Below are 236899 nucleotides of genomic sequence, written 5' to 3' on the forward strand. Positions count from 1 at the left end.
GTGCGCAATGTCTCCACCAGCCTAGGCCAGGTCATTCCCATGCTTTTGTGAATGTAATAGAGAATACTACAGGTATTGATCATTTACACAGGTTTACCTGACTTGAATAGACCATGTAATCAATAGCAAAACTTTCCAAGATTTGTGTCATCATGTTCTTACATTGTGTCAGCAGCCCCACTACATAACAAATCAGGAGGAAAAGTAAGATAACTTATCCTGTTGATTAAGGGGGAAATTTAGGTATGCAACTCTGAGCAAGCCAAAAGTGGGATTTAGCTAAGACACCAAGGTTAACAGCCTTATTCCTCAATCAACATATTATCTATTGGAGATTCTAGCTCACAGTGAAAAGTGACACCTAATGGTAGACAAACACTGGTTGCAGCAGCAGCTTGATTTATTTATTTATGAAGATCTCCAAACTAGTACTGATCATCTCCCTCTCTACTTAGCTTCTAAACATTTGACAACATTTGATTTGACAATATCAGGCAACATGATGGAAAAAAGATTTGTCCACTCCACATTTTTTTTAGATCTTAGTGAATGTTTACTTGAGGCAAACCCAAATAATGATAGATTGTTTTTTTGCCCAAAGTTAATTTAAGTATGGTCCTTTAGAGTTAATAGGGATTCCTCTTGTTTAAAGTTAACAGTTAATAACTGGACAATAAAAAGTGACACCCCAAGAAGTTCATCTGGCACCAGCCCTAATTGGAGAGATATCATCCAGATGGAGACATTGGCAGTCTCTAGCCTTGAGCTCCACGACTAGTTTAGTGGTGGTCACCACACAGTGGTGACTCAACACTATACCTTGGATAGAAGTCTATCCTTTCTTCCACTAAAAATTGTTTTGTAAAAGTTTTACTTGTCATGTAGAACTTTTTTGTGCTCGGACATTATATCTTCCTTCTTATGTTTAACATTAGCAAAGCATGTCAAGGAGTCTGAGTAATGACTGAGTATAAAAGAGTCTAGAGCTCCTGTGACTGCTTCATTGTATTTTAATTCTATAACCTAATAACTTTAGTCTGGCATCCCACAGTTTCTACTGTCCCAGGACACACAGCAGTTTCACCCCAAAAGACTTAACGATTTATTATTATTATTATTTCAAAATGTTTGGCTTTACTTGAATCAATCCGAGAGAAGGAGAATGCAATAATAAAATAAGTAGAGCTACACACAGACTTAATTAATACCCCCTCCCTCACAAGACATCTCTAACCCTTTTACTTTACTATTAAAATCATGATTAACACTGCTTCTACCATACTTGAACACAGTTCTAATTTGGGTATCTAAACAAAAACTTTTAAAAATACAATTTTGTGCTAAAATTTGTTACCTGCATCTTATTCTATCCTTTGCTGCTTCGATTTGAATAAAATGAGGTGGTGAAGAAAAATGGAAACATTTCCATAGCAACAGCTCGCAGATATTTTTTATTTCCTTTGCAATTAAAGGTAATATTCATCAAGGAATTATGATGTCTTTGGCAATATAATACCCCATTTTAATGCAGTAACCTATTTTCAAAAACATATATTTTAAAAAAAGTGTTGATTTCTCCTGTATTAGGAGGCCTGGACTTTTTTTTCAGGAAAGCTGAATTCTCTGATGTCTGAGGAGGAATGCTGTGAGTCTCAGAAAGCCTCTGTGTGACTCTGAAATCTTGATGGAACAGAACATTTCAAAGGGCAATATAAGTATTCCTTTTTACATAATAAATGTTGTGCTTTGTGCAGTCATGCCATATTTCAGTACTGAAATACAGCTGAAGTATATCATGCTGATTATCATTTTGGGTCAGGGTTTTGTGCACTCACAGAGCAAAGACCTTTAAAAATGCCCCCTGCTCTTTAAGTCTGGGCTTTGTTTTCAAGGACTAGTCTTCCTGGCTGCAGCTTGACAGCATCAAACTCTGTCTTCTGAATTCTGCAACCTGGCCCTGTCACTGTGAGTTTACGTCAATTGTGGGTAATTCCATTAACCAAATAACTGAGGTCCTAACCTTTGGGACTCCTCCTGTACCTATTGCCTGAAGAGTAATAAATCGATGCTAGTGTATTAACTCTTTCGGAGTAGCCTATAGCAGTAACCACCTATCATTGCTGATATTAAGCAATGTGTATTTTTTCCATTCATCGTTTCCATTTTCAGACCACTTTATCCAACACAGGGTCACAGGAGAGCTGCAACCTATCCTAGGAGGCAACACACGCAAGGCAGGATACACCCCTTAAGGGATGGCAGTCCATTGCAGGGCAGACACAGACACAAGCATGGATACACTTACTCCAGGACCAGTTTTCCCATAAGCCAATTATCCTGCCAGCATTTCTTTGGACTGTAAGAGGAAACCGAAACACTGGGATAAAACCCATGTGAACACTGGGAGAACATACAAACTACACAAGGATAGCACTGCAGGTCCAGAACTGCAAGGCTGGAATACAGTATAAGCATTTATAAGGACACAGAAACATAGACTTGTTATGAAGACAGTCTTGCATTCACAATCCAAAATTGTTTTAATTTATTAATTATAATACTTTTACCATTATATTTAGATATTTTTCCAAAATTATTTTTATTCTCGTTTATTGAAATCATAGCTCTTACTTGATGCACAATAACTTTATAACTGTTGTGTATTCGTCAATACTCCTTGGTCTTTTCCGTTTATTTCGAGTTTTATTATTATTTCCTCTACATTAATGTTACACAGCCAACGACTACAGCAGCACCAGCTCCTATCTGGCTACAGGCTCGAAGACAACCGCAATACTGCGGCTCAAAGGGAGGAGCTTTGGCGTCTCTTCCTGCCATGGAGTTGCCACGGATACCATGGTCGATCTGTATCCAATCAGAAAACTCCGTCTATTCTAACTACAGGCTGAAGTAGCCAATCGGATTTTATATTATTAATGTGTTTGTCAGTTTGAAACTGTCAGGAAAATAAGCGAAAAGTTTTAAAGTGGAAACAGATAAGCTGTCACACATAGTTACATACTACAAGAGTTTAAGGTAATTATAATAAGGGCATCTAAACGTCGAAACCTTTAAAAGGTTGATTTGGTTAGAGAACTTTCTGATTAATTAAGCTATGTCATTAAGTTTTATCTGCTGAGATAGCATCGTGCTCCAAAATTTCTCCTTTTTGCTCTAGTTTCGTGACTAAAGTACATTAATCGCTGGCAGACAAAAATATCTTGTATTGTGAGCTGGATTTTTTTTATTTTGGAGAAATATTTGTTGTTGCATCGCAAGAACTTCTAAGGATAGCTTTTTGACATTTGGGGAGTTAGGACCTCCTTTTAAATGCAATTTATGTACCAGATTTAACGAATATTGTTATGATTTATTGTGGCTTTTTCAGTCACAGAACTATCAGATGGGTTTCAAACAGAATGTAGTTATCAGAAATACAAGATCGGAAGATACAATAAATGGAAATAATTTACTGTATTTTACCAGGAGGAGAAATAACGCTTTAGTTTCTTATTTCAGAATGAAAGGTGCAACTTAAATGCATGTTTTGGCCTTATGGTTAACGGTCTTTATTGGATGCCCGGCGCATTAGGATTCTTAATTTCTTAATTTTTGAATTTTGAAGTTGTGTGTTTGGTTTACAGAAAATAAGATAGTAAGATATTAAACTTAAAGTGTCCAGGAAATCTCCATTAAAATTGCTTCTTTCATCCCTCGTCTGCAGTGATATTTGATGTCTTACCATCATACAGTAGTTAAAGAGTATTAAGCAGGAAAAGCTTTTTTTTTTGCATTCTGTTATTCACTTCCTAATTTTTTTCTTACAGTGCAGTTTAATATTTTAAGATCAAAGTATACTGTGATTTATGATCACATGTTCATAATGATTCTTAAAGCAACTCACTGTAAATGCATTAGACTGAGAAACATCTATATACAGAATCTGCTCTTTATCAGAGATTTTTTTCAGCAGATGTCTTCTGATGAAGCTGAGCCAAACAGTCCAGTTCTACCTAAAGATTCAGATCGCGGAAGTTCAGTCTCTTCAGAATTGCAGGTAAGTAAGTTTACTTTGGTTAACATGATTAAATGTAGTGTTTGGTGGCATATTAAAGTATCTATGTTGTATAAAATGTATAGTAACAGTGGTTTTAATGATAAGCAATATCACAAATCTTTACTAAAAGCAACTCTGCAAAGCACCACCTGGAGTGTGGATAGTTTACTGAATAAAATGGTGCTTCTTTGTTATCGGGAGTGATTTTGCTGCATTATTCTGTATCTGACTGTCTGACAGGATGAATATGAAGAGCTGCTTCGCTATGCTGTTGTAACTCCCAAGTTTGAGCCCAGTGCCCTCAGGCAGTCTCAGCATGGCTCTCAGCTGACAGCAGATGGTAGAATCACAAGCTTAGTGGATGATGTTCTTTCCCAGCATTCTGCAGGTACCATTTTCACAGGCTATTGAGGCATTAACATTAAACACCTCAATAACTCCTTGGAATACTTCCCCTGTATGTGTAATTTATTTTATCTGGTCAAGACAGCTCCTTATACAGTATGCTTCAATACTGTAAATGTGTGATCTTGCTGCTGAAACCAATATATACTAAGAGGCATTAAAAAGAAAATGGTATAGTGTCCAGTACCATTTGTTGCTGTTTAGTGTCTCTCATGTTATCTGGACATTTGTGTTAGCATTTTACTTTGTGTCATTAATATTATGAAGTATAAATGTGTTCCAATAAATAAGGTATTAAGACGTACCCTTGTGTTAGAATATGTGGAGTACTGTAACTCCCTTAACAGTTTTGCCTTGAGCCCTGAATGAGTTCACCTTCTCTCTGTGACAGTAAAGACTGTCCTGGTTTATGTTAAGTCAAACAGTGAAGAAACCAGTATGATTTGTTTTTGTGTGAGCAAGGCAAACTACACCAGCTGAAATTCACAGGTGTGAGTGTTACTAAATACACTGAATGAGTGTGGTATAAAAATATATTTTATAATTGCACAATTAACTTTAATAACGAGCAGCAAACTGGGCATCCAAGCACATCCTTAATTGGTGTGAATGTCTGCTACAGAGAAGGCATAATTAAAGAAGAAAAATGTATGAAATTTACTTTTGTGACTTGAAATGGAGTCTACCTGCAGAAGGATTGTGTTACACTGCACAACTCATGTTGTTTGATCATGTTGTCACAACATTGTATGTAACAATGGGTTAGCTCATCTGTGAGTGATCTTTTAATGTTCATGTTTTACTAAATAATATAAACAAGTATATTTGGAAGATACTAAAATGTGTGACAATTCATTCGTTTATGGTCTGCCATTTAGTAGTATCAAGGCAAAAAAAATCAATTTAATGCTTTAAATGGTAATAAACATACCATTGAAAGCTTCTTTTCTTTCATACACAGTATTCAGTAGTTCTTTTTACCTGTCAGTATCATATTATGTAATTAAACATAATTAGTTTGAGAGGTGGTCTGTGAAAAGACTGTAGAGATTTGAAGCTCTTTAGTAGTGATCACCTGGCATGTGGCCAAAATATGTTCTGTCCTTCAGAGGCTGTTTTGCTTTGTAATTAAATTTTGATATTGACGTGGAACCATTTCTAGATTAGAAATTGATATCTTGTGCAATCTTATTTTGTGTTATTTGTTCTTTGCTGCTTGTACGTGCTTCAGGATCAGCTTCTGAGCATGAAGAAAGCAGGCACAAAGAACTAAAGGCACAGAGAGCCCCCACAACAGAAATGGAGCCTGGAGCACAGTTAGAGAAGCTAGAAGGTAAACTTAGATTGCCGCTAGCAGGTTTGCTTCTAAGCCACTTTCTTCAAGGAAACAGGTGTTCAAGAAATGCTGGAGTTATCCCTTTTTTTCTAAACTTTATAATAATTGACTATTTCAGGAGTTTATCTGGTTCATATAAGAGTTTATACAAAAAATATTAAAACATTCCATATTGCTTTGAAAACTTTTTAAGTTGCTGAACCAACTGCCCTTAAAAACGTTTTCATCTTCTTAGAGTTTTGTATAGGAGAAAAAGTCCACTAAACAGTTTTTTAAAGGTAAATTAAAAACATAACTATGCATAAAAGCATTCTTACATGTTAGTGGGCCTAAAAATGATTTGAATACACTGATTGAAATCAAACTTGCTAAATAAAGGTAACATTAACATTTCTAGGACGTACCGCTGCTGTTGATACATACTGTAGCACTGCATTGAAAAGGATACTGGCAAACTAATATTGCATACCCTATAGCAAAGGAACAAGTAAAGGTTTATTCCATGCTGAAAAGAGAAGAATGGAAACACAAAAAGTATCGGCTGTGGAGACACCCAAAGAACACTCCACAGCCGATACTTTTTGTGTTTCCTTTCTTCTCTTTTCAGGATGGAATAAACCTTTACTTCTTCCTTTGCAGCCTACGCATGCTGACCCAGCTACCTGCTTGCACAGCGTATAGTTTTCTTGTGCAAGGGCAAAAGAAAACTAGAAGGAATGTTATGGCATTGGCATGTATGTTTATACCCACCATTGAGAGAAGTTGCAAATGGTGAGACTGTAGTCACACTTCAGGCATGTATGATTTTTCAGGTCAAGACGCGCCCATTAGAATTCTTTTTGAGTCTGATGTTGAATCCGGTAATATGAAAACACCTTCGGAGAGGTCCTTACAAAGAACTCCAGACAACCTAGTCACAGAAATATTTGTTTCTGAAGAAAACATTAATAGAATGGAAAACATACTGGATATCTGGGGCAACAACTTGAAGGTGAGAATGTTCAGGTGTTTATGGGACTTAATATATGCACCTCTAAAATTGTTTTCCTAAATTCACTTAATTTAATCTTAATTATTTTTGTATAATAGCAGATTTTGTGGGCTGGCATTTTACTTTGTCTGTGCTATGATGGGCAAATATGTGGCAGATTACATTAAATACAGCATATGCAAATGCAGAATATTACATGCAGATAGCAAAAAATATAATGGGAAACACATCTTTTAAACAATATGAGATTGGTTCCATCTGAAATGGGGGATTGAACAAAAAAAATGACATTGTTCTAACATTGCTAAACATTTGCAAAATAATATACAGAAACAAAGGGTGACATTCTGTACTTTAGACTAAATAATATTTTTTTTATTATCTTTAATATAGATTTCATTAGTACACAGCAAAAATAACAAATTTCAATTCACTGTCCCAATAAGTAAGCCTTTCACTGTGTGTACAATTTTAATATAATAATTTCATTGTGTTTATGTGATGCTTACATTTTACATCCTGTTTGTAGTGGCCTCATTCTCATTTTATTAATTGTATCCTACCCACTGTGTTGTATTTAAACTCAACCTGAATATTGTAAGCTGTATTGGATGAGGGCATTTGTAAAACATATAACGTTTTTCATGTTTGAACTGTTATGTCCATAATATTGATATTGAATATCATAATATTCAATCTAGCACAGACACTGCTGTATACAAGACATTTTGCAGAAAAAATATTTATGGCAATTGTCTGCATTGGTTTAACTATTTTAAGATTATAGAAAGGAACAAATTGTAATAACAAAGAATGCTTGACAGTGAGTCAGATAGAGTTAATTGGTAAATGTGATGGATTACAACACTCCATATTGTAATCCATATTGATATCTAATTTCTCCTGAGCTGTTGTGATTAACACTGTTAAACTTTCCAGTCATTGTGGGTTAAAAGTTGCTTAATTGTACGCTTCGTTTCTTGTCACACAAACTAAGCTGCAGTAGTAACAGTTATTATATAAGTGAATGTTAAATAAGTTGTTGGTACTCATAACATACATATAAACCTTTAAACAGCAGTGTCCTTTGTTAACCATATGCATTTAAGTCTTATTATGTTTTAATTACATACATATAAGCTGTAATTGTTCAACTATTGCATGATTTACCAGAAATAGACCCAAAATAATACTCTTGTGAATTTCATGTTATTAAAGCCATAGACTAAATGAAGGTCATAGGGCACAATAAACACTATGACAGCTACAATAAACATGTACCAATTAATGCTTAATTTTGCAGTACAGTATTAAGTATCAAATTGGTAAACTACATATGTTGGAGCTATAGGGACTTTTCTGTAGGGAGACACTTTCTGGCTTCTGGAGTATAATGAAAGGTGTTTAATAAGTCTCTGTGACCTTCAGCTTTAAAGGGGCATTTTATACATAAGATATTCTGTACTTCTGTGTCAGGAAAATGTCATGATGGAGCTGAGAAAGTGGAAGGTTTCCTTCATTGAACAGCACAGACGGGAACTGAAGAAGGAAAGGGAAAAACATGCTTCCCAGATGGCTGAGTTTGTGACTGAAATGGACAATCTAAAGGAATTGTTACATACCTACGAGATATCAAACCAAAGGAAGGATGAGGTATGATGAAAATGATGTATTATTAGCATATAGTACATGTGACTGAAACCCATTTCCCAATTACATTACTCTATATTGGACTAACATATAAGAAGTGGACAATTTTGAAAATATAGCACAATTTTTAATTCTTTAATTTTAAAACTTAAGTCAAGTTTAAGAGAATATAGATGTCTCTATGTTAACCTTTGCTGGTAATAAACTTCACATTAAACTGGTTATCTTGGAGAATCTCAGTAGTTTTTTCATTTACCTTTTGTGATAAAGTAATTACATTAGTTGGCTTTGAACATTATTTTTGTAAATCCTGTTTGATGGGCCTATTGTGTTGTCAACTGTGAAGAAATGTATGCTGAACAGTGAATACATTCATTTTATTTCTAGGTGATCTCTAATCTGACCCAAGGCATAGAAAGACAGAGGGAGAAACTTGAGCTGATGCGAACCTTCACTCACTGGAGAATCCAACACAGTGAAGCCAGGGAGGAGGTAACACTGATGGGCATGAATGTGATGGCTGTGTCGCTTTATTGGAAAAGTTTAGTGACTGGAATTCAGCTCAGATGAGGAGCAACAGTGCATGGCTTTCTCTGTGTGCCTTTCATATTGAAAAGCTAACTTTAAGTAAAGATTGACATAAAAGTGTTTGCGTTATTAAATAAAAACAAAAGGATACTATATATTTATTCCAGGTATTTTTGTAAGACTTAAATCATGCAGTAGCTGGGCAGTTTTCTATAGGATTCATTTATTGTTAAGTTTTGTTTTTGTCAAAAACTGCCAAAAAATAAGACATTTAATTAAATGCTTTTGGAGCATTACTTTATTGAAATCTAATGACTAATCTGACAGTCCTGGATTTATGGAAACATAGCCTTTTTTAAAATTCATGAAGCTGGGTTTAAATGTGTACTGTAAATGAAACAGGATATTTATAGAACAGAGAGATGAACATAGAGATGTTAGATAAATGGGTCACTAGAAGGTGTACTGTAGATTGTATTTACTTTAGCTCATCTTTTACATTATTCTAGAAGTACAGGGTAACATTCACAAAACTTGCCGTTTAATTTACAAAGCTGCATTAGCAAGACACATAAAGGTATCAAATAACTTTTATGTGTGCCAATCATTTGGAGCCTTCATAATGAAACCTGGGTGTGTTAATTCTTTTCTCAAGTCAACCGATCATCTTTTAATTTACTCTTAAGCTATGTGGCTGTAATGAATGATGCCAAGTAGAATGAAAACAATTTTTTATGTATTTGTATCTTTTTTATGTATTTGTATCCATGAACGTTTTTCACCCAAGTCTTATTTTTCAGGCTTATGCAAATAGTCTAGCAGATCAGCATTACAGGCTGATGCTGAAGAAGAAAGTGTGGGCAGCCTGGCACTCTGTCATTGAGGTCAACTGGAGAGAGAGAGTGGAGCGTGCCTGTCAGGCAAGAGCTGAGGAGGTCTGCCATCAGTTATCCAGTGACTATGCGGCAAAGATGGCAGAGGTAAATGTGTAGTTCAGGAAGGACTTTTGTTGTGATTTATTGCATATTTATTGTCTTTCAGTTATGTGTTATTTTCAGTTCTTTATTCCACGCATTTGTTTTTTGGGGCATTTTTTCTTGGTACATCTACTGTATGCGTTTTATTATGAAGTGTTAGTCTGAAGTCTCTGAACCAATCACACAAACATTTTTTTTGTCATAACGACAGAAGAATTTGGAAGACTAGAACAAGATTTTACAATGTGTTGCCGTCAGAAAAAAAGCTATTCTGGTTAAAATATGTTGCTAGAAATGTTAATTGTCATTGAAATTAATTGCCATAGCCAAAATGGTTACAATGAGTGAGTATGATTAATGGAGAACATTGCATGAGCCCAACTACCATGAAGCCAGCTCTTCAGTGAAGCCTACTGGTTACTCAGTTCACTTTGTGTGGGTGAAGAAAGTACTTATTGTTCCCTTTCTCATAAATATTAATAGATATTCCTTATCTCTGAGAAGATTCTTGTTCCCAAAAGAAGAACATTCAGAAATAAATTAGAAAAGTTTCTCTAACAAATGTGCTTTGATCATCCATAAACATATCTTCAAAATGTCATATGAATGCATATTTTTGTAAAAATAAAATTATTGTCATATTCTTTCCATTATGCACATACACCTATGATGTCTTTTCATCACTGGGCATTTAAAGATTTATATATTGTTTGCTTTATTACTGATTAAATGTTTGTTAGCATTATTGACACCTAGTGATGAATCTGGGAATTTCTGGTGAGATGTGAAATCTTTGGGAAAAGTAAAACTAAATGCTTAAAAATAATTAAAATGTAGATTACTAGCCTCTGAGATTTGAAGACTAGGTTGTCATATCTGTTAAATGTGAAACTATTATAGGTGGTTATCATATACACAAAATAGTCAGGTTTGTATTTTTTGTGTTAAGTTGCTTAAATTAGATTAAAGTAAATTAAACTACACATTTTAATGACTTTGGGGTGGTTAATTCTTTTAAAAAGACTCGGCTGAAACCTCTCTTAGATGATGACATGCAGGGCTGTGTGAGAGAAACTAGGAAGCTAGGAATGTAGAGAGAGAATCAGATAACGGAGATCAAGTGGAAAGTACTACAGAAACACAGGAAGTTGGAGTTTTGGTTTTCACTAGTCTGAGGACAACCACACTGGGTCTGGGTTAGAAGAAATGAACACAACTCTGTTTTGTCTTGAATGCTCAGAGAATAAGAGAGGAACACATGGAACAGACAATGTATGATAAGGACAATTGATGGATAGAGTTGGATCAATAGTTGATCAACTTCAAGCATGAGAAAGGAGTGTTTAGAAATCAAAGGACTTCAGTAAGGACTGCTCCTAAGGTTGAGTTTCTGATGCCTGCTTGCCAGCTGTAGTTTGAATGGCAGAGGCTCATCTGTGTCTTCTTACCAAGAAGGCAGGCATCAAGATGCAGTATTTCTAGCAACATTCAAAAGAAAAAGAGTGGCTGAGATTTGGTAGTGTCCTAAAGCACAATGGGCCATTGGGCACGTGATTTTGCTAACTGGTAATGTTTGCAAAGCGTGTGGCAATGAAGTAGGAAGATACCTGCACAACACAGTATAAATCTTTAGAAACTGTTTGTGCAAGTCACATGATATTATAGGCACACAGTTATTTGTAATGGTTCATAATGAGACATAATTTTTTATGTCTTTATTGATCCTCACGGGATCAATAAAGTATCTATCTGAAAGTTCTTGTCTTTGGCTGAAAACGTATAAAAAAACTCCAGGTAGAAAGAAATAAACAAATGATGGAAGACTTGAGAGCAGACCTTCTGCAGATGCAGCTCATTTACAGTGATCCTGGTATTTTTGTTATATTTTGATAGTTCTTGTGCAAGTTGTTTTATCATGTTGTGTAGAATTTTAGAAATATGGTGGGTTTTTTTAGGATTCAAGCATTACTGAAATTTAGGAATTACAATGGGGAGTAATTGTATTTTGTTGCATTATTTATTGCAACTAAACTTCTTTTTAAGCAATATGTATGACATGAAATTAGAAATTTAAGACCCATACACAAAAGGCAGTAAAGCATTAAGTACTGGAAGCACTTCCTAATACAAGATGATATGACCTGTGAAAACCATTACTGGACCAAGTAAAACCCTAGCTAATGCAATGAAAATACGCAGTATTATAGAAATGAATGTTAATTTTAATTGAAAATTTTCAATTTCAGCTGTCTGAAGAACTAAGCAATGCAAGAGGGGAGATCCAAAGGCTGCATTCGGAAAGGGACCGATATGAAGATTCCATGAAAAAGGCATTTATGCGTGGGGTGTGTGCCTTGAATATGGAGGCAATGAGCATGTTTCATGGAAGAGAGAGCAGGCTTGAGTCTGGTTAGTAAATTTGAAATGTCCTTGACCTAAAACAAAATTATTTGTGCCATATTCTAAAATGCACTTCCAACTTGATTTTTCTTTACTATGTTCTGAGATCACCATAGTGTAAGACATTGTTATAGAAGAATCGAATTAATTTTGTTGCTGCTTCTGCTGGACACTAAAAAGCTCTTACCTGCCCAGAAGGTCACTTAAAACCTTCATGAAATTCAGAAACAAATTAGCTTGGAACATATTTTCTTTAAAAATTATGTTTCTTTAATTTTTCATTACCGTTCCAGTGCTACTGAATACTACTGTATGTTGCTTCAACTGTAATACCCACAGCCCACCCCTGTGGCAGCAGGAAAACTCCAGACTGGTCCACTTAGTTTACAGGGGAGTGTAACAGGAAGGAGTTGCAAAATTATTACAACATTACAGAAATTTCACTTCCTCCATGATGATAAAAATATTATATTCTGCCCTCCTTAGCATGTTTACAATCTTTTGTGTGTTTGTATTATCCTCATATTGTTGCAATTTTTCGCATTCCCCCACACACTGGAAGAATGCTATTAACAGCTAAAACATCTTTTCATCTTTCTGTTTCATTTTCGGGATTGAATTAACTTCTTTTTGATCCTAAAAAACATCCTAATGTGTAATCTTTTTTTAGGTAAACCTGTTTTTAACTCCCTTTTATTTATTTGTATAATACTCTTTTGACCAAACACAGAAACAGATGAATGCTGACGCAGCTACCCACCTGAACTGCATCTGTTAGTATTGTTTTTGGTCTTTTGTAAATTCTGATTCATTCTTGAATTTCTAAACTTCTTGTGCCACTGATCAGATATTATTTTGATGTATTCCTGTTGTTTAAACATCACTGGAATATCTTTGAAATCCATAGACATTAATATAATAATGCACTTCTCTTAATGTCAGGAAACGTTATATTTTGACGTAATTGGCAAATCAACATCACTCTGAAGTGCATCATACCATGTTCCTGTTGAAGCATTTAAAATGCTGTCATTTTATCCAATCTACTTCGTATGGAAAAACAGTCTTTTTTTTTTTTACTTCTGTTTATTCAGTACAGCTTTCTGATAGCTTTCGCTGTTAAAGTTAACTCGCCTCAACATCGTTTTGTCTGGCTACTAAATCTACTACAGGATCATTATCCGGCGTAAAATAGTACCCTAAACTACCTGCATATTTTTCCATTTCTTCATTAAAAAGACTGAAGTTGAAGTTAAGGGAGAGTACCTTTGCTGTCTGTAGTGAATCTTGCAACTGATGTATGGCAAACACAGGCCTTAGGGAAATCTGATTTCCTTCCCTGAGTTCACATTTCTTTCAGATGAATACTAAGGTTTCGGGAGCCGTTTTGACCTCTTGGATGCTCATAATGTTTATAGCAGCTTGGTTTTCCTTTTCATGTCTGTGTGTGCAGACCGCCCGCCCTCACGGGAAGAGCCTGGCTCCAGCTCCTCGGCTCCCTTCCCGCCCCAGCCAGCCCCCTCAGCCCGCTTCAGCCCAGTGCACCTTGAGCCCCCCGGCCCCCCGGCCAGCTCCAGCGATGCAGAGCAGATGGTACGATCACTGGGGTAAAGTAACTCCAAGAGCGCTGATCACCTCACCGTCCAGGAACATCTGGTCTTTCAGTCTTTTCTCACGTATTTAATTCCAGAGGAATAATATTCTTGTACCAAAACGTATTTTTCTCCTTTTCTCTTCAAGTTTTCAGAATCCCTTGGAAAACTGTATCTTGGTATCTTCAATTACCTTTCCTCAAGTACTGGAAATAGAGAAACACCACTATAAAGTGTTTTTTAAAGGTATCAATTAGAAGAAATACTTACTATGAATTGTTTATTTTCCAAGGAAGAGGCTAGTACACTTTAAACTTTTAATTAGTGTGAATTGGTAATCCAATCCAAGTTTTTTGTGTTGCAAATAGTACACATTTTTATGAGAATGCAAATATAAAAACATATTTGTACAACAATTTGACAAAGAAATAGCCAGCACTGGCTTATGTGTTGAAATGCAATGACGACGTAGAGTAAACGAAATCTTATACACATTATACACATTATACACATTATACACATTATACACATTATACAGTACATTATAAGTAAAAATCTATCAGACCACATGGTGCATTTCCTCATGAAATTGTTGTATTTTGGCTCCTGGAAACTGTCATCTTTGGTACTTTAAATTGTACCACAGAAATAAAAAAAAGGATAAGGGGCTTGTTTGTTCTTGGGAGATTTAAATCCCCTGCTGCCTCTTTATTTGATTTATTTTTGTGTGAGATATTCTTGGAAATGCTGTTCGTGGTTCTCGCCTGGCCAAGATATCTTAAAAACAATGCCACAAGAGGTCACTGTATCAGCATCACATTTAAGTTAATTTTATTCCACAAATAATGTGGCCATCTTTAATAAAACTTTGTTGACATTGAATAGATTGATTACCGTTATTCCCTGTGTATGTGTTTTCTTCTAGTTCATTTCTCATTTTGGACCTAGTAGTGCTGCATCAAGGACAGCAGATTGCATTTCCTCAGCCACCGTTGTCAATAGTGCAGCTCCAACATTCGGCCCTGTATCAGCCCACAGATTGGTAATAGTATTATTGATTTCTTTAAATAAATGAGAAACCATAGAAATGTGATGGCTTTCTAGCTGCAGGTCAGTTTAACGAAAGCAGTTTAGATCTGCAACCACAAATTAATTGTTTTATATAAAACTCCTTAGCTTTTATCAAAGCTAAGATTTCTCATCTTTTATCTTTTTATCAATTATCTATAGTCTACTAAAGTGGTGGCTGTTATTTGGTAACTTTTTCAGTGCAGTGCAATTTTTTTTTTAAAAGTCAATCTCGGTTCAGCAGCAGAACTAAAACTAATGTTATATTAAAATGGTGATAACCTGTCTATTTCCCCAGATTCAGTCATTTCATTTTTATTTCAGTAGCTGTAAAATAGTAAGATGGTAATGGTATTGTATTACTATAAAACTTAATTTAATATTGATTTCTGTGCTTTTCTCTTTTTTTTTTAAACTTTCATCTCCTTAGCCTACTACTCGTGTTGTGACTTCATCCCAGCAAAAAGCCAGCAAGACAATCACAGCCCGCATCACTGGCCGGACAGACCTGGGTCCTAAGAGCAGCAGAGTGACTGGAAATTTGAGTGTCATGGGGGTGGCACCACCCATGAGTTCAGTTGTGGTGGAACGACATCATCCAGTAACACAGGTGGGCTAGTTTAAATCTTCTTAAAACATTTAATTCAACTCGTTTGTAAACATTATTTTAGAAATATAAAATCTAAACATGATTTCATAAATATTTATATGTGTTATATATGGAAAGTATCCATTTTGCATTTGAATGTGCTACAGTATTTATTTAAGTCATTAGAATTAAAGACCAGTGTCTTTAAAGCGAAATGTGATTTTCTTAAGGCACAGTTAACCATTTTTCCATTACTATGGGATGTGAAAAAACTGACATATTATTTTAATAATATTTAGCCTTATGAAATATAAAACGATTATCAATCGTTTAATAATTAAGACCTTCCCATGCATACATTTTTCACACCTCCAAAATTTGCTATTCTAGGTGTTACTAGAACATGTTAGCCAAATCGAGGCTTATCCTTGGTGTACTGCATTGAGTGTGCTGTTTTTTTTACTTCATCCAGAAAATTTAACAGTTCCCTGTGTTTTGAGGGCCTTTTATTAATGGATACACTGATACAGCACCCGTACAGCCATCGTCCTGGTTCAGCACAAATTTCATAACACTTTATTTGAATGAGACAAAAAAGAACTACCTCATAAACTCTAGACAGCACAATAAAAACGACCAGCATTAAATCATATAGCAAAATTATGAATAAGGACCACAGTTATATTAATTTTCAGGTCACATCTCCTTAATGGTGTTTTCCATTATTTTCTCATTACTTTTCTGAAAGCTCCTCAGCTTTCAGAGAACCATTACAAATAACCAAATGAACCGTTACAAATAATAGTATGCATATAATGTAATTAAAAAATCTTCAAAAATCTTTGCAAGGGATTGTACATGTTATGTCATGTTGTGTAGCATTTATGAAGGTGTTATGACAGCTTTTTTAGTGTCATTCAAGTTAAGCGTAACCTGTATCTCAATGACTCAATGTTTTGGGGTAGAGCACTGTAAATTAAATTGCTTATAATAGCAAAGCGATTGTGTTGAGCTAGGTGGCCAGTTACTCAGGAAGAACAAGCAACTTTGCTTTTGACCATTTAGTCTCGGGTACACTGGTTGGTGTAATTACATTGGTTGCAAAATTTGAAACTGGTTGACTTCTATCAACAGTCACTTGCATGTTAGGGTTTTTTGAATGTTAATTCAAAAAGTTTTTGAATGTTCCTAGTTCTGGAAAACATGAACTTGAAATAATTACATGCAGAAAATTATTAAATACAGTACTCATTCCAATATGTTGCCTCTCGGTATAGAATACACTTAATAAAAAAGTATTTTCAGTACTGGATTCCGGAACATCATTGCATAGCAAGGTGGCAAAGGAAATCCGGCACTGCCTCGTAAGCAACTTTGTTCTTTCCTTGGATTTGAGGCTGGTAGACGCTGGTAGAAAGCATTCTACGTTATGTTTCAGAAACACACTGTCCTGTCCCAGGTCCTGACAGCAATCAAGTGGGACTGAGTAAAACTGTTATTTCTGTTAAAGGAGTAATGTTATTTTAAACAAGAGAGAATTATCTATATATGATTATCTGTGCTTATGTGGTAAAAAGTGAAGAATCTTTGATGCTTTTATTTTATTTTTTTAGCTTGGCTTCATTTATAAGCCTCCTAAAGATATTTAATAAGTATTCAAAAAATAGGTACTTTTTCTGTCAGTGGATGACTTTTTTCCTCTATTTTTATGTATTTGTGTGTCTTTGTTTTTTCTTGTCATTTAATAATTAGAACCCCCCCCAAAAAAAGAATACACTTAATAAACAACAGTGGGGGAATCAACGAGGAGAAAACAGACTTGCCTTTTAACCTTTTACGTGTTGGTAGTACTGTCAGTCTCCATTGTTAATCCTCATTCTTATGTATCGCTGCCCTTTCCCAATTTGTCACCATGCTTCTATATGTCTGTTTGACTTTAAGAATGTGATCATTTAATGTGTATTTTGCATTTATCGTTGATCTAGCTCACCATTGGGCAGGCAACAGCTGCAAAGTATCCCCGATCGACAAATCACAGCTCTGCGCCTGCAACAGCTGGGAAAGGCTCAACACACGCTGGGAGAGCTCATCACTCCTCTTCTAACATTCAGTCCATAAAGGTGGTGGAGTGAACTGGCACAAATTCACAAACACTTTCCAAGATTGAACTGAAGGATTGAACTTTGAACAAATCTTAATCCTAATAAAATTAATTTGAAGTGTGTAAAAAATCTTTATTTTTAAAATTGCATTGACTCTTAAATAGCCAGAATTCAGTCTTATTGTGAGGCTTTATTTTTTTTTTACCTTTAGAAAGCATTGGTAATGCATTTTTTTATTTAAATCTTCAGGTTTTTTAAATTATATTCAGCTTTTGTATTGGATATGTATGTTTTGTACATCCTGTTTTTTTTATAATGGAGCCATGGCAACAAAAGTATTCAATACATTTTGAAATTTTAAAATAAAGTTTGATTGCAGTGTCTCAATTCTCAATATTTGGATTTCCAAAAATAGCAAGGAAGGTTCTGGTTGACATTTGCAGGCTTTAAATCGGCAAACATAATTTCATTTAGACACATTTTATGCATACCGTACGTACTGTAGCTGTGTTCTCATTCTTTTTTTTTGGTTTTAAATCAGTCTGTGCTTATGTCTTTTACATGGTACATTTGAATAATATAAGAATTAACTGTGGTCAGCCATGGTGGATATTCTGTACCACCATATGAGAACTCTGATGTAACTGTCTAGTTTAACAAGAAGAAAGTTTCAAAAGCGGAGTGCAGTAAATATCCACTCCTTTTTCCTCGAGCAAATGCATTGGTCTGTCTCTAACAAAACATGGGCCCAATGGCTGATTTTATTTTCCATCCTGTATTTTAGAATTGAATTAGCAATAGAGAGAAAGGATCAGTGCTGCTTTCAAATGATATCGTTGAAAAATGTTGATGTTGGTGGGTGAGAGGACCAACTGTGTTTCACTTGGTGGGTGAAGGTTCAGGGGGAGTTCACTCACATGGCCTCCCTAAGATATTCTTTGTCTTTTGTCTGCTTTTCATGTCTAGATTACCTTGTAGATTAAGAATTAAAGAATGAAAAATTGATTCAGTTATATTAGTAATTATATTAAGAACTGAAGGGATTTCTGTTTAATGGCAGCTTCCAAGAGTGGATGAAAACATACACATTCTTGCGGAGTTGTGTCTCTGCTCTCTAGCTGGTCACAGATAGTCCAAGGGAAGACGGTACCATCAAACTTCTCTCATGAAGAGTTTAGTAGTAGCAATACAGGAAAGTGTTAAGTTTCCAGTTACAGCAGTAATACTGTTTCTCCTGCAGTTAAAGTTTTGCCACTCAGATAATATCCATGGATTTCGTCTCCTACATAACAGAGTATGTTGGTTTTAGGGCTCCCCAGGGAGGTGTCAAGAAACTGTACATTTCTTCATTTCTTTGCCAGTAGTTTCAGCTCTTATTTTGTCTGGAAGAAAAAAATGAATTTGTTAAAATGCCTTAAGTTAATAAGCTCCTTTAAATACAATGTCTGTAAAATATAAGGAGACTGCAAATGTTGTGAATGTGAACACTGAAAAATAAAATTAAAGACTTGTTTTACTTTACTACAAGAAAATTATGAATAACCAGCTGTTTTGGTAATCCGTGTACTTTTTCAAATTCAGCCAGAAACTGTCATGGTTTGCCTTTTATTTTTATAAGCCCACAAGACAAATATATTTGTAGCAAATTATATATTTTCAGTTTGTCCAGTGTAAGCAAACTGAAAATAAAATGCATTTGAATACAGTATGTAATTCTACCATGCAAAATATAGTGTTATAATTACTGGATGTTGTTGAAGAAGAAGACGATAAAGAAGTTGTTGATGTTCGGTAATAGTCGAAAACATTGTTACCAGCACATAAAAATAAATGGTCACTTTTTATCATTTAAAAACAAACTTAAAATAAATTTGCAATGCGAGTTTGGGAAAAACCTTCGACAATGTTGTCTATCTCACTGTGTTTAAGAAAGGACAAAGGGAGAGGGAAAAATTGTGAAAACTGTTAGAGAAGATCCAACTTGTTTTCCATTATGTGTGAATCTTTAAAGAATTCGGAGTCTTCAGAAGAAAGAACTTTTAATGATCTAGATGCAAAGAAACGACGTTCCTTTATTTGTGATTTAGATTTTCATGCGCCTACCACTTCCTAGAGTGGTTTTAAGAATTAAAAAAAACATTAATAATGAACAACATTGCAGAGGGGCTATTCATTCTGACATATGTTTAAAGGAGATGTTTTGTGTTTGTTTTTAAGCTAGTAATAATGATAATTCCTTATACTTATATACTGCAGCTCTTTCTGGACACTCTTCTCAAAACTATTTACAGGCGTTGTTAATATGCATGTGCATTCAATGCCTAAGGTAAGATTTTAAAATGTATTATCATTTTTTTTTCAAACTTTTGCCTTTAGGGCAATTTAGGCAATTTATTGGATACTCCTCCACCACCAACAATGTGTAGCCCCCACCTGGATGTGACGGCAGTCATAGTGCACCAGTATGCTCACCACACATCATCTTACAGTGGGGAGGAGAACAGCTTCAATAAGGCTTCACAAAAGCTACACATACAAAAAATGCTTTTTAAATGCCGAGTGGGTTTAAGTATAATATGCCTTATTCTGCAGTGTAAATGAAACTTACCTGCCACACTTTTACTTCCTATAGAAATCAGGGCTTCATACAGTTCTTTACCAGGACTCTTGTCTGTTATCAGGATTCCATGTAGCCAGATTAATATCATCCGGTGTCCATGTTCCTGGTAACTCTTCGGTCCTAAAATAGAAAATAAAATGGCTGCAGTTTTCATGTTTCTGCATTCATTAAATGTTTATTTACATCCTGTAGAAAGCAATAAAACCCTTAATTCAATTCAGACATCATTTATGACTGGCACAAAAAGATTTGGGTGTATTAACAAGAGTGCACTGTACATTAGTTAAAACTCTGATAAATGTAGACATACCTCAAGTATTTAAAAAAAGACAAAGTTCAGATAGCTAGATTGAGCACTGTCCATATTTAACCAGCAGCTTTGTTGTACAAATAAATAAAAGATCTGTTTATTTTTTAATTAACATTTAGAATTACTTCAATAATGTCTTCACAGCATTTCTGGGATGCATTCCAACTCATCTACATGTTACAGCAACACTACCAGGTTCAGTGTATTTAATTGAAATATACAAGACTCACTGATAGGAATGCTTTCTTTTTGAATGTGTGGTATATGGTAATAATTTCAATTACGTTTTAGTACACAATGTCTTTTTAAATAGTTGAAAGATTCATGAACATTTTCATTTTTTTAATACCTTCTTGATTCACAAGGACAGCACAATATTCATGTTTTGTTTAAACATCAAAGCAGGGTGAATGGTGGTCTCTTACCTGTCCATTGCTCTTCAATGGCTGCTATGTGCTGGTCAGTAAAATCCCAGTGTCTTGCCAAATTCTTCCAGTCGTTAGGCTTTAATAAGTTGTAGGCAAGATTCCAAATTGTAGCGCGGATCTGCTTGGTCTCTGCTTTGTGGTCTAATTTAAATGTCAGCGGAGATTCATAGTGAAGGGTTTCATTAGATTCAGCATGTGTCTGAAAGAATAATCAAATCTCGTTATTTCCTGCCCTACTACTTTGAGAAAGGACACCCAATTTACAATCAAGAGAAGTGAGTGGGATTGAAAGGCTTCTCAAACAAAGGCATATTTATGTATCCACCTCAATTGTTCAAAGAACAATTTTAAAATCCATTCTGAGTCATCTTGCTGGTAAAATTGCTATTACAGGATGTGCTCACATGAAGACTTTTACATGGTGCAAATTTGTTTTTGAAATTTAGCAGCCAATGCCCACTGGTTAGCTTCCTGCAATATGCAGAACATTTTCACTTCCCACTGGGAAAAAGGTCACAATTTATTCACTTACTGATAAGCTGAACCAGAACCTGTCGATTTTCATTCAGACACTCAAACATGGGCCTATATGCACGGGAGTCAAAAAGAAGCTATAGAGTTCTGAACTCGGATCGCCATACGAGACTCAAAGGCCAATGATACTGTATGTCCTCTCATCATTCATGTACCTTTTTCCACGCGTAGTACCTCTCTGCTTTTATGATCATGTCCACAATAATCACTGCATTTCCCCTGGCTGCTACACCCAGTGCAGTTTTACCTTGCTGTAGGAAGACATAAAGGTTACAGGAAGGATCTCTGCAAAAACCAAGGCATGTACAGTATGCAATGAACCCTTCACAGTAACACTGAGTGTTAACTGTAGCTGAAAGACCAGAGTTTGCCACTCTTAATTTGCTCTGTTAGCAACAGAAAAAAACCATGAATGAGGAATGAGTTCAAAGCATCGAACAATACCATCATAAGCACTTGAAAGAGTTATTTAGTAAGTTTAATCAGTCTGAAAAACCTTCAGTGACTATTTTGTGTCAAGCTATGGACTACTGTGGAGAGAAAGCACTGGAAATGTGCCACACATGCAGTGGGAAAGAAAATAGTACTGTATCTGCTCAATTCTGCTCATTGGATTAAATTAACCCACAGTAGATAGAATATTTACTGCTCAGGTTCAAACATTACATGGGTATGGTTAGGGGACAACGCAGAAAATGATTGTAATGGCATAGCACACTGATGAATAATGAACCTACACATTTTATGTGCACACCATGTGAAAAATATGATCTTTGATCAAATGTTCTGGAAAGACAAAACAAGTCACTTATCCAGCAAACCATCATCCATAATCAATCTATAAAGACACTACACCCCTCGGACTAAGCCTATTGGAAATGTAATTATCTGTACCAGGACACACAGAGAAATCTCTGTATTAAAAGGATACTGCTTCCTACACCTCAAAGGAATAGGATCCAGGCAATTCTGTAAATTCTGCCTCATAAAAAAGGTCCTTCTATAATAATTTTTCTAGTGGCCTTGTACAATATTTAGTCATCTGATCTGATATTGGTTAACCAGTAATTGAAGCTGCAGATTAATGTTGTTGTGTGATAGCCATGTTACATTCCTCATATTATGCACAATAGCTGCAGAATGTTACTGTAGAAAGTAAGAAGTTAGGCTTTCAGCAATCACAGAGCCTTGTATGTGTTTTAAGTGCTCTAGAAAATCAGAAAGGTTACTGATATGATGCCCAACACATTTAATACACTGAAGGTTAGTTAAAGTGACTGATAAGCCTTGTGATTTTATTTTTGATACTGGTTGCACAACATCCTTTATGAAAATTCATGAAATAAATATATGGTAATACCTAATAAATTACTGGAAGGCAATACAGTATGCTGTGCATTCATAATATAGTACCATATGTAAAAGCTTGTTTCAGGCAGGGCTTAATTGCAAAATATATGGTTAAGTTCTGTTGATTTTCTTTTTATGTTACTACTCAGGGAGCTATTTGCCATGCAGAATAATTATTCTAACAAAACACCCTTCTGAAACATGCATTCAGAGTTGAGTGAGTGACATTTATGTTCGCATTGAACTAAAAGGATGAAAATGCATGGTGCTGTTCCTGACTTTTCTCTATGCTTCTGGCTTTTTGCTGGTTACTTCAAAAGAAGACGTGCAATCCTACGTGGCACCAAAGCGCTTCATGACAGCACACATGACCAATAAAGTATTGCCCCCCCACCTAAAAAATACAGACACGTAAGATCAAGAGCTATTTAAATCCTGTCTTTGGATGTGTTTTAAGTGCTTTAAAAATCAGAAAGGTTACTGATCATCTTAATCAACTTAAAAGCCATTCTTTTTCGGGATTATTGCTACAAGAAATGGAAGAGATATTAGAAGAAAGGTAAAACATAAACAAATACAGAGGAAAAGCAAGGGCCAATGAAAGCCAAAATATTTGCTACCAAAATTATGTTTTTTCTGCTTTAACCCAGTTCTCTTTTACCTTGTCCTGCATTGTAAGGTCACTATCGGCTTTAAGTATCATCTCCACGATGTCTGGCTTTCCCAGCTCTGCAGCAATGTGAAGAGCAGTTTGCCTCCTCTGTAGAAAACATTCATTAAGCCATTTGTTTAAATTAATCAATATCTAATACTGAGAGTCCGAGGCAAAATCCCTACAGAAACGGCAATTCTTATCACAAGTGTCTGCTAAAGAAATATCATAATATTGCTCTTCAAGATCTAGAGAAATTTTAATTTCTCTGGATTCTCTCTACATTTCTCTACACCTTACTTTTAATTTCTAAAACGGTAATATGACATTGGAAATATTGCATTCTAACTGAATGAGATTTCAGATCCTCCATCTCACTTCTTCAAGATCATAACGTCTTCTTTGTGCTGATAACACTTACATCATCGGTGACATTAACATCACAGCCAGACTTAATCAGTGTGTGTATGACAGGGATGTGGCTATTCTTAACAGCCAGGTGGATGGGAGCCAGTTTTTGCTGAAACAAAAAATGAAGACATTCAGAATGGAAAAGTCGGATCATTCTGCGTTAAAGGTTATAGAGTTTCTCTTTATAAGTGTTCATACATTACTGTTAATGTATAAAATCTAATCTCACACACTTCTGCTCGCCCATTCACATACTGTAAATCTTGCACCTAGGACATCCTGTAGAACATTCCTCTCGTACCCCTCCAGCTACCCCCCGTCTGCATCAATGCAGCTACTCCCTGGCTCAGTCCTCACAATGAGACGGGAGGTCTGGGCAGCAACGTCTTAACATTTAGTCTGCCAGTCCCTCACCCAGACAAATTACACCAAATACACTCTGTATATCTCATCTCTCTCTCTCACATTCATTCGCATCTTAACCTAACTACTGAAGCTGATGTTGTTTACTACAAGCAGTGTGTTCAAATATGGTAAAGAGTTAGCTAGTGTGAAACAGTATACATGTTAGAACCATAATAATACTCTATATGAATTGGTTCACAGATAAGGTTAATGGCGGATCAAACTGCCATTGGCTGTGTGCTCCCTACTCAGCATGAATTTTGATTCTGAGGCTCCTGGAACCATGTCAGACCAAGCGTCCAAATACCAATAAGGAACTTACTTATGTATTCCTTGAGATGTAATCGTGTGTTATTTAATCCTTTTGTAGTCCAGTATTAAGTAAACCAAAAATGAGTAAGAGACTTACATAAGTAGTTCACAAAGATTGATAAGAAATCCCAGTTTTGGGTAAGCAGCTGCCAGTCACAACTCTCTATAAGATGGATGCCATTACCTGCATTCTCCAGGTCTGTCCCCTGGTCTATTCTTTAGTCAGTAAACCTCAGTTTTTTCCGTTGAAGATATTTGACTGTAGAACCTTCTTCAATATAGTCTTCAGACTTTTCATTTCAAGTAGTCTGAACCACTTCAACTAACATAATTTACAGGGTTCTATTCATTGCCTATACACAATGACCTATGGAATCTGCAGAATTGTGGTATTCCAAGACCAAGGATGCAGACAGCTGTCCTATCACATTACCTTAATGTTTTACACAAAACAAAAAAGAAAAATGGCCCTAAAAAAAGACATGAAACCTGTCTGGAAATAGTGCATCCAACCAAAAAGGAGCCTATCCCGGAAACCAACAGGCCCAAGACAGGGTGCACCCTGGACGGGATGCCAGTCCATCACAGGATACACACAGCCACTCCAGGGTACATTTTCCCAGAATCCAGTTAACCAGTATGTCTTTGGACTGTTGGAGGAAACTGGAGCACCAACACACATGTACAGTATGCAGGGAGAACATACAAACTCCACACAGATAGCACCCCCGGAATTGAACCCAGGGTCCCAGTGCTGCAGGAGAGAGTACATGTTTTTACAATGCACTAAATTATACAACCAAATATATATCACCTCATTTTGACAGTTCATGTCAGCCCCATTTTCGATGAGAAGATTCACTAAAGGCGTATTACCCTTTTCTGACACTGCATGCAAAGCACTGTGGTTAGCCTGGAGAAATAAGAAGAAAGAAAATTATTTAAGTACTCTAGGTAATATGCCCAGCTTCACTCCAGTCACTGCCCAGATCAGACTTTTCCTCCAAACTGAGCAGCTGCATAAGGAGGAGAATAGTTAGGAATGCCACTGTGAGGCAAACAGCGACTTTTAAAAAGGTGCAGAGTTCAGGGCTGAGATGGAAAAAATGGCTGTGAGTCAGCAGTATCCCAGTCACAAGCTAGAACGTCAGCGTGAGAAACCCGTCTCAAATCTCACATTGAAACAAAGCGCATCAAATGACACTGAAAATATGTGGTAAAAAGCTGTGTGGTCATATGAGGCTAAACTGAAGCTTTGTGGTCTAGATGCAAAGTTTTACAAAGATAACTGACAATCTTACTTTGGTCGCAATATTGGGGTCACATCCAGCTTTCAGCAGAGCCTCCACACATTCTTCATGAGCTCCATCAGCAGCCAAGTAGAGGGCAGTCTCCTCAGCCTTGGGGGGTTGACAAGGTAAATGCACTGATCAGTGGACACCCAACGCTATGTCTGCGTTCCTCGGGAAAAACACACAAGCCTGCCCTACTGCAGTGTTCTTCTTCTTCCATCCAGAAAAAGCCTTCAGTTTTCCTGAGATGTTTTTAGATTGTGGCGCCCTCGCCTGGCCTGGAAAAGCACCCAGCTGAGGTGTGCAGCGAAGGGCAGGTTGGGAGGAGGAACCAAAGGGGGGACTGAGGGCTACTGGCCAGCGATGGTTGACCATCTGGTGTGGTTGCACCTGGTGTGGTTGTTGTGGGCTTTTGGGTTGTCATATAAATAGTTATCCCTGGTTTACACCCTTTTATACCTGTACCCACTTAAGCACCTTATACCTACAGTATGTACCTGTACCCCAAGTGACCCTAGTGTGTTATAGCCTGGTTACGCTGTCTTTGCTGCTGTGGCAGCAATAAAGAGCAGTTTCCATTCCAACAAGAGCCTGAATTTCTGTCTGCATCCTCGCTGACCCCGTCTCGCTAAAATATATACAGTACATAACGTACAAGACATGCAATACTGGAGGAAATGAAAAAGGAGTAATGTTCTGTGTAGCCATATCAATTCAAATAAAAACGAATAAACACACCACAGTTACCTTATTAACTTCATTTTGGGTTTGATAGTTGTGGTGGAGCAGTTCAATGACATCTAAATGTCCGTTTTTAGCTGCTAGATGCAACGGTGTGTTGCCATTCTGAAATACAGGGAACACAAATACAAAAATGAGCTTGCATTGATAAAAACACTACATACACACATATTGCTTGTATTTAATTTTTACAACATCCTATGTTCCTGTTCTTTCTTCAGCTTGTATGAAAGATTTGTTTGAATTAATCAAAACATCTGCATTCATTGCAAAATCCCTCAATAAACTGTTCTGGTTAGAGTAAGTAATGACTGACCAGGTCCCCTGTCATTGTGTCCATCTCATATTCCTTTTCCATCATCATCTGGAGCATTTCCAGACTGCCATGCTCTGCTGCCAGGTGAAATGGTCTCTTCCCTGACTGGGAAAGCAATGTTCTGTTACAATGTGAGATCACAGGTGGAACACATCTCGCCGTGCACAGAAATTCAGTGATAGTGATGCATTTATAATCAAAATCAAACTAATGGTGTTTCACTTGCAATAACAACACCCAAGAATAAAGTGTCCTAAAAGGATTATGGAGTGTTTAGTGAAAATTTGGCTTAACCTGCATGGCTGGGGGCTGACGTCCTGGCCAGAGGCCGAGGAGGCTTGGACCCCCATGCAGAGAGAGGTGGAGATAGGGTGGGTGTGGGATGCAAAAGATGTATGCGAGATACATCTGGTATTTATAGTGTTTTAGGAGAAGGGGTAACATCAGGAGAGATTGCAAATTACTGACAAGCAGATTGAACGGGGTTGTTGTCTTCCAAACTCCATTCAGTGAAAGGTATTTGTGTGACAGATACCCATCCTTCTGTAAGTCAGTTTCAATCAGCAGCATTAAAAAGTATTTCAACCAGTCCTGACTTAATTGGCAAAAAGATGAAATACAAAGATAATTTCAACAGAGAAATCCTTTCAGTGTGAGAGCAGGAAATATTGTAAACATGAGACATAGACCATGCAAATTAATAATAGGTACTGTAATTAGATTTTAACCACATCACCCCATCAACAAACTTTCTGTACACAGTGTGTTCTTTCATATTTGTAGATTATTAGACTCAACTGCAGCACATTTGAAAAAAAGGTAAATGGGTTCTCCTGAGTGTCTCAGCCAATAAAAACACATGTACTCTACACAGGTTCTGCCCTGTAAGCCATATCTTGCCATTTCAAGACTACATTATTAGTCGATTGTGACTGGAACTCTCCAAGGAGTAGTATACAATTGGTTTAGAGCTGCAGGGGTTGGATGTGTTTTGGCTTGGCATGCTACTCAACAGAAACCCCTATCGCTTGTCAGATATTTGTGAGTCAGTGTTGTAAGAGAGCAGTATACCTCCTGCAATTGAATTTGCAATTGAATCTGAATAGAGGGACAGGTGGTGCATGAAAATCATTAGTCCTTCCAGTGTTTTTCTTAACAAAAGAAGAAAAATAGGAGATACAACAGAACACAGAAATAACAGCAATAAAAAGTGTTTTTCTGGTGACAACTGACACAGCCAGAGGTCTGGGGATACCCAGGCGTCCCCAATGACTGTCCAGGAGGTCACAAGAAACAGTTAACATTTCACACAGTGGATCTGACCTGGAGTGGTCCTATTGATGTCCAGTTATTCTTTTATTTATTTTTTAAATAAAAAAAGGGGTGTTATGGATGCACATTAGTTAACATTGCTGCCTCGCAGCACTGGTGCCCTGGGTTCAGACCTGGGGTGCTATCTGTGTGGAGTTTGTATGTTCTCCTCATGTTTCCACGGGTTTCCTCCTGGTGGTCTGGTTTCCTTCCATAGTCCATAAACAAGTAAGTTAACTGGCTTCTGGGAAAACTGGCCCTGATGTCAGTGTGTGTTTGTGTCTGTGTGTGCCCTGCGACGGACGGGTATCCTTTCCAAGTCCTACCATTTGCCTGTTGCTTGCCAGGATAGGCTCCTGCTCCCCTGCAACCCTGTATTGGGGATAGCATCCAGAAAATGGATGGATGGACTTGACGTATGTGTTTAAATTAGTGTCTTTATCAACAGAAATTTCTTGATGGGGATTTCGACAGTCTGAAAAGGTTGAAAACCCATTATCCCAAGAACCACATGGCTAAACTCTTTTCTGAATGGACTCTTCCTGCCCTGAGACTACTGAGACTGGGGTGACCTGTACTGAATACGGTGTTACCTTGTCTTCTTTGTCCAACTTTTTCATTTGCAAGTCATCGACGATGTATTTAACAATGTCTCTGTGGTTGTTGATAGCAGCACAGTGCATGATGTTCATCCCTTCCTTAGTAGAAAAAAAAAAGAAATACAAACCTTTAAGGCTTGTTTTCATAAATAGTGACAATCATTACTGCACTGGAGCATTGGAGAGCACGTTGCCCATTGTTTCCTGTCGCTTCTTCAGTGAGGAGTGTAGCCATGACAGCAGCAGACAGTGTTTGTTTTTTGTTGCTCTATGGCCAGGCTGAAATCACTGAGTCTGTTCTCTCTAGGTAACCAGGTCTGCCTATGTTGCACACTTTCTATGGCCAGGTGTTGGTAATGGAGTCTGTACTGAATCAGGCTCTGTTTCTCTTTGTTGTTTCTTACTCTGGTCAGATATTCAGTCAGAGTGTGTAGTAGCATTCTAGTAGCATTCCAGCTTTGTGTTGTGTTTGGCTGTGTATTCCAATGGGTATAGTAGTGTTGTCTGATTTGTGGTGCAATTTGGTTGTCTTTGGTTTGGGGTGTTGGCTCATAGTCTTATCACGTAATGCTGAAATAAACTGGCTCAGTTATTGAGTGAGATTGTATTATATTGCTGTTTGAATAATGTAACGTTGTCATCGTCTTGTAGTTACTCACTGCTTTGGAAGTGTATTGACTGAATGAAGAAGCTTTGCTACCTCCTGTGATCTTTCCTGGGTGTTTTTTTAATGTGAATTTCATTTCAACAGCTCTCTTCCTGACTAGAATATTTTGTTGCAATTCCTCAAAGCAATATGAGAGCCTCTAAAGGGATCTCAACGAGCAACATTTAGGTATTAGAACAGACAAGAAAATGATAAAGAAAACTGCAATATTTTTCTTTCTAGCACATTTGTATATACTGCATCAAAAAGCTAAACAATTAAATTATCCCGGTGAATTACAAACAAGGTGGTATTCTGAACTAAAAGCTGTTTTAAAGTAAATAATAGTCTTATGAAGATGAATTTTTAACCCTTGTTGTGAACAACAGAAGTTCATTCTTACAAGTTCCCCCTAATCACTTGTGTTTAGCAGGCCAGTGATGAGCTGTATTTACTTTATGACAAGTAATGGGTCACAATTAGAGTCTGCAGATCCTACTTCCTTGAGGCGGCCAATTGAAACACATGACAATATAAACAATGCAGACTATGTAAACCTAAAACTCCAGTGCTTGGATTAACTGAGGTTCTAACACACGCAAGCCAAACTGACAGATGGCTCAAAAGCCTAGTTTTTCCAATAAGACATTTCCCCTAACAAAATAAAATTCCTAATCTCCCTTTTTAGGCTCCTGGGTTGGAATTATCAATTGACAATTCTTAAACAAATCTGTTCACCACAACCCTTGTATTTGCACAAAGAGGGTGTTTGGCTTTTATATTTTACGAAGACAACAAAAGGGCTGGAAAATAAATGTGAGGGCAGACGAAGCTCTCATCAGCAACACTGCCAGCTCACAGAGGCCTTGCAATCTACTAGGGGGGATTCTGACTTAAAGGCAGTCAAAATCACATACCATTGGCTCCTCAGCCACACACAGGCACCAAATGCCTGAGCCTGTGGTTCCTCTTGTACTAGTAAGATTACTATTGCAACATTAACAGGACCGAGTAAACCTAATCTGTGTCAGGATGGTCTAATTCCAGCTCACGTTTCCTATTAGTGGGTGAAAAATCCAACACTTTGGAGAATTCTGCCTCATAATGATAGGAATGACATTGAAGGATCCAAAACAGAACTATGCTAGACCGCATAGCCACCACAAACCATTAGGGGTCACTATTGTGACAGGAGACCATATAATTCTGATGAGTGCTGTGGCTTGGGAATCCTGTTCAGCACATAACAGGTCATAGTTATGGCAGCTAGCACTGACTGCAGTGCTCATACTGCTCTCCACGTGGCTATTTTCACCGGTTTCAATAGAACCATAAGAGATACACTGCCTTCTTGTACTAAATTACGTACAGTGGGCTCTGAAATCTCTAAGACCGGGTGATATGTTTTAATGTTAGCTGTTCAGGATCTGCTCTGTTCTCTAGAATGGCAGTTCACTTACTAAATACTATACCTGTAAATGTGCATTCTTCTATTTAGGGAAACAGGTAAGAACGTTTCAGTGACTCAACTGATGAGTCTTACCTGATTTTCAATCTTCTGGTCTGCTCCCCCCTGGACCAGCAGCATCATTATGTCCAGGCTGCCGAACCATGCAGCTAGGTGAAGAGCTGTTACTCCATACTGTGGATTTAAAAGCAGGAACATTTTAAACCACATGCAGGTCATATAAGGGACAACAGGAGTTGCTACGACTCCAAAACTGAGGGTTTTACACCACTTCGGATTTTTCTGGCTCCTCCCATGCAGTGGAGTAGATCAGTGAGTAGGGTTTTGGAATTCACTGGAAGGTTGTGGGTTCAAATCCAAGGTGAGACACTGTACCTTTTTTTACCTATGAGCAAGATACTTTACTGAAATTGTTTCAGTACAATGCCCAACTGTAATTTGTGAAATAGGTATTTTCAAGGCTACCAGGTACTATGGCTGCACAGAAAAATATAGTGGTACTCTCTCAGGGTGTCGTTGGGCCTTTTGGTTATTGGACATTTTATTTCTGGAACGTTCTACAGCTCGTATACATGGTGTCAAATGTACATTGCCAGCAGCTCTCTTGGTGAAATTGTTATTTTAGGATTTCTATACATTTTTTTATATTCTTCATCTCAATTGATGCTACGGCCAAAGGCTTTTTGATTAATACATTTTTTTTGTCTCTTTAGGTGTGGGCTGCCGTGGAGGGTGAGGAGTGTGAGAGAGGGGTTGTTTTGTTGTGGTTTTCAATGACTATTTTTGATGACGGCTTATAGAAAGAAACAGAAATATATACAGTACAAAGGAAAAAAACTGCAGTATAAATGGGTGAAAATATAAGTTGTTTTGCATAAAAAAAAACATCAGTTAAATAAAATTAGCAATGATTTTGTAATATTATTTGACAATATTCTTCCCTTGCCTGACAAGAGGTCGTTATTTCCAGAAGCAGGCCCACGCCACTCACCTTGTCAGCCAGGTCCAACTTCGCTCTCCGGTGCAGCAGAACTTCCACGGCTTCCTTGTTCTTCCCAGCAGTGGCATAGTGGAGGGCAGTGCGGTCATGCTGGAAAACAAAGGAGCAAAGAACAACAGCGATCGGCCTGGGGAAGAAAACATGACGTGACCTGTCAGTACAGAGTAAACACGGGGTATTCTGCCTTTTGCTCCTTTTTAACCTGCCCAACCTGTAGTCTGTGTGTGAGGGATGCCAGAATACTTATTCTCAAGGGATCAAGTTTTTAATCTTTTGTGGTATATGGAGCAAAAAGACAATAAGTGAAAATGTGGTCAGGAGTGAAAATGGAAGATGTATTTTTTTAAAGGAGTGTGGTAAAATATATCAAGCTGTGTTATCAAAGCAGAATCCCTAGGATATCATTGGGAGAATAGCTGGACAAGGTTAGATGATCAATAAGCTAGCAAATAAGTATAATGGGGTAATTTGTCCTTCATTTCTTACAGGTCTTTGGTCAGAGTACTTACCATATTTCTTGTGTTGACATTGACATTCTTTTCAAGGAGTTTCATCGTTGCTACATCATTTTTTTTAGCTGCTTCTAAGTACTCCCTCTCAATGTCAAGCACTGCAGCAGAGATAAAAAAGTGAGCTCCAGCATGAGCTGAAGACACCCATGCTCATGTGCACATCTCTGCTTCAGAAGAACAGGTGAGAAGAGGCAACACATGCCTTATAAACGCTCGGATTTCCTACTCATGTCTTCTAAACGTTCAGATTTCCTATTATATGGTCGAACCCTTTCTGCCAGTTAGAACTTATTTTAATTCTGTTTTAAAATATAAGACTTGTTACGTGCTCTTCTACGTAATTTTCATTAAATTAATTAAATTAAATTTATCAAATTAATTCCACATTTAATTAAATTAGCTCAAATTTAACTAGTTAATTAAGTTAGAGCTAATTTATTTAATTAGCTCAAATTAACTAAAATTAAACCTTAATTAAATAGCAATCAGAACAAAATTATTGAACATGCATGGAAAATAGATAGATGACAAAAGATGACAACAATTCAGAAAAAAATGCCTTCCACAGTTACTCAGGTCAGAGAGGAAGGATCCTGCTTAGCACAGTGGAAAGACTGTCGCACAATAACTAAGCCCAACCCTGTACACGTCTGTGTCTGCCTTTAACAAACATTGTCTTTCTCACGCACTTTTACGATGCGTTGGGTAGTGCTGCAATAGTGCAAACAGTAGAAGAAGAAAAAATCTCCACGTACTACACCAAATTAATTATTAAATCCAGGCAGTAATAATATTAGTAAGAAATTATAGAGAAGCATACAAATATTAAAAGGGAACAGTATTTTGTTTTGTTGCACATTTTCATATAAAAGAACATTCCAATGTTTCATTGCAATCCCCAGCATATTTGGTGTTTCAAATGTTTGAATGAAAATCAGAATTACAGTTTTATGTCCTTCTGTGTGCTCGAGACTCACACAGAATACATCTATTGTATGCGATTTATGTACACGCAGCATGAGGTCCGTGTATCCAGTCACTTTATTTTACCTTATATATAGGTTAGTGGATACTTAGGTCATATTTTTAACTTTAAAATGAATCACTTACACATCTCTGCATTGTCAAAACTTGTGTCTTTCTGCGTATCTGACTCCTTGCGCAGTACAAAATCTTTAAATCCTTTCACATTTTCATCTTTCATCCAAGTTTTAGGGTTCAGGTGCTCCTTTTTGAGTTTTGTGCAGCTCTTCATTTTTTCTTTCAGAGCCAAAGCCTTGTCCATGTTGAAAAGCTGGCACATGTGCTGCTCCTGCAAAGGTTCAAGTTGTTCACTCTTCAGCAACTTTGACTAAATGAAGCAAAACCTGTTTTCCTTTTATTGAGCCTGTGTTCACACCCTTGGCTAGGAAACCCTTAGGTGCTGATAACTGGCTTGGTCACAGACAGGCATTGTTCAGTGCTGTAGGCAATATTTTTACCTGAGAGGCTTAAAAAATCAAGTAAACTTTTAAATGTTTTCTGTCATAAGCTCAGGAATAAGGAAGAGTGTATTCCAATGAAGAAACTGGCATCATGACTTATGTTGAAGAAAAAAAAAGATCTGCTTGAAAAAGTTTTATCATAAACAAGACAGTGTTACATACGGTAGGAGCTCATAAACAAATCTTCATGTCTTGAGGGTATTCGGACTAGTCCATTGAAGGAAAGAGAGAAGTTATTAATATACCATAAATAGATCTTTTTTAACAGTCACTCAAGATGGAGCTGATATCCAGTGACTGGAAAATAGAAAATGTAGCATACATACAGAAAAAGTGGAAAGACAACCAAACCAACTAAATATAGACCAACAGGTCTTCTTGTTAGTATTTTTTATATTAGACAGGGTGTATCCTGTCTTATACCCAATGGTTGCTGGGATAAGCCCTGTGACACTGAATTGGAAAAGCAATGTAAACTGGTAAACAGATATAAAAGAATACAACTATATCAGATATAATGTATATGGAAATGTAAATACTATTGCTCTGGCCATTTCATCCTGCAGGGAAGCACAACTGTCTCATCAGACCTATAATTCTCCTTTTGGATATGACACAGACACCTATATTGTTCAATATTCTTCAGGTGTGAATTCAAAGCTTCACAGCCAAAATGTTTTCTCTCTTCTCTTTTCAGCATGGAATAAACCTATCACTTGTTCCTTTGCAGACTTGCATGCCAACGCAGCTACCCACCTGAACTACTTCCACCTACAGACACTTTGTGTCCGAGACCTGAGAGGTCTCTAGCTGTCTAGTCACTCCCTTAACCTTAGCAGCACTTGCAATACCATGACAGTTAGTGATATGACCCAAGCTTGTTCCAAGTTCGAAAGGCTCACACAGGGGATTTTTATAGACAGAAAATAATTTTCTGGGCTTGAGGGAACTTCACAGACTCATTTGATTTCGATGTTAAAAGGACTGAATCTCACAGTCCTGAACAGAAAAGATTACAGAGGGAGTTTAATAGTTTAACTATTTAGTTCTCAATAGGTAGTTATAAAGTCAATCCAATGGATGTCTTTAAGATACCAGTTAAACATAAACTAGTGGACACAGGTGGAAATTAAGTGTCAATAAAACTACCAACCAATATTCATGCAGTTAATACCCTGGCTTCTCTTGAAATGGCTGGTTGAGATCCTGGGACCAATCAGCTACTCGAAATCAAATGAGCCAGATGAGCCAAACGGCACCCTCATGCTTGTAGCCTCAACAGCTTGAAGTCTGGGTGATGGTGTCTTAAGTGGTGCTTTTTCCAGTCTTCCTTACGATTCTAATATCTTAATTTCAACCATTCTCTGCATTACAAAGATATAATTTACAATGAAGGTCTCTCACAAATGCAGTCTAATTGAAAAACAGTATTATTGTAACCTACCTCAGAAACCTTCAAGTTTACTGAAAATAACAAATCTAATTATTTATTCAAGTTCTGTGAGTGTCATGATTTTGTCTCCCGCTTCTTAGATAACTTGTGTGTTAACAGCAAGAAAGGATGTCAGAGCTCAAAGTCAATAATTGCAAACCAACTTGCAGTAGTAGATGCTGTCCAGTAATATGGAAGACACTTCAATGCCTGGACATCACACATCTCCTAACTAATGACTGCATGAAAAGAAAAATAAATCTTTCCCCATTATCTAAGAGATCTCAGTCACTTTTTTCTATAAGATAAGATAAGACATAAGATCAATAGTTCCAATAGTTTTCGCAGGAAAAAATTCTCACAACAAGCCTTCTCTTAGTTTATAAGCAGAGCAAAGTGAAATACAGGGTTTTGTGTGGAGGAGTATTCACAGTGGATCACAGATCTGCTTTATCAGATAAAGACAGCTGTAATTACCTTAATGACTCTATTGCTGTGCCTTGTCTTGCAGAAGAAGGTAATGCACTGTAACCACAACATCTCAAACATGTCCCCATTACAGAAAAATATATTACATACTTTTATTCACCAAGCACCCTAATGCAGGTGGGTTTTCTGCCAGCTTGGACTTTAAGCCTTATTTCAAGTTACTCCACTCTGATGCGGACAAATGCCACTGTTACGCATTGGTGAAAGGATGAAAAGATTGGGAACGCAAAGCTCCTGCCGAGAGCTGGCAGCTTATCTCATCTTCCATGTTTATATCCATGGAAAGAAGCCTTGATTAATCACCAATTAAATCTTTAATAATATGAGCTGCAGTTGCTTTCTGATACAGAGGTACGCTACCTTTTAACAGGTACAGCTGATTGGGTTACAATTACCTTCTCAACATTCTTGCTTTGTTAAGGGAAAAAAGAACATTTCTTCTCATATAAAAAGGAAACATTTTGATAAGGAATTCCCCAGGCTCATGAAGTCCCTTCATTTGGCATTAGAATACTGATAAGATTATCTGTCTCGGAGGAATATGCATTACATTCTGAGCAATTCCATTAGGCAAATTGCAAATAATATTCAGTCTCAGTGCTGGCTTGCTAACATTCAAGTTATCCATTGAAGCTCAGACACCTTTTTCAAAAGAAAACTCCTGTCACTCTGGAGATGATAAGTGAAAGCACAAAATTGAGCTAAAATATGGTTCATTCACTATAATCCCCTTCTTCTTCCTGTATACTTCAATCTAGTTATCCAAGCCGTCCCACAGTAGCAAGAGTAATGTAAACTTTAGTTCCCAGTAGTGATATTAAGCAACACAAATTTCATAGTAATCAGAGTATTTTATCAATCAATTAAACATTTATTTGCTTTTCAGAGGAACAATCAACTACAAGGCAAAACAAACCAAATGTTTCAATTTTTTTTTTCAGCTATCACTGCAGATATCCATAATTAATGCGTTTGCATATTAGAAAATACATTTCCATGGTCTGTTTTTTAAAATTACTTTAAAACAAAATCCACAATTAAAATAAATATATTTATTGTAGAAACATTCAAAACTTATATTATCAATTAAATATTCTTTAAAAAGTGCCCAGACAGTTTTTTTTCCATTTCAAGATATTTATATATCTATACACGGCCGACTGTGTGATAACAAAGCCTGAAAATCTAAACCGTAACATACCGTATGTATACTAGGAAGACTTCGAAAGATGATCAGTGGTCATCCAAATAAAAACAGTAAGCATTTTGAAATTATGATCCTTATAATCTCAGCATGTCAAAGTCTCAGTTATAAGATATTACTGTGCATAGTGGCAGAAACATACATCAGCAGCTAGCTAGAGATAGCGTGACAGCGAGTTCCACAATTGGCAGCCATCAATGTTTTAGATATGGTACAATTTTCAAAGCAGCAAATGAATACTGTACATAATGGCATTAAAAATGAGCTTCAGTAAGTGAATATGTTGTTAAACTCTTGCTTTCAACAGAGCCTCCTTCAGGTGAATGGGGAAGTGATGGCCATGACTGATGGGATATATCAGTCAACTCTGTAACACCTACGGCATCCTGAGCCCGGATCCCTGCTGCACTCAGGAGAAGATGTTGGCTTAACTAGCAGAATGAAGGCAGCCACAGCCACGCTCAGCAGCTTTACACAGAATCACGTTTTGATACCAGTAATTTTGATGGATTGTTTTAGTATTGTGTCTAGTCATATATGTTTTCCTCTCATCTTCATTTTTTATATTTTTAAATTTTTTCTTTAAATTACGTAGATAACATGGAATGTAATCTATAATCCCAGTGTCTTACTTACTGGGCTGGAGGTTCCTGAATGTATTCTCCCCCAGGAAGAGCCATTTCAGTGCATCACTGCACAGGCTGACTGGGACCTGCACAAGATCACTTTACAGCTGAAGTGCTTCAAGCTGCACATTTCTTCATTGGTCCGATTGTGATGAGGCACTTTTTACAGTATTTTAAAAATCTATTTTTATCAATAGAATTAAAAAACTAAAATACATTATAAAAACGCTTTTCTGGTTTTAGAAAAGAGTGAGCACCAATAAGCAGTTTTCAAGAAACATCACATCCCATCTTTTGCTAATGAACAATGCTCATCATGTGATAAAAATGCAGGTCCTTCACATAATTAAATTAACAGCACTGCATGAGTAGAGTTATCTTTGCTGCAAAAGGGAAAGCCTGATTCTTCTAATGGGGGAATTAACCTCAGTCTATAATACATCCAAAATGATTCCTAAAAGGAATTGCATTAAGACAGGCTGCAAAAAGACTATTTTGTTAGGATCTTAACAGCCTCTTCAGCAATAATGAACAGTGTGTTGATCCATTATCAAGCAGAGAATGACTGGCTGAAGGAGTCAGAAATCCCAAGATAATGCCAGGCATAACCTTGTGCATAAAGTTGAACTTTATGCACAAGGTTATTTAATGTACATATCTATCCATTTCTGTTGTATCCAGTACAGGGTCATAGGGAAGCCAAAACTATCCAGGCAAATAACAGGCGCAGGTTAGGATACACCTTGGATGGGATGCCTGTCCATCACAGGGCACACACAGACACAAATGCACACACATTCACACCAGGGCCAATTTTCCCAGAAGCCAATTAACGTACCAGTATGTCTTTGGACTGTGGGAGGAAATCGGTGTAGTTGGAGGAAATGCACAGAGACACGGGGAAAACCCCAGATAGCAGCCCAGCAATCCACCACACTGCCCAAGTTACATCCTCTCCACCATGATTCTTCATACTTTTTACAGCTAAAATACTAACTCTTCAATCATAATGAAAAATAGATTATATTCCAAAATTTGTCAACTCCAGCATTAAGAAAACAGAAATGGATGAGCATGATTGTTTCATACTCATACTAATTGCATTTTTGCTTCACTTCATGTCATTAGTCTTCAATGATGAAAATAACATAACTGCAATAAAACATTTGCTGGTTTAGCACTATTTTAACAGTAACTTCATCCTGCTTCATCTAAAGAACCTGTCTATAGTGTTCCTGCTGCAAATAGGCTTGGATTTCTTTGATGGGGGATGGCGAGATGGGGAGTTTTGCCTGAAACAAGAGGAACAAATTAAGAATCTTGGAAAGAAATGGAAGCTTAGATTATTACAAAAGGGTGTACTTTTTTCCAAAGGCAAAAGCATCCACTGCTGTTTTCCAGTTCAGCGTGTCACCACAAATTAGCTTCTAGCTGTAACATCTACTGGGCTTAGAAAGCTGAAAGGTTCAAAATTAGGTCTTTCTTAAATATCCTTAAAATTTCAGCAGCCTTAGATACTGTAGAGAGGTAGAGAAAATAGACACATATCTTGATCAAATACACATTTTGTACTGCAAAATTATACAGTAGTAATAAAGTATTTTATTTCAGTACTTGATTTCTTTCAATAAATCACAACTACATCTAACTCTCAAAAACATGCTCTGTAAACACCTGGATTATGTCACCGCCTTACCTTTTTTGCTTGTTCCTTGAAACTGGAACTTTCTGATTTTCCACTAACTTCCCTGCTGGAAAAATATGTCATTTTTATCAATGGGCATCACTGCACTTTTGGACTCAAACTCATATCAAAGATGAAAATCTATTTTTATCTGCTCCTAGAAGTGTTCTAGCTGTATTCAAGATCATTTTATACAGCATTTAGGAAGTTCTTCCTTTGAACAAATAATGACACCAATCTTCTAAACTAGGAAGAATGAACTAAATGGCTTCTACAGATGCCTCAGTCATTATCTGGATTAAATTGGGAAAAAATTGATTCAACAAGCAATTTTCACAGAGGAAAAGGTCAGGGCACCTTGAATTGCAATTTTCATATAATGGTGAAATGACGCCTTGGCTTTCAATAAAGTGCTGCTGAAATTGATAAAGGAGAAGGACAATTTTTGTAAAAGATATAAAGCAACATGAATAAGCTCTGAGCCTGCACATCAATGAACAATAAATATCCTATAGTAGATTGATGTCTGCACTGTATATTTTTATAGTTCGCTTAAAAGATGTAATATTTTGCAAGTTATCATTTTCTTTTTCATTTTTGTCAGCAGCTGCTGCAAAAGTTGTTTTAAAGAATTTTAAAGAATCTGATTTGTTGACTTACCTTTTCGTATCAATGGAGCCTCGAAAAGATTATTGAGCTTAAAGGTAGTAATTTAGCTCAGTGATATTCAAAGCATGATGTTTCATCATATGTACATCTCAGATGTTTAAATACAGTATATTGATGCTTAAAAGACTAACGTTAATCCTTCTACAAGGCATTTAAGAGTACATAGCTCATAACATTAACTTTAACCCATTCTAAAACAATTTCTGCAGTCTCCACTGTAAATTCTTGCCACCAGTGTTCCAAAATCTTCCATGACTACATACTTTAAGAACAGCTTTTGATGCCTGCTTTAATAATATTGACTTAAAAAATCCCAGAAAAAGCAGGTAGTTTGTTGTTCTTTTATACACTGGTTCATGTCTTCATAGGATACTCTTGCTTTCTGAACATGAGATAAAAAATTTAAGTTGTGAAAATATGAAGGCTTATTATATTTATGGTTAAAAAGTTAGAAAGGTTCACAAGTAGTCTATAATTGCTGCAGAAATACAGTCTGGATTAAATCTGGTAAGAATTTCCACATTCTATCAGTCACTAAATCAGGGAGAGAAAAATAGTCAATTTCCACTCATGTTATTAAAGAAATATTTGCAAAGTGGAAACAAATTGTGAGGATGTAACTCAAGGAATGATAAACTCAGGCTATGATTAAAGATAATGTAACAAGTAGCTGCAGCTGTAGTCAGTTTGGTGGGACTCCCTAATTAGATTACATAATTCTAGGTTCCCTTGACAGTCTCAAAGGGACTCATTATAGGTTGTCTAAAGCTGTGAAATGTCACTGTTAAGGTGAAAAGGACAGGTGTTTCCTGAGTGAATTCTGTCTCTGAATGTTTTTCCTTACTTCAGACACAGTATGTTCAGAACTGAAATTACATGGAAACATCTGAACAAAACTGCATTTTCTGCAAGGCAGAACTATTTAGAGAAAGCCAGCTATTAAAAATGATATTTCTATATACAGTCCATAATGTGAAGTATTTGCAGTAAAAAAGAAAGAATGTGCTTGAGTACAAATACAGTTACAATTTGTGATTCTTTTAAAGCTTTAAAATATTTTTTTGCTGCCGCCATCACCAAGAATTTAAGCATTAGCTCCACGAGAAAAGATGCACGGCCAAATTGTCCGGATCGAACTGGATGGTAAGTCAGGGAAGGAGGGTGGATAAACAGCAGGCCTGCTTTCTTATATAAATAGAAGTGAAAATTGATACTAACCACTGCTCTTCATATTAGATGTGAAATCTGAATTGCGCGAGCTCGCTGTTGCCTCTCCAAGCTCCTGGAGAACGTCTTGGTTCAGACAAACATCTACGTGCCTGTTGAACAGAGCCAGGTCAGTGGTTTTCTGCCTCATATTGCACACCGGACAAATCAGTGCTGTGTCTACATGGACTCCAACAGCAGATGAACTGAAGGCACTTTCTCCGACCATGGCTTGGGCAACCTCACACTTTCTCCCATTATCCACACAGGGCAGCAGGTCAGGAAGAGCTGGTGCCGGCTCTTCACTTGAAGAGGCGGTACCAAAGCTTGAACTTCCACGAGTGACGTCTGAAGGGCCGCTGTAGGAAGAGCTCGCTTTCAAATCGGCCCCATTTAGATTGCGAGTGGCGCCTGCAATGCTAGGGTCTGACTTTTCCAGCGCTAACACACAACTGTCGAGCTTTGTCGAGAGGTTCTGTGTGGTGCCACAACGAGCCGTCTCGTCGTCTTCAGTTTGTGCCCAAACCAGAAACCCGCCCGATTTAGAAGGTGTCCTGTTAGAGGAAGACCTGTCTGAGCAGTTACTGTCATCATCGAAGATAAAGTCTTCCGTATCTAAATTTCTATTAGAATATTCCACTATGGAAGCTGCGCTCAGGCATTCATCGATATGTCGGTTAAAGGCTTCCAGGTTGTTCGTCTTCTGTTTTTGGAAACACACTGGACATGTGAAGTGCTGCTCCATGCTGCCAATGCTCTCCCTGCTCATGGACTGCTCATTTCCCTCCTTCTCCGTGTCTTTGCAGGACGTAGGTTCCTGAGACACCTCCTGCATGGCCTGCATTTTCAGCCTCTGAGCCCGGGCTCTCTCGAAGAAAGACTGCTGAGGCTCGCACTGCTGTTGTGTGTCTCTCTTCTTCCTGAAGAAGCTGGAGGTCACTTCTTCTTGGGGCTGGCTGGCTCTGGGGTCCTCCTTCACAACCTGAGTGGAAGCCGAGGTCTCCTGTCTCCCTGCTTGAAAGAAGCTGATGATGCTCTTCTGCAGGGGTTTCTTGTCTACCTGAGGCACAAATCCAGAAACCCGTACTCCTGAATTGGAAAGGAAATGCAAATGATAATTACGTTCATGAAATGAAAAGACAGTTAAAAGACAGCAGAGGCAACTATGAATATCTATTCAAGACACTTTTATGTCTTTTATCCATGGAAGCTGGGTTTAAAGACACACTATTCCACTTGCAAAATAAGTCAGTGACATTAACTTACAGTACCTACCAGTGTGAGTATAAAGCCTGCCATTCAGAGGCTTGGGAAATACTTTAGTTACTGCTGTTACTCCATAGTTTATCTCACAATCTAACAAGTCTGAATAAAGCATAACTGACTTTTTTTCAAACTTGATAGATTGTGTAACTCGTTTCTAATGGGCTGAATTCGCTCAAATGGCTATAAAGTTTACTAATTTTTGGGATACTTTTTATCGTCTTTCTCCTGAAACATGACCAAGGTCTAATATGATGTTTTTAGGTCATAATATCACATATACTTATGATTATCTTTAGAGCTTCAGAGAAATATGAACATGGCTGGCATTGCTCACACAGGTAAGGCACAGTATCACTACAATGTGACAAAATAATGTGTGGATTTCTTATGAATGTGAACGTTAATCATTACCAATTGATTACACTCTTCAGACAGGATTGCTGTAGCAGGGGAGTTTAGCATATAAGGTACTGTAACTTACTGCAATCTGTTCTCTAGGCTTTGCTGAACACTGCCCAGAGACATCTCTACACATGGCTCTAACACTGGCAAATTTACATTACTGCTGTGACTTCCCAGCTGTGAAATTAGGTCAGCATCACTGCAGTACTCATAATAGCATCTATGATGAGAAAGGACACACTAATGTATTGATTAATGGGATTACTCATCAGATGTTGTGTTGTAATTAATTTCATGTCATAAGCTCTGAATGACACTTCTTCTGAGGCACTAAAGCTCATAGCTACTATGGAGAGGTCTGATTTTTTTTTTTTATTCTCACAAGTGTTCTTGTTAACAATCCATACGGAATCACACACAGATGAGTGCAAACTGTTCTTTCAATTCTGGGAGGTGGGTACAAAAGTACTCTGACACCAGCATGTAACTCTTACAGACATAATGAATACATTAATGGTTTTCAACTGAAAGGAAAAGTTGCAAAAACATTAAGTTGAAATCTGTTTGTGTGGGATGCAAATTGTTGTTAAACTGCAATGTCATAATGAGTGTGGACTAATGTTTCATATCACAGTAATTTACATAAAATCCATGCTAATGTATTCCTGGACTAGATCTAATGTCACACTGTAAACGTGCAAGCTGCTATGATTTGTCAAACTGACTGATTATGCCAGAATTAAATTAATCTTTTCCAGGCTATTTTCCTGCATGAAGAACTAGGTTCAAGGAAGTTGTCTTACCCATAAGCCTCAGTCTCAGAGGATGAGGGCTTGCATTGTCAATCTCTGTTTTCAACAAAACCCTGGCAACAGCAAATATTTCCTCTTCAGTGGAGACGATAGAAGACGGAGTAAAAGCTCTTGTTTTCACTTCAAAGTTCACATTCTTCAGCTTTAAAGTAACTGTTTTTCCCTGTAAAAAAGTATAGCTGTTCTATTATGAGAACTTATTCCCATATATTCACAATTCATCTCTTTTCTTGAAGCCTGTGCATAATATGGACAGAATCTCTCAACTGCACAGTGTTGTACTCAAATACTAGATAAACCGATCCTAAATGTCCTGGGCCAGAGTACTTAGGCCCATTGAATACCTGGATATGTATAGATTCATCTATCCATTTTTTTACTTCTTTATCCAGTACAGGGTCACTGAGGGAGCTGGAGCCTATTCCGGCACACAATGGGTACAAGTTAGAATACACACTGAACAGGAAGCCAGTCCATTGCAGCATATGTATAGATGTGTAAGAAACATTTCAAAAGAAACGACTTAGTCATAAATAAAAGTTTAACTGGGTGATAATATGGGTTTTTCATTCTTTCTGCAGAATTTGCTTGACCAATTTTTAAGCCCTACTTTAACTGTGCCATACTGGGGACCATATTCCAAAGACCAAATTCCCTTTTCAGTCACCGAAGAACCCTGCACAACTTTAGCTTCATTAGTTCCACAGCAATAAAATAGTACAGTTTCTTGAATAGAATCAAAAAGGGGTGACTTTACAACAGCATCACAAACCCCAAAAAATGCCTGAGAATAATTAGTCTGGGAATAACCAACTGAGTTCCAAACCCAACGCTTACCTGCTGTAGCCTGACCCTCAAGATTTCTGCCATCACGAACTAGATCTGTCAATTCAGGGCTCAAGGATACGAGCCCCTTGAGGCCTTTCACCCACCCACTTACTCCAATGGGTGCAAGATCAAAGAGATGAGACTTCAGCCCTCTATCTCTTCACCTAACTACTCAATCCACTTGCTGATTTCAGAGGAAAGAAAAAAAAGCAGCTACAGAACAAGGAACAGGTGGCCTCTATGTCACCTTGGCATCCTTCTGTACGTGACTTGGAATTTAACAGCAGTCAGAGTTATAATGAATGCATGCCGATTATACACTGCCAAGAAGTAATTACAAAGCTAGGTTCATATTCAGGCAGTCTCGCTCTGCCAGGTATATTCGTTAACTGATTGCTTTCTTTCTTTTACCGCTTTAACCGCTGTCCAGCGCGGTTGGAAAGCGGGATATTCTGGAAGGAGCACAAAGCCCTCTGTTTCAGAAATCAGGGTGTTGTTGACCGTAGTAGGGAAGATTCTCCATGGGTAATCATGTACCCCCAATTAGTAAACAAGTAGACATGGAATTCATGCAATTCATAGTTCAGATTTAAAGTATAGTATGCTTTTTCCAATTAAACCAATGTGGGAAAAACCTATAAAGAACAAAAATGTTACATGTGCGGCTGCAGAGCATGGCCCCAGGCAATCAAGTTGGAAGCTGGGTTTCCAGATTCAACAATTTGCAATCATAGTTAATCTATTGCTATGCTACATCATATCACCATCATTCCAATCATTCCATGATTTTAAAGATGACTGCATCAAATACTTCCTTCAAGTTAAATGTTTATTTTTTTTTATCTGAATACCTTTTCATAGTTAGCGAATAAAACTTTTTCTCCTTTCAGTTTGGCCTCAGTTCTCTTTTCAATTAGATCTGTCTTATTTTTTGTTATTTTCACAATGTATTAACAAAAGGTCAGATGATTCAGAAAGGATGTGTTTAAACAAAAGATTACCGTTCTATAAATGCTGAGCTCTTCTGATCTAAACCTGGTTAATAATTATTTTGGCTTTTTTCAGTTTATTTTTCCCTTGGTTGCACAATTGCTTTCACTGCAAAAACACAAGCTGTTTCAATTGGCCTTTGAGCACTGCATTATATCTGACATGAGAATATAATCACATAGCTCCAAGTGACTTCCTATTCTCTGAAAACTCAGACACACAAAATTCTACAGTGTTATAAATCATTTTCCATAGGGACTGCTAATTTAGAAGCTTTAAATGAAATACTGCACATGCAACCATATCACTAGAAAAGACCATAAAGGGGTCATTGCAAGTATTTTTCATTTAGCATAGGTATAAAAGGGATCACTAAAGTTAACAAGTCTTTTTAAACCAAATTAAAATAAATTCTAAAGTGATATTTTATCCCTGGGTTCAATTCTGGACCTGCAATGGCATCAGCATGGAGTTTGTATGTTCTCTCCATATTTGCATGAGTTTTCTCCTACACCCCAAAATACACCAGTAGGTTAAATGGCCTTAATGTGAGTGTGCGTGTCTGTGTCTGTCTGCCCTGTGATGGACTGGTGTGCCTTCCAGGGTGTACCCTGCCTTGCACCCTCTGCTTGCCAGGTTACACTTTGTCTCCTCTGTGATCCTGAAGTTGGAAGAAGCAATTAGAAAATGGATGGATGTTTGGACTTTTTCTACTTAAACGACAAATTCCACATCAGAACAACAGCAGTTTTTTGGGCCAAAACTCAACCTCATTCTTGTAGCTTTTAGCAGACTATAGTGCACGTGACTCCCCTCCGGTTGGATAATCACTTATATAGCTAGATGGGCTGTAGTGGCTGGGGTAATGGACCTCATTCAAAGGTACAGTAGCGGTGTCTGCTGTGGGGACTTGTACCCTAAACCTGCCAGTTATGAGTAGAAAGGCTCCTTTCCTTCTTAGAGGCAAAACGTTTACTTCAGGGCAGCTAATTGCCAGCAGCTAAAACACCCTCCAACTCACGACTGGCAACCCAGTACCTGGATGGGAGACCTCCTGGGAAAAACTAAGGCGCTGTTGGAAGAGGTGTTAGTGGGGCCAGCAGGGGGCGCTCACCCTGCGCTCTGTGTGGGTCCTATTGTCCAAATGTAGTGATTGGGAAACTATACTGTAAAAAGGCATTGTCCTTCAGATGAGACATAAAAAACCCAAGGTCCTGACTCTCCGTGGTCATTAAGCCAGATCATTAGCCAGACAGCCATATCACCCTGCAACTCACAACTGGCAACCCACTGAAGCTAAGCAGGTGTGAGCCTGGTCAGTACCCGGATGGGAGACCTCCTGGGAAAAACTAAGGTTGCTGCTGGAAGAGGTATTAGTGGGGCCAGCAGGGGGCGCTCACCCTGTGGTCCACGTGGGTACTAATGCCCCAGTATAGTGATGGGGACACTATACTGTAAACAAGCGCCGTCCTTCGGATGAGACGTAAAACCGAGGTCCTGACTCTCTGTGGTCATTAAAAATCCCAGGGCGTTTCTCGAAAAGAGTAGGGGTGTAACCCCTGCGTCCTGGCCCTTACCAATTTCCCATTGGCCCTTACCAATCATGGCCTCCTAATAATCCCCATCTATGAATTGGCTTCATTACTCTCTGCTCTTCTCCCCACTGATAGCTGATGTGTGGTGAGCGTTCTGGGGCACTATGGCTGCCGTTGCATCATCCAGGTGGGGCTGCACATTGGTGGTGGTGGAGGGGAGACCCCATTACCTGTAAAGCGCTTTGAGTGGAGTGTCCAGAAAAGCGCTATATAAGTGTAAGCCATTATTATTATTATTATTTTTCAGGGTTTACTCGGATGCCTTAATCACGTGTTCTTTTGAGTCAGCTGCAGCGGGGAGTTAACAGACCACAGGACTGAAAGCTGGTGCTGGGCGTAAAGGACACTCCCTCACCTTCAGTCCTTCTTTGCGTAGATCCTCAGCAAGGTCACAGCACAGCTCATGGCAGAGACTGTACTGATCCTTCGGATTGCTCATTTCACTGAAAGTCCTGCAGGCAGAAACAAAGAAAGAAACAATCATTTTCCATTCTTCAGGGCTGACTACTCTGGAAGCTTCTGTTCCATAACTACAGTCTATAATTCTTAGTCAGTCCGTTGGACGTAAGCACAAGATGACCTGTAGCAACTGACCTACTCAAAAGAATTTAAACAGTGATGTAATTTTACCTTATAGTGGGTTTTCCATTTTATATGGTATTTTAAGAAACAAAATACATTCATCAAAGGTGAATGTGTCTATTTAATATATTACAAAAACAGATTAGAAATTGTTATTTTTATTCCCCTAATACACACAGACTGTACACACTCTAGTTGGAGTCCAGCTTTATCATGGGAAACAGGTGTAACAACATATACATCAGACTGATTACTATGTGCAAATCAAGCCACTTTCCACATCAGACTCAAACAGTACTGACTAGGCCTCCAACAAATGTGTGATATTAGCGAAGAACTTGGCTCACATATAAATTTCAATGTTATATATTCCACTCAGGATGTTGGAAAATAGATCACTTGAAAAGGGTATGACACCTTGTCCACCTTTGAAACAATCACAATGTAGTTCCGTTTTCTCAAAAGAAAGACAATTATAGACAGCTTATCACCTAACAGTTTGTTTTTTCAAAAGTGTACACTAATCTTTTAACTTTAATAACATGCCAAGAAACACGGAAATAGTTCAAAGCAGAAAAAACAGAATAACGTACAATAACATACAAAAGCCAAGTTCAACACATAAAAAGTTTAAAGGCACAGAGAGTCTGCAAACTTGCCGTGTATCCTAACTCAGAACTTTCTCAAACTGTTTCTGTCTGTGTGCTTAGAGAAAAGACTTTTCCTGGCTTTATGAGAACACATTTGAAAAGCAATATCTTCAGAAAGTGTCAAATACGATTATCTTTATACTGCAGCTAGATATTATTTCCCTTTGAAATATAATATTATATAGACTCTTTAATGTAAGTCTTATTTTGCAAATAATACATTATACATTTTAAGAATCACTTAGGCAAAGTTTAGCAATATTTACTAAGGTGTTTTCATGATATACAATAACGTACCTTTCTGTGCTCATACTCTTCCTTTCACCATCACTGGAAAAAGGAAGTAAAACACACTTAAATTTATGCGCATACTTGTAACACTTAAATGTTTTCTAGACACAATCACCTTTAATGAGTCAAAAGAACATAAACCGTTTTACTGCAGTGGAGAATTATACATCTCTTCTTTAAAAACAAAATCCTATTTTTACTATACTGTACTTATTTTTCTTTTGCCCACTAAGATAGTACAATTGAGGCCTTAAAATGAACAGCAAATAATAGAAAGTACAAATGAAAACACCATTCAGTACAGCAAGGTTGAACAAAAAATGCCTACATACTACATGTAAATACACTTTACACACATATATACTGTATATTTGTGCAGGCTGACCTCTCAATACGTGTTGTGCCCAGACCCAGGGATATCTGCATAAATTGATGCCAGGCGATTTCAGAGAAAAGAAGGGAGAGCAGTGCCATCTTCTGGCACAGTTCAGAACAGGTAGTGATGTCCAAAGCCCTCAGCATTTTCTCTGTCACTTTTCCTATACCAGGGACCTGGGGAAAAAAACCCCAAAACTTACAAAAGACATTTGATAAATGTGTACATGTGTTGTGTACTTAAGTCTGCTAACAGGGGGCGTAACAAGAACATTGGTGTGGGTGTGGGGTGCTGGTTTCAAGTCTGTCCCTTTCTATTAAATAAACCTTTATACATATGGAAAAGAGAATATTTCCAGTCAAAACACAGGCCTGACGTACCTACACTTAGTAAAGTAAAAGCCTACCTTCCTAATGGGTAAATCCCTGATGAAGTTCATTACGACTTCTCGGTCTGATGGGATCCTATATTGACCATTTGGTTTGTTCTTGTCACTGCACACTTTTGCCAGCATTGTATTTGGTGCTATGCCTTAAAAAACAAAGTGTAGTTATCTATGATGTAAACAGGTATGGATTAGCATACTTTAATTTATTTACAACAATTTTAACACTGAAACAGAACAGTAAACTGGAATGCTTCTGACTAACCAGACAACTGCTAAATAGTAGGCCTTGTTTGTGAAAGATTTTTTATCCAATCCATAGACTTCACTTTATTATCAAAGTTAAATACAATTATTAAAACTTCAGTGGTGTGCGTAAACTGTGGTCTTTAAGCCCCAAGAAACTCTCGGACCCAAACAATGTCTTGCCGTGGTACCATAAATAAAGTTATCTAATATTCTGATGCAAAGTTTTCAAAACGTTCACCAATATATACATATAAAAAAAAATACAAATAGTTTTCTTCTCTTGCATTGTTTGGGGTTTCTAGTTGCCCAGAATGGTGCACTTACACTGCTTTAAAAAGCATATGGCTCCCATTTCAAGTAAAATTGCTATATAAATTAACCACTGGATTTGTATGTTTTAAAAAATGGTTTTGGCACAGCAAGACTCATCAGGAGCCTGAATAGAAAACGCCAGCTCTTGAAAAACCAATAAGTACTAACACCCTAAAGAACAGATTTTGTCTTACCTGCGCTGGCTGTGAGTGAAGTCTTCTGCTCAATGCGGAACCGCATCTCTCTCACAGCCTCCTCTGCAGAAAGCCCAAACACCACAGGGGTGCCAGAGACCCTGGGGCCAGGAGGACTGTCCTCAAACAGCACAGGGGAGGAGTTCCCATTAAGCCTGTCCGTCTCTGCTGAAAAACAAAGCAGATAAATCAATAACATGTAACACTTCAAGAATATTTTTCTCTCTCCTTATTACCATAACCCTTTTCTAATGCTCTTAAGGAGATTGCAACATTTCAAATGATTAAATGGAGGAAGGTAGGGTTCGTGTCTTTCTCTCCTGAGTGGGAGCAGGAACATACCAAATGTTACAAATGAGATGAGGTATTTTGTCTCATCTAGCTAGTTTGGTACTTAATAGCTAATTGATTCAGATCTCAACCAGCCATTTGTTGTTTAGAAGCCAAGGTAGTGGCTTCAACAACAAGGCTGGAGAAGTTGATCCATACTCTCACATCCCACATTTGGGCAAAACAGTGCCTTCTGTTCTTGGATTTAAATGTACTTTTACCTACTTGTGTCCTCTGGTTAGTGACATGTTACAAAAAAGCTAAGTCTTAAAAATAATTGGTGATTCCAATTGGATGGGAATATAATTAAAAACAAAATGCTAATTCCAAGCTCGCAGCATGTAAAACCTGCTTTTCAAACAACCTGCTACATGTATTCCCAATTGCCCCAACTCTGGATTAAAGACTTGTTTTTATATTTTAATGCATCCCTTTATCATTCAGCTTGTAATGATAAATTAATTTTGGCAGGTGACTAATCATATGGACAGTTATTAAAACTGGGTGTCCTGCAGTACCCTCTGGGAATCACACAGGAGAAAATATGCCTAGAGGAAGCCGTAATTATATGATTTTATGGCTTTCTGCAGGAAGCTTTTGATTTACTTCCCTACAATAATATTACAGAAGAAATTTAATACAAACCCTGTACATCTGCATGAAATACCCAATAAGCACTTCTGTATGAAAATGATTCCATGAGTTGTGGTATGAATCTATTTCAATGAGATTTAAGTCTGGACCATTTCTTACCAAATATTGAACATGTTCTTTTCTCTAAAACTCCAGGATTATTGGTAACTGTATTTCCAAGTGTGGAATATAAAGTATTATACGAGATTAAAAGCAACACTGAATTAGTAAAAGAGCTGAGCTTAGAGTTCGGAAGCAATTCTCAGTACTGGCCTATGTATGTGTGTCATCATTTTCTTGAAGTATTGAATACTGGTTTGAACACTCATTTTGCCTAGGTAAAAAAAATGGTTGGTTTGACACAGTAAATTTGTTTGGCACCTTCAGAAGAATTCTCTGTTCTGGTGTAATATGTCCTCATGGATTCTGGCCAGCTCTGTCTCTGCTCCAAGTGCTCTGTAATGTCCAGATAGGCTTCATCCAGACTCATGGGCAGGAAATTGGGGTCATACTCTGTAAATATTTCCCGCACCTTGGTTTAAAAAAAAACAACAAAAGAAGCTCACAATAAAATGATATTACTGTGATACATCACTTACAAAGTTGTTTCATTAGGCCTAATGGTGACTTCTCAGCTCTAATGTTTTAATGCTCTAATGCTTTCTCCAACCCTTTTCCAGCTCTGCAAAAATATAATTATGTCAATACTGCTTTCTAGGAATAATGGATCATCCCCCGATACAGAAGAAATGGATACAGTGACTACTGCCTACACAGAAAAAACAACATAACAAAATTGGTAGCACTTCAGTACCAAAATGGGAGAGGGGCATCTTTCAATATTTCATCAATAAATGGATTTTTATTCTTTTTCATACCATTTTTGGCACAAATTAACAATAAGGATAATTGGGTCACTTCTGATTATAAAATAGAATTCAGACATTAAAGTAACGTAATATACTTAAAAAAACAAAGACAGCTCCCACACTCCTGTTCACTGACTGGGTCCATCAATGCCTTACCTTCGCATATCTGTGCACCCCTGTGAGCAGGATTAAAAGTGGGATAAAATCAGAGTACTGCATAGATTACTCTCCCACACAATATCTGAAGCTTTTGTCTCTTTTATCAAGTACAAAGTAAAACATCAAAGAATACACTAATTATTCTGTAATAAATAAAACAGTAAAAAGTTTCAAGAAAGCCACAGTTTTTAAGCACATGACCTAAAAGAGTTAGTTGATTACATGCTTCTTCTTAACTCTGCTGTTGCATAATGTTTGTGTTTTTCTATACTGTGTAATTTTTTTTTTATTGTCTTGGACGAATATTTTATTGATCACATATACAGTAGAAATGTTTATCAAAGCAAAAAAATGAAAACAGAAAAAGGGTAAAAAAAAAACAATAACTATTTAATATTTCTAAAGCACAGGGCAGGCTTGAAATCAAAGTACAGCTAAAGAACATAAAGCCACATATTTAAATAATTGAAGATAATCCATTTTCTATCCGCTTCATCCAATCTGGGGTCACAGGGGACCTGGAGTGTATCCTGGTAAGCAACGGATACAAGTCAGGATACACCCTGGATGGGGCAACAGTCCATTGCAGGGCACACAAAGACGCAAACACTCACACCCAGGGCTAATTTGCTCTGAAGCCAATTAACCGTAGCACCTGTTGGAAACCCACGCAAACACGTGTAAACTCCAAGCAGATAGCACCCCAGGTCTGGAACTGAACACAGGGCCCCAGTGCTGCAAGGCAGCAATGTTAACCACCATGCTGCTCAGCACTGCTGCAGTGTAATTTAAGTCTTTTTTATGTTTGTCTATACATGCAGAAAATATTTGTCAGCATGAATATATACTACTTGTATGAAAAATGAAAGTGCATGTTTACAATTAAGCGCATTAATCATTTTTTATGTTTAGTTAATGAGGGAAAGCAAGTGAGATTAGCCCACTTAATGAGTAAGCTGAGAGGCACCAGTATAAGATGGCACTTGTTTTTAAAGTTGGCAACCACTGAGAAAAAAATAAAGCCTAGACAAAGCAGAATATTGAAAAATTGATAATTTATGAATTCCTGACCTTGGTATTTAAAGCTAAAAAATGAATGGATACTGTGCAATTCCTAAAGGGCATTCTTCATTATCAGACTACAGGTAACCTAAAGCAGAAGTCAGATGATTTACCTCAGCACTCATTGCTTTGTATTTATCAAAGTTAGGATGGACTATGATCAGGTTGGGACAGAGCTTCTTTGCAATAAACCCAGGCATTGCAGAACGTACTCCAAACTTGCGAGCATGATAATTAGAAGTTGCCTGAAAAGGAAAATAGAAAGATAAATGATAATGTTCTAAACACTCAAGACTGACAACTGCCCCATATACATGCTAACGAAACACTATATCAGTAGATTAACAACAGTTAAATAGCTCTTGAAGTAAATGGAAAAGAGTAGCCTTTGATCTTAATTGCCAACATGGAAGCAAAACTCATGAAAAACCCCATGATAGAAAAAAAAACAACTGAACGAACAGGCTGCACAGTCTCCAGGCTAAACACTAAACAAATCACCTTCCTGCCTTCACTAAGTGACTGAAACCATATCTATTTTTAGAGTTACTTCTGTAAATATCACTCGTGACTCATTCAGAAAGAACAGCCATCAAGAATCAAATGGTCATACTGCTAATTATCAATGGTCGCTTCATGGCAAGACCACTGTGAAGTGAACGTACATTCAGAAGACAAAATATCTGCAAGATTTGTCAATGCACACTCTCAGACATATGTATGGACACCTTTCATCTCCAGTAATGCTGATCACTGCTGCAGCATATGTAATAGTTTGGGAAAAGAATTTACTGAATACTCACTCATTGTGGAAATGGCAGGAAAGATTTACAGGCAACAAATGTATAACACAGGGAGTGAATACTTAATCCTGCAACTCTGCAGAAATAAATGATCAATAGGTTGTCACAACTCGTATATGTATTGTATATATACACATCTAAAATTATGTACATATTCACGTTTTGACTCATTGTATAAGAATGTATTTTCCCTTTTTGGAACATAGGCAGTGTTAACAGAACAGAGAACTCATGACTAATCAATGTCAAGTTTTGTCGACAGTGTCATTTGGGGTTAACAAGTCTAGAGATGAAAACAAAGCCTAGATCGCTACCAGCATGCCCGTTACTCCCACGGCCATAGGTTTGTCTTTGAGTTCCGGGCGGTCTCTCATTTCCACTGCGGCATAGAAGGCGTCCATGTCCACGTGCACAATGGTGCGCCCCATCTCGCGCCCCCTTTCCAGCTCTGCGGTCAGCCTCTCCACCTGCCGGCCGCAACACAATACCGCCGTCAGCACCTGTCCCTGCCCTGCAGCGCATTGCACCTAGATTAGGTCTAATCCTTTTTAACAACTTTAATCCCCCAGAATATTAGTCATCATCACTTTAAAGATTAGGGAAGATCTCAGAATATAGTTGGGTAAAAAGGAGCATTTTTCAAAGAGTTCAATATACTGACCAACTTTTATAACATACAATATATTGCTGGGATTTGGGAAGCTGCATTTGCATTTCACATTGTCTGTAATTGACATAAATCAAACTAGAAAATTAATCACACAAATGCTACTCAACACTAACTCAGCTTTACTTCGGCTCATTCCAAAAGTCTGAGATACAGGTGATTAAGGAGGGTCAGTATGTTTCTTAATTATAGTGCAATGCTGAATGGCCGCAGTGTTGTCTGATCAATTTACTGTTATCATCTGTTCAGGTATGAAATGAGCACTGTGGGTAAAATATGACTGGGTTGTCCTCGGTTTGGCTAGGAAGTAATCTGAGCTTCATTTTACCCAGGAACGAGGAGATAGACCAGGTATGTGTGTCACGCAGCACTGGAATGGCACTGAGTAACAAACAGTAATAAACAGGGACTGAGTCTATCCTCCTGCTACCCAAGTGAAGCAAAATTAAGTCCTTGCTTAGAAGTTGCTGTGAAATCTCTCAACCCTGTTTGTTGAAATTTTGAGAATAAAATTGGACACTCATGAAACCAAGAGGCATTAAACATGCATTCTCCCATTCCTATGCAAAATTATTATGCATGTTTATGATGAAAGTATGTACAGTATGCACAAATCAGTTAAAATCATTAATTCGCTTCATTTTCTAAACAATCAAACATTTCTTGGAGATGTTTTTGTAGTCACTGCTTGTTAAACATCATGTATGGAAGAATGGGTTGCAGATGTGCAAATATGATGTGTGTATCACGTGGATAATGGTACAAAAGGCCAGGGAAGATGTGCACAACTAATCATTGCTGAATCAATGTTGCACAAGTTTGAAGGAAAGAGGACATTGTCCAGGGTCATCCAACAATTGGGTGTGAATAGTTTGACGATATTGTATCTGCAGTCAAGATACATGAAAAATCATTCATTCCTCCTCTAAATAGCATTCTTTATTTCAACTACTTATTTAGGTAGGTAATAGAATAATGCGTTTGTTTTTATGGGAGGTATGGATGATCTCAGAAGTCTGAGTGCTGCATGGTTAAAGCTGTCTGTGCAACACCCTAATCTAGGTATTGAAAACTGTTATTGATATTTCATTTTTAGAGTGTCAAGGATATTGTTGCTGACTGCATATTTAATTTTGCCTTTAAAAACCACAACAGTAAGTACGCAGTAGACAAGAAGGTAGGCTAGGAAGGTAGCTGCTCAGGAGTCCCGGCTGAATGACTTACCAGCACGAGAAAGAGGTCAGTCAATATTGTGAGGTGCTTTCAGCCTCTTCAAAAGGGAAAGACCGTTTTTAGATCTGTTTCTGTTTGGTTTCGTAGTCACATGCCCGTTTCTTTTTTGCATACTTTGTGTGCATGCAACCATAATGGGGCAACGCTGACTTCATTTTAAATAAAGAGCCTTTGTTTTCACCGATATGAATCTCTGTATAAGCATCTTGCTCACCTCCTCCAGGGCTGCATGTTCAAAAAGTAAACAGCTTGCTTGTGAATACCTTGAGGGATCAACCCATTTCAGCGTCTATTCTTTAAGATCTACTGCCAGAAGCCTTAAATCATCCTTTAACTTAACATCCTGCCAACAAGCCTTGAGACATTCAGCTTTCTTAATTTGTGTCACCCTATATTTTAGACACTTACATACATCAACATAATCCATTAATCCGGCATAGGGCATACTGTAGATGGTCGTTGGGGGGTGCAGGGCCAGTCCACACATTAGACATAGACACAAACATGTACACACTCACACCAGGGCTAGTTTGTCACAGAAATGAATTAACTTACCAGTAAGTCTTTGGACTGTGGAAGGAAACCCATGCAACAAAACATCATTGGGGAAAAGACTCCAAAGAGACAGCACCCAAGGAATAGAACCCGAGGCCACTGAGCTGTGAGGCAGCAATGTTAATCACCGCCCCTATATCAATGATATCCTTAAGATAATTGAACAATAATAATTGAATCGGCTAATGATATACAGCACCTACAGCAGACGTTACAGAGCACTCTACTTTTTCTTACAAAAACAAAGTGATATAAAGACTTAAATGGGACCATGGTTTATTATGTTAAAATCGGCGGAAATTATTCATGATTTTTAAAGCATCTCCCAGTTTTTCCTTTTGCTCAAAGTTATATTTTCTATATCTATATCACAAAACAATTTTGAAACCAAATGGTATGGATGTGGTGGTCATAGTAAGTATTTTCAGAAAGCAGGGGGGGGGGGTGATCTCTTAAGGGGCTCAACCAGAACAAAATGAGCCTCTATCAAACTGGAAATCTAACTGGGCAGCACTAAAATTACTGAGCGCTGTCGTGTTTGGGTGGGGTAGCAAAAGATGGGTTGGGTGCTCTAAAGACCTTGTCTAGTGTTTTTCAATGTCTTCCTCTAGAGGACACTGGTTCCCTGCTGCTTGCATACAGGTCTACTAGTACAAAAACAGCTGGATACCTTATCACTTATGACATACAGTACTGTATGTCTCAGAGGAGGTGCATGTACAATATAACTTCCATTTCCTACTGTTGCTGTAAACTGATATTACCAATAGAAAAGGAACAAAAAAAGGAATATCTGACAATATAAAAACAATCAAAATAATAAATACATGTTGAAGTCTGGAGCAGCTTTTCTTCCCAAAAATGAAATTAACCTTTCCTTTTTTTGATGGTTTATATAGAGAAAATTACAGGATGATAGTTGTTTAAATGTTCAGTTCTTCTGCCTGCTCATTATGATTTTCATTGGCATGCTGATTTTATCTTGGAGGAGGAAAGCAGTACAGGCCACCTAAAGTTTGTTTTTTGCTTATTCGGAAATAAAATGCGTGGAATCATAGAAATGCAGTAGAGAAAGGCTACTGAAAATTTTAGAGCCAACTATACCTGAAAGAATATTTTAAAGCAAGAGATGGAACAAAAATGGGCATCACGGTAGCACAGTGGTTAGCATTGCTGCCTTGTAGTACTGGGACCCTGGGTTCAGTCCCTTAGGTGTTATCTGTTTGGACTTTTTATGTTCTCCCTGTGTTTGTGTGATTTCCCTCCTTCAGTCTAAAGACATATGGTAAGTTAATTGGTTTGTAGGAATATAGACCCTGTGTGAGTGTTTGTCTATGTGTGCCCTGTAACAGACTGGCATCCCATCTAGGGCATGTCCTGCCTTGCCTTACACTTGTTTCTTGCCAGAATAGGTCCCCACGACCCTGTGTTGGATAAAACAGTTAGAAAATGGATGGATGGATCTAGAATGAGCAAGATGGGGTTAATCCTGAAATATGTGTGGAATTCCAGAATAAGGCAGTCTTGCTCATTACAAGGAAGAGCAGTATAAATGTGTGCTAATAAGGGTCTTGTGGTTTCTTACAGTCTTATGATCATTAAGCCTTAATTTGCTGTGTAACTCCTGACTGGCTTGAGGGATAAATATGCCTTATTGCAAATTTATTAGATATGAATACATACTGTTTGTGGTGTAAATAAAAAATAAAAATTGAAATTGCAAAAGGCGATGCTGTCGTCCTTCTCGGTAACCCAAAATAAACCAACGGGCAAAGAATTTATCAACTACAAAATTGTTTTGCCCTGAGCTAGGATCATACTATAAGGGCAGCGTTTGTATTCTCAATTTAGCATTACTTTTAAAACCATTCAGTTGGCAACTCCAGTCACTGCTGAGGATCACAGTTTTAAATGGGTGACCACATATAAAGGTTGGTTTGGTTTTCACCTGCAATAGCAGAACAAACCCATAACAATTTTTGTTCCTGCCCCACAACATGCCAGGAAATCTTTTTCGGAAGACGCACTGTGGAGTGTGTGTTTATTTTTTTCTTTATCTTATCATATACATTTCAACTACATGTATCTCTCCAAGAGAGTTCAGACCATTTTTTCGACACTAAATTGGCAAGTGTTTTAATTAAGATAGGGCTTCATTGTACTATAAAACTCTCACTACTGGGGCAAAAACAGTTTGTATAGTTCAGGTGGGTAGCTGCGTCAGCATGCGTAGGCTGCAAAGGAACATGTAATAGGTTTATTCCATTACGAAAAGAGAAATGAAACACAACGTTTCGGCTGTGGAGCCTTCTTCCGGTGTGAAGTGGAATAAACCTATGTCTTTTTTCCCCACAATTGATAAGCTGTGACTTGAACTATTTAGATAAATAATTTGTTTTTTAAGTTATGTGTATCCTTATAAGTAAGAAGTGAGTTGTTAGTGCACTAAACATTTGAATTTTAACATTTAAAACTGAAAAACACATCTCAAACACGCTCAACAAAACTGATATTCTTTAGCAGTCAGAGCTGGCACTTTGTAAACGCAAACAAATACATGTGCATATCTCAAAATTGTTTAAACACGGCATGGAGTTTAAGTTAACAGCACAAGTGATATAAAATGAATACTCTTTCACATTAGAAATGTCCACAAGGAATTTAAAATTCTGCAAAGCAGCCATTAAACACATCTTTATATAAACAGATATCAGGCTGTAGTGAACTGAATCCTGGGTGTGTAAATTAAGGAAATGTTACTGTTCAGTACCTGCATCTGTGCTTTCCTCAGCTGGTGCTCAGTGATTTGTGTTTTCTGCTGCATCATTCTCTCAATCTTTAGGTTCACCTGCTGCTCCTTCTTGCGTTCATTCTCATAAAACCTCGATCCCTCCACACAAAACAACACAAAACATCCAGATTTTAGTAAAGAGGAACTTGAAAACCCCATCCTTTATTTCAGCAAATCGGCTCTCTGGAGCACATTCTGGAAGATCTAGGATGCTTTTTAGTCAAGAACGAAAACAGGGCATCTTCAGAATAAAGTTGCATGTTGTGTGAAAACAATACATTTTGAAATGAGCCATGAACCAAATTGTGGCGATAAATATAAAATTGCTGTATGCTCCAAACTTATGAAACTGCACTCAAATATACAGAATCAAGCCTGTTCAAGATTCACGATGGCATTGATGATAAAAAGGGTGAAGAAAATCAATTCATTCACAAAGTCTTGTAGTCACAGATGATTATCTTCGAAGAGTTTGAAGATGGCTTGCTTGTACTATGTGAGGTGCAGCTCAGTCACGGTGAGCTCTCTCTGATGCTTTTTATTCTTTGTTCCGACACCTATTTGTTACAAAGTGCTGGGCTCATTCCCAGTTAATGTCCTCCATCTGGTGCAGTCAAGGACCTTACATCTCCCAGGAGTTGATGCTGCATATTTGCTTTTACCATATTATATTAGAAACAGTTCTCTATATTATATTAGAAACAGTTCTTCTGTTGTCCTCTGGTGTGATTGCCTTGGCTTGCCTGGGAGAAGAAATCCCTTTTTAAGGGCCTGGAGTGTGATATGCAGACAGCATGACAAACCCCTAAAGAGCTGATGGTGGATGATCATAGTTTTAGTGCTTGCTGTACCAGCTTGAGAGAGAACACTGATGTTGCCAAGTCTGTGCAGCCACTTGATATGTGAAATCTTCTTCTAAAAGTGTTGGGAATATAATTGTTATGGAGATGTTATGGTTATGTCTCCCCCATGTAAACATTATGTAGTAAAATTGGATTAATGATGATAGACCATCAGTTTCATTTTTTTTTGTCTAAATTCTCAAACATCCACTTCTTCAGGTGACCAAAGACTGCTCCTGCAGATTTTAGGCGATGCTAGACTTCTTCACCAATATCAGCCTTCTGTGAAACATAACTCCCAATGTGTGGAATAGCTACTCATCATGAATCGGCAGTGCTAGGGTGTATGGATTTGGAGCCTGCTGATGGAGAACTGTGATTTGTCCTCTCTAAATCCAGGGTTCTCACATGCCTCAGTAAATATTATGACAATTGTCAGGAGATCAGTTTATGTCAAGACACATAACTGCAGTTATCACCATTTCCATAAGACAGGGTTTGGTTCCAAATAACCTCATTTGCCAATTCATCCAGACAGTTAAAGGCCCCTGGTAACAATGGCTATATTATATATCACTGCATGGTACTGTATATATACACAATAGTATTATAGTACTGCCTGGAATATACAAAAAGCTTGGGAGTGAGAGAATATTACTGATCATTCTTCTTCACGGCAATGCCTGGATTCACTAATATCTTTACATTCCTGAAAGGATAATTGAATATTATTCAACAGACACTGATGAGGACATGCGTCTTGTGTTAATTTCTCAGAACAATTACTTTCTTCTTATTTTTGTGAAGGTTTAGGCACAACAAAATGAACACAGTGACTGTTTTGGTGTTTTTTATTCACTCAGATCACCGAATTGTTAATGCTTTTATAGACTGGAATAGTTTGGCGTCTCTCAATTGAAAACGCATTCGGACATTAACGAGGAAGTTATACAATAAATGTGCTGAGTGCTAGCTATGGTCCCTTTACAACAGGAAAGCTGAGTTTCACCTGATATAATGTGTTAATATACAGCACAAATGGAGCCACTACTTAGATTTTGGTCCCTTTACAACAGGAAAGCTGAGTTTCACCTGATATAATGTGTTATTATACAGCACAAATGGAGCCACTACTTAGATTTTGGGAAAGGCTGCACTTTAACTGCTCCACATTTAGAAGAAATTAAAGTATTAAAACTGTATAAACCTACACACAAGAACCTATTCAGTTGCATGGATTTTCTAGCAAAAAGATGTGCTAGACTGCTGTCACACTACATCTTAAGTGTGTATTTTTTTAAAAAGGAAACAGTTGCCCTATTCAGGAAAGAACAGTATTTGCATATCTATGGAATATAGTCAAGGATGAACTATATATCATCTAAAAGTGTAGATTATTTAATATAATATAAAATATAGCAATAAACAATATTACTGCCCCTCTCTCCTCTGTGCACATGGAGTTTCCAAATGTTTAACTGTATAGTAAATGTATTTTATCTTTATCTTCTGCATTAACACTCAAATGGCCAAAAAATTACACGTTGAAAATATCACCCTTTGTGGTACTTTGGACATTAAATCAACAGAAAATAAAACTTGTGCTTCAGCACCTAATGACATAATCATTACCTACACAGTGAGAACCCTTCTAAACATTGACAATGAACAATTTCCAGGAAATTAGAACTTTTATCTCCCAGACTACTGGACAGCGTATTGCAGGATATTAAGAACAGATAGTAAAATCTTTCATCTATTCCACAGCCTGCCTGCGCTTACCTTTGAGGTTTCCAATATGATCTTGTTGATTTTGTCCGTGTCTATGCCCTCCATTCCAGCCTTGTTGTCATTGAAGGCCATCCTGGATAGGAGACCTCCCTCAGAGCAGGAGGCTCCGTCTGTGTCTTTTGCTACCCTGTCCATCGTTCTTACTTCTGTCAAAGGAAAAATTTACTCTGTTATTGTTATTATTTGGCATAAGTAGTAGTCGCATCCTAATAGTAGAATGGGAATCGATAATAGATGTAGTACATGTTCTTCACAAGAGAATGGCAGTCACATCTCATTTATATTAAAAAAATCTCAGTTTTGAATCCAGACTGTTTTCAACTAACTTTTTTACACTTCAGTTTCTGAAGCGCCTTTAGAAGATGCTGAGAGCTGCTGAGATTAGACTGGGATTAGTTGGGGGTTCTCTCAATTCTCAGTATAATCCTACTGGGAGTTTGCTGTACTGTCAACGAGGGAGACAGCTCATTCAGAGTAGCTCGAAAGTGGCTGGGTCAGACGAGTCTGCCTAGGCTTCCTCATTCTCCCAGAGTGCAGTCACTGGGATCACAGCTACCAGTCAAGGTGTCCACAACACACCATAGGTGAATCTAAATTGGGTGTGTAAAACAGAAATAACTGGCAATTCTAAATGTATTTAAAAAACAGTACTGCAGGAAAAGAGATTCACCATGAATTGGTCACGACACTTACATAGACAAAAATAAAATTAACCAAACCCTTGGACACTCAGATTGAAAAGCAATGAATTGATGAAAAGACAAAGAAAAGCCATCATTTTATTCTCTTAGCCCATCATCAAGGGAAATCCATCATTATTCAGGTTAATTTTCAAATGGAGGACTAAAGCAACAGTCAAAGCAGGGAGTGTAAGGCAGGGTCATATTTATGTAATTTGATAAGTGCAAAAACAGTTGCATACAGCTACAGTACAAACACCAAATGCCCACAAAAACCTACAGTACTCACTTTCCACGTATTATTAATCTTTTTTTTTATTTTGGAGTTATCAGCTAAATACTGGAAGGCTGTTTTCTTTCAACAACAGAAAATAGACTAATGTGCTATAAATATGACTCAAACTATTTGTCTGCTTGCTTATGTTCTGACAGTTTTGAATCTGACATCTCACATAATATTCTGTTTGTGTATCTTTGCATACTGTACATTCCTGTTTCCTGAGGAGAAAAACAGAAGGAAAACGTCCTGTTTGGTATGTGGTGAGTTGTCAGGCTAAAAACCATGCATTCTGTTTCAACATCCATTCTTGTAATACTGTATGGCAGGGGGGTTGCAAAACCTAATAAGTCACTAACAGCCAGTGTCTATGCTTTTCTAAAGCACAAACCGAGTCCATTTCTAATCTGTACAGTGATCTTTTGTTTCAGTGCAACTACACACAAAAAAGCTCTTTGATTAATTATTAAAGAAGTGTACACTGTGCTATTCATTAAGCTTTAATTCTGTTTATACTGTAACATAGTGAAACAGATGTTGAACTATTTTGCAACAGGACAACCTTCATTATTTTAAGCCTGTTAAAACCATCAGTACTAAATCCAGCTTACATCTCAAGATTTTTAAATGAGTCTTACATAATAGGATTCTCTTTATACATTTCCAGTACATCGCTTGGATGCAAATCCTATAATTTCTGTAATAATGTTCATCAGAGATTGGTCTGTCAATAGCACAATTATATTAAAGCATTCCTTCTGCCTAGTGTAATCTAACTCTTGCTGCATCAAAGGCGACCAGAATCATGACTAGAATACCATTAATTAGCAAGTTTTTACATTGCTTCCAAATACTGCAACATTAATCAAGAGTTTATTAACTTGAAACACAAAGTGCACCCTTCAGAAACTCTTTAAGCCCCCTTTTTTCCCAAAGCACTTTCCAGTAAAAAAAGAACCTTACTAGTCCCTCTGCACTATTACTATTTAAAAAATAGCTTTTTTAAATTTTAGCTTTGATTTGAATGAATTTATTTGAATCTATATAGCTAAACCTAATAGATCTTTTTTGTACTCTTATAGTATCAGACCATTAACCAATTTTCCATATTCTCAAATATTGTAACCCAAATATTGCAGTTCTGAAACTAAGCAGTCACTGGTATTAATTCCTACATTTTCAGTAACTGTATTCTTAGAGGAACACAGCGATCCAATGGATAGTGCAGCAGACACAGGGCACAAGGCAGAACTACATTCCGAATGTGATGATAATCCATTACATGGCACACTCACACAGGTGTAATGGGGTTAGGTTAGTGATGCCAATTCATCTAGACAGAATATATTTGAACTGGGGGAGGAAACCCAGCAAAAACACAACCAGAGAGAACATGCAAATTCCATATACACAGCAGCCAAGGCCAGAACCAAATCTATGAACCAAGAGCTATAAAACAGAAGCATAAAAGTCTATAACACAATGCTGCTCCATTGCTATAAATGTATAGTCTTTTATAGTTCATTTAACAAAGATGTTGTGTACCACACTCTACACTCAAAGGCTTCTTGTGCTTTGTTTTACAGATCAAGTTACAGTACAACACTTAATATTGTGAGACTGAGACTGTAACACTAGATTAAAGTGTCTTGTTTTTACCATTTTATATCTGATTTTACTAAACAACTGCAAAAAAAAACATTTCATAATATGGAAATTACCATGAAATACAGATCTTTGAAAATTTTGCTAAGGCAAGAAAAAAAGTATTGTGGCGCTCTTGTGTTCACGGGAGTATGCGCTCTCGCCGCTGCAGCCTCAGGTCGGCCCCCCACCGTCGGGGACTCGAACCCGGGCCTCCGGCGTCACTCAACAGGGAGCCAGCCAGTTAAGCTAAAGGGGAATCTCCCCTCAGAACCGCGCTGGTAAGTCGGATCGAACAATCTGCAATGGTGGCCGTATGCGTTACAGTATTAATCAAATGGTAAATTTTACCGTTTACCACATGGAAAGGTTTAGACTTTTTTAGAAAAATACTTACTATTTGAAAACTCTTTTCTCACAAGTATTCCACCAAGAATATCGATAGATCCACGACTCACTGTAGAAAAAACATAAACTTGTTTGAAAAGACATTGCTCGCCCGTTCATTGAAAGAGAGCATTATCAAGTTGCAAAAGCGTTTTTCTCCTACATTATTCAGACACGGTACTTAAAAAGTCAGTTAGCTATTATGAGCTGTTAAAAACAGTCACATCATTACAAATTAATATGGTTCTCTCTCTAAAGTGCAAACTATTAACCACCTACTCTGCTACAACATCTGCTAATGCAGTAATTTGGGTCTATATTAATAACAAATCTGCTATTTTAGCTTAATATTAATGATGGAATACGATCAATGCTTCAACAGTTCTTTTGGGGGGTATTATAGAAAAGCCCGTCTTAAGTGCAGTAATGGAGCTGTCTGGACTATCATTTCAGCAGAGGTTTATAGTTCAAATTTTAACTGACAACAACTTCGATCCTTCACGGCTGGAGCGAGTGTCAGTAAAAGTGGAGACGTTGGACAAGATGTCACTATCAGTCGAGCCAGACATTATTTTAGACTTTGTGTCATTTTACATTTTCGAAATTCAGAAAGGAGATTTTTTTTCTTCCATCCGTGTAAACATCTTCATTACTTAATTAAAACACTATCACAAAGGAAAAGAAATGAAAAGAGGACTTATTTACCTTGGTAAGCAACATTACGCTGTACAATTAGCAGCCTATGTCTTACATGTCTTACGTGTAAATACCCATACACTTTACTTATTATAGTTGTACATTCTGCTTCTCTTCAATTCAAATTTAAAACGTTTCTTTAAGCGCCAATAAAATACAATGTCAACTTCCTGAAACCCGGAGGCTGGCTGGCGCAGAGGCTTTCGCGTTTCCGCTACCACGCCTCCTCCTGAGCCAGTAACAGACATATTTGTTGAGGGCAGATTAATGTAGTGAAAAATGCACATGACCTTTTTAGTCTTCTATTTTTGCATTTTTAGCTTTACATATTGAAAATTTTCATTTTATCCTCCAGCTTTATTTAAATGATATTATCAATTTAAATAAAATGCCATTTGTAAAATAATATTAGGTATAAAATAACAAAATATCAACGCCTTTCAGCAGTTTTCAGAATAATTTCTATTTTAATTCATGCTAACACAATCTTCACCGGCAGTCAGTGCCAGTTTAATCTCTTAAACATCTGCAAAAAATTCAGTCTGAATAAAACTATTGCGTTTTTTACGCTTGTCAGCAGCTCCGGGTTTCCGAAATGTGCTAAACCAATGCATTTGCAAAGTTTATCTCTTAATCCTGACAAACCAACATGTACGCTCTTATGATAGGCGTTGCGAGAGAATCCACTCTGGGGAGACTGTCCTTTCGGAAATGGGCAGAAATTAAGGCTAAGTGACGCCTACCACCCTGTACACAAGCGACAGAAATAGGGAATAGCAGAGTGCGCATGAACACCCATTCATGCCTGTAAACTAATCCTCGAAAGTGTGAGAGAAGCAAAAACAGCCCTTGCCACTGCCCGCGCCCCAGTGACATCCTTGACAACCGTTGCCACTTAGACATCGATTCTCGAATGACACTTCCTAATAGGTTCACCTCCCCAGCCGGGATGGTTCCCGTGACGTCAGCTTCAGAGCCAGCGCCCCTCCACTGTCCGTGGCACGCGCAGCACACGCACGCTCAGGAGGGCAGGAGAGCGAGGGACGTCAGAAAAGATGGCGTCTGTTTAGGCCAGTCGGTCTCGCCCCCTTCTCACTCTCAGCTCGTTTAACACAGGGCTCTGTCGAGGAGCGGAGAGAGGGATTTGCGCATTTAAACCAGTTCTCCCGTGGACTTGGACGAGTGTTGTTTTAGCTGCTGAAGTTGTGACTCTTTCCTCGCCGTTGTGCTTTTTCACAGCTTCAGTGAAACCGATGAAGGGGGCGGGTTTTGCCGAGAGGATCATTAATAAGTGTTATTAGTTTTTATCCAGGTGTATCAGCAGTCATCGCCTTTGACCAGTGTTGTCTCGCATTTACCGAAACCCCGTTCTCTTTTTTTCCCTTGGGATTTTTTTTTGTCTGTCTGAGTTTCGCAGACTGTTTAGCACTTCTGTGATTCCTCGTATTTGGATTTTGCGTTCTGTTATCGCCGAGACGCGATGTCGGACAATCAGAGCTGGAATTCTTCGGGGTCTGAGGAGGATTTGGAAACCGAATCCGGGCCGCCTGTTGAGCTTGGTGGGATCCTTAGCAAGGTGAGGCAGCGGGTGGGGGAGATCAAATCCCAACGCCAGGTTTGCACTCTAAAATTCCCGATAAAAAGGAGGAATGGTTTTGCGTTAGTGGCTCGGATGGCTAGGGTCCGTCCCCCGTCTCTTAAACGGCCAGGGGTTCGCCGTCGTCAATTTTCTGATTCAGTTCAGACTTTGGCTTAGAGGGATTTCAAACTGCCGGAGAGATCGGTCAGAAAATAAAATCGTTCTCGTGTCCTTCAATATCCGGCTTGCCGAAATCGACATGCAGAAAATGATGTAAAAAGTGTCTTGACTTGTTTTAACTGTGTGAGTGCTTTGGAAATGGGGAGTTTTCCACTAAATGCTGTAATGGGATGTCATTGTCCATCTTTTTGTTTTCCCGAATACTTTGATTTAAACCACCCGATTGCTAGTAATTGCCTAGCCAAAAGCCTAAGCAGTTTTGATTGCAATCTTTTAGTCCGTATAATATTTTTCCTTATCCGCACATCATCACGTGCATCATCTGGTCTGTCAACCGCCCTGCAATCCGGAGAGCGAGCAGAGGCCAGTGTATTAACGCACTTGGCCCATATGGGTGTTATAAATGATCGAATTCATGATCAGTGTGCTGCTTTTATGTGGCATTGGAAAAAATAAACCTGTTTGCACCCGAAGCAGCAAGGACGTGAACATACTTTTATAGATTAAACTAGGGTTGGAAAAATTAAGACTTCTCAGTTCCTCCGCACATGATGTCTTGGATATGAATCTAATCTGCTTTTGCATGTTGGTGCGAAAACAGATTAGCCTTTTCGAGTAAAAGATCTGCGCAGTTGTTGCTTTAGGGAGTTCGGTGAGAGAGCCCTATAGTGTAATAAAAATGTTTTTTAAAAAGTTCCGACACTTCCTGCTTCGAGGAGGATGGAGGAATTGTTACGGGTGGCGTTGAAAAGCAGCGAAATTGACAACCTGGTCTAAAAAAAAACAAAAAACACGTGATCCGACTGAATCGTAAACGCTTTCTTGACTTTGGATAACAGGTTTATTTTCCTATCAGATTCTAACCCCCTGCTCTTGGATTTCACTGGGACACAGCTTAAATGTTTGTTTTAATCGAGTCTCACTATGTGTAGTATATCAAAGGCTGTTTTCAAGACCGGCGGTGATTAATCGTGCCAAAATCTCATCAGTGTGAAATGTGGACATGTCAACAGCAAAACCGTTTTGTTTCCTATTTGACGCCCAGTCGTAACCTGTCACGCCTGCGGACCTTATCATAGAGCAGTAATGTGCAGATCATGATTCCGACCTCGTGTGTGTGTGACTGAACACCCTTAATTTCATGTGATTAGTCTCACAGGTATTGTCGGCTACCATAAATTAAGCGTTGAGGTCAATGTTAATTCATTACAGTATTCTTTAACCCACAGAGACGGAGTTTAAACATGTGGCGCAGAGAAGAAAAGTACCCTAAATAAAGCAGCGACCAACAAACGTAATAAATATTAAGACGTATGGATTCATTTAATCGTTTAAATAAAATGCGTAGGTACCTGACATTATCCCCCTTCCTTATTGATCGGCGCATCGATAACTGCATTGATACTTTTCGAAACGTTCTGTTGCAAACTTGAAATTCGCAGCCCTAGTTTTTCAGTTTTCAACATTTAGATACAGAATGATTTTTTTAAGGATCCTTTGTGGTTTTTTTTTCTTTAGTGGACCAATTACATCCATGGATGGCAGGATCGCTGGGTGGTTTTAAAAAACAACACCTTGAGCTACTACAAGTCCGAAGATGAGCGGGAATATGGCTGCAGGGGATCTCTGTGTCTCAGTAAGGCTGTCATCACGGTAAGGCCTTTTAAGGCTTTCTCTACTGCCTGCATTATTGTTTACTCTGATAGGCATCTCCGCATAAAGTATGTCTTCAAGTCTGACATTTAGGGTTCTCCAGGTGTTTTAGTAAGGCATCTGACTTGATATGTGGTTTATACCTGTTTCAATAACACATTTTTTTTTCAGCGGCACAAAGGGATTCTGGTATGGTGGTAGCTGTCTTTTAAGGAACACTTAAGCTAGGAATGCAAGAAGTGCTTTCAGTTTGGTGTCCAGTTGTCTAGCATGTGAAGGACAATTTACGCTGTCAATTTCAGTTCAAATTCTAGGAAAACAAATATGTAATCCCCTAGTCTCTCAAACTGTTTCCTGTAACTGCTAGTTTATGTTTTTATTTCTATTACTATACATGTTTTGGAGACACTTTTTCACTTCAGAATTTCCATACTCGGTTTCTTCCCTGCAAAGTATTCAGATCCACTCCTTTTAGCCTTAAGCATTAAACTGCTCTGGTGCAAACAGCAGAGGGTTTTGATCCAGGCCTACATAATAACCTGTAGTCGTGCATGTGGCATTTCAGCAACAGGTTTTGCTGGTATGCACCGTCAGAAAATGGTATTCTTCTAAAATACAGTATTTATCAGCAAGTGACATATTCTGGATCAGCAATATCCCAGATGTTACATTCACCCTGTTTCGTATTTAGAGGTTTTCTAATCCACTCAGACTTACCTTTCATTACCCACTTTGATTTGAAGTGTGGTTGACTGACCTAGATTTTACTGTTTTTTTTAGGATAACGGCATTCTCCAGCAGTGCCGTGACAGATGAGCCTCATATGTTCGATTGGGAATTCTTGTATTTGTTTGGATAATCCCAAATGTACCAAAAGTCCTCAAATTAGGGCACTTAAATCACTTTTCCATATTGGGTGAGTGAGGGCATCTTCCCCTCCCTCACAGCATATAAACGGATTACTTTGGCAAGTGGCGTACTGTAACAGTGCAGTGCTAGATGTACTACACGTTTCACATTTCTGTCAACAGTAATTCCTGCCAAGCATGTGAGCGGTTTCTTTTTTTTTTCAGATATCCAACTGTTTTTGTCAGCAGTACTCTTTGCAGTGACCCATTAGAACAGGCATGTCCAACTCCAGTTCTCCAGTCCTCATGTGCTGCTGTACAGCACGCTTTGCAGGTCTTCCAGCTTCCTAAGAACAAGAAAAGGTTTAATTTTTTCCAGTTTAGCAAAATATGAGTTCCATTTGGTAATTAAAGCTTCAAGTGGAAAGAGATACGTTATGCCCCTCCATGGCTGGAGTTGGGCACCCCTGAATTAAAATCCTCTTTGTTTCTTTTTCAGTGTGGTACAAGCAGCAGGAAAATACTTTTTAGCATCCAGCTGCAATTTGAATTGTGGAATGATATGTATTTGGCATTTCTGAAGAGGTTAGAGCAGGGAACTCTTAAAAAAAAAGGTAGAGAGAGTATCTGTTTTGCTCTTTCTGCTTTCCAGTACAGAATTAACCTAAGTTTTGCTAGATTGTGTTATTCTGCTTGTGGTTGCCAAAATCGGATAGAAAGCCCACCACTGAAGACTAGTATGAAGATGTTAACAAAAGCCATATATCTCAGGCATGGTGTAATGCTGTCTCAGTCACTCATATGATTGAGAATTCTGGTAAAACATAGCCAAGTTTGTAGCATCAGTGACAAATCAGATACAACAGAAGAGGGGCTAAAGTCTGAACTGGCGAAGATTAATGTAAACGTCAAAGGTAATCATTGAGGTGCAGAGTTAAAACATTTATCTGCATTGCAAATCATCATACTTACTGTATAGAGGAGAAATGTTACAGCTTCAGATTTATGTTTTGCCTTATCTAAACTTATTTTAATTAGCATTTTAACGGCTTTATATTCAAAGCTTGATAGACATTCAGTTCCTTATACAAGTTTTTTCTTTAATAAGAAATACTTATATAAATAAGAATATAAAATAAGCAATATAAGAAATAATCTAAAAACGAGGATCTGGTTATTCACAATTATTCAAGTTAATTTGTACTTCTAGGGGGACTTTGTGTGAACAGTTATTAGAGGATCTTGTTAAGATTGTTTGCAGCATGTACATTTCTTTGCATTGCAGTGTTTTTATTGTTAAATCTTGATCTATTGTTATAACATCTTTTACAGATTGAATCATATTCAATAAATTTGATTCTTTCATGCAAGTTGTGGTTTAATTCATATAAAGACAACCAAAATACCGTGTTAGTTTTAGCTGTGACCACTTACAGAACTGACTAAAAAAGTCATTTACCTCAAAATGTTTTTGTAGTTGAAAATGTCCAGTACAGAAAGAAAACGGAAACAAATTGGTAGCCAAGTTAGAGAACACGCATTGTTTCGTCATTTTTTTGCTGTTTGTCTGTTTCCTAACAAGCTTCATTTAGTTCTGAAATCGTTTTTGAGTTCCTGTTGCTTGACTTTGAAAGTCCCTGTGAGAGTCTGTGTGTACTGTAGGATCTTGTGTACCTGTTCAGAGTCCAGTCTCTCTTGTGGGTACAGGGCTTTAATGCATTGAAAGCCACTGATTGTAGAAATGCATGCCTTCAGGTGTTGCATTCTTCAAATAGCAGGATTTTGTGGTAGTTTTACAAATTGCACTATGGTGGCATGTAGTGTTCCAGCTTCAACAGTTCTGTTCATTGAATTTTTTATAAAAAGAGTCTCATGGTGATTTACTAAAAGGAAACAGAAGCAATCCTTTTTACAGCATTCTTTTAAGTTAGCTTTTGTGCATTTTCAGATGGGGGAAAAAAAGTTTTATCTGTAGTCACACGGTTCACAATGTGCAATCTTATTAAACGCTGCTGGGCAGCACATCATTATCGCTTCATAATTGAAGTAGCTAGAAAAGCATTTGAGGACAGCTTTATTGATAAAATGGTAAATGGAAGGGCATATTTGAACATCAGTGATGAAGGTTGGGTACAAGCCTCAATTTTTATTGGTCATTCTTAATACAGGACATAAATGCATTATGTCAAAAAGCCAAGTAGATTGATTTCTCATCTTGTCTTTACTTTTTCCTATCTAATGCACTTAACCCCTAGGTTAAAGATTATTTCATGTACTAGTTTGTGATGCAGTTCAGTGAATCTTCTGTCACAATTATCTATAAGACTGTTCTTGGTTTATACAAATCTGAATCATTTGACTTGGGTATGCTACAAAGGACAGCAAAATTCAACTTCTCACTTCTCAAGGTCATTACCAGATATTTGTGGAGGTGTTAACTAGGAATTCTAGGTCATTATAACTTCATCCAAAATCAAAGATGGCTCTGATTGGTTGCAATTTTAGTAATCAACATGTAACTCAATGTAATGAAATTGAAAATCTACTCGATTGTTACTTTTTTGTTTACTCTCAGAATGCTACAAAAAATAGTGTGCCGTACATTTGACCTTTGGATACTTTGGGGCATTTTAGGTTTACTCACAACCATACATTTTCTTCCATGAAATATTCAGCTTCTTCAACGACTTTCTGTATTTGTCAGGGTAAATAGAGACGTGTTGTTCTTTCATATATTGATTTATACAGTGATGTCTTATACAGTAGATTTGTTTCATATAAAGGTTATATAAGTTTTCAGTGATGTGAAACAGTGAACCTATTTTAGTTAGCAAATGATAAACGATTAGTTGTCAATTTATATTGTGGAAATGTTGGTAATGTGGCAATTACTTAAGTATGTAGGTATTCCAAAAGTAAAAAGAAGCCACTATTAAAAGTGTAACATTGCAGACAATGGAAGTTGATTTCTAAGCAGCACAATTCAAAATGTTATACCTAAACAAACCTCAGGATGATGCTTTTATCAGTGCTGTTTATGAAACTTGGCATTTTGGATTTTTACATCTAGAAAATTGATTCATTTATATAGTCATATGCCATTGACGGTCTACTCGAGGAGCATGTGGTATAGCTGCACTGCAATTTAATTTAAAGCTTCTTAGAACATACATATTTGGCTTTTATCCAAAATGAAGGGAAGGTTTTAACGTTCTCCATTTGTTCATTATTTTGGTGTTTTGTTACAAGAACGTTTGCAGCCTGTCTGGTGCTTCTCCTGCTAGTGAAACATGAGAATGAAGAACTAGAAGTGGAGGAAACAAGAAGTCAAATAGAAGCTGTGGTGAGGCCAGTCAAGTCTGCACAAGCAATTTGCAGTTCCAGCAAAACCCCATTACACAAGGCACATTTCGTTCTGTATTGCAAACACACAAAACGTGAAAGGCTTCTGTTTTGAAATCATTGGTGTCTATATCTGTTGGTTTTGTAAGATTTAGGATGATTTTTAATCGGTTTTAATACCAGCCTTGCGGAGATTGTAAAAAAAAACAAATGCACACTTAATCATGCGCTAGGTTTGCTTAGTTATTGTACTGTTTGGAATTCTCGTTGGCAGCCATTCGTCTCTGACGAATATTTCAACACCTGTATGTTTAGACATCTGTTTTCTGTTTAATGTGATTTTTTTTTTGAAATGTATCCTCGTTTTAGCATTTCATGTTAAATTAATGTGAATGAGAACTCTCTTCCATTACCTTTTAAGTGATAGGTTTAAAAAAAGAATGACTTAACCAAGCTTCTCAAGTGTGGAGGAGGCCATACCATGGCCAGCAGGCCACATAAGGCCAGATAAACAGTGTAAGGCAACCAGCAGCATCTCTTTCTGTTAATGGTCTTCGGTGACCCTTACAGCTTCAGAGCACATCCTGAAAAAGCATGTCTTCACCAGCTGTCTGACCCTTTTCAGATTGCCTTCCCTCTTTGAATAGTATATTCTCCTGCCATCGCCACCACAGACATGCAGAAACGCTGGCCGCATAAAAAGCAAACAGCCCCAACAGGCCCCAAACAGGCCCGCACACTCCCCCATGACATTTACCTAGTAGTCCATCAGAAATTTTCCAGGGGGAACTTATAAAAGGAAAATATTGAGACACATAATTAAACAGAAAGTTGTGACTAGCCACCCCTTACTTAGGCAGTAAGCTGTTCAGCTCTATTATACAGTATAAAGCATTCGCTATTAAAGACAAGAAGGAGAACATTCTGATTTATAGTAATAAACATTTGTAATAATCGATATAGGAATCCAGCCAATTTGACTCAATGCTGCAGAAACAAATTCAAGAACAATGCCATTCTAAAAATATTGACGTCAGCTCGATTGTTCTTGAAGTTAGAATGCTTCAACAGTGTACACAGAAGATTATCACTTCTTGTGAAGAATAGGGCTCAATGTATGACACAAAACGTGAGCTAACAACTAGAAACCGATGCACGTTAGGCCTTTGTTGCTAGACAAGTTTGATGGAGGGAAAATGCAAATAACCGCTAAGGAGTTGAAAAATGGAAAAATGGAAAGATGATAGAATATGCAGCTGCAGGTTTGCTTGGGAAGACTGAATTGACAGTTTCTGGGTCTGCCTTGATTTGGATGTCAAGGCATTTCATATCTAAAGAGATGACAAAATATTCCTTAACATGCATCTTTCCATGGCATATAGCGCAATGGACCATTTTATACTAATACATATTCATTAAATCAAAAGTTCAACTTTAACTGTGGCTTTCATTTATATAGTTAAGGAAATGTAACCTTTATCTTCCTTCAAAGTGCACTCCAGCATGGTAAGTGGCTAAGGCAGGATTTCTTTATAGTATTGAAGAAAAGTGTCTATAGAGGCCAGGGTCTGTAATGGGGTCAAGAACCTATGAGAGATAAGTGAGCATTCCCCTTATGAAAAACAACCTTCATCCCTGATTTTGGGATCAAGAATAAGCTAATATTTTTCCTTTGATTCAAAGTATTTGCTAGGTTTCATCTTGCTGCTTTCTGCATTGCAATATAAATGCTAGTTTTAGTGAATAGATTCACATTCTTTTATCAGCATGAATTATTTTGTTTGAAAAAGCCTAGCAAAGACTTAATGATTTTTTCAATGGTTAGATGTAGCACTTGTGCTACAAATAAATATTGTTTGCCAAATTGGCTGGCAATAAATGTAAATACATTTTTAGATTAACTAGTATTTTTCCCCTTATTTAAGCTAAGGGTGTAATTTAGTTACCCGTCCACTTTCCTTAAAATACTCTACTTATACCATAAAACAGAATAAACTAATGTCTGGTTCTACACTGGAGCAAATGGCAAGACTTGATGATGATTCTCTTCTTTACCACAATAACACATTTATTGTTACCATCTGAGGAGTAGAAACAAATAATACCTCTCTTGTGTGCCCCTTATGGTGGAAAAACTGCAAATATATATTTTACATGCAGAGAATACAAAGAATTGTTTTTATATTGTGTTGTTTTAAGCTTCAGTTACTCTGTCATGGGCATCAGTGTGTTTGTGAGTTTCTTGATTATCATTTTCTGCAGATTTGGTATCATTTATTTCTCCAGTCGTAGCTAGTAACATACTTGGTGAAGTGTGCACTAGAACTTTCTAACAAGGTGGAAATTTTTCTGGGCTGTTTAAGAAGGTTTGCTTTTTTATTTGTTCAGCAAATAACCTCAGTGTCTGTAATGAGGAAACATCTATATTCGGATGTCAGTGGATGTAAAATGGGCAATGGAGAGACTGAGTTTAACCCTGAATTTTTTAATGTTTTGGCATTAAAATATATTTTTAAAAATGGTTTTGTTGCTTAGTAGTGAGACAAATGCTGATAAATAAAATGCATCATTTTGGTTGTTTTAAGGAAACATGATGGCCAAGATAGCACAGCCATTATGCTGTTATCTTCCTATGCAGCCTTCTGCTTTGGATACTTGAGGTACTCCTGCTTCAGTAGCCCACCAAATTGAAAAGATGTTGCAGACAAAGTGCCTTCGCACATTGTTACATATTTAAACATTGTTTAGGTCCCCAAACTAATAACTTGTTTATTCATTTTAGAACTCTGTAAAAGCTCCGATATAGGTTCACATATCAATATAAATACTAGTTTTAAATTTATATCCACACAGATGTAATTCGTTCTGTAGACTGCAGTGATCTTGCAGTGCACCATGTGGAAACCCTGACCCACTGGAGCAAGCAGGATAAGTTAAAGAATTCCTCTGCAAGAACTATTTTATCACCTTATGCAATACTAATCGCAACTTTGCATATGTCTGATTTATAGAGGGTCCTAGCGTTGAGTGATATTATTGATACAGCTGTTTTTCACTATACATTTATAGCATTGGGGTTCAATCAATTTTTTCAATTATAAAGAGACAAAATTAAAACTTGCTCTTGATCTTGAGCACTGTATTCATTTATTGAGTCAGTATCACAGTTGCATTACACTAGGTAATCATTCATCAGTTACTGTGTAAATGGACCACTGCAAATTTTGTTAAAGAATATTTAGTACCGGGTTAGGTACAGAGAGCCACCTTCCATTGTCTGTCTCATCTTGGAGTGGGGGAAAGGTGCTAAACCAGTTTTACATTTTAACAGCTGTCTCTTGCCAAGGCATGTCTCCATTGTGCCTCTGCTGGACTTTGGCTTTAATCATCCCTGCAATGTCACGCTCCCTTTTTGCCTGGACTTTGGAAGTATGAGGGGTTTTTAAAACTGCCTTTTAACTGAAGTGTGAAATGTAAGATCAATACCGTAAGAGTGCTCCTGCTTAACTACTCTGGGGGTTATAGTAAATTAATATGTCCAGGAAGTATATTTGTATTGCACAGATTAGCGGTTATTAGCTATATTGTTGCCGGTTGTTTTGTAGCTACTATTGTGATACAAACTGATAACATGTAACATCTCTATAAACCTAAGTAATGACACTCGGTTAAAAATCAGTAGTGTTTTTCACCTGTCGAGATGGTCTGATGTTCAGTGATAGTTAGCAGCTGATTCAGTATTTCAAGTTGAATAACTATGAAGAAGCACCAGCATTCATGGTGACAAAAAATATGATGGTTTATACATTCATTCCTCATAGTTTAAGAGTGTTTTTACAAACCTGGTCCTAGGTGAACATTGAGATATATGGTAACTACACATCAGTGAAAATGTTGTCCATAGTCTGTTTTAGTAAATTATCTGTTTCTTCTAAATTTTCTCAGACCCTTGATACTTTCACAGGACACCAGGAACTCCTGTAAAATGTCAAATGTTGGCATCCTTTGTATTTCTCACACATGCATTGACCACATCAGTGTTTGCTGGAATTGCTAAAAAACGTTTCCGTGGTTTGACAAAAGGACAGAACTATTAAATATGAACTTTTTAACAATGGATTTGAAAATAGGCATTACGTTACATATCGGCCAAGGAAACATGACCTCACCAAGATAATGGTGTCCTTAAAAAAGTACTGCAATCGGGCACTCCCAGTTTCAATTTAACAAAATGCTTAATTCTCATCATACTTATTGCCATTTGTCCTTTTTAATGATGATAAAGCTTTGCCTGTTATGTATTGTAAATCTTGTAGAGTTAGGAAAAGGAATTAAATGCGGCTAGTTTAACAGTTGTTCAAAAACTCCATCTCAGACTGCATATTCACACTGTATAAAACCAGGACCTGATCAAATGCAGTGATTGAGTGATCAAAGGACCTCCTATGCTGTTATGCCCGTGGTCACCCTGAGAACATCAGTAGTACGTCTCGCACGTCACTCAGGAAGAACATGCTGGAATCGGCAAGACTGGGGGAAAAAAAGAAAGCAATATGGACAAAGTTAAAACTTTATTTTGAATGTTGCAGAGAAAAAGACTGCTCATTTTCTGTAGGGAAACTTTAATGTTGTTTTGAAGAAACTTAATTATAATGATTTTTGTAGCGCCATGTACAGTAGTTAGGCAGCCAGCAATGAAAATACAATAACATTTTCCCCTTATAATAAACTATAAATGATTATGTGCTTCAGTTTTACAGTTGCTGTGTAGGGTATTGCACTGGCTCTAAACCCTGTGCTCTCTTTGGCCTGTTGCTTCCTAACTTCTATTTGATTTTCTTCATTCTGGTGTTATTCTCACATCTGAGGGGGGGAAAGGGTTAGAAATGCTCGGCTAAGGTAAAGTTGTATTTGGAATGTCATTTTAGCCAGTTGTTTGCTTTATTACTCAGAAAACCAAATTCAGCTGACCCCTGAATTTATTTGCTGGTTCTAAGGGAAAGGTGTTTGTATCCTAGGAATAATTAAGATAAATTTACTATGTATACAGCTGGTGTACGTACAATTATGTTGATTTAGAAAGTTGTGCCAGTTGGCCAAATCAAGTCATTTGCTGAAATTGCATATTTATTTTACAGTTCAACTGTTTGTAATTACTTTTGCGATGTAGTTGAGATCAATGCAATCTAACATTCTTTTATAATCTCAAGTCAGTTAAGTGTTTGGATGTGTGACCATTTCTCTGGAGTTGAGAAGTTGAGTTAAGTAATGATTACTTGAACTTACGGGAATGGTACGTAGGTGCCTTTAGACCTTATCTTCCTGTATTCTAGTGACGTGTTGCATCGGAACTTCATCACTGACGTGTGTAGCCTTAATTTCATTTCATGCGACTATCATGTCCCTCTTGCAGACTGGAAAAGGTGTGGTATCAAACACGTAAAGATTAGAAGCCTGGAAGATAAACAGTTGAAAATGGATTGCTCCAATTGAACCATTTAGGTTTTTTAAAAAAATTGTATTAATGGAAGCCATTAAAACAAATTTCATATTTCAAAGGAAAACCACTTATGGGCTTCACCAGAACCTAGAAATTGGCTGGGGTTCGTATTCAGTCTGTTCTTATTGGTATAGGGTCTTTAAGCTTTACTGTAGATATAAGCATTTCTGTCATATTACAGTAGGGCTTCTGTAATTGTTTACTGTACCTGGCTGGGTCACCATGACTGAGCAAACATTTTAAAAATGTATGCTTTGCTTTTCAGTAGAGGTGTTGGTTAGATTTCTGCAGTGCGGTTTTTCCATGTAAAAGGTATTCAAATGTCAAATTAACCAGTGGACATAAAATCCTGTACTCTTGTTTTTAGACTTGCTGATAATTAAGAGTGAACAGTTAAACAGTCGCATTTCAATTTGAATCCAGTAACTATTGATTTAATCCAAGAAAGCCTAGGATATTTATTTTTATTTTAGACATTATCTGGTTTAAGCCCTGAGCCAAGTGGCTATGTGCTGTTTTGCTTTCACTTGACACACTTTATGTACCCGATTCTATTTGTAAGAAATGATCTTGCATTAATATGGGGTTAAAAATGTCTTCTGGATTTTATGACATTACTTGAGTTAAGGATTAACCCACCTCATAACTTTATCCCTTTGTGGCTCATAACAAATGCTCTGAGCTTGGGCCTCTGCAATAATTGCAGCTGTTCTCCAGCATTCATCTCTGTTACCTGCCTCAACTGGTTTCAAGCTCCAAAGGGCACAGTTTTGAAAGCTCAGCTCTTCTTCAGTACAATAGATTATAAGATGATAAACCATTGCAAGTGTCCATGTGCATCGTATTGATGAACATGAAGCGTGTAGCTCAGTGACTTGTAGAGCAACACGGTAGTCGTAGATAGAGGGGAAATGCTGAACTCGATGGTTATAATGTTTTATAATGAGTTCATTGATAGGACGTCGCATATTTTTAGCCTTACATAGAATATGTAGAGAGGTACCATAGAAATACATGTTTTCCCATTCACAGAACTACTATGGACCTTTTATATTTTTTTCCCCATTGTGAAATTGTTAATAGTTTCTCAAAATTGCTGGTTTATGTATACCTGGGTTTATTTCTTTTTCAACTGTGAAATAATTGTATTCGTTGCAACAGGTTTCAACATACACTTTGCTGTGAAAAGGCTTTCAGAAAAATGAAAAAAATGATAGTATCCTTTTCTATAAGGGGAATTACCTCAATAATAGAGATACATCTTGATTTCTAGGAGGAAGATTTGGGAGGTTTTCACAGCCACACTTTTGATGGCTTAACCTGAGTTGTGCTGCCCCCTCATAATCCAATTATTTATATAGTTGTATTTTTTTCTAACTGATCTTGCAAGAAACAGCGCCTCAGAATTCAACTCCACTTGTTTTAATGTCCTGGAGCTGGTTGCTTCTTCCTAGACTTACTCTATATGAAAATGCATGGATACATGTTTTAAAACGTGCATTTTCACTGTATAGACAATTGCATGATCTATAAATTTCTAGTTTCTGTTTTATATAATATTATATTGGTAGCCAGGAAAATACTTAAAAAATCAAAAGTAATCAGTACTTATGATGACATCATGAAAAAAAATGTTCAGATTAATTTCAAAGGTTCGATAGTGTTGTGAAACTTCCAAGTTTGGAATATACCGTTCATTTACAATTCTAGATGTCAGCCACCAAATAGCCTAATGCATTGTTTGTAGCTGAGGTTTTACCGTTATGAAATCATAATTAATGTTCAATTATCTTTTTTCTTGTCATTATTTTTCTAAAAAATTGAATGTGTGCAGTTCTTCCTAGATCATTGCATTTTAGTGCTTTATACTGTAGCTCACATCTTGATCTGCAACTTCTCAAATTTCATTAGCATGCAAGATACATTTTGGATGGAATGAATTATTTAGTGAAGAAAGTCGGAAAGGAAAGGGAATTACTGTAGTTTTTTTAATTTTTAAAAATGAATACAAAACCTTGAAGTACTGAAATTGACCAATTTATAACAATCCTCAACTCTTTCATGGGTCAAATTTAACCATACAATTCGAAATGACTTGTGTTGTCAAATTCTGAATCAACCCATTGGTTTTTACCTTTTTCACCATTGGTTAAATGAATTTCTCCATCGAAGCTACTGTCTTTGTCACTGTTGGTGAAAGAGCTGGTGAAGGAAGTTTAATCTTAAGAGGATTCCTGATGAAGATGGCTTTCAGTACTGCCTCAGTGCCAGCTCATGGTAGTCAAAGGCAGGACGGGATTTAGTGTTTTTTGGGAGTCAAACAATGTTGAATTCTACATTCCTTGACCATATGCTACAGGAAACTAGGAAAATAGTTGCAGGACCACCAGGAAAGTTTCATTATTTTTTTTTTACTCCAGTTGGAGTTGCAATTTGAAACTGATTCAGATTTGCTGTCAATTCACAAAATCTATAAATTCAACATTTTGAAAGACCCTGTGTTTATTTACTTTTTTAAACACAAAGTTATTGTGAGTACTGTTAAACCTCTATCAAGCTATCAATCAAGGGACATACATTCCCTCGTACGTTCGCTCAACATAGGTGGTCTCTTAATATAGAGCCCAGAAGTCGAGAGTTTTATTTCTTTTCTACTTATGCTTTATTTCTGTGGCATATTATTCCATCCATCCATTCCAGTCCATTTCCATTATAGGAAAATTTCTTTCTTGATATTGCAGCTGTACCTATACCTGGAGTCTGTCACACAAGACCTGGGCATATAGCAGGACTACAAGTTGGATAGGATACAGAGAGATGTCATTAGACTCAGTCAGAATGTCACTGGATGGTGGGAGCCTACTAGTGCATACATTAAGCACAAACCGGGAGGCCATGCAAACTCCACACATAAGGTGCCCCAGTCCACAATCAAACAAGTGGCCCAAAAGCTAAGAGGTAACAGTGCTAACCACCATATTAAAGTGCCACCCTGTATTTATTAAAAACTCAAAATAATTCTAGAAAGAAAAGACCGTTTCAGTTCTCCAGACTAGCTATTTAATTGCTTATTCAGTCATTCTGAGGTGAGCTGTCTGAATTGCTCTAGGAGATTTGTCAGCCCACCCACTGGGCCCCCTTTTTTTTGTCTTAAGCCTAACATTAAAATAAATGTGATGCTTGACGAATTTACCACGGTATTTTGCTTCAGACATTTCTTTTGTGCAGAGCATTAAAAAATGAAGAGCAGATCTGACTGTCAGCATTAAGCTGGGGCGGATGGTGGTTTTTCAAGCATGTGTGCCAACTCGGCAGTGTTTGGTAATTGAGTTTTAGTGTGATAGTTTTAACTTTTCGATCTCGTACGCCAAAAATGTTGTTGGAGATTTACTGTATGTTAAAAGATACCAAGTGCTGCAAATTCTGAGCTGTGAACAGTAACACTGCTGGTGCTGTGCTGGGAGCAGTGACTCAATTTTGACAGTAATGTTTTCGATCATCGTAAAAGCGAGTTCAAGGTTATTCTGAAGAATAGTTGATTCAAGTCATTTAAGGGAACGTACTCCTCATTATGTATTAAGTTAGTCTTATATATAAATATTTACAATGCTTAGGAAAAGTGAGTTGTAAATTGTTTGAGTTGTGATCTGAAAAAAATCAGGCCAGATAATTTGGAAGAGGAAATTTTAAAAACCCTCTAAGTCAGCCACAGATGACCATTTGCTGATTTCACACAACTTTTACATGAACATTTCATCTGTGTGTGTTGAAATATAGTAAAACTAATTTTGTAATAGAGCATGACAAAGCCAAGCTTATTAAATGGTGATGTTAACCAGTTAGTTTTCATACCCATAAACACGTCTCAGACTAGTCCATTTATCTGTCTACTTTGATAAATTTAAACATGAATATGCAGCAGTTCATTATAACTACATTTTCAAAGTTAGATAAAAATATATTGTCAAACATCTCTATTAAGTAACAGCCTTAACAGCACCGTCTTTCTTTAAAACGGTTTTGTATTCACACAAAACAGCAGTTGGTCCTTTATAACACAGCATATTCCAATTTCATTAGCTAACAGTAGCTTGGAAAAGTATTCGCCCCCTTCCAATGATACTCCATTAAGCTGCGTTACTAAAGATGTATACATGTTTTTGGAAAGTGAATATTTTAAATCAAAATATGAGTGTATTATGTGTAATGACCTTCATTGGTAGCTTACCAATTCTGTGTACATGTAAAAATGCAAGGAAATATCCCGCAGTTTTTGTGATTGTCTTTTTAACACTGCAGTATGATGAAGGATGTGCAAGCATTTCTGCTATGACAATTTGTATGCCTTGCGAATATGCGAGTTGTGCACGCTGTCAAATTTTCATGACAATTTCAAGTAAAGTTTGAAAGCCTCAAGTGGATGTAAACCCAGCTGTTTATTCTTGAAGGTGTTACTAGAAAGCCTGCAGGCGAAGCCTGATACTGCCTTTATCATATCAGTTCATGTCTTTGAAAACAGATTGAGGAAAGCAAACTCCACTATTGGCAGCATATAAATGCACAGCGTGGCAAATGTGCATTTACACGTAGCAAAAATTAGGTAAGGGAATATGTAAACTTGAGAACTGCTAAGGTTTTCAACTCAAGAAACTAGACGCATTAGCTCATAATCCCAGAGGTTTTCATTTTTTGCAGGATCATATGGAAAACTCTTTTTGAGCTGTTGGATGAACTCAAAATAATGAATTGGAGCAATGTATTCCATTTACAATAGGAGGATGAATATTTTTGTGTCACTTCCCTATTTTCACAGAAGTCACAATATTAGTGTAACTTCAAATAGCATACAAACGTTTTTGCTTATATAGAAGGCAAGAGTGGTTTTAATAATTAAATTGATAAATACTTCAAGTTACACAGTAAAGTGCCATTATATGTTGTTTCCTAAACTTTTTCAAATAGATTGCAATGCTTGTCCATTTAGGGTAATATATATATAGGCTATTGGTTTATGTATTATTAAAAAAACTTATGAGCAGTATTAGCAATACTTGCACACAGAGAGTTGTTATCCTGTATATAAAAGTACTTATTCTCGTTATTTACTAAATGTAATCTGTTAATTTTTCAATCAGACTTTTTCAAGGTATGAACACTCTAAAAATAGGACACGGTGAGTAATTCTTATTTCTCATTATGTAACACAAAAATGAGATTTGCTCTGATCTAGGTGTAATTGGCACAGTTTACTTTTTGTATTTAAACGGACATTTAGCTGTTATACGTCATCCTTAAAATTCCTGTTTTGGTGTTACTTAATGAATATGTTGGGACTTGTCCAAAGCAGAATGTATTATTAGATGCCATTGAAAGGTTTACTAGCAGTATTCACCAAACAGTTTTCCGGAATTGCTTCAGTCAGTTATTGTATTTTGACATACTTCAAAACCTAAGGCGGATCCAGTCCGTGTTTACGGTTGTCATGGCATGTGCAGGTGATGATTGTGAATTGCGTACTGCTGTTCATGTGCACTTCACAGTTGCCTGTGGGGGAAAAACACAAGCGTTCTAATTGCATTCATTAAAACAAAACGGTCAAATATATTGACACAGTTTCAGATTGTTTTCTCCCATCAAGTGTTTTGGTTTGTTGATGAAAGTGGAAGTCATTATAAGGTAGAGTGATATTCTGGTTTTAGACGCTGGGGAATCTCATTACGCTGCTCACTGTGTGGCTTGCTTCAGTACATCCATCCATTTTCTTACCGCTTACCGGAGAACATACAAACTCCACACAGACTACACCCCAGGCCCAGAATTGAACCCAGGGCCCCAGCGCTGCGAGGCTGCAATGCTAACCTCTGCGCCACCATGCCACCCAGATTCAATGCATGCACTCAGTATTTAGGAAGGTAACATCAATGAAACTCTTGTTTTACAAGTACTGTTAATTATCTCTGCACATTTTATGAAGTTTCTTTAAAGAAATACACCAGAAAAGAGCCTGGAATGGTTATTTCCTTTATGTAACCATTCATAAGCAGCGCCTCAGAAAGTTTCAAAATCCTGTTTATGTGTGGGCTGCAGTAGTTTCTTGAATTCTTGAATTTTCAAGCTGAAACTGATTAGAAGTATAGCTGTACAAGAAACTCAACCAACACAACAGTTAGGGTGGATTTAATCAGATAGTTTAAACTGATATTAAACAAAATTACAAAACTTGTGGACAAAAATAAAAATCAAAGAGTCGGGATGTGTTTTCACTTTGACAACTGCTTTTGACAACGGTGGCAGACTGATCCTACAGATTTTCTGTACAGATCTGTAAAGAAACACTGTAACACTCTTCTATTATCCTGTCCTGAGACTCTGTCAGTCTGTCTGAACGAGTGTGTTGAAGTAGAGTATCTCACAGAGGCTGTGTTCAGTCATGTCATGAGCAGCCTGGCAGGTATTATGACCTTTTTATGTTACGGTTCTTATAGATTCATATTTAGCTCATTTCAGCACTTTGAACACATTGAAACTAACGAGCTTATTAATGAAATCACTATGGATTAGTATGTACATATCTTTGACTAGCTCTGTATGGGACTGTATTCTGTTGATACTTAGATTCCTGTTGTGCTATTATTAGAATATGCTTTTGTATTATCCTGTATCATTTTCTATTATTTACTTGATGATGACGGGCATAAAAGCACAAACCGAAACACTTGCTCATCTTAAATTAGAATACTGCTGGGACAGTCCGGTAAAGGCTACATTATCAGTGCATTGTCTGATATTAAAAATGGAATTTGTCTCAGTTTCACTCGGTTGACCATTTTGTAACATGCAATGCCGACATACTCTCCTTTTCTAGTTTTTGTACAAAATATGAATGTCAATATCTTGAAGGTGGAGGCATAGCAAACTGCTTTTCTTTACTGTGTGTCTTTATAGTTTTTAAATTTGTGTCCATTGATACAGAAGCCAATTGCTGCCATCAAGAATAAATGTCACGTTTCTCATAATTATGTGTAAATGGTTTATATTTGTATAACAAAAAGATACAAATGATCATTTGAATGTATACATAACCTACTGCATCGTGCAGTGACAGTACTGATACTGTAACTCAGATGGAACTGTGGGGTTATCGTTTCTGAGGGTGTCCAATCCTGCAGAATTTTGACTGGGGTTTAGTTGAAATTTTACCATTTGTGCGTAATATGAACATAGTCATTATATCCATGATGTATCCTTAAACAAGAAAGAGTCTACCGTGCAATTGATTCCAAAGTTTATAACTGAATTTCAGCTAATGATACTGTAGGTATTTTATTACAATTGTGCTATCATGTGATTACATAAAGTACGCAATAATGTATTATCTCATTATTATGAGATACTGTGCTACCTCATAGTAACAAAAAGAATTAAAGAACTTTAATTACAAGATACTCCTGAAATATTTTTTTCTTGATGGCAGCATTTGAAAATATTTAAGTAGTGATATTGGGAATCGCCAGGTGTTGATATTGTTAGAGCACTAGACCTAGTTCTGTTTTTTAATAGGTCTAGTGATGTTTCAGTTTTTTGGCTTTTGAGCAGGCCATCTGACAGTGAGCCATACTTTTTTTTCTGCACTTTAAACACTTTAAACTTTGTTTCAATACATGTCTTCTAACTTGTGATGAAGCTGGAATGGGTGTCATTCCACGTTATTATGGATAATAACTTCTGTAGTTTTTTAGGTGGGTAGCTGCGTCAGCCTGAAGAATAAAATATTTCTGAATTAAGTAAAATCCATAATTTTTTTTCCTCTTCAAATGATTGTGCGTTGTGTTCATCAAGTGTCCAATATACCATTTATTCATTACTACATCTTTATTGTTTGAACAGCATTATCCTTTAAAAAAATCAAATATAGTGCAGAAAAAAGTATATAGTGCTTTTGTATCTTCCACAGGTTAACTGTAACTGTACCTATGTCTTCATTTTTATTCTCAGGAATGGATTTTAACATTTCAGTCAAAATAAATTCTGCAGGTGAAATCTGTTGCTTGTTTTGTTCTTCCTGAAAGCTCTGCATTTCAGTATAAATAGGTACTTCCAATGCGATTTAAATGTAAAAATCCTTTTTCTTCATAGTTTTTCATACTAATGTGCATATACTGTATACTTGTTCACTGTCTTTTTTTAAAATGTCTGTATAGACCACCGCATTGTTTTTGTTCCTGGATTCATCATATCACTTACAGAGACGCAGAGCTCTTCAGTTGCACACGGCAGCAGCCTTTTCTCATCCAATCAGCACATTCATAAGCTGTGATCCTTTGAGAATGTGAACTGTGCAGCATTTCATTGATAAATGACTCCTTGTAAGTTTAGTCCCCTCCCAAAAAGAATTTCAGGAATTTTGTTTTTCTGGGAGTCCCAAGCCAGGCAATAAAAAGACCATATGTAGGGTGTAGTTTAAAGATTCATCTCAAGAATGTAGAGGAAATTTGAGCACTGTTATAGTCCCTTAATTTTCTGCAGTTGATAGTAAATGTCTTGAGTCAAATTGTAAATTTGTTTAAAATATCAAATTATTTTATGCTGGTATCAGTTAAAGAGTTAATTACATCTGTCCTTCCATTTTTCGTTCTTCATTTCACTTATTGCCTCTGCACTTTTGTGTTTCGGAGCGTGGTGTTTTGAATGAAGTGTCAATATGCAAATTCATCTGTTATGACTATTCCAGTCATATCTGGATTTAAGTCACTTTACTTTTGATTTGCTCTGCATTGCCAGACAGAATATTTCAGAAATTGATTCTTGAATTAAATAATTTTTCTAATGTAATGTACTCAGTGTGGCTAAATTAGTCTATTATGCCAACAAGTAGGAGAGTGAATCGGTTTCCCTCAAGAACCTCATTTCAGTACTAGTCTTGAAACAAAATGTTGACATCCATTTCCAGCATCGACACCAGCCATTACTTCAAGATATCTTTCTAAGATTCAGATAATCAATCTGATGAAGCATTCCCAAATTTTCTCAGTTAACTTATGAAATAGAGAAAAGCTCAAGAACATACACAGAGCTACCGATTTATCCATTCCAACCAGAGTACCCAGAGGAAACCAGCTCTTGACATTTTTCTTTTTCTTTCTTTCAGCCCCATGAGTTTGACGAGTGCCGATTTGATATCAGTGTGAATGACAGTGTGTGGTACCTGCGAGCTCAAGATCCAGAGCACAGGCATCAGTGGATGGATTCCATCGAGCAACACAAGGTAAGCTGCAATTCTGGAAACTCCATTGACACGTTGCCCGTTGCCAGCTTAACTAGTCATCGGCACTGAACCGTGTGATATGCAGTGAATAACTCTTGTGAAAGCTCGTTTAGGAAATATTTACTTCCCCATTCCAGGTCATATGGTCATCCACATAAAAAAAAAAATCTCACTACTTAATTCTCAGTTTCCTCTCATCATATCCTCTCTTGGTTAAGAAAGACTAGATGTTCAGGAAGCTATGGGAACAATTGATAAGTATCATTGTGTCTCAAGAACATTTCAGGTTGCGGTGTGCTGTAAGATATCAAAAAGGCCGCATTGTGTCACTTCCACTTTGGCACTCACAACTTACAAAGCAAGCTAGATGCTTCTTTTGAAATGAATTGTGAAAAATACATATTGAGACCTCAATTGAGAAAGCTCCGTGAAGTTGCCTCACCCTACAAACAGCACAAACAACTTTATCTGGGAAATGCACCTTTCCCTGAGGGTTTTTGTTGCATTATACTCGCAAGTAACATCAAGGACATATTCAAGTCCAAAGAACAATTGTTGTTTTTTATGAACTATAGAACTTGTCATCGTAGAAAGTTATTTCAGAAATTGAAAGAGCAAGAAATGATGTCCTTGTGTCAAAGAATCGCCTAAATAAACCATGAGGTTCGGAGAAGGAGGTTTTGGTACAATACAGTGTCCTCATTTAGAAAAACATACGGCTGTTAATTTGGGTTTTAACATTAAATGGTTTTGGAATATTTTAATCTAAATGAGAGTTGGTGCTCTTACAGCTCCAGAACATTTGGTATTAAATCTGAAACATACAGCCTGACTTTTAAAATAAAAAGAGATCTTACAGGAAGGACGTGTTTTGATTGTAGATAACATAAGAAAGGATACTAACAAGGAGGCCTTTGGGTCCAACTAGCTCCTTGGTAGTTAGTAGCTAATTGATCCATGGGTCTCATCCAGCTGTCTCTTGGCTGTAGTCAGAGTATCGGCTTCAGCAACATGATTAACTAGTTTTTTCCGTACCCCCCACATCCCTTTGACTGAAGAAGTGCCTCTGTTTCTCAGTTTCAATGTACTTTCACAAATTTACTTTCAGAATAGGGGAAATGTACCGACGAAATAGATTTTTTGTTTTACACCTTGATATTGATTTTTTTACTGTAAACTTTCTATGAAAGTTAATTTCAGATTTGTTAATGAGTCTGTCTGAGATACTTCAGAGGATGTGGTGGCATGAATGTTTATTTCTTTTAAGTGAAACAGTTTAATATAACAGAAATATGATTTAACGTTAATTCTGGAAAGCAAGCACATTTCATAACTTCTACTGGAACGTGTTACTTTTTATAGTGGGTGATAGTGATCTGAAGTCATTCTTTTGACTCCAACCAGCACTCTGTCCTCCAACTAGCACTCTGTCCTGCAACCTGTAATTTTTTCAGTTTTTGCCTATAAAAAGGTGAATATTATTTCCTCTAATTGTGTCGGCACTTGAAAAGGCTATTTACTTCTACCACCTGGGAAATTATAGTGGTAAAATCTGTTAAATGCATTGCATTAAATATTTTATGCTTAAAGAGATAAAGGACAGCTTTATGCATTTTAGAAATGTGAAATTTAGGGTCAGAGTTAAAATCTGTGATGCTATTGCTGCTTGTATTACTTAATTTCTGACTTATTCTCAATAATTACAATATTTTGTAGCTGAAAACAGTAATGTAAATTACAATGGCATTTCAATTATACAAATGTACTAGAGGAAAGCATTAAATACGTTCATGAATCTGGACTGTGGCACAGTCTTTCCTTGATTTAGTAGTGACTGTTAACTCACAACCTTTCACACTGACCCCCTTTATTCTAAAGCAATATAGGGATTAAAGAACTTAATATCTTAACAATAATTAACAGGAGCTTTTAAACAAAGCTGCTTGCACCAACAGCACGACCAAAAATGCGGAGAATTTTCAGTTGCATGTCTGTTTTAACATCATACTAAACCTTTAACAGCTGTTGAATATCCAGCTCTTGAAGCCTTTGAAATGTAAAGGAAAATAGTAAAGTCTTTTGTTTTTAGTAACGTGAAAGACACAGGGTGCGGTTTTGTTATTGTAATTAAAATCACATGGGGTCATTCATTTTGATTTTTTTGTGTAGGTTGTCTTCCATGTATATACATACTTTTTAATCTAGTTTTTGTTTTTTACTTTGACTCACCCTACCTTTTATTCACAAGCATACTCTAATGCTTTATTCGTTGCTTACTTAGCATGTAATCTTTCCAGAAGACACTTGATCCGATTGGCATTAGGCACATTAGTCATCACAAAGTAAGTCATCAGTGTCCTGGCAATAACCACTTCCTAGTGGGATTTTACTGTAATGGCATGCTATCAGCAGCCAGTGGGGCACAGAACAACAGCTTGTAAAGTACTAGGTCAGCCCTTAGCTACGGAATGTGGTGGCAGAAACACAAATACTCCAGTAGAACTGGGAACAGAAGCAGCCGCACAGAAATAACCGTCTTTTTCATAATTAGGACAGCCCTTCTTGAGACCTAAGTAGGTTAAGATGACATGGACATATTACAGTGAAAACCATGTGTAATATTACACAATAGTGGGAAATAATGGTGTCATGTAGTGCCATTTCCATAATCTGGTGCTACAAGCATGGCCAAAATGACCCATTGATGCCCATCCTACATCCTTTCCTGTTGTCATAAACGTAATTCCAATAAATACTTAAAGAAGCCTTTCCATACTTGCGACCTGTCGTGACAGTAATGCAAATTTAAATAACAGATTTGAACTCTGTCCTCCAGATAAATATTAAACCATTGGGATTATTATTAACATACAAGGAAAATGTTTCAATATGCCAGCATTCAGGCACAAAGAAAAATGGGTTTTTATTCAAAAGGGATAAGACTTCAACTTATCAGAAAAAAATGCCAAACTCCTGAACATGATACCTTTTGGCCTATTTATAGAATTTCTTTTCAGACACTCTTCTTTCTCTTTCACCGGTACTGTATTGCTACTTGTTTTGTATTGTTTCAAAAGGTTTAACCAAGCTGACATGGGTCCTGAAAAAAAATGGATTGTTCTGTCTTAATATGTGTTTTTTCTGGTTAATATCCTGTGAAAAAGCCCACCCAGGTTAAGAATGGAAAAATAATACGGGACTCACTGGGAGTAAGGATGTTTACTCCTCATCCTTTTGTGCGAGTTAATGTGAACTGTAGGGAAGTCCTGTAGACCCCTCTTCCTTTGACAGCATTTCCCCTGCCCTTGCTCACATATTCTTTACTGACTCACTAATAACGCCTGTTGCACTCGGAGAATACATTTACTTTTACTTTTTTTACTTATTTTGTGAATATGCAAGTCTCCATAAACTGGCAAACAAATAATCTGATCTTAGTCGGGCTTTGAACAGCCATTCTCTAACTGTGCCCTAGATAAAAATAGGTATTCGCTATATTTCACTCATTTGTTTCAATGTTTATATCATGCAGTTTTCTGTTGGTAAAGGTATGTTACTGATTTGCTCATAACTTTTCTTCCAGACTGTGTTTTTGTTTGGGTTATATCCAAAATTGCCATTGCTGTGTGCACGTGCAGAGCAGTATTGTTAATGGAAAATATTTTAAAAGAAGTGACTTTTGGGAATTCAGAATGTAAGACCATTTGTTAAAACTGGCCCGGCTGGTACATATCATTCTGACAGACACCCACGCACACAGTTATTTCTTGTCCTCATTAGCTTTGATGATCATGTAGCTAAGATGCACTTTTTTCCTGTAAAATGTCTTCAACCGTATTGTATTTCATATCTTAAGGTCAAAATCTATAACTTGTTTCAAATATGCCGTTTTTAATAACTACCTTTCAGTAAACCCGTTCAAATGTAAAATGGACTAATCCGTTGAATTTCAGTCCAGGTGTGAAGGTTGCTGCTTTATTTGTCAGATACAAGAAAAGCGCCACACCCTAAGGAAGGCATGCATCTTATTTATATCTTGAGGTTGGGCAATCCCTTCCACTGATGTAGAGCAAGAATAGCAGAGATCTACTCTCATTCGCACTTGTACAAGTGCTTGGAAAGAATGAGTCACGCAGCACATTGCATCCATCACTGTATGAGCATTGAATCATGATCAGCGAAGCCTTCTCAGTGCTTTTCCAGGCCTTTCACGTCCTGGCAACAAGTACTTGATACCTGCAAAGGTTTATTTCAGGAAAAGCAATCTTGACCCCTGTGTCGGCACACCATTTTTAAGTATGACTTTTTGTTCTTAATTTTTTTTCCTATTAACATTTCCTATTCCTTAAACCATTTCCTCTGTGGATTTTCTGGATTTTATTTCTGTTTGTATATAAATCTGTCTCAGTATTATATACAAACAGAAATAACGATAGAAATATTATAGTATTTTCTATCGTGGTTTTGTGTAAGTTTATGATCCTTCAGGCTTTTCTCAGAGGGATGTGGTCACAGTTGTGAAATTTTGCACTTCATACTTCCGAGGTATGATTTACTTATAGCAAAAGGCTGCACATGGCAGGCTTTTTTCGTATGGTTAAGTTGCAGCATGTGAAAAGCAGTGTTTACAGTTCAGTACAAACCCCTAAAACTTTAAACTCACTCCCTCTGCTTGTTGCGAACTCTGAAAACTGCTATTGTACTGAGACGGGTTGCATCTGTGGGTGTCTTGTGAGTTTTCTCACTTCAGGAAATGTTGTCCTTTCCTTTTCAAAAGTGAGTCAACCAACGCCTTCAGCCTTGACCAGATACCAACAGAAGAATTCATTTGAAAGACCTTTTTACGAGTAATGCTGCTAGTGTTGCTTTTAAGTAAGATCAGGATTAAAGTGTCTTGTTCGAACTGTGAAATGAATGATTGATAAGGGAGAAATGTTTTTTTTTCGGAAAGTTGTTTCAGCTGGGTGCAGAAAATGAATCTGTGTACTTGCTCCATATACATATAGGTGAGCAACAAAAAATGTGCTTCTTTAAAACCGAGCTGTGAACTTCCACAAAATGACCACTTCCTGTGGTTAGATGATTCACAAAGCATTTGATAGGCCCAGTTTGTACATTAATGAGAAAGTTAAAACCACCCTTTTTTTAAATGGTTTAATCGATGGTGTTGAATGCATTATTCTTCAAAAGAAAGTCTGTTGATGTTGTAGGGACCTGCTTGTTTTGGTGATAAAGAGTATTTAAAGAAGAATACCGGGTGTGTAGGAAGCATGGCACTGTGTAAGTGCAGGCGGAGGGAAAAGGTGGATAAGGGCCCGAGGGTACTATGGGGCTTTGACCAGCAGTAACCTTTAGCTCAGTGTTGGAGAATAAAGCCCTCTTTTTTCCCCTTGTCGCCTTACTGTGGAAAATAACAATTTGCATTGCAGTTCACACATTGAATGTTTTTAAAAAACAAATTCAATGAACTTGCAGATGAAAATTCAACTTTTTTCTTTTAATGCAATAGCCATCGCGCTTCCAATTTCCTCTAATCGTGTCAGCACTTGAAAAGGCCATTTACTTCTACCACCTGGGAAATTATAGTGGTAAAATCTGTTAAATGCATTGCATAAAATATTGTATGCTTAAAGAGAAAAGGGACACCTTTATGCATTTTAGGTTATTCTTATTTTCAGAATGACCTATAAAGCATTTTGCTCAATTGCACAAATTTCTTATTTATTTCTGGCCTACAGCCCTAGCCCATTTTCTGATAGTTTAATAGAAAAGGGTTTCGTACACGGGGTATAGGCTTTCACGATTTTTCTTTAATTTTAATCAGAAAACATTGAACAAATAGCAAAATTAAACAAAATTTGAGGATATATGAATTCATGTGCATATTTCCACATGAATATGGGAATAAATTATCTAATGTAAGCCTTAAGGGCCCGTTTGAAATGTTTGTCTTTAAATTCGGTTGCCTCTTTATACTATATTTAGACGTTTTACATTTCAGTGTTTTTGTGACAGTAACTCACTTAAAATTAAATTTAATGGCGAGTACCGCAAATCTCCATAATTTGCACCGATGGACTAAAGTAAGACACGCAATGCATTACTGCCAATATTTGTTTTTCCACAGAATTTCACAGAAAATGGTAAATGCGGTAGAAACATCAAGACAGCTCCCATTAAAATGAGACTTACAGTAAATAAAGGGCTCCCTCTAGTGGGAGCCGCGTTTAGAGATTGGAATTTCCATATTGTATTGAAATGCGCAATGCCACAAGTTCATGAAAACTAGGGAAGCATTTCAGAGCAACAGAATCGCCAAAGACCCCTATTCAGTTATCTTATTATTAACTACTATATCCAGCTAGGCTATCCTAAATCCTGAACAGCATTGGTTAACGTGCACTCTCAGAGTTATAGAGCTCCCTGTTGGATCTTCTCTATCTTAAGCTGAGATATTGTCACTTTCCATTAAGTGGTAAATCCGTAAATGCCAAAATCAGTGTTACTGTGTGCAGTAAGCATGATTTCTACAGTGCAAATGTACAGGCGTGTACAGCTTAATGCACGAGTCTTAACACAGGGGCTTATTCAGTTCAGCGGAGTCTGGCATTCAGGAGAGACCTTCCTTACAACTTCATTTATGTGCTTTAAAGAGTGATGCAATGGCTGCATTCTGATACTATAGGTCAGTTTCCTGAAGTGCTTCCTCACATGAATAGTAGTTATTTTAAATGTGCAGTTAGAGTGGTTTACAGTAAACTATTTGCTGGTTCTAGCATAAGTGCTTCTTGGGTTTTTAGGAGTTTCTTCTTCCCCCTCCCCTGGTCTTTGTTCTTCAGCTAAGTAAACCACATTTATGGCTGGAATGAGCAGCAGTGAGTGAAGGGCGGGGCCAGTTACGTTTTCTGTCCTGGATGTTGGTTAAACTGTGTAAGTGCCTTCCAAGCATTGTCGTGACATACAGGTATCCACAGCTGTCAAGGACTGACATTGTACCGTCCTTGTAAGATTCCTTTTAAAACTGAAAGTAGCATGCCACCCTCTCTCTGTATTTCATCCTATTTCACAAATGCTGGTTCATTGTCAATGAACACTTGGAGCAAGAATGACTATCTTGTGATCCTATGGGTAGTGGAAAGACTATAATAAACACAGTATGTAGGTTTTTGAACAAAAGTAATAGAAAATCTATAATAGTCATATACAATTATTCTAAGATACAGTATGTAAGTTTTAATGTTGAGCAGTGTTGTTTCTTTTAGCCTTAATTAGGATTAAAGATGATTGCACAATGCGGTTTAAAGAAACATTGTTAGGATGGTTCATTATATATGCTTGCTCAAAGGACTTGGAGAGTCTTGATGGATTTAATCCGATGCTTTATTTCGTTGGATCAGTCAAGGTAGGAGTTGATCGGGAGCTTTTGAAGTGTTCTCTTTTACATTTACAGTAGTAATTGAAGGTTAACCCGCATGTAGTACTATGAATTGCATTGCTCTAAATGTGCAAAGTTTATAAAACTAGAGTAAGTCTTTAAGTTGGATAGACATTTCCATTGAGAGGCTTGTGCTTTCTGAAATTATGCCGTTCCATTTGTTTTTGCTTGATATTCGTATGCTAAAACATACTCATATTTCTATTACTACTGTTTATTTTAACAGATATTTATTTGCATTCAATTTGTTTGGTTTTTTTTACTTGCACGAGCCAGATGTCAGCAGGTAGATTTTTGTATTAGCTCACTCAGACCACGTCTTTTAAAAGATACGTTTTTTGGAACCTTTGCACATACAGTAGAATCCTGTCCTTGCTTTAGCATGTCGTCCAGTGTCTAATATGATTTGTGTACTTTTAGCAGATAAACTGTCAACACATATTTTGCTGTGAAAATTCGTATCACATACTGCCATGGGAAAGCGACGCCCGAGTTCCTAAAAATTCCTAAAAATGTTAACGTGTGATGGCACAATTTTTTTTTAATGCATCTAAACATTGTTATTGTTCAGGACCCACAGTAGACCCTTCTAAATACAAATGAATATTGCTCATAGGGTTAAACTGTCACAGAGTGGAGTTCATTAGTACAGTCATGTGCCGCAGCTGCTGTGTCCTCTACACCAGCATGTGGCGAAAACCATATAGGCCAGTCTCATTTTCCCTTAACTAGCATTTTGAAGTGGCTTTTTGTCTCAATGCAAATGTAATCTTTAAAAAGAATGCCTAGGTTGAGTTGGTCACGTACACAAAGTTTTTATTTGCTGCTTTCAAGTTGCTTGGATTATTGCACGTACAAAGCTTCTCTTTTTGTTGGTCACAGTGCGCAGACTGGTGTGTACATTGCGGAGTGTACTGAAAGTATGCAAGCTTTTCTCCTGAAGTGGGTTAATTCACAGGGTTTGTAAATCCTTCAAACACCAAGCAATTACACTCAACAGAGATCAGGACCTATTTAGAAAATAATAACATAATAACATCACTTTATTAACCCTTTACAATTTCTTGCATTAGGAATTATCTTTTCGCATACCCCAGCTTGCTCTCCATGAGACACACAGACACACAGACAGGGAGAGAGCCTGGGGTCAGAGCGCAGGGTCTGCCATTGTACAGCGCCCCTGGAGCAGTTGGGGTTAAGGGCCTTGCCCAGGAGCCCAATGGAGTAGGATTCCTCTGCCGTTTGTGGGATTTGTACCGGCAACCTTCCAGCCACAGGCGCAGATCATTAGCCACAGAGCCACTGCTCCGCCCAAAATAAGAGTTTTTACTTACTTCTCTTTTTCTGCTGGGCAGTGACTGTGCTTGTAGCAGATTCATAAGCATGGATATTTGAAAGTAATTTCAGTATCTTAAGAGGTGGAGTTGCTCTTATGTGAGAAGGATGATGTCATGAAATAACATTTGGATGGTATGATGTCAAAAATAATTATATGTAATTTTTTTGATATGTGCTTCTTCTAAGTATTCAATTAATAGTTGTGTATAGGGAAATAGTTCACAATTTTATCATGTGATTGAGCCTATTTAGTTCATCACTTGCTGCAAAAAGTTCAGTAGGATAACTTTGTCTGCCATGTGTAGTTCTTTATTTGACCACAAGATGGTCTTGCAATGAAGCAAGCGTGTTTTATAGTTCTTAAACAGTTTTCTGACTTAAAAAAATAGATTTTAATTTTAAATACCCAAACTTTGCTAGGCAGTGACGTGCTTGTGCTGGATGTATTTCCAAGAGTAGCTGCTGCACAGATGTCTGCATGGGTGTTCCCTTTTATAAATCCTGTTCATTTTTTCCAATACTCAGTGTCCCCAAATGGTCTGTTTTCTCTTTTTGTCTATGGAAATAGATAACGTTCTTTCCTTCTAAAGTTGTTTTGCTTGTGCAGCCTTTACACAACTTTTTTTTCCCCATTACAGTTTAAAAGAGCAACAACTTTCTGTTTACCAGACTCCTTGCAGTTTAATCAGCAATGGAATGATTTCAGAACTTTTAAACCACTAACACCAGATAAGAGCCAGTAAAGACAGAGCTGTCTACTTTTGTATACAGTTAAAAACCACAAACTTATGGTTTGCCTGTACTACAGTATAATGGTAACATTCCTACACTCAAATTTGAATATAATGAAGCTAGACTGCTGATCGCCATATCAGTCTTTTAGCTTCTTCTATCACTGCAGCAGGAGAACTGAAATTCTTTGGGGATATTATCCATTCTACAAGCAAACCTTTCTATGTGGCCCATTAAAGTCCACGCCTGAGGGATTTGAAGAGGCGCAGGTGTAATCTACACTAATCCTACTCATTAATGCAAGTTTTTATTTTTCAATTGCATCTCAACTGACCTACATAAATAGAATGTGATATAGGTGGACTGCAGTTTTGTAGGTCGCATATGTATAAACTTGGGCTTCTCTGGAATCAAATAGTAATTTTAGTATTAAACATTAATGATAACCTCATTACATTTCAGGTTAAATTTCTTAACTCCAACCAGTGTAGTAATACTGGTGGTTCAGCAAGCCCTTAGCTTTTGAAATACAAGGCCCGTTAAAAGTCTTCCTCTGCACGGAGCTGTCTATCTGCTCATTATAATCTTTACTTCTCATTGAGCTGGATTTATCAACATTGACATTCTTCACATTTCTCATTATTAGCTCATTTTAGACACCGAGGTCTCTTCTCTTTGCCTGGCATGGTCCCTCACTATCTGCTTTGGTTGCATTCTGAGGGCCAGCTATGAGTTTTGAAGTCTTAAAATTGTTTTCCACATCATTCTCTGACATCTTCTGAAATGTCAGTTTTATATGGTAAATTGCTCTGGCACTTCATAGAGATTTTCAAGAACACTTAGCACTTTTCATAATTTGCAGAGAAGGATGCTATTCATAACACTTTATTGTTATGGGGGTGCAGCCCACAATGTTGAAGCACTCCATAATCCACTGTTGCTGTAGCCCTGCCTTACCAAGCTATTCTGTAGCTGTTTAACTGTCAGGTTTGCATTCCCATTGCAGATGACCTAAATTCTTATAAATTAAAAGTGAGATCTATCCGCTTTAATAACTCATCTGATCAATAAATACATGGAGATAGCAGCACCTCTGATTGTTAGCGTATGTGAAACATACTCGTGGAATTGGACATAAAAGCTCTTTTGCTCATTTTATCCATAAAACATTGTCTTCTGTTTTCTGTCTGTGTGTACATCGTGATGTACTGTTGGCCTATAGTATTGGGTTAAAGTGATTCATACATTTACAAATAGTTCCAGTTCTTAGATTATCTTTGCCTGCAGAAATGCAAGCTATGTCATGTAGCATGTTCTGTTTGATTCCATGCGTAGCTTGCCCGTTCAACTAGAGATTTTCAATTGTATGTGATCTCCAAAAATTTACATTTTCCAGCTATGTAAGTAATGAACATGAATAAAACATTTACAAATATAATTTGACAGTATATACACCTTCTTCTTCTTCTTCTTTTTCACAGCCTTAGTCCCAGACTGTCCTGGGGTCAGGTGCTTCTCCATTTGTCTCTGTCGAGCACATCTTCCTCACTCACTTCACATACCTCCATATCTTTTCTCACACAATCTATCCATCTCTTTCTAGGCCTGCTTCTTCCTCTGTTACCTTCCACCTCAAATTCCATTACCCTCTTTGTTACTTCCTCAACATCCCTCCTCATGATATGTCCATACCACCGTAACCTCGCCTCTCGCATCTTCTCAACCACATCCACCACCCTACATCGTCTACGGACGTATATACACCCAGCAGTGATATTTGTTTAGGTTACTTTATACCACTTTTTAATGCTTCCAAGAAAGTTAACACCTCTGTGGTCGTAGTATAATTCTTGCTCAAAATACATTGTGCATTTCTAACTTCCTGGTTTAGATCTCTGTTAAAGCTAAAGGGTTAAGATGAAGCACATTTGACTTTGAAATGTGAAAAAAGAATTGTGTATGAAAATGGGTCCGAAAGTTCCTTGCTCAGTGGACATGAACAGTTTCATTTATTGCTTATTCTTTGACAATATTATAATTACACATATCCTCCTAAATAGAGGATAAATGTAGGGCCATTACCAAATACCAAATTTCTATAAAATCTGTAGGATTGGTGTTTCTTCCTCAGAAGGAATCAAGTTGTCAGTTTCATTTAAAACTTCACTTCACTATCCATCCAAGATATTCTGTACATAAGCAGCATGGTCAGGATTTGCTGATGACTGTGTGCCACACAAAGCTGCCATTATTATTGTATGCATTAGAATTGTATTATATTATTGTGTATAAATCCCATTCATTAATAGGGCTTTGAAGAAATGAAGTGTTAATGGATTTGCTAAGGATGAAAGCCTGAAGGAATCTACTGAGGTCAGGGCATAATTTGTCTAGCACAGAGGTGCATCAGATGCATTAGAAACATGTGACGAACTACCGTATACGGAAACGTATGACCCTGTGAACCATTTCATTCATGTTCTATGACATTGTTTCACCTTCATACTTAACCTATTGCAGTAACAACAATCGTCGTACAAACATATCCCTAAAAAAATCAAAAAGGGCTTATGAAACCCTGATTATATTTCTAAATGCTAAAATACATTTGGAAAATTAGCATCATAAAAAGCCAGGGAAATGTGAGGATGGAGGCTTCTGCTGTTGAGTAGCTGATGAATTATTCATGTGTTTTTTTTTCTGCTGTCGGACAGGATTGGTATTGCAAGATATGCAGTTTTTTGTTACTGGTGCAAGAAACCCATCTGAGGTATATACGGGCTGCGTGTGGTGCCGTCCGCTGCGGAGTGAGGGGTGGGGGAGGATTACTGCTAATTTGGTACTTTGAGCCTTCTCCGAGCCAGCTCTTTGTCATGGTAGTGCAGCACTGACCCACTTAAGCTCGGAGCCTGCAGCTGCGATTGATTGAAGAGAGAGGGATGAGAGGGAGCAGCGTGATCACACAGCAGTCTGCCGGTCCTGGGAATGCAGCATTTCCGAGGCTGGTCCTCACTCCCAGCTTTGTCACCAGCACTGCCTGAGAGACATAACACCTGCAGCCCACAGTACTGGACTGGGTACTATTTCATTAACAGCTTCCCTTTAAAAGTACTGTAATGGATCCCATGCTGAGATGCAAAGAGGTGGAGAAGGTGTTGCAGTGCAATAACAACGTCAGTTCATGAGTGTCGTAAGGCTGATACACCTTGTGCATGGACTTCGCGAGCTGTGGACAGGACATCTACAGACTCCGCATGGATAATCAGCATATACTTTTCCATAAGGCAGTAATGCGCTTCCTTTTATGTGGCAGAGACTGAGCTGTGCTTCGACTGTGGCTGCTTAATGTTAAAAGCTTCATCTTGGCCAGCTTGGATATGCTTACTTGGCTGATTTATAGTTTCACAGTGAGAAGAGGCTCTCATCCAACATTCACCTTACCTTACCTGGCTCATTCTTGAGAGGGTTGTCTGCAGGGAATGGTTAATGATGTTCCGCACCACAAGTGATAAATGCAGCAGTGATCTGCTCTGCTTTAGCTGTTGGAATGGTAGAATGGTGGGCTTAGCATGCTGCATGCTTTTGTTCCGACAGCTGGCTTGATGAGTTAAGAATATTGCGTGTTTTTTTGTTTTGTTTTGCAAGAAAAATTACATTCTCTATGGCTTCTGAAGACGATGAACGTTGCTATTCTGTGTCTTTTTTTATGGTTTGCCAATCATTACCATCTTTTAAATTTGTGGGGCTCAGCCTTTGTTCTTTTCGTAGTGAATTCAGAATGTTTTGCTGCTCTAAAGTCTTATTATTTGAGTGCATTCTTAATCCTAAATTATTTTCGAGAGGAACTCTCAATTACTTCTTCTGCTGTCATGTGCCATTTTTTGCTTTCTAGTATACTGCCTTTTTTTAGAACAGTTTCTCTGGTACTGCACATCATTTTAGTTAGACTTCCTTTTGGAGAGAACTGCAAATATAAATAAATACTGTCCTTTGTCTGAAGCTCTGAAAATGTCCTAGAAAGCCAAGCACTGCAGCTAGCCTTACTGTACCTGTGTGCTGATCTTTGCCAGGTAAAGGTCTACTTTCATATCACGGTTTTTCAGGTTTCTTTGAAACTTAGAAATTTAATTAGAATCTGATGTGGGTGGGAAGATTACTTTTCTGTTTTGTTTACGATAACTTGCTGCACAATGCTGTGCATCGCAAAATCCTAGATCTATTTCAGGATGCATACTAAGATTTTAGATTATAATTCATAATCTGGTTTAAAAGTTAACGGGGCTAGTTTACATTTTAGGCCATTTTTGTGCATCCAGGAATGGGTTTCACTTTGTATTGTTCGTTTATATGTTTTTTGGGGGGTAACAGTATTTAGTTCTGTTTGCTTGCAAGTAGCCCTTCTAGTCATTATGACATGATGAGGAATTACAGTATACTGTATCCTAGTCCCCTGTCCTCGACATGCTGAACCAGCGGTATTCCCATAGTGTTCAGATAGATTCACCGGTTCCACCAGACCATTATACCTATGCATCTTCTATTATTTTATTTAGGGATCCTTTGCAAGGACAGCTGAAATCTAACTTGTAAACAGCATTTTTTGTGGTCTTTCTGCACAAACTACTATAGCTCAAAATAAAGATAGGATTCATATAGGCTTAGCAGAATTTGTAGTTGAAGTACAAGAAACTACTGTAGTTATAGTTAAAATACAATTTTATTTATGAAAACCTTCCGAGAAACTCCTTACTGCACATGGGTGCAATCTGGTCCTCTGCTGACACCTCTCCAGTTTTTGTTTCAGCTGATGGTTGAAATTGTCTCCTTGATTGATTTAAAATACAGTTGTGGCTATTGATTCCTTAGGTTTAGAAAATCGGTTGGTGTGGGTGGGTGAGCATTATATCGTAGCGCATTCATTATGCAGTAGAGTGTAAGTGTCATGTAATTGTATATGAATTTCTCTGTGTAGTTGAGTAGTCAAATTGAGCAGATTTCCCCCCAATTTGTTATATCAGTGGTTATTTTATAAGGTCTGAATTGTAGTTTGTGTCCATGCATGTACTTTACATCCTTTTAAAAATAGTAGGTTTAATAGATCAAAAGTATGATTTATATTTTAGTTAGAACAAAAAAGTACAGTTTTGCATTCAGGCAGTTAGGGCTGTTAGTGGATATACATTATCACTGGGTGGAGCACAGTTTTCAAAAAATAATTTACACATTCTTAATTCTCAAAATTCCCAAAAAAATGGTCCCTTCATAACATTGTCACAGGTTGAGTTATAGAGAACTTTGGTGATGCGGTTGTGTTATTTCCACTTATCCAAGTATGACATTAAGAGTCAAAACAGGGATAATTACGAAAATGTGGTCTTTTCTGATGTCCAGAGGCATGTCCTCCATGCTTGGTAGTCTACAGCCCAACAGTTTGCTGTTTTGGAGTCGTAAACAGTAGACCGTTCAGGAGTACTATTTAATTATTCTTAGTTCAACAAATGATTTTCCCTGCAGATGTTCCAAGATTTTTGAAACTCGATTTTCTAGAAAACCTGCGGCACCCTTGCTCTAGACACTTGACACACCTCACCTGATTCATCACACACTGCAGTGGTCCATCAGACTTCAACACAAATATTTTCCTGGGTCCTGTTTGCTTTTACTGATCACTCTTAACAGAATTAAAAAAATTGAGCTCTGGCAAGATTGGGTTTACAATTCGCAGAAGAGTGTGGGACTGCAAGGATCTGCACCTGTGGCTGGAAGGTTGCTGGTTCAAATCCCACAGCTGGCAGAGGAATCCTACTCCGTTGGGCCCCTGAGCAAGGCCCTTAACCTCCACTGCTCCAGGGACGCCATATACATGGCTGACCCTGTGCTCTGATCCCAAGCTTCTCTCTCCCCATCTGTGCCTGTGTGGAGAGCAAGTTGGGGTATGTGAAAAGACAAATTCCTAATGCAAGAAATTGTACATGGCTAATAAAGTGATCTTATCTTAAGAATTGATGCATGGCTGTGTTAATGTATTAGGAAGTTGTCATGCCGAGTAAAGCTAGAACCATCCACTATAGCTAGGAAATCAGCAGAAACAAAGTAGTTAAAAGTTAGTTGAAATCAACAGGTACAATACTTGTTGTCAAAGAGTTAAAAACACTGAAAGCTGAAGCAGAAATGTAGTAGAGTGTGCAGAATGGCCGCTGCTTGGAGTTGTTTACTCAGACTCGAAAGAATTCTTGTTTCTATTTACTCAAGACAATACGGCGAAAAAAATGACTTTCGCATATTGCTCCTGCACTTGTGAAGAGCAGAGCTACCCTGTGCAGATGTGAACACTGGCATTTTGTTTGTAAGGAGGTTTTTAAAAGCCTGGTGTTCTGCTGAAGAAGGCTGTTGCACTGAGACACAGGCCTGCATTAAAACACAATAATGAAGCTCACTCTTCAGCACCACAGACTAATCCCTGTGGAGTGGTAAAAGGAGTCCTAAAGACATTTAACTCTAGTAGGTCATCTCTGTGTATTTATACAGGCACAGATTTGCCTGAAAGCTTTCTCTTGTATTTAGTGAGCTTAATCTGTATTCTCTTGTGCTGCAACTAGTGTAGTATTTTACCTAGCTTTTTGAAAGTAAACTTTTTAAAGCAGATCCTTTTTAGAGAACCAGTTCATATCATCCAGTTCCGTTGAATTGATTCAAAAGATTTGAGCATTTGATTTCCCGACTCATTTTAACGACTTGGAGACCTGAATCGCAGACTGAATCACAGTCTGATTCAGCAAACGCAACTGGATCATTAAACTGCTGAAATGGGTGAGTCGCTAAAACAAATGATTCCCTCAGTGACACGGGGCTGCTAAATCCTACCAAAGTAATTGCTGAAACAGGGCTTAGTCACTTGCAAAACAAATTCATAAATAGCAAGGTATATGTTAAATGAATTGTCTTGGCAGTTTTTTTTTAAATGTTAGGATGTGTACTTTGAGGAAAAACTCAGGTCCTAGTGAAAATCTATTATATAGACTGTGTAGTTAATGAGAACGTAGCCTTTTGACTTTGTGCAGCTGTATTTTTTTGGGTTGTTGGATGACGTAGCAAAATTGAATTTGTACATATACTGATGGGTTTGTCACAGTTATAGTGATTTATGCCATCCGTCATAAAATTTAGATAATATAACAGCGATGTGTAAACATCAATTTGTTTTTATTTATAATAACATAAGTTACCAAAGCATATTGCCATTGTACCTCTGTGCCTTATAGTCACTTAGAAGTCTTCCGTATGAAAACATTTCTAAATAAATTCATATTCTCATTGTTTCTGATGAGATGTTAAAACTTATTATAAAGTGTCGTGCTTCTACCTTATAAAATTCTATGACTGTTTATTTGGTATTTTGAAAGAATTTGACATTAGCTCGATGGGTGTTGAATACATGGGATATTAAAGGGTGCGGTCTTTAATAATTGACCTGCCTGGCATAGTTAAACTGTTCAAAGTGCACTGAAACCACAAACATCTTACTGTGATAACGTCTGCCCTCCCAATTTAAAATGCATGGTTTGCTCCTGCCTGCTTCAGAATTGCATTAGTTTGATTTGTCGATTTGAAGTTTTCTAAACTTGAATGTGTTCTTAAAGGTTGTTAATGTTTATCATTAAATGAACAAGTCAATTTAGTACAGAAGAGGGTTTTGTTTAGGTTTCCTCTTTTGTGTTGTGAATTTTGTTTTTAAGCCACTATTACCAGGTGCTTATAAGACTGGTGTCAGAGCTGTCCCTGAGAGTGCATTGTTCTTAGTTACAGTACATGGACAGAAACAATATGTTTGACAGTACAGATGGGTTTTCAATTTCTTTTCTGTCTGGAGGAGTCTTTTTAAATCTCCTGGTTTCGTTGTACCAGAAAATCTAGTGAGGCTGGGTGGAGACAGATTAATTTGCAGTTGGTTATATTCATCTGCATAAATTGTTACACACCTTGTCAGAACATAATTTCCCTTTTTCTCTTTCTGTGCTTGCTGTGATTTATTTTGTATTACATTGTTTTGTTTTCAAATGTTAGACAAAAAGCTCAAGTTTAAAAATAACATTTCAGAATAACTTAAACAAGCAAAACTGAAAAATCTCAAAAGCCGAACTGAAAGTCATCCAATCTATCTTGGCTTCTGGTGGAGCTCAGCAGCAGTATTATGATGACAAGAATTACAATTTTGAAAACTGAGGGGAAGAGATAAAACAATTTAACATTGGTTTAAGCTTGTTTCCATGGGTTTTATAAAAGACTACTGTAGCAGCAGCTTAGGAGTGCCAGAAGCAACATGACAAAAGTTGACCAAACTATGTTTGAAAAATGTGTGGGGAAAAAAACACTTCTTTCCCTCTATTATCCAGAGCACCTGACTGAATAAAAATCAACGGTGTGGTTCATAAATATGCTTTGTCAAACAGGATGGTGCCACAATGCGCAGAGTGGGGGCTCATTGTGTGTGTGTCCGATTTTCAGGCAGAATCCGGCTATGGCTCAGAGTCCAGTTTGCGCCGGCATGGCTCCATGTTGTCTCTCACATCCGCAGCAAGTGGTTACTCTGCCACTTCCACTTCGTCTTTCAAGGTAGGTTTGAAGTTTTAAACCCCTCTGCTCTACAACTGCAAGATTGTGCTGATTTTTCTTGCTGATGAATTTTGGTGTACAATATCCTGTCCCCAAAGCCGGATTTTTAAAAGATTTTGGTTGCAAATTCCTGGACCAGCCAAACAAAAGTAAAAATTCAGTATTTATTAATAATTCACGCCATATCTGTTTACGGGGGGTTATACTGTTTCGGCAATTTGAAATCTGGTTTATTAAATATCAGTTGATTTTTACTTGAGCTTCTGTTATTTTTTTCTAGAAAGGACACAGTTTACGTGAGAAACTTGCCGAGATGGAAACATTCCGGGATATTCTGTGCAGGCAGGTGGACACCCTTCAGAAATACTTTGATGCCTGTGCTGATGCTGTTTCCAAAGACGAACTCCAGAGGGACAAAGGTGTATATCTAACCAAGTGTTGTTTTTGTTTTGTTTTCCAGTTAGATTTCATGGTGTAAAATATATACAAAGTTTTGGTGTTTCCACACAACGCATAACTTTGAACAAAAATATATGTCATATTTTAAAATAGGGGTTTAAACAGGGAGCTGTGTCAGCATGCCTCGGCTGCAGAGGAACATTCATTCCATGCTGAAAGGTCAAGAAAAAACACTTTCTTTCAGCATTTACCAGCAAAGTTACCTTTCAGCATGGAATAAACCTTTACATTTCACAATGGAAGCAAAAGTATGATCACAGGAAAAACAAGGGACATTCAAGTGGACAGACACATTCTTACTATGGGTAGGTAAGACAGAACGAGGCCTTCTCGAAGTGACCGTTAAGGATGTACAGAATGCTGTCAAACAGGTTTGTGTGACAGTGTTAAGGATCAAACAGCTGAAAAGTGCTAAGGAGCATGTTCCTAGACAAATGGTTGTCAGCATTTCCCCTCCCATTCCCCTCCTATATATAAGTCCTTTGAAAGGCTCTAGAGAAATATAATTATTTATTAGATTTTTTTTTTAAATCATGTTCCACTTGACTTTCCCATTATATTTGAGATTGTTTTGGCTTGGTTTTTTATATTATAACTAGTATTTCATTGAACCATCTTTCTGCTAATGGATGGATATTTCGTATTGCAAACCAAAGTGTCAGGGAAGCGAGGTCAAAATCAATTTCTGTGCAGACATCCATTTTTCAAGCACTGCTTGGGGAATAGAAAGCTGCACCGTTATTGGTGCCATAGCGAATATTACAGAAAACATCAATTCAAAATCCCTGAACCTCTTGAGGTAGCTGAAAAAAAAATAGTATTATGAAATATTGAGTTTTCAGTTTTGAATTTCTGTGATTTTCAGCCTCCTCCTTTGTCCCAGGAATCCACAATTTGGATTTACCATGATCACTTTAATAGATGTAGCATACAGTATTTGTTCCTGGTAGTGCTTTTCAGTCCCCAGCACAGATAGTCTACTGATAAACTGAAAGAATCAAGTATTTCTTTTGTTATTCTTCTCGTAGTTTTTTTTCTTGAGAATCAGCTAGGCTTTTGTTTACCGCAGCTATGCACTACAGTATCCACGCTATGTTCACTTTGCACAGTCCTTATATTTGATGGCTGGTGTAAAGACGTCTGCTGTGTCTGCCACAGAGCCTTCTGACATGACTGACTGTACTTTTTCTTCTTAGTTGTGGAAGATGACGAAGATGACTTTCCTACGACTCGTCCTGATGGGGAATTTCTGCACAACAATAATGGCAGCAAAGAGAAATGTAAGTATTTTAAATCCCAGTTATTATACTAAGTCATCTTCTCAAGAAGCACATTTTTTTTAATTATGCAATTCTCATTTATTGATGCATGTGGTTCTGCCAGACATTTGAAATAAAATGTATTAAACTTTAAAAAAGCTAAAAAGGCTAATTAGGATTGCTATAATGAATATTGGCTGCGTTTTTTGTGGGGGTGATAGTTTTATTATTTCTTTAGATAGTGATGTCACAGGTTATAATTTGAAGGGTCATGTCCAAATGCGTCTGTCAATTGTTTTATTAAATGTTCTTTTTTGAAAATGTCAAATACATGAAACATCTGATATAAATTACATGCCGCTAGGGGAATTTATTCAGCAAACAACTCTACCTTTTAAAACGACATCTGTAAAATGGAGAAAGAAAAGTGTACCCTGTGGAGTGTGGCAAGGGAGAAAAGATGACAAATTGGGTCATAAGATAGAAACTGGCAGTGCAATGTGCAGAGTAATTGAAATTAGGTGTTTTAGAACAGAACAGGAACAAGGAAAAACTGGATTGATTCTCAGATATCACTGTCCACAGTAGATAGTTCAACATCAGGATTATTGATCACAACATTGTCTTTTATTTTTTAGTGTTTATTATTTAATGGGATTGCATTAATGAAGACTAACATTAATGAATGAATTTTTTAGGAGGTTGCCAATCAACCTTCCTGTGTTTCAGGCAAGAGGATCTGATTTGTATGGTAGTGCAGTGTTCTCTTAGATTTTTGGCTGCATATGTCATTCATGGTTAGTCAATTATAATGCCTTGCTTATGGGGGAGTTTTCCAAGGCATTTAACAGGCTACACTGTGGCCAGAATTTGGCTTCACATATGCTAGCTCAAATACTCTGCACAATACAAAATTCCTGTCCTGTAACTTTCCCTGTCTCCCTGCATCATTTAGAGTCGACTGCAGGGTTCTCCTGCTCTCGTATAAGACACTGAATGGTCCTGCTGCAGACTATTTTGAGGATTTATTGCATAAATGCCGTCCAGCTCTTTATATGAGATCTGCTGATTCAGATCTTCTTACTGTACTGATGAAATAATCAAGCTTCACACAGTGAACAGCAGAGCTTTTTATGTTGTATTATAGAACTCATTGACCCAGTATGTGAAAAACTGTGACTGTTGGCATTTGTAAAACACATATAAAGGTCTAACTTTTCACTAAATAATTTAATTTTACTGTTGGTTTCATAAATGTGCACTTTGAGATTGTTGAAAGTCAAAGTTATTTCTTTTATTGTTATTAAATAGCAATCAATGAGTCACATACTGTAAAAAAACACCCATCGTCACTGTCAAGATTTTAAAACTTTTCACCTTTTTTAGTACTGTACTTGTAGCATTCCTTTTTTGTAATATAAACAACACCTTTGCTTATACTGTATTGAGGAAAAAGTGTGTATCTTTCATTCAGTGTGTCAAGGTTTAATGGCTGTACTGTACTGTAATCACTGCTGAAATGTCCAAGAAGCAATTGTTTGTTTTAGTGTAGCAGTGTTTACTAAATATAATCATATATCCTCCAAATGAAACTGTTAACACTAGTCAGCTCCGGATTTGCTTGTGTTCACTCTTTAACACAGAACCATGTGAGAATGTAGGATTTAAATCTGGTAGATTTTATCACCACCTTCTAAAGTATTTGAAATGTATTCTTCAAATGTGCAAATGCAAGTAATGCTGTAGCATTGCAATGTTGCTAACTCAAGAAATGGTAAATCTTAATTTCTGAAATATTGTTCTCCTGGATTATTTCACAATGAGAAAATCAGTTGATTGCTGGTTTACTTTGAAGTAGAGCTTGTATTTAAAGTAGATTGATGCTCTATTTATCTATTAAAAGGTTAGTGAATAGTGAATGACTGAGTTAAGGAGGTGCTTTTTTATTTTTTCTAGTATTTCCATGTGTAAATCCCAAAGGAATCAATGGCATTGACTTCAAAGGTGAAGCTATCACATTCAAGGCCACCACTGCTGGGATCTTAGCAACTCTCTCGCACTGTATTGACCTCATGGTGAAGCGTGAGGATAGCTGGCAAAAGAGACTGGACAAGGTAAAGTCCCCTTTCTGTTCAGCTTTCCTGTTTTTCTGTCATTTCTTATCTCTGTTTTTTTAAGTATTGTAGTTTATCTGTACCAAACCAATCCATGAAAAATAGTTCTGAAAACTGAGCACAAAGGACAACAAAGAGGGAAAGCGGGGTCAAGAGGTCTAGATAAAGTAAAAGGCACTCTAAATACTTTTAATTATACTTTATGGAAAAGGATTCAAGCATGGTCAATAGGGCACGGTACCATTTGTCCTTAATCCGAAAATGTCATTGTGGAAGACAGAGCTGATGGGATTCTGTGCTTCTGCCATCTGTATGTAGGACTTACACTGATATCCAACATTCAGAATCACTCTGAGAATGATACGTGTTTGATATGGCAGATCCCTTCAAGAATACTTTTTCTTGGGAAGCTTTGTAAAACTCCCCAATTGTTGTTGAATTAAAAAAAATGAAAATAGTTCATTCTGCACGGTTTCAGCTTATAAGGAGGGAAAAATACTCAACATTCAGCTATGAGCACTGAAGGGCTTTTTTATTTTGTTAGACTTGGACAATAATTCTTGGTGCTGCTGACAATTTCTCACTCGCTGTGAGCAATGTAAGGTGCAATGGTGAATAACCAACACTAGGTTATTCATAGCCACATTAGGGTTTAGGGCTTCCGTTGTGTTTTGGAATAGAAAGTCCTGTCACAAGAAGCAGCCAGCTGACCATATGGATCCAAATTTTATCCAGATTATAGAGCTCACAACCTCTTCTAAGCCATCACTCAAGACGATGTGATATGAGTCTGATCTGCTCAGTTATCACATTAAAGTTAGCAAAACTACATTCTTTAAGATATCCAGTCCACAGATTTTCATTTAATGAATGAATTGAGCTGACAATATGTACGTGATCAAATCAAGAAAAAAATGTTTTCTGTACAGTGCTACAACTTATAAAAATGCATTTCATAGACTGTATGGTTCTCTAGAAAAAGTATCTGACCTATGTTATACAATTGCAGTAGTTTAGTGATTTGTCTGAATACAGCACCTCGCTTCATTTTGTTCAACTTCCCGAGTCATTTTTATTCTCCTTTGGTGATCTGTATATCACAGATGCTTGTTATACATAGCTACTGAGTGTGTTAAAATTAGTGTGAAATACACAGGTTTGAGTGAGACAGAAGACTGTATTGACAGCGGTCGAGAAACCAAGGGAAACCGTACTGAATGAATGTTAAATTGAGCAGTGCATGGCAGGTGTATTTAGTATTTCTGCACTTGGAAAGTGCTAACCCTGACATATAGTCAATGGTATGTAGCCATTTCTACATAATTCTTGAAGATGAAGAGTGTTTTATTATGTGCTGTGATCCTGAAATATGGATTTTTTACAATTTACTCAGCAAGAAAAACTTAAGAGTATGTCAAGTTTAAATGTATACAAATGTGAAATATGGGTTATGTCTTTAAGCTTCTTATACTTCATAAAGGCAGTTGCCTTCTCTGAGGACTAAGAAAACTATGAAAAAATGTTTATGGGCTTTGAAATACCAGTTCCTTAGTTTTCAGGAATAGGTGGCAGTATTGTTGTCCTGTGACACTGGAGTGTTAGAGATTTCTACTGGCAGATTAAAATCTGTAGTTTCACCTCTTTAATTAAACAAGTATGTTTGCCTAATATTGAATCTTTAATTGAACTAATATGTATGTATGTATTTTTTAAGTTGCTTTTTAAATGCAATAATTAGATCTGAAAACTGCTGAAACATTCAAATATTTTTTTTAGTTCAGTTAACTGTTCAACTATATAAAGTCTCCACTTGAGAGGCTGAAAAGCCCTTCGCAATATTGCATATCACAATTATGCAGGTTATTACATAATTATATACAGTTGAGTTAATTTTACATTTAGTGACTATCCCAGGTTTTGATTTTACCATGTTTCAGGTTATCTTAACCTTGTTGAAAATATTTGATTCATGCTTATTTAATATTGGGAATCATTTATAAACTGACTCAGTACCCATAGTTTGCTTTTTTCTTTAATAAAACTCCTCTCACACACGTTTTTGGGGAAATGGCATGCTCAAGCAGCAGCTTAGAAAATGTCTACTAAGTAATTAATACAAAATTCCCTTTTGACTTATTAAAACAGAACCTATTTGTTTCAATATTGTTAAATGTGTTTAGGGAAAAAGCACTACAAGGGAGTAGTAACTTCACAAATGATGGAAGTTAAAGGTTTTGTTCCGATATGTGTAAGATTGTAGGTTTTCTTACATGAGAAGTTACATGATATTTGCTAATTGTCAAACTATCTGAATTGCAGCAAAGTTGGGAGTAATTCCAAGCTTTGTAAAGAGCACAGGATCATGTTTAGTCATTATTTTTAGTAGCTGTCCTAGATAGTTACACTTTCAGCTTTTCTTTTCCTTGATTAGGTGAGCTTCTAAGTGTGGAACTATGGCAGCGATTTCAGGTGCTTTTCATGAGGTTGCAAAACCTGTTTCACCATATCTCTCAGCAAACAGTCGAGCCTCAATACGTATGACAGGAAGTCCCTGCTCCTTGAAACTGCAAACTAAAGAGTGTTAAGTGTGTGGATCGTGGAGAAGTGAAACCTTGGATTAAGGGCTGATACAGACTTGTTTCCAGTGGTTTAATCGCCATACAAAAAGATGACTTCTTCGTCTCCAAGCTGGATACCATACCAGCTATCCTTCTGGAAGCCGAAGCAGCACAAGCCAGCAGGAACTATGAAACATGACAACCAGAAGTGGATTCCTTTGCGGGCACGGAGCGAGTTCTTCGCTGTATGTTTAAAAATGTCTGCATTTCAGGTTGACCTTATGGGGCAAGCTTAATCAGAAATTATTTTAACCCTTTGCTCAAGTGTTCTTTTACTGTTTTGTGCTTTAAAACATGGTGGAGATTTAAATAAATGTTTAAAACTAATTTAAAAGTCACTCCTTCATGCAAATAATATGACCTAAAACTATAATGACAGAAATAAAAGGTTTTATTAAAATTAGTTTTCTTTTAACTTTTTTTCAGTCACTGCAGATGGTTAGAAATCTTAAATGTAATACATTAAAGTTCCTTGTTTGTTTACTAGTCTTTGGGATCCTCAGTTACTATATTACAATACTGTTTGGAAGGCTGCCTTAATGATGACTTACATTTGTAGTCACTAATTCCTGTAACCATAGAAATAAACCATGTAGGGAAGATTGGTGTTGATGTTGGACAGTTTAGGACCTTAAATGTTCTCCGAGATCCAAGTTTACTTCGAGACAAGAGACAAGTGACAAGAATAATACATATCACCACTAGTTGGAAAAGTGCTTTGTTTTTTCTGGGTTATTTGTTACTTGAGCACAGAGTCCTAAAGCGAATTACTACTAGAGGCAGTCAAAACAACATCAGTAAAGCAGGAATGAATTGTAATTGTGCTTCATGATGGTAGGTTTAGTGCAGGTGGTTTTAAGTGACAAGATCTGAAGTATTTGAAAGTTCAGTTTCATTACTTCTTCTGAAGGACATAAATCTTCAGAACTCTTCCAACATATTGATGACATCCGTACTAAATGTGAATACCAGAACTGAAAACATTATTTGTTTAATTATAGTAGTGCGATGCAATTAATGATGATTGGAAATGCAGGATTAGTTGTTTTAATGATTGTTTTTCCCGTTTCAAGGAAATGGACAAAAGAAGGAGAGTTGAGGATGCATACAAAACTGCCATGACAGAGCTTAAAAAGAAATCTCACTTTGGTGGCCCTGATTATGAGGTATATTTGTCATTGCACTTTTTTCTGTTACTAAGAAATAGAACTAGAAGTCAAAATAGTATTTTCTGTTCTTCTGTTAATCTTGATTAAATATCAACATCAGGTAATTGAGGCGTATATGATGAATAGGCACTGCAGTAAAGCTTGTTTATGCAGTTGTTTGCCAAATGTAGATATTTTGGATAAACGTGCATGTTTTACATTACCAGTGAACATATTGGCTGAAATAGCTTCTTCTCATATAAATTTGCAGTATTACTTTTCTGAATATATATTTTTTTTATTTTGGAGGTTATTTTTTAAAATGTCCTGTTTGCTTTTATTTTTGTTTTTTTATCTAATTAAACAGGAAGGTCCAAACAGCCTTATTAACGAAGAGGAGTTTTTTGATGCCGTTGAAGCTGCCCTTGACAGACAAGACAAAATTGAAGAACAGGTAACTTTCTATAAAAAAAAATCTCTCTTGGCAAGAACTGGTTAGTATTTTTGGCTAATCATTCTGTGGTCTGTAGCTTCCATCACATATCGTGTCTTGAGTGTTGATTCAGTTATACTTTGGGACATCAAAGTGTGAGAAGGAACTGAACCAAAGGAAGAAAAAAGGCACTTAGCTGACATTATACTAAACTGAATGTCTTTATTTCTGTTGACTCATGAGTTAATTTCAATGAATGCACTTCACTTGACACCTAAGGAATGCAAAGCAGTGGAGACATTCATGGTACTGGATATCAGCTTACAATCAAAATGTTACACACATTATTACTATAATGGCCATCAAATAGTATTTGTTTTATGAGCATGTGCTATTGGAAGATTTGTCAGGTGACGTACACCATTCATATTACAAGTATAAACGTGAATACATTTCATATGTTTCCTGCATAAAACATAAGGTTTAATTTGACCTATTTACTCAAGAAATACTCAGAAGTGGAGTTGGAAGAAAGTTGCTTGTAGTTGTACTATCGAATACAGAGGGATTATTCCCTTTCTTCTAATTTAGAAGGAAATAGATACAGAAAAAAAAATATATTTCATTGCAGATGGAATATGCAAAGATTAGAGATATCTTTCACATAAAGGGTGCTGAGTAAAACTGGCCTATGAATTTGAACAGGGTTGAAATTTAAGGGCATCAAGGACATGAGATGATACAGACAAAAGATAGGTTTGTTGGCCCATGTAGACTGTTTTCAGCAGTTAATTAATCCAAGGATCTCATCCAGCCATTTTTTAAAGCCAGGGTATCTACTTCAACTACTTGACTGGGTAGCTTGTCCTTTCTCCAACAGCCCTTTTCATCCTCCTGATTTTGAATTATGTTGTCCATCACATTGAATCACAGTCCTAGGGATTCACTAACAGTCAGAGCTTAAAGTCGTTGTTTTTGTTCTTGCACTGTGTTCAGGTGTTAAATTCCAGTCAACTGAAGGTCACTGATGTTTTAAAATGTAGTGTCAAAATGTATGATTTATAATAAGTGATGAAGTGCTATTTGTGTAAAACAACTGTACTAAAATATGGAGAAACATTCTTCTGGGTTCATCTCACTTATGCACAAACAGACTGAACACTTTTTACTACCACCATCGCCTCATCATATTGTTCCTTGGTATCCCACAAATTCACATATATCATAATTGTGGAACTGGCCCTCTGTTGAGAAACACTGTACAGTGGCATGGCAGGATAGTGCTGTTTCCTTACAAATACACATACAAGACCAAGCTTGGGCGCTACAGGATTTACAGGTTCTTTCTGCAGTCATGTACAGTATGCTCATTTCTTTGACAAGTCTGTGTGGATATGCATACATCATGAAATCCATTTAAAAACGCATTAGGATCTGTTGGTTCCATTGGTTGTATTATTAATGTCTCTTAGTGTATACAGTCGATACTTCCTGTGGCAGGAGAAGTAGTTAATCTTGACTTTTCCCCCTTTATTTACAGTCCCAGTCTGAGAAGACCAGGATACACCGGCCCACTGCAGTGCCTTCTGATGATGCCTACTCAGCCATTGGCAAACACAGATTCGGCCAAAAGGTATTTTCTTCCCTTTTGTATTTGCATCTGACTACATTGATTTAAATCCTGGAAACCTTGGAAATCTGTTCTTTTCTAGAATTCCAGTGCCCTCCAAAAGAAATGGGACGACAAAGTAAGAACAGATATTTCTGCTTTACAGTGTTCGCATTTTATTTTTTCATAACTCCATTTTATCTTATAAGTATGGAAACGTTTTTGTGTTTCTGCCAGTGACCAAAAGTATTATATTAGAAGTAGTGACTCATTCATTTAGTAAAAAGGTCAGTATTTGGTTGCATATCTCTGCAAGGCGATAACTGCATGATGTCTTCAAATCAGTCCAACCAAAGTATTTGTATAATCATTTGAAATACTGTTCCCTTTGCAGCTGCCACTTTGAGATCTTGCCTGTTCTTGGGGTGTTCTGACTTGATTTTTTTTTTTTTATGGATGCAGTGTATTCTCAGATTGATTTAAATCTGGAGATTGATGTGGCCAGTCTAGGATTTTCTACTTTTATTTTTCTCTCAATGATCTCCTTGGCTGCCACGACCTTTGTTCTTTGGAGTCATTATCATGCAACATGGTGAAGCAGCACCCAAAAACAATAGAAGGATTCTTTTCTGCCTAAGCAGACAGAATGTTTCTGCCGACTTCAGAATTCATTCATTATTTCAACATGAATCAAGAAGAATGAGGCAGTTCCAGAGGTGACTATGCATGCTCTGGCCATGGCATTACCACCACTTTTGGAGGGCACTATGTGCATTTTTATTTGTTTATGGTAATGAGTACAGTCTGTAAGAGCAGAGATGAGTTTTTCACCATGTTTGCCAATATTATTTTAAAAATGTATAAGCAGATGCACAGTCTCCTATAATGATTCCAGCATTGAGTGGTTGCAGCTTGTCAATAAATATGGCATGAATACAACACAGGAGGTCAATGTGCCTAGTATTCATTCATGGCTTTGCTTTTTGCTTATGGTTTTCCTCCCAGTCATCTCGGGTGAAAGCTGTTGATTGAATGCTTTGTTGTGCTTTTGTTCTGATTCCCGGGTTTTTTTTTCTTTGTCTGTCTTTGTGGTAGCCCTATAGTCGCTCTTCCTCCATGTCTTCCATTGATCTAGTCAGTGCCTCTGATGATGTTCACAGATTCAGCACCCAGGTACTGTATTCAGACAGAGAGGTCTCTGGTATCTTTCTGCATTGTACCATATAGTTATGAGATGAGACCCTCTAACAGCATGCAGTTTGTTTTATCTTCCCTCTAACAAGCAAAAAACAAACTTCAGAGTGTGAGTTGACATTTTCCCTGATGTAATACCACTTTGTAAAAATGTGTTTTCTTTAATTAACCAGCTTCCTTGTTTTCCAGAAGTACTCCTTTTTATTTAACTTGTCCTGAAGGGAAACATTTACTAAATTTACTAAATTTTGTAATCCAAAGTGGGTGCATGCAAATCAGGGTAATGTCATAGTGAAAATGAAGGCTGTCACTTTTGTAAAGCTTGTACAATAGTCCTAGTCACTCTTGAACATAAATCTGCCATTTGTATCTGTAAATGTAATTCCAGCATTGCCAGAGAATGGAAGGCAACAGCTCCTTGATTTTTCTTTTCCAGTCAAAGGATTAATAACATTTTTAGAGTTATTTTTCCCCTGTACCGTGGGGATCCCAGCAGTGTACTTGTTAAGTTGATTGTGACCCAAAGTACTGGTTCAGTGCTTTTCTTGGAATTTAGGGACCATTATTATTTAGATCACAAGCAGGCACTGTGAAATCAGTGGCTTTGTTCTACAGAATTGAACTTGAAGATCTTTAAGTCTCATAATTTGTTTAAAACTAACATAAGTTTATCATTACTGGATTTCTTGACATTGTTTATTCCCATAAATCTTACGATAGATGACATAAGGCTGTGTAAAAATAAATCTCAAAACAAAGTAAAGGGATGTTTCTCTTAACACCAGAATAGAGTTCCCATCATTGCTATTGAACTCTGTGTGAGTTTTTTTTTCAAAATTGCTAAGTTAGTAAATGAGTGGTCAGGTGTCATGTAATTTGAATTTAATGGCACCTTTTTATAAGCTGTTTGAAAAGGAGTGAAAATTGAGGAACCTTGTTTTCTATCTCGCATTGTAATATTCGTAAGATACCAATTAATTATATACAGTTGTGACTACACAAAACATTAGCCAAACAGCTCTTTTGGTTATTTATAAAATTAAAAATGAACCTATTCTCTGGTTAACCTTATAAGTCATGAATGTTTAAGTGATCTCAAGTTTGTTTTCTGGCCTTCCTTTAAGGAATAGCTGGATGAGATCTCTGAATCAATTACCTACTAACCACCAAAGAAACTTGATGAGCCGAATAGCCTTCTCCCTTTTTTAACTGTTCTTTAGTCTTTATTTTACTGAATGCAAAATAAAGCACAAGTAACGTTATTTCTGCTGGAAGCTGTGATGAAGTCACTTGAAATAAATTTCAAATTCAAAATTCTCAGAAGGTGAAGTGTGGAGTCTCTGCAGATCTTTAGTCTCTATAAATATTCAGCTTGACATTTTAAGCATCCATAAAAATAACAAATAGAGTATTAATAGTGTCACTACTATATTGGCATTTTGTATTGTAAATACAGTATAATACTGCGACTGATGATCAAGCATCATGAATTATGAGGAGTGAATGATTAGGTACAGGGTGAACCTATATGAACCTATATACTGTGAACTTTGTGCAACATTCACACTAAATAGATCACAGAATAGTCCATGTCCAAGAGTTAGTTTTTAAGAGTAGGCTTCCCGATGAACTTACATAGTACTTAGTCTGTGTAAGTAATCAGATAATATAGTAAGTGCTTAATCTCTTATTTTTTAAGGGAAGTTGTAGTGATTTAATTAAAGGAAATGAGTTTCATGGTCAGAAAATCAGTTTTTAAAATTTGAGGTTTTGTAAACGGCTGTGAACAGGTACGGCGCAGTGTGCTATGTACTGTATAATCTGCTGTTTTGCTTTCGTCTGCCTTTTTTCTGCAATTTGAATACTGGCTGCGAGATAAAATGGAAAACTGCACAGAAGTAGGTTTCAAACGGGAACCGGATTTCAGACCACCGAATATCACGCCACGTGGAGACAATCAAATGTTGGAAGCGTTTTTCTCATGAGTGACATTATTTGTGTTACAGGTTGAAGACATGGTTCAGAACCACATAACGTACTCCTTGCAGGATGTTGGTGGAGATGCTAACTGGCAGCTGGTGGTGGAAGAAGGAGAAATGAAGGTAAAGGGGACCTGACATGGGTTTCTAACTAGCCTAATACAGCAGCACGCACATTAGCACCTGAATAAGGGGAAGAACAATATTAATAATATTGATAATGAATAGTAGTAATGATAATAAATGCAGATAATAAGAGTAACACTCATAGTAGATGTTATAGTATAGTATCTTATAGTATATATAGTGTTATAATGTATTCAGAACTATAGATTTCCCTTTTAATTGAGGGGAGAAATCACTAAACATAATCCATTCTGCTACTTTGTTTTGGATAGAATTTGTATAGGTATAAACAGGAGTGGAGTAGATGCAGTGGGGAACGTATCTCAGGAAATTTATTTTTGTAGTTAATGTTTTTATAATGTAGACAATGAAGGTGTACGTGTGGATAATTATACAGTTGTGGCCACAAATATTGGCACCCATGCACATTTTTCAAATAATGCAACATTTCTACCAGAAAATTGTTTAAATAAAAAAATCTTTTGGTATCCACATATGTATTTCTTTGGTTTGCAGTGGATCAAAACAACCCCCCCCCCGCCCAAAAAAAGCTGAATAATTTACTAAATCTTAGCTTATTCCACAGGAAATCCTAAAATGGCCCGGACAATATTATTGGCACATTCTACAAGTAGTTAGAAATAGATTTCAAGCAGGTGATTCTCCTTTACTTTGGAATTGAACTCATCTGTGGTAAGTTGCCAGGCGCCTGCAATATAAAAATAACTCATTTAACCAGTTTGAGTAGGGAAAACGACTCGTTCTCCTGTTTTGTGTCACTGTGTGTACCACAATGAGCATGGACAAAAGACAGAAAACCAAAGAATTGTCTGAGGAGGTCAGACACAAGATTGTAGCCAAGCATGGACAATCTCAAGGCTACAAGTCCATCTCCAGAGACCTTGATGTTCCTGTTTCCACCGTACGTACAGTAATGTTATGAAGAAGGTTAAGGCCCATGGCACTGTCGACATCCTCCCTGGACGTGGCTGCAGGAGAAAACTTGATCAAAGATTCAGCGAAGGATTGTTCGAATGGTGGAGAAAGCAGCTCGATCAACTGCCACAAAGATTCAAGCTGACCTTCAGACACAAGGTATGACAGTTTCAACTCGCACCATCCGTCGCCAACTCAATGAAAAGGAGGCTATATGGTAGGAGAGCCAGGAGGACCCCACTGCTGAGAGAGAGACATAAGAAAGCCCAACTGCAATTTGCCAAAGCACATGCCAAAATCCTTCTGGGAGAATGTCCTGTGGACAGATGAGAACAAATGAGAGATTTTTGGTTAAGCACTTCATCTCTGTTTATAGAAAACAAAACGAAGCCTTCTATGAAACATAGAGGAGTTTTTTGGGGGGTTGCTTTGCTGCTACTGGCACTGGGTGCCTTGAACATGTGCATGGAATCATGAAATCGTGAGAATACCAAGGCATTTTGGAGCACAATGTCATACCCAGTGTCAGAAAGCTGGGTCTCCGTCGAAGGTCATGGGTCTTCCAGCATGACAATGACCCCAAACACACATCAGAAAGCACCCAGGAATGGTTCAAGACAAAATGCTGGACTGTTCTGAAGTGGACTCATTGCTGAACATCATAGATTGCATCCAGATCTAAATCCCGTTGAAAACCTGTGGAGAGATCTGAAAACAGCAGTTGGGAGAAGGCACCCTTCAAATCTGGGAGAACTGGAGCCGTTTGCACAAGAAGAGTGGGCTACCAGTACAGAGGTGCAGGAAGCTCATCAATGGCTAGAGGAAGCACTTGATCGCAGTTATTTTGACCAAAGGCTGTGCTACCAAATATTGCATCTGGGGTGTCAATAATTTTGTCAATACCATCTCTTTTTGTTTTCTGATTTAAAAGGATATGTTAAATCCTGAATCAAAAACAAAGATTCTTTAACTGTTAACAGTGAAATAAAGATTTGTGGAGACCAAATACTTTGGTATTTAGAATAAAGGCCTGATGTCGGCAGTGTTTGGCTGGCATGATGCACATTCTACTTCTTAGTAATGGATTTCAGTGTAATCAAAAGAGTAAAACAGCCTTCTCATGATCTACAACTCTGCCTTTTATGTTTAATTTGTTATTGGATTTTCAGATAAGCTAAAATAATATTTGATGATATCACATACAATTACAAACAAATGTTAACAAGCATCATGATATGGCAGACTTAGCAGAAGAAGGAAGGCACAGTCTTCAAGATCTTTCAAACATGTCTGGGTCAAACTGCAAGCTCTTACAGTATGTTTAAGAAGGGCTGCCAGGCAAATAAAGTTTTGTATTTGAGCCATGTAGTTTTACTACCTTTTATCCCTGTTTAAGACAAAGGCCAAATTGTCTTAAGGCTGTGTGAGTTGTGGCATAACATTTCAATATCAATCTGAGGGAACATACAAAGGCAGATGTATTTACTCTCAAGTTAGCCCACTTTTATTACAAACCATTACAATAATTTTTAGACCATTCAAACTATTCTTTTGCACATTAACTGGATTCCAGTAGCACATGGGTTGAAGAATCTTAAGAACTTCAAATGTATTTACATGTTATGATGATTTTTAATCTATATCAGTTTGGAGTTGATTAAGTAGATTCTAAATATAGCCCTTAATGAAAGTGTCATAATTGAAAGCTTAGAGAATTGAGGGTGGGTCAATACTTTTATAAGGCACTGTTTTTTTCCCATCACTTAAATTAGTAAGGGAATCTCAATGGTTCCATATTCTTTTTCAAGAATAAACAGTGTGAAGTCTCTGCTGCTAACGTTTTTCAAGTACATGCTTTCTCCAAAAGTCTGAGGTCCTTTCAGATTGAGTGAGCAATGAGCCACTAGGTGGCACTCAAGGCTAAATGTTACAAAGTCATGTTCTCTTATCGGTCTTGGAGAATTAGAAACCACATCCTTTTCCCATTATATACTAAATAACGTAATAGGAAAAACAAATGATCCCCGAATATTAAGGAGTTTGCCATTCTAGTAAAAACTGAGATTGAGGTAGCATGTTAACTTTTATCAATGGTGTGTTGCAGGTGTACAGGAGAGAAGTTGAAGAAAATGGAATAGTCCTAGACCCCCTAAAAGCCACACATGCTGTGAAAGGTGTCACTGGGCATGAGGTTTGTCATTATTTTTGGAACGTTGAGGTCCGTAACGACTGGGAAAGTAAGTCCATTTTCTAATGTCTATTACATGTTTAAAGCTTCTGAACATTTTTGTTAAGAGAGAAGTTCTACATAACGTGTTGTTTTTTTTCTTTTCAGCAACAATTGAAAACTTCAATGTGGTGGAAACGTTATCAGATAATGCCATCATAGTCTACCAGACTCACAAGGTATTCCATAGTGCTGCCTTACTTTAATATGTCGGAACCATGTAAATAGATAAACGTGTTCATTAATATTTTGAATGGTTTTAACTGGGTTTTCCCAGAAAGAGTTTCAGGCAACCAGAATTCTTAAGGAAACTCTCCCATAAACATAAGCAGATCTCCAGGTCTTGCATATTGCTGTGCTTTCTCAGGAAGTCAAGGTGTCTGAGCTAACTGGACTTTTTCATGGTGTTTCAGGCATTAATTTTTATTTTATTTTTCAGAGAGTGTGGCCTGCCTCACAACGAGATGTTCTGTACTTGTCTGCAATCAGGAAAATTATAGCAAACAATGAAAATGATCCCGATACATGGATTGTCTGTAATTTCTCTGTAGATCACAATAATGTCCCTGTAAGTACTGAAAATGTAGTAAATTCACATCAAACAGCTATTTGTTTTTACTATTTTAACAAAAAAGCCACTTTTTTATGACCTGAGTTGAAAGTGTTTTATGGTATGAAAGATGTAATGGTTGTTGCACTTGACTATCCAAGTCTGAAAGGGAAAAAAAAACTTCACATGAGTATCACCTAAGAAGGATATACTGAATTTGTTTTTGCTCTGCAGAAGCCTATTTCACAGATATGCTGTCACAGAAATCAGACTTCACTCGTCTGCCATAAAACACCAAGCACATAATAGATCCATAAACACCTTTGTACAGTATTTGTGGTCTTGATAATATGTATCATATACCAGCGCAGAAGGGCAGATGTTTATCACTGATTAGGAACTACTGAAAATTGAATGTCCCCTGTTAGCAAGGTTGCTCGTTCTGTTAGGACCAAGGTAGATGGTCGTTTGCATAGGAGTATGCCTTTAAGCTTGGGTCAGTTGTCAGTTCATCAGTTTCACGTCAACTGGACGAGTGAGTGAGTGTTTTCCTAAATACCTGTTTAATGCATTTTATGCCTCCTGTTATTCCTGATAGCTCACCAATAGGTGTGTCCGTGCCAAAATCAATATAGCCATGATCTGTCAGACACTGGTCAGCCCACCTGAAGGCGACAAGGAGATCAGCAGGGATAACATCCTCTGTAAAATTACTTATGTGGCTAATGGTAAGTGATGCCATTTTATAGTTTTAACGCAATGTAGAATTTGTTTTCAGGGTATTTCTTTTCCAATTAATGAGAGTAATTTAATAATCTCTTATTACTTTTGTGCAGTTAATCCAGGTGGCTGGGCACCTGCCTCAGTCCTCAGAGCAGTGGCAAAGAGGGAGTATCCCAAATTCTTAAAGCGCTTCACATCATACGTCCAAGAAAAGACTGCGGGGAAGCCCATCCTTTTCTGATGTAAGCAGGTGTGTTTCTCTCTCTTGACTATCGCCAAATCACTCCACTGCAAAAGTTTTTTTTAATATTCTAAAATCAAATCGATTCGTTTTTTGTTACATTCAGCTGATTTGGAATAGCCAGCGGTGAGTTTTCCACTTCTCAGCCCATGGCTACTAAAACTGAGGAGAATGAGGAAATGCAGGCCGACTCCTCTGATCTGCCCATCTTCGAGCCACTGAACCTTCAATCCATCACAGGCTTTACAGCCTTGTACCAGTGGTTCAGCGCTGATTGGAGGAGACTTCCAGCGCCGACAGCACTGCAGACTGCAGACAGCCCTGGCCACATAATCCCACCTTTCCCTCCGTGGCACACAGCCGATCATGTGCCATCAATAGGGGAGTCTCAGTCACTCAGACTCAAACCCGTGATTATAGAGCTCAGTCTGTGTTTAGATGAGCTTCTCCTCTGGTTGAGCCACTTGGCTGTCTTAATAATTTAAGCTTTGAGGTGTTAAAAACAGTCACAGCCATTGCTCAACAAAATTTACAGGCAACTCCAATCCCTAATGTTTTTTTTAACATGAATTCATTTAATATGTTTCATTCCTGTATTTAAGCAGTTCATTTATATGTTTTTTTTTCCAGTTGTTGAGCAAGAATTCCTCACAATGTCCTTTTCTACAGATTGTACTGGATGTAGTTTGCACTCATAACTAAAATATCTATCATTTTTGTAATAATAAAAAACAAACTTGCATCCAGAGGGGCAATGAATACATTAAATTAAGATCTATGGAAGATCCAGTGATTACTTATTAACCTTTAATAGCAGGTATGTCATTAAGTAAAAACTGAAAAGGCTGACTTGTTAGTTGTTGGTTTGCTATAGAAAATAACATCCTGTAGACTGCATTTAATAGCACATCAGAGTGGTTTGGAATAGGTTTGATTCTTGAAAAAATTCACTAACACCTCACACTTGTTACGTTTTTTTCCATGTTTATTCGGATTTGTATCGGTTTACTTCAGTGGTATTACAATCTTACTAAAACTGTACCTGTAAGATCTTTGAACCTCGAGGACAAAGTGATGAAAGAAACCTATGTCTTGTGTCTTTCAGTGATTTGCCTCCTCTCACTGCCAAGTCCCACAGCGTGCTTTTCTCCGGGTGATTTAGACAAGGCTGTGTAGACATTCCAGATCTGGAGGAGCTGGACACAGCAGAAGCAGGCGGTGGCACTTTCTGTCTCTAGACTGTTCAGAGGCTGTGACCTGCGGTGCCCAAGTGTGGGAAACAAAGCAGCTTTGGTCAGAATATCCAACACTATCTGTACTCTGCAAGCTCCTCTTACTGCATCAGTGTGTAATAAGTACATCTTTACAGCTGTCGTTTATGTTGCTGTAGTGGAGACAGTTCAAAATGAAATCTTGATTTTTACAAACTGTGGTTCAATGGCTTTAATAACTCACATGTTACAGTAGACCTGCAATAATAGCCAAAAAGATAAATATTGCAAAAAATACATATTAAAAGAGATTTATATGGTCATTTTGGAGGTCTAAAGTAAATTGTTTCTATTTTGGTCTGGCTTTTGTAAATGTCCAGTTTTTTGTTTTTGTTTTGCTATGTATAATCACTGATCTCATGGCTTACTTTCATGCTGCTAATTTTTCTAAAAATAGCTCGCCTTTTCTTAAAGAATCGTCTTGTTTGTAATACTTGTTGAGGGCTGTTATTGATCTATGACTTGGCCTTTTCTTCCCTCTCTCTCTTGTGAAGACCAGCAATGTGTCTGATGGAGAAAGAGTTTGAAAAGCTTTATTTTTTTTTCAGAAATCTCTATATTTCTACCGTGGTTTTAGTTGTACACGTTATACAAATGTGATGTGATGAAAAAAGGCATAAAAATCTAAAAAAAAAAAACTGGCAATATGGAATACATAACTTATCTCCTGAAGCTGGTGGAGCAGATCTATCTTGATTGCAGGAGAAGCATTGAACGGGAAGCTGGAGAGCACAGTGTACGAGTTTTCAAGTCAAGCAATAATTAGTTTGGCCTTGAGAAAAGCATCACGTCATGATCTAATTGAAAGTGCATTATTAAATTTGATCTGTTACAAATTCACAAAGGATTGGATCTTAGCAATCCAAGGTTACAAACTTGAATGCCCCCTTTCAACACACACTTTGTATACCACTGCATCTTAAGAATTATTAATCTGGAATGTACAGAATTAAGATAAATTTTACCAATTCCCCAGTTTTGCTGTGTTGGCATATACATGTTAAGCATACACTTTTTACATATCTTTTTATCAAACATTTCATGTTTATAGAAATATGTACCTGGACAGTAATTGATTTAGTGTTCTAAATCGGTTCTTTAGAAAGCAAGAAATTCTTGGGTCCGTGCTCCAGTAAAATCACTAGAGAAGTGCCTCTGTCTTCATCTTAGTAGGATGTATGATTTACTGCTGAATTCTATATGTCCAACAGACAAACCTTTTAAGAGCAAAGCCTTTTTAGCATGTTTCTTTTTGCAAAGATTGGTTTATATTACAATGTAAGGGGAAAAACATTTCACTTGATTTATTACCTCAAGATTAATTTTTATCTAATATTGTAAATTTGCAATCAGCAGGGACAATGTCACTTTAGTGTATTCTTCCTGTGTTGGGAGCTTTTCACAAATTAGTTTTTATGTCCAAATGATTCCTAGCGTGAAGTATATTGGTAAACCTTCCACTAATCGGGCAAGAGAAGTGATATGCAATAAATCAGTTGCATAGGATACAATGAACAATGAGATGGTGTGTGGGGAGTTCACAAGAAGTGTGTATATCTTGATAGCGTTATCATTAGTTGCATTTGCATAAAATGCGATGTAATTAAGACATATTCTGTAAATAAAAAGATTACACTAAATGAGCAGTCTGGGGTGAATATACCGTGCATTCAACGCATGATTAATATTGATCTGTCTTCAAGGAAGGATATTCTCAAATATCCTGATTGAGCAGTACTGTTGCCCAGACCACTCTTCTCTTGCCTTTGGATTTCTGACATGAAAATATGTTTAAAGTACTTTTGGGAGTGTATAGACTAGTTGTGTTTTATAGAAGCTTTATTATCTTGGTTATATTCTATACAAAGAAATGCCAGTCCTTATGTCACAATGGTATTGATCTGTACAAAACAAATAATTGAATCAACTTGTATGATAGCAAAAAAAAAAAGTTGAGCTCTCTTCCATGTTATATCTAATTGAATACAGTATTTAAAATTGAAGGGTATTAAAAATAATAGACCGATATTTTGTATGGCGTCTTCTTGAATAGCACCTCTACATATTGATGACATGCTGTTTTACCGAATTGCAGATGCTTAATTCACAGTGTAAGGAGTGTAACCATAACCTGATATACTGCAGTTTTATGTGAGCTGATCTCTCTTAACATCAGGGAGAAACTTTGGGTGCAAATCAAAATTAACTGGGTTTCAGAAATGATTCTAACCAATTTTACTGGATGGTGATGGATAGTATAGATGCACACTCTCATCTACCTACAGTTGCAAAGCAAGCAGTTACAATGAAGAGGGCTTTACTGCAGCTAGTGTTTTTTTTTGTTCAGATGAGACCTCTGAGATTTAACCAGTAGTTGGCTTCTTTGCTGGTGAGATGTGATGAAGTGAGAGCTGATTGGCTGTCTCTGCTCTGGTGAGTGTAGCTCATGGGTGACGTTGCTTCAGGAGGGATTGTCAAAGATGGCCAACTGCATCTTGAGCTCCAAACTGGTCAAGCTTACTGAATGTCATTCTCTTGAATGATGGGGGCTTTTTTTCTGTTCTTTACGGTTCATAGTATAACCCAGCATACCAGCAGATATCCTAAATAGTATTTTTCTAAAGACAGTGCAGGTGTCTGCTTCGTATATGAATAAAAAATAGGCTTTTCATAAAATTTTACATTTTGCTGTGAAACAAATCCCTTAAGATATAAGGACATAAGGTCCTTTACATATTTAATGAAAATAAAGGAAGGAAACATTTACAGCAGACCATGTTAAAATCTATAGCCAGTCTTTGCTTTGCTAATAGTTTAGAGAAGCAAGCTTTGTTAATTTTTAACTGAGGCACATCTATTTATGAGGGAAAAAAAACTGAAAGATTTTCATATGAATTCATTTTAAAACACAATTGTATACCCCATGGTAGTTCTTGTGTTCCATTTGCATAATTTATTCCGTTTGCTTAATAATAGTTGGAGACACACTCTGGATTTAGTGATTTTAAACAGTGTAATAAAGTATTCCCAGTCAGCTCACCTTATGAAAATGCATACAGATGCAAAGCTGGTTGATCTGCTGGTCTACTTGCACAAATATTTTTGATGCTCTTCATTGCAAAATTGTTTTATAGAAACTTCACTGCAAATGGCAGAGAACCCTTATTCTCAGAAGTTGAATCTCCTCTTTATTGTGCATGAAATGGATCCCTATAAATCCAAGCTGACATTTTCTTTCTAAAAATAGGCTTAATTTGCATTTCAAGAAAAAAAGGCATGGGCTTTGTAAAAAGTTAAGAAAACTGGGTGTAAGGAGAGAAAATCTTGGTGATGTTACTTCTGTTAATATACGTACGTGTGTATATACATACAAAATTCATTTAAAATAACCTATTATATAATGAGGACTATAATCACCATGTCAATGTAGTGGTTAGTTTTTAATTCATAGGTAAAGTAGCAAATAGCCCATGGATTTTGTGATGTTTGTTTACTACACTGGGAATAGACAGCCATTTCATGGAGAATTATGTATTTCTTTATATGTAATTCATAGAGCATCTGTTTAATACATTCATATTGTAAAAAGTTTCCAAATAAAAGTAAACATTTCTTAATGTACATTATTCACATTTCTAAATGCGGAGGAAAGGAAATGATCAAGTAATATAAATACAAGTTGTTGTTTTTTTAAATATGCCCTTAACAAATACTAAATAATAGTTGCACTGTGACTTGCCAGGTGAATCTCTGTGAACAATATGGTTAAAGTGCTCACTCAAATTTAAGGAAATCAGAGAAGTAGGGAAACAAAATTCTGACTTTAAAATTTGTTAAATATAACTAGTGAATTTGTTACGTGTGACTGAATTCCAGACACTGGTGAGATCAACCATGCTCACACAATTGTTTAATATAAATGAATACTTGTAACTAGTTAACTGAATTCAGACAAAGGTCAGACAAATCTGCATTTTCTGTGGGAGCTGGGGCTGTTTTACCAGGGAACCTTAAAACTAGTCAAAGATGAAAGTAAACATACATTTTTTTTCAACTATTTTATTTCAGCTGTGAAAATGATCCCATTAAATACAATGCAGAAATTATATATTATTTATTGCAGAAACTTACAAAATATACATGATGTGAATATAAAACTATGAAATAGACTGTGAGAACATATTTAGTGATGTCATTTTTTCCCCCCACATGACCTGCACACGTCCAGATGCAGCCATTATGTCGCGTCATTTATAAACAGTATGTGCAAATAGTAACACAACCTTCCCAACTGCTGCTACTATGAAGCATTTGGTAGCATTGATGGAGATGTTACTTGCAACAATTGAGAACTCAATGTGGTCTCTCCAGTGACTTGACCGTTGTAGCTGAAGACTGCAAAACAGCTTTTAAGGTGCACGCATCAAAAGCAAAGCCTATTAAATACCCATTTTTGACAGCAGTAAAAACAGGTATGAGGCTGTACAAAGAAGAAAACTGCAAGTTGCAAGTAGTGGCAGGATCCAATACCATGTAACGTATGTTATTTTAGCACCTTGTTTAAGTATTTGTGCTTAAATGCATCAGCTTTCCATTGAAAAAATATCCCTTACAATTAGATCTGAATGCTGTTTATCAAGGTAATAAAAAAATACATTCATTTTGAATGTTAGGTCAGAAAACTGATACACTCAACTGAAAATGTAATTACAGTTGCTACCAGTATCTGCATTGCATTTCATTGATATAAACAGAATCTTGGCAAATTTTGATTTATTCAGAGCATTAACAGAGTACAACTGCTAATTCCCCTTTCTGTACTTTTACAGAACACTACAGGAAATGTGACAGGGAAGACTTGTGCATTGATGATAACTTACTTCAAAATGAGCCAACAATAAAATAACAAAAACATCCCTTTGCCCACAAGTTTCATCCTTGCTAGTAATATAGTAGTGAATATCCCTCAGCTTTAGTTATCAATAATATCAATTTTAAAGCACGTTGCACTGCATCACTAATACAGTCCCCGTGCCTAGAGATATACAGTACAGTAGCATACTGAGCCCTAGTTCACTGGTCAGCAGTTATCTTACATCACACAGCAATATGACTGCCTGCTCAGCTCCACAATAGAGCAGCAAAGAATTCAGCAACATAGGAGTTATGTCACTTCAAACTGGATCATAAAAATAAAATAATAGATGTAATTTTTATATTCCACAGTTTAGACCTTGTTCACACCACACAAATTTTTGACAATCACATTTAAAAAAAAAATCCAACTTCAAACACATTGATCATGTTTTGGCAGTCCAGGGGCTATTTTTAGTCTGTTGATGTTTGCTAAAAACATTTACAGATTACAAAAGTTCTCCAAAGACTGAGAAAGCCACAACGTCGAACACTGTCTTGCTGGAATCAAAAGGGCAGCTGGCGAGGATTTCGGGTTTTGTATTTACAATCCTTACAGCCCATGAGAGGAGCGGGGGGATGTTGATGCAGCTTAGGTGAGCCGACTAGAAGGCTTCTGCTGCTCATCCCACCCAGCTCTCTCGGGTCAGTCGTATCCGTGCCACTCGCTGGGACCCGTCCTCTTCAGGCTGCCTTCTTGGTGCACGCTCCTGGAGTTTCCCGCAAGTTGAGCTTTGACCTGTGCGAGAGAACCGAGCGGTGAATCCCTTTTCTACTCTGCAACGTATGTACTCTTAACTTTTGTTTAATTCTTGAGTTCCTCTGTTGTTTCAGCATTTACAGAATTACTATAAGAAAATGACACAGGATTTGGATGCAAGCATAGGGCATGCACAGTTTTGGCGACTTCAGATTTTTCAGAATCTACAGCAAATGCAGCCTTTACTTTTGCAGAACTTTACTGGGTGTCTTACCTTTTCCGTGTAACTATTTTTACTTTGATTTTAAGAAAGATTTGGCCCAGGGACTTTTTTTTTTAAAACTCACACTGGCTTATCACAGCCTTCATCTAAACTCATCTATGCCCTGGCCTGCAAGACAGGCCTGTCCGGTACTGCTGCTTGAAGACCCCGCTCCAGGCGTCTCTCACCTGTTGTGAGTCATGTGACTCTTGACGAGGTGGCCCGCCGCCAGCGCTGCCATGAGAGACAGCTCTCCGGCCAGCACTGTGGCACACACCACTCTCGCCAGCTGCCGCGCATTCTCGCCAGGACTGACGAGACTAGCTCCTTGTACCCCCAACATCTGCAACACAAATGGATTAAATCAAACAGAAGGCAATCTTTAGATATAAATCCATTTTTATATTGCCCACAGGATTAATTGTACTGTATGTTTATCCATCCAGTACGGCAAGCAACAGGTACAAGCCAGGAGCCACCCTGGATTGGACACCATTCCATCTCGGGGCACACACAGACGCCAACATGCCCACACTCACACCAAGGCCAGTTTTCCCAGAAGCCAATTAACTCACCAGTATTTCTTTGTACTGTGGATGGAAACCCATGAGTACATGGGGAGAACATCCAAACTCCACACAGACAGCACACCACTAAAATCAGCCCAGGGCTCCACTGCTGCAAGGCAGCAATGTTAACCACTGCACCACTGTATAAGCCACTATTTAGATATTTAAAAGAAAGACAGCAGTTCAACCAGCACTAGTACAGTCATGATTCTTCACCTCCAGACAGGCCTGTTGTGGGGCTAAGTTTGTGCCCCCACCAACTGTTCCAATCTCAATAGATGGCATCGTGCAGCTGATGTAGAGATCTTCATTGGTTGGACCCGTTGTCTCCATGAGAGTAATGCAGTTTGAACTTCCAACATTCTGTGCAGGATCCTTTAGGAAACAAAAATGTGTTCTATTATTACCCAAACACTACCGCATAAAAGCGTCAGTGGTATTTGTCCTATTGCTGTGACCAGTATTCCAGCTACAGGAGGGTCATGGCTCAGTAAACAAGGCATGGAACGTTGCCTTCCATAAATTAACTTAAAAATATCCATATATTTACTATCAAAAGCAGGATACATTTCCCCTGCATTAGCAGATGGTGTTTCTAACACACACAAATTAAACTTTGCCCAACTGACCTGCCCACAGGCGATGTAAATGGCCGTTACAATATTAGCAGCATGTGCATTGAAGCCACCAATGCTCCCAGCCATTGCTGAGCCAACCAGATTCTTGTTAATGTTGACATCGACCAGAGCTTCAGAGGAGGTCTTCAAAACCTAAAAAACAAACAAACAATTTGTTAACTCCATTTCTCAAACTAAGACTGCACAGTGAGAGGAGATGAGATTATGCAGTGAGAGACTAATTCATACAACAGCCATGATGAATTAAGAAAAGCAGGTTTGTCAGCTATGGTGACAAACTTAATGCTTCTCTCACAGAACCTTCTGCAATCATTTTGTCAAGCAAGAGGAATTGCTTAAATTTACCATTTGTGGAAAAAAAAAATCAGATTTCATCACACTAACTAAAATAATCTAATTTTGCCCAACAGTGAAAAAGACTTACTTCTCTGACCACTTTGGCAGAAATGGTTGCTTCACAGACTACTGCTTTTCCTCTTCCCTCTATCCAGTTGATAGCTGCAGGTTTTTTGTCAGTGCAGTAGTTTCCACTCACTGCCAAGACCTGCAGATCGGGAAACTCCTCCTGTAGTCTGGCCAGAGCCAGCTCTGTGCCCTGAGAAAGATTATGCATACCATCAGAATCCTCAAAATCCATTGGTGTGGATTGTTGCATTTCATTTAAAGAGCATCCTAGGTCTAAGAAGTATTCAATTTAATATTTGGAATTCTAGCGCACTGTTTTTTTTTTTTTAAGACCCCACTTTAAAGAGGTAACAACTACAGCAGAAGCCTTACTGTCCCCCTGGCTACCTTTGAGATCATGTTCATCCCCATGGCATCTCCAGTTTTGGACTGGAAGCGAATGTACAGGTTTCGACCTGCGAGGCCAATCGACAACTTCTCCAGACGTGCAAACCTGCAAGAAAACGAACACCAATCACTTCCTTCATCGCGTGATCAAGGCTGGAGTCTCTGGCAGGCCACACAGGCTTGGCAGTTGCCTCGACTGATCGGTACTTGAGTTTCCGCTACAGAGTTTCACTGACCTGCTGCTGGTGTCAAAAGCCTCCTTAATGTACTTGAAGCCCTCGGAAGTCTCCAGCCAGGCCTTGACCTCTGCTGCCTGGCAGGCCGAGGGCAGCCTCACCACAGGGCCGCGGGTCATGGCATCCGACAGGATTCGACTTCGGGCTCCTCCTCCCAGCTGTGGGCGAGACGCAGGTGTTACACGATTGCACCCCACTGCACTTTAATTCCACTTCTAACCTGCTCTTCCTAAATTGGCCTGTTTCTTATTCAAGAATGTTGCCATCTTAATTAAATTCAAAATCGAGTCCTGTTTTTCCCCATTAGTGTTTGGTTCAAATATACAGTATACGCTACCCTTCCCCTCCCAGTTTGGCAGCAACAAACTGAATGAAAACTAATTCCTGTATTAACTTTTTTCCGCGAAAGCTATTTTGTTCTGCAAGAAGCTACACGCGTCTGCATTTATTATTTCTAATTTAATAATATTTAAGATTGTATTTTTAATGTCTAAACAGGATGGTAATTGTTAGACCCCTTCTCTACATAGTTAAGTGACAGCAGAGCAATAATGATAAAGTCAAATGTGTCTTAATGCCTAACGAGAGGTTTACGTGTTAAAATTGCCGGTGATCATTAGGGTTTCAAAATCATCACAGGACACAAAGGAAATGCTGCAGTCCCGATAAAGATGAACGCTGACTCACTGCAATCGCTCTGCACCCACGGTTTGTACTGGCCACCAGACAACCCTCTGTTGTTGCCATAGGAACCTGAAACTGCTTTCCATCCAAATGCAGAGGCCCTGCAACTCCTACTGGGACAGGCATGAATCCAATCACATTTTCACAGCAGGTTCCCATCACCTTAAAAACAAGACACCAACATTTAAAGCTCTTCCAGTAGAAAGCCCTGTAATAAGGCTATCAAAGTTTAAACAGTAACTGGTACCCAGCTCCATAACTATCATTTATTATTACCAATTAGTTTGCTTTATCTCCCCCAGATTCACGCTTGGAATGCGTAAGTCAAAATTATATGAAGCTGTTCAAAAACATTTTTGCTGTATTTTTATTAAGATAACTTACTGAACAGAAAGGATTCTACCATGGTGAAATGAAATGGAAAAGGTGGAGCTAAAGTTCTAGTTCTGTTCCTTATTTACAAATAAGGATAAGGCAAAATAAAACAGGGCTGAAAACAAGATACACCTTGCACAGACGTAGCTGTCAACTGTTAAAAGTGCAACTTTCATTTAAATTAACATTCAAAATTGACATATAATTTGTCTATTTTACGAAAGCCATACATAAGAAATTAAAGGTTTTTTAACAACAGTATGATCGTATGAAAACTGATGGCAGTGCATCAGAAATTGTGATGACTAATCTTATCTAATTCACAGCTTACACATTTACCTGAGAATAGTCATAGTCCTTGTAAGGAAGGTTCTTTAGTGCAGTTGGCTTTGAGAGTTTGGTTGCCAACATCTGCCTGCGTATAGCTACACCACGCTCTGGAGTTTCCATCATGTTTTCCAGCTTGTATGAAGGGATATGTTTTGCGTTGACCAGCGAAATCACCTCCGCATCGCTCAAGAATCTGGCGCCCTTCTGTGACAAAATAAGAGATAACAAAGGGATAATGAATTATGCAGGCAATCAATGGAAGATAAAACATTCCACCAGCCTTCAATCTATCACAGCTTAATGTACAAAAGCATACCACTTCTCTTTGAATTCTACATTTTAAACGATTCTTGGAACGTCTGAACAGTTAGTACCTGATCTATTAACAGGGAGTCCAGTTCCCTGTATTGTGCCTAATTAATCCTAAAAAAGCTCACAAATTAACTCTGTAGCAAATGATTTGTAGCTTAAAGGAAAAAATGTACTAAATGATTCTAATATTCATTTCCAATAAACAAACATAATCATTAATCATAGCTGAATGAGTAATGTTTGCATTTACATAATTTTACACTCTTGATTGCCATCACTTTAAGGACTTGTTTGTTTTGATTTGTTTGTTAAACTGATGGAGTGAAGAAACACACCTCTGGGTTCTTCATTACAGAGAGACACTCCTCGACTGAGCGTGGCTCCGGGTGTAACTCCGTTACTGAAACCAAAGGTGTCTCCTCAGACAACACCTCTGGAACGCCATCTCCCAACACAAATTTGGTCTTTGGGCCATTCTGAACAGGCAGTGGCCGGATTACTTCAGCTGTTTAAGATAAAGGCAAAGATGCGTGATGAGCTAGACTGTAAACTATGATGTGGTTAATACAAGTTAAAATGCAAACAGATTAAATAAACTTGGCCAACCTGTCTCCTCTTTGGTCACATGAATGGGCTGTGCCGCAGTCTTTTGAGGGGAACTGGGTATCCCAGAGTCTCTCCTGCAGCACACATCATTCGCCCTCTTTTGTGCTAGAGACGGGGCTGTGATAGGGTTCTTCAAAGACAGCGTGGACTCGGTCTCGGTCTGCTCAAAGAAGATGTACTTGACGGCTAGCAGCAGGGCCAGCCCCAGAGTTATAACCTGTTCAATGTCCATGCTGATCATCCTGGGAAGCACACATAAAAAAGGGATAAGCACCTGAACGCAAACCTCAGTTAGAATAGCATTCACAGTAAAACAAACTCAAAATTACCAGATGTCTCCATATTTGGTAAAAACGGAGAATTAGGGATGTCAGGAATAAAACTGAAGAGACAGTCTTACTCACTAGGATGTTCAAATCTAAACTGGTAGAGATGAGAACGGGGAAAAGACCTGGAGAGGTAGAACTGCCACAGTGGCCTCTCGGGTTCGATCCTCTTGGGCATGTTTTCATCAAGCCCCGGACCCACCCGGGCGGTCTCCGCCGTGGAGTTCTGGGAAGAAGGTTCGGCAATCCAGCGACTGTGAGCGTGGACCAGAACCAGGCCAAGAGACTGGAGGAAGAGAAAAGGTAAAGAGAATCAGATCACTACAAGCATTCTGACTGAGAAAAAAAACTGCAGATTATGTGCAAGGTACATATAAGAGCTTTCAATCAGTGGTAATAAACAGTAACCACAATCTGCCAGATGTGTATTTACGATTTTCTTCAAAAGTACCTCAACTCTCAAACCCTTCCATAGGCACACATTACTATTTGCTGTTTTACTAAATGTATACTAATTTTTCTTTATTACTTCACTATTCCTATGCAAGAACTAAATCTTTCACCTGTAAGGCAAACAAGTATGTTTTATTTTCTTATTTTAAAACTGTATGTAATTTTGCTGTGTGAAGACACCTCTTAAATGTAGGAAAACTCTCAAATATAAACAGGGATATTCTGCAAACAGATCTATTTCTTAACACAGGGTTTATGGAGAATGCCCTGCCAGCCCATTATTGCACAAGGAGCTCAACGGTGAGCATTAATATAAATATACCAGTGGCTAGAGCTCTGAACTCACCATGATCATCTTCACTCGCTGTGTGACTGGGTTCGGCTTGTTGTCCTCCTCCTCCTCCAGGACCCGGGCGAAGTGGCTGAGCTGCCAGATGGGACGTCCCTCCCGACTTTCTCTGGATAGCTGCAGGGGCACAGGGGGGAACGTGAGAACACAGCCAGCCAGCGCAGCCTCAGGTGCAGACATACTACTGTACCATCAGACAGCTGCTTTCCAATGGGACAGCAGCGTCTAAGTGAACTGCCCATATTAAGAGGGGCGTTTTCCTGAAAACTTGAACGGTAAACTCATATATTCAGCGCACTTCCAACAGCAGAAACCAAAATGAACAACTGCCCTTGACTTGACAAAAAAGTATTTTTAGAAGATGACAGAAGTCATTGGGGGCCTCATGTCCAATGACACAGTCAGTTTTCTCTAGCTTTGCACAGAAAAAAAGCAGCAGCAGTACCAATTCCTCAAGGTGGGCTGGCTTTGTTCTTTTTGGAGATTCAGACTTAAACAGAAAATAAAAGTATATAGATACACAAGGATCAGCCTTTTAATGAAGGCATTTATTTTCTCTTATTTTCTATTTCACACCTTCTTGGTTCAGAGTCATCAACTACGTCTCGGCTTGTCTTACCACCACAACCCCTGTACCTCAACCCCACACATCTGACAACACCCCACTTGTCACTGGACATGGTGTGAGCCCCACAGTTCTCAACAGGACAGTAAACACTAGACTAATACCGCTCTCACTGATGTTGCCACCCACTGCCCCAAGTGCCAAGAAGGTGCCAGAGGTTAGTCAGGGCTTCTGCAACCCCTGCACACCATTTCCGATATTACCTGGCCAGCTTAGTCTAGACTCTTTCACTAGATACTGCGACAAGACGCAGTCACCCGAACTGGCAACATTCAAACCACTACTTGTGACACAAATAAGCACCTTTACTTGATGAGCCACGTGGACCCCTTTTCAAAGTCCGTTAGATAAGCACTATCAAAGTCTGATTAGCACTTCGATAAGGTAAAGAAAAGAACAATACCTTCATATGATTAAGTTGGGTTGCTCAGTTGCCACTGTGGTGATTTCCTGTAAAAAGGTCTAGGGACACAAAAGACAAAGACCCAACGTTGTTTAAAATATTTTACCTCCAAAACCAGGGAGACGCACGCAGGGAAGAAAGTCATGAAGACGAAGTAGTTTGCCATTACAGACATGCAGCCAAAGCAGCACATGATTTCCAGCTGTCGCACACCTGACAGGAAGGAGAGAAAACAAGAAGGTGAGGCTCTTCGAGGAGTAGGAACACATTTGACACAGACCCAAGCTTAAAATAATTAAGCAGAATTTGTAAAACTGGACATACAGCATTAATGTTAAACTATCAAGTGGTTGCTGTGTATTACGGCCATATTACATGGCTGAACATTATCGGAAAGAACTGGGCTAAGCAAGGAACAGTAAGAAAGAAGAAGTCATACAGTTAACCATTACTCTTCAGAAGTCAAAGTTATACCTCTGTGAGACTTAGCATGCAGGTATATGAAGATATCGGATAACTAATTTATCATAAACACATCTTAAGATATAAAGAAGACTCACCGGACATGGTGCCGACTCCAATTACTAGACACTCTACAAGAGCATCCAGTGTGAATGTTGGTCCCAGGATAGCCATTCCACGGGCAATGTTGTCTCTCACTTCATCCTGCAGTGCAAGCCAAGATAGAAAACACCGACATGTCATTCAAGAATATTTTGGTTAATACAATCTAGTAATATTTTACTGGAAATACAAACTGTTTTATGTTAATTCAAGTATATCTAATAACACAGAAACAACACACATCATGAGAATCACAAATGGGGGAAAAAAAACCCATCAGGCTTGAACAAAAACCCTAGTGTCATACCTGAGAGTTGGAGCTCAAGGCAAATTTAGCCAGAGCACAAGCCTTGGAGAGGTCTATCAGCAGCAGGAAGAATGGCAAGGCCTCGCTGAACAAAGCAAGAACAGACTTTTCAGGATTCACAACATAGTTTCGCTAGCAATCCATCAGGACAATTATCAGTCATCTCTCAAGAAGCGAATGTTCTTTGAATTTCCCTACAGGAACATGGTGACTGGAATATCAATGTAATGTATATCTTCATAGTTAATTTATGGACACAGATGCATATATGAGTTCCTATTTAAAGCTATAATTGATACGCAAACTCCATTAGGGGTTGCTTCCCCATTCATAGCATCAGGGATACTTTTACCGGTGCTTTATTCTTTATTTAAAAAAACTCGAGGCATTGACAGCACAAAACACCCAAATGAGATCTTATACTTACTTAAGGCCTGTCAGTTCTTTATCCAAGAAATGGATCACTACAGTGCTGAACACAAAACTGGAGAAAATTGTGAAGAGGCCAGCAATACCTTTTTGAGGATAAAAGAAAGAGTTATGTTAACACTGCAGCACTGTAATTTCCTATTCAAAAAACGTGATGAATTTCTTAAACATAAAAAAGTCATACCTAATATATACTTTGATCCAAGCTGACGCAGATTTTGGAACTGGAAATAAATATATACAATGGCTATGCAGCGTGTGATTGTTAAGATGATTATGTCACTGCTTAAAACGTCCTGCAGAGGAAAAACAAAAAGCAACATGAAAAAGGGTGTTCCAAAATCACACAAAAAAAAAAATACTATGAATAACATCATTTTTCCAGCAATTTACAAACAAAAGTCTAGCATTCATCTGGCGTTTTCACAATACTACTGCTTAGCCCCAACAAATAAGGTAGTCTGCCAGAAGCATTTTTTGATTCCTAATATTTTTAGGAATAACGCCTTAAAAACTTACTTCTACTCATGTGTCAGATATTACTGTAATAGCCAAACACATAAAATGCAGAGATCTTACTTTTATACAGTTGTAGACTTAAAAACTGCAGCTTTTCCGATAAAACTGAAAAAGCATTATGTGCCTAAGTTTTGCTAGGGAGGATTGTATGAATCCGCCAGTCGAATCTCACCTCCTCCAGCTTTGGGCACTCGTAGTTCCACCCGCAGATCTGGTCGTTCCCTGTGAACATGTTCATGGGCATCATGCAGATGGTCAGAGTGACTGTCCCCACGATCACCTCCCAGGGATGAGAGGCCACGAAGAGGCCGTGCATGCGAAACAACCGCGTCAGCATCGTGCTGGCTCCGCAGGATTAACTCTGCAAGCGAAGGAAACCGAAAGCCCAGTTATAACTCTTCTGACAAAATAATCCGACAGACAGAAAACGAGGGGGGGGGGTGACTTTTCACAGAGCCAAAATAAATCAAACACTGATGCTTAATCCAACGCATATCATAACTGGAGACAAGAAAAGTGTTTATTTTTTAGAAGGAAAAAAACATTTACCATTAGTTTTATTGCCAAACCATCCCTTCTGGTTGTTAGGAATGCTCTGTGCTGCACTCATTTAAAATCACGGAGATACAAAAGAACAAGACACAAAAAAGAAAATGTAAATAATATACGCTTGTCATATGCTTGCTTGAAGGTAGAATGTTGCAGTTCTATACAGTATGTACTGTACCTGCTGTGTTCACCACAGATAAGCACAGAGCCTTTGACGTAATGAACATGAACATTGCTATTCCAGCACAGAGATCTTCTTTTCAGAACAAAATGATTATTACTTGTATTTGTTATTGATTTTAATCAGGATCAAAATTTTCCCCTAACAGCAAAATGCAAAAAAAAAAATGCACAAAATGTCCTGAGAGATACAAAACGATAGATTTAATAATAATAATAATTGCTTCCATTTATATAGCGCTTTTCTGGACCCTCCACTCAAAGCACTTTACAGGTAATGGGGACTCCCCTCCACCACCACCAATGTGCAGCATCACATTGAAACTCACACCTTGTACCCACATTTGTAGTTGCACTAAATAACAAAAACATTTTGAAAACACTCACAAAGCAAGGTTTGTTTTCTACAGACTGCGAGACTTGATGCAAGTATTAAAATCCTCAAAACCACTGACCACAGTCTAGCCAATAAAGTTATTCAGGATCAACACCAGAACATCTACTAGGTAACAAAACTGGAAACTATGCAGAAGTGCATTTAAAGACTACAAGAGTCTTTATCAGAATCTAGAACATGATGCCTGGTCATGCTGTTGAAGACTATAACCTGGATTCCATCAACATACTGTACAGCTAGATGAGAAACATCTAGCACCCAAATGAGATGAAGGGACTGAATAACCTTGCTGTGTTGGTAGGAGCCATGTTCCAAAGTCCCATTCCTTCACTTTGATCTTACCGTGAAATGTAATATTTAAATGCTGCTGGTACAATCAACAGTCAACAGTTCCAATATGCTGTTCAAGCCATGCAGTACTACAGGGCCATTCTGTACATGTGAACAATCAAAGCACTCTGAACCATGCCAGGTAAAACGGAATAATCCTCCTTAAACGCTACCTTTACAACCTAGTGACCTATCCCATCCTGATTAGGTTGGACTGCCCAAGATCTGCTAGGTCCTCACACAGTTAAACACTGCACAAATGCAGATCAGGGGCCACGCCAATACTCTGCCATTGATCCAGAGACTTCATCCAGCTGTTTCTTGAAAGAGAATATGAAAAGGTCTTACTGGGAAGGCTTAAATTAATAATACATTTATATACCACATTTCATTACAGTGAATCTCAGAGTGTTTCACTGGAATGAAATGTATTCCCCCTCCAATCTGGCTTCCGTCAACTTCACAGCACAGAAACTGCCCTGATCAAAGTCACTAACGATCTTCTAATAGCTTCTGATTATACATTACATTACTCCTATCCTGGAGCTTCCGGTCAAATTCCATGTAGACTTTAAAATCCTCATGCTCACCTATAAGGTGCTGCATGGCTTGGAACCTCAGTACCTGTCGGAACTATTATCGCCCTACTCCACACCTCGCAACCTTCGCTCTTCCAATTCTGCTCTCCTTTCTTTCCCCCAAGCTCGTCTACATTGTATGGGTGACAGGGCCTTCTCCTGTTATGCCCCCAAGCTCTGGAACTCTCTGCCCATGGATATCACAGAGTCACCTTCTCTAAACTCCTTCAAATCCAGACTCAAAACCCTCTTCTTCAGAAAAGCCTTTAACTTAACTGGTTCCATTCTTTACCCCTCTGCTTTTCTTAGTACCACCATCCACGGTCCTCTCTGTGTATTGTAATTGTTTTATCTTGTGTATTCTTTTTATTTATTGTTGTTGTAATTCTGTAAAGCGCTTTGAGAAGCCACCTTTAAAGGCGCTATATAAAATTACGTTTATTATTATTATTATTATTATTATTATAGACCCTCTAAACACTGGAATCACTCCATTTCCACACGCAAACAATATTTTCCTCTGCCTCTGAACACCAGTGGTAGTCGTACAATTACAATTCCTGGAGATCTAATTTGAAACAAAACCATCTTGTTAATTCTGGTGCCTTCTGGTACAGCAAGGAAATAGTATCAAATCCAGCCAGCTGTAAATTCAAGGACCTCAAGCATCACTTACCATAAAAGAACATAAATAATCTGGTCATTTGCGAATGCCTTTAGCGTCTCTTTCTCATACACCGCAACGAGCAGCAATGGTAACTAAACATTTGCCATGCTAATTGCTGCTTTAATGCAGTCTTTCCCTAATGCTCTAATTTCCATTAATATTTCTGTCAAATCTAAGAAAAGTCAAATATCTCACAGCGACTATTATAGTGAAGAAAAATATTTCGTTGCTAAAGGCTTCTAAGCTAATAAAAACCACAAAGCATGGCTAAAATTCCGAATTTGGAAGACTTTGCATTATGAGGAGATTCTGAGTGTTTTGGAAATTAAGTCTTGCACTGACAGTAGGAAGCTTGGCGTGGCACTTGTCATCCGCGACACTTTATGTAACAAGCCCACGACGTCGCCCATCCTTTCTTTGATAAAGATGGTGATGAGAACAATCCAGAAATTGTTAAGCAGCAGATTACAGATTTCCTATAAACCATATTCAGTTACCTTATGACATGGTTTTTCCCAGTTCGTACGATCTTGTCAATTTGCACTGCATTACTACATTACTGTATAGATTTACACACATACAAAGTACAATTAATCGTTGTCTACTATTCATGTTAAAGAACACGGAAACATGCTTAACATTCCTATGTCTTTACTAAAACAAATTCCACATTACATCAGGCGCTGCATCAAGAAGCATCAAGAACTTCCACTCTTACCCAGAAGCTTAACTTCCTGTATCGCTCAGGTTGAAGACTCAGGCAAATGTCACTTCGTACTGCGTCGAATCACGACTCAGGCATTATGAACATTTTACTAACACTAGTATCATCTGGAGAGCTGCTTACTGAGTCATAACTCTTTAGAGAATTGTACGTAAGACGTTCAAACTCTATTCGTCGTTTTTATCCTAAGACACAGAAGGGTGATCCACCTACTAACCTGTGAAGAATCAGTAACACCACCAGGACCCCAGTGTGACTGGCTTGGGACTGTCTTGTGTACTGCCTGTGCCCGTCGACAAGGTTAAAAACAAAGGTGAATTATTTTTTAATTACAAGAGAAAACAATTACATCAAATGTCTACTATTTTTATTTAATCGCCACATAGGTAACGTTGCCGAGAGTCTATACTCTCAGCGGTTCTCCCACTGAAAACCCAGACCTTAATGTATGCGCTGTAGAGAAATGGCGAGGGATTCATCGTCCGATGGCTCAGCCAATCACAGACCGATCCCTCCTGTGTCTCCGGACGTCATTACAGTCAGTTACCTAGGCGACGGGGATGGAGGCGGGGGCAGTGCAGACACGCGTGATCTCACCACTGCAGTCCGAGCTGTTTCAGGGAAGGCTGGAGAGGCTGAGCAGCACCATTGGACAAGTCAGATGAACTGGGGGTGGTGTGTGTGGGAGTGGGGTAATTGTGTCTTTTTTTTTTTAGATTTTGGAGGACTACACCTGCAAAAATGCAAATTCCAGTGGCATTCATAGAATTTTCTTTTAAAACATACATTTAAAAGTATGCAAAGTATAATCCTATTAATAAAAATTGGAAAAAAAAAGTTCCATTCAGAACTGTCCCCAACTATTCCACTGCTTAACTACAGCAGAATTGTGCAAAAAAACAGGTTCGGTGATGACAACCTGGCTATAGAAACTGACCTGCACAAAAAATCATGGACAAGAACGACAGGAATAAGCTGTGTCCACGCACCTCGAGCTGGTAGAGTCAGAGAGATGCATGTCTTTCTAACCTGCCATAAGTGCACAAAAATAAGAAAAACATGCTTCTCCACATTCTTAAATTTGAAAGCACAGCGCATGAGCCCACAAAATATGAACTCCCCATCCTGCTAAGAGAGGACAAGTGAACATCATGAGGAACAGTTGGAACTGTGTAGATATTCTATAACACTGTGGAATCCATTGGGAGAGATACTATTTCCACAAAAGGGAGGAATCTCTCTGCAGTTTCCACTATAAAGCATTGCAGTACAGTATATTGCACAATGTCATGCTTGATTTGTCACTTGATTTGTAAGTCCCTTTTCACTGCAATGGATTCACAGGGCTTTATAAACAGGAGTCGACCCACTTCACCCACCACTTAATGACAACGTAATGACAAGACCTTTGTAACATGTCACACCAGTACATCCTATCTTGAGTTTTAATAGTTGAGTTTCTCTAGTATTACTGGGTATCTCCAATTTCACCAGTCCATGTTTTCATTTTTAAAAAAAGTGGCTGGATACGTGCAGTGCCTTCCTCTTCTCAGAAATGAAGCAGGTAAAACATTTTGAAGTACACAAACAATATAGACACAGTAGGTGATTACATAATGCAATTATGCTGTACAGAGATAGTGTTACTTACATTGATCACATAGAGGGTTTAACCTGTGATGTAGAGAAAAATGTTAAATTTTAATGATCGTTATTTGTTTTAAAATACAATGAACCAAAGCTTCAAAACATATGGTGCAATAAAATAAACTTAAAACGAAATCCTGGCTAAATTCCTGGCCTACCTATGGTTCCCCTTGGCTGTTGAATATCTCACATTTTTACGAGAATTGCTGTGTAGGGCGGCTGTTAGCCATAGGTCACCTAGTTGGGTGCTGTAACTTCAGTGGAGGTAGATGTAGTTCCCCCTCTACATTAAGCTTTGATTGCCTTTATGAAGAAAAGTACTACATAAAACTGGAGGAGATGTTTCACATCTGGTTATCAAATATCTGCGTTTCACGCTCTTTTAAATTGTTAAATGAAAAACTCCTAACAAGCAGCCAAACATGCTTTACACACAGAATGGCCAGTTCACGTTCGTGAGTCTCATGTTCTTCTGTTGTGCAATGTTTATTTTACTACATGAGGTAGACCATGGCTTGAATAAGATTACATTTTGTATTTTTTGGTCTATTTCGACTAGATTCATGCCATGATAACACCACGTCTGTCAAGCATTATGGCTTTAAAAAATAGTCTCATATCCGATGCATTCCCCAAAAAATTCAGTTTGATACATATTCGCACTATCTTAAACAAACGTTATTAACAAAAAATAAAACTACTTAAAGAAGTATAGCACAACAAAAAAAAAAACTAAGCCTCGAGAACAAAAACATCTCGTCATCTCTCTTACTGTAGTTCAGCGACGCTCTCGTGTGACCACGCAGGGCCCGCTCTTGCTGTGGCGGACTGAGGAGTTCAGAGGCTAAAACACGCTATAGTACAAGGTAAGAAATGGCAAAAGCTGCCCGTGTTCCTAGAAAAAAACATAGATGTTTTAGGTAAAATGTACAGTATATAAAAATATATATATTTCAACGAATTAACTTTATTTTGTAAAATAGGATGGACGAAGACGACGGCGACATGATGGAAACCGTGGTGCCTGACTCGGATCCCGACGATGATGAAGACCTTTACGCGAAGAGGTAAGGACGGTAACGTTATTAGTAACGGGGTTTGAGGAGGAAGAAAAGACTGTTCTCAGGGTTACAGGGTTCAGTTTCGATATTATCAACAACGTTTTCAACAACGTTAATAGCACATTTGACCTTTTTAATCCATAGGTACAGCCAGGTTTTAAATCACATACTTTCACAGTTTCCCATACTGTTTATTAGGCTTTCCTTAAGACATTTATTTTTCTCTCTTTTTTTTGTGGGTCGGGTAGTATGAATGGGATGCTATTTGAAAATGTCTAATAATGTGGGCGTCGTGTCAGAAAAGTTCCGCCACTTTACATAAGGGAGTCAGCTGTGGTGAAAAGGCGGGGTTTTTATCCGTCCTGTGTTAGTAAGACAGCGGTTCATCTTATAAATTGAAAACTGTACATATAGTCTGTACAGTTTAACTCCTATAGGCATATACAGTATACGTGGGATTTTGTATCACCTGTGTGTCACGCTTCGTTACTCTCTGGAGTTCTTTTGCAAACAAGTTAGTTCTGTCAAGAAATTCATGATGAATACAGGAACATTTCATCCAGCCGTTTCTTAAAAAACACCAGTTTAGGTTTTATTCACTTGGCAACTCCCAACTCCTTAGCGACTTCGGTTATTTTTGTGTCACCTGCAAATATACAGTATCTGGTTTTCTAAATATATCAAATTGTGATATATTTAGTCACGGTACGACCTTATCAAAAACCTTTATGCACATTTAAATATAAGAACATAAAAGGTCAGTCAGTCCATCTAGCCCGATTTGTACTTAAAAGCAAATTCGGGATCTCATCCCGAGGAAGCTAGGGCTTGAACAACATCGCTGGGCATTTCGGGCCATATTCCCACACCCCATGATAGTGTTCTCTAATGTACTTGTTGCTTATTCAAAGAATTGTAGAAGTTATACAAGCAAGACCTGAAATACAGTACCCTAGCTATGTATGGGGTCACTACAAATTAAATGCACATTTGCCACAACTTTTTTTGCAACAGTAACTTTAGCAAGGAAATTAAATTTAAACCTTTTGTTGAAGTTCACTAGCACATTGAGCCTAAAATTGAAATCCTCCCAAGTTGCAGGGTTCAGTGGCCTTTCACCATTCTCTTTTTCTCTCGTTTTCAGGTTGATGTGTGAAATGACAGATTCTTTACAATTGTCACACTCATTCAAAGTGATTCCTTCAACGAAGGGGGCTGGTACTGCAGAAGGTACAGTGTGTTTCTTGATTTCGTTAAGTCATAATAACTTAAGCATATGCTGTAATACATAGTGGGGAAACAATTACCTGGCTGAAAGGAGAAAAAAAGAAATTGCAGGTGGTTATTTAGCTTATAAGATGATGCTTTGATTAGTTATCAGTAGTATGGCATTCATTCAGTTTTAAATTGGACACATAATATTACCTCTGATAGTACTATTTCTGTAGGTTTATTAAACTGTGATGTTATTTAGATAATTGTGGTAACTGATACAGGTGGAAATGTGTGAGGTAAATGAGATGTAGATATCAGTGTATTTTTTCAGTTAAGGAGAATGATTTAGCTGATCGATTTTTTATTTAATTTCAGTATTTTATTACTTAATGTGTTTTTCCATGTATATTATTTTTTCCCATGAAACAGGAATCAAATTCCAAAAGTGCAGATTTTACGTTTTTGTTATGTATGAGAAATACACATATTTGAGGAAGTGAGATTTTTTTTTCCTCATGATTTTATGCAAACCATTCAGAACCTTACAGTATACAATTTGGGGTACCACTGTACTTTTAACTTGTTTTGTTAATGTTTATTTTGGTTGTAGTGAAAGTGGGAATGCTGGTCTTTTAGTATTATGGTGATGTTTCACTATAAAATTCTAAAAAAATACCCATTGATAAATGCCATTTGCTGGTGAACATGAACATTGTATCTTGTATCTTTATTAAGAAGGATTACACATATTGTGTAATAAATGCAATAAATATGTACTGTATGTACTAGCATAGATTTGTTCCTTCGTGCACTGATCTTATTATATGAAAACTGAAGTCCAAATACATGGGTTTTGGTGGTGCACTAACAAACTGGGCAGGATTCATTTGATAAGTAAATCAAAAACTATTTTTATAAGGCTAAGTATTAAAAATGCAGAAAACAAGCAGTAGAATCTACTGTATAGCATTTAATGCATTTTTAATGTCTCAATATATTTCCTGAAAAGTCTTTCAAAGAGCAAGATAAAGAGCTCTTTCATCAAATATTGTGATATTATTCACCTGAATAATCATTTCTACAGTCCTCCTAAATTAACACTTAATTAGAGACATTTAAAGTATGGCACATGGGTCAAATTTGGCTTGAGACTAAACTGAGATTGGACAGGAATGTACAAAACAACAGTTACTGGTTTGGAAAAAATGAATTTTATTGACAATCTTAAATGTGTTCATAATACATTTTCTGAGTGCTTTAACATTACACTAATTTAGAAACTGCTTGTCTGCAGTATGTATATTTGGGACTCTGTGTTCTTTTTTTCCGAGTGTGTACACAGTTAGGTACTGTACGTGCCTTGTGAGAACAGTTTCAGACTGCTTAGCAGAGAAAATGAAAATGGAGTAAAGATAATCAACAATTTTCAGAAAAAAATAGTGATGCCTACTTTTTTTGAAGTTTTCCTGATATGCCAAGAATCAGTTGCTGTAATGAAGTAGTATAGTTTTAAAAGACATTGTAAAATGAAGCTCATCACTTTATACTCCATGTATACAGGTCTGTGAAATGACAAAACCAAAGAACTGAGAAATCAGTTATCTGTTCAACAAGACCTATTTAGAAAAGGATCTTTAGTAAAGAAAAATGCCACCTCGTACTGCTAATAATTTGCCTGACAAAGAAAGTCCTGTTTTTTATCAGCCTTTCAAGAAAACTGTACGTCAAGACATTTTATATGCAAACTCAGTTTGGTTGAAGAAGGTAATGTAAACAGTGCTCAGAACTGTGAACTTCATCAGGACCGTGTTTGTAGAACTGGATGCAGAATACAGAGATGATCTATCACCAGGAAGTCTGTGGATAAGTTTAATTAAAATCCAGAGATTGTTTTTAAGTCCAAATCAAAATAAAATCATTAATAGAAGAGAAAAAAGACGATGTAAAGCTGCAATCAGAAGAAAATTGGCTTTGGGATAGTTCTTTCCTTGGTGACATTGTTATACTTTAATCTTTCAATCTGCAGTTGCAGGCGAAAGCGTTTCTCATTTATCAGCTTTACAACATTAAGGCATTTGAACAAATACTGCCGCTAGATGAACTGCAATCTTATTCACTTTGCCCATCTTATTCACTTTGCAAGCCTTGGAGAAGTGCATGCATTTCTCTAAGGACAGTATGTGAAACAGTACGTGACAGTACGTAAAAAACTTGCAGAGTATGCGGCATTCATTACAGACCCGTTGCAGTAATCCCAAAGATGGTTTTCAGATTATTATAATATTCGAAAACATTATACATTTTAAGTGTTTCATATAAACATTAAAAGGTTTACACTGCAGTCCGTACATATAAAAAGGGCTGTGATTCTTATATGGTTCACCCAGTATAGACGTAAATACCCTCTAAATAAAGCTGGCATTCAGCACTTTAACCTCAGTCATTGTTTCATTTCAAATCCAATGTGCTGGAGTACAGAGCCAAACAACACAAATTGTGTCACTTTCCAAATGCTTAACTGACTACACTGTATGTAGTGTTACTGCTTTTAGTGTACTGTTAAACTGTTGAGGTCATTAGCTTCAAACCTGCTGACTGGCCCTCCAAGCATAATGATTTGAGCAGTTCTGCAATTAATTTGATTTGTATGCTATAAGTAAACAATGTAAATATTAAAATATTTCCCGTGTATTTATGGCAACAGTCAAAAAAATGAAAAAGTTATATTCAAAGTTATATATATTCAAAGTTATATATCAATTCAGATGGATCCTGTCCTGTTGTTGAGTGTGTGATCGAATGTTTGCTTATTCATTACTTTTATTGTGAGAACTTATACATAATCATTTCACAGATCTTGTCATTTTTTTTGTGTAAGGCTTTTCTTCACAGGTAAGCCTGTTGTCCAAACAGAAGATTCATGAAACACAGACTGATAAATATGTCACAGAAAAGGTAAAGATAAATAACAGAATGGGTAAAATTCTGTAAAATGGGTAAAAGTTGCATAAGAAACACAACTACATATTCAGATTTTGGGTGTGATAAACTCATTTCACGTAGAACGGTGCTGTGGATGTAGAGAAATAATTCATTATATTAATGCTGTCTTTGTATTGAGCTACATGCTATGAAGGATACCAGTATTAAAGTTGTTTGTTAATTCTCTGTTTACAGAGCATAAGCTTAATACTTAACATCACATCTGTAATATTTGCAGCTCAGAACAACACAAATCGGTAATGGTATAATTTTTCTGTGATAATTTCAAATGCAGGATTTTACATTGGGTTATTGGTCTTTTTAAATTAATATAAACCAGACCTTTATTGCCTTATTATTCATATTCCGTTACAAAGCAGATATTGAAATTTGTTGTTTCAAGGTCTTTTTCTGGTTTTACTAAACGAAAGCAAAGGGAAGCTAGAATATTTGGATGGTCTGCATCAAACAGGTTTTTCAAAGGGAACATCCTCTTTTAGGATTTAAAGTCTTAAATAATGCCATTCATGACATAAAAGATTACAACAACTTGGCAGGTAAAGTGTTATACATATTGTGCTTTACAACCAGACGTTGTACCTTTTACAACTTTCTTTACAGGGCATAATGCACCTCTTGAAATTTCAGAAAGTGTATTCTGTATTGTGGCGTTCTTTGAGTGTCCCTCTGTCCTTCTGGGGCTTTCATGAAAATATACAGTATAGTGTTGGACACCGCAGACAATGTTATATGATTATCCAGCCAAGCATTTGCCTAGTCTTTACATAACATCAATACAAATAAAATTCAGATTAATAATTTATACAGTTCAGTGTCCTGCAAGGGAACATTGTTTATCGCCAAGCTGATCTCTGCAAAAAATGGAATGCACTTGTATGTCTAAACCTGTATCTGTCACATACATAGACATTTTACAAGCAGTGCCATAGAGAATGCTTGTTTTTGAATGGGCTTCTACCACTTCTGCTGTCAGGCACACACTTTATGGACCTTAGAAATCACTTACGGTAAAGAGCTAAGTCATGTATTTTAAATATGTATAATAAAATATAAATGCTAACATTTCACAAAGGATTTGACACACAATTAAGTTATCTTGGTTAAGTTATTGTCACGATTGCTAACCTCTCCTCTTAAGGGCGCTCCATGCACCTGGTCCCTAATCCCGTTCCCCCTTAAAAGCCAGACGCGGACCTTACTCCTGGTTCCTCATTGATTTCCACATCGTGAGAGCCCGGGGTCTTGCTGTGTCTGGCTCTGTTATGCTTTTATCTTCCAAGTTCCTAGTTCCTAGTTCCCCTCGCCGGTTCCGACCCGGTTCCTGTCCCCCCCCCCACCGGATGGATCGCCTGGTTATGGACTTCAGCCCTTGTTTTTGATTTCCTGTTTGGATTTCCTACATGGAGTGTTCGCCTGGATTCACTTCCCCTGGACACCTGCACTGCATGGACATGCCCCCCGTTTCCAGACCCTTTTCCTGCATGACCGTTTTTCCCCTTGTGTCTTCACTATTCTGGATCGTGTCGTCCGCATAGGGCCTGGAAAGAACTGTACGTGACAGTTATGGCATTTTAAATAATTTTGAAAAGTGACCCACTCTAAACCTTTTAAGCAAAAAACAATAGTGCTACCTATTTCACGATGTAAGGCTGCAAATGAGAAGAGACCATTTGGCCCCTCTTAATAATTTGTTAATTTAAGTAGCTACAATTAGTGAATCCTCAATTTTGGACACTTCTTAAAGAAGTCTAGAGTCTCTTTGAGAAAGAGTTGGTCATTACATTAATGGCTGGAACTCACAACTTATTACATAGAGAAGACTTAGTCTCTGTCATAAATGAATTCCCATTTAGTTACCAGTTTTGTCCTTGTCCCTTTTTCACTACTGAACTGAAAGAAATATTTCCCTTCGTTGACCCTTTTCATAAGCTTGGATTTCTTGTGCTTTGATCAAATCTACTCTCATTCTCCTTTCTTCTCCACTATAAAGATTCTGCACCTTAAAACACTTCATATATACTGTAACAATACCCCTTCTTGTTACACTTTTTTAACATTTTCTGAGACTAGGATCTCCTTCTGGTATGGTGACTGAAACTACAGTTTCAAATATTTGTAAATTTTCCAGAATAAGATAAGATATGATCACTTTATTGGACATTTATTGGATTTTTTTTTTCACATACCCCAGCTTGATCTCCATGAGACACAGACAGGGAGAGAAGCTTGGGGTCAGAGCTCAGGGTCAGCCATTTATTCGGTTCCCCTGGAGCAGTTGGGGTTAAGGGCCTTGCTCAGGAGGATTCCTCTGCCCTCTGCAGGATTCGAACCAGCAACCTTCCAGCCACAGACACAGATCCTTAGCCACAGAGTGACCTAATAAGGCTGATAGACATATGATGCTGATGCTGATCTTCCAGTAACATATTATTTCTTTGGGGCAGATCTTGTAACATGGTCAAGAATTCTTTCCTTGTCCTTCAAAATCATTTCTGTTAAGGACATATTTAGATCTTGGTAACGCCCAGTTTTGCATTGTAGTTGGGCCTTACCCAGACTTCTTTATTTTGTCTAATTTCATTTCCTGCATTACATGTTTTGCAGTTCTTGGAGGCACAAATATCACTTCTGTCGTTATACGAGTATCTGTCATTCAGTGTTGCAAAAATCTGATGCTATGAATATCCGATCATCTGCAGGACAAAGTTGTTCTGCAGTTTATAACTACAACTGAATATTCACAAGCCAAAAGTGAAGAATGGTATTTCAACGAGAATTCATTTGTAAATGAAGCGTTTGTAAGTCAGGGAGTGTCTGTATACAGGTATCTAAATCACTGAATAGATCAAGAAGAGAATTGAGCCTAAACCAGATATCTGCAACACACTGCAGCTTACATATGCCCAATCAGATGTTATTTCCCTTGAAATAACACACTGTTTCTGGTTTGCTAGCTAGTTATGGGAATTATGGGATTTCGATAGGTTTTACTTCATTTTTAGTTTACTGCACGCTCCAGGGAACTGGCATTAAGGGGTCATTGATTGGTCCAAATAATGTTGTGTAAAGAGTATAAGAAAGACTACAAAAGAAAATAGGCCTTTTGGACCACATTACATGTTTGGTTCCTAGTAGCTTATTGATCCCAGGATCTCATCCAGCCTTCTTGAAGGATACTAAGGAATCTTCTTCAGTCAAAATGGGTAAGTACCATATGTGGACCTGTGTAAAACTTGATTTTTGATTCAAAATATACGCATGATCACCAGCATCCTCACCCCTGTAGTTAATGGGTGCTTCCCATTGATTAGACACAGAAGGCTCGAAGCAGGTCAGCTATAAGGTAACAGGTTAGAATTTTGAATTTGATGGGAAGCTTTGAAGATTTGCTGTTATTGAAAATATTTTAGCTTGAATTAAATAATTTCAGCACGTGGAAAATAACCCTGTGACTTCAGATGGCCAAGACCACTGCTCAGCATTCTTATCACCATTTATTATTTGGTTTGTTATTTAATCAGATTGCAGAACTGTTGTTTTTCTTTATCTGCAGACAGATTGTGAGAAAACAACAGAGGAAATATTTGGGTTAATGCCTGGCACTGCAACAGCACATAGAGATGTAATGTCTCAGCAGTTCAGAAGTGTTGTTGTGGATCTCCATTCTACAGGTATTTTGGACATAATGTCTTAAAATGTGTGAAGAGCTGATTACACCATCCACTTCCATTTTCCACTTGGAAGATATACTGAACCAGTAATTTGAGGTGTAGAAAAGAAAAAAAAACCGCAAGGTTTCTTGAAATGATCTCTGGGTCACAGTTGAAAACTCTTACATTTAGAACTTGTTGGTGTGAACAATGGAAACAGAAACTGCAAGCACATTATTGTAAACAGTAATGAAGTTTCAGTTCTGAGGAGCTACTTTACTCTGTCTTGTAAATTACAGTACAGTAGTTGTAAATTCTGCCATCTTGTGGAAGTTCCTTGAAATATCTGTTAATGCTTCCTGAGTTGACTAATAAGAGGTTCATCTGAAGATCCAGATGAACAAAGTTTTTTTTTTCATTTAAGTATTAAGAATGCAAAGCAGTTTAAATTCTCAAAGAACTGTGTATGTCACCTTGTCCCATTCTCCTTTGATTTAAAGAAAATGCAGAGCAGTTTTCTGAGTATCGGAGCGACAGGATAATTGCACAGTCTAGAGCAGAAGAACTGGTAAGCTTTGATGTAAATGTATTTTATTTTATTATTTTGAGCAATAACTATACTATTCTAAAAATTACTTGAGTAATATGGTGTGTGCCATATTTGATTTGGCTATTAAATGGACCTTAATTTTTGTCTACAGTGGAATTAATACATTGTTATGGTTTTGCTTGTTAATAAAATTGTTTTTAATTTGTTTTTGCAAGCTTTTACGATGGGTATGTCACCAATTAATTAGGGAAACATGTTTCAATAATTCAGGACAATTACCAGTAATAAGATTCTTTGAATAATGCAATTCAAGCTTTACACTTTTAACTTACAATTATTGTATAATGACATATTGAAAGGTTTTTGCTGTTTACTTTGAAACAAACAGGAATTCAACAGGGATGAACATGGCTCATCAGCCATGTCCCCTTCTCCAGTTGCCAAAGCATCGGTGACCTCCTGTGTAGAAGAAAAAGTAAAACCATTTGTGAAAAAAGAGACAAGTTTCCCATTCTCGTGTTTGCCAGAATCACAGATAATAGGCCTAGAAACCCAGTGGTAAGTATCTAGAGACTGGATTCAGGAACACATAAGTTGTAGTTCTATTTTCCATAGTTCCAGGTCCCCTCAGCCTGCTTTCCAAATGAGTACTGGGGGTTAATCCTTCCAGGGTAATAAGCTGGCTGGAGCTTGACGCTGACCACATCACCTCCACCACCAGTGTTGCATGGTTGAGAATAATGGTGGCCCTTGCCCCCCATACCCCATGGGCCTTTTTGGCCGGAAAAGAGACCTACCTACTAGTGTCAGTCATGGATGACACAGTGGGGCAGTGATTTGCATCCCTGGTGCCATGAGGTCAGTTCTGGACTTGGGGTGGTCTCTGCGTGGAGTTTGTATGTTCTATCCGATCTGGCGTGGGTTTCCTCCCAGTTCTCTGGTTTTCTCCCACAGTCCAAAAATATTCTGGCCGGTTAAATGGCTTTTGGGAAAATTGCCCTGCAGATACAGGACTCGTGGCCCGTCCAGCGTGTACCCTGCCTCGCTCAGTTTGCTTGCCCAGATAGGCTCCAGCTCCCCTGTGACCTGGAATTGGAAGAAGCAGTTAGAAAATGGATTGTTGGATAAGTCATGGGTTAAGAAATTAAATTCTTAAGGATAAGATCTGCCTTTTCATTTTTACTGTGTAAAAGCTTTGTGCTTAAAAGCTGTCTACACATATGTTATATTTAAGATCTTCTTTCAGTTGTAGGCAGGTAGCTGGGGCTGCTTCAGAAAAATGTCCATCAGCTTCAGTGTCTGGTTTGGAGCCGCAGTGCAGTTTGTCATGCCAGGCTGCTAAGGATCTACTGTCGGTTAGCCATGTTAATTTATCAAATCCAACAGGGTCCTCCAGCACTGTGACAGGCGAGTACAGAGGCTACCTTCCAAGACAATTGGTTTATGATGTGTGTGAAGAGATTGAATAAGGACTGCTTTTTTCAATTTAAAAAATATAATCCTGCTTCACACCCACTTAACAATACATGTTCTAACTCAACTGTCACATGTTTCTGGAGTCATACAGGAAATACATAGCATTGTCATCACTATATAATTAGTTTTATCAGTACCACATCCTCAGTCTTTTGTCAACTATAGGAATTTGGATTAAATATTTTCTTCACCATTAGCAAAAACCTAGTGTTAAAATGTCACATCTTTGGCATTCTTGCCCTGTAGTTTCTCCAAGCATGTAATTACAGGTGTAACTGAGGTTAATTGATCCATGGAATTGAATAGTTTGCTTTACTTGGCCAAGTTTATAACCCTACATTTAAAAACTTGTAATGTCCTCCACATTAAATTATACAAACACAAAATTAAATGTCCATATTTTTATCTACAGTATGTAATAAAAGTCTGTTAAGGTATAATAAGCTAGATGGGCTGAATGATATCCTCTCATTTGTAACTTTTCTTATATGCAAGGAGCAGTTTTCATGAGGCGGTGGATTTTGAGATTCCTATGTTTTACACAATAAAAAAATCCCATGTTTACCTGTATCACTCTTAGAAATGGTAATGATGTTTTTCTGGTAAATTTAAGAAGCCTGCTGTCTCAAATACCTCACACACGCTTGCTAAATGTACACCATTTTTCTTCTAAGTGAGCAAATAGTTTTTTATTGTTTCAGTATTTCTGACATCTAGGTAGATTTTTTACTGGAATATGAGTACTGTGAGTTGTGCACAAATGTAAATCTCTTGCCAAATATATTTATAATTTGTCTTATATTATATTTTTAATGTATGCAGCCTTGATTTCTATGCAACCTGAAATACGCAGATGAAATGCTTTGTTTCTGAATAGCAGAATGAATATGGTATTTGAGAAGGTTCTTTTATTAGTATATTTATAGAATGCAGAGGAATCTCAATAAAGACCTCTGTAAAGTATAATTTGGAACACAAATGATACAGCAAATCATAATAAAATGGAATAATAAATTCTATAACTCATTCTACGAAAGTCTATAAAAAATTGCTGAGGGGGTACTACTGATGTTTGCAAAATACACACAGGAATTGCAGCATTTACTTGTAACTACTGTCACAGTCACAGATATGATGCTTCTCATTATGAGAAATTTGAATTATTGTAATTGCAATTGCAAAAATGCAATTATTGCTAAGAATAAGGTTCTGTTATTTTTCAAGGTAAGGCATTTTGGAAATGTATAGTGTTTGTTATGCACAGAAACAGAGTAACTATACATTTAATGAATCTGAATCTGAAGGCAAAAGTTACATTCAATATTTAGCAATATTTGATTTTGTGATACACTGGCATTTACAAATAGGACTTAGAGACACTAAATTTTAAAAAAATAGTTTTAGACTACACAAAATGAATGCATATCTTAGACAACTTTGCTGAATTTAATTTAATGTACTAAATTACATTTAATAATTATGAAAAAGATAAAGAATAGAACTTGGATTATTTTATTATTCTGTAGAATGAAAATTATGATTCAATTGGATGTTATGAGTATATAATTAACTGGGTAATTGTGTTATACATTGGATTCCCACTCTTAGTACAGGATCTCCATTTAGTGATGCACTATTTAAATCATGTTTTAAAATAGCACATGTGCAAGATGCTTTATACTAAACCAAATTAATGGCTTTACTTTTGCTTACTGTAACTGTCATCAGTAGCAGCAAGAAAGTCAATATCCTGGTTTTCTGATGCAGGCATTGTAGTTTAATTTAGTATTTTATTTGTATGCAAATGGTTGCTTAACCTTGATTTAGAAATGTCATAATTGTGTTGTTAGATTACTTAAAGGTAATGCAGCAAAGTGTCAGAAATGGTGTCACAAAATGCTATTTTATGCTTTTTAAGAAGCAGTTTAAATGTTGTCTTTTTATTATTCAACTTTGGATTTTTTGTTTTATCAGAAAATGCACAGTATAATGTGTTTTTATAAAAAGATTCTCTAATTCTGCATATGCAACCAAAATTTATTTGTGTTCTGTGAAAATATTGTGGTTAACTATTATGATATTTTATTTTCCACAGATACTGAAGCATGTACACAGCAAATGAGAAATGTGACGGATAGAAAGCCTTCCTCTGCAAAACAACTCTCATGGATAACCATTAACAGAAGAAACCATTATGGGGAGACCATACTCTTTAAAGCTGTGCAAAATGGGGACAGAGATCTGGTCAAAGAGATTATAAAGGCTGGTGGCAAAGTTAATGTCACTGACTACGCAGGTACAAATTTAGCATCTTAAAGGTAGATGTGATAGTGTGAAAGAATCTCAGAATAATACAAAATGCAAACATTCATTGTATTAAAACGTAGTTACATGTCACATTCTTGCATTTATTTTGAACAGTAATACTGGATTATATTTATTATTCTAATTTAATGTGATGTAGGATGGACCCCACTGCATGAAGCCTGTTTATCTAGTTCCTGTGAAATGGCTGAAGAGCTGCTGAAACAGGGAGCAAACGTGAACTGTGGAGGAAGAATGGGCATGACACCCTTGCATGAAGCGGTCAACTGTGGAAACTATTGGGTATTTAAACAGCGTTTGTTGAATAATTGAATATTTTTTAACAAATTGTGATTGGTACACACTAGTGAGTGTCCTCCAGTACCACCATGTGCTACAGTAATTATTCAAAATAAGAAGTCAGCCATAAGAAACTATAAGGTTTTATTTTTTTAATTTAGTTTCTACTCATCAGTTTCTTGAAAATAAACGAATACATTTGGGAAGGTCTAGGGTGTGCTAAATTGCATTATTTAGCAGACAGGTATTTTGCATCTCTTACTTTGTAAAAACATGAGAATTGGAATCTTATTCCAGGTAGTGTTTGTGTTTGGAAATTTCTTGCAGCTGATAAATTGCATTATTTATAGTTTGATTTAGAAACTTTACGTTGATACAAAACTATTTAATATTTTAATAAAATATTACATTTATTTAAAAATAAATGTGTAGGTATTTGTATTGTATTTGTAGTTCCTGCTTAAGTGTTACCAGCATAAAGTGTTATAAATGCCATGTTAGAAAAATTATACTAGGATCCTGTATCAAATTAGTACAATGTCATGCTGAATATCTGATTGATAGCAGGAACTGAATTGTGCATTTTTTTCCTTGGCACTGTCAAGACCAGTTCGCCTTGGATCCTGCACTGTACATCCTTGTACCTTTACTTGAGAACTGCTGTAGTCTCACTCTAGGCATAGTGAGAGCTACTTTTCCTCAATTCTTTCTGACTGAGAGAAGAAAAGAGAAAAATAGCTTTATTTGCCATTTTCTCTCTTTTTTAATTCTATGTTTTCTTCAAGTGACCCTCATAGATTGGACTGGTGCTTGGACACCTTAAAAAGAACTCCAGTCTTGATTACTTTTGCCTTGACTGCCAAGTTCGGTGAACTACACTTGAGTATCTCAGTTGTTTGAGCATCTAGGAATTAGGAGTGGCACCTCAATCCTAGGGTTTGGAGCTCTAGCCTTTGCCCTTACTGTCGAGGACATTTGTCCTCCTTGTTGACCTAGACAGCAACCAATGTCACCATCTAACCTGGTCTCAGGGATCAATTACTTGATACCAGGAAAACCATCTACAATTATATAACCTCAAGCATACATGCTTCAACAATCCTCTAGAACTTCCTTAATACTGAGGAAAGCTCCTTGACCATGAGAACTCTTTGGTTGTGGAGATGACTGCTGTCAAGAACATCCCCTGCTCTATCAAACACAAAGACCTCCCAACCACATGGACAGCACCTCCTATCTTTCCAGCACAAATCCTAACCCCAGTGTAGGAGATCATGAGAACGGGAGCCCACGTTCTCGATATTGAGGATTTCAGCCTCGGTTTTTGGGAGCTCTGATGGGATTTCTTTGGGTTGCCAGCAGGTGGCAGCAGAGCAAAAGCCGTCTGACAGGTCTAGAAAGTGTGCTCAGATCAGCTTTCACAATATATGGAGAGAGCCAAGAAAGTGCCTTCTGCGTGGCTTGTCCTCCAAATTGTGAAAGCTGGTCTAAGCTCACTGCTCATTGGGACAGAATCCACAAAAATGATGAAATAAGAGATACATCACAGCATGGTGTCATCAAGATTCGGTTCTTCTTCTGTGGTTGGAGTGCTTTATCCTATCACAGGTCTATTTCTGTTGTTCGACAAGACATGTGCCACTGCTAACCTTCCCCCTATCCCTGTAAGTGAGAGACATGCTGGCTGAAATATGATGCTTTCGGGGGTTTCATAGGCTACAGTAGTTCTTGCTGTCTTTGCCTGCTTTTAAATATGTAGAATATGACTCCAGCAGCTCCCTTGAATTGGAGCTTAAAGGTTGTGTCAAGCCTGAACTGGGGTGCTCTGCCAGTCTGTCCCTTTGCTGTGATGTTTTTATTTCTGAACACTTATAAGCCAGTAGGGGATGTGCTTTGACAGGACTCTTCTAGGACTCTTCTATCTAGCAGCCATATCACCCTGCAACTCACAACTGGCAACCCACTGAAGCTAAGCAGGTGTGAGCCTGGTCAGTACCTGGATGGGAGACCTCCTGGAAAAAACTAAGGTTGCTGCTGGAAGAGGTGTTAGTGGGGCCAGCAGGGGGCGCTCACCCTGCGGTCCATGTGGGTCCTAATGCCCCAGTATAGTGACGGGGACACTATACTGTAAACAGGCGCCGTCCTTCGGATGAGACGTAAAACCGGGGGTCCTGACTCTCTGTGGTCATTAAAAATCCCAGGGCGCTTCTCGAAAAGAGTAGGGGTGTAACCCCGGTGTCCTGGCCAAATTTCCCATTGGCCCTTACCAATCATGGCCTCCTAATAATCCCCCTCTATGAATTGGCTACATTACTCTGCTCTCCTCCCCACTGATAGCTGATGTGTGGTGAGCGTTCTGGCGCACTATGGCTGCCGTCGCATCATCCAGGTGGATGCTGCACATTGGTGGTGGTGGAGGGGAGTCCCCATTACCTGTAAAGCGCTTTGAGTGGAGTGTCCAGAGAAGCGCTATAGAAGTGTAAGCAATTATTATTATTATTATTATTATTCTACCAAGGGGCACACAGACATGGAAAAAGTTCAGGTTGTTAAATTATAAAACAATGCATACACATTTTCTTAAACTTAATACTGCTTGTGGATTGCTTATGGACAGCAGTTTTCAAATCTTTCCACAGATTCTCAGTAGGACATTTCTTTGACTGGGTCACTCATGAACCTTAACTTATTTATATTGAAGCTACACCAGTGTAGATTTTGCCTTGTGCTTTAGATCATTGTCTTGTTGAAAGATGAATTGGTAACGCAATGTTAGGTTGAAAGCAGGATGTTCCAGTATTTTGTTCCATATATGTTAAGCTTCCCAAAGGCTGTTTCTACATCAAATCTAAAATCCAGCTGACTGATTAAACACTCCTTGAGAAATCATAAGCATTCTTGTTAGAACATGTGAACAGCAATGAATGTTAGAAAAATCAATACATTTTTACTGTAAATGTTTTACTGTAAAAACAGTGATACTTTGGGATACTTTACTGCATGTTAGGGGTTCTGTTTGGTACTGTACAGGGTCTCAGTATGGTGTTAGTATGCTGCCAAGCAGGTCTGCAAAGCCAGGTTGTGGAGATAGCACTTTTTTGCAATTACTTGTGCTGTCCTCTAGATGGTGCGGCTTCTCTTGCTTTATGGGGCTGATCCTTCAATTGAGAACGATGCTGGGGAGACTGCAATAGGACAAGCCACAGATGAGTTGAGGAAACTCATTGAGAAGTATTCACCCAAAGATAACAACAGATCAGAAAAAGGTTTGAAACTTACTTTACTTATATTCTAACACTTTCAACTCATAGAACATGCTGTTAGGCTTCTGTTCTTGAAGCCTCTTTACTTGTCAGTACTTTCAAATTTGTACTGTTAAAGTAAGTGCTCTGTTAAATGGTCTAATTAATGGGAAAAGGTGTATGTTATTGCCAAATGTCAGTTAAATTATGTTTTTCAGCCCCAGAACACTCATATATGAGAATATATATATACTATGCTTTCTGGAGATTCTGATGTATTTTTAACACTAGCAATCAACACAATCAATAAAAATGTTCCTTGTTATCATAAATATACAAGCTTTTTTTATATTTACATACTATACATACTTTATAAAATTTGCTAAAAGTATATGAAACACAAACAACACTCATTATCAACAACTGACCTACCTATTGAAGTTCAAGCCTATGTAGCATTTATTTTACATTATTATGTGTGCATTTCATTGTTATTACTGGAAAGGGGCAGTGTTTCTAAATTTTGCTCGCACAATTCCCTTTTAGCAGATTTTGTCCATTAAAGCAAAGTCCATTTAACTGAGGGTTTACTGTATTTGCCTCATTTCTTCAAGTAAAGATCTGATCTTTGATTAATGAAACAGTGAGCTTGCAGTGCATTTGCAACATCCCATATGCTTTTGTTGCAAAAGTCGAACCAGTTGCAGGTATCACAGTGTGCAGTCAGTTTCTGCAAACTGCGTTGAAACAGATCTGTTAATCTACAGTTTTAACCTACAATGGCAGCTTATGCTTTATCCTATAAAGGCTTGAATGCTATTGTTGGAAAATAAATTGATGCTCTAATTGATGATGCATTAATGAAGCCTGAATATAATTAGGAGTTGTATGTTGTAACATGAGGTTTACCATTATAAATTATAACTTCCCTTTCATTTATTTATTTTTACTTCTCTCCACTTGCACATCCACACACTGTACGCTGTAAAGCTATGAATGCCTTCTTAAAATTATATTGGTTGATCCTGCTTGGACTACTCCTTGGAGCTTTCACGTGAAGGCCTCAAAAGACAGAGTCAAAAGACATAATTGTGAAACATGAAATTGATGCCAACACAGAGGAAAGAGTGCAGTAGCTCAGCTTAGAATTGTAACCCTATCTATTAAATAGTATGGATTTTGATGTGGCATTTTCTTTCCAATTTGCCCCTCAAACTTCTCTGGGATCACAACTGCAATGATGGCAATGAGGTTGATTGTTCTGTAGGTGGGACTGTTTGGCTTCCAGCCTATTGCTGTATATCAACTCTCTAACCTTATCCAAGGGGAGTCACATTTACAAGACAGCATTCATTAAGCAGTTGATTTGCTGAATTAAGTACTGTAATGTGGAGCTCATTTAGGACTAGAATCTGAGCTGAAAAACACCTGTGTGATGAACTGTTAAGGACTTTTATTAATTATTTTAATTCTGTAGGTTATTGTTTGATTGATCAATAACTTACAGATGTTACCAGTTTTTAGAAACATGTGACCTACATGACTACAGTAGTTGAATTGGCTCTCTGAGACTAGGGTGAGAGACCTCCTTCTGGAGAGCATGAATAAATCACTCAAAGGTTTCCAGTACAGTAAGTGCTAGAAAAACACTAATCCCAGTGCAATGCTAGTTTTCTGTATGAAAATGTAACTTTGTCATGAATATCAGTAACTTATTCACAATGTGATTCATAATGTACTTGGAACGGACTTCATAAATTAGTCAGACCACCTAAAGTTTATTAAATAGCGCACATTCCACTTTTAAAATTGATTATGCGAGTGCCCAGGAAAAGCAGTAGTCTGAAATAAATTGCATTATTTTTTGCCAGAAAAACATTGACTTCATTATAACATTGCTATCACTGCTAAAGGGAAATTCTAAGGAAGAACTGAGGCTTTGTGTTTCAGTCAGATTTTTTATTTTAAAGTAGAATTAATGTTTTGAATTTTGCCACAGAATGTTGATCAGGTTTCTGAAAGATCACTTTTAAGTGTCAGCAGTTTGCTGATTATTTTCAATGAGGATAATCCATTCCAAAGCTGTGAAAAACCTGCTTACATGAAACAACATTTTAATACATTCAGATACACTTAATCTAATATATTAAATATAAAATTTCACCCATTCCAGTTCGTTTTAAAACAAATAAACAGTAGTTTTAATTAGCTGCTTGTTTTTCTTTAAAGACTTAACTTTTTTATGCCTTTCTCTGAGTGGATTAACACATGGCTTCTTGGCTTTTAATGTTGTTCATCTTCCAGGAAAAACAGACTTTTTTGAAGTACTTGGTGGAGAGGTGTGCAGCAAAAGGTGAAGTAATAAATAGCGTTTACTTTTCCATTTTGGGGAAGAAGTTCTTTCAGTATTAAAACTGTGGTGCAAAACTAATTTTAGAGTGTTGTGTATATAACACTACAATAACAAAAATAACTTCAAATGTGTTTTTACAAACTTTGTTATGACAGTTATCTTTAGTTTAAATTCCTGTAATCCACTGATGGTACTGTAATTCAGTTAAATCTGTTTTATTTAATATAAAACAAATCCTCAAACTGTAACTCGTTTTACCCTTCACACTCAGTCTTTTTATTATATGATTAATTACAGAATTACAATTCATTCACATATAAATAAGATTTGTGTAATCTGAAATTACTTAAATACAAAAGTAAAGAAAAAATCAGTTAATTCCCACCCAGTTTTATATAATTAGCAGATTCCAGCAATTAATTATAATTTACATGAAGGAACATTTTTGTAATAAATGTTACAATAAGGGCCTTCATGATCATGCACAGCTTAGCATTTCTGCCTCATAGCACTGGGGCCCTGTGTTCAATTCCTGGGGTGCTGTGTGGAGTTTGTATGTTCTCCCCATGTCTATGCTTGTTTGTCCTCCCGGTGCTCTGGTCTCCTCCCACAGCCCAAAAACAAGTGGTTTAGAAAATGGATGGATTGAAATCTAACAAATTACTCATTTACATTTGCTCATCTTGAAAGACTTCACAATACAAACAGCTCCAAGGTCGAAGTCAGTAGACAGCTACAGCGATGTGGTGTAGAGTAGTATTGACTAGAAATGGATGTTGAGGACCTGCTCTTTTTACTTTTTTCCATTTCTGTTTCGGCAACCCCCTAACCTGATACAAAAGTTTCTATTTCTGTGTGTTGATAACTGTTGTTTTCAACACAAGGAAAGCCCTAGGGTCACGATTCAGTTTTCTATGACTGCCTGGTGGCACCTGGTTAAACTCAATCTAGCCAGTACTGGATAGCTTCAGTTTTGCATCCAGGAAATAGGAATTAGGAGCTGAGCTCTACAGACAGGATTCAGCCAGGGTGACCCGGTGTGAAGATGTTACATTGAAGTTAAAGTATATTAAGTATAGTGATTCTAATATGATTGTGATATGCCTGTATTTCAAGGGAGACGGTAAACACTGATGGGACAGATCTGTGCTCTGCATCAGTCACTGATGGACATGGCCAGAGGACACAGGCAGACGCATACAGGGAATGCAGCAGCAGTGCTGCAGTTCCAAATAAGTCAAAGTCTCAGAAAAATACAGGAAGTAAGGTTTCTTTTATTTCCCTACAGTATGTCTTGCATATTGTTTTTAACTTACGAAGCCTTTGGCATACTGCCAGTTTGTAATCACTTATAATTGTTTTGTGCTATAGAAGACATTTGTATCACTTGTATATATAAAAATAGTACTCTTTTACATTTATAATGTATGGTACTGTAGATCCCCCTCTTGGATAGAGTGGCAGGGGGTCTCCACATAAGTCTCCACCGTAACTATCTTCCCTGGATAGCAGTGGCAATAACCTCTCTCGGTCAATTCTGGTTGGCCAGGTACGCTCATTAACCTACCAGTTACCAGGCCGCTACCAGTTTTATCCCGTTATAAGTCCTCTTTGACTGGTAGTGCTTAACAAAATCATTATTTCTGAATTGCCTCTTTAAATACTCATTGTCTTATTAAACCATGAGCGTCCATGAAAAGACAACCCCTGACTGTCCTAGGAACTGCATTTTATATGGAGCTAAAGTCACCAGATGCAGCCAATTTAGTGATTTCCCTGTGAGAAACCAAAGAATGTGATTCTCGTAATGAGATTACCCCTTGGGAATTCACCCGCGTTTCCAACCCCTGCTTTCCTACACAATGTTAAATTATTCTGACCAGTAACTCATAATATTTGTTTGCTACAGGAGAATAAGAATATTTTTTTCCAGTCCTGCATTCAAAAATGTACTTGTGTGTACAGTAAAAATATTAATTTTTTGTTAAGCAGACTTAGGACAATATCTCTATTGTTCTATAGTCCAGCTGATGTGATGAATAAGCTGTTTATTTTGGCAGAAGACAACTGCTATTTTCAGAATAAGGAAAACTTGTAGACTTATAGAGTATTTAAAAATTGAAAAGCTAGTTTTGTATGAAGAGACAGATGTGTTCAGTTATTTCTGTTTAGCAACTAAAAATAATATACACTCTCTTTATTTTTAGGTAACAGACAACCATTTAGAACAAAAACCGGGAAGAGTCTAGTTGTCACTTCCATAAACAGAAGAAATTATTTTGGAGAGACCTTGCTTCTCCGAGCCGTGCAGGATGGTGACACCCAGTTAGTATCTGAAATGCTGAAAGTTGGTGCCAGTGCCAACAGAGCAGACAATGCAGGTATAATGGATTACCTTTTACTTTCACAAGAGTTTTTTGTTAATGAAAATTTTATATTAGGACATTTATACTGGGTGGCACAGTGATGTGGCATTTTTGGTCCAGAGTTCAATTCTAGGCTGGGGTGCATTCTGTATGGAGTTTGCATGTTGTCACTGCATTTGTGAGGGGTTGCCATTAACTGCTACAGCTTCCTCCCAACCCCGAGGATCATGCTGCCTAGGTTAATTGACATCCCTAAATTGTCCCTTTGTGCTAGTGTGTTGCCTGTGATTCATTGGTGATCTGTCCAGATCCAGGATGCAGACCTACTTCACACCCTGAGTTTATGGGATTAGGTACTACAGACCTTTATTAGGAGTAAGTAGCTTTCTGGATAATGGATTGAAATTGATTTTTAAAATCATATTTACACCATTTTTTGTGGTGCTATTTAGAGGTAAAAAAGTTATTAAAATGTTTTAATAATGTTTTCAGTGTTTTCAGTGATTTCTTGACATGATTTCTTTATATTGCATTAAATTACTATGTTCAGTTTTATTTACATCCAGAATTTCTGAAGGCTGGAATTACATATGCTGCTGCTATGCAAATTAATTCAGCTTTTTAATGTCTGCAAAAAAATACATAACTATTGTTTACATTTGCGTGCAAATCCTGATTCACCCGCCATTTACCATGCAAACACAGTGTGCATGAATTATACACATAGCACAGGCCATATGAAAGGTCCAAGCCTAAGCTGGATCCATTTAAAATGTCCCGGTAAAGACCTTTCCCCTGTTTCAAAAATGCACAGTGTTCAGTGAAACATCTGCAAAACCTGCACTATTCAGGATCACAGTACAGTACTTAAGCAGGATGAAATCTAAAAAAATATTGGTAGATTAAAAACGGTACCACATAATAAACATTCAGGCTCTGAAATGGCTACGTAGCTCCTATTGTGCAGCAGAAGTTAAACAGAATGTTTTCTCTCAGTGTTATTTGTAAGTTGATAAGTATTTTGAGTTAATGATCGTGTAAGATTAAATACTTGGACGTGTGCTAGAAAGCAAGAGATTGGAGTTGTGTAAGTAATGACATACAAATTATTGCATAGAGAACGAAAAGCTGTAACCTTCAATGATTTTGTTTAGAATTCTGTTGAGTGTTTTTTTTTAATTGTGTAGAATTGATGAAAAACAGGTAAAAATGTTTTTAGTGTATTATAAAGAATAACTAAATATGTATCCTGGTTGTGCCACAGGTTTACAAAAAGAGAAATAAAATCCCTGAAGCTTTATGGTTCTATTTCTGGAAAATGACATGTAAATATTAGAATCCAGTATTGAGTAATAGGAAAGTCAGTGTGCTATGAATGATGTCATGCTTGTGTCTGAATCGCCAAGAGCTGCACAGATGATCATTCATCCCCAAGCTTGTGCTTATTCGGGGAGTTTTCAGGTTAAATCTCAAAACAGAAATTAGCTTTTAACATTCTTTTTAAACAATTTGGGACTGGGACAGGTAAATCATTCTGTACACACACATTTGGAATGTCCCAATTGTTTTCAAGCCTCAGCTGACAGCTGTGACATATGTACTGCTCAGGATGAATGAGGACCTGAGGACCACACATGCTAACATGCCCACCTGGTTGAGCCATTTATTATTGATCTGTGACTCGACGAGTCAGTCAGAAGCTTAGAAGACACTGACCAATTAATGCCCAATCGTGTTCAATCCATTATGAATATTATTTTGAATATTGAAATTCAAAATGTGATCCAATGTTAAAATTAATCTTAATCTCAGATAAATTTGAACTTGATGAGTGTGGGTTACATAAATTGAGCAGGCAACCTCAAGAAGATTATCTTTCCAACTGAATAACTGAATTAAGGAATTCTTGAATGCCCCTGTAATATCATATAATTAAAAAAAATATATGATACTTTAAGGGCGTCACGGTCATGTAGTGGTTAGCATTGCGGTCTCGCAGTTCTAAACCTGGGGGTTTCCTCCAAAAGTCCAAAGACATACTGGTAGGTTAAATGGCTTCTGGGAAAATTGGCCAAGGTATTTGTGTTTTTGTCTGTCTGCCCTGCCCTGTCCTGGGTGTATCCTGGCTTGAGCCTGTTGCTTGCCAGGATAGGCTCCAGCTCCCCTGCAACCTTGGATTAAGCAGCTAAAAAACTTGGATAGATGCATGGAACTTAAATGTGTTTCTTAAACAGCAATCTTCATGCATCAGAGCAATAAATGAATTGCATTTTTGTTTTTTAGGCTGGACTCCACTTCATGAGGCAGTTTCAGGAAATCATTATGAAATGGTCTTTGATCTTCTGAATGCTGGGGCCATTGTGAACTGCAAAGCAGAGCATGGCACGACTCCCCTTCAGATTGCTGTTCAAAGAGAAAATCATAAGGCAAGAATATTTTTTATATATACACTAAATTTCTAATCAATGTCTCTGTTCAACAACAAGCAACGTTTAACAACAGTCACTGAGTTATGCATCATCAGTAACTCAAACAGTTAACAGGTGATGCCTGTTTAACTTTCATGTCCATCTTGCAGTTTCATGATTCAATTTTACACACACGTAAATCATTCTTTTCTTCGGTAGGAAGGAAATGAACATAGTCGACAATATTGATGTTACAGTATATATTATTATATTATATAATAATGATGACAGTAATGCTGTTTAAAATATTATAATAATCTTAAACTCAGAGGGCAATTAATGTTTATTGCTACATTTCTTAAACCTTTCCTGACTAGTACTTATTATTTCCTGTAAATAATGAAGACTCAGTGGACCTCATTAACAAAAGGTGCACTTCATCACGCAAGAGCTCTTCATGAGTGAGGTTGATGACTGCCAATTACTCTAAAGGAAGGTAGGCAGATAGAAAACAAATACCAGAAACGAATAACCCATATACTAATCACCAGAAAATAGTTTAATCGACTGAAAAGCAGAAGATTCACAATTTTACATTAAACTTCAGGAACACAATGACAGTTAACACAGGTGGAAAGAACAAGGAAGCCAAGCAGAAGTCAAAAACAAAATGAAGCTTCTCTGTATTCTAATGTGGGCTACATTTCCACTTCTCCATTGCGCAAATTAACAATAATTAAATAAGAATGTTTTCTTGTGCAAGTTTTAGAGTTATCATCTTGGACTGTTTTACTGCAAGACGTGGTAGCTTTGTACAAGATCGTTGACCAATTAATGTAATGAATTGATCTTAAATCAGATCCCTCAACAGTATTTACGAGGTTTAAATCTTAAGAACAGAATTAGGCTTTCTGCCCGAATTAATCCCTGGATTTCATAATTCTGTTTCTTGAAAGAAGCCAGGATTTCAGCTTGACTGGGAACATGGTCCAGACACCCATAAGCCTTTGTGTAAAAGATGACTCATGTTCTCAGTTTTAAACACACTTTGACACACTTTGAGTTTTATTTAGTGTTCTGTGGTGTGTCTTACCCTGTTTATTCAAAAAAAAAGTCAATATGTTTGACTTTGTCGGTGCTCTTCAGGATTTTGAGTAACTGAGTTAGATTTCCTCATAGTCTATTCTCTTCACGATTCAGTTATTTCTGCCTGTCAGATGAGTGCTTTCTTTTAAACTGTGCAATATACAGTAGCTGGACACGCTTCACTGGATTGATTCTATAGCAGCAATATGTTTTACTGCTCAATTACAGTTGTATTTGTAACCCATTAAATTTGCTCTGTCACCATTTAGATCGTTATTTTTCCCAGAAAAGGTAGAAAGAAATGGTAAATGATCATGCAAATGATTAAATGTATTAACAGAGTGAGAAACATTTCCTATCTCCTGTCCTCAGAATTTTCAAATGTCCATTTTCATCATTGTGTAACATACAATTCAACAATTAAATGTCTGTGAAAGTTTTCCATCTCTTGCTTGCACTGAAGTATGCTCTATAAATTGTGCTTTAATATGAACGGAAGCTGGCAGAAGTTCATGTTAATTTAAAGTGGATCACTTTCATCTCTTTTGAAGTAAAGATACCGGTAAGACCAATAAATATGTTTGTATCCTTCTTAGCAATGAACATTCTGCCAAGGCTTTGAATCATATTATTAACAGCAATTATTATTATCTGTGCAAAGAGTTCTTGCCCGTTGTCTCTATTTCATGATCTCTGTCACAGTATGAACCTATAAATAAAAACATTTTTTCATTAAACATTTCATGGTGTAGATGTGAAGAAAGAACAATGTACGCAGCCTGTAATTCTAATGTACAGGGGCCTGCATTGAGCTACTTACAGCTGAAAAGTCAAAATTTTTATGCTAAAAAGTCATACAAGTTATCATGCTTTCAGCAAGCACATCTGTCAAAAATATGTAGCATGCAATTTTTTTTACAGTCAAATCTGTTTAAATAAACTGGATGCTTTTACACTTGTATCAGCTGCAAGTCTTGAGACAAAGGAATCCATTTTATCAGCAGTTGCCATTTACAGTACAGGGCCCGCCCTGCAACCCAACGTCCAACGTTCTGCATTCAATCTGACCTTTATTTCTCACAGGGCACTTTACTTTTCCAAGAATACCAGAAGAGTTTGTAGGTAATACTGTACCAGCTGTTCACTTTAATTAGATTAATGAATACAATCCCATAACATCCACTGTTGCTAGTGCAAGATGGTGGGAAATACAAAGACAATAATGAAGTCCAGAAAATGTCGCTTTTAACTGAATTGCTAATACTAACCCACAACTGATCAAGACGGCCACCCCTCTCTTTCTACTCAACATGGCACACCTTTTCTTCAAATACTTTAAGCACAATATTGAGAATTTTGCCTTCTGTAGAACACTGCCAACTAAATGGTTTTCAGGTAAGGCTGTTTGCTTATCAGCTAATATGATGCAAGATCCTGATCTACTGCTGTGTCAGTTGACACAGAATGGCACAGAATGCTGAAACAGGGATTTGGATGGTAAATATGCATTAGTCATTCTTTTAGCACCTGCAAAACAGCCTTCAGGAAAGCCTTCAACAAATCTGCAGTGTGTTTATAGTACACAGAAATCCGTCGTCAGGTCGCTCAGGTGTGGTGCTTCCTAAGATGCAGTAGGAAAACATGAAAAATAACCTTGTTTTTTTATATGGTTTATATTTTTTTTCTAATCAAAAATTTATTTTTTCTGTTTGAGGCTGTTTAAGAAAATTGATTTTACTAATAATGTGATGACGTTATTACAAACAATGTAAAAATACTCACTAAGTTTAAAATGCTAAATTAATATTAGGCTGGGTCATTTTCTGAGTAACATAACCTCATATATACTGTAGGCAAATATTTTGAAAAAAAGTCAGAGCCAACAGGGAGAGTCTATAGCTCAAACATATCCTAGGGGAGGCCTACAGGCTTCTGTTAAGAATTGGGACATTTCTATATAAATCGTTATTCTTTAAGGGGGAGTGCAACAGGTTGTGCTTTGTCCAAAATTGTGAGTAGGTGCCATTAGGGCATTCTGGTTTCAATATACATCTGCCATCTTGAATTTAGTAGTATACTTTTATCACCTGAGAACCACAAAAAGGTGAAGAAAGTTTTATGTGGGCTCTCATCTATCCCTATTATTAAATAATGTATAAATAATATTATAATTGCAAATTACAAGACTAATGTAAATGTCGCCACAGTAGGCTAATATTTTATTCTACAAAGTAAGCTTGGCAATTGGCAGTAATCACAATGTTTTATTAAAAACATAAAAAATAACATGTATAGAGAAAAGCTTCATAATGCAGTACCATACAGTAAGTGACCAGTTACAAAGGAGATAATATGGTTGCTTTGGTTTCTTCAGTCTGTCTAATATGACAGATGCAACATTGGTGGCCTTACATCCAAAGAAATGAGAAGTAGTCGAAGTGCTATTGCAGGTGTGTCAGCAGATCTCTCTACTGTCATCAGTGTAAATAATCTAAAAGCACATTCATGTATCTACATTGTTAACAGCAGTTAAAATACTCAGAGACGCTTTACTAACTAATAATCAATGGCATCATACAAACTAGGACTTCCAAAATGTATTGTCATATACAATTCTTATCAGTGAAGCAGTGTCACAACAGTCAGTCCGTCAGTATTTGTCATAATCCAAGGTTACATGGAAGCCAAAATCCACTACCGATGCAGTGTTCAATTCCAGTCATAACTTAATTTAAGTTATGATTTTCTCATTATAATTCTAATAATCATTGTGACGCAGATGCCTCATATAATAGTTTAACCTATTATCATAGTTTAAATAATGCAGTACATATTAAAACTTTCAATATGCAACATACCACCAGGAAAACACAGATTTGACAAAATCAGCTTTTCTTTTAAGGCAGTGTTGCATGACAGTCTTCCACGAAGAGCAAAGATGGCCCAGATATCAATTTTAGAGAGGGCTGTCGACTGGCACTTCGCCCAGTAACACCCTCCACACCCTCGTCTGCAAGCCTAGTTTTAACTGCACCATTCATTTAGGCCTGGGCGGTTTCTGTCCAATCAGAAATAGTCAGCTTTACATTTGTCCGGCTGTTCTGCTTGTACGGAAAGTATACTAATCTACTGAGACAGTCTGTTGTTCAGTGGGCAGTTTCAGTTTTTGCCCTGTTATATATTAAACAGATATAGGAGGCTAAGAGATGTGTGTATGTATTATGATGACAGCTTTTTCTGTTCTGATGTATGCAGCAAATAAACTTTTCTCACCACTTTTTCTCACGTACATCACAGATGTTTTACTACAGTCGTAATAATACCATGCCTTGCAGCGGAAGTGGTCAGTAACATGAACACTGTTAAGATGCAGTGTGCAATATGCAATTTGAGTGCTAGCTGGTACAGAAGCACAATATTGATATTGAGTGTAAAAGAATATGAACTGAAACATGAGCCGGACAATGACTTTGTGAGCTTTCTTTACCACAAGTGCTGAGTGCTTTTGGTTCACCAGTATAAAATCAATTGGTTCATCAAATACTGTTAAGTACAGTTTTAATGTCCACTTAATTTCACTTGAGCTTGGCAGGCCACTGGAGCAGTAGTCTGAAACCAGAGGGTATCAAAATCAGTCCAAATATGTGATGCAAAGTGATATGGGGGGCATCAAAATCTCTCTGGGGAGTTCTTCAGACATTTACGAACTGAGAAGCATTCTAGGCATGTCCAAGCATCAGATGTTTAAATATTTTATAGCAAACCACTATGGTTTGATATTTTTGTATATTTTTGTATCTGCTATATAAAAATCAATTTAATTTGAAAACAATAATAAAAGCATCATCAGCATGCCAAGCTATACTTTAAACAGAAGCTGAATTAAAGGAACAACTTGCATCATGTCTGTCAACACCAATTTTGGTCCATGTGGTGATAGAAATGGACTTTTTATTGTGGGGTTAGATGCATTTGATTTTTGGATCTCAAAAACAATAGCATGGAAGATTTGGGAAAAAAACTCAAATGTTTAGCACCATTTCTCACCACATGAGAGCCTTTTCAAATACCAGGTTAAGACTGTGACTTGCATTGTGGACATAGTGTCTATATTTAACGATTTCCCTTTGTTTTCCCATCATCCCTTTTTGGTGACCACTGAATGTGTTTGCTACATCATAGCCTTGTCCTTTCAAATTAATATTAAGGCCAGCTTGCAATATTGTTTTCTGTACACTTAGTTATGTTTTGATTGTGACTTTCTTGTACATTCATGTACTGTACCTAATACAGACAAGACAATTGCTTTCTACTACAAGAATATGTAGAGTATGGATTCAGAGCTGAAGTATTCAGAGTTTGAGGAAAATAAGGTATATTGTAATGAGAAGAAGTATTGAAATACAGAGTCATGGGAAAAAAATAATTTGCTATCTCCTAATGTGAAGAAAATTAAAAGAAATGCACTTCCCCTGGTTCATCAGGCAATGGCACCACTACTGAAATCAATTATGGCTTCAGCTGTCCTGAATACACAGACAAAGAAACTTTATATGCTGTACCCAAAATACTATTCCCCTTGGAATAGCCAGTGACACAGCAGCTTTTTCCTCTTTCTTATCTCAAGATAAAAGGAAACTTTGGCTCATTTTAGATTGTTCAGTCCATGTTCTGTTTGTCTATGTACTTCACTCTTACAATGATTTGACTTGAAATGGTCATGTCCCAACCACAACCATCCATTGTTCATGTGAGGGTGATTTAGACTCCTTCAGTCACATTGTTCCCTTCCTATCCCTCACCCCTGCCACCCTACCACCTCTCATGTTTCATGTTGCTTTTTGTAACTAATCATCTTAAAAAATCAGAAAATATGCATAAAGAGCTGATACTTAACATAATAATGAAAATAATTATGTACCCTTATCATTAATCACACTTCTGACACACATATATGCAATATACTGTATATGCTGATTAAAATATGTACCTAAATTTCCTTTCAATTCTAAATGCACAGTTGCTGGTGTATTTTTAATCATGAGTACAATTTTTATATTAATATGAAACTATTCTCTTTACATGGCATTGTAGTGTTTTCCTTTAGTTAATGTCATGCATGATTTTTTTTTCACATAAAATATTAGAAGCAAGGCAAAAGACAGATATTGTACAACGCAACTGGCAGAGCTAAATTTCAGTTTAACTCCCAATAGGATTGCCTCACCTTAAATATCTTATTTTTCTTTTAGATTATACAGCTTCTGTTAAGCAGTGCTGCTGATCCACTGTTGAAAGACGAGCAAGGGATATCTGCACTAGAACAAACAAATGAAATTTCCCTGAAGAAGCTTATGAAAAGTTATTTGTGCCCAGCTAAAAGAGAGTCGGAGTCAGGTCTCAACATTGTTTTCACTACAGCAAAACTGCTTTTACCTCTTATTGTTAAATAAATGTATAATGTCAGCATTACATTTAATTTGCTTATATGTTTAATGTTTTAGGGAAATCCCTGTTAAACAGCACTGATAATATAGAAAGCAGTGATGGAAAACAATTAACACAAAGGCAGAAAAAAGTGAGTACAAATCATAATTAACAGTCAAAAACTCATGTACAGTTCATGCATTTCATTTTCTTTTACGTACAATAGTATGGTCATGATTTACTAGCTATGCGTGGAATCCAGGAGTGTTTGAGAATTCATCAGTAATCCTCTAAGGGCAGTGATATCCTGGTTCTCCACCCAGGAGATTAAGTAGTGGAAAACAAGGAATTACAGCTTTAAGATTTCAATAACTTGCAGATAACAGAGGTGGCTACTGGGTGCTTATTTGTTTTTAAGTGGCTTATGCAATTTTTCTTTTTTGCAGAAATATAATTTTAAGATAATATATAGGGAGGCCACAGTGGTTAGTATTGTTGCCTCACAGTGCTGAGGTTCTGGGTTCAATGCTGAACCTGGAGTGCTATTTGTGTGAAGTTTGTAAGTTCTCCCCGGGTTCACGTGGGTTTTCACCATGTGCTCCAGTTTTCTCCCAAAGACATACTGCTAGGTTAATTGGCTTCTGGGAGTATTGGCCCTGGTGTAAGTGGGTGCATGTATATCTGTGCGCCCAGTGCCGGACTAGCATCCCATCCCAGATCGCCTTGCGCCCATTTCTTACCAGGACAGACTCCGGTTGTACCAACTAGCCATAGCTAATTATTGCTTGGGGTTAAAGATACCATGTTCATTTCCATACAGGCATTGTCTCTAATGAAGTTGTATGTTACATGTAATAATCAGTGGAATTCTTTGTGTTGCAGAGGAAGGAAGATAGTGCTGTCGTGCTGAAAAAACCTACTCCCCTCAGTGGAGCACAGAAAGTTGGAGGCAGTTGCTTTATAGAAGTAAAAGAGAAAGTTAACAGAAATGTAGGAAATAAACCCTGTAGATGGGAGTTAAGAAGTGGAAGTGTAAAACTGAAGGAGAAATCTGCAGACTCTAAACCCAGTCAGAAGAATACCATCACTATGGAATTGTCGATGCATCATGCAAAGGTTGACATGCAGCCTACAAAGAATATCTGTAGCGCTATAGGTTGTAAGGGGCCACCAGTTCCTTCAAACAGAAGGAAATCATGGCGGGACAGTGAGAATGGGAATAAGAATGTGAGCGACACATCCTCACTTTCGCCCACTCCCAGTCGATGTGAGCAAGACGAAAAAAGTGCACGAGAACAAAGGAAAGATTTGACTTTCAGCATTAAGGGGAAATTAGAGGTCATTCGCTCTGAAGTAGAAACAACAGGAGAAGGTAATGCTGGGCTTTGCAGCTTTACAAGCCAGCCAAGTATATGTGTGAGAGAGGAATCCATTAAAGATTGTGCTGTGGAACACACACTCTGTTCTGAAAGCAACAAAGCTGACGCGATAATTGACAAACAACTTGATTTAGCTCAGCACAGTGAGACCCCTAGTCCCTTGCCTGATGCATTTGCAATGAAATTAACCCCAGTAATCCCCTCAGGAAGTAAGAAGGGGAAAGAATATGAAACCGAATCTGCTCTGGATACCAAAGATCAAAAACCTTCAGAGGAAAACAGTGAGATGGCAAATGCAGATTATGGTTGTACAGACAGTGACTGTGAAAGTGATGATACCTTGGATTTCACTAAAAAGTTTTTTTTTTCGGATGACCAGTCAGATGATTGGTCAATCACGGCAACACAAGACTTTGTTGGAAAGAGAGAAATGAGAGATGAAAATGATAGCGATGACAATAGTGAAGGAGGATACACTAAAGAAAGAGATTACAAGAGTGCTTTTGGAATTTTACCTGTGACCTTTGAGCCACTAGATGATTTTAGTAATTCTGTGCTGGAGCCAATTTCACCATTTAGGCCTGTAGGTCTGAATGGTTTACAAGATGAAGCCAGTGATAATGAAACAGATACAGTTAATGATAAATCTTTAACAAGTAGGCAACCAGTTGAATTGTCTGTAGCTCCCAGTACTAGTCAAACCTATGTACTGTTATGGCACTAGCATCCTTCACTTACAATTAATAATAAATGTTCAGGATTAATTCAGTAAAAACATCCAAACTGTAATTACTGATTATATGGTTACGAGATACTCCCTTGGAAACCTCCTGCAGAGATTGACTGTTGCAAATACATTTTCTTTAAAATAATTATTAGTTTTTCCACTTAAAAAAAACTCTAATTCTTTTGTCTTCAGCTAAAGTATTTTTGTCACATAGGTAAGGTTTAAGTCATGAAGAAGACTTGTCATTCTCTAAAAAGATTAATTTTGCTTCTGCACATATTACATGATATGTGACTTATGCTGTAACCTAAAAAAAATAATGTTCAGAAATGTGTTCATGTGTTGGTGGTTTCAGATGTAATGTAGTTCTGCATAAAGCATTATGCATATGTTTACTAAAACCTATTACTTGTATGTTTACTAAATGTGTTTTTTTCTTAAAGCAGTTAAAGGAACCTGTTAAAGCGTTTGTATATTGTACTGCTGCAGTTTTGTAAGCTATAGTATTTTATATTATTGAAAAAGTGAATAGAAATTTCATATATTGTATCTGTGGAAATGATTCTGGTTATTCGTATTTTTTGTCCATTACCCTTTAGTATTCCGAAAAAAAATGTTACTCAGGAAAATGTTGACTGTTCAATGTATTAAAATTTATAGCATTGAATTTTTACAGTAGCCATTTTTTCTATTCAAGCATGAATATTCTCTTTTATATTTCTAATGTATCACTATTCACAAGTCTATTAGAAAAATATGTATGTGAATAATGTTTCCAGTAAACAGAAGGCAAACCATTGAATAACTTTGCAAATGGGGTGCACAGTATACTTTCCTGTTGTTTAGGAAGGTGCCAGTCCATGAATTAAACTTAAAACAGAAGTTTCCATGGCCTAGTTTTATTTATGATTGCATGTTGTACAGAGGGAAACTTGCTATGGTTTAAGCTAAAGAAGTCATTCGTGTGAATCTCAAAACCTATAAATCAGATAGAATATGAGTTAAATCCCAAATTCAAGGTAGTATGGTGAATAAACAATATGAAAATCAAAGCAGTAAGTTAAAATATTTCATTTTTTATTGGCCAGTTGGTAGTTTAAGATATTCTGTTGAGAGGCATTTTTCACAATACAAATGTTTCATGTACAGAATATATTTCTTTCTTTTGCTTTCTTACTTTAATTTGGAATATTTTGGGGCTGCTTTCCTTGGTTTTCTGATTGTAAGCAGTGTCCATGGACAAACTCCTTTAAATCAGAGCCCCCTTTTTGATTAAACAGTTCCTGAAAAGCACTATACTGTATGTGTGGTTCTATAGAACTGTTTGTGTTTAACTGTTTTTAAGTACTTTGATTTGTCATATTTACTTTTAATGATTAGTGCTTTTTGTACTTTTGTCATTGTTGTTTTCTTCCAAAGCTATTTTAAAAGCTTCTTACATGTTTCCCTTGACCCTTATTAATCTTATTAATGTTTAAATATTAGCTGAAATTTAAAAGGATTTTTTTTCTGAATGAAGATGCCAGTGACTGCATCTCCATGGCCCTTTAGCTTCCTCTCTTTTATAAAACGTTTTTTTTTCTGTGTTTAAAAGTGCCAGTAGCTTTCACCTCATTACGATTTGAAAGATGAATCTGAAGTTTGGTTTCTTGCTCCCTTGACTTCCAGAGAGCCTTCTGTCTGTCTGAAGTCTTTACCATATTTATTTGTGTTTTCTTTGTGATAATCTGTGTTCATCCCACCTTCCAAAGACATGTTGGCCAGGTTAGGCATCTCTATTTCATCGCCATGTGTACATGTACCCTGTATTCCAGGATGCAGTCCCACCTTGTGCCATTAAGCTTCTAGCATTTTGCTTCCAAGTTTCCATTACTTTTACCAGAAAGAATGGTTCTTATATCAGATACTTTTCTTGTTTAACACTCATCACGGTTCACCTTTGAAAGCTCACATGTTTTTCGTCTGTTTTTCTTTTGCAGGCTAGGTTCAATAACATAGGTTTGTGGGTTGTCATACAGTTGAAACCAGTTGTTTTTTTGCTCATGACCATATTGTATAAATTTCATCGGAATGTTGTTCATTTAGAACACTGTTCCTCATTCACCAGATCTCAGTAGTTGGTTTAATATGAAGTCACAATAAAAAAAAAAACTAATAAGAGAGAAGGGGTTTAATTCAGTTAGAATGGGAAGCTTGTGTTGTAAGTCAGAACACCCTGAATTACTTGGAAACAGTTGCGTGTTCCTTACAGGTTATGACTCATCTCTCAAAGTACTAACAAAAGCAGGAAATAAGTTTCTCAACCACATGATACACATCTGGTTAATGGTGTTTGGGGCATTATGCATTTTAATCTTCATTTTTTTATTGTACTTAAATCCTTCAAGAGCAGTGGTACCCCAAAATGTGTTTTTTGTGTTGTTTCTGGTTTGGATTTTTCATACCTCATCATATCTATCATACCTTTGATTAGCCATTTTTGCCAAAAATATAGTATTAATGATTTGCCTGGATGTTTTATCTAGGAATGCCAATCTTACAAATGTATGCTTGTTATAAAGCCAAGGAGGTAAACCAGATGTTTACAGTAGACACAGAAAATGTATGGCCAGTGATTCAACAGTCATCTTTTAATTTTGTTTACCTGTTCTACAAATAATATGGAATTTTCCTCACTCCTCTAGGGATATTTTGACGGAGGTCTAATTTTCACACTTTTGTCTGCAACAGGACACACAGCACTGCACGAAGCATGCAGGCAAGGCTGCACAGAGGTGATCGAAGAACTGCTGAGAGTAGGAGCAGATGTGGATGTAAGAGGGCAGAATGGAGAGCTGCCCCTTCACTCTGCTGTATCTGGGTCTCACTATGAGGTTTTTTGTTTTCTTATTACCTGCCTTAAAACTCTATGCTGAAGTTTCACAGTACTGTAAATCAGAAGAGCAACATCAATCTGTCTTAATAGTTTAGGCCAAGTAGAAATATTGTAGAAAGACTGGGGGGTGGCTTCCTTTAATCTGCTAAAAGGAGGCCTGTGTTCTGAGGGATATGCATCTACTGTATCTCGATGTTGTAGTACTACACTGATTTCTCTTTCTTTAAATACCTAGGAGTAAGGAGCACTCCTAGGTATTTCTTTTGATGCACGTACTTGTTTAACCACTGATCTTTTTTCTTTGTATTTTAAGTTTTCAAACACCTGTTTTTATTCTTCTAGGCTGTAAGACTACTTCTTCAGTTTGGTGCTAACCCATATGAAAAAGACATGTTTGGTGAAAGTTCCCTTGACAAAGCTACAGATGGCAGAATCAGAGAAATGCTTCTGTTATATTATGCAGAAGGGACTTCACAGGTAGAAAGTAAAAAGCAAGATTTGGTTGCATCAAGTTTCGCCAGCATGCTGGGATCTAAAGACTCAATGAATCCAAGAAGGCAGAAGAAAAGCACAGGAGAAAGGAATAAGAATGAAAATGAAAACGCTTCATGTAAATTGCTAAATGAAACAACTGAAACAGGAAAATCAGAGACTGGAATACTGGGGCACTTACAATGTGCAGCACTAATGCAGACTGCAGCACAAGGTAGTGGAGAGGAGCTGGATAAATGGATGAAAACATCAAATCTAAGCCAAAATACAGCTTTTACCTCAGAGGACAGTAACACAAATGAACCAAGTAACTCTTCCACACAGGAATTACCAATGGCACTAAATTCATATAACTTTGAGTCCTTCACACAAGAAGTAACTTTTGAAGCTGCAGATTTTGGAAAGCAAAATAAAATATTTAAAAAAGCAGAAGATCCCTTTATAGGAGTGTATGAAGAATGCAGAGCTGAAGATAGTGTTACACAAATCCCAGAACCACAGAGGGAATTAAATCTTGCATTCAGCAGGGAATATCACTATGATGAATTGCAAAAGAAAAGTACTGTTGCTCTGACTCCAGAAGTTGATGGATACCAGGAATCAATACAAAACAGTTGCCCATGTGCTCCTTCAAACAGTACAGGCAGCTATGAAAAGAAGGATGATGTACATGTAAATGATTGTTCTTCTTTCATTCCCAAGACTGATGGTCAATTTTCTGCACAAACCTGCAACAGAAATGAAAATAGTGCTGCCGTGCTTCCAGATGTTGAGGCTACAGCCAAATATCCTAAAACAAACAACAATTTAAGCTGTGACACTGGTGTTGAAATTGTGAGATCAAACGAAGCTGGTTGTACTCAGTACGAACCAGGAAGTGGCGTTGAAGACGATTGTGGTGAATGTAGTATGTCATTGCTTGCACCTCGAATCACTCTTATCAAGAAGCTGGCGGTTAAACGGAGCCTTTCTGATCTGAAGGATAGGACTGACAGAATGCAGATTTTCCTCTCAAGAGATAAGGAGTCAACGACAGTTGAATCTCAAAGTAATAGTAGAACAATCTCATTGCTTTTGGAAGACAAAATCAGTTCTGATACTGGTTTTCCGAGTTTGCATCCCTGCATAAGTAGTGATTTCAGTAATAAGCGTGTCTTGAGCAAACCTGATATGGTGTCAAACTTTATAGGGAAGAGCAACAAAACTCTTTCTTTTTCCTCTGAATCCCTGCAGATGTGCTCTCGTTATAAAGATTTTGAGACTAGTAACGGCATGACAAATATTGAGGAAGATGGACCAAAAGAGAAAAATAGCAATGATGTAACTGTACTCAAGACTGTTAGCAAGGAACTCGTCGAGGATGATAACACAATTCTAACAACAATAACAGAAGCGACATCTTCAAGTGAAGTATTGGATGTAGAAAACAAGCAGAGTCGGAAACAAGAGAAGAATTTTCACGGTCATACCACTTGCACTTACTTCGAAGACTTTCAGGCAGCCTCCGAGATCTCATACTGTGATTCTCAACCAACTCTTAGTCTGTACAATGCAAATAGCAGGAGAATAGAGCAGATAAATGAAGAAGACAGGGATTCGGCTGCATATACTTTTTTGAGTACTGATTCAATGGCACTACAGAATTCAGGAACAAACGTATCTAACAATAAAGACCTAGGGGAAGGGATAGAAATGAAAATTAAAGAACTGCCAAAACTCTATGAAGTCGGTGAAGAAAAGTCTTGCATTATGAATATCAAAACCTCTGATGTTGGCAGCTCAGAATCTTGTAGTCTAAAATGTAGTGAAACTGGAAAGGTGGTAATGAAAGAAGACTCCAGTAATGATGGGGTTAAATATAGGGCTTTGTCACAATGTGCTGAAGAATCTATTCACCACAAAAGCAGCAATAATTATCCCATAACCTCAAAAAGCTCTGTAGTCACAGTGCTAACTTCGATGTCATTAGGAAATAATGTCCTAGAAAAAAACAATGACATTCCTCTGCAAGATCCAACCAGGTCTGAAATACATAATGAAAACAGTTCATGTGATTCAGATATCACATTGATTTCAGAATTTAGCTGTGCAGATGTGGAGAATTATGATGCAAATGAAAAAATAGAAAAGACCAAAAATGACACATGTGCCGCTTTCCATCGTGTGACGAGTCCATTCTCTTGTGATGCTGTTAGCACAGAAACAGTTATTGCTCAGCAAGGCAGGGGAGAAAAAGGGAATAATCCGCTTAACAGTAAAGACAACGGGTCACCCTTGACCACAATTAAAAGTTCCTCTGACAGCTCTGCTGCTTCAGAATATAGTAATGGGATTTCAAATGAAACACGTAATCTGAAGCAGAATGATGAAGGTACTTCTGAAAACACTGACCGTACAGTGCATCTCTCCAATATTAACAACCAAGGCAGCTGTACAGTACAATCTGACTGCACGTACGTAAATGGGAAAGAATCTGAAAACCAGACTCAGCAAATTAAAGATGGACCAAGAAAACCACATTCCATAAATTCTAACCAACCCTGTGAATTTCATCCTGCCCCAGTCTTGCAAGAGAATGTGGTAAAGGAAGACAGTGCTTCCTGTTCAGGTAATCACATCGGACTCACAGTGCATACCCACTTTAAATTTTTGTTTCATTCACAGCAACTCATCCAGTGAATGTTTTGATTTGTGTGAGTGGTTTTCTTTTTCAGCCATAAAATGTTCCTTGAAGAGGAATTTGTCCAGTACTACAATAAGTTAAAAGCTCATGCTGTGGATTAAGTTGGGAAATTTGAGTTTAGTAGGTATTATGTTAGAACAAACATACAGTGCCTTGCAAAAGTTTTCGGCCCCCTTGAACTTTTCAACCTTTTGCCACATTTCAGGCTTCAAACATAAAGATATAAATTTTTTATTTTATGTGAAGAATCACCAACAAGTGGGACACAATTGTGAAGTGGAACGAAATCTATTGGATTTTTGAAACTTTTTTAACTAATAAAAAAATGAAAAGTGGGGCGTGCAAAATTATTCGGCCCCTTTACTTTCAGTGCAGCAAACTCACTCCAGAAGTTCAGCGAGGATCTCTGAATGATCCAATGTTGTCCTAAATGACTGATGGTGATAAATAGAATCCACCTGTGTGTGTAATCAAGTCTCTGTATAAATGCACCTGCTCTGTGATAGTCTCAAGGTTCTGTTGAAAGCGCAGAGAGCATCATGAAGACCAAGGAACACACCAGGCAGGTCCGTAATACTGTTGTGGAGAAGTTTAAAGCCGGATTTGGATACAAAAAGATTTCCCAAGCTTCAAACATCCCAAGGAGCACTGTGCAAGCGATCATCTTGAAATGGAAGGAGTATCAGACCACTGCAAATCTACCAAGACCTGGCCGTCCCTCTAAACTTTCAGCTCAGACAAGGAGAAGACTGATCAGAGATGCAGCCAAGAGGCCCATGATCACTCTGGATGAACTGCAGAGAACTACAGCTGAGGTGGGAGAGTCTGTCCATAGGACAACAATCAGTCTTACACTGCACAAATCTGGCCTTTATGGAAGAGTGGCAAGAAGAAAGCCATTTCTCAAAGATATCCATAAAAAGTCTCGTCTAAAGTTTGCCACAAGCCACCTGGGAGACACCCCAAACATGTGGAAGAAGGTGCTCTGGTCAGATGAAACCAAAATCGAACTTTTTGGCCACAATGCAAAACGATATGTTTGGCGTAAAAGCAACACAGCTCATCACCCTCAACACACCATCCCCACTGTCAAACATGGTGGTGGCAGCATCATGGTTTGGGCCTGCTTTTCTTCAGCAGGGACAGGGAAGATGGTTAAAATTGAGGGGAAGATGGATGCAGCCAAATACAGGACCATTCTGGATGAAAACCTGTTGGAGTCTGCAAAAGACCTGAAACTGGGACGGAGATTTATCTTCCAACAAGACAATGATCCCAAACATACAGCAAAATCTACAAAGGAATGGTTCACAAATAAACGTATCCAGGTGTTTGAATGGCCAAGTCAAAGTCCAGACCTGAATCCAATCGAGAATCTGTGGAAAGAGCTGAAAACTGCTGTTCACAAACGCTCTCCATCCAACCTCACTGAGCTCGAGCTGTTTTGCAAGGAAGAATGGGCAAGAATTTCAGTCTCTCGGTGTGCAAAACTGATAGAGACATACCCCAAGCGACTTGCAGCTGTAATCGCAGCAAAAGGTGGCTCTACAAAGTATTAACGCAAGGGGGCCGAATAATTTTGCACGCCCCACTTTTCATTTTTTTATTAGTTAAAAAAGTTTCAAAAATCCAATAGATTTCGTTCCACTTCACAATTGTGTCCCACTTGTTGGTGATTCTTCACATAAAATAAAAAAATTATATCTTTATGTTTGAAGCCTGAAATGTGGCAAAAGGTTGAAAAGTTCAAGGGGGCCGAATACTTTCGCAAGGCACTGTACATAAACCATATAAAATAAAATAAAAATAGCATCTTTAAATATTCAATAGTGACTAGTTTAGTAATAGTGCATCCACTGCTTCATCAGTCTGCCCTGTCTAGAGTAGCTCTGTTGTCATGCTTGACCTTAATATATTTTGCATAAGGTTGTGAAGGCAAAGAACTGGATTTTTGTGCATTTTCTCTTATTAAAGAACCAAGAACAAGTAAACAGTTGAGAGCTCCATTTCCTGTGCGGAGAGTAAATATTCCTATTCGAAATCTAAACAAGAGAAACTCTCAAGGAGAAACACGGCTACACTTGGCTGCCAAGAAGGGAGACCTGTGTCTTGTTCAGTCTCTGATACAGGCTGGCATAAAGGTCAACCAAGCAGATTATGCAGGTTAGTCTGGATGTTTATTTTCCTAGAGCACATTCAGAATTCAGCACATTCTGAACTAGAAACATTTCTATCTGGAAAAACCATAACATTAATAACTTTTGCATGATGTTAAGCAGGTACAGCTCTGTGTAATGAAACAACACTTTTTTAACATGTATATGAACATCACTGTATACATTCCTACATGTGTATATGAGCCTCACTGAAAGTACTGCCTTTATCCCCTCCATGGGACCCAAACAAATCTTAGTCTACCCAGACATTGGAAATGGGTTGATAAATTGTGTATTGTAAAGAAATAAAACTCTGTCTAGACCACATGAAATCAAAGTATGGTTGGAAAAGATTTTGGTTTCTGCACTTTTTTGTCCCCGATTAAATCTGTTAAAATGTACAATTTAGGAAATTAAGGGCCATTTTGACATATTTTATTAGTAGAACCTTAAAATACAAGGATAAATATCACCCGCAATGACAACCTTATTTTCTTAAGTAAGTGATAGAGGTTTTGAATCTCCCTGACTTTCCTGCATTAATCATTTTCTTTTTAAATATTAGGGTGGACAGCACTTCATGAAGCAAGTGACAGAGGACATAGAGATGTAATGAAGGAGCTGTTAGAAGCTGGAGCCGATGTTAACAGCAGAGGCCTGGAGGGAGTTACACCTATTCATGATGCAGTCAGCTCTGGTCATTACGAGGTACTCAACAGCCGCAGTGTTTACATGTAGGTCCTTGGATCACAGGAGTCGCTTACACATTTCTAACACCGGGTTTCATCGCACTACCTATCTGGGCCATCTAATACCTTCAGTTATTACTAGCTAATGTGTAAGTCCCCTGTGCTTTAAAAAAAGAGAGCAGGTTAGCAGTTGTGACATCATGACTGGTTGTCCTAACTTGTTTTAAACTTTCATCCAAACCGCTGTCTGTTCTCAGTTATAAATGCACTTCACCTTAGTTTCAATTTGTGTCCTCTGGCTTCGATTTCACTGTTTTTTTAAGCACTGAAAAAGCAAAGGATGATTTTTTTTTAATTACGAAGACTTTATGCCCGAGCCTGGTAAAATATATTTTATTTAAGACCATGTTCCACACTATATAGGAATAAAATATCAGTGGGAACACTGATGTGTGCAAAAAGTGCAAAAGGCCACTGTTAGTGATATTTTATGAACTGTTAAATGAAGTCATCTAATGTAAAACAAAACGTGAAATACCCTAATCCCCAAAGGACCATATGTACCTCACATTGAGCAAATTCTTCTCCTGATCTTTGGAAATCAGGGGCTATAAGACTTATTGGATTGTGGCTCTACAAAACCAGGGATGGACACACCCGATTTAACCGATGAGCCCCGTTCTATCACAATTTGTTTTTTGTCTATTTGTTTTTCACTTTACAAATGCAAAGTCTTTTGTTTGGTGTGAAATGTAAGCATGATCTAGTTTCCATATTGAAGATTACTTTGGCTGTGTTGATAGTGATATTTATGCAACTATTCATCTGTGTATGAAAACATGTCTTTTTCTTGATTGTTCATTTATTTGTTTTTGGGCTTGTGGTGGTGGCTTAAGGTGGGAAATTACAGGTTTGTACTGCGCATTTGCTTGGGTGAAGGATGCAGGCAAATGGTGGACTTTGGGGTGTTAGTATAAGGACTTAGATGAGTGTTGTTTAATATTGACAGGCTTTGGTTTAGAAAGGAGCACAGAGACAGTGTAGGAAGATGGCATGATACTGGGTAATGGCAGTATAATATCCATCCATTTTCTGGCTGCTTGATCCAATACAGGGTCACAGGGAGGGGAGTGTCTGTTCCGACAAGCAATGGGCACAAGGCGGGATACACCCTGGCCAGGATGCCAGTCCATCTCAGGGCACACACAAACACAGACACGCACTCACTCACACCAGTGACGGTTTTCCTAGAAGCCAATTAACCTACCAGTATGTTTTGGGACTGTGGGAGGAAATCAGAGCACCCAGATTAAACCCACTCAAACACCTGGAGAACTTACGAAATCCACACAGAGAGCACCCCAGGAGCTGAACCCAGAGCCCCTGGACTGCGAGACAGCAATGGGTACCAATGCGCCACTGTGCTGCCCAGCAGTAGAACATGCTAACACTGTATTTGAATTTGGACAGTTGGCTCTCGCGGGTCACTGTTTTCAAGTCTCTTTTTGAGAGCTGTGGTTTTCAGTGTATTTACATTGTTTTATTTTTTTACATTGTATTAATGTACAATTTAATGTATTAAATACATTATTTAATACATTGTTTTATCTTTTTGTAATAACATAACCTATATAAAGGCCTCCCCTGGTTTCACCCACTGGCTGCTCTGAAGCCCTGTACCTTCAGCTCCTGGTGTCCCAGTGGCAGATAGAGAAAACGCTCATGTCTCCTCCTGTCTGGCCTACACCCACTGCCCTGCCCCATGGGTAAACATGACAAAACTGAGCTTTTATTTCTTAAGACTTGAGCTTTTGTTAGTTACTTTTGTAAACAACTTGTTGTAATGCAGTAATATGTCAGTTTAACCGAAAGTTAAGGTTCTTATCAGTTGTGAATGATTAATACATCAGTTGTGACATTAGTTGAACAAAACATGATTTTAGTTGAATGTGAAGCACGAAATTGAATTGATTTTCTTACCATTTAGATGATATTCCAATTCTTAAGTAAATTGGGAGAATTATACTCATTTATTTTTAATGCGTCTTTGAATATAACTAAGACATTGAAATTGATTTAGTGTTATCGATGAATCAAATAAGCTTTGTGTTTTCATTTTAATTTTGAATTATTTTAAACTTGAATGATTCTGTATTTTGACCAAGTATGATACAGAGTACCTAGAAACAATGAGGTGAATGAATTGTTTGGGACAATGTTAAATTGGATGCAGACTAAGGTACCATAAATGTCATTCATAGATTTTGCAAATATGATTAAGACAAATAACATTTAGAGTCATGTTTCTTTCCCTGACTGATTGCATGCCAAAATCTAATTCAGTGCACGGTTTATCGGTTACAAAGAAAATGTGTTCGCAGTTTCAAATGGGCCCCATCAGATAATAATCCAATTTCATACATGTTAAAGTGTTAAGGCATATATTTCGTGATTTGGGCAAACTGCTGAGAATCTCAAGTGGGCTCTAATAGCAATGCAGGATGAACCCTTTAACTTGGACATTTTGAAATTGAATCCAAGATGGGATATTCTTTTACACACTAACCCTTTTTTCTCTGTATTATAAGCATTTGATTGACATTGTAAATGCAGAACTTATATTTCGAACCAAAAAGTGTTTGGAGATCATATATGTGATTTATTAGACAATTGGAGAATAAATCAGATCCTCTTATGTACAGCCAGAAGTTGACAAGCACTTAAAGTAAATTCCATTAGGAGGCCATCTGATGGATTGTGTGGCTACTCCTTCTGGTACATGTCAAGATGTATGTGTTTTATATTTGTAGAAAGGGGTCATGATATACTGTAGGCCAGAGGGTGCCCTGCCCTTTATCCAAAATTCAGGTAAATCCTACTCTTTGTGCTTTTGTTTTACAAAAGGAATACCTACCCTTTTTGAGTTTATTATTGAATAAATCTTTCAATCTTTGAAAAAGAGCCTGATAAAGATTTTAGCCTCACAAGCCACCACTACATCTGCAAGCAAGCAGGCATTATGAAGAGTAAGGTTGCTCTGCTATGGAAATCTTGCCCAGTTCAACAACGTGTGCTGAAATAAAGTGTGCATTTAAAAGTGTTTAAAGCTTCTTAAAAAGATTTGTTCAACCTCATTCATCACCAGTAACATAGGTAATTAATTTTGCAATTAATAGTACTTTTTCATACACAAGATGGTGCAGTGGTTAGTATTTCTGTCTCACAGAGCTGGGGCCCTGGGTATAATTCCAAACCTGGAGTGCTACTGTATCTGTGTGTAAGTTGTATGTTCTCCTTGTGTTTGTGTGGGTTTTCTCCGGATGCTCTGGTTTCCTCCCACAGTCCATAAACATACTGGTAGGTTAATTGGCTTCTGGGAATATTGCCCCTGTTGTGAGTGTGTGTCTATGTGTCTGTCTACGGTGTGATGGACTGACGTCCCATCCAGAGTGTATCCCACCTGCCCGTTGCTTGCTGGGATAGACTTCAGCTTCTCCATGACCCTGAAATGGAAGAAGCAGTTAGAAAATGGGTGGATGCAATTTTTAAAAGACTTTTCTGTAAAAAGGAAAATAGGGAATTGTAGTCCTATCATTTGTTATGATTACACAAAAGGTAACAGAGTAAATTTCTAGTTCTATATTTAATAACTAAAGTTCTGTGCAAGGTATAATATTTTATATAAACTGTTTGAGTATGTAGTTTTTATCTGTTGTCTTTGCTATTTAAGATGATTTTATACATGTTGTTATACATATATAGTATATTCAGCTTATGCCTTTGGGCTCTTATCTAGATAACTACTGTAGCATATATCCTCTCTAAAACTTTCCCCAAGTTTGATTACTGACTATCTGTTGTTACTAGCTATTGTTTCAATAAACAATTTTGAAGATTAGGCTGCCACCAATATCAATGTTGCGTTTAAAGAAAAATATAGTATTATCTTCTATATCATTATGTCCAGTTCGATCATGTCAGTAAAGTGTATAATCGCACCCCTTTTTAGGTCATAGAAGGACCTGGGTTTCAAAACAGAATTAAGTAGCACTGTAACACTTTGCAGTATGAACTATTATTCACCACTGTAATAAAATAAATCTTTATTGTTGCTGGATTATTATTTTCAGTCTAAAATTTGAGGTTGAAATGAGATTAAATGTCTAAACTTTAGGAACACAAGATTAGAAATCAAAAAATAATTATAATGATTAGAAATTACTACATATTAAATATATAACATTTATATATTAAATATTAAATTAAATAGAAATTAATCATTAGAACACATTAGAAAAACTTACACATCATTTCAGATATATTTTTCCATGAAATAATACCCACAAACATTGATCATTTACAGTAGTTGGGTAAAAACCTTTAAATTCGTTTTTAAAACGTTGGTATTTTATATGGTCGGGTGTCTGATTCTCTCAGGATTTAATTAAGTAGGCCCAGTATCCTGTTTTACAGACTGGATCCTATTTTATTCATGGCCCAGATGAGCTAAGATGGCACTTGAAAGATGTTGCAGTGAAAGTGAATGGCAGACATCTAAGACTATTGTCTTGTGTACAGTTAGGCTATATACTGTAATAGTGTTAAGCATTGGTATCTCTTTTGAATTGCTGTAGTGAATGTTACAATGACATACAAAATACAGTATGACTATGAGGTGCACCTCTGAATTGTGAATTCAGGTAAGACTGAGATCTATGAGGTGAACAATAGTGCTGAGGACTTCATGTGATCTTTTCCTGCATGTGCACTTTTTTTTTAACCTGTATAATATTTTAAACTTAACTCATAACTTTATACCTGGATGCTTACTGAAACACAGAACTTTTTGATCACATCTATGTTTCGGAATTCACAGCCTTCAGTGATTAAGGCGGAAATGTTTGCATGGCTGTTTTACTTTGTCTTTGGTAATAACTATAATTATGAACTGTTCTCCTTCCCTTTAATGTGTAAGGCCTGCTGCCCTAGAAGTTGCATACTTTGAGGATTTTTTGTCTTTTTTTTAATCCATCTTTCTTCTTCAGGCAGTCAAGCTTCTTTTACAATATGGTGCTAACCCTCATAACAAAAATGTTTTTGGAATGAGTGCCTTGGACTCCGTTTCTGACGGAAGTATGAAAGAACTACTTTTAACTTCTTATCAATCTTCTGTAGCCTCTGATAAGAAGTCTCCTCAATCAGTAACAGGTATTTTGATTTTTTAATTTGTAATCACTTAATATTTAACTCAATATTATTGCAGTATTTTAAAATCATACTTCTCAATGATCACATTTTAAATCAGAATTTATTTCTACTATAAACATGCTTTAAACACATTTCAGCATATATCATAGACTGTGTATATTGAATACTGCTGAAAGATTAGGAAACAACAATTCATTTTGTAGACAGCTCATTAAGATATGGTTTTAAAAATGTATTCCAGTATAAATATTTTAATTTAATAAATATTATTATGTTCAAATAGAAATACATTTAGGAAGCTATTGCCGTCACACATAATGTACATTTTAGAAAAATATAACTTCTACTTTCTGAATAAATATGTACAGTGATTTAAAACCATGAAATAAACGTCAGGAGCATTTATAAACTTCAGAAATTAAACATCGAAATAAGACATTTAGATGTATAGTATATTTACAAGTATCATGGTTCCAAAGTCAGATATACTGTATCAGAAGACAAACATGGTAAATCCTTGAGAATGAAACTAAAAAAGCTAATGGTATCCATAAATGGTGCTTGGTGCACTTTTAGATTTCATCAAGTAATTGTAGCAAAGAATGGAAACAAAGTTACTGAAGAAAATGACACAACCTTAGAAACAATATCCGAAGGTTGCAAGTTTGAGGGATACAAGGAAAAGCATTCAAGCCTTCCAAAATGTATTGAATGAAACATGGCTACCAGACCCACCATTGCAGTTTGCCCTTGAATAAAAAGAGTTGAACTACACTATAGAGCTCCTGCAGTGAAACCATTTCAAAGCTCTTGGAATCAAGTAAAGCATTTTGAATTTGCATCGGATGGGGAGAATCATTGGGTCAGCATGCCAAGATGTTCCTTTTTGACAAGGCTCCCTCTTTTGCCTCCCCCATAATTCGAAATTTCAACCCACCATTCTACCAAATACTCTGTTGCCTCTCAGGCAAAAAAGGCAACTAGGAAGAAGGAGATGGCAACCCCTCATCACATTTTGAATTGGGAGGAGCTGGTGTGAAAGGTTGAGTGAGTTCTCACTTCCCACAGTGGCACTATTCACTGCATAGTAACTCAAAAGCTGGTCTAGGCCTGTTTCTAGGCCCGATCAATGAAGCAATGCATGATCTCAGAGAGGTCTTACATCAGTAGACTAAAAAATGATAGTGACTATGTTCAGACGGTAGACAAATGTCAAACTAACCTTGAGGACAAATCACGTTCATTCTGCTGTCTTGCCTGAGGAGCTGGAGGTTAGTAATTCTTTCTAGAATAAAAGATGCTTCTTCATTGGATCCCAGGTCTGTCCTTCTCCCTGTTGAAATTGACAGATCTCAGCACTTCAGTGGGCACTCTCCCAAGTAATCTGATAAACCCCACACGCTGAACCTCAAACTGCTCTCCTATGCTGAGAGACGGGCCATTTTAAGAGATGCCCAGAAATCCCAGCTGCTGGAAGTCACCTCCACTTCTATGTGGAGTAATCTCAGACATCAGCAGTCATACGCAAAGCTTTCTCCAAGCTCAGGTCCAGGATCCATGAAGAACATGTTAATTTACTCATTCACCCAAAAACATTAAGAGTCCCATATGGAGGTTGAAGAACTGTTTGGCTGCCACACAAGAGGATCCTGCTTCTGTTAAGTTCCTCTTCTGATTTTGTATTGTGATTAAGATTGGTTATGCAACAGAGAGGCTTTTTTGCTGGCTTGTTTTTATACTGCTGTCCTTTGTCTTCTGCTAATGTGTAATGCTTTGCTTTAGATTTGCCATAAAATTCCCGTCTGTTTTGTGAGTTGGGAGAAATGGAGGAGAGAGTTTTTTTTATTTTTGAAAACAGGTCTAGCGGATAAAAAATGCTTTTATTTCAGTTTCTGCCCCAGTGATTTCTGACACAGGTTTCTTTACTTCACTGACCTCTCTGAACATAGCGTAATTATTGGCACTGATATAAATACTTTATTTAATCCAGCTCTTGTAGACTTTGTGTGCAGCAGGGCTCCTCCGAGAGTACTTAATTGTGCCTCGGTCTCGTCAATGCTTGGCAGGTCTAACCCATCTGCCACATAAATTGTTCTCTAGAACTGATTTTAATTTTCACATCAAAATCCCTTCCTTTTACATGTACATTTTAATAATAGTTCTTTCAGATCAAGAGTATCTAGTACTTTCTGATATTCAGAATAAAGCCGCAAGACAGTGATTCAGAATTACTCAGTTGAAGAATTAATCCTTCTGACTCACTCTCTATACTTGACCAATTGCTTTCTTTTAACTGTGACTCAGTGAGCATTCCTTGCTTTTTATTGTTTGCAATAAAAGGTTTCTTCAAAAATACTACCATATTATTTGCTTGTTTACTTCCATGTGAAAATAAAAAAAAACACAATCTAAATGTACATTCCTTCAATACACACTTGAGATCTGTCTCTGAAACAGTATAATTATGTATTACTGGAAAAGAACTCAGCCTGTTGACCCATAGAGTTCCTTGTACATAGGTATATTGTGGAATTAATGTTTTCATGATCAAAGCTTGAGCCATCTTTTGTCTTTGAGTTTGCACAGTAATGAAGGCTTAACAAGTATTTGCTCTATTAAGGCCTTGATAGCTAATCAGCTCTTAACAAATAACAATTCAGCTTTAATCAATATTAAATTCAGCTGCCATGTCTCTAGGAGAGTGAATCAGGGTGCCCTGGAGACCATAACTAAAACAGATCCCTCTGATTTTTCGTGCATTTTGTGATCAGCTGGGACCTTTGGAATTGAGGTCAATACCTCAGTTATTTCATTACTGCAGAAGAATGAGAAGGACACCTCTTTATGTACTATGTACTGTACTTTATGTACCCCTATCCCTAATAAATGTAGATGCTGACATTTTTTTCCTGTTAGCATTATAATACCCTACAATACATCTCAATTTATGTTGACGGTATCCTAATTCTTTTTGAAGATATTGCTTGATCATTTACTTTCCTAACCTGTCTTTTAATGATTTAAGCATGTTTTCAAGATGGAGTATAAAAATGACTAGCTGGTTGCCTGATGCCTTTAAATACTAAACAGGCAAATATAATCTTGCCTGTACATTTACCTGATGTTGATGTTGTCTCTATTTTGGGGGAAGGTTTCTTGATCTCTGTGTACTATTTTGGAGGAAAATTTACCTTCTCCAGTATTTCTTTTGCTGAACAATGATTTAACACTAGAATTATGTGTGTGGCAGAAACAGATTTTGTTGGCTGGCTTTACTACTGCTAAGAGGTTGGTTGTCCTGCCCTGAGTAGTCCCTTTTTCATTCTTTATATAGATAACATAATTATCTCCATTATTCCAGTTCATGGCTCAAAGAACCTGGATAGGGATTATTGCTTAGAGGTAAAAACAGGGGTTGTTACCAGCAAGAAAAGGTTTGGGGGATGGTGGAATTGAAAACATGGTGTATTCTTTTTATGTTTTTTTTTATTTATTCCCAAACAAATTACCAAAGAAGTCTGGAAGAAAAAGATTTGTGCATCCATAAGCATGATGGAGCATATTAGACTGGAATAAAGTTCCCTTGTCAGATCTGAGATTTTCAGATGTGCTGTAATGGAAGAAAAGAAATTTAACAAATGAAGAGAACCGCATTAATAAATGGAAATTCAGTATTTCGCTCAATGAATAATTACAAGCAAATGTTGTTGTACTGTGTGGGTAATGGTTGATGTGTTAAAGTTTGAGCCAAAGCAAGTTGGCATAATTGTACACAATTACCTGTTTACAGATTGAAATTGGAGATCTTAATCTATTCAAACCACACTAGGATAGGAACCCCCCAAAAAAGTAGTAAGAGAAGGCCTGAAAACATGGATGAATTTTGAAATGTTAAGACCTTTAGGACAGTGTTGTAAAATACAAGTAACCCATTAAAATATGTGTCCAGCAAAGAAATTGAAGGAATTAAGAAAGTTCTAATTCGACCAATGTTGTTTGTTCTTCATTATCCTTTATATATAGCTTTTTAAAATAAGATACTAAAAACTACAATTCTGTGTGTCCAAACCTTTGAGTATTATCAATAAATGTTTTATGTATATGGTGTGTATATATATTTGTGGGCTGAACAGGTACTCCGGTTTTGACTGAATCTTTTGCTTTTTTATTTGAGAAAGAGCCCAAAGAGAGAAGAAAGCCCAATGTCAAATGTTTCTGTTGTGAAACTGAAGAAAAATCCAGTGCTGTTCTGTGTAAAAAGAATGGGAAGAACCCCAGTAATGTAGGTACTAAATGTGCGCTTGTATGAACAGTAGATTAAATACTGTAGTTAAAAAAAAAGTAGTTTAAGATTCATAGTTGTGAAGTTTACTGTAAAGTTCGCAGCTGAATCTTTTCACAGTATGGTGAGTATAGCTTTTAAAGACGATGATTTCTCCTGCATAAACTTCAAACTAAGTGATGTACAGTGTAGTGAACATCAAAATCACTTTTAAAGAAAAGTAAATCAGTTGAATACAGAATGTCAGGTAGATTGATAATGGTCAGCAACTTTTCAAGTTATAAATACTCATTCAGCCATCCTAGCTGCTGTGTTACAGTTTTCCTATTGTGCTTTGAAGAATGGATGTAACTACAGTATTTATTGTAGTCAGCAAACAAATAAATGATGGATCTGAAAGCTAATATTGTGTCTGTACACTGTGGGATTTTTCCTTACTGTTTTGTAATTGTCTTTAACATTATTTCATCAGTAGAATTCTAAAGGCTCTCCTTATTGGGAGGCATCTTGACAGATTTAGCATACAGGCACATCTGTAAGTTTATGTATGAATATCAACACTTAATGTTTTTTTTTTTTACTTTCACAGGCTAAATCCATTACTGCACTCCTGGATGACTTGGAAAAAAAGCTAAATGAAATATCATACAGGGAACTAAAGCAAGTAGATGATGCAGGTGAAGGGTTTAACACTTTAGGTACACTTGTCTTTAATAAATGCATTTCCAATATAAGGCAGATACCTAGTCTATAGTCTTGAAATAAACAGTAGGTAACCTTTTAATTTTCTTTCTGCAGCTAAATTTGAGAAAGCATTTTCACACATTCAGGCAACGCTTAATGAAGTTCTTATCAAACAAAAAGCAGAAAAGGATGATCTTGCCAAAAAGCACAGGTAAAGTAATATTCATGATCTAAATATGGATGCATTCAGGGGAATCCTATTGGATTTGGTTGGCCAGCAATTGATAGATTGAGTCTTTTCCTGCTCTGCTTTATGAAGTTCTCTACTGTGGTGGAGAAAATGCTTTTTAAAATATAATATAAAGAACATTTTTGATGTATTCACTCTGTGGTATTTTCATGTGAATCTCAGACTAAATTGGGTTCCTTTTAGATCAAATTAAATGTCATTCTCATTTAGAAACCAAATATATTTTTTAATACTAAAAATATTAATAAAACACAAATATATCTATCCCTTGTCCCTCAGTGTAGTACTATGCCCTTCCTGTTATTCCTGTTAATCTGCCATACCAATTGCACTGTACTGCTGCCAGTCTTTACATATTCATGTTTTGTGTATGTTCAGTGAAAAAACATAATCCAAATGAATGTGACGAAGATAAAACTATCTAATGTATGGTTCTTCTAGTTTGATGAAAAACTTTTAGATTTGAGAGTGTCACTTGAAGTACTGTAGGAGAGCATTTGATAAACATTTTACCCGAATGCCATATTTGCCATACATCAAGCATTTTTTAATATTGTGGTTTGCTGCTCAAAGCCATGCAGAACTCTCCCATTCTCACACTGGAAGGGCTCATAACACATTATCAGAGTTCACACAGAGTTATACCCTACGTCAGAGGAGCTGCACCATTTCCTTTCAGCCACACCATTAACTGTTTTATATTGTGTCTTGTGACTGTCTTCCTTTTTTGACTACGAATACTCACTTGCACAAGAATGCATTCAGCCTTTCTGTGAAAACTGGATGTAAAATAAAAAAGGGCAGTGCTCAAATGCACTGTACATTAATTTGACATTTACTTCATTTAATGCCACTTTTATCTTGTTCCTGGGGAGAAAACCATGCTCGTTAAATTATTTAAATAAAAAATTGGGGTAAGAGTTTATAAGAATTCAGAATTGATATTGTATTTAATTTGGTGGGGCACTGGTAAACAGACATGTGTCCTGAAAGCTTTAATGTAATTTGAAACAGTTACAAATCTATCCAAACAATCCACCCTGGCAAGCAACGTGCATAAGATAGAAAACGCCCAGGGCAGGACGCCAATCCATCACTGGGCACACACATACCATAGTCATTTTTTACCAGAAACTGGTTAACCTACCAGTATGTACCAGTATGCCAGTAAGCAGCAATGCTAATCACTGCAATACCATGCTGCCCTAATTGCACAATTTAAAGCAATTACAAATTTAACACAATCTAAAATTATTTTGTAGAGTGTGTGTACTGTAAACAATACACCAAGAGTTGTGTATTTTCAAATTTGTATTTTTGCAGAGTAACATCAGATTCTTCCAGGCAAAGGATTTTAAAAGACCAACTAACTTCCCTGGCCTCCAGACAGAAAAGGCTTCTGGAAATCCTACAGAAACATCAGGGCCTTAAACAGAGTATGGAAACTGAAAAAAACAGCCTTTTGACACAGCAGGACACGCAGCAGAGGAAGAAAAGCAGCTCATGGACAGAAATAAACTTCTGCACAAACACAACAGAACAGCAAGAGATTGTATCTCTGGGTGGAGACTCAGAGGAAACTCCCTCTACAAACTCCCCACCCTGTCGGGATGTGCACACCAAACATGACCTCAATTATCCACCTCCTGGTGCCTCAGAAACCAAACCAGCTGGTACAACTGCTCCAACACATATTCTCTTTCTTTGTGACGGTGCCACTGGAAATGCTAATAAGACATCCATCTTGCCGGGCATGGCATCAGCCCATGGTCACCCTCGGACTTCTGGAGGATCTGTCGTTTTTTTAATGCAGTCTCAGAACTGTGTCCCCACCCAGGATTCTCTGACGTTACCATCAAAACATGATAAGGAGAGGGCACAAGGCACCAGACCAAAAAACATAGGTCCTTGGAATTCCCAGATGGCTTTACAAGTGTCTCCTGATTTGCCACCGACCAATTCGTCTACTTTAAAGGTCAAGAAAGGCACAGGAGCTCAAGGGGGCGTGACTAAGATATATTCAAGCAAAGGCAATGATTCAGTGAAGCTTCCATTAACCCAAAGTCAGCAAACCACCACTCCATCTTTTACTAGGGTCACTCAGACGAGTGTTTCAAAGCCAGAAGTTAAGAATGTACGGCTTCAACAAGAAGGCACTAAAGACTGTAATGAAAGGAGCCAGTTTATTAGACTCATCCAATGTGGAGTCATTAAGCCTGGAGAAGATGTGTTACAGGTTAAACTTAAGGTACTGTAATTACTGTCTTGAAGTTCCAACGTGGATGTGCTTTTTCATTTTTCATGTTCTATAAACAGTCATGAGATATATAATATAAACAAAGGTCTCTGATGGGTGAATTATTACACAGTTAATTTATAAGAAGGGAGTTGTCTATTTTAAACCACCATTTTAATCTCTTGTTGATTTTTTAGTAATGTGTCACAAAATTATTCTTATTTCATTTTGTTTCATTTTAGGATCTTAACTTCATAACGTGTGACTATTAACAAGAAATGCATTAGTCATGATGTTAATGGTTTGGGGAACAATGTTCTTCTTGTTACAAAAGTGTAATAAGGAAGAATGAAAGAATGTTCCTGTCTAGCAGCAACATTGAAGCCACACCTGCCCCCTGTCCTGTTTAAGCCACCATCCCAACCTGTCTAATCAGACTAACAAAAGTTAGAAGAAACTCCTCACCCCAAGAAGTGGTGCTGAACTCTGTTTCTCTTTTTATAAATTATCCTGGGTATGTCATATTTGTTAATGGAAAAGTATCCTGTAAACAGGGGCTTTACTTTGACTGGATTAAAATTATTTTGAACTTAATTTGATTAAAATGTTGTACATACCAAATTTTGACAGATTTAGACATTTTATATAACGTACTTTTATAGAATTGAAATGTTTTTAGAGACATACAGTGATTGTCGTTTTATTTATACACACCACAATATTTATTACTCTGTACCTTAAAACCAGTACATTGTATGAATGCCTTTAGATAACGTGCATCCACTTTTAAAAACCTTACACCTTACAGTTGCAACAGTTACACTGTTGGGATTATTTATAAAATAAATAAATGTATGCTTTATATCTTAAAATGTTAAAAAGAAAAGTTTCTGTGTAAGACATTACAATACAAAGAGGCTTCAAAGTGGTTCAGCTAGGAAACATTCTAAAGCACAGTGGTTTAGGCTCAGCTCTTGTGGCATTGCTGGTTAGAATCTGGACTTTATGACCATTATTCATCCAACGTACTTGTAAGCACACAACTGACAGAACACTCTGCCTTTGCCATCCTTAACAGTTCACAGTTTTAATGTCATTTTCATTTGTATCTTCTGATGTACAATAAACATTTTTGTTGTGTACATTTTGATATTAGTGCATTGGATTAAGTTTTAAAGTAAATATTTCATAGTTCACATTAAATAACGAATGGATCTGAAAAAAACTGTAATTGTCTTTGTGTTTAAGGGTTCATGTTATAAGGCTTCCCTGAAACATGATGCCAGCATTAAAGATGGGAAGGGACGCATATTTCACAATCCAACACAGTGGATTGGAGCAATTCTGGGGAGCGGTACTCCTGTCAACTCGTCGTTTGCATGGAATATGGTAAACCGAAGACATTGCACATTTTAGGAGTCTTCTAATTATGCAGAGTAATGAAGAAATAGTACTGTAACAGATTCACAATAGTGTCAAATGACACAGCTACCTTCACTTTCACTGTCTACTGGGCCTGTCTGCACAAACCTGTTATTAACTTATCTACATTTCCTGTTTAACACAGAGCTACATTTAAATCCCGCAAGTTAAAGTATTTTGGAGTTTTGGATTAAACAGAGCTTAATATTGTAGTGCAAGGTTATTTTTTAAACTTGAACACACCTGTCTGAGAGAACCAACTTACAGTAAATGTCTTTAACTGTTTCAACGGGAGACCAGGAATAAATTAACTGAGAATAGTGAAGAAGGTTGAACTTATTTTGGATCTACAGAGATTCTGGCAGGAATGCTTTGAGACCCCTCAGAGGGGGTTGCACCCTGTGATTACTGGCGAAACTGGCAGTTCCACTTCCAGTTTCCCTCAGATCCCCTCCAGAACCAACAGGGGCTTCTTGGTCCAGCTTCTAGAGTGTGTCCCTGCCACATTTCCCGTGGAAAAACAGAAACCACTTCAGTATTATTTTCACTCTTTTCTGTGTATCCCCATCACTGCATTCTAAATAATAAAAGATTGAGAGGTCATAGAATTCTGTCTCATGTTAGAAGAAACCACAAGGGCTCAGAATTGGTTTAAAAGCAGGCAAATAAAAAAAATAATAACCAGAAACATACATAATATATAATTGTGGTTGCAGGCTTTGGGAATAATGCTTTTAAATAATGTTTTAATTGGATAATTGGCTTGGCTGCTGAAACTTTAATAAGCAAATTGAGCAACAATGAGGCCAGAAGCATCACAGGAAGTCACTCCCATATGAAACCACTCTCACAACAAACCAGCTCTTCTGCGTTTGACACCTTTTGCAAGATGTGAATAAGCGTGCAGTGTACGTGCCCTGTTATCTTAAAATGTTTAGGACATTAAATACAATAAATGTGACTCTTGAATAAAAGCTACTCAAGATAAGTATCACAAGTGTTCATTCAAATTAACACAGTATCTGAAAATGTCAATAAAAAGCTGTGTTACCACAGCCTTTATAATGTGTTTTACATTATGTAGTATCACCAAAAACTCACTGTGTATTCGTGGTATTCACTGTTTTCTTATACTGAAAAAGTGAAGCATTTATGTTTGTATTTGTAAGTACTGTAGTGCATATTATACTTCAAATTATGCAACAGTGTTCTGTAATGATTTTAATTTTTTATTTATTTTTACAGGTAACATACAAGGCAAACACATTAGCAAGTTATTTGAATAAACTTGATCCAACAGAAAAGGGCTCTGGGGTATCACACCCTAATTTCATTCCCCCTCCGTCCCCTAATGGGGCCTCCAGAGGTCAGTATTTAATGTTCTGTATGCTAAGAGTTGATCTAATAGTTTACAGGGTCAGTTGCTGTATAACTTTACAAGACCTTCCCTGGAAAATGCCAAAAGGAATTGGAAGGAAAATTAAAGTAACTTGCACACATTTTATGCAGAAGCAGTCAGCAGCCTTTTACTTTCGCGGACTCTCCAACCAGTGACCTCTAGTAATCTATAGGGATTGGGCTGGACAGCTACACTTTGCCCACAAAACTGAACACTCTTGCAAAAGTCTTTCATGGCACCATGCCCATGAACTCTCCCCATCCATTATAAAAGTTGAGCCTGACGCATTTCTGTTGGTTTTCCACAGTCGTACCATTTGCTCCCCAAGGTTTCCAGTAAACTATGCTTTATGACGCATGATCTTGGTTTAGCTGATTTCACTACACTTTACCACAGTAGGCCTTTACAAGGGATGTTAATGGATATGATAGACAATTGCTTTTTAAGAAAATGGTACTGTGTACTCTCTATGGAAAAACAAGAAGAAACATTACCATTTATTTTTATTTGGAAGTGTAATATTTTGTAATAAATGCTGCTTAAAGGCTAGGAGGAAGCAGATTATGTCGAGAACATAAAAAGCTATAATAATAATGTTTCTTTATTAGCCCTATACAATTTCTTGCATTAGGAATTCATCTTTTCACATACCCCAGCTTTTCTCCATGGAGACACAGACACACAGACAGGGAGACAAGCCTGGGGTCAGAGCGCAGGGTCTGCCATTGTACGGTGCCCCTGGAGCAGTTGGGGTTAAGGGCCTTGCTCAGGGGCCCAACGGAGTAGGATTCCTCTGCCGGCCGCGGGATTTGAACTGGCAACCTTCCAGTCACAGGCGCAGATCCGTAGCCACAGAGCCACCTCTCCGCCCCAGCGGAGCTAACAAGAGCAAGTAGTCATGTGGCCCGTCTAGCTCATTTGCTTGCTAGTAACCAGTTGATCCAGGAATCCCATCTTCCTGTGTCCTGAAATAATCCAAAATATCACCTTTGTTGCATAGCCCAACGATGCTTTGTCTAAAAGATGGTCTCATGTTTTCAGTTTTAAACACATCTGTCTGTGGTTTTCACTTTTCTCTTCTGATTCACGTTTCACTCTTCATTCTGATGATGACCAGTGGGTAGACTTGGTCATTTCCTTTAAAGCTTTTTAATACTTACAGTCAATCAGGTTTTCTTGTCATCTTATATGTTTGAGACTAAGAAGACTAACTTCTTGTTGCTTATCGGTGTAGGAAATTCCTTTAAGCCTGGGAAAGTATCTGGCTTAATTCCAGAGTAATTATAATTGTTATTGTGCTTGTAATGTTGTGACTAAAATTGTACATAGTACGGTAAAGGAGGTCTTATTAGTGCATTGTACAAGTGTTACATAATATCCATTGATTTTAATATTGATTTAAATTCTGCACATTTAACTATACATCTAAACTTTTTTAATCTTATTTACCCACATTAGAAGGGAGAAAATTTGTCCACATAAACACCTATGATCTCAGTTTGGATTGTTGCATTTGTGTGTGGGTGGAGAGGGGAATAGTTATGTACGTTTGTCTATATAACCTTTCCAGTTAAACAACGAGTTCTTCTTTACCTGTTCATCCTGTTGAGCGGGGGTGGTCTATTCAACCTGCAGGACACTTTGCCCTTAAATAATAATAATAATAATCTCCTGATTCTGAATTATATGTTCTGTTGTAACCTGCTGCATTATAGCATAGAACCACATTTCAAAATGGATGTCTTTATTTGCACACTGTATTCTTAGTTTCCACTAAGGCACTGAGATTATTTTTGCTCATTTCCTGATGAAAGGAAGGAAATACTTAGGCTGCTTCTTCGAAATGGACATGGTTTTGTTGAAAGTGAGCATCTCTGAAAGTGCCGATGCATCGTTGGTATTTTAGTAATTTAAATACTTGTCTGCCTGGAAGTGGTGAATGAATACTTTGTTTTGCAGTATGAGAGGAAGTAAAAATTGTTAGGTTATTTAAAGTAAAACTTGTTTCCCTTACCACAGAAACAACATTGCAGGCCAAAATCAACAGTATCATGGAACTCAACAGGATACTTTTAATAAGTAATGATGAATTCATGCCATGCCGCATTATGGACCATCACTGGAATATTGTTTCAGAATCTGATGACTGGGCATCCTAAAATCTTGTCTTGGGACGCCTAGTTGGCAGCTTGTTTAAGTTTTTCAGTTTAGAACAGTGTCAGGGCTTTGTTCACATCAACATGTTTTACATTACTGTAGTTTCAAGTATGAATCAACATGAGATGCATTTGATATCGTATTTCATTGAATATTGTTTCAATTAACTATAACGTCTAAAAAAGCCAAAATGTTTTTTGTATTTAATTTTTCCATATGCTGGCAGTTTTTGGATGTACTTTGTTAGATAATATTGTGTAATTTCGTGTTGTGTTCTCGTTTACTTTCAAAATATTTTAAATAAACCTACTTTTACTTATTGTGAATAAAATGGTCATGCAGTGTTTTTCATTCTTAATTCATAAAAAGCTTAACTCAAAAGTGTAGGAGATGATTACTTAAGAATATATCACAGCAAATATGAATTAGAATAGTTTAATGTGAGATTAGAATTGATGTTAAAATAGTGAAATTTCAATTTCTTTCTCATTTTAAGAATCGCATGAAAGTTCCATAATAACAAGTTGGTTCAGTATTTCCTCACATTTATTTGCAATGAATGTGTCCTACAATGCATTTATATTTACTGCTGTTACCAAGGCACTCACAAAAACTATAGTGGTGATGTTTGTAAGTGAGTTATTGGCTAAAATCAGGAAATATCAATTTTAATTTTAAAAATGACTTGCTTCAGTTTGCGATTTCAACACATTTTTCACGTTATGCCGAAATTTTGCATGTATGTGTACATGTAATTATTGTTTTATGGCTGATCTGATCTGTTGTCAAAAGCACGATTGCTTGTAAGAGTAGATACAGTATGCTGTACCTGTACAGGTACTGTATGTCTCAGGAGGAGTCTACCTGAAGGAATGGCATATGCAGATTGTGAATGTTATGAGTGGTGTTTAGTTAACCAAAGGGATGGTAGAAGCCAATGAGATGTCCTGAAATATTAATTGAATCACTCTGACCAATCTAATAGGCAATTGTTGTCCAAGATATTCCCACATCTAGAGTCTCAAACAGATATAAGAGGTAATTCCTTTACCAACAACCTCCAGTGATTCAGGAGTCCTTTTCTCTGACCCACTGTCTTATTAGGTAAGTAAGGTCTTACTGCTAATACTAATATTGTCTCTTCATACACGCCTTGTGCTTTATTAAACAATTGCTGCAGATAAAAGACTCTTTAAGTAACAAGTAGCAGGATTACACAAATTAAAAACAGAGTGCCTGAAAGTGACAACTAAAATGTTGAATTGCTTGAAAAGAAAACATTAAACTTACAAATACAAAAGACCCAGTTGAAACAATGTGAATATTTCAAGCCTTTGCTTGAGGATCCACTGACATATTTTCGTTCAAATACGGTACAGTTTGCTCAACCCAAATTGGATGGCAGTTTTCAAAGGGTTTGCTAGTAAATGGTATAGCGAACATCGCGCTGCTGTTTAAGTTAAAACTAAGTATATGATATCAGGAGTGTTGTGTAAATCAAGTGCAAGATGAAACTCTGTTGAATGTCTTCTGGTTTATTAATATTAACGCCGTTAAGTGTCTCTGCCTGGTCATCTGTGGTTCCAGTTTCAGTGCTCTGGCTGCCAAGTTGCAGTTCTCAATTTTGCCACACCTCTCTCTCCTACTGTCTCAGTTCTGTGGTGAAATGAAAACGCACCTCTCATGCTGTTACCCTTTACGGTGAGGCGCGCTGGAAGATCACCAATCATCATGAAAGTAAGTTTTTTAAAATTACTGTAAACTACTATCATGTACATTATTTTGAACGCCATTTTTTTTTCAAAGACACGTCTGAGTCGTTATTTATCAGAGTAAACATTTCGTACTGATTATGTTCGAGCTACTGTACTTCCCTTCTGTTGTACTGTATCTACTCATTTGCGTATCACTTGAAAAGTTCATTGCACAAATGCCTGATTCTCAGACAATTACAACTGTAATCAATAATGAACACCGAAGGTTTGTACAGTTTTGAGAAATTGAAGTTTTATCACGCTGAAATCAGCTGAACAATGCTGTGTGTGTTACACATATTATGAGGAAGGAAGGTTGTGTATAGTTGTATGCAATGGAATAGCTGAACACGGAAAGCAAGAAAATATGTTGGACTGTGAGAGCATTAAGATTAAAAAAACATAATCCAGTTTATGAGTTTATGGTTGAAAAGTTAGCGGTTATCTAAAAATATTCAGCACATCCTCTCTGGTGGCAAGTTTGACACTGCGCATTCTAGGTAGTGTGAGATACAGTAGGGTTCATAAAAAAGGTTTTATGATGTAAATGTTTACAATGATAAAACTGCAACACTACTGTCTGTTTCATTTCAATTAATGTAAGGATACTCTTACAGTAGCAATAATTAATTGGTACAATAAAATATTTTTCTGCCATAAGATTCGAAGGAAAAAGTTAATGTCTTTGTTCTTGTACTGTATCTTGTACTTCGGGTTTCTTCGTCTTAGAGATCCGGATGTAGCTTTGAATTTATAATAACAAGCTTTATGAAAGATACATTAATTGAGAAATTAGGTTTGGTGGTAACTAAAATGTTGTATAGGGACGTTGTGGAGTGAATTTTCTTTTCTGTAATACTTGTGATGAGTATTTTAGGGAAGTGTTCCAATTCAAACTTTATAAAATAGAGGTGAGGGTTTTGGCTATTTACTTCTTAAAGTCTAGTTTTAATAATTAAATTGTACAAAACAATATTTGAGGTCTGTATTTGTTGTTATAGTTTTAACATGATTTTTTAGTTTGTTTAAGTATTGTTTAGAGATTATTATATTAATATATAAGCATTTATATACAGTATAGCATATGTTATTATATATACTTTTAATATCAACAGATATACAGGACGTGATATGCTGGGATTTTAGTGCATTTTTTTTGTATGAACATATCCTCCATTACAGCAATTTCAGTAGCACATACGCTTGGAGTCCTGTCAGACAGATTAAGCAGCATAATATTTTATTTTTGTCCGTTCACTCTAAATCATGTAGCACGGAACATTTACTCTGGCTGTGGAGGTTTTCAGTCTCTCCAAGCATTTGCTCCAGCAATTCAATTAAGATCACAGAAGGAGTCAGTGCCCTGCATCGTCTTTAAAACCTGTTGTTCTTCTGCCTGCTTGCATTCCTATGTTTATCACCACAATAAAAAAAAATTCAAAATAGTTTTCTGGAGGTAAGTAAATATACAGTATATGCTGTATATTCTGGTTTGCCACCTTTCCATCAACAAACAAAGTCTCAGGCACCACCATGTTTTACAAAGGCACAGCACACACCCCTATTGTTATCTTTTAAGATTTTCTCTTGGAACTGAAAAAATGTTCCATTAATAACACTGAATTGAGCCATCATTACAGATTAGTGTCCTTGTTGTTTGTTTTTATCTACACGACACAGAAGTCCAATCCTTACCATACAAGTTCCTGTACAGCTGTTTCCTCATCATAAACTCAAAATACAAGAGATATGCTATACAGGAAAACATTCTGTGGAATTCTCGAGTCATTTTCCCCTTTTAGTAGCTTTCTTTTCCCAGCCAGTGTAAATTGCATTTGTTTCAGCTGCCTGTTAATCAAAGTGTAAGCCATGGTGCAGCCATGGTATATGGTTTATTGTATCTGGGCAGTGTAGAGACACACCTGTATCAGATATCAGAGTAATATAAAGAAAAATGTAGAGGCTGACATTGAACTAACCTGCTAGAAACTCTAACACAAAGCTGTCTACAGTATATGATTACCAGCTGACATGGTGTTCTTGAACAATTTGAAAATGATGATATCAGCACCATGCTAGTCTGACCAGTTTCTTCCACCAACTTGATTGTCACATGTTAAAAAATGTTCACAACACTTGAGAGGAAGAAAAAATATATTTAGATACCAATTCATGCACACACATCACCTGGGTTCCATCTCTATACTGCAAAAAAAAAGCAAGTAGGAATGTTGATGAAAGAGTGGATATCAAATGGATGTGTTACTGTGTGTATTTGAAAATGAAACATTAAATAAGGTAGAAAGTGCACATTTTACAATGATACAAAGAACAACTTTCTTTTATTCATACAAATAAATAAAGGATGCTGTCAAGGACCAAAAATATTTACAGTTTCACCAAGTTAAAAAAAATCCAAATTTAAACAGTCTTCTAATTAAAGAAAGCGATTACAGGAGAGCCAGAGCCTATCCTGAACCTAGCCCTGAACAGGACACCACTAACAAGCCAGTTAACCAACCAGAATGTCTTTGCACTGTAGGAGGAAACCATTGCACATGGAGGAAACCCACATGAACATGGAGAGAACATACAAACTCCAAACAGATAGCAACCCAGGACCCCAGCACTGTAAAGCCACAATGCTAACCAATACACCACTGTGCTGCCCATCAATATTAGAATCTATGTTAAGTATATTTTCTAAAGATTTCTATTATAGATAAAATAATATACTGTATACAGTAGTTAACTACTTTTACTTGTTTGCATATGAAGTTCTGATATTATTTAGATTTTGATTTTTACTGGAGACCTAAGAAACCATTTAATAATATACACTGCCCATTTTTTAAATCAGGTCTTTAAGAGACTCAGTCCTGATGGTTTTCTAGGCCTCATTAACTCATTAATTGTGAAAACCTGGAGAAAGTCACTAAATTATAGTCACTCTTCCTCAGTCAAGTGGTAAATAAATTAAAGACACCTCGCAGCACAAAGGACTTTGATTTACAGGTACTTGGATTGGGGAACCCTTCCCATATATTGTATCATTAGTGTTTATAAATATAACCTAGAGTATGGAAGCCTACATTTTTGTTGTAAATAAAGTGTTACCATGCAATAGTTCTTAATCTATTTAGCTGACATCTTTTTACCAGTAGTGACTTATTTGTACTCAGTTATACAGCAGGGCATTGTGTTAGAGCAGTCTGAGTAAAATATCATGCTTAGGAATGTAACAGTAGTGGCCAGCTCAAGATTCAAACCCACAACCTTCCAGCTGTAAATCCAGAGGTCTTCGTACAGACTGGTGTTTTGGTATCCTTATTTTTTTCAGGGAAAACAATTTGTTTCCTTGTTGTCAGTTGTTTTTTAAACTGTGATTTTTTTTTCTTTAATGAAATTGCCAGTATTATGTTTGTCCATTTATTATTTAATTAGTTCTCTGTGGCCATGTTAATTAGTACTTGGTTTTAAAAATGACCACTTTGCAGTAGACGTATTTACATTTTGTATATGTTGTTAGTTTGTTTTTCATACATCGGAACTAGTGAAAATGTTAAAAATCTAAAATATATATTTAGTTTAGTTGTTTTTTTGTCTTTTGCAGTGTCTTATGTTTCTAAATATAAATACCCAGTCCAAGAGAGAAGGGCTGGTAGATGGATAATTATGACAAAAATAAAGGATAATGCCAATAATCCAAATCAGTACGAAGTGCACTAGCACAATTTGGAAAAGATTAGAGCTTCACCTTCAGATTTGCTGTCTCTGTACCAGCTAAAACCCATAATACCAACTCTATAATAAACACACAAGCTATTATAACCATCTAAGATCCAGATTCACCAGCATTCAACAGCAGTAACTAGCAGTGAATTTGTGAATTAGTTCTTCCCTAGAACTCTAGGTAAGGCAACAGGGGTCACAGGACCTACTGTGTTGATCAAGCAGGGAGTCTGAGAGATTCAGTTCAATATTTGAGATTACTTCTGTACAAATGTAAAAGGAGGTACAGAAGCTGATTTGCAAATATGCAGTTTCCTTCTGAGTGTAACTGAATCAGCATGAAAACTGACAAATCACTCAAATTTGCCTTATTACTATTTTTAGTTCACTGCTTTGTAAACTTTTTAAAATGTTCTGTATTTGCCTGATCCAAAGGGTGTGTTGTCAGTCAACAGGCTATTAGCAGGCCATGTTTGTATTGCTGTTTTCCAGGAAATCCTCTGACTGGCTTTTTTAAATGGACTCTAAAGTTACCTCAGGACAGTGCTTACTGTGTAAGGTATGCATTATGTTTTTCTTTTGAAAGTCATATTTGCTGTTAGGTTTAGTATTTAAAATAGAAATTAAAGATTTGTGTTTAACTATTTTTATTGTCACCTGTGATGGTGAAAAATTAATTTTCCCAAATTTTAAAAAAATGCGTTTGCATCCATATTATTACTTTATACTTTTTCAGATTTTTACTTTGTTTGTAAAAACTTAAGCATAAGAGAACAAGAGAAAGGTTTTTATTTGAGAAGGCCGTTTAGCCTATTGGCTCATTGCTCTGATTTTCAGTATTTTCAAGAGTTTTCTTCTGCTAAGACCTTTGAGACAGAGGTTTGTTTTTGCAAAAGAGATGTAAGAAAGATCACACGACAATAAGAACACCAGTTTGTGCAGAAAACAAGTGGCACAGGCACTCAGTGACACAGGTAGCACAGCATTGACTTTCATATTCTGTGTTCCTGTGTTTTTCTATATTCATACACTTACATATAAACCAAACAAAGAGAAACATCATGTGGAAAGTGCAACTCTCTCTGTTTTGTTGAGTTTCAGTCCCAGGCACTCATGGGCTCCAACAACAGTCCCTAAATCACAGATAAACCAGAGTTTTTACACTGATCTAAATTTGAGAAGAGGGACAACATTGCCTCTGTAACTTACTCCACACACTGAGCCCTGTTACAATCACGTTCCATGAAGTGAGCAATTATTGTGAAGCCTGTGCCTGTCTATAAGAAAGCATTCAAGCAAGCTTATTTCAAGAGACAAATTCATGCAGATTCTGTGTGGTGGTCCAACAGACATTGATTGTTAATCTTCTCCACCCTTTGTGTAAGTATTTGACTTCGCCTAGCCTGTGCTTGAACATTGTTATGGATGGTTGAAAAGTAACATGATATTCTACCCACGCTGAAGTATATTCAGCATTCAGTGTTATCTGACTCTAATTTTTCTCTTTTTTTCTTTTACAGAATGAGAACATGCGCCTTTCTACGTAAATTACAGTACAAATGCTTTTTCTTCTCTTTCTCCCTGTTGATTTTGGGCCTTTTGAAGCTTGTATATTTCAAAGCGACTGCTAACAGCTTTTTCATCCAGACCTATGGTATTACTGGAACCACCAACCAGAGTCCTAGATACCACATTAACTGTACCTCCATTTATGAACTGGAACCAGTGGAGATTGGCAAGTCTTTGGAAATAAGAAAAACAAACATTATTGATGTGGGAGATGAAACTATTGCTTCTCTTACTTCAGACTGCAGGAGATATATTGCGTTAAGAGAATATGAAAAGATACCAGTTTCAGAGGAGGAGCGCCTTTTTCCATTGGCGTATTCCTTAGTGGTGCACAAAAATGCAGCAATGGTCGAGAGAATTCTTCGAGCCATCTACATGCCTCACAATGTTTATTGCTTTCATTATGACCAAAAATCTCCCAAAACATTTATATATGCTATTGAAAATTTAGCTAAGTGTTTCCCCAATGTATTCATTGCATCTAAACTGGAATCAGTGCAGTATGCTCATGTCACTAGGCTTAAAGCCGATCTGAATTGTCTGTCAGACCTTCTGAGGTCACCTGTGCAATGGAAATACGTCATCAATCTGTGCGGCCAAGACTTTCCACTCAGATCCAACTTTGAGCTTGTTTCCGAGCTCAAGAAGCTGAATGGAAGCAACATGCTAGAATCTAGCAGACCGAGCGACGTCAAGAGGCAGCGCTTCACCTTCCATCACGAACTCCAGGACGTGCCTTATGAATACCAAAAATTGCCTGTAAAAACCAATCAGGCCAAGGAGAGCCCTCCGCACAATATTGAAATGTTTACCGGAAGTGCCTATTTTGTGCTGTCGCGTGCTTTCGTTGAGTTCGTTGAGCGAAGCCAGCTTGTCAAAGACTTCTTGGCCTGGTGTGAAGACACCTACTCTCCAGATGAGCACTTCTGGGCCTCTTTGGCGCGAGTTCCTAAGGTTCCAGGAGGGATTCCCAGGTCGGATCCCGACTTCACGGACTTGATGAGTAGGACGCGTCTAGTGAAATGGAGTTATCTTGAGGGGTCCCTTTATCCTCCTTGCACAGGAACCCACATTCGCAGCGTCTGCATTTATGGAGCTTCAGAACTTCGCTGGCTCCTTAATTATGGGCACTGGTTCGCTAACAAGTTTGATCCCAAAGTGGACCCTGTCCTGATCAAATGCTTGGAAGAGAAACTTGAGGAAAAACAACATTCCTGGGTGATGTTGACGAAGTGACTTTTGAGATTGAAATGTTTTGACAGTTTTCTGCACTATAGATTGAAGGATTATTTAAAGGACTATTTATCTATGCCACATCCTTCTTTGGAAATCAATGAGTGCAATTCTTATCTTGCTAATAATTATTTATAATACATTTTCTTTCACTTTAGCTGTCACCCCTTTTTTGGACAAGGCATACTCATGAACACCAAACTGATAGAAATATAAAAAAATAGTTGTATTTTCTGTGGAGGGTCACTAATTGGAATACTAAATGTTTTGTGTAACACCTTTAGAACTTCAATACAATATTTTCAAATTTTAGGGAAAATCAGGGCTAAACCCAGCATGGTGAGAATTTTTGTCTCATGCCCCTAAGAACACAAGGAGGGAGGAGAGTTGAGCAGAAATTCTAACCTACAGTAGGTGGCTTTGCTCAGCAGCAATTGCGTTTTTTCATAATGAAATAAACTGACTGGACTTCAAACATCAGTTGAAATTTTTACCAGGTTATGTTTTTTAAAAAAATAACTGGTCATAATTAACTTCTACCACACATGACAGAGACACAGATTTCCCTCTCTATCTCTTTATATAATCTTTTATGAGGGTAGTTTTTAATCCCCAAATATTGTTCAAATGAAAAATTTATTGTATTCTTTATTTTTTAATGATCAGTATAATATTATTTTACTTCCCACACTGAATTTATTTCCATCTCAATTGGCTTCTTCAGACTTTTGTAAAATCATGACACACATTAACCACTTCAATATCACAATATTTGTGAAGTGCAACCATGCTTGAAGTATACTGCTATATTTGTATACATTTTCCTTTGTTTTCTATATCAGTCTGTTACCTAGCATGCAGATTTATTTTTATTTCTGGAGTTCAAAAGGGTTAAGAGTACAATCTACTGTGGAACAGAAATCTTTGAAAATCTGTGTAACTGTAATCATTTTTTGTTCCACCACAATGCTAACATTGTAATTGAAAAAAGGATGCTCTAATGTAATTGGAGAAAATACCATGAGTTTCTTTTTGGGTGGCATGGTGGTGTAGTGTTTAGCATTGCTGCTTTGCAGCACTGGGCTCCTGAGTTCAGTTCTGGAGCTGGGGTGCTATTTGCATGGGGGTATATGTGTTGTTTCTGTGAGTTTCCTCCCACAGTACAAAAACGTACTGGTAGCTTAACTGTCCTCTGAGAGAAGTGACCCCAGTGTGTGTGTGTTTGTGTCTGTGTTCCCTCTGACAGACTGGCCTCTTGTCCAGTGTGTACCTTGCCTACTCTCTGCTGCTTGCTGAGATAGACTCTTTCTCCCCTGTGAGCCTGAATTGGAAGAAGCAGTTTGTAAGAGGGATGAATGGATCATGAGTTTCCTGTTCTTTTTTATTTTTACAGCTGTTGACAAGCTTGGTGCCTTGAATTGCCAAATGAGTTGTCGTTTGTCTATATCCAGATGAGCTAGGAAAATGTATGATTTGGTTTGTTTGCACAGAATTTTGCACTGATGTTATTACCTTTAAACTATTGTTGGGACAAAGGATCTTAATGTATTTTGTCAGTGTGCTTGGGAAATGAAATGGATATAAAACAATGGAAATGTAATATAATACCATTAGAATTGAAATGTTCAATATTATGAAAGATCAAAACTGCAAAACAAGGCTTTCAACAAAGAAATAGCATACAGTTGTGATGAAGGTTTCTTGAGTTTGTCATGTTTAGTTTGTTTCTAAATCTATGATCTATATATAAATCTAAAACACAATGTTTTATAATTGCAATGGAAAATGCAGGAATGTTCACACACAGTGTGCTAATTAAATTAGTTGGCCTTTTTGAACAGATGTGTTCAGAAAAGTGACCCCTGTTGAGCAAGTAGTACACTGTAGTAGACAGAACAGCTTCATTTAGCTCTTTACTACAGTATGCTTTTCTTTAGTATACAAAAGTATACTATACTTTCATGTATAGAAATCAGCATTTCAGTTACATAAATACTGGTCACCTTGGGTTGGTACTATGTGTGTACTGTCATGTATCATAGAAGTACAGTACTTTGTCGGGGTCCCATTTGTAACCTGATCAAATTCCAGGGTATATAGGGTTCACAATACAGCTGTTTGAATAGGCCAACTAACTTTCTAATCACCCTGAACATTGCAATTTTTAATGGTGATCTGTGCCTGTAGGCTGCAGTTCAAATCAAGGGCTATAATATTAATGATTTAAATGTTCTGATGTACTTAGAATCAGATGATTCTGTTGGACATGAGTCTGATAAAATTGGGACATTCTAGTTTTTCTGAAACAGCAAATAAAATTTCTGAATTTTCTCTTTGAAAAAGCTGTGATCAAACCTTATTGATAAGACAATTATTGTAATTTATTGATAACTATTAAATAATAAATGTGGTCAACACCAAAACTGAGTCAAACAAGAAGATTAATTTTTCGGAGCAGTCATAATTTCATCATTAGTGTATAAAACAGCACACCAAGAACTGATTAGTTCTCTGTCATTGAGTTTGTGGCCTTCATTCATGTGTTAGAGTATGAAGAATCTAGACCAAAACTTTATTTTCTTATTGTTTATTGCTAACACTTTAAAACACTTTAGGGGATGCTAATTAAAATTATAGGGTTTCATTGGACAATGTGTTTGTGCTAGTGTCTAATATTCTTAGTTTAGATTGTCTTTATTAGGAAGTTTATGGTTTTGTTCAGCCTTCATCTCCACCTTTTAAACCACAGCTCTTCAGTTCCAGTTATCGGCCCAGTAGGGTTTGTAATATAGATGGGTTAATGTTTTTACCTGCTCCATAACTGGTCAAATGGCAAAGCCAGTGTCTATTCATGCATCATCAGAAAGCTACTTGGTCCTGGGCAGATTGGCAGCAATCCAGAGCCTATCCTGGAATCGTAAGGCTTGAAGTAGGCAATAAATTGAGTAGTGAGTTGTTTAGAGAAGTGAATTGAAGTGACTTAGCAAGCTTGTGTGAATTAAAAATCAGAATATCCCTCAGAAACATGAGGAACTATACTATAATCTTATTGTCACGACTATAGTCCCCCCTCCTTAAGGGTGCTCCAGCCCTTTCACTAAAGACTTCATTCCCTGCACCTGTTTCCCATTCCCTGCCCACCTTAAAAGCCAGGCGCTGACGCTCTTCCGGGCTCTGCATCTGATTTCCATATCGTGCGAGTCCGGGACCAGGAAGCGCCTGGTCCCGTTAAGGTTTTAACCTCTGTTCCCGTTCCCGTTCCCGTTCCCCGTCCGCCGGTTCCGACCCGGCCTTCGTGGTTTTTAATTCTTGTTCTGATGGATCTCCTGGTTTTGGACTTACTCGTGTGTTTTGGATTTTCCCTAAGGATTACTCTTGGATTGTTCGCCTCGGCCACACCTCCCCCGTGCACCAGCGCACCTTGGACACGCCCCGCTGTCTTCAGCCCCGTTTTCCTGCATGACGTTTCCCTAGTGTTTCCCCACTTCGTCGGACTGTGTCGTCCGCATAGGGTCCGGAAAGAACTGTTCGTTACACTTATACTGTGTTTACTACTGTAGTTAGCTACTGAATCTAAACAAAAGCACTTTAAGCGCAAAAACAGGTAATTATGTTGAATACATCAAAATGAAACTTATCTCAATTTTCAATGACTTCCTGGTGTGTTTCTGTTTCATTGAACTAGAAAAACTAAAGGGAGAAAATGTTGAATTATGAAAGGCTAAGCACACTATGTCCCATCAACAGTACACATAAAACATCCAAAATATTTGAGTAAAAAGTCCAGAGTCTTGCTTATTTCCTTCAAAACATTCTTATGTCTTTCGACACTTCATGTAGTGCTTGCCTACTGGTTTCTGACATTGCAGCTGTCAGCTGATCAAATAATTATTTCTAGAATGTACCAACACAAGGAAGCCTTTTCTTTAAGTCATTGGTCAACTGGATTAATTCTGTATGAATGTTGATTAATTTACTTTTTTTGTTCTGATCTACCTTCTTCCATAAAGCAAGAAAGAACTTAATGAGCAAGAACCCCTGAATTCTTTACCCTGTTGAACTGGAGGCCTTTTTTTCTGTGGTGATTGATATTGGCTGGAAGTAATCTTCACTCTGTAAACAGATCTCTACATACATGACTGCTCTTGGATCAGTTGTGTTTTAACATTGCTAATACACGAAGTCTAATTAGCAGTAAAAGCAATGCACTCGTTTCATTATGGTAATAGACACATTAGCACAGAGCATAATATAATCACATTAATATTTAAATACATACTGTTTCGACATTTCTTGCCTAAAACCAATAATACATTTAAAGATCAAATGAGCTTTATTTAAAAACTTTTTATAGTAAACACTTTGAAAACCAAGTTACTTGCCTGCTTCGTGTAGGGATTGACAGCTGTCGTTTTTTTTATTTACTGTATTATCGTTCTGTGTCACAGTTTTACAGCAGCAGCAATTATTTGCATAAACACAGACCCCAAGGGATATCATTTGCCTGAGCTAAGCAGTTCAGTTTCTTTTTTTTGCTGAAATTGTTCTCTGGCAGGTCTCCCAAAGCTGACACCTGAACTGGACTAATACACATGTAAACAATATTCTTGATGATATTATTTTTGTCTGTGGGGAAAAAAAAATAGACTGTCTTGTTATAATTACCGATGAAGAAACAGTGAAATTGCACTGGTTTTACTTCAAGAAGTTGCATAAGAGTAGTGTAAAGAGGACCTTTAAGCTTAATTAGCTATACTTAAAGTACTGTAAAATGTTTTAAATCAGTAATACAGTTCTGTATCATGCCCTGCAGATATTATATAATAGATATTGTGAGAATAAAAATGTGGTGCAATTTTCACCATATGGAATATCTCTAAGTATGCATCTCTAAAACCTTCAAAGCTGAAATAACTGGAATAACTGTCTATAGATGAACTTTAATTTGTAATCATCACATTTAGAAATCTTTTCTTTATGGCATTTAATAACATTTTATAGGAGTACAGTACTTTGCTTAATGTTCTGTGCCTGTTCTCTGCGGTTGCTATCAACAGTTGGTATTTGTGAGCAAATATTTGTTGAATTATGCTGATGATTTACTGAACATAAAAAACAGACAAAAGCTACCAGGAAAAAAAAAAGACATCAGAGGGTTTTTTAAAAAAAAGCGATACTGTATGTTGTTGCACCTTTCTTCTGGTGATATCTGCAAGCACAAACTTGTTAGCTCTTACTTCAGAGCTATCAAGAAAGAGCTTCACGCACACATGACTTTAACAGTGAATAGCATTAACAAAACATGTCCTATAATTTAGTTTTTTTAACAGTTAACACCTTTACTTCACAGATATCCCTTAAGTTACAGTAATTTTTGCAACCTTTCTACGAGTGTCAGTTTTAATTATTAGGTACTGCGTGGGGGTTCTGTTTTGATGAGTGTACAGCATAATGTCTAATTTCTGCTGAATCACACAAGACTTAGAGGATCTATTGAATATTAAATAGTAATTATGTTTCTATCATTATAAGCCTTCCGAAAATTTAAATGATTGTGGTAAAAGTCCAGTCTTGAAAGCTTGGTGTGTCTCCATTTTTTCATTTCACTTCAGGTATTAAATGAATTCAATCTGCTCTTTATGGACTTAAACGAGCCAATTTACTAACTTCTCCCAGCTCTAAGGAGCTGTTGTCTTAAAGTAACCTAGATTGTGGGACTAAAATCGGACCACCCTGATCTAAATATACTTTAGTGTATGCTCCGTTTGTATGCATCACTGAAGCTTGTTCAAAGACCTTTTATTTATTTACAATGCCAGGAAAACGTAATTTATGGAAAAAAAATCCATGTCCCATGTTCACAAAGTGCTCTTCATAGCAGAGAATCAGAACATTTTTATGACATGAAACATGTTTATGAAAATGGTAAATAAATTATGGAACTCTTGATAAAATGAAATAAGAAAGGCTGTCACAAGGGTAATATAGTGTACAGTAGGCATTTTTTAGTTGTAATTCAAAATCATTGAATAAAACTGAAACCTTATTCTGAAGAACCTAACAATTTATCTCTGTTTCTTCACTCCATCTTTTATGGATCGAGCTTTCTGAAACCACACTGCACTGCACTTTGAATCCATTCTTACTATTGCCTGGTGGCAAGTGAGCCATCAAGTAACCTACAGTTCGTAAATTGCTTGCACTAAGTCAACCACAGGGGTTGTTTTAAATTTGCAGTTTGCTCCAACAGGGCTATGGAACAGTTGTGTCTTTGGCAGACATGTTAAGGTACAGTGCCCACCCCACTCATTCACTCTCAAGCTGACTGATTGCAGCTTACAAGAGCACATCAAGCCTATTGTTTGTGAGGACCCACCCTGGAGAATGTAATGGGGAGGGATTCCTCAAGATGAAGTGGTTGTCGGACCCTTGAGCATTTCTATTTGTCCTGGATAGTCAGCAGTTGCACTGTACATTGCTGGTAACAATGGGACAGTTTCTAATCTGAAAAGATCCTCATTTTAATCATGTTGCTAGTATGGATGGAAAGAGATTAGAAGACCTTTTTCAATAATGCACACTCCACTAACATTGTCAAATGTCTTTGGCTCCAAGATGTAAAATAAATGGCCAAGCAGTACTTTTTAAATGGTCAAAGACTGATAGACGTGGTGCAGGGTACTGCGTGGCTCCAAGTATCTCCTGACATTGCATTCTGTTCTCAGACTTGCTATTAAACAGCCCTTTTGAAATAGGGGAGGATTTTTTGTTAGTACATCCGGAATGATTTATTGCCTGAGGCTGCTGTTGTTTGATAAGATATCTAACTTCTCGCTATCTTCTCTGTAAACCCTGTAATGCCCATCTCTGGGTCTCCCAAACAGCTTCTCACACCCAGTACACGTCATCTCCTGCCCACTCAACTGTCCATGTGTCCAGAACAAAATTTAGGTTTTTGGAGCCGTACTTAGGGTTACATGGATGAGAGAACATCATTTACTGGCTCTACTCCAAGCAACAGTGCATATTTTTTAAATAACTATGGACAAAGAAATCTTTCATTCCTTTGCTTGGTGGGGTGGAGGTAGGAGTCAAATGTGTATATTTCAGGGGAGGGGATATAGGAAATGTGATTTTTTTTTTAATTTACATGTACATTACCACCTACATGTTTTTCACTTCTTGGCTCATATCTGATCACACACAAGGAATCTGTGCTACCACTTGGGGAAATCTTCTCACAGTTGAGTAGCGACATGACAGGAGCCATATTACCCTGTAACTCACAACTGGTAACCCACTAAGCAGGTGTGAGCCTGGTCAGTACCTGGATGGGAGACCTCCTGGGAAAAACTAAGGTTGCTGCTGGAAGAGGTGTTAGTGGGGCCAGCAGGGGGCGCTCACCCTGTGGTTCATGTGGGTCCTAATGCCCCAGTCCTAATGACGGGGACACTATACTGTAAACAGGCGCTGTCCTTCGGATGAGACGTAAAACCGAGGCTGACTCTCTGTGGTCATTAAAAATCCCAGGGCGTTTCTCGAAAAGAGTAGGGGTGTAACCCTGGCGTCCTGGCCAAATTTCCCATTGGCCCTTACCAATCATAGATCCCCATCTATGAATTGGCTTCATTACTCTGTTATGCCTCCCCACTGATAGCTTATGTGTGGTGAGTGTTCTGGCGCACTATGGCTGCCGTTGCATCATCCAGGTGGATGCTGCACATTGGTGGTGGTTGAGGGGAGTCCCCATTACCTGTGAAGCGCTTTGAGTGGAATGTCCAGAAAAGCGCTATATAAGTGTAACCAATTATTATTATTATTATTATTATTATTATTAATTATGACCTAAGCTTGAACCTGTGACCACAGAGCTCAGCTTGTATTTGCACAACGTTCTTTACACTTGAGCCACTCAGAGGGGGGTTAAGGACTTTCTCAGAGGGTAACCCCTTAAGTTTCTGTGGGAAGAAATTGTTAAATTTGAAGCATTCGTATTAAATTCTTTTGGGATTGATTTACACCAGCAAGACAAAATCTCAAATCCCACAATTAACCCAGTTCTGTTACACGATTACATTAGATGTTAATAAAACAAAAATGTGTTTGATGTGCTATTCTTCCGAAAAAATACAAATGCATGAACATTTCTAAATTAGTAGCAAAAAATATGTTGCTGCAGGTATACAGCATATTATATTATGGGTGCAGTACTGACTGATGTTGTCTGAAGAAAGCTTACACAAAATGACTTTTCAGAGAGGTTGTATTTTTATGACTTACCCAGCCTCAGTGGAATCGACAGCTGTTGACTATGACTCTTCTACTGCAGAGGGGAGAACGAGTACTTGCAGACATGTTCTTCTAACATGTCCACCTGTCAGATCCAATCATCTTTCCAATGTGGCAAATACAGGAGCTGCAGTGAATACAGAGGTGGCTGAACAAGCAGAAGGATTTTTTAAAACAAAGTCCAACTTGTCTTTGTAGTCCTGTTACACTAACATTTCATAATTTTCCAGAAGGACATGACAGTGTGGCACAAAATGTTAAAGCAAACAACAGGCATCTCCAGCTGTAATACATTTAATTTTAAAAAAACTTTAGGGACTATGTGGTCGTCTCTTTTCAGTAATGCAGTGATGTTTTTTTTAAACATTGAGCACATGGAAAAAATGAGACAGAACAAGTTGTGGTAGGCAAGTGCATTTGGATTCATTTTGATTTAAAAGGGTATGAGTATGCATAGCTCTCAGTACCTCATAATATTTGAATCATGTAAAAAGTTGTATAACTTTGAATTCCATGTGCACTTAAGATATCTATTAAATTTAGAATACATTCACTTCTCTATGTACATCGATAATTGAAAAATATTCACCAAGGTTCCTCAGAAATAATATGCACTTTAAGTTTTAAATATATTATTATTTTACCAAAAGGCATACCGCTCAAGTAATGAGAAAAACTAGATTCCTGATAACTCACAGAGATGGAACTGATGGCGCAAATTTCACATGAGGAGTGTCTTACCAAAGAAAAAAATATAATGTAGCTACAGCCAGAGGTAGGGGCTTGTTGTTTCTTTTACTGTGGTTTACCTGTGTGGATTATTTATGCACTCAACTGGGCTAATATCACTGAGTCATCAGGGAACAAATGAGCCTCAGAGGGAGGAATGACCTTTTTCTCATCTCAAGCTGTTTTGTTTTCATGAGCTTGTAAAGCAACATGCCTAGAGAGAGCATAGATTAAGACCACACACAGCTCTGCAGAGTTTTAGACATCTTGCACATTCAGGAAAACAAAGTAAATACTGAATATCAAAAGAATCATCGCTTACAACTGCAACAAATTCACACAGATATTCTAAAGGAAATTACAGTACCTTTTTGTAGCAGTTATACTTACATTTTATTGAAGCATCATAACATACTGTATCTGAATTAATTGTGCTGAATGAATGTTTGTTCTCAGAGTTCTCACAGAGTCTACTGTGAAAAGTACTGGCTAGAAGATGTGTGGCCACAGTTAAAAGCCCTACTGGCTGTGATGATAGTTCACACTTTGTTGCAGATGTTGCTTTGTGGGATTGTGTCCCATTTCTCCTGTATAGCCTTGACAAGTCTGTGCCTGTTCACCAGTCTCCAAGTCCTGGATACCATGTTATTCCAATTCAGTCCACTTATGTTCAATGAGCCTCACATTTGGTGTGTATGACAACAGTCACATCCTTATCATGCAAGAAAAAAAATCACACAAGAACAAACAGCAACAGGCCAGGTGAGGTCCCAGGACTTGATCAGTTTAGAGCCATGCTGTCTGGTTGTCGTTAATCATGACAAGTGGATTTCAGCAGTAACCCGACACTCCTGCCCAGACGATCACACTTGGTCCTCACATTGAGCTTGGCAAGGTGTCATGGCGTATGGTCTGCCAAGTCTTGCCCTGTGACTGTCGGACGGTGTTGGCTGTAAGCTTTGCTAAAATATAAAAATACCCCAGACATTGAGTGACAGTAGACTGACTTGACTTAGTTCAGCCTTCAACATACCGGTGATATGAAGCTGATCTTTTCTAATCGGGGCATATCAGCTCCTTTGTAGCTTTTTTTTTCTTGATTTTCACCAGGTTTGACCTTCAACCAAGTTAATTTGCCCTATCACCTATGTCCAATCAGCACTTTAACTTAAGTCAATCATGTATGAATTTTTGATACTTCTATATACTGTATACTTCACTTGTCTAAGTGCACAGAGTGATACAGGAACTGTCTTTTGAGGTTTTTGAACTGTCCTAGTCCAGACGTAAACTCAGGATCCAAGAGTGGTGAGCCAGCAATGCTAATGACACTAGGCCACCTCTCACATTTACCAATCAAATAGAGTGGACACAGATGTTCCTTGTAATTAAAATATTTTGTGACTCTCTATAACTAGGCTATAGGCTAATTCCTGTCCCCAAAATAAAGGTTGATCAGAATTAATTCAGCTTAAAACAAAATAGCTGGAATTTCAGTAACAGATCTTCACATAACTTGTGATTCTGCATTTAGAAGAAAAAACATAAAAGTGAAGAACGACTGAAAATGTCTTAGATTTCCTGTTTACTTTTAAAAGACATAACTGACAAATAAGTTGCAGCAGATGTGCTAGCAGTGTTTGAAAATTCAAGCAGCTGCAAAAGCAGCTGGAAGAGTTTGAAAATTCAGTTTTTACTCCATGGTTGATCTGGAAGTTTTGTATATTTATAGCACTGATTACAAAAACCAGAAAAAGTTGTTGTTTTTTTTCTCCTAATGTATCAGATTAGCTTTCTAGATGGTAAAAACATGAATTCAAAATCTGAGTCTTTAATGAAGCAGCCACTGGAGTAACACAGAGTAACACATCCTCTGATTAACATTTACAAATGTTATGTGGTTTTGATGGTTAGTCTGATATTTTTCAAACTAAAGGAGACAAAGGCACAACTTCCTAAATAATGAGCAACACTAAAAAAAAACTTTTTCTAAAGAAGGAAGTAGCTGAAAAGAACTGGTTTCTTTTTAATGAAAATCAGTATTACTGAGCTTTTTTTTCCCTAGGAGACATGATTAATGCTTATTTAAATCTATTTGATATGATTTGGAATCAAATGGGAAGTTCTCTTAAAATTCATTTTTCTTTTCTGAAAGAAGCTGATTGAACATAAGAAAAATAAGAAGGAGTTAAACTGTGGGTACTCTTAGAGAAAAAACAAAAGCCATCAGAAGAATATTCTGAATTTCAGTATGTGATCCAATGTATGTAACAATACATTACTATTTAAATGTCACAGGGATGCACAGACAAACACTTAGAAAAGAAAACTATGTGTGTGCCTGAAACATATTTGATAAAAAAAAAAGGTTGGTCTGGCAGTCAGGATGGAGAGTAGTATTTTAATATCATTAAGACATGATGTCTTACAATGATTCAAGTATACACAAACAGGATATCACAAAACAATAGTTGTGGAGGGTACCCACATATTTCACGTGCTTCAGAGGAAGGTAAGATGATGCCTGTCTTTTAGCTATAAAATGTTTCTCCACCAGAAGAGTGAGGATGTGTGCAGTCAAGGGCATCACAGCAGGTATGCCTGTAATAACAGGTAATAGAGCTGATGTAATCAGAGATGCTGGAGCCTGTAGGGGCAGAAAAGAAGTGGGTGATGGACAAGCTCTGGAAACGTACTCTCGCGGGGAATGGACCAAGCCAATCTGTCAGTTCAGAGATCGCATGGTCAGAACCAGGGCAACAGACTGAAGACCCTTCTCTCAGTCAGAAGGGAGACACGGTCCTGCAATTACACATGACCCCACAGCAATGTCTTGCTTCTACTTCTCGCTGGTGTAATTTAGGAGCTTTCTGATCAAAGTGTCACATAATGTCTTCAATGTCTCTTGTGCAAGACCTCTGTGCCCTAAGAAGGACAGGGATTCTTAAAACAGAAGTAAGTTCTTCAGGATCCAGTGATACAGTATTTGCTCAAAAGGTTTGAGTAGCTATGTTTAATGAAAATCCCCTCCCATCTTTCAAGCTGATTTTTTTTCCATGGAGCGTTATTGATTATTATATTGAACTGTATGTTGACATATTATTAAATTATGCTGAATACAGGGGATTTTTTATTGTGTAATTGCTTAGTATCATCTACATCTACATTTTATACGTCCCTTATTGTGAGTGTATTTAAATTACAGTTATAACCGCATTCTGTATTAACTCTACTGTGTAATGCTGCTATTGTCAGATTTAATGCACCTTCCGTATTTCAGTTTAATGGATCATTTGTATGATTTCGTGCAGGAACACAGTTTGAAAGCAGAACTGTCTTTCCTTAGCAAAGTATTTCAATTGAAAAAAGGCCTTTGACTTATGGTAACCCTATGAAGCTTCCATTTGACAGCTATAACTCTGTGCCCTCCACAAATATCAGAACAGCAAAGCCAAAACTGTTAAGTGTTATTAATATAAATGACATGTACAGTACAACATAACATGTCATATTTTGAGTAAATCCAGTCATAGATATGATCATATTACAAACTTACTTTGTGTTCTATCCAGTGATTTCTACTGAACATAAGGATAAGGGGAGAGACACATTCACTTAGTAAATGTCAAGGTGTTGAAGTCAGTATTTGGTCACATAACCCTCTGAGACAACTACAGAATAAAGTCTGCAACCCAGTGAACTCACCACACTCTTTCAATAATAATTTATGTTGCTTTGCTAAGCCTTTGAGTTCTTGCCTGTTCTTGAGTTGCTCTGATTGAAGTTTTTCAGCATGTAAACTATATGCTTAGTTGATTTACATCTGAAGATTAACATGACCAATGAAAAACTTTTCCAGAACTTGACTGAAGTACAAAGAAGCATAGTTTGGGAACCATGTTTTCTGAACAGTCAGGACCAAGATAAATGTCTAACAAGGTGATGGAAAAGTAAGATTCTGGAGAAAGAAAATAACTGAAGATGTTCCAAAGCACCCAATCTCATCCATGAAGTATGGTAAAGGGAATTCTGTGGTAGTAACCTCTTGTATTATTATTGAATTCTTAATTACACATTGTATAAATTGTACATAATGTAATCTAACTTGAATTAAATGCTTTTCACTATATGTCCCTTTTCTTATCCTTTTCTTATGGTTTAATCTCATTGTCTTGTGGATAACACACTTCCTTTACCTAATGATGGAATGGAAACCTAAGTATTACAGACAAGTCTCACTAATCCAGTATCAAAGCATTAAAACAACAACGCCTATAAACTATAACAACTATAAACTTTACACTGTGTGTCAATGTAACACCTTTCCTGTCTTCTAGAAGGTGAACAGTTGGATTTTCTCATTATTCTGTGGTTCTACAAACATTGATTCAATCTAATCATGGATTAAATAATGCTCTCTGAGTTGAACAAGAGAAGACGTGTCGTTAATCTTGGAATCTTAATTAATCAGAAAAAAATTACATCAAACCTAAATGAGTTTTCGAAAAAAGGTTATGGTGTTTTACCCTATATTTATTATTATTTCTTAAATGTTTGTTTCTGTCTATATGTTTCTAAATATATAACAAACGTGATACAAAATGTAATATTGGTATCCATTTCAGAACCAGAACATGACAGTAACAATTGCCTAAAACCCAGCTGTTCGACAAGGGGATAAGATGACTTAAGGATGACTTAATTGAAACAAGAGTAATAATTCTTCTGCAGTTCACTGATGCAGCTCCCCACGGGAACGTTATTTATATGGTAATAATTGTTTGTTACTCCTACTGTTTGTTACTCCTATTAAAGTAATAATAGGTTCCAGAATAAGTTCAGAACAAAAAACCAACAACCCCACAATAATATTTAATTTAATTCAAATGAGTTAAACAGGTTTTATATTAGTCAACATCCAGGAATCTAGGTCATTTTCTACATTTCATAAACCTGGAATATTAACTAAGTATCTGATTTTAACTGCAGTCAGTCTGTCTGCATTAAACTGCACTGTAAAACTGAATGACCAAAGCAATAGATATTGTGTTGCCCCACATGATGTGGGTTTGAAAAGTTTATTACATTGTTTCTTAAAATGTGACCGCTGTCACCATGACTCAGACATGGTGACAGCTCATGAATGTCTCATGTTTTAAGAAAGAAAAAAATTAGAATGTAATGTCGAAAGATGTCAATAGACAACATAGAGCTGTGTGGAGGCTTAACCTTTACTTGGAACTGGGTGGAGTTAACTCGATGTTACAACAAGTGATCTGAGGAACACAACCAAGGCAAGAACAAAATCTCAAAAAGATGACAAGCCACTGCACAAAACTGAACTTTTAGTGGATCTCAAGGAAACTGTTGTTTCCAGGAAACCCAAAATCTTGAATGGATCCGTAGTTGTTTTTCCCCTAAGATTCAGGGCAAGCTTCCCAGAAAAAAAATCTAAAAAGTCATCATGAACCACAGAAAGAAACAATGGTTTCTGATGCAGTGTGGTAAAAGCTTTTGTCACTGAATCTTAGTTTGTGAAACGCAGTTTAAAAAAATATAATGTACTGCATCTGTGTACAGCTATAATGAAGTAAGTATGTGTTGCACCGATTTCCAGTCCAAACAAAAAAGGACAAAAACACATAAAGAACAAGGTAAAAGTTAATAAAATTTCTATTAAAAATACAGACTTTAGAACATGATATAAGCAGTAACATTTAACATCAGATAAATGTATTTAAAATAACATGAAAAAACAGAACAGTATTCAACATATGGAAAAAAAGACTTAAATCCTCTTAATTAGATTTTCCATGCATTTGCTGCATATCTAATATGACTCTTGCATAAAGCATACACAGCAGACTCCTCCTGCATCTACGGTATGGGGCCATTGGCTGACAACAGCAAATATTGACTGATAAAGCCATATTTGTGTTCGCCCCCTCATTCATTAACAGTCTGTAAGTAAAGATCCTGCCTCCACATTGATTTCTGCTGACACAGAGCACATATAAAAATGTCCAACAGCCTGGATAATATGTCACACCTGTTAGATTTTGGCTGTTTTGATATTGTTCTTCTTTGACCCATCTTTCCCTTTTCAGCCCAACCAGTTATTATGGAAATTTGGTTTGTAAAATCTGACCGTTTTTACAATGATTTTGCCTGAAATGTTATCTTAAGTTTATTTCACGGTGAACATTATTTCCTGTTATTAAGACACTCGTCTCCCAGCGGAATATTAGTTTGTTCCCTACAATCTGTTCCAAGTTTTTAAGTGTGTTGACACCTTTTCAATTTGCAAACATTTCACAGACATGTTTTGTACACTCTTTAGAACAGCATGGTGGCACAGAGGTTAGTATTGCTGTCTCGCAGTGATGGCGCCTTGAATTCAATTCCTGACCAGGGGTGCTAACTTTGAGGAGTTTGAATGTTCTCTCCACGGGTTCCCTCCAGGTACTCTGGTTTTTCTCCCACAGTCCAAAGACATACTGGTAGGTTAATTGGCTTTTGGGAAAATTGGCCCTGGTGTGAGAGTGTGCCCTGCAATGGACTGGTGCCCTGTCTAGGGTGTACACAGCCTTGTGCACATTGCTTGTTAGACTAGGCTTCAGCTCCACTGTGGCCCTGAATTGGATGAAGTGGTTAAAAAAATGATGGATGTACACTTAATTATGTTGTATACGGAAAACTAATATAATGCAAAAGACAACATGATACCAAAGAAATAATCCGCACCCAGTACACCTTTGTAATGCACACTCCTTAAAAGATGTGAAATTGTCATTTAATACATCAACAAATGTAGCTTCTGCGTCAGGCACTGTCTGTTCATCAATAATATGGTGCTGTTTTGGTGCTTTGAAGCTAGGATGTGAGGCTGGAGCGATGACAGTTTTAGACTCAAATCTGATTCCACATAATATTTTTCTTTTGAAAACTTTCTACTGATTGGAAACTGCTGGACTAGACTGTGCCTTTAGTTTTGAGAAGGTTATAGCAATGTCATTTTGAAGCAGCAACTAAGAAATGTTTGCTATTGGAATATCCAGTTAAACTGCTAGATAATGATAATGTTATAACTTAGGCGAGAAAAATTGTTCTGAATTTTTTTTTAACCCAAAGTGGGTCATACAACAAGACAATGATGCTAAACACACAAGTGGATCTGTAGGAGAAAAGCTGATGAAAAACTTCCAGATTTTGGATAGGTCTGGACCTTATTGAAATGTTATGGCTGGACCTGAAACGAGCTGTTTATGCAAGGAAACTCTCAAATGCCACGAACTTGAAGTCGTTTTGTAAAAAAGAATGGGTCTAAATTCCTAAAACGCAATGTAAGAGACTGATCAACAGCTACAGGAAATGGGGGTTTAACCATTTCCTGAATCTAAGAGTTCTCAAACTTATTCACAGAAGGATTTTTGCTGTTGGATCATTTTCTTTATCAAATAACAATTTGTAATATATGTGTTATATCTTGAATAAGGTTATATTCATGTTTTGTTCAGACTCTCATAAAGATCTAATTCCATTTTAAGTCTACAATTAATGAGAATACAATATTATTTCTCAGTTAGTCCTGTTGGATTTACATTAATCTTTACAAATTCAAAAGCTGAAAAAATTAAATTTACCAAAAGTATTTTTTCCTTTAAAATTACATTTTTTTAGCTTACATCACAAAGGGGCATCTTTAATACCCTGTTTCCTATTCCTTCTAATGACACAAATATGGTTCAACAAATGTTTTACGTTCCACAAATGTGTTTACAGTGTGTGTTTGTCTGCAAATAATCTCTTTTCTTTCTTCTCTTTTCTCCTTGCGGTTAGATTTGTAGCTGAAATATGTTTTGTCATGAGACTAACCTTTCTCAGGGCCTCAGTTGTCATCAGTCTTTTCTATCCACATCCTGTATTACAAACTGGAACATCATCCTTGAAATTCAGTCTCTGGCAGCAGCTCTGTGGTGAAGCCACTGGCCGTGCGATCCGTTAGACCTGATCTCTCAACGGTCGCTCCAGTTGGACAGCAGAGGAAGAAAGCTTCTTTCTTTACCTTTCACTTTGCTCTTTAGACCTTTCTGTTCTGCCTGTTCAAGGTCACTAAGCAAACCTTGACCCAAACAGGCAGTTAAAGGAAAAGGGAGTCATGTTGTCATCACTGAGGAAGCCAATAAATATGCCCTGTTAAAAGAAAAAATAAGGAACTGAGGACTATATTAGAATTAAGCTAATATTTTCTAATGTAAAATAATTAATTACTGCAGCACAGTGGCACGGTATTATGCATTGCTGCCTCATAATGCTGAGGCATTGAGTTCAGTTCCCCAGAGTGCTATCTGTGTGGTACATGGTTGTATGTTCTATTTGTGCTTGTGTGAGTTTTTTTCTGGGTGCTCTGGTTTCCACCACAAACATACTGGTAGGTTATTTGACTTTTGGGAAAATAACAAATGTGAACATGTGTGTCTTTGTGTGCCCTGCAATTGGCATCCCATTCAGAACATATCTTGTCTTGTGCCCGCTGTTTGCCAGGATAGGTTCTGGCTCCCCTGCAATTCTTAAACTTAAAGAACATTCTCTGCTCGAAAAGTCAAGGATCATGCTAAATTTCACAGGCTGTAGACAAGCTTTATTTTAACTAGAACTCTGTAAATTTTCTCTTCCAAAGATTTTAGTAGATTGATTTTAGTAGATAGTAGATCTAAACAGTGGAGAGACAGATTATTTGGTTTCATATAACTCTGTCAGAGATTTACTAGCAAAATTATTTCCTCTGTCGCTCATAATCTTGGCGATAATTTCTGTAGCCCAAAATCAAACTATTAAAACAAAAATACAATTTAAGTACTCTTATCAAAACAATATGTAAATCCTGTCTGTTTGCAGTCTTTTTACTTAATCAAACTGCTGTTTCAGGAGGGAATTTACTGACATTAATCTAGAGACCAGAATTTTAAAGTGCTGACAGAAATGCAAGAACATTTATTTTTGACCCTCTCGCCTCTTTAAGGAATGTTAACCTCACACATTAAATTTTACAGTAGCCTGGTAGTCGATTAGGATCAGATCAGTTGGTACCCATGGCAAAGCAGGTGGTTAAATTCAAACAATGTAAAATAGGACACATATTGTTCTCAAATGTGGCAGGTTTACCCATTAGTATCTGCCACTGTCTCCTGTTTATTAACGTTAAATAATTTTTGAGGTTGTTGATAATTCCTACCCGCTGTGATTATCTAATTTATCAAATCGGTAATTAATTCAGACTAAGTTCAAAATAATTAAACTCTATCATCTCTACAAAAAATAAATGTTTTAGGCGTAATGTTTTTGAAGTATTCCTTGTTTATTCAGCACAGCCTTCAGGATTTTGGGACATCTTGAAAACATCTGCACTTTTTGAAGGTTTGAGAATTATTTTCAAAAAGCCCTCATTACAAAATGAAATAATTACCCTCAATGTGATTTTCTGTGAATATTTATCTTTCTTTAACATTTAAGACACTGTGACAGAATGCCATGTGTGCAAACTTGTCTGTGTTGTGTTACATCCTTTTCCTTCTATGCAAGGAATGACACACATACAGTAGTTGTGTTACCTCATCTGCCTTGAAGTTAAATAGAGGAACTATTCTAAATACAGGCATCTGGGAGGGCAGTAGTTTATAAAAAAGAAACAAACAAAGGACTGGTGAACCTATGTCTTGAACTTGCTATTGTGGAAGCAGGGACTATTACTTCCTTGGGGTTTCTTGAGTCTTAGGTTGCTGTAGGTGATCTTATTAGGTTCATGATATTGAATTGTCTCTTCCAAGAAATTGCAGCACATACAAGTTGCGTTTGTGAACAAGTAGGTGGCGTTCTTCATTCTGGACCAGAATTAACATGATGTAGAAGTTGCTGTCCATCAGGTGAGGCTCCTGATAGGTTGATTTCACCGGGTTTGTATGATCGGGCCCCTATAGATACCCTTACAGTTAATTTGAAAGTGAAACCATTTCTCACTTCTCTACCTCATCTGTTGTGTAGTGTAGCAGCTGGCTCATAATGTCTTCTGTACGTCACCACAGAGCTCTAGGATCCTTTGCACTGAAAAGTGCTATATACTGTAAATTATAGAAAATATATGTTTTTATTTTAATTATTAATTTAATTTAACGTTTAGTTCAAGATTAAAAAAAGTGTAGTTCTTATGGCTGGGTGATGTATGAGCAATTTCCCAGTCATTGGGTATTACCATCAGCCACCACTGGAACAGTTCTGTTAATGAGCTATGAAAAAAAAGTCAAATCGAGTGGCTGAACTTCCTTAAGTTCAGTTGGTAGAATACCATCACGTCCTGGTGACATATTTATTTTAAATGCTTTTAGTGTTAGTATGCGTGACACTGCTACCTTTCCTAAGCTATTTTAATATGTAACTTAGTTCTTTCTTAGCCTGGGGTATGTTAGTGATTTCTTCCTTGATAAACACCTGAGTGAATTATTTACAGTATTTAATACATCAGCCATTTTCCTTTCACCATCTAGAAATTTCACATTATTATAATGGATACATTTGACTTCATCCTTTATTTATGTTGTTTTAAAACTGAAAAAATTTAGATTGAGATTGAGATTATTTAGATTTGATTATATTACTGTAGATGCAGCACTATTAGCAACTTTGGATACATGTCATATCAATTTATTGCTGCCTGTGACTAGAACAATATGCAGATGAAACAATACACAATATCTAAGGAGTTTTTACTTTGTTAGATTCAATCATTTCTGCTATATTTTTTAACTCTGCCACATTGTCTTTTACTATATCCTGTAATGGTGTTTACATTTAGTTGATTGTTCTTTTATTTCCTTATCTGTTCTGTCTTCTGTTCAACAGAAATGTGAGCCTTCAGGCCAGATGTTAAGGAGTTTTTGTCCTTTCCCGGTAAAATAAAGGATTATTAGATCAAAGTAAAATGGGTTTCATCAATAACGTTTATGCATTAGAAATGTACAGAAAAGAAAGTAGATGAACTAGACCAGCTGACTAATGGGATTAGGATCATTTGGAAAATCCAGGATTCTGGGAACTTGGAGTACTGTTTTCTGAAGGAGTTTGCCCTCCTAAAGAGAACAAGTAGTGAAAAAACACTACTGTAAGCACTCTTATTAGACCCTATGAAGATTTAAAATAAACCTCCTGCATTTTTATTAAGTCACAGCTGGACTTCTGTGTTTAAGGTTTCTGAAAATGAAAAGAATGTAAGAACCTGTTGAAAAACAGTCTGAAGTCACTTTTACACTCCCTCACTGACAGGCAGCCATCTGCTGCCCACTTGGATGTTGAGGTATTCTTTAAATTTTAGCTATTAAAACACAAAACCTGACAAATTGTCAAACCGAGTGTGCATCACAGACAAAGCAAAACAGAATAAACTGAAGAAACCATTTTGGACCTGTAGAGCTGGAAAGACAAGGCAACATACTGTATCAGAATATCACTTCCTGTTGAATTTATGGGAAGAATATGCATATTTGTAATGAATGAAACCCTTTTAGAGACAGAAAGACCAAACAAGTAACTAGCAAAAGACCCTTTTGAACATATCCAGTATATCCTCCCATTTTCTAACCACTTTTTCTAGTATAGGGTTACAGGGCTTATCTACCTGTAGGCAAGCAACAGGCACAAGGCAGGATACACGGTGGACCAGACTCCAGTCCATCACAGGGTACGCACAGACATTAACACACACGCACAACTCGGTCAGTTTTCCCAGAAGTCAATTCACTTACCAGAGAGAATACAGGAGTACCCAGGGGAAACCCTCACAGGGAAAGAACATATAAACTCCACACAGACAGCACCCCAGGAACTGAACTCATTGCGTCAACACTGCAAGGCAGCAATGCTCACAACTGTGCCACCTTGCTACCATAATACAGTATTCAGTATATACTATAATGTATACACAATATAGACAAGTCCCTATTATACTGTATACTGTATGTTCAAGTAGGTACTGTAGCTGCATCAGCATGCGTAGGCTGCAAAGGAACAGGTAAAGGGTTTATTCCATGCTGAAATGTTTATTTATTTGCTTATTTAAAATACTTTCATTCTAGTAAGGAGCCTTACAAAAGTGAGTTTCAGGACACTCTCTAGTACATTTTTGAAGATGGGATATCCTCCTGGCCTAGCAATGAATGAATGACCAGACTGTTTCACATTTATTTCCAAGAAAACCACATGTTTTTAGTTTTACTTTCTATATTTACCATCCAGTAAAAGTTAATGCATACCATGAAAGCAAATTGGAAATTAAAAACTCCACTTATCTATAGTTTATGCATGAGCATTATGTTTAAAATCAGAACATTTAATATCGTTACCATCTCTTATTTGTTCCTTTTGTAGTCTTCCAACATTATGGTTTCGGTTAAGCGCAGATAAACATACCTTCTCTTAATCTCAAGGCCTTCCTTTCTATCCCTCTTACTTTCTTCCTGCTTCCTACTTGACAAAGAAACTGATTTCCTTCTTTTGACTTGGATTTCTCAGACTCTTCTTGAGCAGACAGTGGTGACTCAGGAAGACGCAGATAAGAATAGTGCATAACTCAGCAACATCCCCTCTGAGAGCTTCTAAGGGACCACTTTCTAATGAAAACCAAGGCTTGTTCAATGAAAAAGAATCAAACTATATAAATGCTACTGCAGACAGGTTTTGGACTAACTCATTGTGAACAGTCCTGTTCAAATCCCATCAAATCTGTATTTAACAGAAGTTCACATTACATTTTAAAACAGGGACACCTGTGATAGGAATGACTGTGCTGTGCTTATAAGTCCCTTCAAACATTTACATGCTGCTGTATTTGAGTCAAAACAACTATTTTAATTTTCCTATTTAATGAGAAGATTGCTATGGACTTCACTGCCAACTAACTGCTTAGTTACAGTTACAGTATACAGTATGATCTGAGTTATCATCATGTAAAAAAATCCAATCAACTTTGGCCAGATGTGTGAGACACCATAAATAAAAAATTATATTCCTTTTTAACAGAGGTGTTGTGCAGTCACTGCATGGAAATACAAAAACCCTGCAATGTTTTCCAAGATTAAATAATTTCTGTATTATGCTAAGTGTATTCTTAAATAGTCATTTATTTTTCATTGCTTAAGTGTGGGTGAGAAGGTGAGGTTTCCTGTTCCTGTTTAAGGAAACTCTGTAACAGTACTTTCACAGTTTCCCATCCACATACTCTCAAACTGTTCTTACTGTATGTGTATGTGTGTTTTTAGCTTAATTGTTTCCCCCTGTGGTATCATTTCACTATTTGTTGAGTAGTTAAAGAGAAACTTGAGTCCCAATTTCTCAGACCCATTATTAAATTTTGGTAACAAAATAAATTAGTTGAATGTATCACTAAATTTTACAAATACCGAATTAAGCACAAAATCTTGAACTTTGTGAAAATAATGTAAGTTGCCATGTTGTCAAAAAACCCTGGTCTTTGCCATGGGCAAGAGCAAGAGTTTGTGCAAATTGTGACATGATGCGGCCCTTCCTGCTCGCTAGCCACTGTAGTGACTGATGTAATGTGATGTACAAGCGAATAAGTACAGGTTGTGCAGCAGACATTTCACCACAGAAATACGCCAACGTGAGCTGGGTGCAGAGTGAACAAGTTAATTGTTTTTGTCGGCAAAACTGTCTTGAATTCAAGAGAAATATTTCTATGGGATTAAAAGAGATATATTCACATGCTTGCTTGTTTACAATGTCATGGGGTCACTTTATGTCACTGGAGGTTTTTTGTTGCCTCATTCTGAATTGCAGAATATGATATTATCAATAACAAATGATAGTAGTAGTACCAATAAGCTAGTTAAAAAAAATAGAAAAGGCAGAAATATTCATGGTCTACCAAATTCAGCGTATTTAGTTTTTATGATCTGTTTGATCATTTCTTTTTAATTACTTGTATTTTGTTCATACAAAAATGATCAAAAATAAAGTTGCCAGTCATCACAAAACATTAAGAATGATGAATATGAATGAGTACACGGTCTACAAATAAACATTTTTTTCCAACTTGACGGGGGGGTAGTGCTAGGGAGAAAGAAGAGCAGAGGAAAGATCCACACTTCTTCCCAACATGATTGAATTCTCAGACAGTGCCAATACTGTAATGTATATATTTGAATAACCTAATTCCCATTTACCACAATCTCTCTAACATGGTTCTGGCAAACCAAGCTGAGACAATTTTATTTTGGGGGTTATAAAAAAGCTAAGGTTAGGTTTTTCCACCAAAACTCATGCCATCTTTTTGAATTTGTGAAAGTGCATTATGTTTTACACATAATCTCCCATTCTTCAATTGTGTTGAAAATGTTCTGTGCTCTTTCCCATTTTTAAGTAATATAGTCTGTTGTGTGTTTTCTAAAGCTCATTATACAGTATCTTGGCACAGTGTTGATACTGTTTTACAAATACTCTTATTGTAAGCCTGGATAATAATCTATATAATTTGATTTATTGTAGTTCAACAATTGAATCATGTTTCTTGATCTCTTTCAGAGTTTCTTGACGAAACTGAAGGTATCAGAAAAAAATATTGGTTTGCCAACCCATATGTATCTTTCAGGGCCTGAAAACATGGTACATTTATCTTTTCCATTATTGTGCAGAATGAGGTCATTCTTTTGTGAGATTTTATTTAAATCTGTCGTCAAGCACACCCGGCATAAATGCTGTATCATGCAAACCATGTCAATACCCTGATCTGTTTATATTTTTTCCTTAATTTTTTTAGCAGTATTGAACCACATTTATAATGTATTAAGAGAATACAACTGATTATATTGAGGCCTGGCCCAATCACCAAAAACAGACTGGAGTATTTTTAAAATTTGTTTGTATGTCCATTTGGTTGTCACTTTATCATCATTCCAGCTGACCAGAAGCTTCAGCCCTGGCACATAATAGTACTCTTTAAGAGTGGAGATGACCATATCTCTCTTATCTTTATTTAGATGTAGTGTTGCATATCTTATTCTTGGTTTCCAAATGAAATGAACAATTTGCTTATCCCTTTCAATAAATTATTTTGTGGGGGAATCTCAAAAGGTAACTAGATATAATAATCTTGGTACAATATTCATTTTTATGGTTTAAATTCTTGAATGTAAGGCTAACAAAATCAGAGACCAGTGTCTCAAGTCATCTTTGATTTTGGCAATAAGTGAGTTATACAGTGGTTTCTTTGACCTGTTTGATTATTTCAACCATTGTCTAGGCAGGACATTATATTAAAGTTTGGATATCAAAATAAGAAACATCAAAGTTCATGAGGTTCAGTTGCTTAATAGTGAGCTAGTTCTAGACAAATTTGCTACTTCAGATAGCATGGAGGGTTGGAAGTGAGATGAAGTGGGACAAATATCAGTACATATCCAAGGTTATAGAGTTAGCGCTTAACTGCACTTGCACTTGTGAAATGTGTGAGAATATTTACTGGAATTGGAATATGTTATCTTACGTTTGCCTGTCTTAGATAACCTCAATGTCTGTTGAAGTGAAATTGGAACTGAGTTTACAAGAGCTATAGTAATTGGTTGGCTCCTAAAAAGGATTTTAAGAAAAGAGGCCTGAATTTGAAACAAACCAACCTCCTTCATGTACTATAGTGTATGAAGCTATGCTCTATAAAGGACTTAGAAAACCCTCTCAGGTTCCAATGCTGTGTTGCTGTGTACATTGAGTTCAGAAAAGCTGAATCTGCACAAGGCTGTCTCGTGCTCTTCTGCTGAAACTTTTCCCATAACAGAGGTGACATCAACAAAGCAAAGGATGGAGTATTGAAGATTGCTTACATGTTTGTAAAGACTGGGCATCACATCATAACGTCACCCTGTTTT

General features: G+C 37.2%; 8 protein-coding genes across 28 annotated transcripts; 5 read left to right on the forward strand and 3 right to left on the reverse strand.

Annotated features, from left to right (window-relative positions):
* Positions 1–2912: 2912 nt before the first annotated feature.
* poc5 (POC5 centriolar protein homolog (Chlamydomonas)) lies at positions 2913–18078 on the forward strand. 4 transcript variants are annotated; one of them, XM_088629646.1, is made up of 13 exons: positions 2913–3036; positions 3974–4057; positions 4298–4445; positions 5694–5795; positions 6611–6789; positions 8266–8442; positions 8827–8931; positions 9768–9947; positions 12191–12353; positions 13798–13937; positions 14862–14978; positions 15435–15614; positions 17579–18078. In XM_088629646.1, the coding sequence occupies exons 2-13, from the start codon at positions 3974–3976 to the stop codon at positions 17723–17725; spliced, it is 1722 nt and encodes a 573-aa protein (XP_088485772.1). In that variant the 5' UTR covers positions 2913–3036; the 3' UTR covers positions 17726–18078. The 4 variants fall into 4 exon arrangements, with proteins under 4 accessions (XP_088485772.1, XP_088485774.1, XP_088485773.1 ...); XM_088629647.1 differs by having other exon boundaries at positions 2936–3036; positions 3971–4057; XM_088629648.1 differs by lacking the exon at positions 17579–18078 and having other exon boundaries at positions 13798–13951; positions 15435–15600.
* A 639-nt stretch (positions 18079–18717) lies between these two features.
* On the reverse strand, positions 18718–33971 carry ankdd1b (ankyrin repeat and death domain containing 1B). 2 transcript variants are annotated; one of them, XM_088629650.1, is made up of 15 exons: positions 33713–33971; positions 32600–32700; positions 32082–32180; positions 31166–31264; positions 28971–29075; positions 27067–27171; positions 26757–26855; positions 26019–26117; positions 25532–25630; positions 24011–24109; positions 23599–23697; positions 21743–21838; positions 21051–21252; positions 20304–20435; positions 18718–19077 (listed from the first exon to the last, which is right to left on the reverse strand). In XM_088629650.1, exons 1-15 carry the CDS (start codon positions 33903–33905, stop codon positions 19022–19024), a joined length of 1683 nt encoding a protein of 560 aa, XP_088485776.1. In that variant the 5' UTR covers positions 33906–33971; the 3' UTR covers positions 18718–19021. The 2 variants fall into 2 exon arrangements, with proteins under 2 accessions (XP_088485776.1, XP_088485777.1); XM_088629651.1 differs by lacking the exon at positions 32600–32700.
* Positions 33972–36302: 2331 nt separating this feature from the next.
* On the reverse strand, positions 36303–66812 carry polk (polymerase (DNA directed) kappa). Of its 5 annotated transcripts, none has more exons than XM_088629653.1 (16): positions 66684–66812; positions 65062–65121; positions 62055–62209; positions 59410–59529; positions 54499–54651; positions 53495–53626; positions 51673–51823; positions 50329–50496; positions 49595–49719; positions 49198–49364; positions 48819–48851; positions 47645–47741; positions 43868–44039; positions 41409–42485; positions 39534–39588; positions 36303–39129 (listed from the first exon to the last, which is right to left on the reverse strand). In XM_088629653.1, exons 3-16 carry the CDS (start codon positions 62196–62198, stop codon positions 39045–39047), a joined length of 2679 nt encoding a protein of 892 aa, XP_088485779.1. In that variant the 5' UTR covers positions 62199–62209; positions 65062–65121; positions 66684–66812; the 3' UTR covers positions 36303–39044. The 5 variants fall into 5 exon arrangements, with proteins under 5 accessions (XP_088485779.1, XP_088485781.1, XP_088485782.1 ...); XM_088629655.1 differs by lacking the exon at positions 66684–66812 and adding an exon at positions 65757–65946 and having other exon boundaries at positions 50329–50493; XM_088629656.1 differs by lacking the exon at positions 66684–66812 and adding an exon at positions 65757–65946 and having other exon boundaries at positions 39534–39585.
* On the forward strand, positions 66798–127147 carry LOC148673258 (ceramide transfer protein). 6 transcript variants are annotated; one of them, XM_088629659.1, is made up of 19 exons: positions 66798–67323; positions 69025–69159; positions 87998–88114; positions 106125–106232; positions 106513–106651; positions 107888–107971; positions 109907–110064; positions 113756–113848; positions 114198–114284; positions 115804–115896; positions 115976–116011; positions 116968–117045; positions 119073–119168; positions 122212–122344; positions 122443–122513; positions 122774–122902; positions 123483–123612; positions 123721–123849; positions 124954–127147. In XM_088629659.1, the coding sequence occupies exons 1-18, from the start codon at positions 67228–67230 to the stop codon at positions 123846–123848; spliced, it is 1911 nt and encodes a 636-aa protein (XP_088485785.1). In that variant the 5' UTR covers positions 66798–67227; the 3' UTR covers position 123849; positions 124954–127147. The 6 variants fall into 6 exon arrangements, with proteins under 6 accessions (XP_088485785.1, XP_088485786.1, XP_088485784.1 ...); XM_088629660.1 differs by having other exon boundaries at positions 123721–123857; positions 123955–125015; XM_088629658.1 differs by having other exon boundaries at positions 66799–67323; positions 123721–123857.
* Positions 127148–129218: 2071 nt separating this feature from the next.
* hmgcra (3-hydroxy-3-methylglutaryl-CoA reductase a) lies at positions 129219–143450 on the reverse strand. Of its 4 annotated transcripts, XM_088629670.1 has the most exons (21): positions 143378–143450; positions 143155–143220; positions 139685–139873; positions 139178–139289; positions 138992–139079; positions 138565–138649; positions 138254–138359; positions 137800–137906; positions 136663–136782; positions 135989–136149; positions 135538–135779; positions 135267–135436; positions 134629–134823; positions 133918–134076; positions 133231–133388; positions 132995–133100; positions 132627–132797; positions 132194–132334; positions 131781–131939; positions 131184–131338; positions 129219–130772 (listed from the first exon to the last, which is right to left on the reverse strand). In XM_088629670.1, the coding sequence occupies exons 3-21, from the start codon at positions 139847–139849 to the stop codon at positions 130718–130720; spliced, it is 2655 nt and encodes an 884-aa protein (XP_088485796.1). In that variant the 5' UTR covers positions 139850–139873; positions 143155–143220; positions 143378–143450; the 3' UTR covers positions 129219–130717. The 4 variants fall into 4 exon arrangements, with proteins under 4 accessions (XP_088485796.1, XP_088485794.1, XP_088485795.1 ...); XM_088629668.1 differs by having other exon boundaries at positions 143155–143424; XM_088629669.1 differs by lacking the exons at positions 143155–143220; positions 143378–143450 and adding an exon at positions 142932–143148.
* A 1348-nt stretch (positions 143451–144798) lies between these two features.
* Positions 144799–177798, forward strand: LOC148673260 (uncharacterized). Its single transcript, XM_088629667.1, has 18 exons — positions 144799–145450; positions 145568–145651; positions 146790–146875; positions 149739–149815; positions 153417–153534; positions 154014–154081; positions 154452–154621; positions 155310–155470; positions 157635–157835; positions 158004–158146; positions 161268–161409; positions 163690–163738; positions 164855–165000; positions 165946–166119; positions 168388–168530; positions 174851–174995; positions 175103–175176; positions 175908–177798. The coding sequence occupies exons 2-18, from the start codon at positions 145569–145571 to the stop codon at positions 177126–177128; spliced, it is 3201 nt and encodes a 1066-aa protein (XP_088485793.1). The 5' UTR covers positions 144799–145450; position 145568; the 3' UTR covers positions 177129–177798.
* A 745-nt stretch (positions 177799–178543) lies between these two features.
* LOC148673261 (ankyrin repeat domain-containing protein 31-like) lies at positions 178544–203995 on the forward strand. 3 transcript variants are annotated; one of them, XM_088629666.1, is made up of 13 exons: positions 178544–180004; positions 180349–183106; positions 185156–185344; positions 185903–186045; positions 188837–188894; positions 191072–191234; positions 195413–195516; positions 196106–196214; positions 196315–196411; positions 197774–198698; positions 199935–200075; positions 201354–201474; positions 203527–203995. In XM_088629666.1, the coding sequence occupies exons 6-13, from the start codon at positions 191129–191131 to the stop codon at positions 203664–203666; spliced, it is 1743 nt and encodes a 580-aa protein (XP_088485792.1). In that variant the 5' UTR covers positions 178544–180004; positions 180349–183106; positions 185156–185344; positions 185903–186045; positions 188837–188894; positions 191072–191128; the 3' UTR covers positions 203667–203995. The 3 variants fall into 3 exon arrangements, with proteins under 3 accessions (XP_088485792.1, XP_088485790.1, XP_088485791.1); XM_088629664.1 differs by lacking the exon at positions 188837–188894; XM_088629665.1 differs by lacking the exon at positions 188837–188894 and having other exon boundaries at positions 196106–196193.
* Positions 203996–204657: 662 nt separating this feature from the next.
* LOC148673262 (beta-1,3-galactosyl-O-glycosyl-glycoprotein beta-1,6-N-acetylglucosaminyltransferase 4-like) lies at positions 204658–214391 on the forward strand. 3 transcript variants are annotated; one of them, XM_088629673.1, is made up of 4 exons: positions 204659–204768; positions 205319–205401; positions 209643–209709; positions 210671–214391. In XM_088629673.1, exon 4 carries the CDS (start codon positions 210672–210674, stop codon positions 211953–211955), a length of 1284 nt encoding a protein of 427 aa, XP_088485799.1. In that variant the 5' UTR covers positions 204659–204768; positions 205319–205401; positions 209643–209709; position 210671; the 3' UTR covers positions 211956–214391. The 3 variants fall into 3 exon arrangements, with proteins under 3 accessions (XP_088485801.1, XP_088485799.1, XP_088485800.1); XM_088629675.1 differs by lacking the exon at positions 209643–209709 and having other exon boundaries at positions 204658–204768; XM_088629674.1 differs by lacking the exons at positions 204659–204768; positions 205319–205401 and having other exon boundaries at positions 209580–209709.
* The last annotated feature ends 22508 nt before the right edge of the window (positions 214392–236899 follow it).

The sequence above is a fragment of the Lepisosteus platostomus genome, chromosome 4 (assembly GCF_059453375.1).
Source record: "Lepisosteus platostomus isolate fLepPlt1 chromosome 4, fLepPlt1.hap1, whole genome shotgun sequence".
NCBI classification, from domain to species: Eukaryota; Metazoa; Chordata; class Actinopteri; order Semionotiformes; family Lepisosteidae; genus Lepisosteus; species Lepisosteus platostomus.

Excerpts from the sequence above, each read along its gene's own strand:
- hmgcra (XM_088629670.1), bottom strand. The coding sequence starts at position 139,849 with ATGCTGACGCGGTTGTTTCGCATGCACGGCCTCTTCGTGGCCTCTCAT. Across the intron at positions 135,437-135,537 it reads TGTGACCAAAGAGGAGACAG|CTGAAGTAATCCGGCCACTG; the intron begins GTTGGCCAAGTT and ends TATCTTAAACAG. Across the intron at positions 131,940-132,193 it reads TTTACATCGCCTGTGGGCAG|GATCCTGCACAGAATGTTGG; the intron begins GTCAGTTGGGCA and ends TGTTTCCTAAAG.
- LOC148673261 (XM_088629664.1), top strand. The coding sequence starts at position 180,397 with ATGTTTGGTGAAAGTTCCCTTGACAAAGCTACAGATGGCAGAATCAGA. Across the intron at positions 186,046-191,071 it reads TCAGCTCTGGTCATTACGAG|GCAGTCAAGCTTCTTTTACA; the intron begins GTACTCAACAGC and ends TTTCTTCTTCAG. Across the intron at positions 196,215-196,314 it reads TGAAGGGTTTAACACTTTAG|CTAAATTTGAGAAAGCATTT; the intron begins GTACACTTGTCT and ends TTCTTTCTGCAG.
- LOC148673258 (XM_088629659.1), top strand. The coding sequence starts at position 67,228 with ATGTCGGACAATCAGAGCTGGAATTCTTCGGGGTCTGAGGAGGATTTG. Across the intron at positions 67,324-69,024 it reads TTGGTGGGATCCTTAGCAAG|TGGACCAATTACATCCATGG; the intron begins GTGAGGCAGCGG and ends TTTTTTCTTTAG. Across the intron at positions 113,849-114,197 it reads TTGGTGGCCCTGATTATGAG|GAAGGTCCAAACAGCCTTAT; the intron begins GTATATTTGTCA and ends CTAATTAAACAG.
- ankdd1b (XM_088629650.1), bottom strand. The coding sequence starts at position 33,905 with ATGTGCCAGCTTTTCAACATGGACAAGGCTTTGGCTCTGAAAGAAAAA. Across the intron at positions 21,839-23,598 it reads ACCTTACAATGCAGGACAAG|CAAGGTAAAACTGCACTGGG; the intron begins GTAAAAGAGAAC and ends GTCTTCCTACAG. Across the intron at positions 19,078-20,303 it reads AGGAAGTAAAAGTGTGGCAG|ACAAAATAAGAGCTGAAACT; the intron begins GTAAGTTTCATT and ends TTTTTCTTCCAG.
- polk (XM_088629653.1), bottom strand. The coding sequence starts at position 62,198 with ATGGACAGGGTAGCAAAAGACACAGACGGAGCCTCCTGCTCTGAGGGA. Across the intron at positions 51,824-53,494 it reads ACAAAGCAATGAGTGCTGAG|GTGCGGGAAATATTTACAGA; the intron begins GTAAATCATCTG and ends TTTTAAACCAAG. Across the intron at positions 39,130-39,533 it reads TCAAGGAACAAGCAAAAAAG|GCAAAACTCCCCATCTCGCC; the intron begins GTAAGGCGGTGA and ends CTCTTGTTTCAG.
- poc5 (XM_088629646.1), top strand. The coding sequence starts at position 3,974 with ATGTCTTCTGATGAAGCTGAGCCAAACAGTCCAGTTCTACCTAAAGAT. Across the intron at positions 5,796-6,610 it reads ACAGTTAGAGAAGCTAGAAG|GTCAAGACGCGCCCATTAGA; the intron begins GTAAACTTAGAT and ends ATGATTTTTCAG. Across the intron at positions 8,932-9,767 it reads ACAGTGAAGCCAGGGAGGAG|GCTTATGCAAATAGTCTAGC; the intron begins GTAACACTGATG and ends CTTATTTTTCAG.
- LOC148673260 (XM_088629667.1), top strand. The coding sequence starts at position 145,569 with ATGGACGAAGACGACGGCGACATGATGGAAACCGTGGTGCCTGACTCG. Across the intron at positions 154,082-154,451 it reads AGTCTAGAGCAGAAGAACTG|GAATTCAACAGGGATGAACA; the intron begins GTAAGCTTTGAT and ends TGAAACAAACAG. Across the intron at positions 155,471-157,634 it reads GTCCTCCAGCACTGTGACAG|ATACTGAAGCATGTACACAG; the intron begins GCGAGTACAGAG and ends TATTTTCCACAG.
- LOC148673262 (XM_088629675.1), top strand. The coding sequence starts at position 210,672 with ATGAGAACATGCGCCTTTCTACGTAAATTACAGTACAAATGCTTTTTC.